The 213,035-nt window shown below is 54.5% G+C and overlaps 6 protein-coding genes across 23 annotated transcripts; 3 read left to right on the top strand and 3 right to left on the bottom strand.

The window, feature by feature from the left end:
- Positions 1–24,142: 24,142 nt before the first annotated feature.
- GAK (cyclin G associated kinase) lies at positions 24,143–93,727 on the bottom strand. 8 transcript variants are annotated; one of them, XM_045528296.1, is made up of 28 exons: positions 93,719–93,727; positions 84,571–84,632; positions 83,608–83,667; positions 82,640–82,754; positions 78,494–78,636; positions 73,416–73,541; positions 69,891–69,980; positions 68,342–68,477; positions 67,834–67,946; positions 65,563–65,653; positions 63,773–63,896; positions 57,713–57,762; positions 56,912–57,060; positions 56,026–56,148; positions 55,146–55,279; positions 51,196–51,390; positions 50,769–50,886; positions 50,103–50,182; positions 40,179–40,372; positions 38,785–38,931; positions 37,641–38,057; positions 37,112–37,297; positions 35,806–35,928; positions 32,409–32,543; positions 26,697–26,927; positions 26,209–26,357; positions 24,891–25,067; positions 24,143–24,683 (listed from the first exon to the last, which is right to left on the bottom strand). In XM_045528296.1, exons 3-28 carry the CDS (start codon positions 83,608–83,610, stop codon positions 24,582–24,584), a joined length of 3,651 nt encoding a protein of 1,216 aa, XP_045384252.1. In that variant the 5' UTR covers positions 83,611–83,667; positions 84,571–84,632; positions 93,719–93,727; the 3' UTR covers positions 24,143–24,581. The 8 variants fall into 8 exon arrangements, with proteins under 8 accessions (XP_045384252.1, XP_045384245.1, XP_045384246.1 ...); XM_045528289.1 differs by lacking the exon at positions 93,719–93,727 and adding an exon at positions 93,071–93,372; XM_045528290.1 differs by lacking the exon at positions 93,719–93,727 and adding an exon at positions 93,071–93,325 and having other exon boundaries at positions 32,421–32,543.
- On the top strand, positions 93,413–116,920 carry TMEM175 (transmembrane protein 175). Of its 5 annotated transcripts, none has more exons than XM_045528302.1 (11): positions 93,413–93,554; positions 106,340–106,522; positions 106,696–106,734; positions 109,587–109,684; positions 110,530–110,581; positions 110,945–110,980; positions 111,497–111,580; positions 111,905–112,084; positions 114,091–114,169; positions 114,510–114,642; positions 116,103–116,920. In XM_045528302.1, the coding sequence occupies exons 2-11, from the start codon at positions 106,370–106,372 to the stop codon at positions 116,770–116,772; spliced, it is 1,524 nt and encodes a 507-aa protein (XP_045384258.1). In that variant the 5' UTR covers positions 93,413–93,554; positions 106,340–106,369; the 3' UTR covers positions 116,773–116,920. The 5 variants fall into 5 exon arrangements, with proteins under 5 accessions (XP_045384258.1, XP_045384259.1, XP_045384262.1 ...); XM_045528303.1 differs by having other exon boundaries at positions 93,414–93,554; positions 111,920–112,084; XM_045528306.1 differs by lacking the exon at positions 106,340–106,522 and having other exon boundaries at positions 93,414–93,554.
- Positions 116,921–117,102: 182 nt separating this feature from the next.
- DGKQ (diacylglycerol kinase theta) lies at positions 117,103–131,801 on the bottom strand. 5 transcript variants are annotated; one of them, XM_045528300.1, is made up of 23 exons: positions 131,524–131,801; positions 129,080–129,159; positions 126,788–126,887; positions 126,464–126,549; positions 126,256–126,381; positions 125,727–125,880; positions 125,565–125,639; positions 125,395–125,495; positions 125,084–125,319; positions 124,905–124,995; positions 124,718–124,772; positions 124,423–124,484; positions 123,907–124,057; positions 123,348–123,386; positions 123,051–123,166; positions 121,204–121,355; positions 120,762–120,910; positions 120,437–120,615; positions 119,944–120,044; positions 119,633–119,779; positions 119,434–119,545; positions 119,207–119,269; positions 117,103–118,857 (listed from the first exon to the last, which is right to left on the bottom strand). In XM_045528300.1, the coding sequence occupies exons 1-23, from the start codon at positions 131,780–131,782 to the stop codon at positions 118,756–118,758; spliced, it is 2,736 nt and encodes a 911-aa protein (XP_045384256.1). In that variant the 5' UTR covers positions 131,783–131,801; the 3' UTR covers positions 117,103–118,755. The 5 variants fall into 5 exon arrangements, with proteins under 5 accessions (XP_045384256.1, XP_045384253.1, XP_045384254.1 ...); XM_045528297.1 differs by having other exon boundaries at positions 119,207–119,359; XM_045528301.1 differs by having other exon boundaries at positions 118,767–118,857; positions 119,633–119,853.
- A 13,308-nt stretch (positions 131,802–145,109) lies between these two features.
- On the top strand, positions 145,110–160,468 carry IDUA (alpha-L-iduronidase). Of its 2 annotated transcripts, XM_045528309.1 has the most exons (14): positions 145,110–145,449; positions 146,139–146,279; positions 156,824–156,909; positions 157,081–157,188; positions 157,452–157,547; positions 157,657–157,859; positions 157,949–158,128; positions 158,238–158,454; positions 158,818–159,030; positions 159,134–159,255; positions 159,337–159,462; positions 159,544–159,620; positions 159,958–160,058; positions 160,232–160,468. In XM_045528309.1, exons 1-14 carry the CDS (start codon positions 145,244–145,246, stop codon positions 160,363–160,365), a joined length of 2,010 nt encoding a protein of 669 aa, XP_045384265.1. In that variant the 5' UTR covers positions 145,110–145,243; the 3' UTR covers positions 160,366–160,468. The 2 variants fall into 2 exon arrangements, with proteins under 2 accessions (XP_045384265.1, XP_045384266.1); XM_045528310.1 differs by lacking the exon at positions 146,139–146,279.
- Positions 145,965–151,762, bottom strand: SLC26A1 (solute carrier family 26 member 1). The gene is made up of 3 exons (XM_045528307.1): positions 151,632–151,762; positions 149,547–150,165; positions 145,965–148,777 (listed from the first exon to the last, which is right to left on the bottom strand). The coding sequence occupies exons 2-3, from the start codon at positions 150,135–150,137 to the stop codon at positions 147,251–147,253; spliced, it is 2,118 nt and encodes a 705-aa protein (XP_045384263.1). The 5' UTR covers positions 150,138–150,165; positions 151,632–151,762; the 3' UTR covers positions 145,965–147,250.
- Positions 160,469–174,965: 14,497 nt separating the features above from the next.
- On the top strand, positions 174,966–191,189 carry FGFRL1 (fibroblast growth factor receptor like 1). 2 transcript variants are annotated; one of them, XM_045528312.1, is made up of 7 exons: positions 174,966–175,039; positions 176,677–176,774; positions 187,273–187,545; positions 188,693–188,773; positions 188,882–189,166; positions 189,258–189,611; positions 189,827–191,189. In XM_045528312.1, the coding sequence occupies exons 2-7, from the start codon at positions 176,693–176,695 to the stop codon at positions 190,273–190,275; spliced, it is 1,524 nt and encodes a 507-aa protein (XP_045384268.1). In that variant the 5' UTR covers positions 174,966–175,039; positions 176,677–176,692; the 3' UTR covers positions 190,276–191,189. The 2 variants fall into 2 exon arrangements, with proteins under 2 accessions (XP_045384268.1, XP_045384267.1); XM_045528311.1 differs by lacking the exon at positions 174,966–175,039 and adding an exon at positions 176,041–176,138.
- Positions 191,190–213,035: the final 21,846 nt, after the last annotated feature.

Here is a 213,035-nt window from a genome sequence, read left to right on the forward strand (position 1 = left end):
AGGAGAAACGCTGAGTTTCATTTTAGTGGGACAACGGCCCCTGGGGCGGTCTGGGCCTGGGAGGCTGCGGCTGGGGTGGGGACCGCGGGAGGCGGAAGAACAGTTGGTGCCTCGGGTGCGCAGGTTGGGCGCCAGGCCGGGTCGCCGAAAGGTCACGGGGGGCCTGGGGCTCCGGGGCCGTCGCCGCGGCCCCGCCCCGCGCGGCCGCCCCCTCCCCTGGCCTCCAGGATTTCCTCTGCGGAAGCTGCGCTGCGGGAGGGTGGGGACGCCGCAAGGTCGGATCGCTGTCCGCCCTCCCCGCCCTGCGGTCGCTGCACCGCGTCGGGCTGCGGAGAGAGGCGGTGGCTCAGCAGGGGTCGGGGGGCGTACCTAGGACTCCTCGAGCAGCTCGGATCTAAAGTGCTACTTGGGCTGCCCACCCAGGAGCGGACAATCCCGGCGGCCACTGCATTACCTGGCCACTGTCCCTCCCGGCTGAGTCATGGGCCTGCGCTGGCCTTGGGTGGATCCTGCCCCTCACCCGGCGGGGAAGACCACTCCTCCTCCTCAGCCTCAGCCTCCAGGTGCGCCCGGAGTTCAGGCTGAACTCAGGAGGCGGAATCCCCAGCGCCATGGGCCCGGCTGAGGGGCACCTCAGCCCGGTTCCCACTGCTCCGGTGACCTGGCTGGGGACCCTCAACAGGGAAGGAGGGAGACAGAGACAGGTAGAGAGGGGCACCAGGGCCTCCACTTAAGCCAGCGGGTCCCCCATAGGCCTGGGGGTCAGAGGCAACCTCCCAGCAGGGGACCCACGTCCCAGGAGTGTGAGGTGTCTGCATAGCCTCCAAAGCCAACAGCTGGGGATCCTCTCAGCACTGCCCATCCCTCCTGCACTGGGTTCTGGGCCAGGTGGGCTCAGAAGGGTGGGCCCAGGTTCAAGAGGTGAGACTCACCCCCTAGCTGTTGGCGTCAGCATCTCCCAACGTCCCTTCCTGCCAGCGCCCTGGCGTCCAGGAACCTGAAAGGCACATTTGCCTCTCATCTGACACCCCAGGCCTCATGCAGGTCCAGGACAGGTGCTCTGTGGACTGGAATCACCTGTTTCGAGACGTCTGAGGGTCCAACAGCTGTCGCCTGAGCCCCAGCTCGGGTCTGCCCAGCCTGGGGCCAGCAGTGTCCTCAGAAGCCAGGCGTGGATGGAGAAGAGGATGGGCGTAGGGCCCAGGAAAGAGGGGCCGCTTCTCACCACTGGGGCCTCTTCCCTCCACTGCTGCCACCAGATGGACTTGGTGGATGGCCCCACAGCTGACCTCCTCACGGTGACCCCACAGAGGATCCCAGAAGTAACCATTGAGCCCAGAGCAGGCCCCACCGGCCTAGCAACATTCACAAGCAGGGAGATGCCGCAGTGCCCTTAGGGCAGTCTGCCACGCTAAACGGCAGGGCCACGTCTGAGGTCTGTCTGAGGTCTGGGCTTCAGCACTGGACTCCAGGACCATCCCAGCCATTCCATAGCCCAGGCCCCTGGCAGAGCTCCATGCACTCGGGACTGGGGCCCGTGAGTTAGGGTCAGGCTTGGGCACATAAGACGGAGACCCTCTGCCGGGCCACCAATCTGCCCCATCTCACTCAGGGCCTGAGCATGCGCTCTCTGCCTCCCTGTGTCTCTGTCTCTGTCTCTCTCCTGTCTCTCTGTGCCTATCTCTGTCTCTCTGTCCCTGTCGCTCTTTTTCTCCACCTCTCTCTGTGTCTCTCTCCCTCTTTCTGTCGCTCTGTCTCTGTCTCTCCCTCTCTTTATCTCTGTCTCTCTCTATCTCTGTGTCCCTCTGTCTCTCTCCCTCCCTGTCAGTACCTCTCTTACAACCAGTCACGCTTGTGGGGACCCTTGTCAGTTCTCACACATTCCCAGGCCCTGGGTGGGGGGCCCGGCCACGACTCAGACCCTCCGGGGGAAATAGACAAGGTTGAACGGCCCCAGGTCAGAGTGACCAGTGCCTGGGGGAGGGACGGTGGACAGTTGCTGGAGCCTGAGAAGGACTTGGTGGCAGTTCGCTGTGTATCAGCTGGCCTGGAACTGCCCGCGCAGCCGGGGAGAGGGTCACAGGCCACAGCCACGAGCCATCCAGAGGTCTGCTGTGGCAGGGAGAGGTGCAGAGGCAAATGGCCTCTACCTGGCCAACAAGCACCGGCCACCTGGACACGCCCAGGGGCAGGCACCTTCGGCCTGTGAGTGCCCAGAGGAGGCCCCAAGTCCTGGTGAATCATCTCCAGTCCTCCAGGTGGCCGGCAGGAGGCAAGACCTTAGAAAAGCTATCGGCAGGTTGAAGATCAGGCCAAAGACCCAGGAAGTAAAAGTGTTTCATGGGACCTGGAGGCCTTGAATGTGCCCATCCAGGTTGAGGCAGAAACTTGGAGGAGATGGATGGGGGTCCCCCAAGCAGGGGATGGGCTGGGAGGCCAAGCAGGCACAGGGAGGGCAGCTGGGCTGGGCTCCAGTGGGGCTCCCACCCAATGGCAGCATGTGTGTTTTCCAGCCCTGGCTGTGGGCCCACCACTGGCAGATCTGGGGTGCAGCCCTCAGTTCAGCATCCCTCTGTGGGCTCCTCAGTCGCTCAGCCCTCCAGAGAGCGACTCCAGCAAGGCCAGGGACCCCAGGAGCACAAGGCAGAGGGCTGTCCGAGGGCCATGTGGTCTCCCCAGATGGCCTGGCTCAGCCCCCAGCCTCTTGGGAAGCCCCTCGGCTCCCTCCAGGAGGCTGGGTCCCACCTGCCCCTAGCATCTTCTGGTACCAGGGCACCCTGCTCCCTTTGGGCCAAGGAGGGGCCCTGGAAGCACGTTTGTGATTTCTTGGAGTTGGCCTTCAGTCCTGGTGTGGGGCCTGGCACTGGCCTCGTCCCTCCACAGACCAAGCAGGAGGACAGGGATCTGTCACACGACTGAGCCCGTCTGAGGCGCTCGCCCAGAAACTTCAAACGCAAACTTAGTAATTTAATGTGCTGAATAATCCAGTCCCCAGTGCTGGCACCATCCACGTCGCCAAGTTCCTGCCGGGTGTCATAGTATTTGAAAGGAAATAGCGCGTGACAAGCACAAGCAAAGCGAGACAAGAAATCGGGTTGCTCAGCAGAGCAGGGGCGGAAACGCAGCCCTGCATGGAGATGTCTCCTCACCCACCAGGAATCGCCAGGCACCTCCACGTGCCATGGGGCTCCTGCCCCAGGGGGCTGGCGAGAAAGGTCCGGCATCTAGGGCCCAGCTGGGGCCCTAGTGAGCGTGTCCGTGGGGGCTTCCAGGAGCAGAGCCAGAGGTGCTGCTCCAGCCCCAGGTGGACTGCTGGTGCCTCAGACGTTGTCCTGCGGCCCTGGGATCTACCGTGCCCAGGTCACACGGTACCTGGGCAATATGCTTCTGAGGGCACCATCCAGCAGGAAGTGTGTGGCTGCTGGCCAGGGCCATACCCGCCTCACTGCAGACCCAGACCTGGTGGGCCGGCCCCGGGTGCTCTTAGCCCAGCCCTGGGGTCGCAGGCCTGGCATCTTCATACCAGCGTCTCTTCTCCACTGCTGCGCTGAGACAGGACCTGTCCCAAGGGAATGAGAGGGGTGTCCTGCTGAGCGAATACCTTGGGGCATCTCCAAGCTGGTCTGCTGGTGTGTAGTCTCGGCCCCAGTAGAGGGGCTCAGGGCCCCTGGCCGTGCACAGGGCCCTGCTCCCAGCTGAGCTCTCGCCTCAAGTTGGTCTCAGTCTCGCAATCAACAGGGCAGCTTTGGGCAACCCTGTGGGCGATGCAGCCCTGAGGGACCCTGCACCCTATCTTCCCTGAGGCTCATGGCCGGGTGGCTCAGCCAGGTGGCCGTTGACCAGGGCTGGAGACTACCTCCCAGGCTGAGCAGGGACCCAATCCTGGGTCACCCACTTCCCAGGCCGGGGCCCTCCAGCTGCAGGGGGAGGGGCCCTGGGCTTCTGGCCATATACTTAGTGTGGGGTGAGGGGTGAGGGGTAAGGGCTGTGGGGTAAAGAACAAGGGGTGAAGGATGAGGGGTGTGAGGTGTGGGTCAGGGATGAAGGGTTGAGAGGTGAAGTATGGGGTGGGGGGTGAGGGATGAGAGGTGTTGGGTGTAGGTGAGGGGTGTGGGGTGTTGGGTGTGGGTGAGGGGTGAGGGGTGAGGTGGGGGTGTGGGGTGAGGTGGGAGTAAAGAGTGTGGGGTGAGGATGAGGGGTATGGGGTGTTGGGTGAGGGTGAGGGGTGAGGTGTGGGGTAAGGGGTGTGGGGGATGGGTGAGGGGTGGGGTGAGGGGTGAGAGGCATGGAGTGTGGGAGTGGGGAGACCATGGGACACAGGGCTGGGGGCCCAGGGGGCACATCCGGCTGGGTGGAAAGCACCGTCTGTGCTGCTGGGATTTGGGGGGGCCAAGCCGAGTGTCCCAGGCTGAGTGGAGACCCCTGAGCTACCAGCCATGGAGAGGAGGGAGTCCCCAGAGGACTCTGACCAGACACCTGCAGGCCTAGGGGCCCAGGCAGAACTTGAGTGTTGTGGGGGGCTTGTCCCCTCCTCTGATGCTAGGCTGGGGTCTGCAGGGCCAGGGAGAGGGCAGAGCAGGAAAGCTGATGGAAGCCGTGCTCGACGAGCAATGGCCTTCCTCCTTCCTCCCTCTCCTCTGGTGACACCAGAGTGGGCCTCGCCATGCGTGGGTGTGTGGGGAGTGTCCCACACCCAGGCGGCAGGAGGAGAAGCTATCCTGGCCCCTCCAGGACACTTGGGTCCCCTCAGGAAGCCTGCTGTGCTCACCTAGGGGAGGGTGCCCCAGCTCAGCTGGGTCCTCCTTGGTGGCCTGGGCTGGTGACAGTGGCTAAATTAAGTCCCTGTGGGCTGTCCCTGGAGGGCTAAGCTGGGGGTCCCAGGGCAGCATGGGGCGGGTGAAGGATGGCAGTGAACAGTTGGTGCAGGGGCACTGCGTGGACAGAGGTCGCTGTGGCTGAACAAACAGCAAGAGGCCGCCCCACTGAGCAGAGGGCGTCCGGCGTTCAGTGAGGACACCTTGGCATCTGGAAGTCTGCCCAGTGGGAGTACTTACACCGCAGGACTTGGCAAACGCTACAGACCAGGGCTCGCTTTCTTTAACTTCCTTTCCGAGGGCTCCTGCCGGAGCTGCGGGGCTGCGGGCCGCATGCGCGTGCACAGCCCAGCCTGCACTCACGGGAGAGCAGGGGCCGCCGTCCCCTCTGCCTTTGGAGAAGCTGCAGCTGACTTGGGCCCAGCAGCCTCTGTCCCTCCCGCCTTTGGGCAGGAGTGACCCAGCCCTGCCCATTCCTTATTCATTCATTCACCCATTCATTAATTCATCTGTTCGCACATGCAGTTTTGTGTCCAGACCCTGTGGGAAAGGCGGGCAAGGCCACACCCTCACAAGGCTCGTGGTGGAAGAAGGCAGCAAGGACCCTGGAGGCTGGCAATAAGTGCCCGCAGGGACTGAAGCCAAGTGAAGAGGGAGCAGCCAGGTGGTGGCCAAGCCAGGCCCTGGGAGATGTTTGCTCCGCAGTCTGAATGACCGAATGTCACCCAGACAGGTCCCGGGAAACCCGCAGGAACCGCATTCCCAGCAGTGGGAGGATGGCCCAGGCGTGCGAGTGTGGTGGAGGTGTGCCTGCCCCAGGTCTGCACATGGAGTGATGGGCTGCCCGTGAGCCCACACTGCCTCCGCCATGCTGCAGAAACTTCTGGAGGTGTGATTCCTATTCCTGTGCTGATGGTGACGCTGGTGTGGCCCAAAGAGGTGAGACCTTAGCCCAGCCTCACACGACTGGCCCTAAACCAAGGGTGTCTGAGCACAGTGGGCCCCAGAAAGGAAAAGGCAATTACTGAATAAAGCTGACGTAACCAGCTCCAGGAACAAAAGCTCCTTTCTGTAGCGTGTCCCGAGTTCCCAGCAGTGACACATGCTGGCCAGAACTTTGTGTTGCAACTTTCTGTTGTACTGGTGCATTCCCCAGGCACCGGGGCCTCCTTGCAGCCACAAGATAACTACAGAGCCTCACGCCACCTGTTTGCTCAGAGAAGACAAGATAAGTGACATTCCACCACAGGTTGTGCCCAAGGACCCACCAAGCAGCCTTGTCTCCACATCCCACAAGGCTGAAAGAATGACCAGTATTAACCCCTAGCTCAGTATACTACTGAAATGCCTGCGCTGGGAGGGACTTAGCCACCGTTCTTCAATCAGGGGATGTACGTGCTGGCATGATCTCTCACTGCGCTTGCGTGCCCTGCGCTCCTTCCCAAACACACGACGGCGCTCACGCCCCTCATGCATTATTCATTTCACCTGCAGAAACGCCCTGCCCTATTGGTCGGGGAGGCAAGTTTGAGGTAGTCCCTTCCTCCCACCTCCCGGTTGATGAGTCTTCCGCACAAACTCCTTTCTTCCTTTTTTTTTTTCTCAGACAGAGTCTCACTCTGTTGCCTGGGCTAGAGTGAGTGCCGTGGCGTCAGCCTAGCTCACAGCAACCTCAAACTCCTGGGCTTAAGTGATCCTACTGCCTCAGCCTCCCAAGTAGCTGGGACTACAGACATGCGCCACCATGCCCGGCTAATTTTTTTCTATATATATATTTTTAGCTGTCCAGATAATTTCTTTCTATTTTTAGTAGAGACAGAGTCTCACTTTTGCTCAGGCTGGTCTCGAACTCCTGACCTTAAGCGATCCTCCCACCTTGGCCTCCCAGAGTGCTAGGATTACAGGTGTGAGCCACTGCGCCTGGCCCTCCTTTCTTCCTTGACATCCTCGTTGTCTCAGTAGTTGGCTTTCTGTGCAACAAGCAACAGAGCACTCTCCCACGTGGGGTCATTAACACCATGGGTCAGACCCATGTCCAGAGTTTGTCCAGGAGAAGGCGCATCTTGAGGGCTTCCAGCAGGCTCTGGCTTCAGGCCTGAGAAGGGACCTGCCCAGCTCTGGGGACCATGCCCAATCTCAGCTCCAAGGTCTGCCGGCCAGGGCACAACAGGCCCAGGAGGATGGGCTCAGGGCACCCCCAGCCCCTCTGCTGATGCTTGGCCGCCTGTCCACTCAGCCACCAGGCAGCCTGACAGGGCACAGGACCCCTTGTGAAGAGATGTGGCTCTGAGTGCCAGAGAGTGGTATCCCTGGGCCGGGGCACCCAGCCGTGGGATCGGTCTGCTTTGGGGAGTCCAACTCGTCTGGCCAGGACACACTGATGCCAGGACAGAGCCTGGCCCAGGAACTGGATGGGGGCAGAGAGACGAGGCTGCCAGGCCCTGGCCGTGACCTCCCAGCCAGGGGGGACACGGCATAGAGGCCTGCAGCACCTGAGGCTCCCAGATAGCATCCATTGCCCTCCCATGGCTGCCTTTCTGGCCCATCAGTGATGCATGGAGACGTGGGGCCAAATGTTGCCGGCCGCTACCCCGGACATCTGTCTGCGACACGGCTGGCCCACTCCAGCCTGAGTGGAAAGGAGGCTTGGAAAACTGAGATCCCTGTTTCTGCTCAGTCCCCCTGGGACGGTGAGCACCTGCAGCTTTGCTGGGGCCAGCTGTCTGTCGGACTCTGCTACTTCAGGGAACAGGTGACAAAGGTTGCAAAAACCCATAGTTCAGATTTTCCACCTAAAATTGAGGTGTCAAATGAACCAGTGCTGTGATGTCTGTGTCAGGCCGCAGGGCTCCGGTTCCCTTGAGTCATCTTCCACAGACAAGTTGCCCCACGGTGGGGCTGCCCCTCCGCTCACCAACACATCCACCGTGCAGGGATGCTGGGCCCGACGGTCAGCTCCTGGCCACGCGCCCTCCCCAGCCTTGGCTCTTGGGTGGGGCTGCTCTCTCTGCACTGGCAGGCAAGCCCCAGGCACCTGTCTCTGGTGGGAGGTTACCACCCAGCCCTTCCCAGGCCTCACTTGCCCTCCTGTGGGCGTGTCCTGCCCGTCCCCCTTGCCTCTCAGTGCTCAGCCTCACACACGGCCGTGCTGGCCACACAGGAGGCTGTGGTGCCAAGCAGGGGATGCGGGTGGAGGGTGGGCTCTGCTGGGGAGGGGCCCGCAGAGAGAGGTGGGGAGCAGAGGAGTGGCCACCATGGCCAGACCACCTGGACTCAGTATGGACTCTGTGCCGTGCGGGGCCTGGGTGGGTCTCCCCTCACCCCCTTGAGTTCCCTGGAACAAGGAATGGTAACAGAAGCCCCTCGCTAGGTGTGTGGCTGCAGGGACTGTGGGGCCTGTGTCCCAGGCAGGTCAGAGGGTCCCCTGGGGGCCAGAGATGGTGGAGCTGAGGGACCCTCCTGTGGAGCCCCCCATGTGTGGGGGGACAGGACGGATGGGGACACACACAGATGACCGTCCCAGGAATCTCCAGTGGAAAGCTTCATGTTGAGGCTGAGAGGCCCCCAGGGTGGCTCTGAAGAGTGGAGGGTGCAGAGCCAGGGTGGGGGCTCCAGTGCGCCCTGGGCGGTGGTGGGGAGAGGGCAGGCAGGTGCCACTGTCCAGGCAGTGCAGCCACCCCCACCCTTCTCCCTACCCAACTCCTGCCAGGGCAGCTCGGGGCTGTTCTGTTCCTCAGCCTGGGAGTCCCAAGACAGCCCAGACCCTCAGGCACCCACCGTGCCTCACCTGGGAGGAAGCTGAGACCTCAGCCACTGCTGGTGGCGGGGCAGGCGTGGAGCGGGCCCCAGGACCGCCAGGAGCCGCTGGTGGGAGTGTGGGCAGTGCCCGGCCTGCAGGCTCCTGATGAGAAAACCCAAAACCTGCACGAGAAGGCAGCGGCCTTTCTGCCCCTCACGGTCCTTTCCCGACAGCGAATGACTCACCAGCCGAGGCTGCTGCGGTGGGCGGACAGGGGCCGCTGGGCGCCTCTCAGAGCCTCAGAGCCATGGGCGGGCGTCGAGGCCGGCTGTGGGCTCCGCAGAGGGAATGTCCCCCAGCTCACACCACCCAGGCTCCTTGGGAAAGCCCAGGGGCCAGGACAGCTTTGGTGGTTCCTGCTTTTCCGCAAATTCCAGACCCAGGCACTAGACCACTTTGACAGGAGTCAAGACCCCCAGGGAGAGGCCACCTCAAGCCAGCCAGCGCCTGTGGGAAGAAGAGTGGATGGTGACAAGCGCCCCTCAGGTCCGTGTGGAGGCCTGGCGCTGTGAGGGCACCCACGGAGCCGCCCGGAGTCAGGCGCACAGTTGCCCCAGCACCCGCATTCCGCTCCCGGTACGCACTGCCTGCAGAGCAGCCAGAGTGAAGCAGCCCAAGTGCCCACCGGCAGAGGAGGGGACACACACACTGTGGTCCCCCCACACAAGGGGCATCACTCAGCCTTAGAAAGGAATGAAGCTCGGACACAGGCTGCGACGTGGATGAACCTCAAAAACATGACGCTCAGCGAAAGAGCCAGACACCAAAGGCCACATCTTGTGTGATTCTGTTTGCTGAAATGTCCAGCACAGGCACATCCACAGACAGAGGCCAGGCCGGTGGGGCGGGCTGGGGAGGGGTGGCAGTGGGACGGGGTCTCCTTCTGAGGAGACGAAATGCTCTGGAACTAGAGAGAGGTGGTTGTACAACACCGGGAGTGCACTTAATGCCCCTGAACAGCACACTTGAAAATGGTCCATCTTATGCCTGTGAATTTCATTTCAATACTAAGAAAATACAATGCCCTTAGGGCCTCTGCTAGGAAAGAAATCTGAATGGATTTATTAACCACGCTCTGAGCCGGGGACTGAAATGAATACCAGCGCCATCCTCAACAATTAGCAGAAACAATGGCGTGGCCTTGACGTCCCTGCAGGGAGGGCGTGGGCGGCACCTTTCCTGAATGTGTGTCCAGGAGCAGGTGCCTCGACAGGAAGGCTGCACCACTCTTGGGCCTGGCCTCCTTCCCCACCAGGGGCCTCCCTGGCCCAGGGCTGCCCCCACATCCTCTGTCCACACCAGTGTCTCCTGAGAAGTCCATCGGCCACAGCCGTCCACCGCAGCAGGAGGCTGAATGTCCCCATCCTCTCAGTGAACCCTCAGGCCCAGCCGTCCTCCCTGCCTCTCGTCCTAGTCGGGGCCCGTCCCCTCTGCTCCTGGTGCCCACAAGCCTGGTCCTGAGAGTCCCCAGCTCCACCCCAGCCGAGCAGGGGGCCAGGACGGTGCAGCGCCTGAAGGGGCACGTGGAGGCCAAGGACGCAGCAGGCAACTGCTGCCCCTGTGAAAATCCCCTGGCACGGGGTGGCCCAGGCCCCCACAGCCATTTCGTTGTGAGTGAGCTATAGTTTAGCCACCAGCTGTTTGGGCCACAGTCCCAACTCACAGTCGCCCACAGACTGGCCAGTGCCATCTCTGTCCTCCTGGCAGGAAGGGGGCTTGGGAGCAGAGCCCTGTGGCCCGGCACTCTGGACTCCCCTCCCTGCCCAGTGTTGCTCCCTGTGGACCTGGGAAGGAAGGACTGACCGGGCTGAGCTCTGGGAGTGACCTTTTCCCCGAGTCTGTCCTCTGTGCCGTGTCCTCAGCACGCAGCTCCCTCCTCAGCCAAGCCCTGCCCATCCTCCTGCAGGAAGCCTCCCCTGATGGCCTCCTGCCGCGGGGCTGGGAGAAGGGTGAATGTGTGCTGCGGGCAGGATGACAAGACGGCCACGTGGGGCCCAGAGGATGGTCAGATGAGGCCGACCCCAGGCTGGGCTGCATGGACAATGCCTGAGGTCAGGGGACAGCAGCACATGTGTGTGTCCCTGTGAGCCAGAGCTCAAATCCTTGCGGTGTCCCCTGGTGTTTATCACATTCATCACAGCACCGTGACCCTGCCAGGCAGCACTGGACGGGACAGCCGGGCCCTGGGCGAGGGCTGCAAAGCAGGGACCTCTGGGGTCCACCCACACACACTTGGGGGGTCTGAGACAGCTTCACTAAGGGGTGGACAGTCCCTCCTGGGCTCTGGGATGTCCTGACCCTGTGCAGGTCCTGTCAGGTGCTGTTGGGTGCAGAGGGTGCCCCTGAGCAGCAGCACAGAGCGAGGGCGGAGGTGGCACCACCCAGCCAGGGGTGAGTCGGGACTGTCCATCCTGGGCCGGAGCCTTGCATGGGCCCCGCATGTGTGGGTGCCCAGTGGGCATTTAGTGAGCAAAGGGGTATTTGTTAGTTCCCACAGATGGGCGTTTGATAGGAATCAGGCAGGGACCGATTCAAAGCTGTTTTCTGTGCTGGAGCCACAGACATGGGTCTCAGACCTGCCACCACCAAAGGCCCCACTCTGAAGCCATGTGCAGGGGTGCAGCAGGTCCCTGAGGCAGCAGAAGGAAGGACACTGCACCCCAAAGAGCTGCCAGAATCACCCAACAGGTGCCAGCAGAAATGGGAGGAACACCTGAGGGAGGAGCACCTAGGGAGGAGCACCTGGGGAGGAGCACCTAGGGAGGAGCACCTAGGGAGGAGCGCTTGGGGAGGAACACCTGGGGAGGAGCACCTAGGGAGGAGCACCTGGGGAGGAGCACCTAGGGAGGAGCACCTGGGGAGGAGCACCTGGGGAGGAGCACCTGGGGAGGAGCACCTAGGGAGGAGCACCTGGGGAGGAGCACCTGGGGAGGAGCACCTAGGGAGGAGCACCTGGGGAGGAACACCTGAGGGAGGAGCACCTAGGGAGGAGCACCTGAGGGAGGAGCACCTGGGGAGGAGCAACTGGGGAGGAACACCTGAGGGAGGAGCACCTGGGGAGGAGCACCTGGGGAGGAACACCTGAGGGAGGAGCACCTGGGGAGGAGCACCTGGGGAGGAACACCTGAGGGAGGAGCACCTGGGGAGGAGCATCGGAGGGGACTCCTCATAGGGCCAGCAGGTGCTTCCTCAAGGCCTAAGCTGGTGGGACTGAATGAACAGGCCTTCACTGATTTGGGGACACTTGGAGACACTTTCTCAAGATGCTGGATTTAATCCCAGCCAGGGATCCCAGGGAAGGCAATGCTTGGCTGTCAGGCCAGAGAGTGGACATATTGTGTGGGCCCAGCGCCCCCATGCAGGGGACACTGGTGGCTGAGGCTGTGGGGAGTGGGCTGGGAGGGGCCCTGAATCGCAGGAAGGGGTGGGGCATCCTCTCCAGGCCAGGGGGATGGTGGGGGGCTCAGAGGCTGGTCTCCAACAGGGGGACAATGGGGCCCCCCAGGGGAAAAGAGGCAGGAGCCTGTCGCCATGACAACGGCAAGGCCAGGGAGCAGTCGGGGGCAGTGGAGATGGGCTGTGGAGGGGCTGCCCAGAGCTGCCTCACTCTGTGGCCAGGGGCTCGGGCTGCCCACGAGACACACCCTGGGCCAGTTCCCAAGCCTGAGCCGATCTACAGCCTGGAGCCCCGGCCCGAGGAAGGCCCTACAGTGCCGGGCATGGTCCACTCTGATGCCCCTGGCTCCCTAGGGCCCCTGAGGGTCTTACCTTGGTGATTGTGCACAGGGACAGCTGGGCACGGGTCTGGGTTGTCAGTGACCCCAGAGACACCAAGAGCTATCCAGCCCCACCCGCCAGAGTTGAGAATCTGAGGATCTGGGTCATTCCCACCCCTGAGGGAGTTGTGGGCACGGATGGGCTTGGTCGTTAGTGGGAACCACATGGCAGGAGGCCAGGGAAACCACCGGGCCATCCCCCACCCCATGTTAGTAAATCAAAACCAACGTCCTCTCCTGGTGGGGTGTGGAGACAGCACCACGTTCAAGACCTCAAGGAGGCTGCGCCGGCCTGGCCCCACAGAACCTGGCGGGTCTGAGGTCTCCACAAAGGGGAAGGCCTGTGCAGGGCTCTGACACTCCTGCCCCGAGGCCCTGGCCCCAGAAGAGAATGGGGGTTTGGACACACGCAGGTGGCCTCCAGACCCACGGGGGGATTGGGTGGGTGATGGAGAGGGCTGAGCCACAGCCCTGAGCTCACCCGCAGTGGGGAGCGCAGCCCAGCAACCCCCTCTCCTGGGGCCCCGGGAACCTTGTGGGGGCTGCTCCTGGGGGCTGCACGGTGCCAGGGTGGGCTGTGGTGGCTGTGAGAACGCTCCTGCCAGGGCCACGCATCCCTCAGGGGACACAGACTGCACTGCAGTGATGCACATGCCCTTCCACGCCCCTCCCTCTCCTTCTGGGGTCAGGCCCACACACCCAGTGCCCCCCACCTTTCCTCACAGACGCGTCCCCAGTAAATCTCTCGCACATCAAATCCCGCCTGGGCGTTTGTTTCCTGGAGGACCTGGATGGACACAGCCAGGGAGAGGCCTGAGAGGGAAGGTTTGGGTCGGAGTGAGATGCCCGCCCACCAGCAGCCAGGGCCCTGACAGGTGGAGGGAAGTGGGCCAGTGGCCGACAGAGCTCTGGACCTCCCAGGCGTTTGGCACCAAGCCCAGCTCCCCCTGCTCCAGAAACCCACCCACCTCGGCACGCCCACGGAGGCCCATGAGCCATGGGCTGGGCCCTGGGGCAGGAGGTGCTGGCCCTAGGAGCACTCAGCAAACAGCATTTGGACTCAATCCACGGCACGGGGCGGGGGAGGGGAGCAGGAGGGAGAGAGAGAAGATCCTTGCCATGACTGGCGCCGACAGAGCCAGGTCCTGGAGGCTGAGTCACCACGAGTCAGAGCCAGCTTCCCTCGTGGGCAGCCACGCCGCAGCCCCAGCCAGCCACTGACTTGCTTTCCACACTTGTAGAAAGATCTGTGCTTTCTTAGGGCTTCCTCTAATGCAACCGAATGGTGCGTGTCCTCTGTGTTCAGCTGCTGTCGTTGAGCTCTGTGCGTGTGTGCATCAGCCGTTCACCCCTCTGCATTGTGAGTCCTGCCCCCCTGGCTGGGTGCGTTGCAGTTTGTTCTCATGTTCCCGCTGAGGGACATCTGTGCTGTTTCTGGCTCGGTGTGGAGGCTAAAGTGACCCCAGCTTGGATGCTAATCCACCATGCTGGCTTCGGATGAAGCCCAGCTGTGGGACCACCTCCACTAGCTATGTTCCTGCTCTCCACTACCTACGTTCCCTGTGTGGGAGCACATACGTACCCTAAATCCTGCCCTTGGTCCAAACAACCTTGGTGCTATCACGCAAATTACTGGCTGTGACGCACATAGCATCCACAGAGCACACGCATAAGCCTTGGGCCTGGGGTCAGAGCGCGGAGATCTACTCACCTGGCAGCCGCCCAGGGCCACACTTTTGTCAGTAAATTCCCCAATAAATTGTCCTCTACTGACACACTGGATGTGTCTGCCTCATTCTTTGGTTTCTCAACTCCTGCATTTGGGGGTCACTTTGCATATACAGCCCTTTCACGAAACAGTTGGGTTATTTTGAATAAAGCTCTATGAACACTCATGTACAATTCAAGGACATATGTTTTTATTTCTCTTGAGCAAATATCTAGGAGTGAAATTAAGTCATAAGTAAATGTTTAACTTTAATTTTAAAATTGCCAACCTGTTTTCCAAATGGATTGCAGTGTTGTGTATTCTTACCAGAAGCCCGAGGGTTCCAGCTGCTCCACGTCCTTGCCAACACTTGGTGTGGTTGGTCTTTCCAAGTGCAGCCGCTCTAGTGAGTGTTAGGTGGTGTCTCACTGTGGCCTAAATTTTCTTTTCCCCTAGGTCTAAAGTTGTTGATCATCTTTTTATGTGTTTATTGGCATTTCTATATCTTCTTTTGTGAAACATACATGAAATATTTTGCCCATTTTAAAAAGGGGGTGGTTTGTGCTCTTCCTCAGTTGTGACACTTCCTGACATTTTCCGGGTGCAGATCCTCCGCCAGGTACACGTATGGCACATACAGTCAGCCCTCTGTAGCCTCAGATCCAACAGCTGCAGATTCCACCAACTCGGATCAGAAACACAGTATTCCTGCGGAGTGGGCCCCGCGGATGTGGAAGGCCCGCTTTCCGTGTCGTTGCGTTCTGCAGGGCTGACTGGGGTGCTCCAGTATCTGTGGGTTTGGACATCCATGGGCGTCCTGGAACCAACCTCCGTGGGCATCGAAGAGTGAATGTATTTTCTCTTAGCCTCTCGCTTGCCATTTCTCTTTCCTAATTGTGTCCTTTCAAGAACAGTTCTTGGCTGGGCACGGTGGCTCAACGCCTGTAATCCTAGCTCTCTGGGAGGCCAAGGTGGGAGGATCGCTCAAGGTCAGGAGTTCAAGACCAGCCTGAGCAAGAGTGAGACCCCGTCTCTACTAAAAATAGAAAGAAATTAGCTGGACAACTAAAAATATATATAGAAAAAATTAGCCAGGCATGGTGGTGCATGCCTGTAGACCCAGCTACTCAGGAGGCTGAGGCAGGAGGATTGCTTGAGCCCAGGAGTTGGAGGTTGCTGTGAGCTAGGCTGCTGCCATGGCACTCTAGCCTGGGCAACAGAGGGAGACTGTCTCAAAAAAAAAAAAAAAAAAAAGAACAGTTCTTAATTTTTATTAAGTGCATCTTAACTGATTTTTTCTTGAAGGTTGGAATCCTACCTAAGAAATCTTTGCTACAACAAACTTGCAAAGCTTTTCTCCTATTTCTCTTTCAGAAATTTATAGTTTGGTTTTTACATTTTGGTCTATGATGCAGTTATTGTGTATACTAAGGGGTAAGGGCTCCGTCTTTCTTGCTGTGGGTGCCCAATTCAACTATTTGTTGAAACAGCTTTTCTTTCCCTGTGGACTTCTTTGGGGCCTCTGTCAAAAATCAACCGACCGTGTATACAGGGGTCTGCTCTGGACTCTGCGTTTTGACTCCATTCCATGGATCTATACGCCTGTGCAATACTGCCACGTCCTCACTCCCGTAGCTCTGGAGTGAGTCTCAGAACTTCCACTTTGCCCTTCTTCAAAATGGTTTCACTTTTCTAGGTTTGTTACATTTCCGTACATTTTAGTATCAGCTGGCCAGTTTCTATAGACAAGTCTACTGGAATTTGATTGGAATTGCACTGAATGTATAGGCTGGTTTGGGGAGGACTAATACCTTCATATTATTGAGTTTTCTAATCCACGAATGTGCTATGCCCATTTACTTAGTTCTATTTAAATTTCAGCAAAATTTGCAGTTTTTTTAATTTTTATTTTTGCAGTAATAATTTTCATGAATAAATAGGTTTTGCAGATATTTGTGAAAGTTATCTGGAAGTTTTTCATGATTTTGATGCTACCATAAATGGTATCTTTTATTTCAATTTCCAACTGTTCACTACTATCATATAGAGATAACATTGATTTTTGATATTGACCCTGTATCCTGTAGCCTTTCTAAACTGGCTTATTAGTTCTAGGTGCTGTATTTTGTAGGTTCCACAGGGCTTTCTACACACCTAGTGGTCGCATTGCATGTGTGTAAAGACAGTTTTACTTTTCCTTTCCAGTTTTTGTGCCTCTCTCCCCATTACTGGCCTGGATTGACCCTCAGAACAGTGCTGAAAAGGTGATGAGACGCACGTCCCTGCCTTTTCCCTAGGGGAAGCCTCCAGTCTCTCACCGCTAAGTGTGGTGGTTGCTGTGGGTATTTCAAAGGTGCCCTTTGTTGGGTTGAGGAAGTTCCCTTCTATCCTTAGTTTGCTATGAGCTTTTGTCTTTGTTTTGGGTTACTATAACAGAATACCAGAAACTGGGTAACATATAAAGAAAATAGGTTTATTCTGGGGGCTGGAAAGTTCAAGATTGGGCAGCTGTCTCTGGTGAGAAAGCAGAAGGGGAGCAGGTGTTCTCAGAGAGCACACGGCGAGAAGGAAGCCAGGCTGCGTGACAAGACCCTCTCTCAGGACGTACTCCGTCCTCCTCCCTCCCTCCCTTGGGGGGTCTTGATCTATTCAGGATGGACCTGCCCCCAGACACTACCACACTGGGGATCAAACTCAGCGTAAGTTTTGGTGGGGTCAAACGACATCCAAACCAGCAGTTTTTATCATGAATAGTTCAATTTTGTAAAATGCTTTGCGTCTATTGAGATGCTCTTACGGGTTTTCTCCTTTATTCTATTAATGTGGTGAGTTACATTGACTCATTTTTTCCATGTTTATACATTTTATCTTGTCATTAATCTTATAGTTTCCAGGCAAAACATTATTTTTCATGGACTCATTTTTGTCTTTTTATTTTTATTTTTTTTGAGACAGAGTCTCACTCTGTCACCTGGACTAGAGTGCCATGGCATCAGCCTAGCTCAACCTCAGACTGCTGGGCTCAAGCATCCTCCTGCCTTCGCCTCCCAAATAGCTGGGACTACAAGTGCGTACCACCATGCCTGGCTAATTTTTCTATTTTTAGCTGCCCAGCTAATTTTTTCTATTTTTAGTAGAGACAGGGTCTCACTCTTGCTCAGGCTGGTATCGAACTCCTGACCTCAAGTGATCCTCCTGCTTTGGCCTCCCAGAGTGCTAGGATTACAGGCGTGCACCACCACGCCCAGCCCAGTTCAAAATATTTCTAATTTCTTTGTGATTTCTTCTGTGACCCATGGGTTATTTTAGAAGTATGTTATTTAATTTTCAAATGTCTGAGGGTGGTGGTTCAGATATATTGTTTTCTCTACAATTAAATTCTAATTTAATTCTCTTCTGTTCAAAGAACATGCTCTGCATTATTTCAATCTTTTTATATTTATTGAGATTTATTTTATGACTCATAATATGGTCTATTGTTGGGAGTGTTCCATATGCACTTAAAGAAGAATGATTGGCCAGGCATTGTGGTTCACACCTATAATCCCAGCACTTTGGGAGGCCAGGAGTTTGAGACCAGCCTGGACAACATAGTGAGACCCCATCTCTAAAAAAAAAAAATAAAAATAAAAATGAGATTAACAAGAGTGATTTCTTTAGTACTTTGATGGAATATTCTATAAACATATATTAGGTCAAGTTTGTTATTCAAGTCTTTTATATATTTACTGATTTTCTGTCTACTTGTCAATTACTGAATGAGGAGTGTTGAGTTATAATTGTGGATTTATCTATTTCTCCTTTAAGTTTTGTCAGTTTTTGCTTTATCTATTTCAAAGCTCTGTTATTGTGTACATACATAATTGGGAATATTGTGTTTTCTGGATAGACAGTATCCCGTGTCATTGTGGAATATACTTTTTCTCTGTCAATCTTCCTTTTTCTGAAATCTGCTCAGTCTGATATTGACATGGCTACGCCAGCTTAACTAATGTCAGTGTCTGTGTGGTATATTATTTCCAGCTGGTCACACCCACTGATATATGTCTTTATATTTAGGTGGCTTACGTGCATGGTACATAGCTGAATATTGCTCTTATCCATTCTGAAAACCTCTGCCTTTTAGCTCTAGTTTTTACATTTTAATAGAATTTATGTCTACCATCTTGCTCACCTTGCTCCTTGTTTTGTATTTTTCCATTTATTCTTTGTTCTTTATTCTTTTCTTGACTACTTTTGGAAGTCCTATTTTTTAATCCCATATTTTTGTTCTCTGTTGTTATTAGTCCTGCCAAGTCCTTTTTTTTTTTTTTTTTTTTTTTTTTGAGAAAGAGTCTCGCTCTGTTGCCCGGGCTAGAGTGAGTGCCGTGGCATCAGCCTGGCTCACAGCAACCTCAGACTCCTGGGCTTAAGCGATCCTACTGCCTCAGCCTCCCAAGTAGCTGGGACTACAGGCATGAGCCACCATGCCCGGCTAATTTTTTTTTGTATATATATTTTTAGTTGGCCAGATAATTTCTTTCTATTTTTAGTAGAGACGGGGTCTCACTCTTGCTCAGGCTGGTCTCGAACTCCTGACCTTGAGCAATCCACCCGCCTCGGCCTCCCAGAGCTAGGATTACAGGCGTGAGCCACCGCGCCCGGCCTCTTTTTTGTTTCATTTTTGTTCTTCTGCGGTTTGTGATATGCAGCTTTAATCATCTCCGCCAACCTTTGGACGATGTACCGCCTCTGTGTAAATATGAAGCTTACATAAGATTTCACTTTTGTGTATGTCATAAACCCCACCCTGCATTGTTATTGTTTTAGCTTTAACAATTATTTTAAAAATAAATTCTAAAACAAGGGTCTTTCATATTTACCCACATATTCATATTTCTGGCTCTGATTCCCTCTTGTAGACAGAGTTCCCAGCTGGTGTCATTTTCATTCCCCATGGACTGTTCAGCTCCCAGTTCCCCATCCTCCTGCCCAGCTTTGTAGATTTCACGTCATTCGTACACCTCTTGGTACTTAGCAACAAGGGGAGTCCATAGAAATTTCTGGGACTCCTTATCCCCAGAGTTCCCTACCTTAGAGCCCCTGAACTCTGACTCCTCCACTTAGCGGGACCACCCTCCAGTGCCCCAGCAGCAAGCCAGGTGTTTGTGGGGGGGCTCCCTTCTCCAGGGACCCCTGCTCTCTGCTACCTGTGGCCCGATGTCCAAAAGCAGCTGCTTTGCACATTCTGTCCACTTGTCCAGCCTGGTCCCTTTCACTCCACCAAAGCTGGAGAAGTCTTGGCTGTGGCTTTTTTACCACATGCCTGGTGAGTGGGTGGACGTCCCCCCTGGGGCTGTGATGTGGAGTCCAGCAGGGGCTGCTGCTCACTCCTCACAGTTGACCCCAGGCCTTGCAGCGCAGAGCAGGTGGCCGGGGGCATCCCCAGGTGCATTTTACTAGCCAAATCTAAAGCTTTTGTGAATCGAGGACAGCAGTGAGGTCTGAATCTGAGGTGCAGTTCCGACCACTCCATCTGGCTCAGGGAAGAGAAGTCAGGGTGCAGCCACGGTCTTTGGCGGTGGCAGGCAAGGGGGCTGGCAGGCTGGAGCCTGGGTGGGGCATTCCGTGTGCATGGACAAGAGTCCGCTCCCTCAGGTAGAGGCGCAGCACCCTCAGGCCATTGCCCGCCAGTCGCTGCACTTTTGCACAAACTCATCTGTAGCTCAGGCCGCCACCGGGCTCTAGAGCCATCATCCAAGATTGCCTCAGACAACAGGACTTCCGACAACAGGATGCTGGGGAATGTCCCTCCCTGGGAACTTAGCAACATCTCAGTGGGGCCCCCCAGTTGCTGAGAATGATGCCTCAGGTAAAGCCCGGTGGGAGGCTGGCCCATGGCCGGACTTGGCGAGCAGACCTGTGGAGCGAGCCCACAGAGGAGCAAGCAGGGCTCGGGGCAGCCGACGGTGGTCTGTGCCGCAGAAATTTGTCCAAACCAACAAAACACTGGGGAAATCAGGGTCGTGATGGGAGGTCCCCAGCCACGCCTCGCTGTGCCCCGGGAGGCCCCTGGTTTAGGGTCTGGCCTGGGGCGTTGACTCCCAGCCACTTTCAGACCTGTAGGGTGGGCTCGGGGGGCAGCGGCGCGGGGGCTGTGGCCACCATGCAGGAGGGAGGACAGGCTCCTGGAGATGCCCGCAGAGGTGGAACTCGGGCCTCCACTGACCTTCCTTAGTGCTCTGTCCTGCGGACACAGGCTCAGCCGGTGTAGCCAACGTCAGCTCTTCTGCTGAAAGCAGCTCCCGTGACCTGGACCTTGACCCCCTCATTACAGCCACACTGGACTCTGGCAGTGACTCAGCCCCGGCCCCCCAACTCCTCGGAGCCACGTCCTCCCACCGACGGGCCCTTGTTCTGCCTTCTCCCTGGGAGGATGCCCACACCTGCCAGGCCAGCCTCTCTTGGGAGCCCTGGGGCTGCCTGGGGGTGCTGGGAGGGGAGGTGACAGCCGTAGGCAGTGGCCTGAGGGTGGCAGATGGCAGCTTCACCCACTAGGCTTCGTTGTTGAGGGTCTGCACCCCAGCAAAACGACTTGCGATCACACACACGTTTGAGGAGTACAATTTCAGGAGATTTGGCGTGTGTCCTTGCCTGCAGAGCCATCTCCACGGTCCAGAGTGAACACATCCAGCCCCCGAAGTTTCCTGGTGCTCCCTGGGACCCCCGCCCACCGCCCTAGACGGCCACTGACCTGCCTCCTCCCACCGCAGCCTACCGTGCAAGAAGGATGCGTCACACCAGGTACTTTCTTTGACCCGGCTCCTTCCTGGGAGCAGGACGCCTCAGGTGCAGACGGCCACGCTGGCGCATCCCCGCCCGAGCCTCTGCCCCCGAGCAGGAGTCCGCTGTCACCCACCTGTGCTGTCCCCACGTGCAGGTCCGTGTGGACTTGCGCTTCCACTTCTCCTGGGCTACCTGGGAGAGCACTTGCTGAGCTGTGTAGTAAATTTCTATTTCACTCCTTGGGAAACTGCCAAACCGCTTTCCAAAGTGGCTGCACCTTTCAAAGTCCCCCAGCAGTGCACGGGGCGTGCGATTCTCCACATACCCGACGACGACGACACTTGGTTTTGTTGGCCTTTTTGATTCCAGCCATCCCAGCGGCTGTGAAGACCTCTCTCTGGGGTTTGTGTTTCCGCATGACCAACGGTTCTGTGCATCTTTCCGTGGCCTGTTGGCCGTCTGTGTATAGAGGAGTCGCAGAGACAGCACAGCTCCCACCCGCGATGCCGTCAGGATGCAGTTCTCTCCAAGGGGAGCAACACCACGCACGATCTTTCCTTGTTTTCATGAGTCGGACCGTGCATCCACGTGGTAAAGCCAGGACAGACTTGGTGCCCACGGGTAGGACTCGGCCAACACACCTTTCTGGGTAGTGACGCGTGCGCCTTCTCTGCATACACGTGCACCTGCGTGTCCACATGCCGAGCCGAGTGTCAGGGCTGGAATTCTGTGACAGCATGGCACATGGCAGTCTTTGGACTCACTCAGCTTGGAAGGGGTTTCTTGCGACCACGGACAGGGACTGCCTTCCTCAGCTCCCCTGCTCCGTCCCCTACGATCTCACCAAGCCTGGACAGAGGACCTCTGCCCTCTGTATACCACAGCCAGTGGCTCACGCCCCTGACCGAGCACGGGGTGGGGGTGAGGCCGTGGTGGGTTTGCTAGCATGGGTGTGAGGCGCACAGGAGGTCAGCGGGGAGAAGGGACTCAGCTCTTGGAATGAAGGTTGAGGAGTCCGAGGGATTTGGGGCTCCATAGTCAAGTCTGGGGTGAGGCGAGATGCCAGAAGGGAGCGGTCAGAGGTGCTCAAGCCGAGGCCTGAGCAGTGTCCTGCCTCCAGCCCGTCCCTGCTCCTCCCTGGCTCCAGGGCCCCCCAGGAGCCCACAGACCCTGAGGTCTCCACCTTGGCCCTGGGACAGCTCTGCAGGGGTCTCCCACCCTAGGCAGGGACCTGAGTCTGTTGTGCCACCTGGGTTCAGCTGGGCCCTGAGCTGGAATCAGAGCGACTTTGATGTGAAAATCTCTGTGCCTATTTAGGTCGCTCATTATTTTTTAAAAGAGCTAAAAACAACAGCACATGCATAACAAACATGAAGTCGTTATTCTCTTTAAACAGGGAGATCCTGTGTGTGACAGGGCTGCATGATTCAGGGCCTTTTTTAGCCCACTGTGGGAAGGAGGGTGTTAAACTGTCACTTTCTCCTACCAGCCTGGGGCCCGGATGACACCTGGCCCTGCAGGGACGGACAGTGTGGGGGCCTCTCTGTGCCACAGACCCAGGCTGGTACCAGGCTCTGAGTAGCTCTGCGGGTGGCCTGAGGGGGGACCAAGGGGCAAGGCCACAGCAGGGATCCTGTGTGGAGGGCAGCAGAAAATGCCCATGGTCCAGAGAAGCAGCTGCCCGCCTCTCAGGGGTCCTGGTTCTGCTCTCCTATCCTTGGTGGGGACCTGGGCACCCCACTCAGATTGGGGCATGCGTGGCATCCGCCTGGGAGCCCTGCTCCGTGTGTCCTCTGGGCCCTTTCGGGGTACACAGGGTTGAGTGGGGCTCATACTATACCCTCCAACATTCTCTGCCTCCAAGGCCACTCCCAAGTCCTGGCCCGCTGACTCCTGGGCTAACCTGAATCCACACCAGGTGACCCCAGGTGAGTGAGAGAGCCCTGGGCTGTGTCCTTCCTCATTCAGGTGGCTTGGAGGCCTCACCCCTTCAGAGTCCCTGTGTAGCAACCTCGGAGGTCAGCAGGCCCAGCAGACGTCTGAACACCAGGCACCCCCATGACTCCTGCCCCTCAGGCCACCCCCTGGGTCCTGGCCTCTTTTCCATCTTGGTCAGGCCACGTGAGCGGCCAGGACGCCACCTGCAGGAATACGACCCACACCTGGATGCCTGTCCTGGCCCTTTCCACCAGCAGCTGACCACACATCCTGCCCACCAAGCTCTCCTGCCCCTCTGGCTGTCCCTCCAGAAGCCCCCCACAGGGCCCTGTTTCATGTTTCTGGTAATGACCTGCCCCCCGTCCCGCTCCCTGGGAGCCACTGAACAGGGACCCCAGCGGCAGGTGGGTCTGCGGCTTCCACTCATCGCTCCCAAGACAATTTCTGGGCAAAACCTTTATTCCATCCAGGATGTTTGGGCTGGGACCCCTGGCAGCGACACATTCTCTGAGCTTTGTGTTTCACACCTGCCCACAGACCCACCACAGGGCGCTTAGAAAGTCATTTCTGACCAAAACGCTGAGTTCTGTCATCACTAACTCTTGTCTTCCACTTGGCATTGTCCACAAATGATGGAAGCTTGTCCTTGTCAAAGTTCTGAAGCCCTAGCCGTGACGCTTCTGCCCACATGTGACTGAGCAGCCGGGCACCTCCCCAGCAGGCCTTTAGAGAAATCTAGTTTTTGTTTTGAATTCCCTGAATAATAAAATCCAAGGCCCCGCCTACACCTTGCCTGGACCCAGGGCAGCCCAGGGGGGTAGAGTGGGACACATGCAAGGTTCCAGATCCAGCATCTACTCCCAAGTCTCCTCAGCCCCATGTGGCAGCATCAGGCATCTGCTCCAGGACTGTCTGCCTCAGCCACACAGTGACCACAGGGTGTGTCCCTTGGCCCCAGACCCAAATCCTTATCTCTTGCCCATGCAGCAGAAGGTGGGCCTTCCTCCTGGGACCCCAAGACCAGGCCACTGGCCCGAGGTCACCCTGGAGGCCCAGGTGGCTCAGACAGCCCCAAGGAGACCAGTGGCTTTCCTAGCAGCAGTGGGGGCCCCAGCCCCTCCCCAGAAAGGTGGGGTGAGCCCCGGCTCTGAGTCTCCCTATCCCTCTGTCCCTGGAGCCTTCCTTCGGCAAAGCACCTGGATGCTGTGGCCGGGGGTGGGGTGGTGGTGGCCACAGTCCAGCTGGTTGGGACGCAACAGTCCAATGAAGGGAAAACCCTGGGGAAGAAACGGGTCACAAAGTGCCAGGAGAGGGGCCCTGTGCACCCTGGAGGCTGCAGCAGTCATCAGAAAACAGTTTAATTATGTACAGACAATCACTAGACTGATTACAAAGTGCGACGTGAACACACACCTTCAGATTCAGCGACATGGCAGCGGCGTAGTTCATCAAGAGTGGTGCTCTCGAAAGGGGACAGCCACTGAACACCAAAACAAATCACAAACGGTGACAACTGTGGGAGAAGCAGAATCACTTTTCCTTTGGGACAAAAAAAAACAAAAACAAAAACAAAGAAAACAAAAAAAATCAGAGGCTTTGGAATGCTTTCTCTTCTTGCACCACGGCAGGACAGCAGGAGGGCGGCAGGAATGGCAGCAATCTGGGGGCTCAGAGCCTCTCACGTGCCACATCTGCCTCAGGCCACGGGGCCCACAGGGTCAGGATCCAACATCCCAGCAACGGGCTCCACAGGTGTACACACAGCCAGAACCTTGCGGGCCTCAGAAGAGGGGCCGGGAGCCCTGGTTCTCAAACTCGGACCAGGCGTCGCTGAGCTCCATGAAGATCATCTTGGCGTACTGCTCGTATGGCTGCCCCGCGGCCTGCAGCAACAGGTGGCATGAGAGCCTCCCCTCTAGCACCTCCCTTGGCAGGCCAGTGGGCAGGCAGGGAAGCCCCTAGGGACCCATGGAGGGACGGAGCTGGCACGGCCAAGCCGGGTCACCACCATGGGCCGGGAGCCTTGGGCGGGGGCCTGCGGCTGCCCCTGAGGAAGGCCTCCCTGCAGGCCCTGGACTGAGCCCACTCACCTTGTCAGGGTGCACAACCAGAACCGCGCGGCGGTAATGCTTCTTCACCTGCCCCGGGGTCACGAGGTCAGCCATGCCCACGGGTGTCCAGCGGCTCTCCCCATCCCACAGCACCGTGTGCAGTGTGGACAGCAGGGCGCGGATGTTCCTTTCCTTGCCTTCGATCCAGTCCAGGATCTGCAGGGGACACCGTGCACACTCAGCCCTGGGTGCCCACGGGAGGCACTGGGGGCCGTGGGCACGTCCTGAGGCTCCCAGTACCTTCCTCCTTGCTGTACGGGGAAATCGAGGCTCGAAGTAGAGGAAGCACCAAGGGTGGCGCAGTGAGCAGTGGAGGGTGCGGGCTACAGTTTAAGCCTGGCAGCCGAAGCCCAGACCCAGACTCCTAGCCACCCCGCCAGGCTCTGCAAGGAAAGTTGCTGCCTATAACTGGCATCTGGCCCACGGAGCAAGTTTCCAAGGAGGGTCTCTAGGGCCGCATGGCCCCGGCGCCCCCGCACATTCTCACTGAGTGCAGGGCCGCGCGGAGGATGCCCGACCCGCCAGCAGGGCCTGCAGAGGCCTCAGCTTGCACATATGGCCCCACCACGCTCCCCAGCACCCCAATTCCTGCACAGAGCCCACCCCAGGACCAGGCCAGGTGGCCTCATGATGCAGCACCCAGGGGCCAGAAGGTGCCCCCGCCAGAACTGAGTGACCCTTGTCTTGGCTAGACACTCACAACAGACACAAACCCTGTCCCTCTGGTGCAACCCCACCTGCCCCAGGGCCCAGAGGCATTAGAGACAGTTCCTGGGCAGCCTGTGACATGAAGCCAAGGCCATGGCCACATCCTGTGGCCCTGCAGACTGACCATCAACCCAGCTACAGAGCAGGACTTGGCTTGAGGCCAAAGCAGTGACACCCTGTCCACTGGGCCCTGTACCCCCATGGCAAGTGTCCTGGGTCAGGGTGCCCAGCACCTGCAGAGCAGTCCCCAAGGGATGCGCCCATGTGACGGTCTTGTTGCAGACACCCCTAGGGGAGAAGACAGGCTGCCCCAAGTGAGACCACGCCAGAGGGAGTGGGGAGGAAGGTGGCCGGCGCTGAAGCTCACCCAAGTGTCCTGGCCAAGCCCTCTGGGAAATGGGGGCGGCAGGCCATAGAGGCCTAGCCTGGCCCCTCACCTCCCAGCCTCCAGCCACCTCTGTCCTCAAGGGCCTGCAGGGTCCACCTGCAGTGACAGGTCCCTTGGCGGAGGTGTAGGCCCCAGGAAGAGCTCCACAGATGCCCCAGAGCCTGAGCAGAGGCCTTGGCCCAAACACTGACACCACCGCACCTTCAGCTTGAGCGGGTCCGTGTCCCTGGCAAGGTCCTGTTTCCTCATCTCTGCAATGGTCTTTGGCCCCTTCTTGTCAGGCCTGGTGGAGAAGCCTTGATTGGACAATAGATCCTCAAAATCATTCTCTGAGACTTTCGGCTTTTGAGCTGGAAAAGAACAAACTTTTTACAGAGACTCTTTCCCCCAACTCCTCCTGCACCCCTGGGGGACAGGGCCACTGTCCCGAGGCTGCAACAGAAGACAAGAGAAGAAAAAACAGGGTCCCAAAGGCCATTTGCTAAAAATGGGAGAAGCTGACACAAGACCAGAGGAACCTGGCAGCGTGACCCAGAGGAGACATCAGCAGATGCATAGACGGCTGGTTTAACCTTGCCTTTCCTGGGCTCCAAGTTGAAGAAGACAAAACAGGATTTCACCTTTAACCACCTCAGGGTAAGGTGTGCAAAACCCACCCCAATGCAAAGGAAGACAGAAGGAAAACTCACCAAAGCTGGGTGCACGGACGCCCCTTTCCTCTCGCCCCCCGATCACACTGAAGCTTGCCGCATAGTTAGGCCTTGGCTGTGCACAGGCTTTGGGGGGTGGCTTGGCCTGGGGGGACCAGGAAGTGCCCTGGGTCAGCGGCCGACTTGTCTGCCAGGAGCTGCTGCCCTTGGGGGTGGGGGCCGTTGTGGGAACGAAGCCCCCATTCCCAGGACGGAATCCAGCGGACGAGCCTGGGGAAACAGACCACACCACACTCGCAGTCAGCACTCCAGACACCACACGTGTTGGGAAAAGCATGTTTACAGAATGAACATTCATCCCTGAGTGAATCGGGAATCTGCTGCTCTACCCAGCCCATGTGAGGGTCTCCAGGGGCGGGCCAGCACAGGCTAAGCACTGTGGTGGCTGAGAACATTCCGGACTGAGGTCAGATACTAGGATGGGGCAGCTGCTGAGGCAGCACCCCCTCTCCCATGGGCCCAGCCTGGCCAAGGCTGACCAAGGCCTTGTCCACAGAGGACCATGGCCATCTTTATCATGTGGGCACCGCCTCCCAAAGCACCTTAAATGAGGGCTGATTCTTTAACGTTTTATATTGAAATAATTAGAATCACAGGAAGCTGCAAACCAGTACCGAGAGAACCTTGCCTGGCGCCTCCAAGGGTGGCGCCTCTCATGACCTCAGTGAACCGCTGAGGCCAGCAGCGCTGCCACAGCCTGCAGAGCCCGTCCAGGCGTGGCCAGCGGGACGCTCCTGTATGTGTCTGTGTGTGTGCGTGTGCAGGTCTACCCAAACTCACCACGTGTGCAGACTCCCGTAAACAATAGATCAAGACCACCGAACTGTTCCTCTTAAAGTTCTATCATCTTAAGAATGTTCTAGAAATGAAACCAATAGTAGGTGACCTTTTCAACTGGCTCTTTTCACTCAGGACAGTGTCCATCTGAGCCACTGCATGCAGCTGCTGTCCACTCCTTTTTATTGCTGTGGGAACTGCCTGTTTGTTCAACCACCCACCCACTGAAGGACCTCTGGGCTGCCCCAGCGTTTGGCTGTAACAAATCTCTGAACGCTTGCCCTGGATTTTTGTGCAAACATAAGAAGTCACATGGTAGTTGCACAGAGACCACATATTGGTTCTCCAGAGTGGCCATACCCATTTTCATCCCCTCCAGCAATGTGTTGGAAAGCGGTTTCTCCATGTCCACACCAGTACTGGCTGTGGCCTTTTACTTCAGCCATCCCCACGGGTCATGTCTCATCAAGGTCTTCACCTGCATCTTCCTAATAGCCAGTGATGCTGAACATGCTCACGTGCTCATCAGCTGTCCAAATATCATCTTTGCAGAAACACCTCTTCATGCCTCTTGCCCATTTTCTGATCGGATATCTTTTAGTTTTGTTTTTACTGTATTTACATGTTCTACATACAAATCCTTTGCCAAATACGTGGTTTAAAAGCATTTTCTCCCAATCTGAAGCTCAGTCTTTCACAGAGTTTTGAAGAAGTCCAATTTTCTCATTTCTCCTTTTATGGATGGTGGTTTAGGAGACCTAAGAATTCTGCTGAGCTCCAAGTCCCAAAGGTTTTCTCCGAAAGTCATTAGAGTTCTACATGTCAAACTTTAATCTATCGGCAAATCTGAGTAATTGTTGTCTAAGGTTTAAGGTTTAGGTCCAGGTCTCTTTGTCTATGGATGTCAACTGCTCCAGCACCATCTGTTGAATGGTTTTTGCACCTGTGTCAAAAATCAGGTGTGTCTGCCCCTCTGTCAATACTACAGGCTTGATTTCTGTGGCTACAGCCGTAAAGCCAAGGAGAAAGACTTCTCCCATTTTATTCTTCCATTACAAAAATATTTTAGCCATTTCTAGCTCATTTGCCTTTCCTAACAAATTTTACAATAAGTTTATCTATATCTACAAAAATCCTTGTTAGGATTTTGGTAGGAATTGTGTTGAACATATAAACCAACACCTTTACTTGGCTAGAACTTCCAATCCATGAACATGGCATGTCTGTCCACTTCATCAGATCTGATTTCTTTCATGTTTGGTCTTGTAGTTCTATCATATAAGTCCTATACACATTTTGTCAGATTTATGCTGTTTATAAATGTTTATATTTTAAAAAAAGTGATCATAAATGGTACTGTTTTAAATTTTGGTTTCCTTGTGTAATTGTAAGTAAACAAAAATACAAATATATTTTGGTGTGTTGATCTTATATCCTGCGACCTTACTGAACTCACAGTTCTAAAAGGTTTTTATAGATTCCTTGAGATTTCCTACACAATCATGTCATCTGCAAATAGGAACAATTTTATTTTTTCCTTTCCAATACATGTAACTTCTACCTCCATTTCTTGCCTAATGGCAGTAGCTGGGAATTCCAATGAGTAGGAATGGAGAGAGGCTATTTCTGCCTTGCTCCTGATTTTAGGGGGAACATTAAGAATGATGTTATTAGCTATAGGTCTCTGTACAAACTTGTTATCAAGTTGATGACATTCTTTTATTACTGGTTTGCTGACAGTGTTATCACAGAAAGGTACTGAATTTTATATGTAAAAATTTTTTTTACATATCTTGCTTTGAGAAAGAAAAAAGGTTCTGAATTTTGTCAAATGCTTTTCCTGCCTTGTTGATGTGGCTGGTAGATTTCTTTGGCTAATTAACATAGTACATTCTGTTCACTGATTTTGCAATGTTGAACCAGCCTTGTGTTCCTGGAATAAACTCTACCGATCATGGTGTACAATTGTTTTAAAAATATCGATTAATTCTATTTTCTAATATTTTGTTGTAGATTTCTACGTCTATATTCATGAGGGATATTAACCTGTAGTTTTCCTTTTTTTGAACTATTTCTGTCTGATTTTGTATCAGGGTAATAATTCTAGCTTCATAAAATCAACTGGAAACTGCTCCCTGTCTTCGAGTTCTTGGAAGAGATTGTGTGGCATTCTTTAAACATTTGGTAAAATTCTCCAATAACCACATCTAGGTCTGGGGATTTCCTTTTTGAGAGGTTTATAACTACGAATTCACATTTTATTTATACTTACAGAACGATTCAAATTATCTGCTTCATATTGGGTAAGTTTTGGTAGTGAATGTGACTGATTTTGAAAAATTTGTCCATTTCATGCAAATTATCAAATTTATGTACATAGTTGTTTGCATTCCTTGGTTATTCTTTTAAAGCCTACAGGGTCTTTAGTGATGCCCCCTATATCATTCCTGATACTGGTAACTTGTGTTATTCTTCCTTTTTTTTGGTCAGAAGACTGTACAGGTTTTTGTCAATTTTACTGATCTTTTCAAAGAACCAGCTTTTTCCTTCGCTGATTTTCTCTTTTGTTTTCTGTTTCACTGATTTTGGCCCTTTATTATTTCCTTCCTTCTGCTTGCTTTGAGTTTACTTTGCATTTCTTCTTCAAATTTTTTGAGCTGAGAGCTCATGTTATTAGTGAGGCATTTTATCTTTTCTAAAGCAAGCATTCAATGCTATGAATTTCCCTCTCAGCACTGCTTTAACTGTGATTCTCAGGTTTTGCTATGTTTTATTTTCATTTTCATTCAGTTCAATATATCGTTTTATTTCCCTTAAGACTTGCTCTTGGCCGGGCACGGTGGCTCATGCCTATAATCCTAGCACTCTGGGAGGCCGAGGCGGGAGGATTGCTCGAGGTCAGGAGTTCAAGACCAGCCTGAGCAACAGCGAGAACCCGTCTCTACTAAAAATAGAAAAATGATCTGGACAGCTAAAAATATACAAAGAAAAAAATTAGCCAGGCATGGTGGCACATGCCTGTAGTCCCAGTTACTCAGGAAGCTGAGGCAGAAGGATCGCTTGAGCTCAGGAGTTCGAGGTTGCTGTGAGCTAGGCTGACGCCATGGCACTCCAGTCTGGGCAACAGAGCAAGCCTCTGTCTCAAAAAAAAAAAAAAAAAAAAAGACTTGCTCTTTGAAAATTTAGGTATCATTTGAAAACCTAGAAATGTTTCCAAGTGTGAAGGTTTTTCAGTTATCTTGCTATTACTAATTTGTAGAGTTTGATTTCATTATGGTCACAGAACACACTGTATGATTTCAATTCTTTTTTTTTTCCCCAGATAGGGTCTTGCTCTGTTGCCCTGGCTAAAGTGCAGTGGCATCATCATAGCTCACTGAAACCTGAAACTCCTGGGCTCAAGTGATCCTCCTGCCTCAGCCTCCGAGGAGCTGGGACTAAGGCATGCACCACTGTGCCCAGCTAATTTTTCAATTTCTCGTAGAGACGGGGGTCTTGCTCTTGCTCAGGCTGGTCTCAAACTTCTGAGCTCAAGTGATCCTCCTACCTCAGCCTCCCAGAGTGCTACGATTACAGGCATGTGCCACAATGCACAGCCCCCTGATTTCAATTCTTTTACAATAGTTGAGGTTTGTTTCTAGGCCTGGGATAGGCCCATCCTGGGAGGCTCCGCAGGTGCATGGAAAGAGCATACTGTTGCGGGGACCCTGCTGGCCAGTCGGTGGTCATGAGCTCTTCCATGTCCCTGCTGACTTTCCGTCCGGCTCCTCTATCATGTGTGGAGAAGAACACTGGCATCTCCAACTATGATTTGGGTTTGCCTGTTTCTCCTTTCAGTTGTATCGGCTTCTCTTTGTTCAGGATTGCTCTGTTTTCTGAGAGGTTGTGATGGAGGGTCTCAGGCTGCCACCAAGTGAGCTGGATCTTGAGGAGTTCTTTCCTCCTGCCCAAGTGCTGGCAGCCCAAGAGGATTCAGTCCCTGAGCAGATGCAGGCCATTCTCCCCAAGGAAGGCTCTCCCTGCAGCCCCTCCCTGGCTCTCAGACAGCAAAAGACAGAGACCATACATGGAAAGAAAAGACAAAAGCAAGAGACAGACAAAAACTCTCACGGATCTCCTTAGAAAGACAAAAATACCCAAGGAACTATTAACAAAATAAAGTGTATTCAAAGAATGAAAAAACTCTTGGGACTTAACATAACAGAATAAACTCTCATTATAACCTCCCAAAAGCAGAGCCAAAATGGGACAGTGGGAGATGACAAAAAGGAGAGGAGAGATGAAGATGGGAGGATTAGATGCTTGCCCAGGAGATACAAGACTTGCTCAAAGGAATTCAAGAGAATTAGGGAAAAGAAAGCAAAGAAATTAAAGAGGCAACCCAAGGAATTTTCCCAGAGCTGAGGCACGTCAGGTGTCCAGTGTGGGGGCTGCAGGGGGAGCTGACACCATAGTCCACCAAGCTTCAGTGGGAGGTGATGCCACCACCTGGGGACTGGGGCTGCCCCGATGGTCACCATCTGGGCAGACACAGAAGCAGGACTGGGGGTGTGGGGCTTGGTTCTGAGGTCTCACCCACCCAGCGTGCTCTCAGTGCAGCATCCGGGCAGCCAAGCAGAGCCCAGCCAGAGACAGCCATGCCACACTTCCACACCTTGACCTGCTGACCGGATGGTTCCTATCACTCCCTGGGCAGGATGACGCACACCCTACAATGCCAGGGAGGGCCATGCCACAGCGCCAATTTCAGCAAACACCCTGGACAGGAGCAGATATGTGGTCCCCCTGGGTCACCGTGCTTGGGGCTTGTTAGTCTCAGTGAACAGAGCAAAGACTTCACCTTGGGCAGCTCAGAGTCAGATGAAAATAAACCTCCTACAAGTAAACACAACACCCTCCACATAGCAGACATACCCTTCAGGTTACCTTGGAGGCCAGAGCTGAGGTCACCAAGGTCAGCAAATGGGTCCAGGCTCTGGACTTGAGACTTGATCCGGCTGGCCTGAGGGCCGGAAGCGGCTGCCTGACCTCCAGAAGACAAGAGGGGGCCTAGAGAAGGGGCACAGCGTGTTAGAACAAGTGCCACTTGAAGTAAAACGCATCCTCCCAGGAGCCTCTGGTCTTCCTTCCTTACGATCCCACCACCTCACTCTTTGCTTAGTCGGCACCTATGCAGCTTTGAAAAGGCATGAAAAAGACTGCACACCAGAGGCCAGCCCAGAGTCACACACCACCAGAACAGCTGCCTCCAAGCCCCACACGGTGCACTATGCAAAATAATCTAACAATTCGTACCAAGAACCAAAAAAGGTTCACATAGTTCTGACTTTGTAACACCATTTCCTGGAATCTATCTAAAATGTAAATGTCCTTCACGATATTCATTATAATAGTATAAATTTGAGAATATTCTGGGAATAAAATCATGGAACAGTTAAAAATGAGACAACATGAGAAAACATGAAATGATTCTCAAAAGAAATATAAATAATCAAAAACATACAAAATAAGTCAACTCCACTCATAACCAAGAAATGCAAATTAAAAGCACTGATGGCCTATTAAATTGGCAAAATATTTTTAAAGTTATCATCCAACTTTAGTGACAAACCAAAGATTGGAATTCTTGGAGGAAATTAAAAGTGCTGCTGCAGTGAACAAACAAATGGTAAGAAAGTAAAACAGCCTTATTGCTGATATGAAGAAAGTGTTAGTGGTCTAGAGAGAACATCAAACCAGACACAACATTCCCTTAAGCCAAAGCCTAATCCTTAACTATTCAATTCTATGAAAGCTGAGAGAGGTGAGGAAGCTGCAGAAGAAAAGGTGGAAGCTAACAGAGGTTGGCCCATGAGGTCTATGCAAAGAAGCCATCTCCATAACATAAAAGTGCAAGGTGAAACAGCAAGTGCTGATGGAGAAGCTGCAGCAAGTTATCTAGAAGATCTAGCTGAGATCATTGATGAAGGTGCCTACACTGAATAGACTGTCAGTGAAGATGAAACAGTCTTCTATTGGGAGAAGATGCCATCTAGGACTCACATAGCTAGAGAGAAGTCAATGCCTGGCTTCAAAGCTTCAAAGGATAGGCTGACTCTCTTGTTAGGTGACTGTTAAGTTGAAGCCAACGGTCACTGACCATTTCAAAAATCCTAAGGCCTTTAATAATTATGCTAAATCTACTCTACCTATGTTCTAGAAATGGAACAAAAAGCTTGGATAACAGCACATCTGTCTACAGCATGGTTCACTGAATGTTTTAAGCACATGGTTGAGATTTACTGCTCAGAAAAAAGATTCCTTTCAAAACATTACTGCTCATTGACAATGCACCTGGTCACCCCAGAGCTCTGATAGAGATGTACAAGGAGATTCACGCTGTTTTCATGCCCACTAACACAATACCCATTCTGTAGCCCATGGATCAAGGAGTAATTGTGACTTTCAAGTCTTTTTTTTTTTTTTTTTGAGACAGAGTCTTGCTCTGTTGCCTGGGCTAGAGTGAGTGCCGCGGCGTCAGCCTAGCTCACAGCAACCTCAAACTCCTGGGCTTAAGCGATCCTAATGCCTCAGCCTCCCGAGTAGCTGGGACTACAGGCATGCGCCACCATGCCCAGCTAATTTTTTTCTATATATATTTTTAGTTGGCCAGGTAATTTCTTTCTATATTTATTAGAGACGGGGTCTCGCTCTTGCTCAGGCTGGTCTCGAACTCCTGACCTTGAGCGATCCATCCGCCTCGGCCTCCCAGAGTGCTAGGATTACAGGCGTGAGCTACTGTGCCCAGCCGACTTTCAAGTCTTATTTAAGAAATAAATTTCATAAAGCTGCATTTGCAATACATAGTGATTCCTCTGATGGATCTGGATAAAGAAAACTGAAAACCTTCTGGGAAGGATTCACTATTCTAGGTGCCATTAAGAACATTTGTGATTCATGGGAGGAGGTCAAAATATCAACACTGACAGGAGTTTGGAAGAAGTAGATTCCAGCCCTCATGGACGACTTTGGGAGGCGAAAGACTTCAGTGGAGGAAGTAACTGCAGATGTGGTGGAAACAGCAAGAGAACTGGAATTAGAAGTAGAGCCTGATGATGTGAGTGAATTGCTGCAGTCTCATGATAAAACTTGAATGGATGAGGAGCTGCTTCTTATGGATGAACAAAGAAAGTGGTTTCTTGAGACGGAATCTACTCCTGGTGAAGATGCTGTGAACATTGTTGAAATGACCACAAAGAATTTAGAATATAACATAAACTTAGTCGATAAAACAGAGGCAGGGTTTGAGAGCACTGACCCCAATTTTGAAAGAAGTTCTACTGTGGGTAAAATTCTATCAAGCAGCATTGAATGCTACAGAGAAATCTTTCATGAAAGGAAGAGTCAATCCACATGGCAAACTTCACTGTTGTCTTATTTTAAGAAATGGCCACAAACACCTCCACCTTTAGCACCCACCACCTCGATCAGTCAGCAGCCATCAATATCAAGGCAAGACCTTCCACCAGCAAAAAGGATTACGACTCCCTGAAGGCTTAGATGATCGTTAGCATTTTTAGCAATGAAGTATTTTTAAGGTATATGTACATTGTTTTTATAGATACAGTGCTATTACACAATTAATAGGCTACACTATAGTGTAAACATAACTTTATATGCACTAGAAGACCAAAAAATTTGTGTGATTCACTTTATTGAGATACTCACTTTTGATTGTGGTGGTCTGGAACTGAACCCACAGTATCTCTGAGGTGCCTTATAAATATGATTGCACTGGACAAGCAATTCGTACTACCAGAAATGTCCCACCAGGATAGACTCATGAGTGCATGAAAAGAACAGATATTCATAGAAGTGAACTGCTTTCATGCAACCCACACCCAACAGGGGCCTGTGACGTTGGCTGTGGCCATGACGCTCGGCAGGGGTGTGCCTCCCTCTGTCACAGGCTCCCTTAGAGGTACAACAGGCACGGGCCACAGAAATGCTACAGTGCCCTATGGGTGAAAAAACCAGGCCGTAAATAGTATGCAAAGTGTGAGGTCATATTACAGAACACGTATACCCTGAGGAAGAGAAAGAAGACCCTTATGGAACATGGGGCACTGCCGACACACACGTCTCCGCACTCCCACCAAGAACAAGTGAAGAACCACCACAGAAACCAGCCTTGTGCCGAACAGGCCCCAGCCCTCCCTTGTGCTTCTGGGCGGAGGGGATCCGCACAGTTACCTTCACATAAAATAGGAAAAGGCACCAAGATCACAGCAGGTGTGGAAACCCAGCCCTCAGCGGGGGTCTGAGGTCCTACCTTCAGCGGCTGGTGTGGGGGCTGGCCCAGGTGTGGTAGCCTCAGCCCAGGTACCCCATCCTCCCAGCAGATCCGGGTGGCTGGATGAGGCTGTCATCTTACCAGGCTCCACTGGCAGATCCCCTGGAAAGAAGGTGCCAGAAAAAGAGTACCATTTGGTATGTCTGCCGGTCCCTCCTGGTGTGGGGCCCCCTTCTTCCCTCACATGTGAGCAGTACGCAAACCCTGTTGGGCACATGGCCTTGAGGGACGAGGCACGGCTGCCCCTGCTTTGCTCAGGGCCCTAGTGGCCAACACCCCATGTACTCCAGGAAGGGCTGGTGGCCACAGAGCTGGGGCTGGGCTCAGCTGTCACTGACTGGCCTCCCTCCTCCCGATGAACCCTGAGGATGCACCATGTGATCAATGAACTGACCAGCTGGATGTAAGGGGAAGCTCACAGCCACAATGAGGAGCATCAGCATGGCCCTATCTGAAGGGGACTCCAAGCCCTGCCCTCTTCAGCAGCGCTCCATGGTGTCCCCAGAACCTGCCTTCCCTAAAGCTGTCCAGAGCTCATGATGGCACAGATACTGACCAGCTGAATAGCCTTGCAAGGGGACAGAGCAGCTGTGACCATGCTTGGTATCAGCCCCCAGGCCCCAGCAAGTCCTGTCTGCCCTGGCACTGGCCACAATGCTCACCTCTGGAGTCGCCCAGCCCAGCACTGCCTGGATGTGCTCCATGTTGCCCACTCACAAGCCACCCCACAGTGGTCACAGTCATCACCCCAGAGTGCACCAGGGATGATACCGCTGCCTGCTTAGGGGAAAGAGCCTGAACTCCTTCCCCAGGACCATGCCAGAGGGGCAGCCTGGTCCCCTCCCCTCTCCTGCTGGCCTGTCTGTAGAAGCCACTCCTGCCTCTCCCACAGCATGGCCTTCTCCCCAGGGACACACACGCATTTCATGTCCTCCTGCCATGCTCTCACTAGCACTGGCTTCCTGGACCACTCTGCCTCCCACCCTCCGACCCCTGGGCCTTACATAAGCTCTGGGCACAGGTGACTGTCCCTGTGCATGGTCACAATTCTGGAGCCCAGAGAAGGCCTCACCGTGGGTGGGGGCACCTTGGGGACCCAGAACATGTTGCAGGTTTGGGGACAGTTTGGGTGAGACACAAGAGCAGTCTGTCCTTACCTCATGGGCAGTCGGTCCAGCCCCACCCACTGCCCGAGATGCAGGTCCGACCTCAAGCCGCGTCCCGAGGGAGGAGGCTGCATGAAGCACAAACTCCCATGTCCCGCCAAGCTGTGCAAGCCACGTACCCAGGTGCAGGAAGTCGGCACTGCAGGATGGGGGTGGAGCGCTGTGGGTGGATGGGAAGGCAGGCGGGGTGGCTGCAGAGTCCGAATTGAGGAACTCGCCATTGAGAAACTCTCCAAAGAGATCAGGTTTGGAGCAGGGCTGGGTGTCGGAATCAGAAGGCAGCAGCAAGGGGTCAAATGGGTCAGCTGCAGGGATAGGCAGGAACAGGTGAGACCTTCACCAAAGCATCAGCCCATCCTCCTGGGGTCAGAGCTGCCCAAGGAGGCCACAGCACTGCACTGGGGACACAGCATGGTGGTCAGCCTGGGGCCTCCTCTCTTCTACTGCCTGGCACCCCAGGGCCCTGGATAAAGTTCCCAGGACATGGCCCTGCCCATGGGAGACAGAGCAGGCAGTTCCCACCCATGAGCTCAGACAGGAGGGAGGCCCTTCCCCTCCTCTGGGCACCTCTAAGGTGACAATGATGGCCCCCACTCCTCCTCACTCATTTACTGTGATGCTGATCCGCATCAGAACAGAAATGTGTACCAGGGGCAGGGGGTGGGCTGGCCAGGAGCAGGTCATCCGGGGACCCTTCTGGAACAGCCTCAGGGGGCCCAAGGAGGCGGCTGAGGAGGTCGGTGTTGCTGGAGGGGGCCCTGCAGGCCTGCACCGGGGGAGCCGGCCCCTGGCCCGCCTCGGAGTGCAGCCCCAGGAGGTCAACGCTGTCTTCCTGCAGCTCGGGTTCTGGCAGCTCGGGCTCCGGTGGTGTGGCCGCTGTCCCCACATCAAAGATCAAGTCCTGCTGGCCCGGCCCATCGCCCTCGATCCTGGGCGCCCTGCTCTCACTCGAGCACAGTGACTCCTCCTCTTCTGACGCTGCACCCTCATCTCTGTCCTCCATCAGGACAGACTGATTCTCCTTGGGAGAGGCGTTTCCTACACCAGTCTCAGATTCCTTCTCCTCTGAAAAGAAAACAAAAGGGCAGGCTGGTGGACCTGCACGTTGATGGGGCTGATGTGACAGGCGCATGGTCAGCAAAGCCCCCACGCCCTGGTCAGGCCCACACCTGCAGACCACCTCAGCGCCTCCCCTGCCCAGGGCACCCAGCAAAGGTGACTGATACTCCTTGAGGTTTCCTGAGGCTCTTCCGGCCCTTCAGGAGCTTCCCCCTCAAGCAGGCTCTGCCCGCTGCTCTCTCGACGATCAAGAGCTCAGTCTTGTGGGGTACACACTGCAGCCCCCACGTGGGACAGCGCACCCGGGGAAGGAATGCCCAGCCTAGGGAGCGCTGGGAACAGGCACGGTGGGAGGGCTGGCCAAGGGTGTTGTGGCAGAAGGTGGCTGGGGCATGCCCTAGGGGTGAGACGTCAGGGTGACCCACCAGATGTTTGGCTGCAGCAACTGGGCTGGGGGGTCAGGGACCCCGGGGGGTGGGCAGTGAGGGGCCAGGAGTTCCCTGTGGGGACTCAGGAGCCTGTGTGACCAGCCTGCCCAGGCCCATACCCTGAGACCACTGGGGAGGGCCTCGGCCAGCACCCCGGGCTGTGAGTCTGCTCTTACAAATTCAAAACCACCAAAGTCCTGTGAGAGCCACCAACAACCAGGCCAGTGTGTAGGGTCTACAGGCCCACTCTGAGGAAGCCCCAGCTCAGCCCGGGGCCTGTCTCCCGCCCACGCCTGCGCTCCTACCCTGCCAATCCAGCGTGTGGAGGAAATGGCTGGTGTCTGTGCTGCTGCTCGGTGGCGAGTCTGACTCAGTGGGCTCCGCTTCTGGGGATCCCTCCTCAGCGTCATACTGAGCCGTGGAGCCGGGCTGCCGGGGGAGCTCCGGCTTCCCTGCCGGGAGAGGACGAATCAGCCAGCAGGCTGGGGTGGGTGAGGCCTGGAGCCAACAAGTGCAGAAGGATGAGCGGGCACCAGCAGGTGGCCAGGCCTGGGGACACAGTAGCCCCAACGCCAAGTGTCAGGAACCCACACCAAGGACACGAGGACCTCAAGGCTCCCCTCGTGAACAAGTCCCTGTTGTCCACTCTGATGCTGCTCTGGGCCACATGTGTGCACATAGGTACACAGGCACACATGCCCACACAGATGCACATACACACGCCACACACCACACAGGCATGCACACACCACATGACATGCAGACATGAATTTACACATACCATACAAGCATGCACACACCACAGTCTCAACACCATGCATACGTGTGCAGCCACCATACACAAGCACGTAACACGTGACACATACACATGCGCACACCAACACGTTCATGTCACACATTACACACACCACATATATCAACATATGTACATGTACACAGCACACACCTGTACACACAAATAACCCCCCCTTCAGGAATACCTAATTGTCCTCAGATAAGAAAACATAAAAAATGCAAAAACGCAAAAATGTGACATGCCCATGAGATGACATCACAAGTTGTACCTGCCAACGTACTATTTGTACTAGTTTTTTGGTAACTGCTCTGAAATAAGGAGAAGATACAACCACGCTGCGTGGGGCCACAAGCAGGAATAAGAACTTTGCTCCTCCCTGAGCGTGACTCCAGCAGGTCCTGAGAGAAATCTCTCACTTAGAACGAATGTGTGTCCAGAACACAAGACCTGAGAGCCAGCGCCTGACACACACCTGCCCAGAGGCAGCCCTTGCCGGTGGGTGCAGACCTGGCCCATGTGACCCCACAAAGCAGACTCAGAGCAAACTGCTGCCACGCTCCAGCAAATCGGGTTTCTATTTCTGCCCCCACCTAAGACAAGAGGACCCAGTGCCTGAGGGTGGCCCGGGGGCAACCCAAGTATGCGGTAAGTCGGGGGAAGCCTCCACTGCCCTCAGGTTCCTCCCTTCTCTGGCGCTGTAGCTGGTGGCTTTACGGCACACCCAAAGACAGGAGTTTCCAGAACCTCCCGCAGTTGTGAGCAGCTTGGAGCCTGAGCGCAGCCCGCGCACAGGTGCTGCAGATAGGGTGTGGTGGGCTCTGCCCCAGGCCCTGAACAGAGCCAGGCCACCTGCAAGTGCATATGAAGAACAGGAATTCCATCATTTTACCTGTGGGACCTTACCAAATTTAGACAGAATGTCTTGCTGCTCCTCTCGGCTGGAAAACAGGATTTTGGGGTTCAGCCCCCTCATATTTGCGTTCTCCCATGGCGGGGCCTCCCGGCTCGGCCTGTCCCTGGGCTCCACCTCTACTTCCAAGTTCACTTGGAACAAGTCCGGGTATTTCTCTTGAATGTCACAAGCGTCCAGGTCATACCTGCGGTGTTACCAAATAGACACCAGTTAGGAAGACCCACAGAATAGTCTGCATGTCACTTAAACATTTGCTAAAGAAACGTGCACAGAAACATGACTGTGTAGCTGGCAGATGGGGCCTCAAGGCAGCACCGGGACAGACAGCCATCTCCGCCCCCACCAAACCCATAGCCATGTAAGCCACGGCCCAGTGAACTTGCCCAGTAGCTTGCAGGGCAGGAACGTACGACTCCCAACAGGAAGGGCCAGGGGCACGCGTGGGTCATGGCCCAGCAGAGGCCGCTCTGACATCAGGGTGGGGATTCCCCTGATTGTGTCCAAGTCAGAAGAGTGCTGGGCTGGGCCCCGACACTGCAGCAAATGCACAGGAGCAGACGGGACAGCTCCCACTGGCAAGGCAACTCTGGCACCCAGGTGGGCAAGCTCCACATGGCAGGCCCTCGGGGCCAGGCCTCATCCCCAACTATGTATGTGCTGAGGCCACTCAGTTGGTTCAAATCAGGTACTTTGGGACTATAAATGCATTTTCCATAAAAATGGTGATGTCCACTCTGGTAAAAACCCCCAACTATTAACAACTGCCCATAAAATCAAGACCTCTGGAATGTGGATTCCAGGGACTGAAAACAAGATTCCAGGGGAAAGGAAGCCACAGCTCACTGTGGGGCCCAGGGAGGCAGTGCTGGCTCGAGCCTGCCCCTGCTTGGGCCGTGGGGAGAGGTGGGGGTTCGAGTGGGAGAACATTTCGGGGTCTCCAGACGACATTCAGGGCAGCTGTCCGGTGGCACAGGAGGCAGACTAGGAACCAGGATAACCTGAAAGTGATGACTTCAGCTGCCATTTCACTGAACTGTTCTAATTTCGTGCGTCGGCGTCTCTCTAAGGAATTCCAGGGTATCTCACATATTTCCTTAGGTTGTCTCTGATAAAATTTATAGGTTACACTGATAAACTCTGGCTCTTTAGATGTTCCCCAACGTCCGCCCTATTTGATACCATCTAACGTGTTACGCTTAAGCTTTATGTGGATAAAAAAATAGAAAAAGGAACAAGAGAGCAGCAGCTGGTTCCTGCGAGACCTTAGGTGCCGAGGGGTGGTAACAACAACACTCCGAAGTAGAAGACCAGCTCTGAGCAGAGAGCAGAGGGGACGGAGGCAGAGCTCCAGCTGACCTTAACTGTTACTGCTCTGGATTTCAAGAAACAAAACCAGGGAACACACATGACTCTGATGTATAAAGACCCCTGGCTGACTCCTTCCTACCCCCCAAAACATAATCACCTCTGTGCCGAGGGAGAGAGAGAACAGAAGCAGCCACTGGTGACTGCCCCAAGGGGTGGGCATCCCGCTTCCCGCCAGGGCTATGGGCAGGTGCGCCACCTCATGCAGAGCGGCTGCCCCTGCACACCCTGCCCAGGCACTCTGGGCACAGGTGGTCGTGGCACAAGCCTGAAGGCCACCACAAACCACCTTCCACACCTCAGTCTCTCTTTCTGCGTCAGTTGCCCAGTCAGGAGACTACAGGTGACTGCACTCAGCCAGGTGGGACTGCTACCTGGAGCCTCGGAGACGGTGATATCCGTAAAGGGGTCACCAGACACTGGGGAAGATTCTGACAGCCAGGAGATGGCGATCACAGTGAGGAATGGAGTGGACCCCGCCATCAACGAGGACAGAGGGAGTGAGGGAAGCTCAGCTCCAGGGCCCTGGGCCAGCCTCCCCACCCCAGCTGGCCCCCCAAGACTGCCGCTGGGCCCTGGGCCCTGGGCCTGCAGCTCCCCCAGCAGGGTGGTGAGGAAACAATGAGGGCCTATGAGCAGGGCTGCAGGACACAGCCACAAGCCCCACCGCTCAGGCCCCTGTGTGGTCAGGCTCCAAGAGGCGGCTTCTGCCACGCTTGGCTGGTAAATGAAAGTGCTGACCTGTGTCACGACTGCAACCCTGTGCACTGAGACCTGTCTGGCACCCTCACTCAGCCCCAGGACGCCTGAAGGCCTCTGTGCATCCTTCTTGGGCTCATCAGTGTCTGGACAACAATGCTCCAAATTCTCCTTTCACATTGCCTATGTCAGCCACATCTCTGCAAAGCTATCCCACCCACGGCATGTGCCACATTCCTGCATCCATCAGTCAACTCAAAAGCCTTCTCCTCATTTGATTCATTCATTCATTTTTAGAGGTCTAACATACACAAAATGCACAACCCTAAGAGCACAACTCAATCAAGCTGTATTTGTGCATAGCCGGTATAATTCAGAACACATTGCTAGGGTTGGAATGTGTCCCCCAAAATGCACGTGCTGGAAAACGCAATGCCCAGTGCAGATGGATTGATGCTGCTATAAAGAGGGCCTCTGGGAGGGGTTGGTTCACTCTCTCGCCACATGAGGATGCAGCAAGAGGCCCTCGCCAGACCGAATGCTGGACTTTCATCTTGGCCTTCCTGGCCTCCAGAACAGTGGGAATTAAGTTTCTGCTCTTCATAAGCCACCCAGTCTCAGATGCTCACTGCCTCTTCACCCCAGAAAGATCCCTGTGTGTCCCCAGGTCAAGTCCCAAAGGGAGCCCTGCCTTGGGCTCTAAGAACATTCTTGGATGAGTTGCGTTATTGGTTCCAAGCTCTCATTTCTCTTGAGGACACAGTCAGGAGTACAAAGCTCAAGTAGATTTTCCACAGAGGTTGTACCATTTTACACTCCCACATCCTTGCCAACATCGGATAGTGTCAGCCATTCTAGTCAGAGTACACGGTGGCTCTAACTTGCATTTCCCTGATGACTAATGACAGTGAGAAGGCTTTCTGCATATAGTCACGCATAGCTTAACGATGGGGATACGGTCTGAGAGATGCACTGTCAGGCAATCCCGTCACGCGAACGTCACAGGGTGCACTTACACAAACCCAGATGGCATCGCTTCCTACACACCTAGGCTGTGTGGTATGGCCTGTTGCTCTCAGGCCACAAACCTGAACAGTAGGGTACTGTACTGAATGCTGCAGGCAACGGTAACACAATGGTAAGTATTCGTGTGCCTCACATATCTAAGCATGGAAAAGCAACAGGAAAAACAAGACAAAAAATGGTACGCCTATATAGGGTACTTACTGTGAACAGGGCTTTCAGGGCTGGAAGCTGCTCTGGGTGAGTCAGGGTGAGTGGTGAGTGAGCGTGAAGATCTAGAATGTACTGTGTACCACCACAGGCTTTATACACACCATATGCTTAGGCTACACTAAACACATTTTATAAAATTTCTTTCAATAATAAATGAACACTGCTATCATTTTACTTTATAAACTTAATTTTTTTAACTTTTTGACTCTTGTAATAATACTTATTTTTCTTTATATACTTATTCTATAAGCTTTTTCCTATTTTAAAAATTTTTTATTATTTTTACTTCTTAAACTTTTTTGTTAAAAATGAAGATACAACAAATATTAGTCTAGGCCTACACAGGGTCTGGATCATCAAGACATCACTAGGCAATAGGAATCTTTCAGTGCCATTGTAAGCTTATAGCACCACCGTCATGTGTGGTCTGCCTGTCCTTGGTGACCATTCGGATCCCCATGTTGGGAAGAGTGTGACCACGTCATTTGCCCATTTTAATGGGTTGTCTTTCTCTCTCTGATCTGTAACCCTTCAGATATTCCAGATGTGTGTACTACAAACATCTCCCTGTGAGCTTCTTAATGGTGTCTGTTGATGACAAATGCTCTTAATTTTAATTAAGCAAAGATTACCAAGCCTTTCCTTTAGAGTTAGCTCTTTTTCTGCTTAAGAAATTTTTGCCCAACTAATGGTTATGAAGATACTCTATTTTCTTCTAGAAGCTGTATCATGGAATATTTTCCAGTTTAGGTATATGGCCCCATGTCAAAATAAGTTTTGTACATATTGTGCGAAAGAGGCTCTTTTTTTTTTTTCTTCAAACAGGTATCCCTGGGCCTGACCCTCTCCCCATTGAACTGAGCAGTGCCTTTGCTGTAAACCCGGAACATGTGCGTGTTGGTCTCTATACCGCTCCCTGGCTCAGTGTGTTGATCGGGATGGTCTGAATGTTCACATACTCCCAAATTCACACGCTGAGGCTTCCCCCACCAAGGTGATGGAATCAGGAGGTGGCGCCTTTGAGAGCTGACGCATTCATGAGGGTAGGGCCTCATGAATGGGATTACTGCTCTCATAAAAGAGGCCCCAGGAAGATCCCTCGCCTCTTCCACCATGTGAGCAGAAGGTACCATCTATGAAAGAGAGAACCAGCTCTCAGCAGGCACCACTTCTGCCGGTGTTGTGACGTTTGACTTCCTGGGCTCCAGACTGTGGGAAATAAACTCCTGTAGTTTATAAGCCACCTAGTGCACTGAGACCCCTGTCCCTGCACACTATGCTAAATACTGTGGCTTCGGGGCCCTCTTGACTCCTGGTAGGTCATTCCTTCAACTCTGCCCTTTAGATGGCCTTGGCCATGCAAATCCTTCCCCATCAGCCTATTGATCCCACACTCACACCCCTGCTGGGATGGCACAGAAGCCAGAGACCACGGACTTCTTCATCAGTGTGCTGGCCAGGTAACAGCAACCCAAACCAAAGGAATTCACTCTCTCACAGTCTAGAGCCCAGGAGTGTGAGACCCAGGTGTCGCAGGGTAGCACCTCCTCCAAAGGCTCAGGGGAGGACCCTTCCTGCCTCCCTCAGCTCGTGGCTGTGTCCCCCCTGCCTCTGCTCCTCCCCACCGCGTTTCCTCCTCCATGTGTCTCCTCATCTTCCTACAGGGCCATGAATTTCAAGAGGACACTAATCAACTCCATTGGTTGTTGTACAGAATTGGTTAGTGTCCTCCCGATATCCTAAAAATACTGCATCTTCCAACCCATGAACATGGTAAACCCCTTACTTTTTACATTTTAGTGCTTAATTTTATCTCAGCAAGTATTTGTAGTTTTCAGCCTGTAAGTCTTACATGTCTTTTGTTAGATTTATTCCTAGGTATCTGATGCTTTTTGAATTACTATAAACGGCATTGTTTTTTAAATTTCATTTTTTGTTTATATTTTGCTGTATTTTAACTCCACATTCAGCAATTTTACTAAATTTATGTACTCACTCTAACAGTGTGCAGGTGCTCCTGGATTCCTGCTGTAACAATCCCACTAACCGTGGGAAGCAGCAGCTGAAACTTTTTTCTTCCATTCCTTCTGCCCTTTCTTTTTCTTGCTGCCCTGGCTAGGGCCAGCCATAAAATGGTGCACAGTGGGAGTGGAAACCTTATTCTGTCTACAGACTCAGGTCGGAAAAGCCCAAGCAGTTCACCATCAGCCTGGATGAGGCCTTTAGGGTTGTGGGTCCTCTATCGGAATCAGAACGTTCCCTCCCTTCCTTAATTGCTGGACTTTCGATGAGAAAGGGTACTCACTTTATCAATGAAAAGATCGTATGGGTTTTTGTCTTTATTCTGTTAATGTGGTGAATCAGAGAGACTAATTTTCAAATGTTAAAACAACCTCACATTCCTGAAATGAAGCAGACAAGATGTATCATCCTTGCTATGTAACACTAGATTCTGTTGGCTAATATTTTGTTGAGAACTTTTGTATCATATTCCTGAGACAGTGGCCTACAATTCTCCTCTCCTACAACATTCCTATCAGGTTTTGCTATAATAATAGGCAGTGCTGGCTTCCCAGCACCAAGAAGGGCTGTCTCTCCGCATTCTCTGGGAGAGTCTGCCTAGCGTAATCTCTTCTTCAAGTGTCTGGGCTCTGCACAGCAATCTGGACATGGAGTTTGTCTTTGTGGGATGGTTTTAAATGACAGAGTACATTTCTTTAACAGATATCTCAGTTTAGTATTTCTTCCTATGTCCATTTTGATACATTGTGTTTTTCAAAGCATTTGTTCATTTCACCCAAAATGTCAAAAGTAGGGCCACAACATTCTCCCTAGCATCTTCTGAGTACCTTTTCAATGTCCACGGGTTCCGCAGAGTCCTGTTCCACTTCTGATACTGGGAACTAGCGTCTTTCTTCCTTCTTGACCACATTCGTTAAGCATTCATCAATTTATCTTTTCAGAGAATCAAAAAACATCTTTTGGCTTTACTAATTTTTCTTATGTTATGCTTGCTTTCTATTTAATTGAATTCTGCTCCTACTTTTGACTATTTTTTTCCACCTACTTTGAGTTCAATCTGCTGTTCTTTCCCTAATGTCCTGAGATGTGCACTTAGGCACTGACTGTCAACCTTTCTTCTTTATAATTTAAAGTTATAAATGTCCTCTAAACACTGCTTTAGATGCATTCCAAAAGCTTTTGCAAGTGGTATTGTGATTATCACTGGGTTTAAAGTATTTTCTTATTTCAACTGTGATTTCCTTTTTGGCACGTGGGTTACGTTTCTGCTGTCTCTGGGTATGCTCCTGTTAATGATTCTACTTTAACCCACTTTCTGAGACTTAATTTACAACCAATGTGTATGTCTACTTTGGCAAATGTTCCACTTGAACAGAGACAGTTTCTCCAGGTGTTTGTTGAAGTGTGCAAAACTCAGGTCAAGTTGTTTAAACTTATTGTAAAAAAAAAAAAAAAATCTTCTGCATCCTACCTGACTTTTTAATAATACTTCTGTTGACCAAAGAGAGAAGTTACTACCAGTGTGGGTTTGTCAGTGTCACCTTCTATTAAAGTAGTTCTGTCCGTTTCTGCTGTTCATCTTGAAGATGTTACCAGGTGCTCACAGACCTAGGGCAGGGACCTCTTCCTCATGGACTGGCCATTCTGGCACCGCACATGTTGCTCTTATTTCCAGCATCCCTTCTTGTCTCAGTCTACTCCAATACCACTATCGGAACATCAGCTCTCTGTTAATGTTTGTGTGGTATGTGATTTCCCACTGCTCAATTTTGGCCTTTCTGGGTCTTCATATACACTTTTTTTTAACGTATGGCTCTTTCTTTTTTTTCTTTTTTTTTTTTTTGAGACAGAGTCTCACTTTGTTACCCGGGCTAGAGTGAGTGCCGTGGCATCAGCCTAGCTCACAGCAACCTCAAACTCCTGGGCTTAAGCGATCCTCCTGCCTCAGCCTCCCGAGTAGCTGGGACTACAGGCATGAGCCACCATGCCCGGCTAATTTTTTTGTATATATATTTTTAGTTGGCCAGATAATTTCTTTCTATTTTTTTAGTAGAGACGAGGTCTCACTCTTGCTCAGGCTGGTCTCGAACTCCTGACCTCGAGCGATCCACTCGCCTCGGCCTCCCAGAGCTAGGATTACAGGCGTGAGCCACCGCGCCCGGCCCGTATGGCTCTTTCAAACAGAATATACTTGAGTTTTTTGGTTTGCCTGGTTGTGCTTTAACCCAGCCCAGCAGTCGCATCTGTTAACCGGAGGCCTCCTTCCATTTCTGTTCCTGCATGACGGACAGCGCTGGGCTTAAGTCTCACTCGCCATTTGTTTTCTACCCCTCCCATCTGGTTTTGTCTCCCTGTTTCTACATTCTTCTTTTGAATTAATCACATATTTTTTACTCTATTTTTCTTCTCCTCCAACCGACCTTTCTTGTTCACCCTGGGGATCACAACTTGCACCCCAGACTCATGACCGTCCCTACTGAATCGGAGGGAGGACCCCAGCAGATTTACTCACTGCTCCCCTCTCCTGCCTTTGTTTTCTGCCATACTGTCACCACACATTTTACTCCCAAATGGGTCCTCACACCCATGATACATTACATTGATGTTTCCAGTAGCTGACACCCACATAATTCACACTTTCCAGCACTCCTCAGTGTTTCCTGTCCTCACATCTCAGGCTTGCTATTCCTTACTCCCTGAGACGTAGCCGATCGGCTGACGATAAACTCTCTCATGCTTGATCTGCCTAAAAACATCTCTAATTGGCTTTCGCCTCTCAAGGATAATTTCACTGGATACAGAATTCCAACGTCTTCCCTTCAGTACTTTGAAGATGGCACCCAACCGACTCACCACTGTACCTCTTGAGGAAAGTTCCCCCTAGATCTCATCACCCAAGCGTCACAGCCCCACCCATTCCTTCCCCTCCCAGGGTGCCCGAAATTGTCGTCTTTGATTTTCAGTAATTCAACTGTGATGTTCTTGGGTAGGGGTTTCTTCTTTGCGTAAAAAAAAATCCTGTTTGGTGTTTGCAGAGTTTTTGATTGGATGCCTTTGGTGTCTTTCATCAGCGTAGGAAAGTTCTGGGCTAGCAAACTTTCACATGTTATTTCTGCTCCGCCCCTCCCAGAACTGACGGCAGACACCGCACCTCCTCATGGTACCCCCAATGTCTGCTTTGGTCCTTTCTGGACCTTCCATCATTTTTGTGATTCAATCTTCAGATGTTTTCTTCCAAATCACTATTTCTCTGTCCTACTGTGTCTATTCTGTTGTTAAACAAAGCTACTGAGTACTTCATTTCACTTGTAGAACGCACATCTGTCTCCTTTTTATACGTTCTAGATCTCTGGTGACATTCCCCACCTTTGCCTCTATTTTCCTGAACATGCTAATCAGTTACCAAAAGCCCATCTACCACCTCCAGTATGGAATCACCCGCAGATGTTTCACTCATTTTTCCCTCTGGTCTTCAGTCATTTGGTCTTTAAAAATTACACTAAGCCTACACTGTGGCTGGAAAACTACAGAAGCTCTGGGTGTTATCTTCCTCCAAAGGAGGAAAAAAGAAACGAAATGTTAAAGTTGTGAACATTTGAGTTAAAAAAGAAAAGTGTAAGACATAACAAAGACAAGAAATGTAAAACACAGATGAAATGTTAAAAAAAATTGTAAAAAAGAATAACAGAGACACAAAAACACAAAAGAAGTCCTCAGTCTCTTGGCATTGCCAACATGATGGCAGCCGGTGCGAGCTCTTTCTGAGCCCCCAAGGGGCAGGCCTGAGAGTGCAGAGGCCCTCAGGGGCCCCGAAGGGCTGGTCCCCTTTCCCTTTCTTTACTGGGTAGGAAACAAGCGTGCCTTGCCTGGACAACGACAGGCCCTGGACAGCCACGCAGCTGTTTCTGGAACCCCCTGGAGAGCTCCGCTCTTGTTCCTGGAACAACATTCATGCCATTCTGTCTTGCCTGGTAGGTATGTGTGTGAGTGAGGAAAAAGACGTCCAGTCAGAATCAAAACACCCCAGTGTGAAAACCTGTTCCACTGCTTCCTGGCTGAGTTGGGCCAGCTGCCTAGAGCCTGAATTCTGCCATGTAAGCTGTAAGGTGACACCTGCCACCTGCTGAGGGCCAGGTGTGTGCTGCTGGGCCTCTGACATCAGTGTAAGACTGAAGGTTACCCTTGGTGTGCTCATTTATCCATCTCCAAAACCAGACTGTGGCCTCCAGACAGGAGGGGCAGCATCTCACCATGTCCAACTCCATGCCCAGTAGGGCAGTTTGTACACATCAGGGACACAAAACACTTTTGCTAAAATGCAGTGGACACTATTCATCTGGTTATAGCACATCCAGGTGTAAGTGGCTAAATTCCAAAAAGGAACGTACACAGGGTCAGTCCAAGGTCATCAATGTGCAAAGTGAAACTGAGTACACTCGGCTCCAGGACAGGCCTAGGACTTGAGTCCAATGTTGCCAAGGGCCCATTCACACCATCTGCCACCCGTGCTCTCATGCCTTGGTCTGACCCTTGTGCGTAACAGTTTTGGCATCTGCCCCTCCCGACTGTAGCCCAGCATGACACCAACATACTTTGCAAATTTCACAGTGGTTGCATTCCGAGGCACGAACCCGGTGTGGAACTGAATCTGGAACATCTTCATGGAGGCCATCTGTCAAGAGAAAACAAACATGAGATCCTGCACACTGAGGAAGATAAAAACCAAATCCTCAGGTCACAGGAAAAATCCTCTCCCTTAAGAATGACAGGTGTCAAGTCACAGGAAGATAGTTCACGTTTAACAAGCTCTGAGAACGTCTCTGTTCTTGTGCACTGCTCCAGGTACTGGGGACACATAGGACTCAGGGCCAGTGCCCTTGTGCCACGTGCTGGGGGCTGGGGAGGGTGGTCAGTGGGAGCTGAGGGTCCTGAGAAGCTGTCTGTGTGGGTTGAGGGCCTGTGGTGGGGCATCCCCAAGGCCAAAGCCCAGCAAACGCCCCAAGAAGACTGCAGTCCTGTAATGATCTTGGGGGAAGGTCCAGACTTCTCAGGCTAAAATCCCTTCTGCCTTGTGCTCCACAGAGGGTGCTGGGGACCACAAAGGCAATCATTGCATGAAAACTAATCATGCTCACCAAATACCTAGCTCGACCCAGGATCCACCATGAGAACTGACAGGGAGCCAGCGTGGCACAGGTCAGACACCAAGTAGCCCCTGCAACCTCCCCAGAGAACCAAGCAGGCCCAGAGTCACTCACCTTGGCCTGTAGCCTTCCTCCCAGGGTGGACCTTGCATGATAAATTATAATGAGCACATCTCCTTGTACTGTTGTGCCCAGGGGAATGACCGCTCTGCCATCCTCAATTTTAAATTCCCTAAAGGACAGAATGATGAGAAATTGTTCACTTAATAAAAAGTGTAACATTCTAATGAAAGAGTGAACTTCAAAGAACCACTAACTACAGCAAGAATTCTGAGATCTTCTCAAGTATAATATCAAGCACTCAAACCCACAAGTTCTTCTCTGGATGACCACGGCACCAAATTATCTGCCACTGCCACTGCGTTTCCAAATGCATCTGCCTCAGCACGTCTCCACTGAGCTCTTTTTCACAAGTTTTCAGAGGAGTCAGAAGACAGAGGTTTGATATTCTTGTGTGAGGAGGCCCCACATGCAGACTCACCTCATCTTGTCATACTCCTGGGACGTGCTGGCCACGCGCTCGCCCCCCACGTAGACCTCACAGAAGGGCCTGCAGCCGCTCCTCTGCTTGCTGAACAGCGGCACCGGCGTCATGGCGACGGCCTTCAGCAGGATGGGCTTGCTGTGGGGCGTGATGGGCTCCTCCGCCACCATGTCACAGATATACTCAATGTACCTGCGGACAGACATGATAGAACTTTTCTCCTTTCAAATTTAAGGACTTAATGCTATAAAAATTCCCTTAAAGCAACATTTTAGTTATTCTTCACGAATCTGAAGTTATAATTTTCATTCGGTTCACATTTTTTTGTTCTTTCGCCCAGGTTGGAGTGCCGTGGTGTGATCATAGCTCATTGCAGCCTCGAATGCCTGGGCTCAAGCGATCCTCCCGCCTCAGTGTCCCAAGTAGCTGGGACTACAGGTGTGAAGCCACCAGCCCGGCCTGAAATATTTTTAAATTTCTTGAGACTTTCTCTTTTACTCATAGGCTATTTACAAATAAGTTGTTTAATTTTGAAACATTTAGAGATTTTTCCAGATATCTTTCTGATATTGATTTCTAGTTTTATTTCATTATTGCCTGAGAACATATTTTACATGATTTCAATTTTTAAAAATTTGTTGAGGTTTAATGGCCCAAAATATGATCTTTTTTGGTTGAATGCTCCATGGGTGCTTGAAAGAAATGTTTATTTTTCTGTTGCTGGGTAGAATGTTCTATAGATGTCAGGTAAGTTTAGTGGGTTGGTGGGACAGTTCACTTCTGTGTCCTTGCTGATTTTCTATCTACTTGTTCTACTGAGAGAGGAACGTTGAAGTCTGCACTATATATGAATCTATTTCTCCTTTCAATTCTATCAGTTTGTTGCTTTATAACTTTTGAATCCATTTTATCTGCTATTGATACAGCAACTCTGACTTCCTCATGGCTAGTGTTTCCATGGTGCATCATCTTTGCGGCACACAACTCCAGGGCTCCCACCTCATGTGTGGTGTCCATGCCCTTGTATAATGCCCTCTTGGGAGCAGCAACTTGCTTCTGACCAACAAGAGATGAAAGATGCCACTTCTATGATAAGAGTGCTCCCCATCCTCACAGCAGACTTGCTCTTGAGGCTATCCTCGAAGGCCTGGGCAATAGGGAACTGCCGGCAGCCTCCAGGGCTAGAGGATGTGTCCAGCCGATGATGGTCAGCAAGAAGCCAGGACACTCAGTCCTTCAATCACACGCAAATGAATTCTGCCAACAACCTGAGTGAGCTTGGAAGCAGATTCTAAAATGCAGGAGGAAGAGGCTTTCTCAGAGAGTTAGCTTGGCGAACACCTTGACCAAGAGGAGAAGAACCAACTAAGCATCAAATGCTCAGATCTCGACTGATGGAAACAGTGTGACAACAAATGCATGTGGTTTCAAGCCATAAAGTGTGCTGGAGTTTGTCATGCAGCAAATGATAACTAATACAACCTTCCTCTGCCATTTTATTTTTAACCTATCTTTACCTTCATGTTTAAAGGGGAGTTCTGGCAAACAGTGTATGGTTGGGCCTTGTTTTTTTTTATCCTATATGACAATCCTTTTCCTTGAACTAGTTTTCTCAGGACATTCACATTCAATCTGAGGAACTGACATGGCTGGATTGAAATCCACCACCTTGCTAGTTGTTTTCTACTTCCATCTGTTCTTAGCTTCTCTCTCTCTCTCTCTTTTTTTTTTTTGCCTTCTCTTGGATGAAGCATTTTTTATGCTTTCACTTTATTTCTTCTATTTACTTATTAATTATAGCACCTAAAAAAATCTGTACTGGTTGCCCTAGGGTTTCTGACAAGAACTTTGTAATTCACACCCTTCTTTTTCTACACGGATACATCTCTTTCCTCTGGCTGTCTGCAAGATTTTCTCCATGTTCAGTTTGTAGCAGGTTGAACTAGTGTGATATGCCAAGGTAGGTGTTTGATGTGTTTCTTTTGTTTTCAGCCCTGCTTGGTGTCCTCTGAGCTTCTTGGATTTGTGGATTGGTATCCGTCATTGATCTGGGAAAATTCTCAGCCATTATTTCTTCAATGCTTCTACCTCCCCATTCTGGGATTTCAGTTATGAGTATGTTGGACTGTCTGAGAGGCCTGGCAGCTACTGGATGCTCAGTTCCTCTCCCCTGTGCCTTCTCTCTGTGTTTCAGTTTGAGTAACACCTGCCAGTCTGCCCTCCAAGGTCACTGATTTATGCCTTGGCTGTGTTGAGTGCATCCTCATTTCTGGCATTTCCATTTGACTCTTCCATGGAGTCTCCATCTCTCTGACAAGAGGCCCATCTCATCTCCACCATTAGGGTCTTTGGCACCTTGATCACGATATTTTCATTTTCCTGTCAGAGTCCCAGCGTGCTGCTTTGTTGCATCTGTTCCCTTGAGGGGCAGAAGGGAAAATCCAGGCCGGGCCTGTGTGTCCCTGTCTGGTCTGTCCCTTGGAGACGGTGGAGAAAGAGCTTCGAGAAGGCAGGGGCTCTAACAATGTCCCACCACTCCCGAGGCTCCACTCACCGCTGAGGCACACATGGCCCTCACGGTGCCGCCACTGACCCAACATTCTCTGGCCTCCAGTGACGTCCACCCTGACAGCAAGTACTTGTGTCTCCCCCCACAGGTGCCTGGCTCCCCTTGGATTTGGGGCCAGCTGATGGCGCTACAACCTCAGTTCCCCAATAGGGATGAAATTAAGTCATGAATTTGAAGTGGGTCTGGCCAGTTGTCAGGGGAGCCACACTCTGCATGCTTCTCTGCGCCTCTGAGGAAGGAACCTAGACACACAATGGGAAACGAGACTCCGTGGTTCTCGGACGCCCTGCTGAAAAGGGCCCTGAGGCAGTAGGCACAGCTCAGAGGCCCCCGGAACATGTGGAGTAAGAGAGCGTACGTAGCGCTCAACATGTACAAATGGGCCCCACTTTGCACCCCCTTGCTGGGGCCACACAGAAGACACAACAAGATGGCCATGCTCTCAGGTGCAGCCTGATAGCCATGCTGGTGCCACAATGTCCTGTCCCCAGGCAGGGACCCATCAGCTATAGGAATAGCACCCACTGGCGGTCAGCAGGCTGTGCACCTGTGCAGAGTAGAAGGATGACACACACAGAGACCTGCTGGCTTAGGCCCCTCCTTCTCGCCAGGGCAGGGCGTGGGGGTGGCATCAGGCCCGGCACCTGCTCCTGTGCTCTACCTGTTCCCGACGTCTCTGTTGTCCCATCAAAGCCCATTCCTTCGGAGGGAAGGAAACCACCCCAGCCCCACCCAAGTCCTCATTAAGATTAAGCCCAGGGCAAGGTTCATGCTGGGTACGACTCCTCAGATCTGGACACCGAAAGTCCCTCTCTGCAGGGGACAGACAAAATGCGCACAGTGGACATGCAATGCCTCTGGCTGGTGAAGGGAGTAGTCCCTGAGGGGGACAGAGCTGGTCGCAGCCACGAGGACTTGCTTCCTTTAAACTGCCCAGAGAAAGCCTGCTCCCAGCTGGTGTGAGCAACGTGGAAACCGAGTGCTTCACAGGATGAGGACCTTACATGTGCATGGCATCAGATGGTCCAGAGCACTTTCATGCATGGCATCTACCAAACCCATGCAGAGGGCAGGGCAGGGCCCAGAGGAGCTGTCCCACTGCCCAGTGAGTGCCTGCTGGGAAGCCTGGTGTGTAGGTGCTGCGCAGGGCGCTACCCACGCACAGCTCAGGGGACCACAGTGGGAGTCCCCACTGGAGCCAACAGCAGCACTTCTTTGCTGGGTCCCTGTGGGCGCGGGTCTGGGCCAAGGCGGTGCTGACCCACACCGTGAGGGGCCTGCCATGTGTTGGCACTAAGCCCAGAGGCCCTGGCCACAGTGACAATGTACCCAACACAGCACAGGCAGTGTCACATCCCCACAGAGTGACACATGGTACCTTTTGTGGGATGGCCAAATACCCGGTGGACAGCGCTTCATACTGAACATGTACACAGCAGCCTCCGCAGTGCTGAAGAGCCGGCAAAAGCACAGGAAGGAGCAGACAGCCACGGCTGAGGCGGCTCTCCCGTCCTAGGACAAAGGACACAGGCTCGCTCACATCCTCTCACACACAGCGGGATGAGGACTCTTAGGTCCCATGAACTTCCACCTACCATGTCACTAAGTGAATGATGTAAAGCTGGTCCTGATTTGGGGACACGTTTAGGAGCTCACACAGAAGGCCTGGTGAGGGAGGACTCAGAGGCCAACGAGAACGCAGGCTCCTGAACAGGCAACATGCAGGCCACTTCTCCAGCAGCCCTGCCCACACTGCAGCCCCACTGAACCCTCTTTACCGTCACTCCTGGTGTGACTTTTATCACCACCACCACAATGGCGGCAGCTAAATGCCAAGTGTGTTTTCCAGGCAGGCTCCACCCTGTGTGAGGCTAACGAACCTCTAACCCTGACTCTGTGGACAGGGGAGCTGGAGGTGAGGACTCAGCAGTCACATCAAAGGAGGGACCGGGAGAGGTCCCGACAGGCAGAGTGGCCTCAGCGCTGGGCTGTGCAGGTCCAGGCCAGGCAAAGACCAGGAAGGCCCTGAGGAGACCCTCAAGAGTGGTACATCCCACTAGGAGGGGTGGGGAACCACCAGACCCAAAGCTTCCTACATGTAGGGACTTCTCTCTGGCTACATTTTCTTCTCTGCCATGCCCCCAAGGTTAAAAATAGTACCTAATGAGTAATTGGGGCTCGGGTTTTGTTCAATAAATACATGAAACTATACACTTCAATGAAAAAGGGAGAGACAGAGCGGTGACTCTTATACTCACCACGCAGTGCACAACGCAGACGTTTTTGTGGTCCTGCCTGAGCCAGGAGTGCATGTTCCTGCAAATGTCGTACAGGTTGCGGAGGTTTGGTGCCCGTCTGGCTGCCCAGCCGCACTCAGAGACCTGCAAAGAGAGGGCCCTGCTCAGCTGGGTACTGCGCCAGCATGAAGCCGGCTGTGGGGAGCCCGCCCTGTCCTCTGTGCACGTGACGGACAGACGTCACAATGAGGTGTCCTGGGACCCTGCTGTGCCTCCCTTCTGTGCTACGGTGCTTGTGTGCCAGGGCTGTTGCTGCCTTTGAAAGAAGAACTCAATCTATCCTTTCCTGTGCCTTGTGTCAGTTTAAACACCATGCAAAGTATCTCGTGTCTGGAATATTTTACCAAGAAAACTGTGTAACCTCATGCCCCCTCTGGAGGGTGAGAAGCAGTGGGCAGGCAGGAGGACACCTTGGATTTTTTTGTCAAAGAGTATTTTATTTTTATTTAGAGATGGGGTCTTGCTATGTTGCCCAGGTTGGCCTCAAACCCCTGGGCTCAAGTGATCCTCCCACCTCAGCATCCTGAGTAGCTGAGACCACAGGGCGCACCCCTGTGTCTGGCCAAACAGTTCTTTCAATGGACAGAATCAGCTCTGCCAGCCTCTCTCTCTGTTTATGCTTTGGGCCTTCGCTCAGGACACGCCCCACCTATCTCCTGCCCCAGCGCCTCTCCAGCCCTACTGCCTCTGTGAGAGCCCCGCCCTGGCCCCACCCACTGCTGGCTGCTGGACAAGGTCGAAGGTCAATCTAGTGCTGCAACTAAGTGGAGGACAACCACAAAACCTGCGCTAACGCAGTGACAACAATCGCCAAAGTCACACCCAGACAAAACTGGGGGCCACTCACTCGGTTGTGAAACTTAGACTGCCGATACGTCCTCGGGGACAGGTTGTAGACAGCATAGTGTCCTGGATGCTTGGAGTCTAGAAACAACCGCACGTCTTCTATGTTATTTTTGATTGCCGACTCCACACCTTCTGCTGGGAACGACATCACTGGAACAGAGCAGGGCTGTGTCAGCCACTGTGGGGTGACCACTGTCCCTAGAAGGCTATGCTCGCCTCCCAGCTCGGCTGCCTACCTAAGGGCCCCACTGCTCCTGGCACCTGTCTGGGCAGTTTCACCAGCCACTGTCCAGACAGCTGGCCACTATCAGGCCCTCCCCACCCTCCTGGACGCCCGGCCTGGGCTGACCAGGGAGGACAGATCCACCCACACGCCTGTCAGCTGGTTGCCAGGACTCCCGGAGAGAGCTTTCTAGATGGGAAGTCCTGCCTAGAGAGGCTGGTGCTCAGCTGTCTCCAAGCCTCAGGATGAGCTCTCCTGACTTTTGGCCTGGAGACCAAAGCTAGACGTGCACAGCCTCGCAGCATTCCCTGCGAGAGCTTACAGTTCGAGAAGGTGCAAGACCAGGGCAAAAGCTGTGCCAACCACTGGATACAGGCCTGGGATGATGCCAGGGCTACTTTGTGGGCAGACTCGTGGCTGCCCAGGAAGCTGGAGAAGAGACATCTCTGCCGTCCCTGTGGCCACCCCTCCTAGCTCCCTGACAGATGCATGGTAGGGCCGCACTAGAGGCAGCAGTGCTACGAGCTGCTCTCACACAGGGACAAGAGCGTGTCCTACGATGTAACCTGGCAAACGTACCAGCAATTCTGGATGTGATGTAGGATATGTCCAGATCACCCTTGGCATAACTGGAAATAAAAAGAGCACTGGGTTATCATAGGAAACACTCAAACAGTTAAGTTACAAGGGCTTAAACCAGAGCCCCAGTCCTGGGAAAGCCACGGAGGGTCTCACTGTTTAGGCTGTATTCCATGAGGAAGGTGCACACACACATGTGTGCACATGCATGTATCATGTGGAGCTGATGTCCACATCAGAAGTGGAGATCATAACCTGTGAGTGGTGGAGAGATGGACCCAACAGGAAGGTTTCTAACTGTCCTCTGCTATTCTCAAGTTTGCTCCACAGGGCACACCAAGGGCTAGTCTGGAGGACAGATGGTGACACAGGTGGCGGGGACAGGTGAAGAGCAGAAGGTGCTGTGTGTGGTCGGCAGCTTGAGGACAGTGCCCCAAGTGGTCACTGCTCCGCCCTCCTCTTGAGGAGGGAACCCAGCAGACACCATCAGAAGACAGGATGGGGCCAAGTGGTAGAGACGCCCATGCTGTGGCCACGGCCAACAATCTATCAACTAAGTGTCCCCTAACTTGATCCATAAAATCAGTAAGACACAGCTCAAAACCCTACATGATGATATAGGGAATTTGACAAGTTTATTCTAAAATTAATTTGAAGAAAAAGCTGTGCAAGAACAGGCAAGACATTCTTGGGAAGCAAGGTACAGAGGGAGGCTGGCCTCTCCCGCCAGTGAGCAGGAAGCTGTAGGACTGAAAACTCTCCCAGAGACAGAACCAGAAGCGGCTACAGCTTGGCCATCAGCACAAGAGCTTTTCCCACCAAAGCACACGAGAGTCAACAACAACAATAAAAATCCCACAAATAAGGTCAACAAGGATTTTAAGTCCCAAGCATACACAATAAAAACGCTAAAAGAAAATATAGGCCAGGTGTGATAGTTTGTGTCTGTAGACCCAGCACTCTGGGAGGCCGAGGTGGGAGGATCACTTAAGGCCAGGAGTTCAAGACCAGCCTCAGGAAAGCAAGACCCCCCGTCTCTACTAAAAATAGAAAGAAATTAGCCGGACAACTAAAAATCTATATAGAAAAAATTAGCTGGGCATGGTGGCGCATGCCTGTAGTCCCAGCTACTCGGGAGGCTAAGGCAGAAGGATCGCTTGAGTCCAGGAGTTTGAGGTTGCTATGAGCTGGGATGACACCATGGCACTCTAGCCCGGGCAACAGAGTGAGACTCTGTCTCAAAAAAAAAAAAAAAAAAAAAGGCCAGGAGTTTGAGACCAGCCTGGGCAACATAACCAGACCCTAAAAAATTTTTTTTAATTAGCCTGCTGTGATGGCATGCCTGCAGTCCCAGCTACTCAGAAGGCTGAGGTGAGAGGATCACTTGAGCTCAGGAGTTTGAGGAGTTAGAGGATGTAGTGAGCTCTGATGACGCCACTGCCCTCCAGCCCAGGTGACAGACTGAGACCCTGTCTCTATAAAATGAAAAAGAAAATATATTTAAACATTTAAAAAACTTGTTTATATCTACTTAAATGCTAGCTTCAGATACAGAGGCTTCCTAAACGAGACAACAAACGGAAGACACACAGGCAAGTACAGGTAAATCTGATACTTCAATTTAAATTGTCTCTAGGATGAGACATTAAAAAAGAAACAAACAATACCCCAATACAAAGTATTTGCTATATTTTTTTTCACAAAACGAATTAATACATAGAACATATCTAAATTATCAGTAAGAAACACAAAAAAGCCCAAGAGTAAAAAGAGCAAAAGATGAGAACAAGCAAATCCCTGGACAGTTGTGGCGCAGGGCCCACCAGCAGGACCTGCCAGGCCAGCAGAGGTGGCCTACCCCACACACTGGGCAAGGGCCCCTCAGCATCCCAGGGTACCACGGTGAGCAAAGCGTGATGACTCACATTATGGGAAGGCGGGCACTGCGTGCAGTTTCGAGGATCTGTAATATCTCACCCCACACAAGGTGGGGGCACCACATGGGGCTGGCTGTGTTGGCTCCTGGCATGTGTACAAGGGGAACGCAGACGTTAGGTCTGTACTTGACACAGGCAGGAAAGAATGAGACTCAGGGTTCAGGCCCATGGCCCTGGCTTGTGGGACAGAGAGTAGCCAGAGGCAGTGGTGTGCTGAGGGAGCACCAGGAAAACGATAAATTCATTGTTGCTTCTAAATCAACACATGTGTTTACAGAGCCTCGTCCACCTTAAGCACGAGATTCGAATAGAGGCAGATCATGCCAGCAGGCCTGACTGCTCATTCTTGGGGAGGGATGGCTGCAATGCTGACCCTGGGCCAGCATCAGGGGGATTTCGGGAGGGTCCCCACCATCCCTGGAACTGATGAGTCCGATGAGTGCCAGAAGAGCTACCTACGGGCCCTGCTGCAAGGGCCCCAGGGCTCCTTGCAGATGGCACCCCCAGCACCCTCACAGCTCGCTGTTGGGAACAACACGTGTGGGGAGACACCTGAGGGAGGACCCTGAAGACACACCAGGCTCCCCTGGACTCACCCCGTGTACCCTCTTCCCTCTGCTGCCTGTGCTGTGTCCTTTCCCTGGAATAGACTGTGGCAGTAGCTACAAGTCCTTCTGGCAAATCACCCAACCTGGGGTGCCAGCGGGGACCCTGACGCACGTCTTTCCTCTCCCTGTCTGTCTCTACTCTGATCACAACACTGAACAGTCTCCCAGCCTCCCGGGTCTCCTCTGGCCCTAGCTCGTTTAGATTAATACTTGTTTTTAAACTAATTTTATTTTTCATCATGTAAGACATTGCCATAGTTTTAGAGCAAAACTCATGAAATCAGATAAATTCAGGAACAAACCACTGTCCTGCCTCTGCCCCCATAGGTCGTTATTTACGTTTGCTTGTTCACCCAGAGCTCTGCTCTGGTGAACACACACACACACACACACACACACACACACACACACACACACACACACACACACGCATACGTGCACACTTGGCCTAACCCATCTCCATCGTGCCCCTGAGGGAACCAGCCCCTCTGCCTTGGGGCTCTCGGACCTCATTCACCTTCTGCCACCTCACTTCCCCACCTCTCTTGGCCACCAGTCTTGGACACCACACTGCAGGCCCAGGGCTCAGCTCTCCTGCTGCCCACTTGACTTGATGACGTCTCAGTCTAGGCTTAATTTCCATTTCTCTTTTCCAGAGTGAGGTCAAGCAGCTGCTCGCACACTCGGGAATCATCTGTTCACTGCCATTTGGGGGCTGCAACTCAGGAGTCCCTGGTCCTGAATCCACAAGGACACAACATAGAACTATGTGACCTTCCCAGATGGACACCACATCCGGGTCAGGATGATGTGGGGGCCAAGATAAAGACAGGCTGGACCTGGACACAGACACAGCACTGCAGCCACGGGACCATCGTGCCCTGCCCTGCTGGGGTCGTGCCATCCGTGGCTCCAGCCGGTGGGGAGAAGGGCATTCTGAAGCACACACAGAACGCCCCACAGCTCAGCCCCATCACCACCTCACACCTTTGTCCTGAGATGTGAGCAGGTAAGCACCAGGCCCTCGCCTCTGCACAGTCCACACCCAGCCCTGCTGGCATTTCATGCCCAGAAACAGCAGCCAGGACCCTGAGGAGCCACAGCCCCAAGCCCAGCAGACGGAGGGCTGGGCACGGAACCCAGGGGAGCTTCCTTTGATCTTCCCTCAGCTATGAGGTAGGCAGTAGGGGCCCAGAGGTGCACGCTCACACCCTGTGCCAGGGACACACAAAACACGCCCAAGACCAAGTTTCTTCTCATCACAAAAGGTCACGTGAGGGACAAAGTGCATAGTGTGACAGATGACATACATACAGCCCAACGTGCAGCACACATGGTCACATATGTGTAAGGCTGGTGGCAGGAATCCCTCCCTTTCCTAATGAAAAAAGAAGAAGCCCCTCCTATTCCTCAATACCCGCCCTAAAACTGAAACAAAGAAATTCCTCACTCTTCGCGCCAAAATTTTCCCTCTGGAAAAACTCCCATCCCCCAGCCCTAAAACATATATAAGCCCACTGAGACTTCTGGGCGGGGTGACTTCTCTGGTCCACTCCTGGGACTGTGAAGCTCGCCCCGGGTCCCTCTCTTGGGAGCCCTCACCCAGGAGCACCCCAATAAAGCCTCTTTACTTTTCCTTTCAACTCTGCTCATCTTTCTTTCTCTGGAGCCGGCCACTCCAAAAAACCTTACATTTGGTGCCGAAACCCGGGAGGGACATTTGGCTGTGCCGGCCCGCTCTGGGGCCTTGGCTGCACCACCCCCTTCCGTGAACTCTCACGTTCCGGACTGGGACCTCCGCTGACTGCCTTCGAGTCCCTGATTGACGACCTCGGCCTGGGTGAGTCACCCCGTGTTATCCCAACCTGGATACCCCAGGAGCCTCTGTTCCCTCCGGGAAGCTGTTCCCTGTCCATTAAACCGTGGGCCCATGTCGGAGGCTCCCCCATTCCAGGGGCTGAGGCTATTTGGGGACGCCTGAATTCCTCTCACCCCTTTCCGTGCCGGCACTCTAGTCTCGGGCGGAGACGTCCCCCCAGGCTTTCGCTGCCTCCATAGCCAGGAAGCTGTTCCTGGCTGTTTCCCCATCCGGGTTGAGGCGACATGGGTGACCAAAATTCCCCGCGAGACACCCCTGGGGTGTCTGCTGGCCAATCTGAAGGCCCTGGATTTAGACATCTGGCCCAAACGCTTCATTCTTTACTACAATACTGCCTGGCCAATATATAAATTGGACAATGGCTCCCAATGGCCTAAAAATGAGACTTTTGATTTCAATATTCTACAAGACCTTGATAACTTTTGTCGCAGAAATGACAAATGGTCGGAGATCCCGTATGTCCAAGCCTTTTTCTGTTTGCGCTCCCGTCCTTCTCTCTGTCTGACCTGCCACCCCCCACACAAGTCCTCCTTATACTAGGTCCCCCACCCCCCTCCGCCTCTTCTCCCTCTAACTCTCCACCGGGCGTCTCTTCAGACGCCCCTTCTGCTTTCTCCGATCCACCCGACTCTCTCAGCCCTCCCCCCACTCCAAAAAAACCTTACAATATGTACTCACACACGCTCACAGCACACTCACATTTCCACACAGACACATGTTCATAAGCATATTCATACACTTGCACATGTGCACACACACTCAAGCATACACATATGTTCACACATGCACATACACATGTCCACACTCTCAGAAACATATACAAGTACACACACGTCTGCTTGGTGCTGTGGACGCTTGCAGGACAAAATAAGGATCATAACACAAAAGAAAGAACAAAGATAGGGCCGAAAGATCTAACCAACTATAGAAGGGACGTGGTGGCCACAAATGGCCAATGCCCTCAAGCTGGAGTGGCAGCTGCACTAGGCAACCAGGGCCAGCAAGGGCTCCCCAGGCACCCCCCGGCACTCAGCCACTTCAGAAGAGTCAGCAGAGAGACCCCAACGACACAGAGGGGGCTGTGTTCTGGAACATTCCACAGTGGTCGATGAGCAGTGCCAGGGGCTGCAGGCTGATGTCAGGGATGGGAGGCCCCCCACCTGCACACATGTGCACTCTCCTCATATGGTCCCAACCACAGTGTGACCACATAACCACACACTCAAACCCACCTTGTTCAAAGTCTGAACAGTGAGAAGTTTAACTGACCATACAGGGAGGTGCTGCTGTGCCCAGCCGCTTCACCCGCTACACGCCAAAACAGATAGACAGCCCCACACAAGGGGCGCTGCCACAGCAAGAACCATGCCAAGCCAAGTGCTGCCTGAGGCCGGGTCTCCAGGTCTCTCTCTGCACTGCAGGGCCATGCAAGACGGCTGATGGAAAGGGACCTGCCCAGCTCCACAGAGCACTGGACACATTCCACACCTTGGGACAAAGGGGATGTTGTCCCACTGCCTCCAGGGATCCTGTGTGGCTTTTCCACGGCAGGGGTGGGAAGCAGGGGCCTGAGGGTCTGGGCTATAGCCTGGACAGAGAGCCCAGCAGACACACAGCCCGGGTGCCTCACACTTACTTAGCAACGGATTGTATGACCTTGGAGGACGTGTCCTTGATGTTGGTGAAGAGTCGTTCTGTGCCGCCCCGCAAAATGTCAAGGAACCCGCCATAGGGCTGGTCATACTCCGTCAGAGCCAGGCCTGCAGGGAGAGACGGTCTTAGCTGGCCATGGGCGCACACAGTCCCACGACATCTGATGTGCAGTGTAGAGCAGAGAGCACCAGCCCCCCTTGGCACCGGTGTGTCTGCCTTTTCAGAGATCCAGGGAAGTAGCTGCTCTGGGCACCTCAGACATGGCTTCAGGCTGAAACTTTGTCTTTCTGTGGGCATGGGAAGCCAGCCTCAGGGCTGCAACTTGAGGCTGCCACTGACTGCCCTTGACATGAACACAGTGGTGGCCGATAAAGTAGACCCTGAAACCACAGGGTCCCTGGAGTGAGGGCATCAAGGCAGCTTTGGCAGAAGTTTGTATAAACAGAGAATGCCTGCCCATTGCCTCATGTGCAGACAGGACACAGAGGCCTGGGAAGACTCAAGTGTCCCAAAGAACTCAGCCCCTTCAGAACTCTCTCTCCCTGCAGCTAGTGGAGGCCACATCCGCCACTGCATGTGCCAGGGCTTGGCTGGCCCACTGCTGGGGCTGGGCCCCTCCCCGGGAAACAGGTGAAAAAAGACCCAGGTGGGCCCTTCTACACTCGAATGGGGACACGGGGACAACATCAGGAGGGTCTTGGCCCAGTCAGCCAGTGCCTCTCAAGGCCATGTCCTGGCTGTTCTGCTCTGGTCAGGGCCCCGGTGGCTACACTGGGAACCTTCCAGAGTGCCTCCCGGCACACAGCCCCAAGAGCATGCGCCATCCCTGCCCCAGAGCCTTCCGAGCTCCCCACAGGCTGAGGCCCCTCCAGGGACACTCAGGCCCATCACTGGTGCCACCTGTATGAGGTGGAAGGCTAGGAAGACTACTCAGCCATTAGGGACCCACCCAAACCACTGGCACCCTCTCCCCAGTCCCACTGAGCCCCCATTCCCATGTAAGTCCCCGCCAGCTCCCCCAAGTCCCTTCCCTGTCTCAGCCCCTCCCCTGAATGAGCTCCACCCCCATCTGGGCCCCACTCTATCTGCGTTCTTCCCCCATCTGAGTCCCCTCCTTGTCTGAACCCCACTCCTGCTGAGCCCCTGCCCCCCAGTCTGAGCACCCTCCCCTACCTGAGCCCCAGCTACCTGATTCCTGCCCTCCAACCCCCCAGCTCTCCCCTCTCCCAGGCACCCCTAACATGCTATGATCTCAGAGTCACTGCCTATTGCAGTAAAGGGTTAACCCTGCCAAAGCAGACCTGGCCCTTTGTCCCCAACTCCTAGGAGGGAACCTGGAGTGTCCCCCCAGGAGGGGCTTTAGGCTCTGCCAGACAGTCAACAACACAATGTGGTGTGATGGAGTCCTGGGCCACTGGGATCAGCTTGACTGCAGAGGGGCAGGGGACTGAGGGCCCAGACCTGCATGCCTGACCTCAAGAAACACCCTGGATGCTGGAGCACAGGCCCACCTCCCTGGTGGCGATGCCCCGAACACTGTTGCCCAGTGCTGCTGCACACCATGCCCTGGGCAAGGACACCTGGATCCTGCCCCACATCTCTTCCCTCAGTTGGTTTCTGTCTGAACCCTTCCCCTGTCCTGAACTGCATGGGGACACCAGCTTTGCTGAGCTCTCTGAGTCCCAGTGAACTGCTACAGCTCCCAGGCTGAGAGGCCCAAGAAAGCAGGACTGTGGGGCTGGGCCCCCCTGGGGGGTGGGACAACATACCCACCTCCACTGTAGCTGCTGCTGGCAGGGCCTCCAGGCAGGGGTGGCCCTCGGGACAGCACGGCATTCCCATGGCTTCCATTCTGCTCCAGGAGCTGTGACGATTAAAATCAGAGAAGTCGATTCCTGAATGGACCTTGGCAAGAATCAGAGCTACAGTTCCCACCCGCCCAGGTCAGGGAGAGAGCACGCAGCACCTGCACCCCACAGCCTGTCCTCTCTACCTGGTTCATTGTAAAGTGCAAGGGAAGGATTTCCCACAAGTCTAAATAGTCAACCTGACCCACAGGGTAGGTCACATACAGATAAACCTACACAGGCAACCCATGAGAGACTCAGTGTGTCTGCCTCACAGCTTCCTCTGTCCTGGTCCGACACCTCAGACCTGCAGGCTACAGGCTCTGTCCCTCTTCCTCTGTCCATTCCTTCCCAATCTGTTCAACCATCATAAGCAGACTCGGCGCCCCCAAGTCCTGGAGTGCTCTCTCATCTCAGGGCCCAGGCTCAGGGGACCATGTGGCTTGCAGCCTCTTTGGGAGGCGGGGGTGGGGCGAGGCCAGAAACAATAGTATTTTTTACCTCTCCTTGAGTTCAGCCCCACTGAGGACTGGGTGTTTTGTGGTGGGCTCGGGCAGGGGTTTGATGTTTGCCCCCCAGGTTCTCATCTAGAAGCGCTAAGAGCAGAGTGCTCAGGCGCAGCTGACCAGGCCTGCGTCTGTGCAGCAGCACCGCCTGCCCCACAGCAGCCCTGCACGCCCAGTGTTCCTCTGCAACCTCTGGGGAGAGTCAGCAGATGTTTTCTGTGAAGGGCCAGAGAGCAGATGGGATGTGGCAGACACCAGCCTGCCCTGCTGCAGAGCAAAGCGACTGGAGCTCCCTCCCTCCCCACCTCCATTTTCTCTGAAAGGGACCCCCCCACCCCACCCTTGCCCCCAGGGCAGCTCCTTGACAGGTCTCCAACATCAATTCTCCAACTGCAAAGTACCTGGCACCTTAACATGCTTCTGGTTCCCAGGCTGGGCACTCCCTCCACTGCAACCCCCAGAGACCTCGGCCAGCAGAGGGAGGCACCCCCCGAACATGCACACTTTGCCCCTGCAGCCCCCGGCTCCCAGGCCTGTGTATCCACTGCCACCCCAAAAGGAACTGCAAACCCTCAACTCACCCCAAACCGACCTCCTCTCACAGGGTCCCCTGTCCGCAGATGAGGACTCAGGTCAGCAACTTTGACCTTTCCCTCCTAAGCCCTATATCCACCCCTCGGCAACAGTAGAGCCAGCCCCTCACAACTAGCTCCATGCCAAGCGCCCTGGAAAGTCCTGTGTCTAGCTACAATGGAGTGAAAGGATCCAGCTGAAAAGTGCCTGAGATATAGGAATTGAGAGTCTGTGTCACTGAGCAAGGGTCTCCTGGCAGAGGCGCCTAACCCCACTGGGGAGATGAACAGCAACAAGGAAGCCAGGCAGCTGGAATTTACTGACAGAGTAACAGATTGGAGGGCCATGGGGCAGGGGGGCGCTTGTTTGCAGGGGGGACTCTGCAGGCCTTTGGGGCCCTGCAAGTCCTCACCTGAGCCCTGGGCCATGTGCACGAGTGGTGGTGGCTGGGGGGAGCCCAAAGACACTCAGAGACCCCACCTGCTCCCCATGGGTATGGGCCAGACCTCAAGCCTGCTTCTGACCACAGGAATCTGGTAAAGGTGATCGTCCACCCGCCCTTGGCCTGGTCAGAAAGACTGGGAGGGCGTCTTCTGGCCATGTTGCACTGATGCTTTCCTGGCCCACCACTTTCACAGAGCACGCAGATGTGTGGGGCCTCAGTCTAACAGCCTGCCAGGCCCTGAATGCCACCAGCAGCCATGGGAGCCTGGAAGTGGACCCTTCCCAGGCCAAGCCTTGAGATAGCCACAGCCCAGAGACCTCGAAGTACAGGACCAGCTGACACATGCTGGGATGCTTGTCCACCAGATTGTGAGACACAAAAATAACTCACACTCCATCCAAAGTCAGAGGAAGAACTACCAGAAAGGAGCCTACAGAGCAACCCTCGGGGCTTTTATGGGCTGGGGACAGTGCATCCAGAGTGTGACCCCAGGGGTGCTCTTCGGTCCTGACCCTGAGCTGCCATGGGGCCCCTTCCCCACGCACTGGCTGCGAGCCCTCAGGGGCCATGACACTCCACAGTGAACTGGGTGGGAGGTCCTCAGGGTGATGTGAGAACACCATTAGGAGCAAGACCTGCAGTCCAGTGCTTTGCACAGCCGTGATGCCCTCACCTCTGTGATGGGTGACTTGGGGTTCACATTCCTGGCGGCCGCGATCTCCTGCAGCTGGTGCACCACCTCGGCAATGGACAGCCGCTCCTCTGGGTTGACCTTCAGCATGGCGCCTGCAGCAGAGGAACAGTGGCATGAGCTCAACCTCGCGTTGCAGCATGAGCCTGGGGGTCCCCAGTGGGATGGCACCACCTGCTCTCACAGAGGTCACAGGGCACCAAAGGGCCACTCACTCACACACTCACTGACTTTAAAAAGCAAGCGAGGGGACAATGAAGGAAAGAGCAACAAAACTGAACCAAGTCATCAAACTACCACTTAAAGCACAGTAATTTCACCCAAGGGTAAGCGGATGAGAGCTCTGTTGAAAAGCCCCCCACCAGGGATGCTGTCAAAACAATGGCAACAGGCGGGAGACATGGCAGTGCCAGCTGATGGGCAACACCCACAATCTAACAGGAAGGCAGTCCCCCAGCCCCTGCCCCGAGCATCCACCACGGGGACTTACGGATGAGGTCATGGAAGACAGTGTACCGAGTGTCGCTCAGAGGAATCGCATACTTCCCATTGACTATTCGAAGTTTTGCTCCATCCTCAAAAGGATGGTGCTGGAAGCACAGCAGGTACAAGATGCAGCCCAGGGCCTGCAGGGAAAACAGAGGCTGAGTACCCAGGGCTGGCGGGGACGAGGACACGGGATTGCATTGGGACACAGAGAAGCAGCTGGGGTGGGGGCTGCTTCCATGGGTTCCATCTTTTGTTGGTTTTATGGATGAGCCAGACTTGGCTGTGACATACAAAGGCCAACCTAGCTGAGAGAGCTAGCAACAGTCCTCCCCACAACATGGAAAGCCTCGATTTTTCCATCCTTATCCACCACAAAAAATTATCTAGGTTACAGATGTAAATAAACTTCAAACTCTTATTTTAGATCAAAATATCTCTTTCACAATTAAACGGTTCTCACATTCATGCATTTGGGCTCTGGGGCTAGTGGGACGCCAGCACAGACCTCGCTGTGCAAGGCCATCGTCCCCGGTGGTGGCAGAGCAATGCCAAAGCAATGCAGGGGACGAGCTCTGCCTTGGCATCCTTCGGCTGCAACACTACACACAGAGCAAAGGAGCAGAGCAGAGCACACAGCAATGAGGCCTATGGGGTCCGTGGAGGATTTTCACAGAATAAGCCCTGAATGAACTATCAGGCTCTTCTCCTGGTCATTCTACCCACAACACCCAACTATGGGAACCCACAGGAGGAAGTAGTAGTTACTTCAACATCGAGATTTTATGTAGCCAAGAGTAAAAGTTCACACCGGGACACCTGACACACCAACGGCAGGGGTGTCTTCCTGCTGGGATATGTGCCCGGGGCAACCAAGACATCAGCAGCTAATGAAGACACAGGTGGGTGCCCGTCATCTCACACATCTCAAAAGACAAAGGTTCTCAACCTAGGACCCCAGGAACAGATGCAGCATGTCCACGTGGGTCCACATGGGGCCCTTATGAACCCTGAGTGGGAAGTCCAAGGTGCGGGGGCATAGGTGCTTGGGCCCCTGTTCCCAGGTGAACGCTGGTGGCTCTGGCCAAGCCACGGAGGGAACAGGAGCACAATGTGTGGGCTGAGCTCTGCCATGGAGTGAGAGGAGAGCCCAGAAGCACCACAGGGCATGATGCCCACCCAATGGCCTTGGGGAGGGTGGGGGGAGACCCCTGGGCACTGGGCCTGGCCCTCACTTGGGCAGACTCAGCCGCACAGGACTCCTGGGTCAACTTGGTTCAACACGAGCACACCAACCAAATGAATTCTACTCAAGTCATCTCTGTGAAAAGTAGTCATGAGTGATTCTTAAGAAGACGAAGAGAAGAGAAAAGAAAAAGAAATGATAAAAGAGAAAGGAGGCCAAGGGGACCTGCTGATTCTCAGTCAGAGGAGACCAGACTGCAGCTGCCCAAGGCCAGGACAGACACCGGTCTCCACTACGCGTGGGCCAAGGACAGGGTCTCCCTGGGGGACTGAGCCAGGCGCTGCCAGGAGAGGCACCAGGACCTCACCCAGATATCCTGCTTCTCGCCGATTGGGAAGTTTGAATACAAGTCTATGATCTCTGGCGTCCTATACATGGGTGTTGTGTTCCTCGTGATCTGAAGAAAAAACAGATATTTCAAAGGAAAAGTTATACGTGAGCAGTACTTTTTATTTTCCATCAATGCCCTGCAACTTTCCCAAGTGCATGGTGCCCTTTCCTCCTGTACATTCCAGAAAGACCTCAGGGCCCTACTCACCACCTCCACTGCCCTTTCCCTCCAGATTAATTTCCATGAATGAATCTCTCATGGCCTCCCACATTTAATAATTAACTATGCCAAAGTATTCACCTGCCATACATTTGTTTTGTTTGTTCAGTAGAGGTGTGTCACACTTAACACAAGAAACCTACTCCCGAACAGCTGCCAACAGACCAGCTTTTGTAAGCCACATTATTCTAGTACACAAAAGGAAGTGCTATATTAAAAGAGGCTTCCAGATGAATTATAGTGGAGGACACAGAACACTTCTACAATGGAAGAAATAACTCAACCAAATTTATATGGTTAGTTCAGATTTAAAAACTGAGAGACTCACAAACATACAGAAGGGGCTTGTGGGTTGCACACCCACATGGAAAAAGAGAATTTCAGTGCATGGCAAACACACGAACACCAGCCCCAAGTCTGTGGATTCACATGGGAGCAGCGGGCAAACAGGCCCCTGTAGTTACACATTAAACAGAATGAGAAAACAAGAACAGAGAATAAACTGTCCTCTGCTTGAAGATCTACTACTCAAGAGTGGCCTCACTTAGGATGGTGAAACGGCTGAAAAAAAGAAGTGTGGGTGCACAAGGACATGGGCTCGTGCAGAACTCAGTGCCTACAACCCCAAGACAGACCATAGCATCGACGGAGAGTGCATGAGAGACCCAGAAAGAAGAACCAAGGAACAGTGAGGGGGCTGCAAGGAGTGCAAGCTGGGGGCACAAGGCAACTCAGTGCCTTCCCACCCTGCTCTGTTAGCCTGACGCTGCTCTGTTAGCCTGATGCTGGTCTAAAAAACAAAGTCTGTTAACGTAAATAAATCGATAAACCCAAATGTACTTCAAAAGAGTAACAGAACCACACTGAAGGAGAAAAGGAATAATCCTAGGACTTCTCAACACAGGATCTGACAGCACATCCCCCGGTCCTGGCTGCTGGTGGGGGCGGGAGAAGAGTTACTAGGTTATTATGTATGGAATGTCTGATTTCCCTAAGTACTTTTTTTTTTTTGAGACAGAGTCTTGCTCTGTAGTCTGGGCTAGAGTGCTGTGGCGCCAGCCTAGCTCACAGCAACCTTAACGTCCTGGGCTCAAGCAATCCTACTGCCTCAGCCTCCCGAGTAACTGGGACTACAGGCATGCACCACCATGCCTGGCTAATTTTTTCTCTATATATTTTTAGCTGTTCAGATCATTTCTTTCTATTTTAATAGAGACGGGGTCTCGCTCTTGCTCAGGCTAGTCTCGAACTCCTTACCTTGAGCGCTCCTCCCACCTTGGCCTCCCAGAGTGCTAGGATTACAGGTATGAGCCACTACGTCCAGCCCCCTAAGTACTAAGTTTGACAGTTGATATCTCTAACATTTCACTTTGACACTTCTTGTTTGTTGTTGTTTTTTGTTTTGGTGAAGGTACATTCTGATTTGGCTTGTGATTATCTTTCAAATTTTTCTTTTTATAGTAATTTTTGTGAAACCATGGATAAGTCCAAAATACATGTTATTTTTTAATATGAGTGCTGTCGTGGAACCACTGCAGTGCAAACAGCTCGAAATAGCAACGAAGTGTTTGGGAAGGACATGGCTAATGAACGCACAGTACGTTGATGGTTTGAGAAGTTCTGTTCTGGTGATTTTAATCTTGAAAATGAGCCATTGGGTGACCTGAGACCAAGGTGGATAATGATGAGCTGAAAGCTATAGTGGAAGCGAATCCATCTCAACCTACGCATGAATTAGCAGCAAGGTTTGATGTTACTATTCCAACAATATTATACCATTTGAAACAAATCAACAAGGTAAAGAAGCTGGATAGATGGGTTCCTCATGAATTAAATGAGCATCAGAAGAGAAATTGTCTCGAAGCTTGTCTTTGTTTGCTGTCACAACATAAAGGTGAACCATTTCTATACCATATCGTTACGTGTGATGAAAAATGTATTCTTTCTGACAATCAACAAGCATTCAGCACAATGGCTGGACAAAGATGAAGTGCGGAAATACAGGCCAAAACTGAATAGTCATCAAAAAAAAAAGCTAATGGTGTTTGTTTGGTGGTCCAGCACTGGTATCCACTACAGCTTCCTGAAACTTGGTTAATTGATTATGGCAGATGTCTACTGCAACCAATTGGATGAAATGATGAGAATGCTTGCAATGGAGCAGCCAACACTGGTCAATAGAGAAGGGCCAATCCTCTTGCAAGACAATGCTCACCTACGTGTCCAACAAACAATACTGCTCAAACTACAGAGGCCGGACTTGGAAACTCTCTGTCATCTACCGTATTCACCAGACCTTGCACCAACCGACTACCCCTTTTTCCAGGCTCTGGAACACTTCTTGCAAGGAAAAATATTCAGTTCTCAATAAGCTCTGGAAAACACCTTTCATGATTTCATCACCACTTGCTCTCCAGGCTTCTCTGCTGCTGGCATAAGCAAGCTACTATTAAGGCAAAATTGTGCTGACAGTTTAGGTGCATACTTTGATTAATTGTACTACTTCTTGTTTGAGATATAATAAATTAAACTTTTGATTCAAAATCGGACATTTCATATTTAATGACCTAATATAAAGAAACCCTGAACTTGTGCTTGGGTTTGTTTTCTTAGTGCCGCAGGTGGTGACCCTGAGATTGTTGCTGCGTGCGGGTACTGCTGGCTGGGTCTGGGCTCTCACCAAGAAGGTAGCCCAATGGACACTCTGCCAGTTTCGCACCCTTCTGTCTGGGTCTCTCCCTTCAGGTCACACTCGGGCCCCACCCACACTGTCCTGAGTTGTGCAGGGGTCTCCCGGATGGAGCTGCCAGGTCTCCCACGAAGATATATTTCTAAATAATTTTTTTAAAAATAGCCATATTTCGAAGGATAAAAAAGTTCCAGAATGGGCAGTGGTGATGGTTGCTCAACACTGTGAATATGAATGCCACCAGAATGCATGCTAACAACAGGTTACAATAATAAATTTTGTTATATTTTACCACAATAAAAAGATCCAAGAAAAAAAATGGCCATAAGACATTCAGAGCCAGATCTGGGAGGAGGATGACCTAAAGCGCAATCATCCATCTGACTTGTCTCTGTGCCCACAACCAGCCCCACAGGCAGTCTGGAGCCAGACTAGCCCCTTGGACTCCAGTGTGGTGGTACCCGCTCAGGTCTTGGCTTACAGGGACACAGTGCACGCTGGTGCAGACTCCCAGTGGGCTAGAGAGAGCCCATGGAGAAAGAGACAAGATGGAGGGTGACATCCATGCACAGAGGCCCCACTGCTCCCCTCACCTCTTCCTCTACCATGGCTCGCTTCTGGGCGCTCCAGCTGTAGTCGGGGTAATGTGAGATGGTCGTGGCACTGCCAAAGTCACACAGCTTGATGGTCCCTTGGTTACTAAGCAACAAGTTTTCAACCTACAAAATTCCAGAAGACAGTGGTTATGAACTTGATGCAGACAGAGCCTGGATTTCAGGAAAAACAAACAGGACATTAGACAGGACCAGTGCCTTAGCCCAGACAGCCCCTCCACTTCAAGGCCAGGGCCAATGAGCTGCCAGGACCATCCTGAGGACTCAGAACAGGGCTGCAGTGCGTTAAGTGTGGAGTGTGTGTGTGTGTGTGTGTGTGTGCACTCGTGTGTGTGACCAGCTCCACATCCTACCAGGCAGGGGTGTGGAGGGGCTTTAGAGTGGGCGCCCGCCTGAGAGGCAGGCCCTGAGAGTGCTAGGGATTTCACACAGGTCAGCAAAGGGGCCTTCCTCAATGGGGAGAAATGCAATATCTTAAATTCTTTCTGATCAAAGTCAACATATATACATTTTAAAATGCATAATTCAGAGAAATAAAGGGAAGAAAGCTAAAAATCAACCATAAATAAAGATAATCCCAATTAATAATGTTGGACACACAATGAAAGCCTTTAGAAAACTCAGATGACAAGAAAATTAATATGCCATTTATAACTACATTAATTATATCATGAGCCTAGGAATAAACCTCACAAAAAATGGACACAAGACTTCCTATGCAGAAAAATATAAAATAACTGGGATAAAATTTTAAATCCAAACTAAACAGGGAGCTCCATCATGCCCCTAAGAGAAAAGGTTCAGTGAAGGTGGCCCAGAGCTAGGAATGGCTTTTACATTTTTAAATGAGTAGTGGTGGAAAAACCCAAAAGACTAGTACTTCATGACACATGACAGTAATATGAAATTGTGATGTCAGACCATATAAGCAGCTCTACTGGCATATGGCCGCGCCTACCCATCTCATGCTGCCAAACCCACTTCTGTGCTCCCACAGAACCGAGGGCCTCAGCAGAGGCTGTGTGGTCTGCAATGTCAAAACTTATTTAACTCTAGCCCTTTATAGAAAAAAAGCTGTCAACCCCTGCTCCAGGGTGAGTCATGGCAATTCTAAGAAAATTCCCAAAAACTTTTTGGGTGGAACTTGACAAACTAATTCAAAAACTTACACAAAGAGCTCAAAGGGCCACAACAATCTTGGAGAACCACTTTTAAGCCTGATTGTGAAGCTCTGGTAACAGGACAAAGGAGCTCAGGCCCAACGGAAGAACCCAGGTAGTGCCACCAAGACAGAGCCCCAGATGCCAGATTGTGAAAGGGTGGCAAAGCCACAGTCTGGGTGCAGCAGGTCACACCTGTATTCCTGGCACTTTGGGAGGCTAACGTGTGAGGGTCGCTTGAGCCCAGGAGTTCGAAGTTATGGTGAAGTATGATCACATGACTGCACTCCAGCCTGGGCAACAGAGCAAGTACCCTTTCTCTAAAAAAAAAAAAAAAAAAAAAACAACCCACAAATCTTTCACAAGACAACATGGTCTTCTGATCTATGAAAGGTTAACAACTTCTTCAACAGACACAGACAGCACAACCATGATGCAATGAGTAGTAGAATGTTCTAGCTTAAAAGAAAGAATATTGTTATCAAAGGATACTAAGAAAGTAAATGTACCAGCCACAGAAGAGAAAATGTTGGCCACATATAACCAGCACAGGGCTTCTAAAAATCAATAAGAAAAGGCAACTGAAGAGAAAAATAGTCAAAACACTTTAACAAGTACTTCTCCAAAGAGGAAATCCAAATTCCAGTAAACACATGAAAAAGATGTCAACTTGATTAACAAAAGGAAAATGCAAACTAAATCCAAACGCACCCACAAGACCTGCTGAGGGTGAAGAGTCTGCAGTGCCGAGGTCAAGCTGGTGATGCACACGCACCATCCAGCCCAGGACACCTGCTCCACACACCAGCATGCTGGACAAGGCTGTCCACAGGGTCACCGTAAACCAGGGAAGTAGAGTGGACACAAACACCACCACAGCCAAACAGATGAACACAGTGAGGTGCGTTCCCATGATGGACACTCTGGGAAGTATGGGCCACATGCAAGACGCGTGACTTAAGATCATAATGCTGAGCAAAAGAAGCCAGACACGAAAGGATGTGTGACGCATGTTTCCGTTCACATCACGCCCCAAAGCAGGAAGAGTAGATTACACTGAAGGGTGCAGAGCTCACAGCAATAAAGAAAGAACATAATTACTCAAAGTGAGGGAAGTGCCACCTCATGTGGAGGGAGGGCCCCAGCTGCCAAGGTTTCTGTCAACTCACCACTGCAGTGTTGAGGGGCACTTCCCACTGGGAAGACAAGTGATGTCAAACTGAGGCCAAGCTCACAAATACTGATTCTTTACTAATTTCATCCTTTTTGCTTTTTACATTCCTTAAAATATACACACATGTCCGGGCACGGTGGCTCACACCTGTAATCCTAGCACTCTGGGAGGCCAAGGCGGGAGTATCGCTTGAGGTCAGGAGTTTGAGACCAGCCTGAGCAAGAGAGTGAGACCCTGTCTCTACCAAAAAAATAGAAAAATTAGCCGGGCATGGTGGTGCACGCCTAAAGTCCCAGCTACTTGGGAGGCTGAGGCAGGAGGATCCCTTGAGCCTAGGAGTTTGAGGTTGCAGTGAGCTGTGATGACACCACTGAACTCCAGCCTGGGTAGCAGAGTGAGACGCTGTCTCAAAAAATAAAAACATAAACCAGACAGGTCTTGATGCCATAAGAAAATCCACCACTCAGAGTCTACTTAGGAAGATCCACCTTTCATCTGTAGAATCACCACCGCCCGGAGCTGCGGCAATGGCCCCCACCCAGCTTTCACTTCTCCATGTCAGAACAAGGCCTCAGCACGTCAGTTTCTGGAAACCAGGCATCCTTGGAACCTCAAAAAACCTTCTGCTGAAAGCAACTTGGAGTGCTGGATAGAATGGTTAAAAAACAATAATAGGAAAATACAGAAGAAGAAACAGAAGAAAGGAAGGAAAGGGAGCAAGGGAGGGAAGGAACGAGAGGAAAAGGGTCCCGACATCACCCAGGAGCAGGCAACACAGTGGCATTCGTGGCCACCCATGAAGGGGCATGATCAAGGGAGGGGTCCCGGCCCCAAAGACTTCAGTAACAGGCATGGCATCTGTCCAATGAGTCACCCTTAAACTCTGGCTTTCTAAGTCTCTCCAAGTTCGGGGCACAACTGGAAAAGGTCACACTCACCTACAGTTCAAAAATCTAAATGAAGATGCCTTCCCTGTAAGGTAAGATTCCCAGTGACAGGCAAAGTGGAAGAAACCTACCCCTAACCAGAGAACACAAAGGAAAACTGCCTTCCGGAGCTTTGGTCCCAGGGGTGGGGGGTAGAATGAGCCTAAGGAGGAAACACAGAACCATGGCCGCAAGGGCCCCGAGACACTCACTCAAGGGCACAGGGTGTTGAGGCCTAAGCTGCAACTTACACTGGCCCCTGGGTCACCCAGGCAGCCTTGGGGGCAAACAGCAGTGGATGGCTCTGGGTGTCGGGCCAGGTAGATGTCCGGGTGGAGAAAGGGACACCCCACCTCACATCACACAAAGTCAATTCCAAGTGGACAAAACCCTTCACCCAGGAAAGCTAGGGTTGGGGGTTAGCAAGGAGTAGGGTCTGAAAGGCGGCTCCTATTCTCTGAGAGACACTGTGCGGGCAGGGACCTCACAGCCGGATGCCCCTCTGCCAAAGGGCATAGGGGAACCGACGCCAACGCAGGGCTTCCACAAGTGGGCAATGCTGTTCCAGGCTGACGAGGTCTGAGGGAGACCGCGCTTGGGGAATGAGGCAGGCTGGGGACAGACGGGCAAGAGAGGACTCAGATTATTTTCACTTTGCTGGGGGTAATGGTATTAGGGTTATAAAAGAAATGTCCTGATTTCCCAGAGACATGTACACAGTAACTGGGTAATTCTCGCAAGCCTTTGGTTTTGTTAAAAGATACAACAGGGGGATGGGGGAGTAAAAACTAGGCCACAAACCAGGAGAAGGTATCTATAGCACATATAACTTAAAAAAGATTATAGACTACACAAGGAGTGCCAATGAATCAAACACACAAGCCGATAGAAAAAAGAAAAGGCAAAAAACAAAAAGGAAGTTAACTGAAGAATAAGCCACTAATGACCAAACACAACACTCAACTTCACTAATAATCAGGAAAAGGCAGAATCTCAGTATGTGATACGGCACTACCCACCACAGGATGGCCCTGTGGGGTGTATCCGTGGCACTGGCAGCAGAGTCTCCACCCCATGGGCACAGTCACAGCCAGAGCACCTGCAAAGTGGGACGGGCAGAGCAGCCCTTACACGCAGACGTCACGAAAGCTCCCAGACACCACCCCTCAGAGATGCATCAGACTGAGAAGCCCAGCTTGACGGGCCAGTCAAGGAGGGAATCTGCTCCTAAACAGGAAATGGAGCATGGGGCATAGGAGGAATAAGGGAGCTCTGGCCAGCGTCCAGCAAGCAGCTTGGGCCCCACTGAACAGCACCCACCTTCCTCCCAGTTCCAAGAGGCTGAACCAAGGGAGCACTGCAGGGTCCAGAACCACCCCAAGGGCCACAGGGACGGCATACAGTGCTCACAAAGGACGGGGTGCTCAGTGAGCAGGAGCCAAGGAAGCCTCAGAGGGTACACCCAGAGGTGTGTGCCAGTACGGGGACCAGGAGCCCAAGACAAAGCCCCAGGCAGAGCCAGGAGGCAGCCGGGGGCCAGGGCACCCTCCACTGGGAGCTGACGGCTCCCAGCACAGCAGACCTCTGTGTGGGCAAAGTTCCATGAGACAGGGAGACACAGAAGGGGGAAGCTTCTGGAAAAGTAATTTCTAATATAAGAAGCTCTTACACACATCTTTCCAAACTTCTCAGGTGAAATGATCACAAAGCCTTGCTTGCCAACAAGCTCCGACATCCTAATGTTGGACCAGTGGTACAAAGGCATCCCAGCAAGCATGTGTTGAATGAAGTTGGTACCTTGAGATCTCTATGAATGATGGGCGGCTTTTGTTTGTGCATGTGCTGCACTGCTCTGCACGTCTGATAAAATATCTTCAGAACCGTATCACACGACAGAGGACCTTTAGATTCACTTTTCTTTAAAAATTCCACCAGCTGCCCTAAAAGAGACAATTAAATTCACGTCACCATGGAGCTATCAAGGCTATGCCCTCCCTGGCCAGCAGGCTACAGTTCCAGGTGTAGCTGCCTCTTCTGAGACCAGGGTCAGGCTGCGCGCTCAGCCCTCCCACCCCGGAGTGCAGCTCCAGGGCCTTTCCTTTGGCTGGGCACGAGGGTGCTCACTGCAGCCCTGAGTGTAGGACCACCACCCAGTGGCAGGGATGGGCACGCAACAACCTCAGGACAGCACAATGAGCACAGCAGTCAAGTTACAGAGCCCAGAGAGAGAAGAACTGCTGCTGCAGCTACACAGAGGAACCACAAGAGATGCTGATAAAACAGCTACAAATGCTTACAACTGAATCAGGCATGTTGCTAATGGTAGCTACAAAGAGAAATGACTGCAAATATACAAATTTTTCATCTCTCTAATGAAATACTCACTAAATGGTGATTTAACCCTCTGACATAAAGTTTCAGTAACTGTTATGTATGTGACACTGGATGTGTAGGCTGCGTGTGTGACCAATGTTGGGTACACAATCAGGGACCCATCCTGCTGGTCCAGGGACCTTCCAGGCGCCCTCGGCCCAAAGAAACCAGGGATGTCAGGCCAGCCAGCTCTGCCAAGCACAGAGCTGAGGACCCACTGGGGATGCAAGCATTTGTGCTACCAGCTGGCCTGGCACTCCCACTGACACTCAGACACAACCTGTCCTGGTCCCGCCATGTTCTTATCCTGGCCTTGCCCCAACCATGGCATTGTGGCCTGGGGCCTCTCTATTTTCTGCTCCATCTTCTCAGCCCACAGACCAGTCCACAACCCTCTGCTTGGCATGCTCCATGCCCCCGACAACCAGCCACCCATCCAACACCAGAGCCAAGGCTGACACCAACGCCCAGGGCCCCACCCACTCTCTCGGTGACCTCGTCTCCCTGAGCTCTCCTCCAGCCACACTGGCCCCTTCCTGCCCCTGCCTCAGGGCTCCCTGAGCTGGGAAGGCCTCCCTCCCTCACCTCCCATCTCTACCATCCTCCCTAAACATGCACCCCCTTCTTCCTGAACCCACTTTCTTCCTGGTGTATAGAACAATGCAACCATTGACTCTGATTTGGGGTCAGCTTCTCCTGGTTAGTCGCTGAACTCCTAGTGCCTGCATGCAGCCACACCAACAGACATGCTTCAGTGAGGATGGTTCACTCTAGGCTCTAACTGCGCTTCAGTGGCAGCTCCCATAACCTCACTGCCTTTGCAAGTTTTATGATGACATAGGGAACATGCATGTGAGCAGGTCTGGTCTCACCACCACTCAGACCTGGGTCCCACCTGTTGCCTGTGTGCCCACAGCATAGCCCACACAGACTCCCCTTGCTCACCACAGTTTCCGCCTGGTGCCCAAAAGACTCCAGACCTATGTCTGACTGGCCCCTCCTCACCCTCCCAGCCCTGCCCTGGCTCTCAACCTCTGCTGCTCTGAACCTCTCAGCCCCCCAACCATACCCAACCCTCAGAGGAACAGGGGGTCCTCAGAAGAACAGGTGTGCTCTCAGGAGGAGTTAATAGGGGTGCTGTAGGGAGGAGGAACAAAGTGCCTCTGGGGGAACGGGGTGCTCAGGAAGAGATAGACAGGCCCAGGTGAGATGGGGCCAGAATAGAAGTGACAACTGACTTTGACACTCTCAGATGTGGGACCAGGAGGAGCTGGCAGAGTGAGTTAATATGGGTGGTGTTAACTGGCCGAGTTCAGTAGCTCATTCTTGGTGAGAAGTAAAGGAGTTTTTAAAAAATAAACACTCTGCATGTGGCATAGCTGTGGACAGGTAGCTAGCCCTTGGAGGGTGTTGGGAAACCTGCCCAGCAGGAGGGGTCTGCGGCACATCTCAGAAGCCCCGCATCTGCTGCCACACAGGGGCCCTCTCATCCCTCCCATGTCCCAGGGGTCCCGAATGCTCCCATACCAGGCCGGCCTGGCTGGCACAACTGTGCTGTCCATAGCCCCCTGGCGCCTGACTGGCCAGCCTTGCATGTGCTCCCGGACAGGCAGTCCCCTGCACAGCTCATGCATAGGTTTACCTTATGGTAACCCTAACTTTGGACACACAGCAACACCACAAGAGGTGGGGCTGGGCTGCAGGCTTGAGCCCCAACCCCCAGCAGGGACAGTGCTTGGGCATAGGCTCTAGGCCCTGTTTCCTCCATTCCCTTATTACTCCACCTTGGGAAAGAGCCAGTTGAGTAGCTTCAATTCTCACCCTGATCCTACTCAAACCTTCTAAAACCAAAATATACATCATGCAAACGCTTTCTGACATCCCTAATGATGAGCAAGGGAGTTGAGGAACATGTCAACCTCATCACAAGCAATCAGAGAACAGGCTGGATGGACAGGAAGCCCCATCCAGCCTTGATCCACGTGATCGCAGGTGAGCCGGGGAGGGAGGGCCTCTCAGAATCCCAAACACATGCTCCGACTTGGCCAGCCCCAGCACCCCTTTCACAAGAAGCGCAAGCCTCACACAGCAGACACGCTGTAGTTCCAGAACACTCTGGTATAGAAAACCTGTGAATCAAAAACAGAAGCCTGGCCACGCTACTCATGGTGCATCAAACTAAGGAAACTACGCAGCCTCTACGACAGCATGAGATGAATTTACTGGCATTTACCCAATACGGTAATTTTTTTTTTTAAAAAAAGGAAACATATATTTAATAAAATCCCATTTTATAAGCATTTATACCACTTCATATTGTTTGTATTTTTTCAACAAGCATGTATCCTTTTGTGATTAAAAATGAAAATAATGAATATCCATGAAGTGGGAGACCCCACGGTGTCTTGAACTGGATGAATCAGCACCACCGGCAGTTTTAACACCTTCCCAGCTCTATGAAAGGCCTAGGAACACCCGGGTCCCAGGTCCAGACACCATTCCCCACTGGAGGAGTCCAGTGCCACCCAGAGAAAAAAGTGAAAAACAAAAAGAGACTCAGGAGACATCACAAGCAACTGCAACAACACAACCCTGGCCCTGGTGTGGGGACAGGAAGACCTCACAAAAGCCATTTCAGGGACAAGGGGAGACATCTGAACATGAACGTGACACTACGTCACATCACAAGGATTTTCTCAGGTGTGAAACAGACTGCAGTTACAGTGGAAATGCCCCTGTTCCCAAGCTACACAGTAACAAAAGCGCTTCCGGTATTGATGCCTGCACTTGTTTTTAAATGGCTCAGCAAGCATATGGAGAGAGAGAAAGCACCCGTGGGAAACGTTACAATCTGAGGAAGCTAGTGAACAGCAAAACAGGTGTCCACCATGCTTCTTTCAAGTTTTCTGTAGGTTCAAAATTTAAGAAAAGTGAGAACACAAACAAACATCCACACAAGTGTCAATCCGAGTAATTAATGCCACCTCCATCCCTTGATGCCCAGGACCTACACCTGGACAACTGCGGGGACATGCACTGGGGACTGCCAGCAGGGCCTGGGCTGGGCTGGCCGGCAGAAAGAGCCAGGTGGGGCCTCCAGGCAGAGGATCTTGGTCAGGCCCAGGGGCCAGCAGGCAGCCAGCTCTCAAGCTTTCAGCCTGGGCACGCTAGAGAGGAGACCCTGCCTGATAAGGGACCTGACCTGGGTTGTCCACAAATGCCATGTAGGAGTGTGCATCAAACATTCTACCTTCTCTCTAAGCCAACACAGGACCCCTCAGCCCAGGGACCCTCACTCCTCTCAGCACAGGGACTGCCCCTCTACTCTCAGCACTTTCCTTGTTCAACACCTATGCAGTGAAGGCCCAGCTCCCACCCGTGCTGTTACAGCCTGCAGACCAATGAGGGAGACGGTGCCAGGACCCCCTGAAGGTGGCATGCCTCTCAAAAACCTGTTAAACAGCTAGCCAGTTCTTTTCATTAACATCATTTTGAGAGAAGATGCTGGGACTATTTTACAGTTGTTTAAACATGTTAGAAAGCAATGACTTAGTCTCTACAGAACGTTACCTTTGCAGAGCTCTGTGAGCAGGAGGAACTCAGCTTGCCCTGTGTCCGACTCTTCTTTTCCTATTGATGCTGCAGAACAAAACTGGACAATATTGGGGTGGCCGGAAAGCTTTTTCTGCAGGTGTCTTGTTAAAGGAGAATGTGCATAACCACATCCATAATTCTGTGCACTTAAAAATAAATGTATATGCTATTCAGACACTAAAGTTCTAATACTCTAATTGAATCACCTCACAATTTTAGAACACCAGAGAAGAAAGGGGGGGAGAGCAGGTGGAGGACCACGAGAAAGGCAAAGGAGTCAGGAGGAGTAGTGGCAGGGCAGGGGTGACTCAGACAGGCACACTGGCCACACACACCTGACTGCGGCAACACCAGTGTCCATCCTGCACCAGGTGGAGCAGGCAGGGGGCCCCTGTGGGGCTACATGTCAGGGAGGCTGTGAGGAGTGATCATGTCCCCCTAGACATTGGCTCAGGTGGCCTGCAGGCTCTCAGAATGGACAGAGCTTGTAGAAGAGAAGCAGAATGATGACAGTGAGGGCAAGGCTCCACACTCAAGGAGGACGTGCGGCAGCGGGTGGCAAGAAAGGCCCAAGTCCTCCATCAGGGCAGGGGCCCTGGGCAACGTGAGCAGGAGCGGCTGATAACAGCTCTCGGCCAGGTCTTCAGAGGGGCCGGCAGGGGCAGGATCTCCTGTGCTAACTGGCCCATCCCCTGGGCATCGAGACCTCATGTGTAGGAACAACAACCCCATTCCCAACACTTTTGAATCTTTTACTATTAGTATTAAACTGGGAGTAAAGAACAGGGGAAAAAACCACCTTTGCACTATAAATTGTTTGGTAAAAGCAAAAGGCCAATTTACCACATCAAACAGAGCATCACTGAGCTGGCAGTCACAGCATGACGCAGGCCTGTGCCCCGCTAAGTGACAGTGTTGGCTCTTGGTTCCTGGGAAAAGGATACCATGAAACAAACTTCTTGAATGATGGCTCTGTTCTTTTCCTCTTCATTGGACAATAACCGCTGTATCAGGAAATAGCACACAAAAAAGATTAAAGATTGTTTATCCTTTCACTTTACGTAATGCCTTATCTCAAACATAAACATCCAAGAGAACAAATGCAATGTGTTTAAGAGAGATTAACCTGCTTACCTGCTTTAACATTTGACCTGTGCAAAAACTGGATAGGAGGTTAGAGACCCTTGAAAGAGCTTTATGATCAAAAAACATGAGAAAAAGCAAAAAGGAGTCTTTCCTCCAAAAAGGCCAGAGAAAAATAAGACAAACAAGAAAAATGAGAGGAGATGCTTAGCAGGGACATGGGTATACACTGTGGATCGCCAAAACCAGGCCCACTCAAACTCACTCTTGAAGGTGGGGCCAGGGCCACCTGGGGTACCCCACCTCTAAGCTAGGCCTCTTGTCATGTCTCAGGACAAAAACAGAACCACTCAGCCCAGCACACAGGTGGTATAGACAAAACCTCTGCCCCTGTCTCACCACAACATTTATATACAGATATGCCATGGACGCATGTTTTATATGTGTGGCTCCTAAACTCCATATATTTGTAGAACCCCTATTTTGGCAGATGGAGGCCAATATGCCATGACCCGACTGTGAGATCACCCTCACTCCTCTCTCCAAGGCAGCCCAAGCCCCAGAGTGAAGGAGGCTGGGCCCAAGGGAGCCCTCAACCCCAAGCTGGAGGCCACCGCTTCAATGGCGTTCTCTGAGAACACAGCATCTAAAACTGCTGACGTCTTCACCATCAGAAGAAACAAAATAGCACAAATATATACAAACGGTAAAAAAGAAACAAACTAAATATTAATAATAGGGATAAGTCTCTGAAAACACTGTCAGAGATTTCCTTTAAAACAAACCAAAACCCCACATAAAAACGTCAAATCATCCTTTATTACCTTTAATGCATATTCTCTGCCACTTCCCAGATCTTGAGCTTCATACACAAATGCAAACCCTCCTGGAAATTAAAAAAAATCCTTATCAGTTCAGTGCAACAATTTTTATTTAACATATTCAGCTAAAAAAAAAGAACACCTTTACTCAATAAAATACAAACTGGACTTGTGGCTGTGGCCAGCAATTTGTTTTCCAGAAAAACTAACAGCCTCAACTTATTTACCACTGCATTTTACATGTTCTGCTTAAGGGACAAGACAGAAATGAACCTAGTAACAGAGATTAATGAAAGGGGAAAAAATAGATAAAATCAACAAAACCAAAAGTATTCTCTGGAAACAAATAAATGAAACTGATATTCTAGAAAGATTGATGCAAAAAAAAAAAAGAGAACAATTGATAGAGGACAAATTAGACCTCACTGCCCAAATGCCCCCAAAAGACATTAAAACAAAGTATTGGCAAGTTAAACCCAACAATATATAAAAAGGATAATATGCCATGACTAAGTAGAATTGGCTTAACTTGCTTAGCTTTTGTTAAAGCTTCCTACAGTGGAAAATCACAGTGTAAAATTTAAAACTCTCAGCAAACTAAGAATAAAAAGAAAATTCTTCATTATATCATTAAATATAATGCTGCTATATCTATAAATGACCAACAGCAACATTATACTTAATGGTGAAAAATCAAACGTATCCCTCTAAAATCAGGAACAAGGCAAAAATATATGTGCTAGCCACTGACATTCACTATTGTATGAGAAGTTCCAGCCAGTGCAATCGGGTAAGAAAAAGAAATAGGCCAGGCGTGGTGGCTCACGCCTGTAATCCTAGCACTCTGAGAGGCTGAGGCAGGAGGATTGCTTGAGCTCAGGAGTTCGAGACCAGCCTGAGCAAGAGCGAAACCCCGTCTCTACTAAAAAAATAGAAAGAAATTACATGGACAGCTAAAAATATATATAGAAAAATTAGCTGGGCATGGTGGCACATGCCTGTAGTCCCAGCTACTCGGGAGGCTAAGGCAGAAGGATTGCTTAAGCCCAAGAGTTTGAGATTGCTGTGAGCTTGACACACTAGCACTCTAGCCCGGGCAACTGAGCGAGACTCTGTCTCAAAAAAAAAAAAAAGACTTGCACGTGACTGTTCACAGTAGCCTCATCTGTAATAGCCTAAAACTGGAAACAACCCAAATGTCCACCAATGCGTGAATGGATTAAAAAAAATTATCCATACATGGGAACACCACTCAGCAATAAAAAGGATGAAACTACTGTTACATGCAACACATAGATGACTCTCAAAATAATTATGCTGAGTAAACAAAGCTAAGCAAAAAAAGAGTAAGTATGTATGATTTCACTTATAGAAAACTCTACAAAATACAAACTAATCTATAATAATGGACGGCAGATCAGTTGTTGCCTGGGATGTGGGGGCAGGGGAAGTAGAAGGGAAAGATTACAAAGGGGAAGGAGGGAAATTCTGGAGCTGATGGATATGTTCACTGCCTTGATTACATGGTAGCTACATGGTATGTGCACATATGTATGTCAAAGCACTTTAAAAATGTGCAGTTTGTGTATCTCATTTTTACCTCACCAGAGCTGTTAAAAAAATTAATAAATATAGATGAAAAGATATTAATGGAAATCTATGAAATAGAAAATGAAAACAGATGGCTCTACTATTCTATCAAACATTTAAGGAAGAAATCACAACAATCTCACAAAAAATCACCAGTAAGACAGAGCAAGAGGAGTTTCTAGCCCATTTTTTCAGGTCAGTGAAACCAAAACCAGAGGAGGCTATAAAGACAAAACTATAGATCAACATCACTCGTTAGCATAGAAACAAAAAATCCTCAGGAAAATACTAGCAAATTGATTCTGCCAAAATGTAATAAGAGTAATATATCATGACCAAGTATGATTCATCCCAGGAATGCAAGGTTAGTTCAACACTTAAAATCAACCACTGTGGTTCTGAGTAACAGAATAGGAAATACTGAATCATCTCCATTGGCACCGAGAAAGCATATGTCAAAATGCAAAACCCATTCATGATTTTTTAAAAATAATATAATAAGAAAACCCTCTCGGCAAACTAGCAAACTTCTTCAATCTGAGAAATGGCAACTATAGGGATGGGCGTGGTGGCTCACACCTGTAATCCTAGCACTCTGGGAGGTCGAGGCAGGAGGATTGCTCAAGGTCAGGAGCTCGAGACCAACCTGAGCAAGAGTGAGACCTCGTCTCTACTAAAAAATAGAAAGAAGTTATCTGGACAACTAAAATACATATATATAGAAAAAATTAGCTGGGCATGGTGGCACATGCCTGTAATCCCAGCTACTCAGGAGGCTGAGGCAGAAGGATTGCTTGAGCCCAAGAGTTTGAGGTTGCTGTGAGCTAGGCTGAAACTACGGCACTCTAGCCCGGGCAACAGAGTGAGACTGTGTCTCAAAACAAAAAAAAAAAAAAAAAGAAATGGCAACTACAAAAACCTACATCTAACATGAGCCTTAATAGTGTTTTCTTTCTAAGATCAAGAACAAGGCAAGATGTCTGCTCTTAGCACTGCTATACAACATTGTACTGTGAATCCTAGTCAATGCAAGAGAGCTATAAAAATTAATAAAAGGCATAAAGATCAGTAAGGAAAACTAAAAAAGAATGCAAAATTTCAGTTAGAAGGAATAAGTTCAAGAGATCTCTTGTGCAACATGGTAACTATAGTTAATAACAATATATTGTATGCTTGAAAAATGTTACAAGTGGATGTTAAGTGTCCTCATCACAAAAACAATAACTATGTGAAGTAATGTATAAGTTAATTAGCTAGATTTAGTCATTCCATGATGTATGTACACTTTAAAAAACTTCATATTCTACACAATAAATATATACAATTTTATCTGTCAATTTAAAAAATATTAAACATGGAAAAGAAAGGAAAAACTAAAACTTTTCTTATTTTCAGACCATACAATCATAGATGTAGATGATCACAAGGACTTTACCACTGTGTGTCCTCAGCAAGGCTACAGGTCCTCCTGGTCTCCCTGCCCCACTGGCTTTTCCTCAAACACACCAAGCTCACTACTGCCCATGGCCTCTCCACTAACAGCAGGCCTGGAAGGGGCACCCGGACGCTTGACGTTTGCCTACCCACTCCCTCCTGGACCTGCTCTCCCCACTTTTGAGGGGCTTTCCCTGACACCCCGCTCATCTCAGCCACTCTTTCTTTATCCCAGTTTTGTTCCTCCTCCACCCTGGGAGGAGAACACAGCAAGAAGGCAGAGAAGGGACTATCTCTGAACCAGGAAAATGGCCCTCATCGGACACTGAATCTGCCGCCAATGCCTTCATCTTGGACTTGGAGCCCTTCAGAACTGTGAGAAATAAATTTTTATTGTTTATAAGCTACCCAGTGTATGGTATTTTGTTATAGCAGCCCAAACAGACTAAGACATACGTCCACATCCCATGCAGATAGCGTGTAACATACCAGGAGTCCCTGGAAAGGAGGAGGCTGAGCACAACAGGAGGAAGGGAGAGCGGCTTGACCCTGATGGTGACCTCCCCATATGTCAACAGAAAGAAACTACAGAAGTAACTAACACATGTTACTAAGGGCCAGGGGCAGCACAGAGCATGAAGGGGTAGTGGCCCTGAAGGATCTTAAGAGCAATATATAATATAAATAACCATTCAACTCCAACCCAGACACCCCAGACGGCCTCCCAGACATGGTTGCAAGTGGCTCCCCATCTGCCCCATGGTGCTAACTAACCTTGCAGGGTTTTTCTCCTTTTTTAAATAAATGAACACAGTAAACAAGCATGCTGCAACTTGACTGTTACCTTTATACTCCAGACATCTCCTCCCAGGACATAATGCACAGATCACCTTGGCCCTGGCAGGGATGCAGATCTATGCCCTAAGGACACTAAGGAGCCCCTGCTGGCCTTCCCATGGCTCCCAGCCCCACTCCACCACTCACTGGCTGGTGGCTTTGGCAAGTTACTAACCTTCCCAAACCTCAGTTTTTTCATCTGTAAAATGGGAATAATTATAGTACCCACTTTTAGGATTATCATCAGGATTAGACAATCCACATAGGCTGGGTGAGGTGGCTCATGCCTGTAATCCTAGCTCTCTGGGAAGCCGAGGCGGGAGGATCGCTTGAGCTCAGGAGTTCGAGACCAGCCTGAGCAAGAGTGACACCAAATCTCTACTAAAAATAGTAAAAAGTAGCCAGGTGCAGTGGTGCATGCCTGTAGTCCCAGCTACTTGAGAGGCTGAGGCAAGAGAATCACTTGAGCCCAGGAGTTTGAGGTTGCTGTGAGCTAGGCTGATGCGACAGCACTCTAGCCCAGGCAACAGAGCGACATTCTGTCTGAAAAAAATAAAAAATAAACAATCCACATAAAGCACTAGGTATTATGCCCAGCAAAATATTAAAAGCCCACAAATGTGGTGGTGGTTATTATTTCACACTGGGTATTAGTCAGATAAAGGGCTGATGATCAAGCCACCAACCTGTAAGTGAAGGGGTGGGGGTAGTGTGAGGAGAGCTGAGAGAGGGGCAATTAAGCTGGCACAGAACAGGGCCACACAGGCCTAATGACCTCAAGCCAACTGCCCAAGCCCCAAAGACCTTGGTTATCTGTGCTCTGCGGTGTCTAGAGAAGAGGAAAGTATCACTCAGCATCCCTCCTTGGGTAAGAACAGCCCTGCACCTCAGTCTCTGGGTCCAGGGACAGGTGCTGCGAGAATACCACCCATCCTCAGGGGCAGGGCTCTCAGTCAGAGGGATGTGCTGTGATGTCAGCATGCTAAGACCACCTAACTGTCCACTTTTACAATCAATCTAAAGTGCACTCTGTTGATACCAGTAGAGCATCGGTCCCCAACCTTTTTGGCACCAGGGACTGTTTTCACGGAAGACAATTTTTCCAAGGACTAAGGAGGGGGGATGGTTTCGGGATGGTTCAAGCACATTACATTTATTGTGTACTTTATTTCTATTATTATTACATTGTAATATATAATGAAATAATTATACAACTCACCATAGGTTGGGGACCCCTGCCGTAGAGGATATCCTAGCCCAACACAGGGCTTCTTCCTTCCATCAAACTCACCTCTGTGGATTTCTGAAACTTGCAGCCAAGAATCTAGACAGTACCACACAATTCTGCAACCGTCAGTCAGTACCAAATATTCCCTGTGCCTTCGCACAGTCCAGAGCACTCTACCACAGTGAAGGGAGGAGGACCTCTCCATCTGTTTAGGAAGCAGATGGGTGAAGAGCTGGCCCTGGGAGCTCAGGGGGGCTGCACACTCACCACTTCTCAGGCCACAGCCTGACCCCCAGTGAACACAGATTCTTGAGCAGGAAACATACGATGCAGGTGGGAGGTCCTCCCACACACTAACACTACACACACCACACAGGGCTCCAAGCAAAAAGCTGCTGACTGGCTGAAACTACATGTAACCTGTAACCAAAAGCATGAGACTACTTATACTTAAACCATGTGACAGCTGTGTTTTCACTTTCTACCTCAGTTTACCACACTGGCAGTTAAGTCCACAGAGAGTGCAAGTAGGCCACACCAGATGGAACTGTCCAGTGTAAAGTACACACCTGCTTTAGCAGTAGTGATCTGCCTCAAAAGCAACAGAATGAAGAATCCAAAACAAGAGAACACAAAGAATATATTCTAGAATACACTTGCACTGGGCATCTCTAACACTGTTGGTATGCCCAATAATTTGCTTTAACAAAAAAAAAAAAAAGAGGCCAGATGTGGTGGCTCACACCTGTAATCCTAGCACTCTGGGAGACTGAGGCGGAAGGATCATTTGAGCCCAGGAGTTCGAGACCAGCGTGGGCAATAGCAAGATCCCATCTCTACTAAAATAGAAAAAATTAGCCAGGTATGGTGGCACCCGCCTGTAGTCCCAGCTACTCAAGAGGCTGAGGCAGAATGATTGCTTGAGCCCAGGAGTTTGAGGCTGCTGTGAGCTAGGCTGACACCATGGCACTCTAGCCCGGGTGACATAGAGAGACTCTGTCAAAAAAAAAAAAAAAGAGAGAGAGAGAGAGAGAGAGACTGAGAACAAATTTTGAAAACATTAGAAATCTGTCTGGCTCCAACAACCCATTTCATACTACAAGTCCAAATTTCTAAAAACTATGAAAACCATTTTTTCCTAATTTATTTGACAGAAAAACCTGATCTATCATAATCTCATTTGGGATAAAATCTGACATGAACTGACATGGGGCTAATTACACATTTTATGCTGCAGTGAGGACATTTATTTCTTTAATTACAGACATATTAATGTAGTAGATTACACAATGCTGTCTCAACCCCTCTGGTAGTAGTATTCCATGGCATACAGGATATACATTGCGTTATCTTTCCGAAACCTGAAAATTTCTGAAACTGTAAACATCTGTACCCACAGGTTTCAGATTATAGGCCTTCCCCATATTTATACAAGACACCTTGAATTCCCATAGTGTATGGTCTAAGGTTGCTGTCCAGACAAAACTTACTAAAATATGTTTATATAAAATACTTAAGTATTTTATGGGTTTCTTACCTGTTTCAGTTCAGAAAAAGGCTTCAAAAATACTTTAACGGCTGCAAGCCACCTCTTAAGTTTAAAAGGAGGAAATCTACAGCTCATAATTGCATTGGTTATTTTTATCTCTTGATCCGTCTAGATAGCAAAGGGAAACAAGTTCTTTTGCACAACCACAGCCATTGCCCGCATTTCCTTGTTCTTCATCCTGGGTGTGAAGCGACCTGTGTAAGCTTCCTTCTTTATGAGAACTTTCCTTTCCTGCCAATCCGGACCACTTCCCATCTGCGATTCCTCTCCTGGCCCCTGGCCCTGCCCCTGCACCAGGTAGGGTGCATTCTCCATCCTTCCAACCCTGGGGCATGCTATCTTCTGCCTGGCCCCTTCCCAGAGGCTACATTACTTGTACTGCCCCCAAGCATCTATCCCTATACTGCCTTGTTGCTCAGCCATCTGAGCATGTGTCTTATTGGTAGAATGTTCTAGACATGGCAGAAACCAGGTCCTGTCCACTATACGTTTCCTAATGAATGAAGCCAACTGCCTGGTATTTTCAAAACAAATAAACTGATCTGGAGGAACTCTCTTAGTTCTAACAGATGTGAGAGACTACCACACTTGCTTAGCAGAGGTATTAGCTCCCACTTCTGAAAGGAGAGGAGCCTGGGGCTTTCTCACCAAATCTCACCCAAAGTCTGCTTCTAACCACAGTGGAGACAAAGTGAGTGATAACACTACAGCCAGAATGTCCCCTCAGGCCTTCTAGAATAAAGACATCAGGAATTTGGGCCAGTTTTCTGCCTCAAATTGAGTACAAATGCAAATGGTGGCAGGGGTGGCCACCCTGACAGGATGACCCTCCAGCCCCAGAGCTACCACAGACCTGGTAAGGGTCTGGTCTTTCTTGTTGCTTCACTCCCCTCCCCCATGCCAACGCAGCAGCATATTTCAGCTCCAGCACCAAAGTCAACTGTGTTTAGCCAAATAACTTGACAGCTAGTGAAACATGACACAACCCTGGGCACCACTGGACAAAATGTAAGTTAAATTCAGAAGAGACAGTAAAACCCCACTGACACTGATGATCAATTCTGAGTGATGAAGGGAGCAGTCATTCAGAAAGATAGAAATGGCATGCAGAAACAATACTGACTAAATACTGACTTGGAAATACTTAAGCTGACTGACCTGTCCACCACGTGTGTTCTATATAGGTCAGGACTATTGTCTCTGCTTCCTGTAAGTTACAAGTAATCACAAATAGATGTTCACCAGCAAGGGAAACACTCAGGTTGTAAGGGGGAACCCAGGATTACAGGACACAGCACTGTCTATCCTCCATCTACACCTGAGTAGGGCAGGACTGCAACTACCCTCAACAATGTGTGCAACCACCAACTTTGAAGATTCTTACAATTCTGGAGAGTCAGTCTTGACCTTCTTCCAAAAGTCCAGTCCTGTTCCACTCCTGCACAACAGCCCTAGACGTATAGCAAAGAGCCACGGCTTACACCCACCCAACTGTACCGCTCACCTTCTGAGTCCAGCATTCAGCCTTCTGGGTACCCCTCCCTCAGCCTTCACTGTGGCCCCTCACTCAAGCTCCCTGCCTGCCACCCTCCTCTTCCCCAACCTGGGGAGGTCCCTCCAGCTCCAGGCCTCCTTTTATGACCACTTCGCCCCGGCCTGACCTTACTACTCTGGCAAAGAAGTACCCAACCCAGACCCAGCCTCGCCCTCAGCAATCACCTCTGACAGGCCCTGACCCATGCCCCCGCCAGTGACCCTCCCCAGGCCCAACCCTGACCCACGCCCCACACTCCGGGCAAACCATGCCCTCAGCGACCTCGGCGACGACCCCCCGCGGCCAGACCGCGCCGCTGACCCGGGCCTACCCTCGGCCAGGACCCGCCGCACCCGCAGCCGCAGCTCGCCCAGTTCCACCGTCTGCCCCACGAAGTCACTCTGGTCGCGGCCGGCAGCACTGCCCAAGGAGCCTGGGCCGGCCAGGAAGTCGAGCGCCGACTGCAGCAACGACATTGCGGCTGCCGCACAGTGCCCCCCGGCAGCCGGAGTCGCCGGCTAGGGGTCCCGCTCCGTCCGGGTCTGCTTAGCAACCACCCGCCCGTAGCTCTTCCATCTTCCGCCCCGGCGCCGTGACGTATGCACGCCGGAAGACGCGCCCCGCCCGCCGCGGCCGGAAAAGCGCCGGCACCTCTTTTCCGCCGCGCTTGCTGCGCGCAGGCGCAGAGGTGCTGATGCAACACCGCGCGCGCAGCGGCGCCGGTGTGGTGACCAACGTCCGGCTGCCGAGCTCGCGGGCCGGGCTGACAGAGAGTGGAGACACGCGGAGGGGTGGCCGTGGCGATTCCCGCCCAGGTAGTTTAGCCCCCAGCCCAGCGCTCGACTGTTCCCCACACTCCGTTTTGCGGAAGGCTGGTCCTCAGGTTTCTGTGGTCTGAGCGCTCCGCCATGCCCTGGGGAAGTCGGTCTTCCTCTTGCTTGTTAGCGCCGCGTTTGCGAATGGGTTCGGGAATTCTCACCTCTGGTGGCGGAGAAGCGAGTTAGGATACGTTAAGCACTCAATACATGTTTAGTTTTTGCCTCACATGGGTCGACATTTCCTGTGACGTTTAGCGAATAGGGTTGTAGCGCCGTCGACGTTCCTAGTGTGTTTGTCAGCCCGCTCAGAGCAGCCAGGCGGTTTGGAGCGGGAGTCGGGGCTGCGGCAGCGGCCAGTAACCGGAGCCGCGGGCTAGCAAAGCTTCGCTCTGGACTGCACGAAGCCGCAGACTGTCCTTGTGACCCTGTCGACCTTAAATAATGAGATTCAGGAAACATGACTGAGTTTATTCGAGCCCAAAGCTTGAAGCTGGCCACCTGGGAGCGTGGATTCACGTTGCCCTGAGTATATACCGGTAAGCAGCAGTTACAAATGAGTCTTTAAAGAAAAGAAGAGGCGGTTACATTAAAACAACAAATTATTGATTGTCTATACATTGTTCTTTGTATCACAAAATCCAGGAACTCAAAGATGATGAGTGAGGCTACTAGTCTGAAACAAAATGACAGTTGCTCTGTGCATGGGTGAAGAGGGTGAGACTTAAGTCCCATACTCCTGTCTTGCTGGACCTGATAAATTTTGCATACCTCGCATAGCTCAGACCGCTCCAAGCTATTTTTTCTTAGCCCTCAAGGTTCATTTGCACTCTAACATTTCTGAGGTAAAAGGAAGTACTCTTAGACCAGTTGGAAGGGTTCATAATGCCCGATCATTTGGGGGTAAAAAGGTGACTTTCCTTATAAGATAATGAGGAAATGGCCCATAGACATGCCTTTTCAGTGCAGTGATGTCATCATAGCTCTTTACAACTACAGACTCCTGGGCTCAAGTGATCCTCCTGCTATATCGTCCCAAGTAGTTGGGACTACAGGTGTGTGCCACTACACCCAGCAAAGTTTTCTATTTTTTGTAGAGAAGGGGTCTCACTCTTGCTCAGGTGGTCTTGAACTCCTGGCCTAAAGTGATCTTCCCACCTCGGCCACTGTGCCTGGCCAACATGCATTTTTATTTTTTGGCCCACATGGTATTTTGAAGAAATATGGTAGTGAATTAGTCACTACCATTTAGAGACTGAAAGTTTAGATTATAAAAACCCAGTTTTCCAACTTGTGTAGAAAAATCAGATCAGGCAATATTGGACCCAGAATCTGTATGTTACCAGTCAACTACAGCTGCTCCCTTCAGGTAAGACACAATCATTTGCCTGACCAACTTGGCTCATTTATGTTACCTGCCTGGTTCCTGTAGGCATTTGAGGTTTGCAGCCCCTCGTGTAGAGTATTTGTTCTCAAACTCAAAAGTGGACTCTCAGGCTCAAATCAGCATCATAACCCTCACAGGATTTCAAGCTATTAAAAATATCCTTTGAGATAGGCTAACACGTGTTATCTTTATTATTAAAAGATAACAGGCTCAACTCATTGGAACATTTATTCTATTTTATGGAATGAAGTATTGCATGATTCTAGAATCACAGTAAAGCCAAATGATCTTTAAACTAAAAATAATAATAATAACAGCTTGGTTTATGCAGTTCTTTATCACTTACAACAACCTTTTTATGATGGTTCATTTTAATGTTCTTAAAATATCTTTGTGAAGAAAGCACAGTATAATTAACCTCCCAATGTCAGTAGTTGGCCAAGGCCAACCACTGATGCAGCTAGAATTCAACACAAGTCATATGGCTTTTCCAGCCAGTGCATTTGTCTGGTAGACTGGAATACAAGGATTGGGAGCTCAGGAAAGAGTCCAGGCTAGAGACAGATATTCAGACATCCTCAGCATGTAGCTCTAGGAGCAGAAGAGAGGACCAACAGAGACAGCATAGTTAGACATGGAGAAAGACTAGCCAGGGAAGCAAGAGGAAAACCAAGAAAGTATTATGTTATGGCATAGAGCCAAGGCAAGGGGGCAAAAGGTAGTTAAAAGTGCCTAAGGCCACTTAAAAATCAAGTAGAAAAAAAACGAAAGCTGTGTGTTGGACTTATCCACAGTGAATCATTGGTGACCTCACTAAAAATGGTTTCATTGGAGCGGTGGGGTAGAACCTACACCTTACCATAAGTGGAGGAATGAAGAGATGAGGTAGAGATGGCAAGTGGAGATAACTCAGGGAATTTTGGCTGTGGAGAAAAGTGGGAGCTAGCAGGATGATGTGATGTTGAGATGTTTTAAGATGGGAGATTCTTGAGCAGCCTAAAAGTGATGGAAAGAAGCTAGTAGAGAGGGAGGGTTTGCTGGTACAAAAGAGAGGGAAATGATGGGGTAAGGTCCCTTAGAAGATAGGAGGGCAGTGACATCCAGAGTGTAGGTGGAAGTGTTTGCCTTGGACATAGGAAAAATGCTTTCTTAGAAGAGGAGGGAAGGAGAAAAAAGTGGGTTGCAGTTGCCCATAATTTTATGTGTTTATTGGAATTAAGGTAAAGGAGTTCTCTGATAGCTTCTGTTTTCATTGTGAATAAGGGAAGGAAAACATCTACTAAAAGTGAGAGGGGAGGTAGGAAACCCAAGGTTTAAGCAGTGTGGAAAAGATCTAAAATAGCTATTTTGGGAAACTTAATAATTCACTAGAAAGCATGAGATAGTTTGAGGGCTCATTTGAGTTTGGAGGCCATGAACTTATACATGACCTCCCCATTTGACCTAGGATCAAATGGAGATTTCTAAATTGTGTAATTACTTGGGGAACCAGAATCTATTGAGACTGTTTATTTCATAAGTACTTTATAGAGCACCTTTATTTATTGGCACTGCAGTGCATGCTATAGTAACATCATCTTAACCCAAATCTATATGTCTACATTCTTCTCCTTAGATGTTTGTTCTTAGATATCTTAGATACATCACCTTATATATATATATATATATATATGTGTGTGTATATATATATATATATAAACAAAACTGAATTTATGGTCATAATCCCCAAACCTGTTCCCCTGCACTAGATTTCGTAGAAATTAAGAGGATCATTTCATAATGATGAAAGGGTGAATTCATCAAAAGGACATAATAATCATAAACATGTATGTACCTAATAACAAAGCTCTAAAATACATGAAGCAAAAACTAATAGAACTGCAAGGAGAGATTTTTTTTAAAAAAATCACAATTATAGTTGGAGAAGATTCCTTTCTCAGTAAATGATAGGACAAGTACCCAGAAAATCACTAAAGATATGGTAGACTTGAACAACACTATCAACCAACTTGACCTAATGAACATTTGTAGAACACTCCCCACAACAACAGAATACACAATTTTTTAAGTGCATAAAGAAAATTTGCTAAGCCAGTTCATATTCTATGAAACCAGTATATTCTCTAACCAGAATGAAATTAAATTAGAAATCAATAACAGATCTGGAAAATCCTTTGAAAATTTGGAAACTGAATAACCCACTTCTAAATAACCCATGGGTCAAAGAAAAAATCAAAAGGGAAATTAGAAGATATTGTAAACTAAATGAAAATGAAGGATTTGAAAATTTGTGGGATGCAGTTAAAGCACTATTAGAAAATAGGTCAATGACCTCAGCATTCATCTTAAGAAACTAGAAAAATAAGAGCAAATCGGCTGGGTACAGTGCCTCACACCTGTAATCCTACCACTCTGAGAGGCTGAAGCAGGAGGATTGCTTGAACTCAGGAGTTCGACACCAGCCTGAGCAAGAGCAAGACCCTGTCTCCTACTAAAAATAGAAAATTTAGTTAGGTGCGGTGGCACACGCCTGCAGTCCCAGCTACTCTGGAGGATAAGGCAGGAGAATCACTTGAGCCCAGGAGTTTGAGGTTGCAGTGTGCTACGATGATGCCACTGCACTCTACCCAGGTAACAGAGCAAGACTTTGTCTCAAGAAAGAAAAAAAAAAAAAGCAAATGAAGCCCAAAGTAAGTATAAAAAAGGAGATAATAAATGTCAGTGGAATTCAATGAAATAGAAAATAGAAACAATAGAGAAAGTCAGTGAAACCAGAAGCTGATTTTTTGAGATTAATAAAATGGAAAAATCTCTGGTCAGATTGAACAAGAAAAAGAAATGGCTCAAATTACCCGTATCAGGAGTGAGAAATGACATCACTGCTGAAAGGATAACAGAGAATGTAATGAACAACTTTATGCCAATAAATTTAACAAATTAGATAAAATGAACAAATTCACTGAAAGAATAAACTACTTAAGCTCACTTAAGAAGAAATAGATAACCTAAACAGCTCTAAATCTGTTAAAATACTGAATTTGAACTTGAAACTCTTCCCTCAAAATAAGACTCCAGACTTGGATGGCTTCACTGGGAATTCCACCAAACAATTCTATGCAAACTCTTATAGGAAATTGAAGAAAGGGCTGGGCGCAGTGGCTCACGCCTATGATCCTTGCACTTTGGGAAGCCAAGGCAGGAGGATTGCTTGAGGTCAGGAGTTTGAGACCAGCCTGAGCAAGTGTGAGACCCCATCTCTACAGAAAAATAGAAAAATTAGCTAAGCATGGTGGCACACGTCTGTAGTCCCAGCTACTCAGGAGGCTGAAGCAGGAAGATTACTTGAGTCCAGGAGTTTGAGGTTGCAGTGAACTATGATGATACCACTGTATTCTAGCTGGGGCAACAGAGCAAGACCCTATCTCAAAAAAAAAAAAAAAGAAAGAAAGAAAAGAAAATTGAAGGAAAGAATTATTTCCCAAATCATTGTTCCTAAGAGTGTTATTCTGACACCAGAACTCAGCAAGGACATTACAAGACACTACAGACTAATACCTCTCATGAGCCTAGATACAAAAGTTCTTTTAAAACATTCTATAGCAAATTGAGTCCAACACTGTATAAAAAGGACAATACACCATGACTAAGTGGGGTTCATCCCAGGAAAGCAAAGTTGGCTTAGCAGTTGAAAATTGATCAATGTAATTCACACTATTAAAATTAAGAGTAAAAATTTAAAAATGGATTATTTCAACAGATACAGAAAAAGGATTTAATAAAATCCAATATTCGTTCCTGATTTAAAACAAATAAAAACTAGCTGGGCATGGTGGCTCATGCTTGTAATCCCAGCACTTTGGGAGGCCAAGGTGGGAGGATCACTTGAGGCCAGGAGTTCGAGACCAGCCTGAGCAATGTAGTAAGACCTCATTTCTACAAAAACTAAAAAAAATTAGCCAGGTGTACGGTGGTGTGCTACTCAGGAGACTCAGGTAGGAAGATCACTCGAGCCAGGGAGTTCACAGTTGCAGTGAGCTGTGATTGTACCACTGCATTCCAGCATGGGAGAAAGAGTGAGACCCTGTCTCAAAAAAATAAAAAATTAAAAAAACTGAGCAAATGAGGTATAAAATGTCATTTCCTCAACATGGTAAGGGCATCTATGAAAAACCTATAGCTAACATCATATGGAATAATAAAAGACTGAATATTTTCCCCTAGAGATAAGTAACAAGCAAGATTGTCTGGTCTCACTACTTCCATTTAGCATTGTATTGGAAGTTCTAGCCAATGTAATAAGGCGAGAAAAAGCATCCAGATTGAAAAGGAGTAAAATTGTTTATTTGCAGATGACATAATCATTTTTGTCAGAATTCTTCAACCTTGACACTATGGACATACTGGGCCAGTTAATTCCTTATTGCTGTGGTGGGAGTGGGGAGAATTTCTGTGTATTGATTTAGTAGAATGTTTAGCAGCATCTCTGACCTCTACTGGCTAGACACCAATACACAGCCACCAGTGTGACAATCAAAAATGTCTCCAGACATTTGCCAAATGTTTTCTTCTTAGAGGAGGCAAAATCATTGTCAGTAGAGAACCACTGCCCCTTGTATTAATAAAAATATCAGATGCAATCTACAAAAAGAGCTACTAGAATAATTGAGTTTAGCAAGGTTGCATGATACAAGATTAATGTGCAAAAATAAATTATATTTCTACATACTAGCAACAAATATTAGAAGTTAAAATTAGAAAAAAATGCAATTTATAATAGCATCAAAAAGTATAACATACTTGGGATGGATCTGAAAAAAGATGTACAAGATTTATACATTGAAAACTACAAAAGTTTGCTGAGAGGAATTTAAAACTTTAATAAATGAAGAGAGATACCATATTCATAAATCGGGAGATTCAATGTTATTAAGATATCAGTTCTCCACAAATTGATCCATAGATTCAATGCAATGCAGCTAAATTCCCAGCAGACTTCTGTTATAGAAATTGACACACTGATTCTAAAATTTATTTGGATCTGCAGAGGAGCTAGAATAGCCAAAACAAGTTTGAACAAGGACAAAATTGTATGACTTACATTACCTAACTTCAACACTTATTATAAAACCACAATAATCAAAACAGTATGGTGTCGATCTAAAGATAGCTAAGTAGGTAAATGGAAAAGAAAAGAGTACAGAAATTGGTCTACAGGTGTATGACCAATTGATTTTTTTTACAAAGGAGCAAAGGTAGTTCATTGGAGAAAGTGTATAGTCTTTCCAACAAATGATGCTGGAAAAAATTGGATGTCCATATCTTTAAAAAATGAACCTAAGCTATACCTTGCACCATATATAAAAAATAACTCAAAATACATCATAAATCTAAACATGATGCCTAAAACTATAAAACTTCTAGAAGAAAAGAGAGAAAAAAATCTTTGAACTATGAGATTTTTGGATATGACACCAAATGCATGGTCCATAAAAGATACAGATAAAGTGAATTTCATTGATATTAAGAACTTCAAAATACACTGTTGAAAGCAGCCAGTATGTTCAGTAGATGAATGGATAAAGAAACTGGTAATGTCCACAGTACTGAATGTTATTCAGTAATAAAAAGCTATCAAGACACAATAAGACTTGGAGACACTTTAAATGCATATTGCTAAGTGAAAGAAGCCAATCTGAAAAGGCTACATACTGTAAGATTCCAACTATGTGACCTGGAAAAGGCAAAACTATGGAGACAGTACAAAGATCAGTGGTTGCTGCGGATTCAGGGAAAAAGAGGTAAGGTGGGACACTGGAGATTTTTAGGGTGGTAACACTATTCTGTGTGGTACTGTATTGGTGGATACAAGTCATTTTATATTTGTCAAAACCCACAGAATGTACAACACAAAGTGAACCTTAATGTAAACTGTGGGCTTAATTATAATGTATGTATATTGGCTTATCAATTGTAACAAATGTGCCACACTAATGTAAGATGTTAATAATAGGGGAAATATGAGGGGGGGCAATGTGAAGGTATATAATGGCACTCTGTACTTTCTGCTCAATTTTTCTGTAAACCTAAAACTGCTTTTTAAAAAAGTCTATTAATTTTTAAAAAATACACTCTTGAGGGAATGAAAAGACAGCCCAGACTGGGAGAAAATATTTGCAAATAATAAATCTTTATAGTGTCCATTGAAGCACAAAAATTTTTCATTTTGATGAAGTCGAATTTGTATATTTTTTATTTTGTTGCCTGTGCTTTTAGTGTCATGTTTAAGGATGTTTTGTTAAACCCAATGCCATGAAGATTTTCTTCAATGTTGTCTCCTAAGAGTTTTATAGTTTTAGCTCTTCCATTTATGTCTTTGATCCATTTTTGAGTTAATTTTTGTATGCAGTATGAGGCAGGGTCCAATTTCATTCTTTTGCATGTGGGTATTCAGTTGTCCCAACACTATTTGTTGAAAAGACTATTCTTTCCCTGTTAAATGGTCTTGGCACCCTTGTCAAAAATCAGTTGACCATAATGTAGGGATTTATTTCTTAACTCTGTTCCGTTGATTTGTGTCTTTATGCCAGTACTGTACCATCTTGATCACTGGAGCTTTCTACTAAGTTTTAAAATTGGTAAATGTGAGTATTCCAAATTTTTTTTTCTTTTTCCAATATTGTTTTGGCTATTCTGGGTTCCTTGAATTTCCATATGAATTTTGGGATCAGTTTGTTTATTTCTACATAGAAGGCAGTTGGAATTTGGATAGGCATTGAATTGATTCTATAGATGCACTTGGAAAGCATTGCTATCTTAACAATATTAAGTCTTCCAATTCATAAACAAAAGATGTCATTCCATTTATTTAGGTCTTATTATTAATAATAATCTCTTTCAGCAATGTTTTGTACTTTTGTTAAATTTGTTCCTAAGTTTTTTGGAACTATTATAAATGGAATTCTCTTAATTTTATTCTCAGATTGTTACAGAAACACAGTTGATTTTTATATAGTGATCTTTTTTCCTGCAACCTTATACTCATTTATTAGTTCTAATTGTTTTTTCTGTGGATTTCTTAGGATTTTCTATAATATATACAAAATTATATCTGCAAATAGAGACAGTTTTGTTTCTTCCTTTCAAGTCTGTGTGCCTCCTATTAATGCTTCGTTTTCTTGCCAGATTGCCCGGCTAGAACCTCCAGTATAACATTTAATGGAAGTAGGAAAGCAAACATTGTTGTCTTGCTTTTGCTCTTAGGGGGAAGTTTTCAGTCTTTCACCATTAAGTATGATGTTAACTGTGGAGTTTTTTTAATAGATTCCCTTTATCAGGTTGAAGAAGTTTCCTTCCATTCGTAATTTCTTGAGTGTTTTGATCATGAAGAGGTATTGGATTTTCTCAACTGCTTTTTCTGCATTTATGGGGATGATCATGTGGTTTTTGTCTGTTATTTTATAGATATTGTTAACACAAAAATCCAAACCCTGTAACATGATTTAAAGAGGTTTATTCTGAGCCGAATGTGACTATGGCCTGGAGCTGCACGATCTCAAGAGGTCCTGAGAAGTGAGGTGCTCCCGGTGGCCAGGTTACAGTTTGGTTTTATGCATTTCAGGGAGATGGGAACTGCAGGTAAGATCACGTATAAATTGATACAAGGAAAGTATACATTGGTTTGGCCCATCTCAAAGCAGAGGCTTACAGGTGATAGATGGGTTCAGAGATTCTTTGATTTGTAAGTGGATAAAGAAATAAAGCTTTGTCTAAAGGCTTGGAATCAGTAGAAGGAAAGTTTTAAGATAAGGAAGTCTGCTAATCAGAGAGCAAGCCACAACATACTCACTTGCTGTGACTTAACCTTTGCCTTGCATGGTCTTAGGTCCTGTTTGGAATTAGTCTCAACAACAAAAGGGAAGGAGTATAACAAGGCATGTTTGACCTCCCTTCTCTTTGTGGCTGAAAGCTCAGCTTTAGGTTTTTCTGGGGTCTCCTTGGCCAAGAGGGGGTCCATTCAGTCAGCAGGGGCTTAGGATTTTATTTTTAGTTTACAGTATGGTATGCTGCACTAATTGATTTTCAGATTTTAAACCAACCTTGCATTCTTGGGATAAATCCCACTTGGTCAGGGTATGTAATCCTATTTATATGTTGCTGGAGTCCATTTGTTAACATTTTGTTGAGGATTTTTCCTTCCATATTCAATATTTACTGTTTTTTAAAAAATAAATTTTAATTGAAAAAAATTAACCATATAAAAAGTTCTAGAAAAGAATATAATGGACATCTGTTTCTCACTATTAGTCAGTACCCAAAGAACCAGAGGTTACTTTTCATCTTATTTTTATTAGAATACACTCCCTCTGGCTGTCTTTCCCACTAATTTTGAGTAAAAACTCTGGACAAAATAGTAAAAGAAAAAATACCCAAAAGCCAGGGGGTTCGGAAGGGGGGTCAAACTTGAAGTTAGTGACACAGGTATGAGTTTCCAACTTTTTAAACCTCTTTTCTCATGGCTTTGACCCCAGACTAGTCCTCAGTTGCAGGGTTGTGCTGTGGGGTTGTACAGGCAGTGAAAACTCTGAGAGAAACCCTCATCTTTCCACCCAGAGGAGCTGTGAACAGGCACCCCTTCAAGCAGAAGCATGTGAGAGAAAGACAAAGGAACTGGAACTTTGAAAAAGAAAGGCCGGGCGCGGTGGCTCACGCCTGTAATCCTAGCCCTCTGGGAGGCCGAGGCGGGTGGATCGCTCGAGGTCAGGAGTTCGAGACCAGCCTGAGCGAGACCCCGTCTCTACTAAAAATAGAAATAAACTATCTGGACAACTAAAAATATATATAGAAAAAATTAGCCGGGCATGGTGGCACATGCCTGTAGTCCCAGCTACTCGGGAGGCTGAGGCAGTAGGATCGCTTAAGCCCAGGAGTTTGAGGTTGCTGTGAGCGAGGCTGACGCCACGGCACTCACTCTAGCCCGGGCAACAAAGTGACACTCTGTCTCAAAAAAAAAAAAAAAAGAAAAAGAAAAAAAAAGAAAAAGAAGAGGGGACTCACTCTACCAGATGTCAGGACTTACTGTGAAGCTACAGTCAAGATGGCAGTATTGGCAGAAGGATAGACACATAATAAGCGGAATAGAACAGACTTCCAAAAGTATGGCCCATGAATTTTGACCACAATGCAAAGGCAGTTCAGTAGAGAAAGGATAGTCTATTCAAAGAGTGGTATGGCAACAATTTGACATCGATCTGCAAAAAAAGGGAGAATCAATTATACCTTGCACAATATGTGAAAAATTAACTCAAAATAGATCACAGACCTCAAGTAGAACCTAAAACCTTAAAACTTCTAAAAGAAAACAGAAAATCTGTGTGGTCTTGTGTTAGGCAAAGAGTTCTTACATATGGCACTAAAAGGCTAGTCCTCCTCCCTCCACCTCTCTGACCTCTGACTAGCTCCACCATCTCAATCCTCTGATACTTTTGCTGGGGGAAGCAGCGTCCTCTTCAAAGTAAAACCCAGGGGATACTTTCTTATTACTCTTCCTTCATTTCTGAAGGGCTCACCCCTGGGGACCCTTCTTGAAGATGCCTCCTCCTTAGAAGGCCTGAGAGGCCTTGTGTCCTGCCCGCTCCAGCCCACGTACCTCTCCCTCTGACAACCCCATGATGTCCAGGTAGCTCAGGCCTTCCTTGTGCTTCTGACTCCACATGGGGCCATCTCATCCTCCATAACAGTGTGCAGTGGTAACTCCAAAGTCTACGTCTGTAGCCTGGCCTTTTTCCTGACCTGGGCCTGTGTCCACCCACAGCTCACCTCATGGACAGTCCAGGTGCCTTTCCTGTGTTTTGGGAAACATGGCCAAAGCACACAGGTCATCTTCCCTCAGGAACGTGCCCTGTCTCACTTTCCTTCTCTTGGGTGGCACCTGGGCCTCGTTGTCTCCCCCTCATCTGTCACCCTTCTTCCAAGGTGGGCAGGTCTGTGCAAACCTACCCCCAAAGTCCAAGGAAACTGAGAGGCGGAAAAAAGAGGCTGACATATCCAGTTTCTCATAAAGAAACATTTCATAGGGACCTACGAACAGAAGCCATGTCCTGGCAGCCATGGGACAGGATGGTGGATGCCCACACTGTTATCCCAGACCCAAGGCTTCCACACCATGGAAAGGACAGGCGGGACCCTGGAGCCGACCTCCGAGAGGGGCGTGGGTGCCAGGTGAACCTGCCCAAGGGCAGGAACAGTAGATAAAGCAGAAACCTAGAGATGCCCCCAGCAGGGGTTACTTAGAAGTCAGCCTAGGTCACACACAAGGTGGGACTGCTTCAGCCTCCACAACCCTCCCCCACAACCCCCATACTTTCCACACCTCCCTGTCCCCTGGTGCTGCCAGGCCGCCTTCCTCTCTCACCTGATTACAGCAGCCACCTCCCGAGCAGCCTTCTGTTCCCTCTCCCCTGTACCAGCGGTGCCTGGCTGCAGGGTGGCATCAAACTTCTGCCTGTGCCTTGGATCTGTGGGATGTCTCAAGGTCCCCCAGTGCAGTGTAAAGTCTGTCATGCCCAGTTGGTGGGGCTCACGGCTGCTCTCACTTCACAGCCTGGTTCCCACCAGGGTGCCTCCAGCTACCCCACCATACCTCAGTCTGCTCCCAGGAGGCACTGGGGTCACTTCTGTCCAGAGCACCCTCTACCTGGCATCTTGCTTGTCTTTCCAGACTCACTTCTGATACTACAAATGCCTGGGAGCTCTGTGCTGAGGGAGCCACAGCCGCAGCTGTGGCGTTTGCTGAGAGTGCACCCAGCCCTGGCTCCTGCAGGTGGACTAGACGAGGGGCATGGGTGACAGCGCCTGCCTGGTGCTAGCTGGTCACTCGGGGCCTTGACTTCCCCAAAGGTTACGGCTACAGTGTGGCCCCTGCAGAAAACAGACAGCCCCTAGCGCACATGCACAGGCAATGAGGCTCCCAGTGACCTGCGGCCCCACGGGGCACCGTACTCTTGCTCCAGGTTTAGGTGTGCTGTGGGGTCAGGGGCCTCAGGCCCTTCTCTGGCAACGTGGTGTGTCTGACCACATGTCAGACGCAATGCACCTTCACTCATCTCTCCCTTTTCCTGAGGGGAAACAGGCCCAGGGCATGTCTCTTGCCCAGATATGTGCTCAGCAGTGGCAGGGCATGGGTGGGGTCTGATGCTGGCCCTCTTAGCTGGAGGCTGGAAATTTGAGGGGCCTCCTGGGAGAGGACAGAGCAGCATGGGCCTTCCTCCCACCTCAGCCACAGCCAAGACCCCTGCCTGGGGAAGCGCCCCCATCCCTGGCCCTGCACTGTGGCTGAAGCCACAGAGGCAGGCCTCCCGGAGCATCCCACCGGCATGCTCAGAGCTGTGCTTCCTTCCAGCTCCTGTGATCACCGGGCAGCGGCCCCACCATGTCCCAGCCCCAGACCCCAGAGCAGGTGCTCGATACACAGGGAGACTGCACCCCAGGCAGGAGGGACGAGGACTCCGGGGAGGGGACCCAGTGTTCCCACCGCATGCTCAGCTTCAGCGACGCCCTGCTGTCCATCATTGCCACCGTCATGGTCTGTATGGGGCCCTCGAGGCACTGCCCAGCCTACTTCAGACCCGTCCCCAGCCCCTTGGGCAGTTTGGGGAGTGCCCAGCACTGACTGAGGCTCCTGTACCACTGCATCCCAGCAGTGGTCAGTGCCCGGCTCAAGGAGCATCTCTCTGTTTCGTCTCTTTGTTCCTTTAGATCCTGCCTGTGACCCACACGGAGATCTCCCCAGAACAGGTAATGGGAGCAGGTTGTGCTTGTGTCGTGTGTCCACAAGAAGACTCACGGGTCCACAGATGGGGCCTGGGCCCAGGAGCCAGCCCCACACACCTACAGCTTCAGAGGCTCGTGGGGCAAGGCCTCACTCGGAGGGGAAGGGGGTTGTAGGTACTTTTTCCCTCAGCTGCACCAGCTCAGCATGTGCCCACCCAACTCGAGAGGTCCTGGCCTTAATGGGGTGGGAGTGGAGGCCGGGCTCAGTGCACACAGGCAGCGCCCTCGAGCGAGCCTGAAGGACAGGTTCGGGAAGGAGGGCGGCCTGCCCTGAGAGGCTGGTGTCCACAGAGCAGCAGTGTGCTGTGCTGGGAGGGAGCTTCGCCGGTGGGGTGTCTGCCGTTTGCCCCAGGGTGGCCCTCATAATAGGTACTCCAACTAAACAGAGGGCAGGCTGCCCCAGCCTTGGCGGAGACACTTCCACCCTGGCCCACTCAACATGATTTCAGCTGAGAGGTGAGTGGGGAAAAGTTTTAAAAGCAGAGTTTGTTTATAGCCAACTTATTGGAATTTTTCTGAGTTAAAGAGCAACACGTAGCTGGGCATGGTGGTGCTTGCCTGTAGTCCCAGCTACTCGGGAGGCTGACTGGGGAGGATCCCTTGAGCCCAGGAGTTGGAGGCTACAGCGAGCTATGATGGTGCCATGGCACTCCAGCCTGGGTGGCAGAGCAAGACCCTGTCTGTACAATAAACAGTTTAAAAAAGCACAATGTGAATCCTAGCACTCTGGGAGGCCGAGGCGGGTGGATCGCTCGAGGTCAGGAGTTCGAGACCAGCCTGAGCAAGAGTGAGACCCCATCTCTACCAAAAATAGAAAGAAATTATTTGGCCAACTAAAAATATATGTACAAAAAATTAGCTGGGCATGGTGGCGCATGCCTGTAGTCCCAGCTACTCGGGAGGCTGAGGCAGAGGGATTGCTTGAGCCCAGGAGTTTGAGGTTGCTGTGAGCTAGGCTGACGCCACGGCACTCACTCTAGCCTGGGCAACAGAGTGAGACTCTGTCTCAAAAAAAAAAAAAAAGCGCAACGTGTAGTATCTTAGAAACTGAACTATTTTGGAAGACATTTGGGGTGCATGTGTGTCATCACACCAGCCGTGCAGGCACAGCAAGACAGAGTGAAGACCTGTCTTCTCCGGCCCTACGCACAGCTGAGGTCTGGGCTCCAGTTCCGAATTGTGAGTGGAGCCGATGGCACTGGGAAGTCCCAGGAGCTGCTCAGAGTTTGGCTTTTTCATCTGTGAAAAGGTAATAATGATCCCTTTCATAGGGTTTTGCTGAGAACTAAGTAGAAATGCAGGTTGGGCCTGGGCCGGCTCTCAGGGAGACCCTGAGCATCTGTAGGTGACCCCGGTGCGGGTGCCTGGCTCCTGGCAGTCCGGAGTGGAAAGTACCCACCCTCCCCATGGGGGCTGAGCGGCGGAGCGAGCCCCAGCAGCTGCTCAGGAAAGCTGCATCTCCACCAGAGGCCGTCTTGGCTCGGGAGCCTCCGCCAGGAAGCTGCAGGAACGGCTCAGCCTGATGTGGTCATGAGGTGCTTGCCTCAGCCACCGATTTCAGAACAGGGTTGTCAGAGCGCGGCCGCCTGCATGTGAGATATCTAGACCAGGAGGTCACATGAAAATAAAGCTTCATTTGTGGTTAAAAATAGGAAAACCCTGTGAAACCAAACCTCTTCACACTTCTCTGCAGTCAGTATCATCTCTTGGAGATGTCTTGGTGCCAGGTCTCTTCTTTGTGCGCCCTGACAGGTCCCCACAGGGGCCTGGGCTTGGATGGTTCCTGGAGCCTCGTTCAGAGAAGACACAGTTGTGGGAAGAAGGAAAGGCCCAACGTGCTTCCAGAAGAAGAGGCCGGAACAGCGGATGCCTCCTGTGACCCAGAGGGTGTTCACAGGGCTGTTCTCACTCTGATCAAAAGAAAAAGACTAGTTAAACCTTGGAAAACCTAGTGATTAAAAAAACATGGCAGTGCCCAATAGAAAAAGTAACTGGACTGGAGGCTAAGTTAGTGGCCCAGAGGCCTTCCTGCAGAAAGAGAAAGTGATGGGTTTTCTGTTTTGAGCATTTGTTGATCAAGCACCGCCCCCCTTCCCTGATTTCACGGTGAGAGCTCCGGGTGATGCACAGCCCCTGCCTGTGACTCCGTTGCAGCCGTGGGCCACAGTGGAGCTGCTTACCAGAAAATACCCTGTGTAACCCTGACGTGGCTCACACGGTGGGATTTAAACCCCAAGGCAGTGGTGTGTGGGGAGGCCTTAGCGGGTAATCAGGTCTGGAGAGCAGGCCTCGTGAATGGGGCTAGTGACCTTAGGAAAGTGCTAGGGGAGCTAGGGCCCTTCCGTCCTTTCCTGTGAGGACGCCAGCATGGCACCGTATGTGAGGAATAGGCCCTCACCGGACCTTCATTCCCTGCCCTGTTTATGCGCCCTCATGGTCTGGGGAGCCCATCCTCACGGGATCTCCCCAAAAGCTGACATTTCAGTGGGAAAATTGTCCACAAAAGACTCCAAACCACACACCTGTGGAAGTGGACAATGGATCACTGCCCTGGAGAAAGGGCAGCGCCCCAAGGATGGGCCTGCAGTTGTCAGGGAAGACAGGTCAGGCACAAGACAGAAGCTAAGCCAAGACTGGAGAGTTTCTGGGCTCTGCTTCGGGGGCCAGACCCCTCCCAGGCACTCCACAGGGTCCTCCTGGGGATCACCCTGCTCTGGGGCAAGGCTGGCCCCCACACAGTGCCATCCCAGGAGATGACCACCACTAGGTTACACACGTGTAGCTTTCATTCTAACAGTGATTTTCTTTTATTTTAGCATTTTGACAAAAGTATACAGAAACTTCTAGCAACTAGGATTGCTGTCTACCTGATGACATTTCTGATTGTGACTGTGGCCTGGGCAGCACACACAAGGTGGGGGCCGGCTCTTCTGAGGCAGGCCTACATCTCAGAACCTGCCAGGTGCAGGTGCTGGGTGGGCGTAGGCCTGTGGCAGCAGCTATTATAGAGTGTCCAGGGGTGGAAGCTGCTCCTTCCCAGCCTCACCCTGGGTCTCTTGGTGGAACCCAGGGCCTGGGACAGTGGAGTGGACTCGTTAGAGTTTGTCAGCGCTGCCACTGCCCACTAGAGCTGCCACAAGACCAGGAGCAGGGAAGGGGACGGTGCTCGAGCCGTGTACTCTGAGACACTGGCCAAGGCCATTGCGCGGTGTGCAGGGCTCCACCTCAGCCCATCTCTGTTCCCTGGGACTTGCAGGCTGAAGTGGGGAGGAAAGACCTCTAGAAGCCAGGGGGAATGTGGCCCGGCATACCCCTCTCCCATGGGGGGTTGGGGGCTTTTCTCCCATCACGGCCTCCCCTGGCACCAAGCCCTGTGGGGGCGCAAGAGCTGCTGCAGTCTCCAGCCCTCAGGCCCACACAGCCACTGAGACGGCGGGGGCACCAGCTCCAAAGGCCTGCTCTGGAGAGACCATCCCCAACAGCTGCCAAGTGCACACAGTCGTCTGTGGGTTGACTCTGGCTTTGTGTCAGGAGAAAATGACAGGGACACCTGGGAGTGAACAGGGTGCTTTCTGGGGAACTTGCATTTGCTTTTTTGTTTTTCTAAATGTATGCTAGGTAGTATTTTATATTGGTGAAAAATGACATTTCTTAATGTTTTAACCAGAGAATACTGGAAAGAGTTTGTGTATGTTTAGTTGTATTAGAACCACAATTTGTCAATGACCTGTCTTTTCTTCTTTTTCTTAAATTGTTTAGATTGTTCCAAGTTGTTGGGAAAATAGATGATACACTTGCTTTGCTCAACCTGGTGAGTATTTTCCTGTCATTTTTTGGGAAATGCTTTTAGTTTAGAGTTTAACCCTGTAAGAAAGAGTGGAAGGCAGCAGTTGGCTTCTCTCGTGGCCTCTGGTTCCTCAGAGCCTGGATCTGCCTTCACTGGAAGTGCTTTCGAGGGCCCTTCCCTGTGGCGTTCCCACCTGTGTCTCCACCCAGATAAACCCAGGGTTGGGCTAAGGGGCTGAGCCCCTCCCATCTGACCCAGGCCAGGGCACAGGCTTCTACAGTGTCTGGGGGGAGGCTCTGACCCTCGGCGGCCCACCACTCTGAATTGGATGGGGCCCTCTGGGAGTGAGGGCCCACGGGGTGCCTCACAGCTGTCCCTCCCTGGCAGGCATGCATGATGACCATCACCCTTCTGCCCTACACGGTGAGTTGCATGCCCCTCATGCTCCCCTGAAGCTTCACCAAGCACCCCCTTGGGTGCAGGGCCCAGGGCCTAGGGTTGCAAAAGTGAGAAGGTTCTAGGGGCTGCCTAGGACTTTCGGGTTGGGGGTGGGGAGAGTTAGAGACCACCAATGCTCCCAGCCCCGCCTGGCCCCCAGCCCATTGCTTCTGCCTACCTCAGGCCTGTCCCCAGCCTGGCCTCCGTCTACACACCCAGCGCTGCCCAGGCCTTAGAAGGGCTCACACTCCGAGTTCTGACAGGGTGGGCCGGTCTGAGCTTGCAGGGCTCACAAAGCATCAGGGTCTGGGGAGTTCTGTATGGACTTGACATTTTGGCCTTGAAGGCCTGAAGCATTCGATGGACTTGGCTCCTGTGGGGCTCTGGACAGACCTGGCTGTGGCAGCTCTACTTCCCAGGGTATGGCACAGAGATGGGGAGTCAGAAGCCCTGAGCCCTGGTATTTGAGGGGTTTTTTTGGGTGTTTTTTCTTGGACACAGTTTTCCTTAATGGTGACCTTCCCTGACGTGCCTCTGGGCATCTTCCTGTTCTGTGTCTGTGTGATTGCCATCGGGACCGTGCAGGTAGGATGCCCAGGGCCTGCGCTTTGTGTGTGTGTGTGTGTGTGTGTGTGTGTGTGTGTGTGTGTGTGTGTGAGAGATCCCACTGGGCCCTGCAGCTGGGGTGCTGGGAGCTCAGGGCCTGCCCATGTATACGCAGATTTTGCTAGCTGGAGATGGGAAGGGTGGTCTCTGAAACCCCCACAGGCAGTCCCGGGGTCAGGCCAGGGGCTCCTATCTCCTCTCAATCTCCAGTGTTCAGGCTGCCAGCCTGCCTCTGTGGGTCCCCCCACCAGATGCCCCAGCACTACTCACGCTGGGCAGCCTGAGGGTCAGCTGGCCCTGCAGCCTGCTCTCCTGCAGGCGCTGATTGTGGGGTACGCATTCCACTTCCCACACCTGCTGAGCCCGCAGATCCAGTGCTCCGCCCACAGGGCCCTGTACCGGCAGCACGTCCTGCACATCGTCCTGCGTGGCCCAGTGCTGTGCTTTGCCGCTGCCATCTTCTCCCTCTTCTTCTTCCCCCTGGTGAGTGCCGGAACAGCCCCCCAGGGCCTGGGCAGGGCAGGGCTGTGGGTAGGCAGAGGTCCCCCCAAGGGTCTTCTCTACGAGGCCTGTGGCTGCAGCAAGTGATGCTACGAGAAGGCGGGTGTCCGTGGCCAGGGCAGGAAGCAGGTGCTACTGCTCCTCTGAGGCCCCCAGGACCCAGCCTGTGCAGGACAGAAGATCAACACTCATCCACGGGGGTGTCCAAGTTGTCCTCAGTGAAGCTCCAAAATGATGATGGTGAGACACAGATGCCAGGAGTCCAGGGCTGGGCTTGTTTCTTTCGTTTGGATGAGAAACTCGCACGAACTATCAGGGCAGTGAACACTAGCAGCTGTTTGGGTGGAGGGTCAAACCGCCCTAGCTGCTTCACCTTCCCCCAGGGCGGGCTCCCCCTTGCCCAGTTGCATTTCCTGCTTTTCCGTGGGCCCTGCCTTCCTGTTGGCAGCCTCCTGCCCACACCTGCCTCACACCTGGGAGGCGCTGCTTCAACGCGTGTTTGTTGAGTGATGTGTATGATTTTGCTGCTCGTTGTGGAAAACTGGATTATAAACAAACCTGGGACTTCATGTTGTTATTTGTAGTATTCTCACCCACTTGAGGTGAACGTGAGGTGCTTACAGCGAAGGACAGGTAGGGACGCTTTGCTGTGGGCTGAGGCCATGCAGTGGGGAGGGCAGCCATGAGCAGAGGGCGCGGCTGGACCATGGAGCCACCTGCAGGGCGTCAGGAGGGGAGACTCACAGCCGGCCAGGCCTCTCTGGGGAGAAGGGCGTGGGGGGCACCATGTCTGTGGCCGAGCCAGCGTGAGTGCAGCGCAGTGTGGTCCCCAGCACTTCTGCAGGGCCACGTGGAGGACAGGGACCCAAACACTCTCGCTGGCCCTCTGTCTCCCTTTGTTTTTAATTTGGCAAAATACGCATAATATTTACCATTGTAAGCATCTTAAAGTGAACAATTTGGTGGCATTTAGCGCATTTACGGTACTGTGCAGCCATCACCTCTGTCTAGTCTCAGAACTTTTTCATCATCCCAATACACACCCAGTACCCACGAGCAGTCACTCCCGTTGCCTCCTTCCCCTTGGCCCCTGGGAACCACCGATTTCCTGTCTCTGGATTCTCTTCTGCACGTTCATGTAACTAGAATCATACCATACGTGGCCTTTTGTGTCTGGCTTCTTAACTGTAGCATAAAGTTTTCAGGATTCATCCATGTTGCAGTCTGTGTCAGAATCTTACTCCTTTTTTATCTCCCAGCCATACAGTTCCTCGTGTGGATTAAACCACCTTTTGTTGTATGTACTCATTGGTTGATAGATTTGGGTTGTTTCTACCTTTTGGCTACTGTGAATCATGCTGCTGTGAACACTGGCGTACAAATCTCTCTTCAAATCTGTGTTTCAGTTCTGTGCACATACCCAGAAGTGGGATTGCGGAATCACATGGTAACTCTGGGTTTAGTTTTTTGAGGAACTGCTGTGCTGTTTCCCACAGCAGCTGCAGCTGCACCATTTTTTGTTCCCACCACCAGTGCACAAGGTTCCGGTTTCCGCAGATCCTCATAAACACTTGTTATTTTGTCTTCTTGATTCTAGCCATCCCAGGGGTGTGAAAGTAGCTCACTGTGGTTTTGATTTCATTTTCCTGATGACTAGCGGTATGGAGCGTCTTTCTGTGTGTGTGTGTTGGCCGCTTGCATATTTTCTTTGGAGCAATGCCCAAGTCCTTTGCCCATTTTTAGATTGGGTTGTCTTTGTATTGTTGAGACGAATGGGTTCTTTATGTATTTTGGACACTGAACTCTTACCAGGTACATCATCTGCCAAGATTCTCTCCTTCTGTGGCCACCCTTTGACACTCTACTGAGCTCTTCAGCGCGGTAAAGCACAGTTCTGTCCTGCTGCTGTCCTGCCCGTCCCCCCGTTGGAGCTGATGGCTTCAGGGTGGGGTTTCTGGCTGGGAATTAACTTGTGTGTGTCCCTGCAGTCTTACCTGCTGATGGCGACCATCATCTTCCTCCCTTACGTCAGCAAGGCCACCAGCTGGTGCAGAGACAGGCTCGTGGGTAGGTGACCGTGGGTGGGCTGGCCTGAGAGGCCCACAGGCTGCCCATCCTCCACGTGGCTGCTTTGCACTGAGGCTGCTGGGAGGCACCACCCAACTCCCAGCTGCTTCCAAGGATGTCGGGTGGGGGCAGGACTGAGCACAGGGCGAAGCTGGACCCCGCTTCGGGCTCTGGGCACCATTGGTCCTGGCTGCCTCCCCACTGCCCCTCAGGGTGACCTGCACAGTCTTTGGCCAGCATGTTCCAGCCCCTTCAGGGAAGAGGGCAGTGATGGCTGTGCTAGCCCCACAGCCCCACATGAGAGGGGCTTGGCCAGCTCCCACTCCCGGCATGTCCACAGGCCACCAGGAGCCCCCAGCTCACCCTCTGGAGTTCACTTTCGACCTCCACGAGCCCCTCAGCAAGGAGAGGGTGGAAGCCTTCAGCGACGGCGTCTACGCCATCGTGGCCACCCTCCTCATCCTGGACATCTGGTGAGGACCCCTTGCGAGTGCCACCCGTCAGGCGGGGAGTCTGTGTCTGAGTCCCTGGTGTCTCCTGGAGACTCCACAGAGGCTCTTCTCCCCCTGGGTGCCCAGAGCTCACCCCAAGAAGGGCAGATCTCCCAGAGAGTGGGCATGGGTCTCCCCTGCCGCAACCAGAGAGCTTGGGCAAGGGGAGGGAGCACCAGGGAGAGGCCAGCCCCCGGCCCTATCCGCACCCCCACTCCAGCCTCACCAGTTGCACTCTGTTAAAGCCCTGATCTTAGTTACCACATTTTTGGTTTTTTACATCTTCCATCCTTTTTAATAGTGTTCTGTTCCTTAGTCATATCTCAGCACACGCTTTCATTTCCTTAAACATGTTAAAACACTCTGCTTTTATATTCTATACCTGAAAGTCTCAAGTCTGAGTCTCCTAATACTCTCCTGGTAGCTTTTTTCTACTGTAATTTGTGCAGTTTTTAAAACTGGAAACAGATATTCCTTGGTACCTGTTTTCTAAGGTCTAGGTTTAAGGAACATTCCAGAATGATCTCCCTTTGCTTCTGCCCTGCAGCCAGGGCCTTGCCTCCTCCCTGAGGGACCTGCAAGGAGAGGCTGTGGTTTGGGGTGGGGCTGGGGTTCTTCCCACCACCTGGAGCCGTGGCCCAGGGCTCAGCCGGCACCCTGCTGCCTTGGGCCTCACTCCTAGGGTGACCTCCTCAGGCTCTCTCCTGCCCCTAGCTTGTACCCCCCACACACACCATTTTTGAAGTTGGACATCTGTCTGGGGCTGCTTCAAGGACCATCCTCCAGTCCAGTTGATGAGAGAAGATGCTGATCCCCCGCCTTCTAGGATGTGCTGTTAGGGGCAGCAGCCCTGACCACAGTGGTTCATAGCCTCCTCCGTGGCTATGGGAGAAGCCCTGAGGTGCTAGGGCTGCACGTGCCCTGCTGACGCTCCCTAGAGAGTTCGGCCCAGTAGTCAGTCTCCTGGGACTCCCTGTGCTGCTCTAGGAACTGTAGAGGCAAACCCTCCTCAGATCTGCAGGACCACTCCCCTCACACCCACGTCTGGCCACCAGGGTGCTGTGTGGGTGGCTCAAAGAGGGGTATGGACGAAGGAGGGAACAGACCTCACCAGCTCCCCCGTGGGCTTACCCCGTGGAGCAGACATTGGGAGGGGGTGGCACACACTGACCTCAGCCAGAGAGGGCCTGGGCCAAGGGCCAGGGCTGCCCACCAGCCCTTGAGGACCCAGCAGGGCAGGGCTGCTAGTTAGCACAGAACAGACGAGCTGCCAGGTACGTGTGAATTTCAGAGGCGCGATGAAGTGTCCATAGCACAGTGCCATGACAGTGCAGTGCACTGGGCCAGCTGCATCATTCTTCTGAGTCATGTGGGCCCTGGCACTGGGGACTTCGTGGGCCTCAGGGAGGCTGGTACAAATGCCATCTGTTCCTGATTCTCAGCGAGGACAACGTTCCGGATCCCAAGGACGTGAGGGAAAAGTTCCGTGGCAGCCTGGTGGCAGCACTGGGCGTGTACGGGCCACGCTTCCTGGCATACTTCGGCTCCTTTGCCACAGTGGGCCTGCTCTGGTTTGCCCACCACTCACTCTTCTTGCACGTGCGCAGGGCCACACGGGCCATGGGGCTGTTGAACACACTCTCGCTGGCCTTCGTGGGTGGCCTCCCACTGGCCTACCAGCAGACCTCAGCCTTCGCCCAGCAGCCCCACGATGAGCTTGAGCGCGTGCGCGTCAGCTGCGCCATCATTTTCTTTGCCAGCATCTTCCAGTTAGCCATCTGGACTGCGGCCCTGCTGCACGAGGCGGAGACACTGCAGCCGTCAGTGTGGTTCGGTGGCCAGGAGCACGCATTCATGTTTGCTAAGCTGGCCCTGTACCCCTGCGCCAGCCTGCTGGCCTTTGCCTCCACCTGCTTCCTGAGCGGGCTCAGCACGGCCATCTTCCACCTCATGCAGATTGCCGTGCCCTCCACCTTCCTGCTGCTGCGCCTCCTCGTACGCGTGGGCCAGGCTGGCCTGCGGGGCCTGCGTGGCCTGGCGGGCCCAGCACACTCCTGGCCAGGCACCACGGGTGAGGCCGACCCGCAGTCGCTGCTCCTTCCTGCCCCCTGACAGTGGCCAAAGAGCCTAGTCCCCTGATCCCCACCTGGGACTGACGAGGAAGGCGGCCAAGATCATCTGATGGCCAGGGCTGCAGGTTTACAAGGCCTGGTCTTTATTTTTGTTATGAAATATCATGTTCTGTTTCAGTGTCCTCAAATTGGTCTCCACTTTTTGCAGAGAGAGGAGTTTCATAGGAACATGTTTTACTGCATTTACCCACCCAGTTCCCCAAAGACATTGCCAAGCAGGCCCGTCTGAGCGGCTGCCATCCCCCGCCCCCCGCCACTGGTCTTTCAACACACAGAAGAGGGAGAGACAGCAGGACAGCAATGCTCAGACTGTATTTGTCCCGGATATAATTTACTGTTACATTCAGGTAGTGATAAGTTACACACGGAGGGACCCATGCACCAGGGATGCAGACCCCATCTGGGCAGACAGACTCACTTAAATACAGAAGGACAAGTCACGTAGACACAATGTACAAATAATTCCTACAGAACAAAATCAACACCAGGGCTTGCAAAGCAAAAACTAATTACACCATTAAGGACTTGCTTTAAAGATCACAAGTGATGCAGACATGAGGAATGTATACACTGGCGGCCACAAATGGCCATTACAATGCATTTGTCTGTGCAGTTTTGGCAGAAGCAGGATGGGGGGGTGGCAGCGAGACCCCCCAGGAGGCTGTAGGTTAGGCTGGGCCATACATTCCTGAAGCCAAACCAGAGCCACTTCTGAGGTGAAGGCCAAACTTGGGACAACCCCGGCCCAGAGAGGGAGGGCCAGGCCAGCTGTGCCCCATAAGCAAATAGAAGATCCAGCCTAGGGGACCCTTTCCTTGGGGAAGTCAGACTCCGGGGGTCTGATGTGTGAAACATGCCATCCTCAGACGCGGGACAAACGCAGATTGTCTCACTCTGGCTAGGCCATCTGTTAGCTCATCACCCCAAGCATGGCCTGGCCAGCAGCACCGTCCACAGAGCCATGGGGGCTGGGAGGCACGGGAGTGTCTACGCATTAACATGGGAGAACTGACTGTTGGCAAGTGGCATGTAAGGTGCTAAAGTGGGAGTGGAGGGGGTCAAAGCCAGCCCCTCCGCGTGTGCCAGGAGTTACACATGCTTCCATAAACCTCTGGGCCACCCAGCCTCAGGGCATCAGAGGAGTTTCTGCTTCTGGTCCGTTCTGGGTGCTGAATGCCCCACCTTTGGGGCTGGAGGGGACACCCAGGGCCCAGCCCACACTCCGGCTGCCACGTGGGCAGCACCAAACTCACCCGGCCTCAGGGCATCAGAGAAGCAAAGGCAGCCAGACCGGGCGCAGCCCGCGCTGCTCCTGCAGCTGTGCTCATGGCCTATGGTGGTAAGGCTGAGACACTGCCCAAGGCAGACGAGGTCACCACCGACCGGCACCCCACAACACGGACTGCCCACACCACCTGGCCAGGGTGGGCAGTGAGGCCAGGAGGAGTTGGCAGCATTCTCTATCTGCTGGGCAGGGACACACCCAGGGTCCCTACAGAGCCACGGTCCAGGGGGATGGCCTGAGGGGCACAAAATAAGGTCAGACTCACCCAGACAACCTGTACCAGCGCTACCCAGCTCAAGGGGCTGGGAGGTGGAGGGTAGGAAGGGAGGACAGCCTGGCCCCCCCCCCCTTCCCCTGGAACGTCCAGCAACAGGGCAGAGGGCTGGCCAGCCCACCTGTCACATGGCCTGGCAAGCAAACCCTGAAGATCTTTGATGGTGATGACACCTGGCAAGGAAGGAAATGCCTCCCAGCCAACCAGCAGTTTCTGTGTGACGGTGGATGGGAAAGAGGGCTGGAAATGTCCTGGGTCCCAGGAAGATGCTCTGCTCAGGGCTGTGGCCAAGTCCATCACCAGGCCAGCCACTGTGGACTCAAAGCACAGCTGTACCCTGAGGAGCTGATGACAAGGATGGCGGGTCCAGAGACTCTCAGCCTGCCCTGCTGCCTCAGCCAGCTCTACTTGGGATCCCCCTCGGGGGCAGGCGTGGCTTCCAGCCGGGTGTCCCTAGAGGTCCCGGCCTTCCTGGGCTTCTGTTTGGCTTTCCGCAGCATGTGGACCTGTAGGTGAGGGTCGGAAGGCCAGGCTGACATGACAGATCACAGACCAGGTGTGCCTCCAAGCCCCCAGCCCTGGGACCCAGGTGCTAAAGGGGAAGGGCCTGGCAAAGCAGCCCTGACCTGCACCCCAGCACTGGGCACTTCTCAGCCACATCCCTCCCCTGAGGCCCAAGGGGACTCATCTCCACTGAGAGGCAGATGCCCCCACTGGCCTCTTGGGGGCCTCCTGGGGTCAGGGAGGACCCAGACCATGCCAAAACATGCCAGAACCACCTGGGCACGACAGCCACCACCGGCCACTCTGTACAGTCCACCTGCCCAGCCCCAGCCCCAGCCCGACCTGACGTACCTTCGGGCCAGCAGCTGAGATGATCATGTTCCCGGGGGCCTGGACCCAGGGCTCCCCGTCCACCTGCACAGGGGTGGCCTTAAGGAGTGTGACACGGAAGTAGGAGCCCTGGGCGATGCGGATTCCGGAGCGCAGCCCACCCTGGACCTGGCCCTGGGGCAGGAGGGGTGAGCCGGGCTCAGCAGGGCCATGGGCACCACCCGGGCCCACCCGGCTGGCCGGCTCACCATGTGGACAACGCCTGTGACGCCCACGACCTCCAGGAGCCCGTCATCCATGCGTGGCTTCTCGAACCTCGAGTCGCTGTCTGAGCCCCACAGGTCAGCCCCTGAGCCCCAGCTGCCAGGGTAGGGGAAGGACACAGAGATGAGGCACAAGCCCGCCAGGGACTGGCGGGCAGAGCCCCTGGGAACCCTCTGCCCAAACCTGGGGATGTTGATGAAGATGAGCCCCTCGATGCTGGGCAGCTGCACTTCCTGCTGCTCCACCTGCAGCCGGATCTCCCTGTGCAGGCCTCGAGAGTGGCTGATCTTCTGCAGCCCAACCCGCACGTATACACCCTTGTTGTGGAACCTGCAGGGGGGAGGCACCCACCATCACGCACCTTGAAGCAGCCCCCACTTCTGGCCCCTCTCTGCCACTGCCTGCTGGAGAACCCCTAGGAAGTACGCCATCACCAGGTGGCAGGCCCACCTTGCCCAGAGCTGCCCAGGCTCCCAACCCTGCTGCTCTGGTACCTGCTCGTGAACTTGCCAGGCTCCTCCTCTCGTGCCTGGTGGAAGTCCAGGCTCAGCTCTGCGTCAATGCCAATGCCGCAGTAGTTGCTCATTTGCACGATCTAGGGACAGGGGTTTATCTCCCAGGACCTGCAGCCCCGCCAGGCACTTCTGAGCTCCCCAAGGTGGGTCCAGCTTCCTCTCCCCACACCCAACTCTTCCAGGGGCCCCAAGCTCCAGCTTCTGGGACCACTCCATCAATGACCACCAGCACTCCAGGAGAAGGCAGCATGCTGTGGGGTCCTGGCCAGGCTCTGGAGCCAGCCGGCCCTGGGCATGGTCCCCCCGCAGCATACGGCCCCCAGCACGTGGTGCACTCTGTGCCTCAGCTGCTGCGTTTACAAAGAGGATGGTGCTGGTGCCTGCAGAGCGTGGCTAGGAGGAGGATAAGCTCTTTGACACACACGGCAGTCACATGCAAGAGCCTAACTGGCGCCACAGGCCACCCTGGTACCTTGGGGGGCTCTGCGTCTGCCACACCGTTCTCTGCACTAGCAGCCTCGTGAGCGTCCAGCAAGATGGTCCAGCGGTCCATGAGCACAGCGTCGGCCTCATCTACAGACACCAGCACCGAGAACGGGTCCTCTCCACTGTAGCCGGCCCCCCAGCGGAGGACCCGGCCAAGGTCATTTCCTAGGACACAGGCGAGACACAGTGCAACTCTCCACATCCAGCCCTCATCCATGAGAACAGAGACACCGCCCCAGGCCTCGGGTGAAACTCAGGGCAGGAAGGGATAAACCCTTAGGCCCAATCCTCAGCTCAATGACTGAGCCCACCTGTGCCCAGGGGCAGGATGGCCACAGAAGGCTCCGGGCAAGCCAGACGGTGCCGTGTTTCCTCCAGGGCAGCAAGCACCCAGCCCACGGTGCCGTCCCCACCACACACCAGCACGCGGAAGCAGGGCACCTGGGAGAACAGGTGGAACCTAGCAGGAGAGAGACAGAAAGTGTCCCTCACCAGCATCACCACAGGGCACAGTGCGGGTACCAGGCTGCCCAGGTCCCCCAGGGCCTCAGCCTGTCCCCGCCCCAGACAGCCGCTTCCTTTTAAAATGCCCATCTCCAGCCATGTGGAAGACTCGAAGGTTCCAACAAGGAATCCAATCTGAGTTGCTGCTGGCAGGTGGATGGGGTGTGGGGAGCACAGCAGCCCCCCAACTCCTCCTACCCAGGCCGCTGCGGTGAGCACTGCCCTGGACCCACAGTCCCCCACACTCACCCAGGAAGAGGACCCCCGTTGGTCAGCTCGAAGACCTGGTGAGGGTTCAGCAGCTTCCGGAAACTGCACAGCAGGTCTCGGCCCTTGAGGCCCCCACTTTTGGGGTTCACAAACACGAGGAGGGGGCAGCTGTCTGGGGGCAGGTTCCAGTGCTGACAGAGGGGGGCTGGGTTAGAATGGGGACCCAAGGTTGGGTGCCCCCCCCCGGGGGTGCCAGCCAGTGTCTGGCCCCTGACTCTGAGCCCACCCAGCCTGGGGCCAGCCCCTCCTAGGGAAGGCATGGCTGCACCCTCACACGTGAGACCTTGCTGCCGGCCGACGGGGCAGCACTGAAGCCAGCTGGCTGCTGCTCCTAGCACAGCACGGGAAAGGCCAGGCCCTTCCCACTGTGCTCGGTGTGAACAGACCACGCCCGCCACCTGGCCCTCACAGCCACAAGTCTGGGCTGAAAGCCCACGTGGGGCCATGCCCGCCAGCCAGCTAGACCAAGGTCCACTTCTCGAGGGGCCCCTGGCACACAGCTTTAGGGGACAGCGGCTCCTAGGCCTCTGCCTACATGGCAGCCAGGAAAAGCTGCTTGATCCACAGGGTGGCCACATGTCTCCCCACGGCCACAAGACGGAGCCCATCTCCCCACATGCCACCCCGGGAAACAGCGCTCAGGGATCTAGACACAGTGGGCCCAAGCCTGGGCTCCCCACAGCGGGGGAGGGCTGGGTGACAGGACAGACAGGCCGGGTGCATACACAGGGTGGGCGGTGGCACACGGCTAGGCCATGGCTTGGGGCAAGGACACACTCAGGGCCGCATGACCCACTGGGCAGGCAGAGCTGCCTGCGGTCACCACTTACCCACTCACCCCAGGGCAGGCAGCTGACAGGAGAGAGAAAGCGCATGTCGGGCCCACACCCAGCTCTGCCCACGGAGCGTGTGGGGCCGGGGCCGGGGCTGGGGCTGAGGCTAACAGCCACCCTGTCCTGACCTGGGCAGGGCCAGGTGCAAGGGGCAGAAGGGACCCACAGGCATCACCTACCACAATCATAGGCTGCCAAATTCATTCTGCTCTAATTCTGCTTGGCTTGGGCTGGGGTCAGGGGTCAGGGATCTGGGTCAGGGATGAGTACAGCAAAGCAGCCACAGGCCCCTGATGGTGGCCTCATGGGACCCTTTGGGGGTGGAGGGCTGAAGACCATAGAGGCTGCTGTGAGAGCACAGCGTGCAGTGTGGGGTCCGGGGTCCAGCCCCCGAGGGCTCTGACCCATGTTGTACCCCTTCACCTTGTGCTGCTGCCAGACACCCCCCTTCCTGGTACTGCTGGGTCTTAAGCATAGTGCCCAAAGTCAGGGTGCTCTACCTGCTGCCAGGGTTAGGGTGAGGGTTAGGGGCTCCAGGCAGGAAGCAGGGACCACAAGGCCTCCCAGGGGGGCAATGCTGTACCTAAGAGGATGGGGCTGGTGGGACATTGACACATGGCCCTTAGTGAGGCAGCTCCTCTGGGGCACAGCGTGTTCTGTGGGGCTGGGAGCTGTGTCCTGGGGTCCTCCCCACTAGGTAGAAGCCTCGGAGTCCAGAGAGACAGCTGGCCCTGGCCCCACAGTGGCCTGAGGGGCAGATCTTACCCACCAGGCTGCCTCAGGCCTCTTGGTGTACAATGGGCAACAGTGTCCTTCCTGAATTGTCATGAGGCATCAACAAGGCAGCACCAACGGGCCCCCAGTGAACCCGAGAGAGAGATGCCAGACTAAGAGAGTGCAGCTGGCTGGGGAACTGTGCACTTGCAGACCTGGATTTTCTCCGGCCACCCGGCTTGAGTGTTTCACAAGCCGGCCCAGGAACTGCTCACTCACCAGCACATCCGGGAGCACCAGCGCGGTCAGCAGCTGGCCCTGCACAGCCGTGTCCCTGACCAGCATGTACAGCCGCTCGGCCTCTGCGAAGCAGGTGATGCCCAGCACCACTGCACCTGAGGCAGGGGGGCCGAGACTCAGGGAAGGGCCTGTCCCATGCACCACAACCAAGATGTTTCCCCAGCACACAGCTCCCTGAGGCAAAGGTCAGGCGCTAAAGAAGGCCAGGGCTTTTCCACCTAACTCCAGGAATGACCTTTGGCCACACGTGACCACGCCCATTAAGTGCCAACTCACCTTGGGAGGAGTAGACGTGACTCACGGACACCACAGCGGCTGCAAAGGCAGGCTGCAGTCAGGGTGGCAGATGGTGAAGGGCGCACATCGCGGAGGCCTGGCCCCACATCCTCCTCCCCCAGGGCCTCTGACTTGCTCCCTCTGGGGGCCACATTACCCCTGCTCTGGACCCCCGAACTCTTCCCTCTGGGCCCTGACCTCTCCCAACCCTGGAACAGCCCCTGGTTCAAGGATGACTTCACACCCCCAAGGGCAGCTCCGCCAGAAAGTGCCATGCCCCACTCGAGCAACAGGGTTCCCTATGCCCTGAAGGCAGGGCCCAGCCACCGCCCAGAGGGAGAGACAGAGGCCAGGCACCATGGGAAATGGCCGCAGAGGGTAGAACGCCCAGAAGCCCTCCGGAGGAGGGTGTGCGGGATGGGCCTGGAGGTGAGGATGGAGCCCGCCTGGATAGGACAGCGCTTGGGCCCAGCAGCAGGCCTCAGCACTGTAGTCCCACTGCCTGCCATCAGGACCCCGCCCCCAGCCAGCAGCCCTCGGCCAGCCATGGCGGTCACACCTTTGGTGGCCAAGGCTTCGTGCAGCAGGTTACTGTACTCCTGGGGGGACAAGCCGGGAGGCAAGCCGCCAATGAACAGGGAGACTCGAGGGGCCGCAGCCCTGCTCTCTGCCACGTAGAACCGCGTCTGGCTCACCTGCCGCAAGGAGGTCTGCAGGGAGAGGGGGGGATGCTGGGCTGGGGCAGAGGATGGCTCCACTAGCACCAGGCCCTCCGCCGCCCCATCCACAAAAGGGGTCGCTGGGAAGATTCCCCAGGGCTGAAGCAAGATAAAAAGAGGAAAGCGAGGCCAGGAGGCTTCCTTCCTGTGGGCGGGCCCCTGTCCATTCCCCTCAGGGAGTTTAGGGAGGTCTGCAGCTCAACAGCTCACCCTGCTGGGAACAGGTGACTTTTTGGCCAGGAGGGTCAACTGTCCAGCCCAGGCAGACTCTGTCCCTGGGGAAGGTACTGCTCTGGGGAGCAGAGGTCATAGCTGCAGACCAATAACTCCCTGGGGCCATGTCCACACCCACTGACCTGCCGGATGTCCCAAAGCCGGTTGAGCAGGAGCTCTTCATCCGCCAGCACTGTCCGTTGGACTGCAGGGGCCAGGGGCACAGTCTGTCAGCACCAGGCTCCTCGCCCAGCTCTGCAGACAGCTGCCCCCACCCCCAGGGGATGTGGGGACACAGGGTGGAACTGTCAGAAGGGCAGGGTCTGGCCTCAATGGCCTGGGCACCACACTGGAGCAGCCCCTAAGGCAGCATGTCCAGGTCCTTGGTCCGGAACATGCATAGAGAATACAGACACTGACCACAGGCCACTCACTCACCCTGCCTGCTGCCCATGAGCACCTCCACCAGCTGGAAGCTCTCTGGACTCTCAGCCTGTGGGGGCAGAAGGCAGGCCATGAGGCCCGGGGTGGCTGACAGAGGCAGCCACACCTGGGCCAGGACAGCAGCCTGGCCCACTAGGCAGTGACCCCGTCTGCCTAACACAGGCAGGCCCAGAATACACACCTGGCGACCAAGCAGCGGCAGGACCTGCAGCACCACCGTCCGGGCTGTGCTCTGAGGGGTCACGTGCACGGACACGTAGGCCACACCCACCCTGTGGGCGCCAGGAGCTCAGGCACCAGCCTCCTCCCACCCCCTCCCAACTCCCACCCAGCAGGCCCAGTGCCCCGGCCGGGTCTCACTTGAGCCAGCCGGGGTAGATCTTCAGGACCTCCTGGGCACGGGGCAGAGCCCGGATGACCCAGGCCTCGGGCGAGGCCTCGCACGACCCCGGGCCTCTGCTGCCCTCCTCCTCCTCCGAGATTCCGGCACTCCCGGCCTTGGCACGGGCCCAGGCGTCACCCGCCTGCAAGGGCAGCGCGTGCAGCTCCAGGTTGCCAGGGTCCTCCGGGATGTAGTAGGCCCGCAGCGCCGCCTCCTGCAGAGGGTGGGTGGGTGTGGGACGCGGCCTTGGACACCACACACCCCTGCCCCTGCCTAGGGCTCCCCTTACCAGCACCTCCTCGCTCCGGGCCTGGCGGGGGACAGTGATGACACGGAACTGGTTTCTTCTGACAGAGTCGTCGCCATCAAAGATCTTCAGGGTTTGCTTGCCTGGGCCAGGGGAAGCGGATGTGAACCCGGGGGCTGGGGGATGGGGCGGGGGCTAATGAGCGCACTTACTGGACTCTGCAGGTGCCAGCGTCTCTCTGCCTGGGCCGGTGGCAGCACCTCCGTCCACACTGTCATCCCCCTCCCCTGCGGGACACACAGACCCCTCACTCAGTGCCCACCCCCAGTCCAGGGGGCACCCGAGGCCCGCCCCTCACCCCCCAAGCACCTCACCTGGCTCCAGGGCCACGGTCTCTGCAATGCGGAAGCAGTGCATCTTGCTGAAGTTTCGCGACAGCAGGCGCACGCACGCCGGGGGCAAGACCAGGGAGCGCAGGCGCCCGAACGTGCAGTCTGGGGCGAGCGCCGTGGAGCAGACCGAGTGGGCCTGGAGGGACATGGGATTGAGCCTGGGGTCTTGGGGCTGGGGTCCAGGACGCAGCCCATGCAGAGCGCCCACGCAGGGACAGGGCTGACAGCTCCTCGCCCAGCTCCAGAGTGCACAGGGGTAGGGGACCCCAATGCCAGAGCGGGACAGGGAGCCCGCCTTGAAAACAGAGTGGGATGCAGATGCAGACAGGCTGAAGGAAAGAAAGACCCCACACAGACCCTACCCTCAGGGATGGCCCCTACTTGGAGGCCAAACCTCTCCTGCCCCACCTCCCAGCCCCTATTGAGTGCTCCTCCCCCACCTGAACTCCTCACCACTCCCATCCCCCCAGCTCTGCCCCCATGGCTCCACCTCTCCGCACAGTCACCCCACCTGGACCCCGCACCACTCGCAGCGCACGCCAGCCAGCACATCGGAGGAGCCACATGTCTTCCTGCAGACCTCGCAGCGTGCACCGGAGGGTAGGTTTCCCTCCCGCCAGTGGTGGTGGTATGTGTCCTGGGGAAGGGGACAGTCAGCAGCTGGGCCTGGTTGGAACCCCCAGGCCTGCACTCAGGGTCCCTGGCACCTGCACACTCACGTGATCCTGGTGCCCGTCCTGGTGGCACTGGCGGCAGTCACTGCAGGCGAAGGGCACACAGTCGGGGTGAAGGTACAGCTCACACACTGGGGAGGGGGGGAGGGGCTGGGTTAGGGGCCTCTTGCAGCGCCGTGGCCCCTCTATGCCCCTTGGCCTCTCTGCTCCGCTGGGTCCCTTCCTCTGCATTCCACGCCCCAGCACCCTGGCCAGGAGCATGTGGCCACAGCCCCCAGGCCAGCCCTCCACCTGACAAGCCACTGGGCAGCAGCGACCAGGACCCTGGGTGAGGTGGGGAAGCCAGGTGGGCTTCAGGGGGTGGGGTACCTTCACAGCGAAGTGCAGGCGCCTCCAGGCCCTTGCGGCAGATGGCACAGAACTTGCGCTTGTAGAGTCCCCGGGGGCCGAAGCAGTGGGCTACAGGGACCTGGCAGGAGCAGAGGGCAGCCTCACCCCATGTGGATCCTGCTGGGGGCTGCCCCAGCATGCCCAGCTAGACACTCCCTGAGGGCTGACAATAGCCTGCCCATGCTGTCACCCCCGCCCTCTGCACCTGGACCATTCTGCAGCTCAGGCCTCTGCTGGGACTGCCCAGCCCTGGTCCAGCTGTGCCTCCCAGGAGGCCCCAGCAGTGACCACAGCCCCAGGCCTGGGGGCGGCTGGGCCAATCAAAAACAGAGAGGGCTCTGTGACTTCCACCCTGTCCTGCCTAACACAGATGGAGGCCCACTTGCCACCCACACTTCCCTCCTTGGGCCAGGCAAAGGTCTGTCAACTGCCAAGCGTCTGTCTCCTTGGGTCCAAGGGCTCCCAAAGCACCCGAGCCCCACCCTGGCAGAGAATTGGACTGCATCGAGTGTGAATGTGTGTGTGGGGGTGTGGATTCTACTTCTCCATGAGAAGGGGCAGAAGAGGGATCATGTCTTCACTCCTGACCCTTGTCCGTACCCTAGTATCCCAAAACTTAGGTTAAAATATGCACAAAAGAACAAACAAAAAAATACCAGAATGGTAACTGGGGATATGCCAGAATGATGGGTGACATTTATTTTCTTTGTTAAATATCTGTATTTCTTTTTTTTTTTTTTTTTTTTGAGACAGAGTCTCGCTCTGTTGCCCTGGCTAGAGTGAGTGCTGTGGCGTCAGCCTAGCTCACCGCAACCTCAAACTCCTGGGCTTAAGTGATCCTACTGCCTCAGCCTCCCGAGTAGCTGGGACTACAGGCATGTGCCACCATGCCCAGCTAATTTTTTCTATATATATTTTAGTTGGCCCCACAATTTCTTTCTATCTTTTTTTTTTTTTTTTAGTAGAGACAGGGTCTCGCTCTTGCTCAGGCTGGTCTCGAACTCCTGACCTCGAACGATCCACCCGCCTCGGCCTCCCAGAGTGCTAGGATTACAGGCGTGAGCCACCGCGCCCGGCCTAAATATCTATATTTCTAAATTGTCCATCATGCATATATTTGAAATACGTACTCATATTTCTTAATTTAGTAGAGTATAAAAAAAACATTAAAATCAACTTCAGAAAACTGCAGCCTTTGGATGTCCACATGAGGAGGGACCGCCCAGGCTGACATGGCATCCGAAGGGTGCTGGTTGCCACCAGGAGCCAGTGTCCTCGGGCTCTTATGCACTCAGCCTGGTAATCAAGTTGTTCCCAAACCTGGCATCAAACGTCAGAGGGAGTGGCCGGGACCAAACCCTGGGCAGCAGAAGGGGCGTCTACTGGCTTGGGCTCACCTCGCGACCTGCACTCTACCACTGCACCAGGTGGGTGAGTCCCACTGCCCAGCACCTCACCTGCAGCCTGAACACATCACACTGAGGAATTTGGGGAGGGCCCGGTCTGCAGAGAGCAAGGCTGACGGTGAGGGAGGAATGAGCGTGGCCCACGCGTAACAGCCTCCGACACCATCAGCCCTCCCTCCCTAAATGTCGCTGCCTTCAGCACCATCACCCAGGGAAGGGAAGTGCCCTGCACCCTTCAGGGACCCGGGCCAGTCACCTTCCTGCCCTGCCCAGAGCCCTGCAGAGGGAGGTTGGTGGCCAAAACCTCACTAAGCTCCAAAAAAGCTGCCTTTAGTTTGTAACTTGCTATTTTGAGATATGTGTAGGTTCACATGCAGTTGTGAGAAATGGCACAGAGAGATCTTTTATACCCTGTGCCCAGCTTCCCCCAATGGTAGCATCTTGCAAAACTAGTCAGTGTCACCGCCAGGATGCTGACATGCAGTGAAGATACATAAACCTCCATCCCCTCCCCTCCCACTGCCCTCATAGTCACACCCACTTAACTCCTGAAAACCTCTAATCTGCGCTCACTCTAGTTCTGTTATTTCAAGAAGATTCTATGGGCAGGATCATGCAGTATGTGACCTTTGGGATCAGCTTTCCTCAGCACAGTTCCCTGGAGGCCCATCCAGGGACCTCAGTGAGTGAACAGCTCATTTCTTTAAATCCTGAGCAGTTTTCTAACCTTTGCTTTTTAACCACGGGTGCAACTAAAGTCTGACAGCATGAAGAACAGCCAGGGTCTCAGCGCCTCCACCCCACGAGAGCTGCCACACACACCCCAGCCTCCTGGCAGGAGTGGCACCCCCCACCCCACACTCACCCGGACCAGGCTGGGTGCAACACTCGTGCATGGGGTCTTCACATGCTTCAGGCACTTCTCATGGGACATGAAGTTGCAGACTGTGGGGATGAGAGTGAGTGAGTTGGCCCTGTCCCACCCAGGAAGTTAAAGGCCCCATAGCTGGGCCTGGGCCAGCAGGACCACCAAAGGCAATTCCCACCAATCCCACCAGGCAGCCCCTGGGTACTATGATCCTTCGAGTTCCCTCCCTCATCTGAGAAAGGCCAAGACTGAGAATCCAGGGGATGGGTGGCCCTGACCATCCTGGAGGACAATAAGCGCATCCTCTCTCCTAACAGTAGCCCTGCCCCTCGCACGCAGGCCAAGCTCTGCTTCATCTCTGCAGTTGGGCTTCTTCGAGGGGCAGTCCCGCAGCTCACCAGCCTCACCAGACAGGCAGGGGGCTTGGCAAGCTCCTGCATCTCTGCCCAATCTCTGAAGCCCCAGACTGGCTTCACCAGAGACACTCTTCTGTCACTTCACCCAAACTGCTGTGCGCCATGCCTGAGACCCAAAGCCACCAGCAGGCAAAGCAAGCCGGTCCGGTGAGGGCTCCAGAAGGCAGAAGCCGCTGGAGAGGTGGACAGCCCAGGCCTCCCGAGGCAGGGAGCATTAAGCATCTGCTGTGTGCAAGGGCCCAGGGCAGCACCTCAGGCAGCAGAGAGCTCAGGAGGGCCAAGGGGACAGGAAGCAGCACACCCAACCGGTCCTGGGAGAGGCAGTGTGCCCCATCCTCACACAACTGCTCGCCAGGGAGATGGTCAGATAGGAGTCAGGGAGAGGTCTGGGCCCCACTGGGTGGGGGCAACAGGAGGGTGGAGGCTGCAGAGGCTGGGAAGTGGGCAGGACACACAGGCCGAGACAGCCTTGGGTGAAGACTGCCCATGGAGCTGAGAGGCAGCCTGGTGACAGGGCAGGCAGCTCTCCTAGAAGGCCCTCAGTTAGGATGCACCTCACCCTCCCACCAAAGCCCCCAAAACCCCAGTCCCTAGAAGGAGGTACACAGAAGTTCTTCATGGGCTGCTCTAGAGAAAACTTCTGGAAGTAGGCTGGTTCGAGGAGAGAAGTCGGGAGACAGGAGGAGAGCACCCTGATAACTGTGGGAGGCAGCTGCAGCAGACACTGCCCAGCCTCCTCCTCAGCCCACAGCCTTGCCAGGGCCCTCTGTCTGCTCCATGCCCCTCCCAAGCACCATGCCGGCCTCCTTCCGTGAGCTGCTTTGCCCCAGGACCACGCTTAGGGCTCCTGAGCTTCACCTACAGGGTCACACCTGTGAGAGGGACCCTGAGTCTAGCCTCACACTTTGAGTTCTCCCTTTATCAGCTCTCAGCTGCAGAGATCCTGGATCTAGCCTCAGACCTGGAACTCTGCCTTTTATACCTTTCACCTGCGTGTCAAATCCAATGGTCTAGCCTCAGACCTGGGGCCCACTCAGCTTGCACATACACCTCCTCCATCTCAGGGGAACCCCCTGGCACTTCCAAGGGACAGACAGGGCAGTGCAATATTTGTGATCTGACAGAGAAATCAGACCACCCCCATGCCAGCTGGACAGGCCACCTTGTGCAGCCCTGGGGGTCAGAACAACCATGCCATTTCCACTGCAGAAGGCATCCCCTTTTGTGTGAGAGGCCCAGTCTCCTCGGCAGGCCCTGGCTGTCCCCAGAGGAAAGGCCTGTCCCCCTGAGTAGGGCAGAGGCTCCTTAGTCCCCTCCCACCTCCACATCCCAGGCAAGGACACAGCAAGTGTCAGACATCCATGCACTCCATGCAAACACTCTGATCCTGTCCCAGCCTCCCTCTACAGAGGCTGGGCTGTGGTCTCCAGGACCCACTTGCTTACAGGACAGAGGAGGACCACAAAAGAGCCAACCCTACTAGAAGCACCAGGGAGCCAGAGGTGGGGAGGACCACCCTCGCCCCAGCCTGGCGAGCTTAGCAGCTGGGTGGAGCCATGCTGGGGGCAACACACCTGGGAGAGCAGGACCAGGGCCCAGGCCAGCCCTGCTTGGCCACAACTGCTGCCCTAGCTGCTAGGAGAGGAAGCTAGCCATGGGGATCCCAGAGGAGTACCGACTTGCCTCGAGGACATCTGGCTTCACCCCCAACCACGGCAACTGTCCCAGCACACCCCTGGATTCCAGGCACAGCACTGCACTGGGGCACACTGGCCCCGCTCCTGAAAGCGCTGGCCATCACCTCAGCAGGGAGGTTCTGGGCCCAGCTGGCGCCCCGGGCCCTGTCCTGGGGAGGCTGCTGCTGGAAGGAGCAGAGCTCAAGGTGAGGGGCGCACTCCGGGGTGGGAGAACCCGGGCCAGAAGGTTAAGGTTAGAGTTAGGCGCCGGGACCCCGACGCAGGCGAGAGGCGTGCGTTCTGGGAAAGGCCGGCCCCGCCTCGGAAGGGCTCCCGGCAGGGTGCTCACCGTCGCACAGGAAGCCGGCCAGCCCCCAGATGAAGTCGGAGCAGAGGTGGCAGAAGGTGGGTTTGGTGAGCGTCACCTTCCGGAAGCTGTGGCCCGGCGCGGCGGCTGGACCCGGGGATCTGGCGCCGACCGGCTCCAGCCCTGGCCCCGGGCGCGAGCGGCTTCCGCCGCCCAGCACCGGGCTGCAGGCCGGGCTGCTGGGCCTCGGGGCGCCGCCGCCCAGCCAGGGGTGAGCCCCGGGCTCGGCCGCCGCAGCCATCCCCGGCCGGAGCCGCCCGAGCCCCGGCGGGCGCGCTGGAGGCGGGGGCGCGCTGGGGGCTACGGCACCGCGGCTGCTCTGCCCGCGCGGCCGGGCTGCCGACTGCGCCCGTGCACTGCGCAGTCGCGGGCCTCGGGGCGGGGCCAGGAGGCGGGGCTGGGGCGGCGTCTACCAGGTGGGGTCTACGGCGCGAGGCCGGAGTGGGGCCCGCAGAGTCTCGCTCTGCACTCTGCGGACGCATTGGGCGGACCCGGCGTGGTTCGCGTGGGCCCGGCCTGACCGCCTGCGCCAGCCCGCGGGCCGCAGCCGGCCCAGATTTCCCCGACGCAGCTTCCGGACACCGCACCCGAGGCATTTGCACCTGCGGCGCCCAGGCCCGCGGCTGCGCAGAGGGACGCCACCCACGCGGGTCGCAGATCTCGCGCGCGGCTCACGGTGGCGCAAGGAGACCCGGAGGAAGGCGGCCCTGCGCCTGCAGGAGCCTCCAGGAGGCAGGGTTCGCGGGGACCCCGCGCGGTGCGTGGGCGGTCGGTCTGCGGGGTCTCCGCGCGGAACTTGCGCTGCGGGCACAGGTACCCCAGGAGCGATCATCGTCTCCACGACAGGCGGGCCGCGGAGCCGCGCTGTCCCCGGGGCGTAACGCGACTGTGCCCGCCTGCCAGCAGGGAGGTCCGGGGCTGTCCTTCACGACCCTCACTGAGCCTCCTCGACCACCCTTCCCCGCCTCAGCCTCAGCTCCCAGCTGTCCTGGATCCCGCCATGGGGGGCCCTCGGGACGCCGCGGGGCTTCGTGGAGGGGCGGCCCCAGCACGCACAGCTTTGTCTTGTCCAGGTGGTACCAGTGACCGTTGGGGACGTGTCCACGAGGGTCACCCTGCCCCCACCGCTGGCAGCACTCCGAGTCCCTGCTCCTGAGGGCCTAACCGTGGATTGTAGTCCACATGGCCTCGCTGGGCATGGTTGGCCAAGGGGCTTCCTGGGGCACCCACGTGGTCCCTGCCGTTTTTCAGGGGCCTCTGGAGCCAGGCCCCTCACGCTGGGAGGCAGAGCAGGAACCTGCAGGGCCTCAGGAGAAGGGTGTGCTCCAGGGGTGCACAGCAGCGTGGGGCCGGAGGAAGAGGAAAACCGGGACAGGACACAGCCAGGGGAGGGTAATGTCCCAGGGGAGGGTTGATGACCACAAGGATTCCAGGAAATGTCTGGGGGTGTGCTAGAGCCTCCTGAGGCCAGGGAGGGGAGAGGGACACTTGCCCTCTGATCCCAGGAGTGGAGGGCGGGCCTTGTGTCCAGGAGAGAGGATCGTACCAGGGATCCAGCCCAAAGATAGAGGAGAGCCTGGGTACTCAAAGCCTGGTGGAGTGGTCATTTGTCGAGAAACTGTTGGTGGAGCATCTGTTGGAGGTGGGGCTCTGGGCAGCCCATGGGATGCAGGAGGTGCGGCCACATGCATCCAGCGACCTCGCTGCCCTCCAGGAGCTGTGTTCTGGGCAGCAACAGCAAACAGGAATAAACAAGCCTGAAATGCCTAGTGTCTCGATGCCAGCTGTGGATGGAGAGAGACAGGGCTGAGCAACCAGGAGCAGCTGGCTTGTGGCCACCGGAAAGCGTCCAGGCAGAGGTATCACCAGTGCCAGGGCCCTGGGGCAGGCTGTTTTAAGGACCGAGGGAGTCCTAGCCCAGTGCTCAAAGGAGTCAGTGCGTGCTGCCCCTCCCGCTGGAGCATTCAGCTGGGTCTACCACCCCTTAGTCCCTGCACCTTCCAGTCAGACAGCTGGGAGGACCTGGGCCCCACCCCTTCTCTCTCACCCTAACCCTAACCCTAACCCTGCCCACTTCAGCCAGGCCATGCCCCTGCACCCGCCCTGGGCCAGATCGAAGGTCTCCAGGACAGCCCCGCCCCAGGCCCCACCTGCCTCTTGGCCCTGGGAGGGCTGTGACCCAGCCCTGCTGCCCAGGAGACAGAGGCTTAGGAAGCCCACTCCCCATGGTACAGACTGCGGCTGACTTCTGAGAAAAAATAGTATTTAAGGACACTCTTCCCCATTCAGGAGAAAGTGGAGAGCTTCAAGAAAGAAACCCACATCTGACCATGTCTGCCTAAACTTGACTGTGCCTTCTGATCCAGCATGTTAATTAAAATAGCAGGCGAACAATACTTCCATCAACCCCCCCACAGACTTTCAAAACAATTCGCACCTTCTCGCTGAAAGGGCTGCTGGGACTGCCTGCTTGGGTGGAGAGCCTCTTCTATGTCACCTACTCCCTTCCCACACTGTATCGGTCAGCTTGGGCACCACACGGAAACTGCAGACTGGGTGGCTTAAACAAGGAGTGCCTTTCTCACAGTTTGGGAGGATGGGAAATCAGGGATCAGGGTGCTGGTACGGTCAGGTTCTGGTGAGGGGCGTCTTCCCTCCCTGCTCCCCAAGGAATCCACTATGCTTAAGTCTAACCACATTGTTATGGGTCAAATTGTGTCCCCCAAAATTCATATGTTGCCATCCTAACCCCAGCACTTTGGAATATGACTCTATTTGGAGATGAGGTCTTTACAGAGCTGATCAAGTTAAAATAAGGTCTTTAGGGTGGGCCTTAATCCAGTATAATGGTGTCCTTATAAAAGGGGGAAATTTGGAGACACACATGTGCACAGGGAGAACGCCACGCGAAGATGAGGCAGAGGTTGCGGCAGTGCTTCTGCAAGCCCAGGAAGGCCAAGGATGCCGGCACCCACCGGGAGCTGGAGAGAGGCTGGGACAGGTGTTCCCTCGAAGGCTCAGGAGGAACCACCCCTACCCACATCCTGATCTCAGACTTCCAGCCTCCAGAACTTTGAGATGATAAATTTCGGTTGTTTAAACCACCTGGTCTGTGGTGCTTTGCTATGGCAACCCTAGGAAACTCATACACACATCAACTGTTCTAGCCTGTTCTGAACTCCAAAGGAGACGGCTGAGTCTGTGTTATTTGGTGATTGGCTTCTCTCACTTGACATTTTGTTTTGAGCTCCAAGGACCAATCTTTTCTATTGCTGCTGCAAATTAAATTGCACATCAATTGCTGCTCTTCTATTGCAGGTATATACTACAGTTGATTGATTGATTTTTCAGAGACTTGCTCTGTCTCCCAGGCTGGGGTGCAGTGGTGTGATCATAGTTTACTGCAGCCTCAAACTCCTGGGCTCAAACAATCCTCCTGCTTCAGCCTCCTGAGTAGCTGGGACTACAGGTGCCACCATGCCCAGCTAATTTTTTTTTTCTATTTTTAGTAGAGATGGGATCTCACTTTTGCTCACGCTGATCACAAACTCCTGAGCTCAAGCAATCCTCCCACCTTGGCCTTCCAGAGTGCTAGGATTACGGGAGTGAGCCACCAAACCCAGCTTATTTATTTTATCGTTAATAGGCTTGGGGCTTACTGCCAGATCTTGGCTACTATGAATAATGTTTCCTGAACATTCTTGTCCCTGTGTTTGGACATCACATACACATATATACACATCTGCTGGGGTAAACCACTGGGTCACAGGACATGCTATGTTCACCTTTAGAAGATAATCCCAAACATTTTTCCAAAAATCCACACAAAAATAAAAATTCATATTTCCATCAGCAATGTAGGAAACTTCCCTCTGCTGTACATTTTTGCCAACCCTGGACACTAGGAGTTCCACAATTTCAGCCTTTCTTATAGGGGCGCAGTGGTATCCCAGTGTGGTTTTGACTCAGTGTCAGATGGCAAGGCAGGCTTACACCTTGTCACAGATTTGTCTGCCATTTGCAGCTCTTCTTATGAGGCTCTGTTAAATGTGTTTCTATTTAATTTCTTTTTCTTATTGATTTGTAGGAATTCTTTATATATTCTGGAGGTGATTCATCAATTACAGTTGATTCTCATTGTTCAAGATAGTTCTATTCCATCAAGGACGACAGTAACTGTACACAATGAACGCTGAATTAGGGAACACTGAACCATTGCAGGAAATACTGAGTTAGGTTCCTGCCAGCCTCTGGTCACATTTTTGGCACTCAGTCAATACATTACCTTGTTTTTTGTGTGTTTCTGTTTAAGGACACCTTTATTCAATATATATTTATTACACATATATATTAATTTTTGGTATTGCACCCTAACAATGTTATAGCTTTGGAGATAATTTTTCTGAGAATTGACTAAAAACCAGGAACTTTCAACCACTTGTCAATTTTTGGGATAGTATCAAAGAATACTATTTATTAACTGAGAAGGCTATTAAATTTTCCTCCATTTCTAACCGTCTACCTGCGTGAAGCCAGATTTTACAACCTATTGCAACAGGTTGAGAAAGAAGCAGGTATGGGAATTCTGCTGCCTTTTGTTAAGCCAAACATTAAAGCGATTTGAACAATGGTCATTCTTCTCATTAAATTTTGTTTGTGAAAATAGTTATGTGTTTTATGTTAACATTGAATGGATTTTTATTGTCATTTGAAATAATAAATATTTTTAAATGTTCTCCAAGTTCTCCAAAAAACCCCCACATGTATATGTAAATACTGTTGATTCATCAACATCAAGCTCCCGGCCAACAGCACTACCGCTCACACCTGGAAGAGGCTCACCTACGCACGTTTTCTCTGTGAGGCTCATCACAGCTGCTTGCGCTTGGGGACAGTGGGCACTTCAGCACTGGGCCTGGGGCCATTTTAAAGATCGAAATCACCAACAGAAGAACGAAGATGTGGAAAAAGCGGCACTGAGTAGACCATGAAAAGGACGACTGTTTGCAGGCTGAGTGGAAAGGACAAGGTAGAGTGTGGCCTCGCTCCAGCCCAGCAGGGGCACGTCAGTGATTCAGTCTTCCTTGCTCTGAGCACGTTCAGGAATGACCCTGGAGGCACAGTGAGTGTTGATTTTGAGGTTACAAACAAATTTAGCAAATGGGTTAATTTGCAAATGCAGGATGTGGGCCCCACCTCCCTCCACCGCAGGGTGGCTGAACCCTTCAGAGGTAGCTTCTGATGTTCTTAATTGTCACTGTGTCTGAATGACCAAGCCTTTCCCTTCTGCTCTGGGCGGGAGTCCTACTTAATCACCTGCCACCACTAATGTCATGCAGATGCTCCTCTAGCAGGGGAGCCTTGTCTCCCTTTTACACTAACATCTCTGAGCCAGCCAGGGCTGATGGCGGTGGGGTCCTGGCTTGTGTGGTCCACTCCTCCCAAGGCTCTGGGGCACCTCTGCCACACGGCAGGTAGCCAGGTTTGGGGTAGCCTCAAGCCAATGGGGCTCTCTTCAAGAAAAATGCAAAATAATTATTATAAAATTAGATACATATTTACTCCAAACAAGAGAAGAAATCACAACAAATACTTTAAAAAACTGCCTAATAGCACAAAGATCACAAAATCTAGAAAGCACCACAATTATTATTTATAGTGGCCTGCTACATCATACTTTTTCTTCTACATCTTCTATCAGTTATTATAGCAGTTTTGCAATATAATTTTCCAAAGAGAAAAGAGAAAGATAATTTAGTCTCTCTAGCATGGCTGATTATAAAAAACAAGCATGACCTATTTTACAAAGGTTTACACTTGATGACTCATTGCTAGTTATATCATATACATTGTTAAGACTGATGTCCGATTTGGGGAAAACTTTGTCAATTTTGTGTCCTCTATAAGCTGGAGCTTTTGGGGTCTTACATTTTTCTTCCAGGGTGACTAATCTAAAACGCCTTCTGTGGTGAGTTTTACATCATGTTTTTGCGACACAGGGGATGAGGACTCTGTGTTATCTTGTTGATGTCAGCGTTTCCTATTAAAGCAGCCAGATCTTTAATCCTTTTCCAAAAGTTCCTGTGACTCACTCATCTTCGTGAGTTGCCAGGAGTGTTCCTGGAAGCTGTTTTCCGCCCCAGGATGTGTGGCCTGCACTTGGCTAGTAAAGGAAGTGGCTGGGAAGGACATGAATAGACTCTGCATCCCACAACTTAACTTCCCCTTGGCCAGGCCCCAGAGGTGCCCACTGCCTCTCCAGTGCCTATCCAGCGAGACGGGAACTGCCGTGGTTACAGTGTCTCAGCTTGGCGAATTTTACACGACCATGTGACCACAGGACCATGGCTCCCTCTGGGGCCTTGGAGGGGAACCATCGCTTCCCACCAGTCCATCCCCTGCTGTGTCTCCATGGTCCTTTGTCCATCTGTGCCAGGGCCATGCTGTCTTCACGCCTTTATATTCTTGGTCTAAGATGGCACAAGACCTCTGTGTATGTTGAAGGTGTTGGAAGGACACGTTCCCTCCAGAGGCAAAGCACCTGGCCCTTTCCAGCCTCCTGTATTCCTGGGCACCTGGCCCCTCCCATCCAAACCATCATGGGAGCACCTTGGTTCTAAAATTTGTCCTGGGACTTGTTTTAATCAGGCATGGTAAGGTGACAGACATGGAGACAAATGCCTTTATTTTTATTTGTATTTATTTATTTATTTTTGAGACAGAGTCTCGATCAGTTGCCCGGGCTAGAGTGCCACGGCATCAGCTAGCTCACAGCAACCTCAAATTCCTGGGCTTAAGCGATCCTCCTGCCTCAGCCTCCCGAGTAGCTGGGACTACAGGCATGTGCCACCATGCCTGGCTAATTTTTTTTATATATATTTATAGCTGTCCAGATAATTTCTTTCTATTTTTCATAGAGATGGGATCTCGATCTTGCTCAGGCTGGTCTCGAACTCCTGACCTTGAGCTATCCTCCTGCCTCAGCCTCCCAGAGTGCTAGGATTACAGGCCTGAGCCACCGCACCTGGCCAACAACTGCCTTTAGAAGGTTTATCATTTACATTTCCCAAGAGCAGGGGCATGCCACACCACACCCCTACGCCCTGCAGGGCTGCAGGTGAAGCCCCAGTTTGGGTCAGGGCAGGAGCAGGAGGGAGGGAACATGGCCCAAAGCCTTTATTGGGGTGAGAGAGGGTAGAAGCTCCTGAGTGTAGGATTGGAAAGTTTGAATAATTTCCCTTGGCCCTGGGCCTTAGGGGCAGTTCCTAGTTGTCTGTACTTCACCCTGGGGTGACAGAGGGTGTGTGAGAGTCAGATAAAGGAGATAGTTGTGGGCCCTGAGTTGGTTGGTTTGTATCTGAAAGGGGGGTCATTTTGCTATCTGTAAGAATTTGCTAGCTCTGGGAGGGGCAGTCTCTCCAGGATAAAGGCCCCAATGCCAGCACATCAAAAATACAGAAGAGGCCGGGCACGGTGGCTCACGCCTCTCATCCCAGCACTTTGGGAGGCCGAGGTGGGAGCATCCATTAAGCCCAAGAGTTTGAGACCAGCCTGAGCAACATAGTGAGACCCTGTCTCTATGAAAAATAGAAAAAGTAGCCAGGTGTGGAGGCGCCTGTAGTCTCAGCTACTCAAGAGGCTGAGGCAGGAGGATCACTGGAGCCCAGGAGTTCAAGGCTGCAGTGAGCTATGATGACACCACTGCACTCCAGGCTGGACAACAGAGCAAGACCCTGTCTCTGAAAAAAAAGTGATTTTCCAGCTTTCTCTTTATATAAAAAAAAAAAAACCAAAAAAGTGAAAGAAAAAAGAAAACAGAAAATAAGAAAATATAGTCAATACAATCAAGACAGACAGGAAAAAAACATTACCCACTTAGAGATGTAAGCCAGATTTTAAGAGAAAAAATCCAAGATTTTGTTTAAGAGGAAAAATAGAAAAGGAGTGTCTATGTTGGGGATGGGGACATCCAAGGGAGGCTGCTTCCCCTCCCTCCCCCTTCCTCTCATCAGTCAGAGAAAGAAACTAAAAACCATGGCTTGGGATGGCTAAAATAACAGCTCAAGTTTGCCTGGGGTTTTAGCTGGCGAAGATAAAGGGTGGGGATGAGGGAATGCTACAGGCTGACGCTGTGGCCCCTCCGCTGGAGCCCACGTACCTGGTGTCCAATGGTATCGAACTTACTGACTCCACCCAGTCGCAGCTGGCAGACCCGCCGCTCCCATAGGTGTGGCAGCACCTTCTGTTCTGTGCTGCTCTCAGCAGCCTCCCAGCTGCAGTTTGCCTCCAACTCCGAAGGGACACAACACACCTCTCCCAGGCCACCCCAGGACCTCCACAGCTTTGTCACAATCTTTGCAGACAAGATCTTAGCAACATCTACCTTCTCCAGGAGCACAAGTGCCACATCACCTTGAGGACATCCTCCTCCAAGGTCATTCATTTAACATACTCATCACAGACATAACGCCCAGTATCTTTTAGTTCTTTTGAGTTCTGGTGGCAACATAGTCTTCATTTACACATTTTACTTCCAAAATAAAATCAACAGGCACTCTTATCAGTGCACTCAGAGACTCCTTTACCGTAGGGGCTTTGCCAGCCTCTTCTCACCCCTGCGGAGTCTCTCAGCCACTCACAGTGGCCATAAGGTGCCCAGGGCTCCTCACGCAAGAAACTCCTTTTGGCCTCATGCTACCCCATTAAAACAACAAATGACTGGCGACCTACAGGGCTGTCCTGGAAACAGAGGTTCTCGGAGACCCTGAGCCTGTGGCCCCCACGCCCCCCTGCCCACTGTGTTCCGGGTCATGGAAACAGCACCCTGAAAGCTCAGCACGGCCACCGAGGCAGGGTGGAGCCACACACCTGCCGAGGGAGGGGCTACACGACGGGAGCCGTGCACTGCCAGCCATCCTACGTGACAGAGTTCAGGAGGACACTGCTGCCTTCCTTCCTTAGCCAAGACGTCACTTGTGAAGGATGGGACCCAAGACATGGCATACTTGGCAGAACTTCAGGCAGCACTGGGTGCCCTGGCCAGCACATGTTCTCTTCTGCACATTCGTTATAAACTACTGGGCAGTTACCTAAAAGTTGTCACCTAGGTAGAGAACTATGGGAATCTCTTGCCTCACAGATACCCAAAATCAAAATCGAAATCACACCGTCTCTATATACATGCCAGGCCTTGCTGGGACGTTCCATGAACCCTTCTTTTATGACTGTCACGTCCGTATCTGCGTGTCTCACCAAACCTAATTAAAACAAATCCTGGGGACAAATTTTAGAACAATCTTCAAATTTGTCTCTCTTCTGAGGTCATCAAACCTGTTCTGCGTCAATTTCCCTCTGCCACACCTCATACGGACACTGGGATTACGTCAGGGTCCACCTGGATCATCTCCCCATCCCAAGAGCCTTAACGTAGTCACACCTGCAAAGTCCCTTCACCATATAAGGTGACAGTCGTCTCTGGGAGCCTTTATTCAGTCTCTCACACTCCATTTATTTCCCTCTCAACATTGATGCTGTTCTGTCAGAGATTTTAATTCTTTTGATATATTTTAAACCCATAAAACATTATTAATTTGATTCTTTCTTCAGTTGGGTCTAATGTGCTATTAAACCACTGTTTTAATGAGCTTAATTAAGATGTGATTTACATACAATAAAATGGACTGATTGTAAAGTATAATTAAATAAATTTTCACTAAGTTTTCAATATTTTTTTCAATGTTTTTATTTTGAAAAGTTTCAAACTCATAGAAAAGTTACAATAATGGTACATATTTTCCACCTAGATCTCCCAATCCTATTTTTTTAGCCACTAGACCACCAGGGAGTGCCAATTGTTAACATTTTGCTATATTTGTTTTTATTTGTCTCTCTATATGTAATCATGTTATAGTTTTTTGTTTTAATTTTCAGAACCATTTTAGGTACAGCCATAACGACCCTTTACCTCTGAATACTTCAGCGTGGGTCTCAAAAGAACAAGGACATCTCCATTCACAACCGCAATGCAATTAAGTCATTTAATAATTTTCTTTCTTTCCCCTTTTTTTTTTTTCTTAGAAACGGATGTTTATTTTCTGTTAATCTTTTTCTTTTTTTGAGAGTCTCACTCTGTCGCCTGGGCTGGAGAGCCATGGCGTCAGCCTAGCTCAAAGCAACATCCAACTCCTGGGCTCAAGCGATCCTGCTGCCTCAGCCTTCCGAGTGGCTGGGATTACAGGTGCAACCATGCTGGCTAATTTTTTCTATTTTTGTAGATACGGGGTCTCGCTCTTGCTCAGGCTGGTCTCGAACTCCTGAGCTCAAGCAATCCTCCTGCCTTGGCCTTCCAGAGTGCTAGGATTACAAGTGTGAGCCACTGCGCCCGGCCTATTTTCTGTCAATCTTAAGAGCTGTGGAAGAACAGCTTAAGACCACTCAGTGTTTGTTCCGGCCCATTCAGTGGCCTGGGCGCTCCAGTCTTCAGGCAGGAACCTGCTGAACAGGCCCGGGAGGCACCTGCAGGCCTTCAGAGCAGTCAGCAACCTCAGGTTGGGTAGCTGTGAGCTCAGGAGGTACAGTGGTCTGTTCACCCTAAAAGTCCTCCTTGGTCACAGCTTGGCAGCAGCAGCCAGTTCTTCCTTTTCAGTCTCTTTGGGGTATTTGCAGAAGCAGAGATCAGGCATGACCTCCCAGGGGTATTCACAGGAGACAGTGCCACACATGCGCAGAATGTTCTGGGCCAGCATCCACCACATCAGACCCACTGAGCGAGCTCCCTTGTTGCATGCAATGGCAAAGTCCACATGGCACAGAGGAGAACCTGTGTCACACAGAGCACGTGGGTAGGTGAATATAAGACACCTCTGTGAGACGCTGGTGGTCAGCCAGCGGTTCAGTAGCCACCAGCAGATATAGCTCCTGGAAGGCTGCCTGGACCTGGTTAGTGGAGGTCCAGGAGTGGCTCCAGGGTCAGCTGCAAATGTCAGCACAACCTGCTGGCCAGTAGTCCTGGAGGACATGACACTGACATTAGCTGGGTTCTCGATGGCAGCAGTGGTATGACCTGTCAGTAGTAGCTTCTCCCGGGTCCTCTTCAGATTTATGATGCAGATGTCATCACTTTTCCTTTTGCATATGTACTGTCCCATTTGGACATCAAGGTTGGTGTCACCTAAGTGGGTTCCTGCTGCAAGGAATTTGAGGATGTCCTCCTCCTTGATTTGCAGGAGCTCAAGGGCTCTAGACAATGTAAACTTTCCCTTTAAGTTACAAGAGGAATCCAGAACAACACTGGTTGGACCCCTCTCTGGGTAGTGTGGAAAGGCCATTTAATAATTTTAGAATTTATCATTGGTAGAATTTTATCATGTAAAACACAGTACATATTCCAAGTTGTGAATTATCCCAATCATGTACTTTATAATCCTTTTTTCCTGATCCAGGACCCATTCCTACATCATGCACTGAAGGTTTCTGTTCATTTTGTTTTGTTTGTCTGTTTTATCTTCTTGCAGGGAGATTCACTTTTTTTCTGGCAGGTGGCTAGGTTAGCAGATCACCTTAATTCACTCTGGGCTTGAGGAAATTCAAGGCTGGGCTTCAGTGCCTGTAGGACAATTCTGTCTCTGGTTCACCTTTACTTTTAGGGTATAGCCCTTTGGGATCCCCATTGAAAGTGTAAAGTGTTCACCAGGGCCTCTCTGCGTGAACTCTGAATTCCATCCCATGGCCCCATGAATCCACCAAGAATCCTGCAGTTATGATTGGAATGCCCTCTGGTGGTTTGGAGCCCATGTCCAAATGCTGGCCTCACCACTCTGGGAAACCTTTTCTCCCAAATCTTGGCCCTGTAAATCTTTGCTGCCTTTGTAGCTCTCTGGTGCTGCAAACAGATTTTGCACCATGCTGTCCAGCTTTGCTAGTTGTTCTCAGGAGGAGGGTTAGACTGAAAGCACTGTTTCCATTGCTGGAGGCCCTTCTCTTCAGTTTTGGCTTGGTGATTCCTCCATCTTTTCAGTTCTGCAATTCTTTTAAGATTTGTTTTTAAGATGATTTATCCACTGCTTTTAGTCATTTTCTCTGGAGTGTTTGGACTGAATCACAGCCTGCTGTTCCTGGAAAGAGACGTTTCTGTGCTGTCATTTTTTTTCTTGGCTTTCCCTCCCTTTCTTACCTTTTAGTTTTTTATTGAATTTTTTTCCATGAAAATTTTTTTTTTGTATTACATTTTTACCTTTCTGCTGGCTTGGAATCTACACACTTTCTTTTAAATGGCTAATGACGTTTTACCTTGCAATTTCAGCATAAGAAGACCTAATGTTAGACGATATCTTAACCCCTCTCCCCAAAATAGAAAAGGCCCAGAGCACTGTGACTCTGATGACCCTCTGCACAACTTGTGGGCTATTGCTGTCCAGTATTTCAGTTTTCTTCTTATTAGACTGTTCCTTTCATTATTATTTTATACAATGTTTGCTTGGAGTCACATATGTACATTGGACTATAGTCCTCACACAGTATCCCTGGGGGATTGGTTCTAGGACCTCTGAGTTCACCAAAATCCGCAGATGCTCAAGTCTCAGATACAAAATGGCATAGTATTTTGCACACAACCTACACACACCCTCCCACACACTTTAAATCATCCCTAGAGTACTTATAGTACCTAATACAATGTAAATGCTATGCAAATAGTTGTATTGTTTTAAATTTTGTATTATTTTTATTGTTGTATCCTTGTTTTCTTTTGTTTTGGAGACAGGGTCTCGCTCTGTCACCCAGGCTAGAGTGCAGTGGCGTCATCATAGCTTACTGCAACCTCCACCTTCGGGGTTCAAGCAAGCCTCCTGCCTCAGCCTCCCGAGTAGCTGGGACTACAGGCGCCACCGCGCGGGGCTACTTTTCCCACTTTTAGCAGAGAGGAGACGGGATCTTGCTCTTGCTCAAGCTGGTCTCCAACTCCTAAGCTCAAGCGATCCTCCTACCCCGGCCTCCCAAAGCGCCAGGATTACAGGCTCACGTGATCCACCGCGCCCTGACGTTGTTTTGGTTTTTTTAAAAATATTTTCAATCCGCAGCTGGTTGAACCCACGCACGCAGAGTCCGCGGATCCGCTGCTCCGGCGGAGCCTGGGGCCACCTTGGGCCATCTTGGACCCTGCGCTCCCTCTGCGCCCCTCACCCAACCCAGCCAGCCCGGCACAGAGCTTCGCCGCCGCAGGCACCCGGGCCCGACCCCTCCCCGCCGCCCGGCCACCCAGGGACTGAGCCCGAGGCCACCTGACCAGCCTCCCGGCGTCCGCCGCCCTCGGGCTGTTCCGGCTCCGGCCCGACCTGCTCGGAGCCGACCAAGACAGGGGGCTCGACGCACACCCACGCCGGGACCAAGCGTTCCTCGGAGAGCTTTTCCCGAATTCAGTCGCTCGGTCCCCACGACCACCTCTGCGGTGGGACAGCTGCCGGGACCAGGCGCGGGGGGCCGTGCGGTCCCGCCCCTCCCCTGTCCTGCCGAGGGCCCGCCCCGCGGCGGCGATCACGTGGGGCGCGTCCGGACCGCGACCCGGAGGCGGAACCCGCCGGCTCCCGGAGGGCCGAGGCGCGCGCTGACCCGAGTGGGCCGTGCAGGTCCGGGGACTCCCCGCCCCCAGCGGCCCCGCACCCCAGCCGTGTGACTCCCGCGACCTCGCGACCCCGGAGCCCCGGTCATGCGACCCTCGCCACCCCGCGACCCGGCCATGCGAGCTCCGCGGTCCCGCGCCGCCCGCGCCAGGGTCGTGTGCCCCCGCGCCGCGCTGCTTGCGCTCCTGGCTGCGCTCCCGGCCGCCCTGGCTGAAGCCCCGCACCTGGTGCGCGTGGACGCGGCCCGTGTGCTGCGGCCCCTGCGGCACTTCTGGAGGAGCACGGGCTTCTGGTGAGCGCTCTACGCAGGGAAACTGAGGACAGAGCGTCCCACCCGCCCCTATCCCCACGCTCGCTCTTCCCAAACCCGGAGAGCCCACCCTGCCACTGGTCTCTGGGACCCTCTTGTCGCATCTTGGGAGACCCTCGGGCTCGCTTGCCTGTGGTCTTCAGTACAGTAGGTGCTCCCTAGAGAGGAGGGAACCCCTTGCTCCTCCATGTGCCATCCACCCCCTGTGGTGGAGGCCTGGGGCAGCCCTGAGCTTCCCCAGTGGCCACTAGGAGACTGAAGAAGCTTGTGGCTGCCCCCAGGGTCTCAGGACACTGCTTGTCTTGAGGCAGACCATGGGGGGCAGCCCCAGGGGTGTCAGATGTCCCTGCAGTGGGACCTGACTGCTGTCCTGTGTGTCCCCAAGCCCCTCAAAGTAGGCTGAGAGTCTCCTGTATGGCAGGGCAACTGGTGGGGTTGGAACACGGTCTTCTGTCCTGTGGGAGCTCCCTTCCCTGACAAGACAAGACTTCACAACGTTCCTGGCATTAGGGTCATTTTATTATTCACTGAGTGGACAAGCACCAATCCATCACCTGGAGCCCACACCGGTCATGGGTCCTGGATTTATAGGAGCCAGATGTGTAGAGAGGCTGTACTGCTGGGCAGGGCCCAAGGCTCAGGACTAACACAGCCACCCCTTCTGTTCCCAGTCCCCCGCTGCCACACAACCAGGCTGACCAGTACGTCCTCAGCTGGGACCAGCAGCTCAACCTCGCCTACGTGGGTGCTGTCCCTCACAGAGGCATTGAGCAGGTTCGGACTCACTGGCTGCTGGACCTCGTCACAGCCAGGTGGGTGGTGTAGGGGTGGGCCTCCTGGGGCAGCTGGCCAGAGTCTGCCTTACAGAAAAGATGGCGAGGCCAAGTGAGGAAGCCAGACTGGCCTCATGCTGTGTCGGACAGTGTGGGGCTGGGGCTGCTGCTTGGAAGACCCATTGCCCTTACACTTCCTGTCACAGCATCCTGTTGGGGAGGGGGGTGGGAGGACATTCTCACTGGCTGTGCTCCAGGGGGGCCTGTGGGGCAGTGTGTGCTGGGGACAACTGCTAAATGGGGCACAGCTGGCTTCCCCCTGGAGATCACCTTGGAGGTTCAGGCCTGCTTGGTGTTGTGTGGCATGTGGCTTTGTGTGCCAGGCCTGAGTGCTGGGCTGAGGTTCTGTTGCTCACACCACCTTTGGCCCTGACACTGGACCTCCTTCCCTGGAGCAGGCTGTCACCCTGAGGCTGAGGCACAGGGCAGGAGAGGGGGCCGGGCACTTGGGTGTGGAGGGCTTAGAGAAACATAGAGCTCCTCATGCCCTTGGCCAGAGTCGGCAGCCTCTACCCCGTGGGGCAGAGGCTGGCCAAGCCCTGGGATAGTGTGTCCTTTTGGCACCTTGGAGCCTGCATGATTTGCAGGGGCCTTTGTTCAAATAAAACAGTGACACAGAGTGTCAGGTCAGGCACAGCACTTCTGGGCTCAGGCCGAGGGACTTCATGGGTGGCTGGCATCATGGCCAAGCTGGCATCCTGGGGGCAGCGCTTGTCTCAAAGGTGAAGGATCTTGACTATTGAGTGTCTGGGGTCCTTGTGTGTGATCAGAGTGCCCCTTTCCCCTTCCCCAGTTGGGGTTCCCTGGTTTCCCAGGGCAGAGGTGGTGCAAGAGTGCACCTCTCTGATGACTCCAGCCCTTGGCATCGCTCCCCGGGAAGGATCTCAGCGATGGCTGCAGATCTGCACTGCAGGCTCCCAGGAGGGAGTAGTGAGCAGGCCCTGGCCCTGCTAGAGGGTGGAGTCGGCAGCCACCAGCTCCCCACGGCGGGCTCGTGCCGCCAAAACGGCACTGTGCACACTGTGGAACAGCTGTTCCTCCTCAGCCATGTCCCCCTCGTCCTCCCTGAGGAAGCCACCTCTCCCCAGAGCATCCCTCACTGGGGGGCTACAACAGGCCAGGAGCAGGCTGATGCCCAGGGCCTCATAGTCTTGGCGCAGACCCTGCAGTGTGGCCATGCCAGTCGTGTCCAGGAACAGCAGTGGGGCACAGTCAATGACCACCGTGTGGAAGCCAACCACTGTGGGCACCAGCGCGGCCGTGCTGCTCCCGGAGCCATCTTTGCTCTCGACAGGGTCTCTTTCGGCAGCCTTCGCCTCTGAGCCCTGTTCCTTCCTTCTGGCGGCCAAGCGCCCTGCGTCTAGCCCCGTGAGGCTGTAGAGGGACTGCAGGAAGAAGTCCTTGTTGGCATAGTAGAGTGGCCCTGAGAAGCGGAACACCTGGACCCTGGGCTCGGGGATGAGGCCCTCAAATTCTGTGGCATCCTCATAGAAGGCCGAGTCCCCGATGCGGGCGAGCAAGGCGGCATGTGGGCGCTGTGTACGGCCCACCAGGCTGAGCAGCGAGAGGATCACGCCGGCCAGCAGCCCGGCCTCAGTGCTGACCAGCACACAGGTGGCCGCAGTGCCCATCCAGACCAGCGCGTCAGCTGGGCTCAGCCGCCACAGCCGAGGGAGATCCCTCACCTTGCGCAGGGCCCCACGCAGGCTGACGACAATGACGCACGCCAGGACGCTCCGCTGCAGGTCCTGGAACAGTGGTGCCAGCACCAGCAGCACCAGCAGCACCACAGCGGCACTGACCACGCTGGACAGCTGCGTCCGGCAGCCGGTGGAGGTCTTCACCAGGCTCTTGGCAAGAGCAGCACTGGTGGCAAAGCAGTGGAAGAAAGCAGGCAGCACGTTGCAGCAGCCCACGGCCAGCAGCTCCTGGTTAGCGCGGATGGAGTAGCCATGGTTGTGGGCAAACATCTCTGCCAGTGAGATGGAGAAGGCCGAGCCGACGAGGGCCAGGGCCACGGCGTCCAGGGCCACACGCTGCATCAGCTCTGGGTCTGGCACCCGTGGAGCCACAAAGCCAGTGGGGATGTTGCCAGCCACGCTTGAGCCAAAGCGCTCGTGGAGCTGCCCAAAGTGGGACACAAGTGTGGCCACCACGATGACCAGAAGTTCTGTGGGCAGCGGTACCCTCAGGCGGTGCCGGCAGCGGTCTGAGACCTCCTTAGCAGCCAGCAGCACTGCCAGACACACGGTGCTGGTGACCACATCGCACACGTTGGCCTGGCTGGCGCTGCGCAGCAGGCTTAGCCACGTGCTGACCACCATGCCCGGCCCCTGGTGCCGAGGCATCCGCACGCCCAGCAGGTGCCTGAGCTGCGAGGTCAGGATGGTCACGGAGGCCCCCATGGCAAAGCCGTCGAGCAGCGGCTGCGAGAGGTAGGCGGACACGAAGCCCAGCTGGAGGACGCCCATAAGGACCTGTGGACAGAGTGTGATCAGGCCAGCAGGCTGTCCAGCAGGAGCTGCGTGCCCTGCCACTGGCACCTGGTGTGGCCTGAGGGGCACGGTCACAGCACAGAGCCTGACGACCCACTGCTTTAGCTACGTGTTTTCCAAATCAGGCTCCTCCTGTGGCCTCCTGTGTTCCTGCACTGCACACTTGCACACACGCCAGCGGACACACGCGTGGGTGTTACATGTGTACACCGTTGGCCACGGACACTCACTTCTTACCCTCTCGCGTGCACAGGAGCCAGTTTTATTTCAGAATTGAGGCCTCTGGGCTCTAGGCATTAGAAAAGCCTTTCTTCCTGTTTCCTGCACATGGCACTGACCCCCATTGCCCTCCCGTGCAGACATGGAGCCGACGGGGAACTGGGGTGGACAGGCCTTAGGTAGGAGATAGCCAGGTGTGGGGAGGCTGCAGGAAGGCATCCCTGTCCCCTGGGTTCCACCTGGGTCAGAAAGCTCAGGAGGCCACGTGGGCCACAGTCTGGCTTGGCTCCAAGGACCCCTCCCCGCTGCACCCTCAGCCCTCAGGTGTTGGTGCCTTGCCCTGGGATGCTCTTGCATGCCCAGCTCCACCTGTGCCTTGCTCTGTCTTCTCCAAGGCCCCAGCCTGTCCTCCAGACCTGACCCCATATTTCCTCCCAGTCTTGCCCCTGTGGTAGGTGATGGGCACCTAAGACGGGGGGTGCCCTCAGCGGCCGAGTGGCCCATCTTTACCCCCATGCAGCTGGCTCCTCACCTGGTAAACCCCAGCCACCAGCGTGAGGGCAGTGGCGACGCGGATGGCGTAGCAGTCCCGCCCGCAGTCAGGTGGCCCAAGCACCAGCGTGGTAGCTGAGTTGTTGAGGTCGCTGCCATTGGCTCTGGGCCCCGGGCTGTCCTGGGAGGGGTCGAAGCCAGCCAGCTGGAGCTCGCGGTCAACGACCTGCCCCACCATGAGGCAGAGCAGACTGAAGATGCCCACAGAGACGTGGCGCGAGGTGCCCATGAGGAAGTAGATGAGGTTGGCGAAGAAGGACGTGTACAGGCTGTAGATGGGCTGCAGCCCGGCTAGCAGCGAGTAGGCAATGGCCTGTGGCACCAGGATGATGCCAATGACTAGACCTGACATGATGTCACCTGCCAGGTACTCCTGCGGGCGGTACTGGCGCAGCCAGCGCGTGGCAGGGACCAGGTCCTGCACCAGTGCCCTGGCTCGCGGCAGGCTGCACATGCAGCTCCGCAGCAGCCTGGCCTTCAGTGTTTTGTGCAGACCCTGGGGCGTCGGGGGCTGCCGTCGGACCAGCACCAGCCCCCTGCCTTGCTGCAGGGGCTCAGAGGACACCTCCATCCTGCAGCGCCAGGCCCCTCAGGCCCACCTGCAACAAAGAAGTGGGCATGGCCTTGGGGTCCCAGGGCCTGTGTCTCAACAAAAAAGTCTCAGGCAGGGGCAAGTGCTGCTGCTGCCCAGGGCAGGGTTCAGAGGTTGCCCTGCTCTCAGAAGCTGAGGGGACTGGGTCAGGACCTGGTGCTGAGCCCCTCCCAACAGCATGGGCCAGACCCCATACCCTGTCTGGATGGACATCAGGTCCTGCTCACTCCAAGGTTCCTTCCATCTGTGGGGTGAGACATGATTACGACAATGGGCCACATGCCTGGGGTGTGCCAAGCTCAGTGGTGCTGAGGGGTGGCCCGGCAGAGCTCTGCAGTTCCTGCCTGAAATCTGCCGGGAGCCTCCTGCCACTCACCTCCCCAATGGAGGGAGCAGGCCGGGCCACCTCACACATGTGCTTCAAGTCAGCCCGTCAGAGACCCAGACACGGTGAACACACCTGAGCCTTTGCTGCTTCCAGTCCACCTCCCTGGCCTGGCAAAGGGCCCTGCTGTCCACCCCATGCCCGCACTGGAACCCTCTCCCCTCTCCCATCCAAACCAGTGCCTGCTCCCCTATGGACACTTGCAGCTGGCCCCTCCATCACCTCTGCACTTCGGGCCCTGGGACTGGCAGAGCACATACAGGAAGGGGGTCTCCTCGTGTGCCTGCCAAGCCTTGTGGATACTGGGGCCCCAAATCTGCCAGGGGAGTGGCACTAGGGCCAGCTGGGAGGAAAGTTGGGGTGACTAGAATCCATCTCCCCCGTCCAGGGTGTTCTGGGACATGGGGGCCCTTGCTAGGTACGTGCCCAAGGCCCTGACCAGTCCACGCAGTGCACAGGCATGCCGCACTGTCCCTCAGGGCAGCCTCCCAGAGGGGGCCCAGTCTTCTGCAAACAGCCACCCCAGGCGAGCAGAGCTAGAAGGGCACCTGCTGACATTTTCTTTGCGTTCAGAGAGCACCACTGCGTCAGGGAGGCGGTGCCTAGAGGCCAAACTGATCGCGTACGTGGCCCGGGTCTGCTCTGCCCTGTTTACAGGCTCCAAAGTACTTCTGTTTTTAAAACTCCCTGCATAGCGGTGTTGACCAGATGTTCTTTGCTCCCTCAGAGCCCAGGACACAGGCCTGGAGACTCCCTGGGGAGTGGGGGCAGTGATGGCCCCAGCCTGGCAGGTCAGTGCAGGCTGGCTGGGTACAGCCCGTGTGGGCTCCGGAACGGTAGGTGCTAGCCCTGTAGGGAACGTGATGAGAGTTGTGTCCTCTTCATCTGAAGACCCCACCACACAGGGTTCCTGGGGTCCAGGTGTGCAGCACAAGGACTGTACATGCCACCTGCCTTGAGCCTGAGGGTCCTCTAAGAAGCCATGGAATCTAGGGATCCTGGCCAGTTGTCCACAGTTCCTGCCTCCTCTGCCCCGTGAGCTGCCTCTGTGGTGGCTGAGTTGTCCGGGGCCCCAGTTTGGCTCTTACCTGAGAGAGCACCTTATAGGCTCAGAGGGCCGTGGGATGTTGAGGGCTGGCCTGTCCCTTGAGGCTGGGGCCCGGCTGGATCCAGAACCCACTGGCTTTTGTGAGCAGGTGGAAGAGCAGAGCAGTGAGTCTGGCACCGTCCTGCAGGCAGCGCTCTGTGTGCTGGGCTCTGCAGTTAAATTATTTACCCCAAATATTGCTGAGTCACAGGTTCCCCCCAGACGTGTTACCTGAGCAGCTAACCCAGGGAGTTGCACTGTAATCAGGCTCACAAATCATTACAGCTGTGTGGGGCTCCAGGTGCAGCTGCGGCCCTGCCAGGGAGCGAGGGGGAGTTGTGAGTGGCTGTGCAGGGTGCGTGGGTGTTGGGGACCCAGCGCGAGGCAGAGGCTTGTGTGCTGAGTACAGGCCACTCTCTGGGGCCAAGTGCAGTCACCCCCTCCCCACCTGGGAGAGGACTGAGGGAGGGGCTGTCGCCTGTCCAATCGCTAGATATCTGCCTGGTCCTGCAAGGAACCATTCTGGTCCAAGCGGGAGCAGGGGTGGAGGCTGTAATGGCCAGCTTGGCATGGGGCCACCATGCTCCCAGCCTCCGTCCTGTGTCCGTGTGTGGAAAGCAGACACACAGTTGCTAGTGTGTGTACGCGCACGCATGCATGGTTTGCATACTTGTGTGCACACATGCGTCGTGTGTGGTGTATATGGCCCAGGGCAGAGGGCTTCCTGGCATCCAGATGCCACCACCAGCCTAGCATGCTCTTCCTTCTGTTGGGGGCAGGGTCCTGGGTCTGCCTGCATTCCAGCCCAACCCGCTAAGACTGGCCAGGCCTGCCTCCTAGGGCTGCCATGAAGATAAATGATCCCTTAAAATGAATTAAACCAGAGGCCCTGAGACTCTTAGGGCAGTGGCCCCCACAAGAAAACAGAGTGAGCTGCTGTTTTTAAAATTATCATGCAGAACCTCAGGTCCCCCATCTTTAAAGTGGATAATGGAGGTGAGCCCCCATCACTGAGTGCTTGAGGGGTAAGTGGGTTGTGAGTGACAAGGGCTGGTTCCTTTCCAGGGGGCTGCTGCAGTCCCAAGCATGCTCCCATCCTGGGGGCAGGCCTAGGAGGTTGTGGGGGTCCCTTTGGTGAGACTGGAAGGCCGAGCCAGCCTGGGCCTGCTGTCCCTGGCAGCCCTGGCACTTTGGGCAGCCTGGCTGAGGCCTGGGGACTGTGAAGTTGCCTTGCTGCCTCTCCTGTGCCCACAGGTCCTTGAAGGGGGATTGCAGCCAACAGTTTTGCAGAGTCAGACATGGCCCTGGGCTGCATTCTCCCGGACAGGGGACACTGGAGTGTGAAGGGGGTTAGAGCCCCAGAGGGAGGGTGCTCCCATCAGGCATCCTGACACTCGGCTCCTTTGCAGCCTGCTGGCAAGCCCTGCCTGCTTCCCTGGAGCCATGGGCCTGGCCAGGGAAGACCCGACTACAGGTTGGCCGCATTTGGAGGTGAAGTGGGAGTGGAATGTGGTTGGGGGATAGGGGTGGCCAGAGAGTGGGAAGAAGCCGTGGGCGTGAGAGTGGATAGGGCCAAAGGCTCCAGGGGTGCAGACCCATGTGCACACGTGCTAGGGCTGAGGTGTTGGTGCAAGACAGGGTGCAGGGGTGTCACCTTGGGGGCACATAAAAACCTAAGTGTGGGGAGCAGCTGTCCCCCCACCAAGGGGGTAGGGACTTCCAGAGGCTGTGGAGGGCCGGCCTGTGGTGTGATTTTAGGCTGGTGGGGATAGCTCAGGAGGGCAATTTTCAGGGGTGCAGGCACCCCCACCATCTCTGCTGCACTGTAGGGGCCTGGCCTTGGCTGTCCTTGGCAGGGATTAGGCCTGCCCCTGCTGGGTGTCCCCTGTGGGTGAGGAAATACAATTGAGATCACACCTGTAGGACCCTTGGGGCCTAACCCCCTATTGTCGACATATCCCTCTGCCTCAGTTTCTCTGCCTGTGTACTGAGGCCAGAGGCTGGTGCTGCTTTGTGCCAGCTGTCTAGGGGTCCTGCGGCCCTGCTGGCCCGAGAGGGTGGGCAGGCCCACTGGCCCCCGTGCACCTAGCTGCTCCCCACGTTGGGGGAAGGATGGGGTCAAACCTGCCTGAACCACCCTCCACTGGACCTCCTGTCAAGTCCTGGCCGTAGGGTTATTTCCTTAATTTTGTCTTTGACTCAACCGTTTTAAGTTGGAACACATTTATTTGGAAAGGAAACATTGTATCTGTACCCACCACCCGTGGAAAGAGGCCAGGCCGACAGGGCTCTGGGGTCCAGACCCCACTTTCTCTGGAATGACCCGCCCGTGTGCGCCGTGCTGGGGTCCAGGAGGGAAGACGGAGGCCCGCTGACGCCCCCGCCCCAGTGCCCAGGCCGCGCCGCAGGTTCTCCCACGGGGATCGGTGCCGGTCCGGCCGCACTCCGCACAGCCCCGCTCCCGCCTGGAGAGCGCGACCGCCGTCGGTCTCGCGCCCCTCACCCCTGGGACGGCACGGCTCGTTCCCTGCCTGCGCTGTCCCTAGGCACGCGCGCCCCCGCCCCCACCGCCGCCGAGCACGCGCGGCCCCGGCCCCGCCCCGCACACTCACCGGGCGGGCAGTGGCTCGGCCTCGCGGCGCAGGCGCTGGGACTCGGGGCGGGGGACCGGGGAGGGGGCGCCGAGAACGAGCCGGTTGTGCGGCCGCCGGTGCCTACTGGGGTCTGGCAGGGTGGGTCGGTCCTCGGGCTTCCGGCCCCGGGCTGGGCGATGGCCCAGTCTGCGTTTCCAGGCCAGGCCGCTCCGCAGGGCGCGTGGGGTGGGCTGCGCACTTGGGCTCACCGGCTCAGCCCCCTCTGTATTCTGTCTCTCAAATCCCCCTCCCGACCGGACCGAGGCGGAGGGAGACCGAGGCGCGGGCTGTGGGGCGGAACTACTCCCTGTTCGTTGGACTGGGGTCGCCCCTGGGGGCGGTATCCTGGTCCCCGAGCATCATAGCTGCGAGGCTGGCCAGGCCAGCTGACACTCAAGTCCACCGTGGTGACAGGCTGGGGACATCTCTGATGCTGGGGCTCCCCCCGCTGGCGGCCCAGCCGGCCCAGCACCCGGGCGGTGTTGACCCCAGGCCTGTGTGCGCAGGGCCCGGGTTGTCACCTTGGCATCTGCGAGAAAGCCAGGAGCTGCGCCAGGACCTGCACTTTCCACCCGGCTGTCATCGCCTGCTCCTGCCCCACCCCCACCTGTAGGACTTTGGAACCCATCCGCTGGGCATTTAATTTTTACCCAAGTGCTTGTTAAGTTTTACTTCTTAGCTACTGGAGTGACCTTTGGATGGGAGGGGCGGTGGCGGGGGAGGGTAGAGAAGGCTCGCTGTGCACCTGCTGGCGCCCGCCCCCTGGCGTAGGAGCGGGTGAGCGAGCAGAGGGTGCGGCGGGAGGAGCAGGAGCTGGCACCTGTGCCTGTGGACGGGCGGTGCTCTGCCTTCACCGGTACAAGCAAGGACAGGGACAACCAGAAGGGAGGTTTTGAGTTGTCCAGGCCTGCACTGCACTAGGGAGCAGTGCTGGGCCGGCTAGGCTGTGGCGAGAAATTGCTGTGACCAACAGACAGCTATTTAGGGCTAGATTCCGGGTTCTTGGTGCGACCCCGCCCTGCCCCTGCTGCGCCATCGCACACTCGGAACAGACCCAGCTGCCTCAAGGGGGCGCGTCGCGCCGCGAGCTCCTTGCATCCTAATGGTGCAGGAGGCCCTCAGACCCTGGCTGACCCACCTGTCTGTGCCCCATGCCAAGCACCTCCCCACGCGCCTCACTAGGGCTGCAGCATTTCCTGCCCCGCTCGCCAGGCTCAGTGCTGGCTGCTGTCCCCTGTTCCACCACCTCACACCTTTGCCTTGGGCCAGAAGCGTTCCCCACAGTGCCAGACCCCTGAGCACCAGTGTCTTCACCCAGTCTACCCTCAGATGCCCAACTCCGTGTGGCCCAAACCGAGACCAGCCTGGCTCCAAGCTAATCTCCACCTGTCCAGCTGCTTAGGCTGGAATCCATGGAGTTGTCCTCCCACCCCAACGGCAGATGCTGTCCCTCTACTTTGTAATCCATCTGCTCCAGCCCCTCTTGCTGCCTCCCTGGCTGCCACCCAGTCTGGGTGCCACATCTCTCCGTGGGTGACCACTGTGGCTCTTGAGCCAGTTGTCTGGGTCCCACTTTGGCTCCAGTGAGTCGCCAGAAGGATCCCTCAAAAACATCATGGCACTGCTCTGCCCAGAACCCTGAAAGGGCTCTACATTTCACCCTGAGTCAGGGTCCTATCTTCACAATGGTCACAAGACCCCCATGTAACCTCATTTTCCATGATCTTATACCCTAGTTCTGCCCCAGGCCCACTAGGTGCCTTTCTGCTGCTTGTTTACCAGGAGCTGGTTCCTATCCCAGGGCCTCTGCACATGCAGCCTCATCTGTTTTCCCCCAGACATTCTCCTTGCTGGCTTATCCCATTACTTGGGAGGTCTTAGACATCCCCTCCTCAGAGAGGCCCTCTCTCCCTGACCTTCTGCCCCCTTCACTCTCTGTCATGTCCCCATCACCAAACATCTGATGTGCTCTTAAAGATTCTGATGGTTGCCTGATGACACCTGTCCCCTCTCAGAACATGAGCCCTTTGGGAATTGAGCTCCATCTGGGATGAGTGTAGGGTGGGGGGAGGCCCTCTTTTCTCTTTCTGCCCATCCAGGTTGCATCTTGGAGTGTGGGGGCAGAGATGAGGGTACTGTTGGGCCAAGTGTGGGGCCCTGGACTCCAGAAGAGGCAGAGAGTCAGGGTAGAATGGCCACTGGGATTTGCCTGGCTCCTGTCCTACAATGCCCACCCCAGACCTTTCCTGAAGGACCTGCCTGCTGCATCACACCTCTGAGTCTCATGGCTGTTCTGAGTTTCCACCCCAAGTCTTCCATCTCTTGAAGGAAGAGGTGGGAGGTTTTAAAGCACAGGCACATTAGTTCACACTAGGCTGTGAGTGGCTGATAGGTTTCCATAGTGTTGGTTATTTTTTAAGGGGAAGGGCCTATCAGGAAGCCTGGGTCTCGGCCCTGTGTGGCAGCTCCTTTTCTGCTGGAATGTGGCCACAGTTCCAGCATGGAAAGCTAAGTCACATCTGTGCTGTGTGCTCTCCACACTGACATTGACTGTCCACAGGGCATCGGCTGGGCAGGGCTTGAGCTACAACTTCATCCACCTGGACAAGTACCTGGACCTTCTCAGGGAGAACCAGCTCCTCCCAGGTGAGTGGCTGGCTCTACCCTCTCAGCCCACCTGCACCCCCTCTCCCACTACCCAGCCCCTCTGGGTCCTTGATGATTGATTAGGACTGGCCTTGGTACTGGCATGCTGGAGCAGGGCATGGGCATGGCATGGGCAGTGGGCAGCAGGGCCGCCACCCTCCTTTGTTGTAGGATTTGAGCTGATGGGCAGCCCCTCGGGACTCTTCACTGACTTTGAGGACAAGCAGCAGGTGTTTGCGTGGAAGGACCTGGTCTCTCTCCTAGCCAGCAGATACATTGGTGGGCAGGGTGCAGACCCTGGGGACGGGGTGGGTACTCCTGGGCAGGCTGTCCTCCCCCCATCACCCAGGCCATCCCTTGGGTCTTCTGTGTTTGGTCCCTTTGAGCCAGGGCTTCTCGATGGCAGGGTGGGGGGGCTCGGCTGCACTCAGACCCTCCATCAGGCCCAAACCTCCAACCGTGGGACTCCCTGGGGTTACGGATGGGCTGGACGTTCCAACACAAAGGGGTGGAGCACGTGTGACAGCAGGAACGCTCTGCAGGGAGGTATGGACTTGCGCATGTTTCCAAGTGGAACTTTGAGACGTGGAACGAGCCGGACCACCACGACTTTGACAACGTCTCCATGACCACGCAAGGTGGGTGGTGCTTCCTGGTCCTGCAAACTGAAAGGGGCATGGGAGCACGGGAGGGGAATCTGCTTCTGCTGGTCCCTCGGGGCATGCATGGACACTCCCTTCCGCCCAGGCTTCCTGAATTACTATGACGCCTGCTCCGAGGGCCTGCGTGCTGCCAGCGCTGCTCTGCGGCTGGGGGGTCCCGGTGACTCCTTCCACGCCCCGCCGCGGTCTCCGCTGTGCTGGAGCCTCCTGGAGCACTGCCACAGCGGCACCAACTTCTTCACGGGGGAGGTGGGCGTGCGGCTGGACTACATCTCCCTCCACAAGAAGGTGCACCCCGCCCCTCTGCCAGCCCTGGACCCTCGCCTGCCCCTTACTGGTGGTGGCAGTGGTGTAGTTGACCGTGGTGGCACCTGCAGGGTGCGGGCAGCTCCATCTACATCCTGGAGCAGGAGAAGGCCGTAGGCCAGCAGATACGGCAGCTCTTCCCCAAGTTCGTGGACACCCCCATTTACAACGATGAGGCGGACCCACTGGTGGGCTGGTCGCAGCCGCAGCCATGGAGGGCCGACGTGACCTACGCAGCCATGGTTGTAAAGGTGGGCCCGCCCTCTGCCCTTGTACATCTTCCCCCCAGAGCCACTTTATTCTTAGGGTGGGAGTGGTGGCCACTGCAGCCGCTGTCCCAGCCGCCCTGTTTGCCTCCAGGTCATCGCGCAGCACCAGAACATGCTAGTGGCTAACACCAGCTCCTCCATCCACTACGAGCTCCTGAGCAACGACAACGCCTTCTTGAGCTACCATCCGCACCCCTTCTCTCAGCGCACGCTCACCGCACGCTTCCAGGTCAACAACACCCGCCCGCCCCACGTGCAGCTGCTGCGCAAGCCGGTGCTCACGGCCATGGGGCTGCTGGCTCTGCTGGGTGAGCGGTGCCGGGCCAGCCTGCAGACAGCCGAGGCGGGCCTGGCGCGCCCTGGGTGCGGTAGGACCAGAGGGGGCCCTGGGTGGGCTGATCAGGGCCTTAGTCAGGCAGGGATGTCTTCTAGGCTGAGGAGTAGGCCCCGGGGCAGGGGGGCGTGGACATGGGGGGCAGAGCACACTTCCTTGGGGTTTGCCCTCCCATCCCACTCTGCTTCTCCGGATCTGTGGGGGGCCGAGGTTGTGGTGTGAACTGGACCCCCCAGGCAGAGATCTCTTTACCAAGAGGAGGGGACAGATGTGGGAAGCCAGGCCCTGGGAGGGTGGAGGGGCAGCTTCCCTACATGGTGACAGCCTCCCCCGGTAGATGGGGAGCAGCTCTGGGCTGAGGTGTCCCAGGCTGGGGCGGTCCTGGACAGCAACCACACGGTGGGAGTCCTGGCCAGCGCCCACAGCCCCGAGGGCCCTGCCGACGCCTGGCGCGCTGCAGTGCTGGTCTACGCAAGTGACGACACCCGCGCCCACGCCAACCGCAGCGTTGCGGTGACCCTGCGGCTGCACGGGGTGCCCCCTGGCCCAGGTGGGTGGAGGTCCCAGGGAGGTCTCCCGCTGCGGGCACTCTGAAGGGGCGGGGCCTGGAGGGGGCGGCCCGCTGAGGCGAGGCCCCAGCGTGCGCTTCGCAGGGCTGGTCTACGTCACGCGCTACATGGACAACTGGCTCTGCAGCCCCCAAGGCGAGTGGCAGCGTGCGGGCCGGCCGGACTTCCCCTCCGCGGAGCAGTTCCGGCGCATGCGTGCGGCTGAGGTTTGCGGGGCGCCTTAGGGTTAGGGTACATAGCGCCATCAACCCACCCTGAGATCCCTGAGGACCCACCTTTATCCCCAGGACCCGGTGACCACAGCACCACGCCCCTTTCCTGCCAGTCGCCACCTGACTCTGCGCCCAGAGCTCCCACTGCCCTCGCTCCTGCTGGTGCACGTGTGCGCACGCCCAGAGAAGCCACCTGGCCAGGTAAGTGGCAGCCCCCACAGCTGCCCCAACTCACCCCCACCCCACCCCTGTCACCCTGACACAGTACCTCCCTTCCCCTAGGTCACCCGGCTCCGTGCACTGCCCCTGACTGAGGGGCAGCTGGTTCTGGTCTGGTCGGATGAGTATGTGGGCTCCAAGTACGTGAGTGGGGGCCACCTCCCCGTTTTGCCCCAGCCCTTTCAGGCTGCAGTGGCCCTGTGGACACTCCATGGTGGTGGGCCAGCTCCCTCCTGCTTCTCTGCCTTCCACCCCCCACATTGTGTAGTTGTGACATCACACCCTGTCTAGTGGCACGTAGGGGTACCTGCAGGGGACATCAAAGGCAACAGTTGGGCTCCAGCCTTCTCCGCTCTCCCCTGAAATTGCAGGAAGAGTGCCAAGGACACAGGGAGGTGCCAGGGAGGGGGGATGGAGGGAACAGGGCTGTGGGTCTGCCCTGCCCCCCAGTCTTGGTCTTGACTCTGACCTCCCCAGGTGCCTGTGGACATATGAGATCCAGTTCTCCCAGGATGGTAAGGTGTATACCCCGGTCAGCAGGAAGCCATCGACCTTTAACCTCTTCGTGTTTAGCCCAGGTATGCCCACCCCCCATTGCCCTGGCCTCGGCCACCCTATTCCTGCGCCTCCGCACAGTGCCAGGTGTGGTGGGGTCAGGGCGTTTCGAAGACTTGAGTCAGGGGCATTAGGTATCAGGGTAGGTTCAGGTGGGCACACGCTCAATAACACGTGTGTACCTTTGTGTCTGCAGACACAGCTGTTGTCTCGGGTTCCTACCGAGTTCGAGCACTGGACTACTGGGCCCGGCCAGGCCCTTTCTCGGACCCTGTGCCATACCTGGAGGTCCCTGCCCCACGAGGGTCACTGGCTGCTGGTGACCCGTGAGCCTGTGCTGACCAGTAACCCGGGGCAGCTGGCCTGTCAGTTAGCCTTCCGTGCCACCTGTTTCCAGCTTGTCCCATCATCGCCTTTAAAGTGCGTTTCCACACACCAGTCTTGGGTGAGGCTTTGTGGGCCGCCACTGGGCAGGGGTGGGGCTGGCCCCTGAGGGTGAAGCCTGGAGGGGTGAGGACCCATCTGGAGCAAAGCCTCTTCCTGCCCCCTCCCATCCAGAGCCTGCCCCCTAGCCTGGACGGGCTGAGGGACACCGCTCTGGCCATGTGGAGCCCTGCCCGCTCCAGGCAGGGAGCTCTGCTTCGCCCTGCCCACCCAGGGGTCTCTGGCATCACCCCTAGTGAGGGGCACGTTCCTGTCCCTTGCTTTCTTGCTGCTCTGCAGAGTGAGGAGCTGAGGCTGCATGGGGGCAGGGCCCCCTGCCCCAGTGGAGGGTGGGATGGGGCATCCCTGCCCAGCCCAGACTGTGGCCAGCAGCAAAAAAGGCCAGCAGTGTCCACCATGCCTGTGTCCACCCCCCTTGGGTCATAGTAGCTCTACATCTGGGCCCAGGAAGAAACAGATGGCATGCCGAGATGAGGACAATTTGGTGACTGTTTGCAGAGATGGGGGCAAGGTGCAGAACTTCCCCCAGGGAGCAGGCAGATGGAGAAACCTGTGGAGAAAGGGCACCTGGCAAGGGGCAGAGGCCTGCCCAGGGGCACAGCCAGCCTGTGGGACCCTGCAGGCTGGAGCCTGGGAGGGGAGGCCCTGATCTCATCCCGCCAGCTTCTCTGTACCTGCCTGCCCTTTGTCTAGGTGTGAAGCTCATGTCCCCTGTATGCCACCAGCCAACATGGACCACCAAGTTGTGGTCAAGAGATGTCACTTTGACAGTAGTTCCACCTGAACACCAAAGCCATGCCCCTTTCCCCATGTGAGCCCAGACCAGCTCCCTCCCGGTCCTTCGTGTCTCTGAGGCGCTGCTGTTGCTGTATGGGAGCAGTCGGGCCGGGCTGGTGGGCCCCTGGGTGGGGCACGATGCCTTCTGGAGCCCCAGGTTAATCTGGCTTGGGCTGCTGTGACAAATACCACAGACCTGGTTGCTCAGATGTCGGAAATGTATCATCTCCCAGCTCTGGAGGCTGGAAGTCTGACGTCAGGTGTGGGCAGGACTGGTTCCTCCCGAGTCCTCTTCTGGACTTGCACACGGCCACACTCACGCTGCGCTCACTTCTCTCTGTGTCCTGACCTGGCCTTTCTCTGCACAGATTGGATAAGGGTCCCCCCTCATGACCTTTAACTTGATCATCTTTGTAAAGACCCTATGCTGACCAGTGACCAAATAAGGACACATTCTGAGATGCTGGGGATTAGAACTTCAACATACGAATTTTGTGGGGGACACAGTTCAGTGCATAACAAGCCCTGGCCCTCTGTGGTGGTCGGGATCCATCACCCATAGAAAAATAGCTTCATTCCCCTCAACAGGTGGGTAGCTTGAGGACCCTGTGGTCTGAGACCATCTCAGTCTCTAGCTTAATGGGAGTGGGGCTGGATTTGCCAGCAGACACTGTCCCTTCTCAGGCACCAGGACCTTCATACCTGCTGAGCCAGGTTGTAGGGGTGGGGCAGAGACCCCACAAGGGACCCTCCCCTCATTCCTGGGCCTGGGTGCTCTGGCTTTTGGCAAAAGCAGCAGCAAAACACCTTCAAAGTTTCCCCTCAGCCATGGATTTGTGGCACGAGCCTGCTGTTAGCAGGTGGTGAGATGGGCCCCTTCTTTGGAGGTGATGTGGTAGTCAGTGGGGAATTCTGTGAGGCCCACACAGTGGTGCTGGCACTAGTCTCAGCTGCAACAGCAAAGCCGGATTTGTGCTGTGTCTCTCCTCCCCGTGAGGCTGGGTCACCATCTCCACTAGGACAGTAGCCCTTGAGATCCTCAGGTAGCCACTGGGTTGCTGACATGTCCCCACCCCCTGGTCTCGCTGATGGGTTAGTTTTGGCCTTTCCCATTGGTGGGTCAGGCTTGAAGCTGTGCCATGAGCTAGGGAGGTCCACCTTGGTCAATTGCACACAGCCCCTATCCCTGCTGCTGAGGCCACTGTCCATCTGGGCCCCTGGAGCATTCATGGGGTGGCCTAAAGGATCTGGATTCAACATCCCTGTCCATGAGCATCTCCAGGGTGGTGGGCACCCTCCAGACAAATGCAGGTGTTTCTGCTGGACTCACACCCTCCTTCTGTGCCCATCCCAGGGGCCACACTCCTGTCTCTTCCCCACGTCTCCTTGCCCACAAGCTTCCTGTCTTTGGCCAGCTGGCCAACTTGGATACTGCCCATACAGAGCCAAGCATGGGCTAAATGTGCCACCTGGCCCTGCCCACCAGAAGCAGACCCCTCCACCCCCTGCTCCTAGGGCCAGCCCCCAGCAGTGGTGACACAGCAGCTGTCCCCTTCTGGGTGGCAACAGTGTGCACTACATCCACAACCAGTTCTGCCTTCAGCAGCAGGTAGGAAACCCGTTGTGGAGCCTTGGTGCAGGCTGAGAGGGGAGTGGCTGTTCAGAAGGAGCAGGAAGTGGGAGCTCGAGCTTCTGTTTGTGGGCTTTACTTCCAGATGTGCTTGGCCCAGTTGCGCTACTTATGTCTCCTGAAGGATGGCGCAGGCGCTCAGCTCTCCCTGGGCTGACGGGTGAACGATTTTAGACCCCCCAGAGTGGCTTTCTAAGTGGAGAGTGGATTTTGACAGGGGAGGAAATGGCCTTTGCCTGAGGCTAGGGGTCTGGGCTTGGTGGCCATTCTCTTGGTGCTTTCCAGAGAGCGTGGTGTCCCTGCCAGGTACTCCGGCAAGGCTGGGTCTGCTGGGCCATCCATGCCAGCAGCAAGATTGCTTGTGTCACGCCTGGACCCACTACAGAGCCTGTTCTTGCCAGCATTGCCTGTTGCCCAGGACATGGGTCAGAGTGGGATGTCCAGGTGTGGTACATGCTGCACCCCAAATCCGGAGTCCCACCAAGCACTGTGCCTCTTAGAAGTGGGTGGTGTGAGGCACAGCACCACATCTGACTTTAAGTAGCATATCCCAACCTTTCCCAGATCACTGGGTCTGGAAACCTTCACTGGAGGCTTCTGAACTTTCACAGGGTTTCTCTCCCACCCTCTGGAAGGCACGTCTTCCCGAGTCATCTGGGGCACTCGCTATCCTGTCCTTACCACATCCAGTTAGCATAATGTCATCGAGGAAGTGAAGATCCCCGACCACAATTACACAGAAGCATGGTGTCATCAAGGCAAACTGAAGGTGTGCTGATGTCCCTGTCACGGGACACACACTGTGACTTCTTTTCTTTCTCGATGGGGAGAGGAGCGAGCATTTGCCAGTGCAACATCCACGTATCAAGTGCCAGGGGCTGGTTGGCTTGTCCACCTGCAGCGGACCTTGGCTGCAGTTGGCGCGGCCAGTGGTGAGGTGGTGAGAACCTACCAACGCTCAACACCCAGCGGGCAAGAGATGGAGAGCGTGGAAGGAAGCCATCCCTCTGCAGGCCAGGGCACCGCGCAGGTTCCTGCTCGACCTCCTGGGGGGAGCTAGCGCAATAGCTACAGGAAGCATCTGCAGAACCCCCCAACGCAGACTCGGCCCGATACCCCACCTTTGCCACATTTCCCAAAGCCCCCTCCAACCAGTGGGTCATGGTGGCTGTCAGGTGGCAGTGTCAGCAGCAGGTCAGAGCTGTCATCCAGTAACCCCTGGAGGTCTTACTACCTCCCTTTTCCCAGGGCGGAGTCCCTGGAAAATGGCTCCCAGTCTCCCCTGTGTGAGTGGGAGTGTGCAGCAGTGGCTGTGTGGCCAGGTCCTTTTCAGAGCTACCCGGTCTCCTCTTCTGACACAGTCTCTGGGTCCATGAATTCGCTTCAGTCTGGGAACTAGATGAGAGGCCTCGAAGCCTTGCTGTGGCGGTTTGTGTTCGAGACGTGCCTGCCAGACGTACAGAGTTTCTGCTGGCAAGTATTTCAAGCAGTGCTTTGGAGTCTGCCCGGGCAGTCATTTCGTGGTTGCCATGGACTCCAGAGGGCCTGTGGCTTCAGAAATGCTCCTGTGCCTAGGAGTCACCTGCGACCTTGTCAGAGTGCAGGTCCTGACTCTCTGCCTGTCTGGGGTGGGCCAGGGAGTCTGCATTTCAGCAAGCTCACGGTGCAGGCCCTGGGAACACCCGAGGAGCAGGCCCTACAGGGGGAGGTCCTAGCCTTCTGGCTGCAGCATGGGCAGGCTGGTCAAGGCCAGGCTGGCCCCGGGCAGTTAACTCAGTCTCCAGGTGCTCCAGCAGGCATACCAGACCTCAATCCTGGTCAGTGAGGTGGCTGGCCTGCCAAACCCACATTCTGTGTTTTGCTTAATGAATTAGCTCGACCCTATGAGGCTCCCCAGGCTTCTGCCAGCATGGATCAGCCTGGAACTCTGTGGATTTACTTCCTCTTCCTGGAGCCCCCCTTGGTCATGGCCATGCTGGGGTCTGATCTGGGGCAGAGGACTGGCAGGTGGGGGTGAGTCTTGAGCAGAGTTGGCACCAGTTTTCAGGCAGCTGCCCCAGTGCACACAGACAGGTGTTTTATATGTGGTGGGGGGATGCTGGCACAGGGACTGGGTGCTCTCAGGCGCCTGCCTGTTTGCTCCCTGTGGCTATGTGTCCCTCCTTTCCTTGCAAGTTGCTATTCCTCAGCAAATAAGGGTCCCCATGGGGTCAAGCCTTCAGCGGGGCTGCAGCAACCAGCCCTGTGTACCCCATAGAGCCCCAAGGCCCCACTCACCCTCAGCCGCCCATACAACCCTCAGTTTCACCAAAAAGACCCCCGTCTTTACAAGAATCACTCCTGTTGCTATGGTAACCAGCTGCCAGGTCTGCCAGCCCCTGGCTTCTGCATGTCCTCCTACACTGCCAGGGTGATGCAGTGAGGCCATTCCCACCCACAAGGTGAGCCCAGGACTCCTTGGATCTGCCACCTGGCCCAGAACCTGGTATAGAGGGGCTGTGTCCTGAGCCACACCTGTCACTGGTGGGGGAGGGGGCGGGGAAAGAGGGCTGTGCTGAGCCTGTGCCTCACTGCAGCCTGTGGATGGAGTCTGGCCCTGGGCTGGACAGGCCCCTTGGTGGTGCTGTAAGCGCACCCTCCCTGGGGCTGGGAGAGGCCCTGGGTGCAGCCACTGGGGTCTGCATGTCCCCTTCCCTTGGCCTTTTGCCTAGACCTTGCCACAGAGGACCTTACAGGATATAGGACAAGACCTGTCCTGCCCACCTGGGCTGCAGCACCCCAATGCCCACTCGGGAATCCCCCTGCAGCCCAGTTGGCACAGGAGAGGGGCCCCCTACCCACCGAGGCTGGGGCTGGGCCGTGAACATCCCCATGCAGCAGTCCCAAGTGGCCAGAGCCTTGTTCCCCTGCTGTCACACCTGGTGGAGCCCCTTCTCTGGGGGCTTGGTCTGGCTTGTAGGACAGTGGCTCCTGCAGGAGCCTGAGGGAGTGGGCAGAGGGAGGCCAGCAGGCCTGGGAGCCCACCGAGACCACTGTGCTCCTGAGAGCAGCAGAAAGCCCCAGCAAGGAGCACCTGGGCCATGGCAGTGGTGGGGACAACCTGGGCAGGCCAAGCTTCTCCATGAGGTGTGGGAGGCCGGGACAGCCTGGCCTGGCCAGTGATACCGCTCAGGCTCAGGGGTCCATGTCTGTGGGGGGCAGGGTCCCACCCACAGCAGGAGTGCTGGTGAGCCTCTCGGCCTGCTGTCCTGCCCAGCCAGGAGCTCTGGTCTCCTTCTGAGGCTGCTAGTCCCATCGTGGGCCCTTTATGACCTCATCTAACCCTAATCACCTCCCAGAGGCTCCACCTCCACATAACATTGGGGTTAGGGCTTAACATACAGATTTTCAGGGGACACAAACATTTGTCATAACAGGGACTCTGGGTTAAGGCGGAGAAATGCCTGTGTCCTCTGAAAGGGGCTGAGCATGGAGCTACCACCCCTGCAGTTCTGTGACCACATTACTGGCTGCCCCTCAAGTGTGCCTTGGAGATGAAGTCAGCCACTGTTCCTCCAAACAGTGGTTCCAGAGCAGGCAGGAGAACGAGGCCAGCCGGGCTCTGATGAGGGACAGCTCCAGTGAGGAGGCCACAGGACAGAAGGTGGAACCAGAGAGGCCCTTTGTGCATTAAAAAATCTAAAACAATATACACCTACTCTGTCAGGTGGTCACAACACCGACAGAGTCCATCTCAGCAGGTTCCTGCCCCTCCACAGGTGCTCTCCTCTGTGTCCTTCTAGCAAGTCAATCTTGTTTGCATTAAATAACACCTTTATTGAGGTATACTTGACACAAAAACTGCACCATTTGAAGTATAACACGTGACAGATTCTGACAGGTGTGTATATCCATGACATCCCAGTCAGCATCTAGATTGTGCGCATGACCCCCAGAAGCTACTGCATGCCCCTTTTGAATCCCACCTCACCGCCTCCTTTGATCCAGCCCCGGCCACCACTGGCTGCCTTCGGTCACTAGAGATTCAATCTTCCTACAAGTTTACACGACGGAACGGTGCTGGCTGGCTGCTTGTTTTGGCTACTTCCTTGGCTCGGCCTAATTATTCTGAGAGTCAGCCGTGTTGCTGTGTGTGTCAGTGGTTCATCCCTTTTTATTGGCAAGTAGCATTCCATTGTAGGGATGTGGAGCAACTGGTTCGCCCCTTCACTTGTTGATGGATGTTTTCCGGTTTGGGGCTGCTCTGAACATTTGTGCACAAACCCTTGTATGGACACATGCCTTCCTTTCTGTTGGGTGAAGACCTAGGAGTGCAATGGCTGGCTCGTGTGTCAGACGCAGGCTTAGCTCTGTAAGACTTGCCAAACTCGTCCAAAATGTTTGCATCATTTTATGTGCTTTACCAGCAATGTATCAAAGTTCACAGCACATCCTTTATTATTTTGTATCTTGCCACCTTGCTAAGTGTGCTTGTTAACTTGTTAGTTCTAGTGGCCCTTTTTGTTTTTAAGATTCTACAGAATTTTCTGCAAAGATGATCCTGTCATTTACAAATAAAGGCCATTTTATTCCTTTCTTTCCAATTTGGATCCCTTTTATTTCTTTTTCTTGACTTACTGTACTGGCTAGAACCTCCAATACAATATTGAATAGAAGTGGAGAGAGTGGACATCATTGTCTAGTTCCTGATTTAGGGGAAAGCGTTAGTTTTTCACAGTTAAGTGTGATGTTAACTGAAATTTTTTTTGTATATGACTTTTATCAGGTTGAGGAAATTCTTTTCTATTCCTAGTTTGCTGATTTTTAAAATCAGAAACGGATTTTGAATTTTGTCAAATGTTTTTTGCATCTATTGAGGTCATCATATTGTTTTTTTCTTTCTTTTCTCTTTTTTTTTTTTTGAGACAGAGTCTTGCTCTGTTGCCCAGGCTAGAGTGAGTGCCGTGGCGTCAGCCTAGCTCACAGCAACCTCAAACTCCTGGGCTCAAGCGATCCTACTGCCTCAGCCTCCCGAGCTGGGACTACAGGCATGCGCCACCATGCCTGGCTAATTTTTTCTATATATATTTTTAGTTGGCCAGATAATTTCTTTCTATTTTTAGTAGAGACGGGGTCTCGCTCTTGGTCAGGCTGGTCTCGAACTCCTGACCTCGAGGGATCCGCCCGCCTCGGCCTCCCAGAGTGCTAGGATTACAGGTGTGAGCCACCGCGCCGGGCCTCTTTTTTCTTTTATAAAAGACAGTCTTGCTCTGTCACCCAGGCTGGAGTGCAGTGGTCTGATCATAGCTCACTGCAGCCCCAAACTCCCCAACTTGAGCAATCTTCCCGCCTCGGCCTCCCTGCGTGCTGGGACTACAGGTATGAGCCACTGTGCCTGGCCTCATTGTTTTTCTGTCTGTTAATAGTAAGTTGCATTGATTTATTTTCAAATGTTAAACCAACTTTGCATTGGTGGATAAACCCCACTTGATCATGAGGTAGTATACTTTTCTTTTGTATTGTTGGATTTGATTAATTAAAATAAAAAACATTTTGCATTTATGTTCATGACATATATTGTTGTAGGTTTCTTTTCTTGTAATTCTGATTTTGGTAGCAGAGTAATGCTTGCCTTATAGAATGAGGTGGGAGGTATTCCTTTCTCTTCACTTTTCTGATAGTATTTGTGTAGAATTGGTATTATTTCCTCCTTAAGTGTTTGGTAGAATTTCTCTGTGAAGCCCTCTGGGCCTAGTGTTTTTTTTTTTTTTTTTGTGGGAAGGTTTTATTAATAATTAAAAATTCAAATTATTTAATAGATATTTAGCACTCGGGTTATCTTATATCTTCTTGAGGGGGCTTTGGTAGTTTCTGTCTTTTAATTAATTTGTCTATTTCTTCTAAGTAGTCAAGTTTATTAGTGTAAAGTTATTTATATTTTCTATTATTCTTTTAACGTAAGTAGAATCTGTAATAATATTACCTTTTTCATTTCTGATGTTGATAATTTGTGTCTTTTCTCTTTTTTTCAGGTCCATTTGCAAGAGATGTCAATTTTATTGATTTCAAAGAACCAGCTTTTGGTTTCATTAGTTTTCTCTATAGTTTTTCTGTTTTCTATTTCATTGATTTCTGCTGTGATCTTTAATATTTCCCTTCTGCTGATTACTTTGCATTTCATTTGTTCTCATTTTTCTAATTTCTTTCTTTCTTTTTTTTTTTTCTGAGACAGAGTCCCACTCTGTCGCTTGGGCTAGAGTGGCATTAGCCTAACTCACAGCAACCTCCAACTCCTGGGCTCAAGCAATCCTCCTGCCTCAGCCTCCTTAGTAGCTGGGACTACAGGCACATGCCACCACCCCTGGCTAATTTTTCTATTTTTAATAGAGACAGGGTCTTACTCTTGCTCAGGCTGGTCTCGAACTCCTCAGCTCAAGTGCTCCTCCCACCTTAGCCTCCCAGAGTGCTAGGATTACAGGAGTGAGCCACTGTACCCAGCCTCTAATTTCTTTAGATGGAAGCAGAGGTCACTGATTTTAAGCTTGTCTTCTTTTCCAAAATACATATTTAGTGCTGTAAGTTTTCTCTAAGTACTGTTTTAACTACATCCCATAGTTTTTGATATGTTGTTTTTTCATTTCCATTCAGTTCGAAACAGTTTTAATTTTCTTTTTGGTTTCTTCTTCACCACATAGGAAATGAAGGAGAGGATTATTTAGTTTCCAAATATTAGGGGATTTTCCAAAGATCTTTTTTTTTTTTTTTTTTTTTTTGAGACAGTGTGTCACTCTGTTGCCCGGGGTAGAGTGAGTGCCGTGGCATCAGCCTAGCTCACAGCAACCTCAAACTCCTGGGCTCAAGCAATCCTTCTGCCTCAGCCTCCCGAGTAGCTGGAACTACAGGCATGAGCCACCATGCCCGGCTAATTTTTTTGATATATATTTTTAGCTGTCCATATAATTTCTTTCTATTTTTAGTAGAGACCGAGTCTCGCTCTTGCTCAGGCTGGTCTCGAACTCCTGAGCTCAAATGATCCCCCCGGCTCGGGCTCCCAGAGTGCTAGGATTACAGGCGTGAGCCACCGTGCCCGGCCCCAAAGATCTTTTTGTTGTTGATTTCTAATATAATTCCATTGTGGTCAGAGAATGTGCTTTGAACAACTTGAATCATTTTAAATATATTTCAACTTTGGGCAAAGAAAATGGTGGACTATTCTATAAATATAAATTAGGCCAAGTTAGTTGACAGTATTGTTCAAGTCTTCTATATTCCTAATGTTTTTCTGTCCACTTGTTCAATCAAATATTGGGAAATGAGAGTTGAAATCTTAGAGTATAACTGTGGACTTGACCATCTTTCCTTGCATTTATATCAGTTTTTGCTTCATGGATTTTTATTATCTGTTGTTGCATACATATTTAGGGTTTTTATGTCCTTTTGATAATTTTAACAATTTGTCATTATGAAATGATCCTATTTATCTCTGATAATATTTTTTGTTCTGGAATGTACTTTAGCTGATATTAATATAGCAACTCCAGATTTTTTTTAAAAAATTTCTTTTTTTAGAGATAGGGTCTCACTATGTTGACCAGACTGGTCTTTTTTTTTTTTTTTTCAAGACAGAGTCTCACTTTGTCACCCTGGCTAGAGTACAGTGGCATGATCATAGTTCACTGCAACCTCAAACTCCTGGGCTCAAACAATCCTCCTGCCTCAGCCTCCCAAGTAGTTGGGACTACAGACTTGTGCTACGGCACCTGACAAGATTTCTTTTCATTAATGTTAGCATGGTATATCTTTTCCCATCCTTTTACTTTTAACATATTTGTGTATTTATATTTGATGTTTGTTTCTTTTAAGCAGCATATATTTGGATCTTCACTTATTTTTTTAACCTAATCTAAAAATCTCTGCCTGTTAGTTGGGATGTTTAGAATATTTACATTTAATGTGATTATTAATAAGGTTGGGTTTAAATCTACCATCTTGGCTGGGTGCAGTGGCCACACATCACCACATCCAGCTAATTTAAAAAATTATTTTGTAGAGATAGGGGTCTCACTGTGTTGCCCAGACTGGTCTTGAGCTCCTGCCCTCAAGCAATCTTCCTTTCTTGGCCTCCCAAAGTGTGGGTTTAAAGGTGTGAGCCACTGTACCCAGCAAACAGTTGATTATTTTTGAAAGAATTTAAATATTAAGAACTTTTTTTTTTAAGAGACATGGTCTCACTCTGTCACACAGGCTGGAGTGCAGTGGCATGATCAGAGCTCACTGCAGCCTCAAACTCCCGGACTCAAGGGATACCCTTGCCTCAGCCTCCCAAACTGCTAGGATTACAGGCATGAGCCACCACATCCAGCCAAAAAAACATTCTTTATTTATGTAGTTGCCATTTCTGGTGCTCTTCATTTCTTAGTAGAGATTCAGGTTTTTCCATCTGGTATTATCTTTCTTTTGCTTGAAGAACACCCTTTAACATTTCCTGTAGTGTCAATCTGCTAGTGGTTAAATTTTCCAGTTTCTTATACCTAAAAAAGTCCTTATTTCACCTTTGTTTTTTTGTTTGTTTGTTTGCTTTTTGTTTTGAGACAGAGTCTCACTTTGTTGCCTGGGCTAGAGTGAGTGCTGTGGCATCAGCCTAGCTCACAGCAACCTCAAACTCCTGGGCTCAAGTAATCCTCCTGCCTCAGCCTCCTGAGTAGCTGGGACTATAGGTGCGAGCCACCATGCCCGGCTAATTTTTGTTTCTATTTTTAGTTGAATGGCTATTTTTTTCTATTTTTAGTAGAGAAGGGGTCTCATTCTTCCTCAGGCTGGTCTTGAACTCCTGACCTCAAGTGATCCTCCCACCTCAACCTCCCAGAGTGCTAGGATTACAGGTGTGAGCCACCATGCCCTGCCTCACCTTTGTTATTAAAAGACATTTCTGGTGGAGAATAATACCCTGTTGACAGGTTTTCTTTTTTGGTATTTTAAAGATGTTGCTCTACTGTCTTCTTGCTTGCATTGTTTTCAACAAGACATCAGGAAAATATTCTTTTCTTTGTTCCTCTACCCCAATTGTGTCTTTTTTCTCTGGTTACTTTGAAGCTATTCTCTTTATAACTGATTTTCAGCATTTGATAATATGACTTGGTGTCATTTTCATGTTTCTTGTGCTTTTTGCTTCATGTTTGTTGAGCTTTGTGGAACCATAGGTTTATGTTTTCCATCACATTTGAAAAAATTCTGGCCATTTTTTCTTAAAATAGTTTTTCTTTCCCCACCTTCATCTCCTCACCTTTGGAGACTCCAATTATACTTGTATTTCACCACTTAAAGTTGTACCATAATTCACTGATGCTTTTTCCACTTTTCCCCCTTTTCTCTGTTTCATTTAGATAGTTTCTATTGCTAGGTTTTCAAGTTCATTAGTTCTTTCTTTTGCAATTTCCATTAATCCCATCCAAAGTATTCTTTTTCTCAAATACTGTAATTTTCATCTCTAGATATTCAGTTGGAGGCTTAGGGTTTTTTTTTTTCTTGTCTCTACTTAACATATTCAGTCTTCCCTCTAGCATCTTGAACATATGAAATATAGTCACAGTAAGTATGTGTGAGGTTCTCATCGACTAATTCTATCATCTTTGTCATTTCTGGATCAGTTTTGATTGATTTTTCCCTCTCAATATGGGTTATAATTTCCTGCTGCTTTTCATGCCTGACAGTTTTTTATTGGGTATCCAACATTGTATATTCTACCTTGCTGGGTGCTGGATATTTTTGTATACCTATAAATATTCTTGCATTTATTTCTGGGATGTGGTGATTAAGTTACTTAGAAACTGTGGTTCTTTGGGTCTTATTTTAAAGCTGTGTTAGGTGGGACCAGAACCATATTTAATCTCATGTTGATATTTCCCTACAACTGAGGCAAGACCCTTCTTCCTGCCCTAATCAATGTTCCTTGAATCAAGGTTCCCCCTTGGACACAGGCACTATTCCCAGCCCCCTGTAGGCTCTAATCCTTCTGGGTGGTTCTTTCTCCAGCCTTAGGGGTTTCCTTCACACCCTTGCATTGATCTGTACTCAGCTGAGGCCTTGAGGATGACCCTCTGTGGATATCTGGGGTCCTTTCTCTGTGCAGCCCTCTCCTCTCCAGCCCTCTGGAGCACCTGCAAACTCCCACCACCTGCCCTCCCACCTCCATCTCCTCAATGGAGGGAGACCACTGGGCTCTGCCTGGGTACCTCCTGCACGGTGCCCAGAGCAGTGGGCATGGACAATCCACAGCTCCCCTCTTTGTTTCCAGTCTCTCAAGGATCACTGTCCTTTGATGCATGATGTCCAGTGTCCTGAGTACTGTTTTCACATATATTTGTCTGTGGTCTTTTTTTAAGGCCAGAGTGTGCAAATCTTGTCCCTGCTATTTCATCTCAGTTCTCTGCCAAGCTCTTTCTACCATCTGATACTCTTCCTTTCAGTCTCTACACCTGCTACTGAGATGCCACCTCTACAGAAGGTTGGGTCATCCACCTTGTTCAGCCCACTCCTCCAGCTCCAGGACAGATCCTGACATGGAGGGAGGGCTCAGCACATCATAGTTAAATGATGATCTTATGAAGAGTAAATTACTACTTATTGGGGCTTACCTGTGCTGGGCAATCCTGCGGGTGTTGCGGATGGGGCGCTGAGACACAGAGGTTTCAGTTTTAAAGGGCAGAACTTGCACCCAAGCAGTCTGGTTGCGCACTCTGGCCAACTGTCGCGGAGTGGCCCTGGGAGTCCAAGAGGGGGCGCCCGTCCCCGGCTCCTGGGGTGGGAGAGGGGCTGGTGGGGGTTTCTGGAGGAAGGGGCCTAGGGCGGGGCACCTAGGAAGGGGCGGGCAGGCCGGGCCAGGGCCCTGGGGATCCGCCACACCCCGCGCCTCCGCCAGGGGGCAGCGTGTCCCCACAGGAGGGGGCGGCGCGTGGCCGGCAGAGGGGGGCTGCGGGGTGGGGAGCACGCGGCTGGCCGCTGGGGGGTGGAGCACGGCCAGGCGTGAGTGGGGGGCTGCGTGCGAGGCCGGCAGGGGCCGTGGACCCGCCCGCCTCCCCCGCGTACCTACAGTCTCGACCTCCCGTCCCATCCCATCTACCGCAGCGGCGCCCGCCTGGGCCACCTCACCTGCTGAGATCCCTCCCCGCTGCCCACCTTCTCCCGCTACTTCACACACCTGCCCTCGGCAGCCTGCACACCTGTCGGAGCTCTTCACGCTTCGGCCGTGTCTCCTCGAAAACCTGTCCATGACGTTTAGGGCTGCCTGCCCACTAACCACGGACCTCACACCCACCTGTCCATTTTGCCGTGGAGCACTTGTCTGTGACCTCCCCCCCCCCGCGCGCCAGCTGGACAGTCCTCAGGTGGCCGAGGCCGGCTCTGCTGGCCGCTGCTGAGGTGGCCACCTGGCGTTTTGCAGCCCAGAGAGGGCCACGCAGCCCATGCATGCCCTGACCTTGGCCAAGGTGCAGAGAGGGCACGTTGGGCCACCGAGGGTAGGACAGGGATGGGCCCTGCTCACCTCCCTCCATCTAGAGATTCCCACACTGGCCCAGAGACAGGATTTAGGGTTGAGGATGCTGGGCTGGGAAGCTGGATTCTCACTGGCTTCACCAGCTTGGAATGGGTGACTAGTTGGGCCTTGGTGGGCCCCAAACCCTGAAAACTGGGACCCCCTTACCAGCTCTTCTCTACCCCGAGACACTGGCTTGCAAGGTCTCTCCAACATCAATCTCCCCTGGAAGGCTTCTTGGAAGAGGGGGCTTCTGAGCCCAGAGAGAGTGGCTGTTCCAGGCAGGGTTCCTGAGGGAACAGCATGGGGTGGAGAAGGGGCTGGTAATTTGGCCAGAGCTGGGGAGCTGCAGGGCAGAGACATGGGAGGTGGGTGGGCCATGGGTTTTGTGTTGAGGGCACTGGAAACTGGGCAGGCTGAGGGGAGGCCATGAGGAGGCTGGCCCAGTCATTCGGGCCAGAGAGAATGCGGGCGGGGCAGAGGCCCTGCTGATGGCGCTGGGCGGCCCGGAGCCGAGTGTGCTGGGCGGGCGCGGAGAGGGGTGCAGGCGGGCGGTGCGGGGGAAGAACCGGGAAGAGCTGGACTCCGCAGCTGGCTGGTCTGAGTCCTGCACATGCCGAGTGCGGGCTGGGAAACCGCGGGTAAGCTGTCTTCGCTGTTCACCTGTTGCAGGGGACACCTGCCCGGTAGCAGGATTAAAGGGGGCGTTGTTGTCTATTATTACTAGTAATGATTACTATCACTAGCGAGTGAGAGGCAGGGAAGCCTCCAGATGAGTTGTGGAAACATACCTGCCCTCGGTCAGGGGCACCAGGTAAGCCAAGGCGCTCGGGGCAGGGCTCCTTCCCCACCACCCCCACCGCTGAGGCGGCCCATCTCGTCCCGAGCTGCTCCCGAGGCTCCCCGGCGCGGGCCTCCAGGCTGGGAAGCGCTCCGCAGCTGTCCAGTTCGCCCCTCGCCCCAGGACTACCCGGGAGGCAGTCCAGGCTGGGGACGGGGCTAGCCGGAGGCCGGGCGGCCTTGGCCCGGCCAGAGCCTGCTCTGGGGGTCTAGGGGGCTGCCCAAGGATTGGGCTCCGAGGCCCAGACGCGGGCGGGTGTGGGTGTGGGGTGGGCGTGGCTGCTCCCGAGTAGCCTGCGGGCTCAGGGGCGCGCGAGCCGGCCGGGGCGGGGCGGAGAGAGCCGCGCCCCCGGGGAGCCGCCCCGTCTGCAGGGCCGCCCGCAGGGCCGCCCGCACCGCGAGGGTTAAGGCCCAGGAGCCCGGCGGGCGGGGCGGCGCGCGCGCGGATTGGGGGGAAGTTTGGGCGCGGGGCGGGGCCCGGGGCGGGGCGAGGGGCGGGCCGGCGCGCACGGATTGGTCAGAAGTTGTGCGGGGCGGGGCGCGCGGCGGGCTCGGCGCTCGCTCCGGGAGAGTCGACAAAGCCCCGCAGGGAAGGACGCCTCGCGGCGCGGCGCCCCGGGCCCCTCGCCCCGCCGCCCCGGGACCCCGGCCCCGGCCCCCGGCCCGCGGACGTGCCCCCGCCGCCTGCCCGGCCAGGGACCCCGCGCGCCCGCGCCAGACCCGGACCCCGGCCCGAGCCGCCAGTGCCCAGGTAGCGCCGCCCCGCCCGAGGCCGGGCCCGGGGGCGCGGGGCGGCGGGATGCGGCGCCTGGGGCGGCAATGACCACGGAGCGCACCCCTCGGGCCCAGCCCTGACTCCCGCCGCCCGCGCGCCTGCCCGCCCGCCGAGCTCCCGCTGAGGTGAGCCCCATCGCGCGCGTCCGCGACCCCGGGTGGGCAGACTGGGGAGGATCGGGGGTCTGGGGCGTGGGCGGGGAGGGTCTGGCTCCCGGCCCCCTGTGCGGGGCCGCCCGACCCGGTCATGCGCCGCCGCTCCTTCCTGGCCCGCGGTGCTGCCCTGCGCCCCGCCCCTGCCCCCGCACCCCATGTGTCCCCCCCCCCCAGCGCAAATTTGTTCGCTAATGGCGCAGGCGATTATCTGCGGGGCCGCTCGGTGTTGTGTGTCCCGCGGGCAGGGTCGGAGTTACAAGCGCCAGGAATCCAGACGGTGTTTGGAGAGGGGGGGATAGCGGGGGAGGCCAGTAATTAGTGTAAACCCTTTGTCTGCCTTTGATACCCACAGCTTCTCTCCACAGCGGCTTCCTCCACCTGGAGCGGGGTCACGGAGGGGGCCCGACTGATCCCGGCCCAGGACAGGGTGGTGGCGGCCATGGGGCCCTGGGCTGGAGAGTGGTGTCCCAGTCCCAACGTTCAGTGACCGCTCCTCCAATGCCCCCAGGTCTGGACAGGCCGAGATGACGCCGAGTCCCGCGTTGCTGCCGCTGCCGCTGCTGCTGCTGCTGCTGGGGGCCCTCCCACTGGCTGCCGCCGCCCGAGGTGAGTCCTGGCGCCTGGCCAGGCCAGCCTGGCCTCGGCCAGCACCGCCCCTTTCCCGCGGCGGCCCTGAACCCTGCCACAGTGCCCGCCTGGCATGCTCCCTGTGCCCGCCCCTGCCGGCCTGCTCACCAGGGCCCCCAGCACTCAAGGGCCACCTCACCCACAGGGTCCCCCAGCTCACCCGAGGGGCTCACCTCACTCACGATTGCCACTGGTGGACTCTAGCCCTCGCCGCCCCCTCTCCCAGGACACACTCCTAGTCTTGCACACACACATACTTTCACATGCAAATCTGAAGTCCAGAGCAGCTGGTCACCCTGTGGATTCTTAGGGAGTGGACCCAGTTAGGACCCTGGAAATCTGCAAAGACCCCAGAAAGCCAGGGTGGGCTAGGGGACACTTGGTGACGCTCTCAGGGCCTGGGACTTATCCTGACCCACAGCCCCCCAGCTGACCCAGCCCTTCCCAGGCAGTGCAGGGTAGAGGCTTCGTGGAAGGGCTGAGCCCCAGAGCACTGGGACATCATGGCACAGCAGGGGCCATCTCAAGGCAGACACCTGAGGACTGCATGCTGCATGGCCACACACTTTGCCTCTCAGCATGTGCTACACCATGGCCTGGGCACGTCCCCACACATCTGATGTCCAAGTGGGTAGCCCTAGCCCTGGACCTAGCCCCAGCAAGGGGCATCCATGGCGTGTGGGTGATGCGTGCCCGCCATGTTCCAGGAGCAGAAGGACGCAGTGCTGGCCTCCCCTGTGGCTAGGCGGGACCTGTGGCCAGGCCGGCCCTTTGGGTGTGCTGACCACTCAGGATCGTCCCTGCTCTGTCCACCAGTCCTCTGAGGCCTCGCACCCCGCCCCCGCCGCCCAGCGAGCGCACCCAGCCCAACCTGGCCTTATATGGCCACGTTCGGGTGTTGGGTGGCAGGCGGCAGCCCAGGTGGGCCTTATGCCATAGTACCCCCCCGCTCACCAGGGACTGGCCGGCTGGCTGGAGGGTGGGGGCTGTCCAGGCGTGGCCAGGCCGGCGGCTGTTCTGAGGGCCCAGGCAGCAACCTGGGCATTGCGGGCACTCAGGCCATGCTGGGTGAGCCCCCGCACAGCCAACGGCCCAGACTTTGGATCCTCTTTTATCTGCTGGACACCCCCATACCCACACCTGCCTGTCCTCTGGCCACTCGGCCAGGAAGGCTCTGGAAGCCTCTGTCCTGCCACGGTCACTGCCTGGAGCTGAGGCAGGGCCTGCCTCTTCACCGAGACGCCCAGAGGGGGCCACCCCCTTCGACCTGGGCCCCCACGGCTCCAGCCTTGGGTCTGTGCTGCTGTTCTGCCCAGCTTTGCCTGGCGGAGACCCTGGCAGCACCAGGAGCTGGAGGGAGCCGCATCTGAGGGCAGGGCCCTCTGTGGTTGGGGGTGGGGGTGGGGAGCAGTGTCTTCCCTGCACAGCGTGGACTCCCCCCAAGGCCCAGTCTGCACTCCGGGAGCGAGGTCATTCCTACTGCTCTGGTGAACTGGTCCAGTGTGGACCTTCGGCTGGGCTGGTGAACCAGCACGTAGAGGGTTTGGGTTATTTTTTGAAAGCCATTTCCCTGTGGTGTCACAATTTCTGGAAATGGCACATCAACAGACTCGGATCATGTTTAAAAAGTTCCCCTTTTCCCAAAGTTTCACAATCTTGGTGGATTTGTCTTAAACTGCTTTTTTTCAATTTTGAAAAAAGATTGGATTTGGCTTTCTCTGTTTCCATTTTGTTTCTCACAGTGGGAACTTGAGAGGTTCAGCGTGAAATACCTTCCCCAAATAACTTTGAAAGAAGTCATTTTGGGGTATTTCTGAGAAGTGCCGCCTTTGAACTTTTGCACAGATGGCCCTGGGGTGTAGTCTCTACACAGCCAATGCAGGAGGTCACTCTCCCCTGTCCTCTGGACCTAGCCAGCATGCACGGGGTGAGCTGAGCCCTGACCCAGACAGGCAGGGTTGTGCCCTTCTGTGGTGCCCCATGCTTCAGGGATGGTGCAGTCTCAGGGACATCTCGCCAGGGATGCTATGCCGGGAAGGAGGCTGTGGCTGTGGCGGGGTGCATGGTGCTGATTGCAGCCCCCCTGCCAGGCTGCAGGGGCCTTGCCCCCTTCCCCAGGCCCTGCCAGGCAGGGGCTGGCCAGTGTGGGGCGGGCCATGGTGGACCTGCAGGAGCCGGGCCCAGCGGCTGTGAGGTGGAGGTTCGGGCCAGCCGCCCTGTGCACGTCTCAGGGCCCCACTCCTGGAAGGGAAAATAAATCACTGTCCCCTTGGGGGGGAGGGAAGGAGCCGTGAACAAAGTCGCCTTTGGCTGGGCCTGGAAACTCCGACCGCAGGCTCCTTTATCCATTGTGCGGGAATCAATGGGCCTCCGGGCTCTCAGCCGCCTTTCAGCCACCCGCCCTATGCCGTGGCCCTGACGAGGGGAAATGTTGGTTTTTCCCCAGCCGTGGCCTCCAGCCTTCGGCTCACCCAGCCCTAGCTCAGAGGCTCTGGCTGTGCTGGGAAGTGGGCGGTGGCCACTGGCCCTCTGGGCAGCCTGGGCCTGGTGCTACACCTTGCCGGGTAATTCCAGCCCCAGTGCATCAGCATGAGGAGGGGAAGGCAGGCCCAGGCCGCATCCCTGCAGCCCATGACGCTCACCCAGTGCCGCCTCGCTCTGTCTGCTGTTGCCCTCCTGCGAGGTCACCAGGTGCCCAGCCTGCTGCCCTCAGCCTGAGGAGAGCAGGGCCTGCTCCAGGTGGGGCTGTAGCCGCGGGGTCCACAGGCCAGGACCTGGCCAGGGCGGGCCTGGGAGGAAAGGTGGGTGCCCATCCCTTGGAGGAGCAGAGCATGGTGTAGGGGGCCCCCCGGAGACACCCTGGGGGCGGGGGGCTTCCCATCTTGGTGGGAAGCACAGTCACTTTTCTTCCTGAGAGATTCACAGAAGCTGCGGGGGAAGGGGAGGGGCAGGCTGGGGAGGGCCCAGGCTGGGCACGGTGACTCCCTTGACTCCCTCTGTGCTCCTAGGCTGCCCAGTGGTCCAGCTGGGGACCCACAGTCCCCCCAGTGGACAGAGCACCAGTAAACACCCAGCCTCTGGCTCAGGAAACTTCCTTGCTCATACCTCCAAGGTGGTGATGGGCTGCTGGGGTCAGGGGTCAGAGTCTGCTGTGGGGCGGGGCCCTCCAGGGAGTGCTAGGCAGGAGAGCCCCAGGCCTGCACCAGGCAAGCGGGTATCTGTGAGGTGGGGGCAGCCTGGAGCCTGGTGGGATCTGGAAGCGAGATGGGGCTTGCCCGGGTGTCCATCTGAGCCAGTACCCATCTGGAAGGGTGCTAGGGCAGGCGGGTCTTGGCTGCGGGTGCTGCCTGTGGGCCCTCCAGGGCAGTGGCATCCCCTGTGTACTCTGGTGCCTGTGTGTGCCTGAGGGGAGGAGGAGCAGGGCCAGGGTTCACAGAAGGTGCCACCCGAAGGCTCCCAGAGCAGGCATAGACCTAGAGGGGCTGGGCAGCATCCCCAGGGCCACCCCCAGCCTGCTGGCCCACCTGGTGCACACTGCTGGGCAGTGGGGTGGACGGGTGCTCCAGCTAGCTCGTCGGGCTCGGAATGCCTGGTTTCTGGGGCAGCCACCTGTTCTGTGGGTCCCAGCAGTTCCTCCGCAGATCCTGTGTATCTTGTGCCAAGAGGCTGCCCTGGGCCAGCTGGTGACCATGTTTGCCCTGGGCCCTTGCACATGTGTATAGAGCGTGTGCATGTGTGCGTGTGTCTGTGTGTGTGCCTGAGTGTCTCCGGGTGGGGCAGAGCCTGGCTCCAGCACTGGTTAGGCAGCAGGGCCCTGTGGGAGTTCCCTGTGCTCTCCTTCCTGGGGGACTGTCCACTCTTGCTCTTGGATTCCTGGGGAGGGTGCTGGGCCCTGAAGCCACTGTCTCTGGGGGTTCCTGCCTCTCCCCTCTGCTGGGTGCCCCAGGTGGGCTGGCAATACCACGTAAAGGCCGAACGTGGGTAGCAAGGACTGCATCTCCTTATCATAACAGGGGTGCCTGGTGGTGCTTTAGGGAGTTGGGGGCACCAGCCACAGAAGGCTGAGCACCCAGTCGGCATGTCATCGCGGGGCAGACACCTCGGGTCTCTCCCCTGGGCTGGCTCTGCTGTGTCCCCCTGAGGCCAGGCGCAGAGGTCTATGAGCCAGGCCAGACCTGGCTCCTCTCCTGGCCCTCTGGTCAGAGTCCACACACTGTCCTCTGAGCCCTCCCAGCCGCTTTGCTTCTCTAGGAGGGGCCCAGTCACCCGCACCCCATGGACAGGTCCACCGCCTTCCAGCCCAGCTTGCTGGCCGGGTGGTTCCCACATGCCCACACTCCCACCATGTCTGAGGTCAGTTGGGGCCAGCGCTTGTCCAGCCCCTCCGTGAAGGGAGCTCAAGGTCAGAAGGTCAGGGCCCAGGTGGGGGCTGGCTGTGGGGCCAGGTACCCCAGCTGTCAGCTTCCACTTGCCCTGCACTCCCAGGGCACATTGGGGGTCTGTCTGGCCTTGCAGGTCTGTACCTGGGGTGTCCCCGTGTCCTCAGCCAGGCATATGACCCTGATGCTGTGGCTACTTCAGCCACAGGGAAGGACTCTCATACAGGCCCAGGGAACCTTCAGCCGGCAAGCCTTGTCGTCCCTGCTGGGTCAGGAGGCCTGTCTGACCTGGGGTGGGGGCTGCTGTGGGCTCCGCAGAGGGGCAGATACTGCTGGCCTGAGCCATGGAGGCCCTGGGAGTGCCCAGTGCTGGGCTGGGCTGGGCCCCTGCGTGGGCCCAGGGGCCTCATGCCCTGAGCATTGCAGGGCAGCTTCAGAAAGTGAGATTGGCTTTTTCCAACATACTTCCTGGTCCTGGCCTGGATCCCCCACAGCCATACTGGCACATGTGCAGTGTATGTCCTTGCACACCTGGGCTCACACCCCCCTGGGCCGCGGGCTGTGTTCTGGGGTCCCCTGCACTCCATGTCTGGGACCAGGCCCCACTGGGAGGTGCCCCACTGGCTGTGGGAGGGTGGGAAGCTGTCAGCAGTTCTGGCTCCTGCCTCTGTGTCCACATGGCTGACCCACTCCCACCCCGTTCTCCTGGCCAGACTTCCCTGAGTGCCTGCTGTATGCCAGGCCCTGGACAGACGGAGCACACAGGGCTGGGGAGAGGCTCGGGTGTGGGTTGAGCCAGGGCGGCCAGGACGGGCCCCTCCAAAGGGTCATGGGAGCTCCCAGGGGGGTATAGGAGGAGGGGGTGTGGGGAGGGTTCAGCTGGTGGAGACAGTGAGGCGTGGGGAGTTGAGTCAGTGAAGACTGTCAGGGGTGGGCATGGGGGTGTCCTGCCCCTGTCTCTCCAGGGGGCTGCTTCCTCAGCCCTCCATCCCAGGGCCCCACTGCCCTTCCTGGGCCCTTGGGGGTGTCTGGGAGAGTGGGGACAGAGTGTGCATTGGAGACAGACTGTGTCTGAGGACATTGTCTGGGGACATTTGGGACATTGGGCACAGAGTATCTGGATACATTGGGGACAGTGTGTGTTGGGGGACTTGTCTAGGGACAGAATATGCATCTGGGATGTTGTCTAGGGACAGAGTATGCATCTGGAGACATTGTCTGGGGACAGAGTATGCATTTGGAGACACTGGGGACATTGGAACAGAGTGTGTGTCTGGGGACATTGTCTGGGGACAGAGTGTGCAACTGAGTACATTGGGGATATTGGGAACAGAGTGTGCATCTGGGGACATTGGGGACAGCATGTGTCTGGGGACATTGGGGACAGAGTGTGTGTTTGGGGACATTGGGGACAGTGTGCATTGGAGGACTTGTCTAGGGACAGAGTGAGCATCTGGGGATATTGGAGACAGTGTGTGCATCTGGAGACATTGTCTGGGGGCAGAGTGTGTGTCTGGGTTCATTGGGGACAGTGCGTATCTGGGGATGTTGTCTGGGGACAGTGTGTGTCTGGGGACAGAGTATGCTTCTGGGAAGTTGGGAACAGAGTTGTATCTGGGGACATTAGTGACAGAGTGTCTGGGGACATTGTTGGGGAGAGAGTGTGCTTCTTGACATTGGGGATGGCGTGTGTGTCTGGGGACAGAGTGTGCTTGGACATTGGGGACAGAGTACATCTGGGGACATTGGGGACAGAGTGTGGTTCTGGGACATTGGGGATGGAGAATGAGTCTGGAGACATTGGGGACATTGCGGACAGAGTGTGCATCCAGGGTCATTATCTTAGGGACAGAGTATGTGTCTGGGACATTGAAGACAGAATGTGCTTCTGAGACAGTGTCTGGGGACAGAGTATGCATCTGGGGACATTGGGGACAGTGTGCACATCTGAGGACATTGGGAACTGTGTGTCTGGGGACATTGGGGACAGAATGTGAGGCTGGGGACCGAGGGGACAGTGTGTGTATCTGGGACATTGTCTGGGGACAGAGTGTGCATCTGGGACATGGGGGAGAGTGTGTTTCTTGGACAATGTCTGTGGACAGAGTGTACTTCTGGGACACTGGGGACAGAGTGTGCATCTTGGGACTTTGGGGACACAGTGTATGTCTGGAACATTGTGCACAGAGTATGAGTCTGGGGACATTTGGGACAATGTGTGTGTCTAGGGACTTTGGGGACAGTGTATGTGTCTGAGACATTGGGGACAGAGTGTGGATCTGGGGACATTGGAGACAGAGCATATGTCTGGGGACATTGAAGACAGAGTGTGAGTCCGGGGACATTGGGACCATGTGTGTCTGGTAACACTGGGGACATTGGGGACAGAATGTGTGTCTAGGGGCATTGTCTGGGGACAGAGTATGTGTCTGGGGACAGACTATGTGTCTAGGGACAATTGCCCTCCCTGACTTGTCTGGGGCCATGTGACAGGGTCTGTATGTGACATGCCTGAGCTCTGGGTGGCCTGGGGGCTGGGCTCATGTAGGCGTGGTCCAGAGGAGCGGGAAGGTGAGCCCGTAGGTTACTGTGCCCCACTCTGGGCTCTGCTGCTCTGGGCAGCCCCCACCAGCCCCCACTTCCTGCCTGTGTTTTTTACACCTGGGCAGGGTGGGGTTGGAGGGGAGGGAAAGGGATGCTGGCCGCCCCCTCTCAGCCCACCCCCTCCACACTCAGCCCCCTGTGCACATCAGTGCAGTGAGGCCCTGTCCTGGCCTCTGCTCCCCTGTGTGCCACCTGCCTGTGGTGGCTTCTCAGCGTGATGGCAAAGGGTGTGTGCAAGGCGGGGCATGCTGGCCCCAGCCCCAGCCCCAGCCCCAGAGCTGTCTCCTGTGCTCAGCTTCCTCCTAGGCTGGGGAGGGGGCAGCCAGTTCCCCCACCAGGTGCTCGTGGGCCTCAGGTCTTGCCTCAGTTTCCCCATTGGCTGAGTGGCTGGATCTCCGTCCAGGTACAACAGTGGGGGCTTGCCTTTCCTGGGCTAAATATAAAGCTGAGGCAGGCGTCCTGGCAGCCAGAATTCCCAGGAATCTGGTGGGGGCAAGCTTCCTGCTGGGTGTGCCCTGCTCAGGGTCCAGGGGTGCCCAGGTGGGGGTAGAGTAGGGGCAGGGCTGGCCCTGGGGGAGGGGAGGGGAGGGGAGGGCTGTTTGCTTTAGGATAAGGCTGGCTCCTCTGGCCTGCTGCTGCAGGGCATGCAGGCTGCCCTGGGGGCCACATTTCCGGCAATCTGGCAGTCTGGCGGTCACTTGTCTGTGCCCCTGTTCTTGACAGTGATCGTGGGCGGGTCCTGACCTCTCCATCTGTGCCCGTCCTCTCCTTCTTCCCTGTAGATGCCCTAAACTTCTTCCTTCTGCCTGGGGCAGGGAGTGGGTGGGGCTGGAGGTGACCCTTCCCTGCAGCACAGCCAGGCTGGGGCTTCTCTGCCACTGGGGTGGGCTCCTTTCTGGGGTGCAGGATCAGGACAGGGCTGGGCAGTCTTTCGCTTGCTACTTCCTTGTGTGCATGGCGTGTGCATGTGTGCGAGGCCTGTGCCCGGGTGTCTGCCTAGCAGGCACAGGCAGGGCAGGTCCTGCAGCCTGGAAGGCCCTGTGGATGGGGGAGTTTTAGGAGCAACAGATGTCGGTCAGGGTCTGCCTGGGGTGGGGCCGGGACACTGGAGGGCTGGGGGGTCAGGCGGCTGTGTGTCCATGGGCCCTGCAGATCCTCCCGCTGCGACTATTGCACTGGAACTGCCCAGCCTCCCTGGGTGGCTAATGGAGGGAGCCGAATGGGCAGAGGTGCGCTGGCCATCCAGGGGGCCTGGTGAGGAGGGGCTGCTGGCTTTGGGGACCTTGGCTGGCACTGGCCTGGGGCCCACAGTGGGGCCAGGAGGGTCCTGAGTAGAGGAGATGTGAATCAGGGGAGAGGGTCCCAGAGAGGCAGGGGAGTGGGCTAGGCCAGGGGGGCTGAAGCTGGGAGGAAACCCCTGTCCCCACAGCCCAGCCCCCAGCAGGGCCGGGATGGTGCCAGCTGGAGTCGCAGACCGGGAGACTCTGGACCTCCCCGCAGGCTATCAGCTCCCTCCATCCAAGGGGGGCCAGCCCCAGCACCACCAGACAGGAGTGGGCTCCAGAAGGGCAGCACAGGGAGCTCTGCAAGTGTCCCTGTCCCCAGACAGGGAGATCAGAATGGAAGCCGCTGCTTCAATCTCTGAAGATGCCCATGGCTGCCGTCTGGATGAGGCTTGCCGAGGCGGGTCACGGAGCCAGCTGGTAGTTGTGTGTAGAGGTATTGGCTGGTTATTAAAAACACATGCCGCCGGGTGCGGTGGCTCACGCCTGTAATCCTAGCACTCTGGGAGGCCGAGGTGGGTGGATCGCTCAAGGTCAGGAGTTGGAGACCAGCCTGAGCAAGAGCGAGACCCCGTCTCTACTAAAAATACAAAGAAATTATCTGGCCAACTAAAATATATATAGAAAAAATTAGCCGGGCATGGTGGCGCATGCCTGTAGTCCCAGCTACTTGGGAGGCTGAGGCAGAAAGATCGCTTAAGCCCAGGAGTCTGAGGTTGCTGTGAGCTAGGCTGACGCCACGGCACTCACTCTAGCCCAGGCAACAAAGCGAGACTCTGTCTCAAAAAAAAACAAAAAAACAAAAAACACATGCCGCCCTCAGGCCCCTTCCTGACAGCATTCTGGCGCCTTGGGCCTGGGGATGTTTGCCTGGGTGCTGGCCCTCCTGGCCAGGGCAGTTGCAGTGCAGGGTAGACACCCCTCGCCAGCGGGCTGGTGAGTGGGGTCTTGGGAGCAGACATACCGAGGGGCACCTCCCCCAGGAGCACCGTTTGGGCCTAGGTCTGCCTGCATTTCTGACACCTGCAGGGTCTATCTGTATGGGACCCACCTTCCCAGCCCACCAGTCCAGCCAGCAACCCAGATGCCCCCGGCGGGGCAGAGGGTGATGGGATGCAGGCCCAGCCAGGGTTGGCAAGGGCGGAGTGGGCTTCTCTCTGCTGGTGAGGGAAGCCATGGCCTCAGCCCTGGACTTAGCTTCTCGGCAACGGTTGGTGGGTGGGCAGCCTCGCAGAGCCTCGGCCTCTCTGCTGTGGGTCCCTCCTCATGTGGCCCCCACACTGCAGGGCCGGCTCCCTGGGCCAAACTACCCCCCAGGTGTAGCCTAGGAGGCTGCCAGCTGGACAGGAGCCCTGCAGGTCCCGGGGCCCACCTCCCAACCACTGCCCTCTCCAGACCCACACGCCCTGCCAGGGCCTTGGGGTCAGGCCCCCTGGAGGTTAAGCCACCTGAGAAGGCATGGGCGAGGGCCAGGCAGACAGACCTAGGCAGATGCTGTCTGTGAACTCAGACCCGGGCGGCACGTACACAGGCAGACACAGACGTGGACTGCCAGACCCGACACAGAGACAGCAGGCACACCGGTGCCCTCGCGGACTAAGTCACACATGCCTGTGCACACGCCTGCAGGGCACACCTGGCTGTCTCGCCTGGGCAAGCTGCTCTGGCGACCTGGGTGATGCCATGAAGTTGTGGCCCCTCACCTGGTGGGGTTGGCACGAGGGGCCCCGGGGAGCACTGGCATTCTTGCGGTGGTAGGTGTCAGAGTGCAGGGCCTGGGACCTCTGTGCCCTGGAGCCACCTCGTCCTTGAGGCCCCAGCCCTGTGTGACGGGGAAGTGGACCCTCTTTCTTGGTTTGTGGCTTTAAAGGGATTATTGAGTCAGGCTGTGTTTGGCCCTGGTGGAAACTATGCTCTTGTCCTCCTTCAAGGAGAGCCTGCTTCCGGGCTCATGGGCCGCCCTGGACACAGAGAGTCGCTGGAGTGGCTTAGGTCTGTTCCCCATGCTTTGGTGGGTGCTGGGTGGACGCGGGCACTGTGGTCTGGGAAGAGGGCCGCATGCTCAGCCTCTGCTTCCTGTCGTGGGCGGGTGCCAGGTGGAACCCCAGCTCCCAGCGCCACACGGAGCCGCGGGTCCCTCTTGTGCCCACTGCTACTCTGGACTCCTGCTGATCCTCACCTCCCTGACAGCGCCCTCTGTCACCCCTGCAGGCCCTCCAAGGATGGCAGACAAGGTGGTCCCAAGGCAGGTAGCCCGGCTGGGCCGCACCGTACGTCTGCAGTGCCCAGTGGAAGGGGACCCGCCACCGCTGACCATGTGGACCAAGGATGGCCGCACAATCCACAGTGGCTGGAGCCGCTTCCGCGTACTACCCCAGGGCCTGCGAGTGAAGGAAGTGGAGGCCGAGGATGCTGGCATCTACGTGTGCAAGGCCACCAATGGCTTTGGCAGCCTCAGTGTCAACTACACCCTCATCGTGATGGGTCAGTCATTGGCTGGTCAGAGGTCACCTGGGCAGGGGGTGTGCAAGAGGGCAGCAGGTGCCCTGGGGAGCCACACCTGGGGCAGGTGAGCCAACGTAGCCTTAGGCAGCAAATCTGCCCTGTGTGCCCTGACTCACCCCACTTGTTCAGCCTATACTTGGCCCACCAGTGCCTGGACAGGACCCAGGAGGGCCTGACTGTGTCACTGCCCCCAGACTGGGTCCCCTAGGACAGCCTTGGGCCCCTCTCCTCCCCAGGCCCCAGCCTTGGGGCCCCTCCTTGGGGGCAGTGGAGGTGTGTGAGGCCCAGGCAGTGGTCCCACTGAAGGCCTGGGTGGGGCCATGGGCTTGGCAGGGTGCGCCTTGGCGTCGGCTGAGACTTTGAGGCTCAGGTTTCAGAGTTCAGAGGGGCCGCCGGGACGAATGGCCTTTCTGTTCTCTTCTGCCCCTGGGGCCTGGGCACTGGGGAATGGACAGGTGTCCTGTCGACACGCCCTCCACACATTGGTACCCGGCACTTGCACCCGCCTGGCTCCCACCAGGCTCCCCGGGTGTGGGGTGCTGGGTGGGGCTCCCAGGAGCCAGGCTGGCCCCTTTCATGGTGGAGGAGCCTGACCCACACCCCCAGTTGCATCTGGGGTGGCCTGAGACAGTCTGGCCCTTGGTCCCAGTCTTGGTGGAGGAGGCGGCTGTCACAGGGTGGGCGGCTGTCACAGGGTGGGCGGAGGAGACATTCCTCAGCGTGCCGTGCCCTGCCCCGGCACTGCCCGACGTGGGCCCCAAGGGCCTCCTCTGGGTGTGCAGTGGGAATACTGCGACCGTTCCCTCCGTCCTTTCAGAGGGAACGATGACCAGGCGGTATGTGAGCCACGTCTGTTTGCCAAGCCCTCGGCCCCTTGATGTGGGCTAGGGTTACTGCAGCTGCCGCCGGGCTGGCCCCCTCTCTGGTCCTGCAGACCCCCCGGAGCCAGGGTAGGGGGGCTGGCCCTCCAGTCACACCCCCGCCTGCAGGGTCACCTGCCCAGCTGTCCCTGGGATTCTGCGACGTGTGTGCCACTGGTCTGCTTAGGGGGCTGTGATGCAATCTGGTGGGGGCTCCTTGGGACCCCCTCACCTGTCTTCCCTACGGGTCCTCCCTCTGTCTGCAGATGACATCAGCCCAGGGAAGGAGAGCCTGGGACCTGATGGCTTCTCCGGGGGCCAAGAGGACCCAGCCAGCCAGCAGTGGGGTGAGCATGCAGTTGGGGTCTGCTGGGGATGGGGATGGGATGGCACCCATCCTTACTGGTACCCCACGGACCTGTGGCCTCTGACCTCGATGCCACCCCATCCCACAGCACGGCCTCGCTTCACACAGCCCTCCAAGATGAGGCGCCGGGTGATTGCACGGCCAGTGGGCAGCTCTGTGCGGCTAAAGTGTGTGGCCAGTGGGCATCCGCGGCCCGACATCACGTGGATGAAGGACGACCAGGCCTTGACACGCCCAGAGGCCAGTGAGCACAGGAAGAAGAAGTGGACGCTGAGCCTGAAGAACCTGCGGCCCGAGGACAGCGGCAAGTACACGTGCCGCGTGTCAAACCGGGCGGGCGCCATCAATGCCACCTACAAGGTGGACGTGATCCGTGAGTGTGGGGCTGGGGCCGGGGGGCCTGGTGTGGCTGGGGAGCCTGGCGGGCCTGGGAGCCGTGTCAAAGTGCTGTGTCCCTGCTGTAGAGAGGACCCGCTCCAAGCCTGTGCTCACGGGCACGCACCCCGTGAACACCACAGTGGATTTTGGGGGGACAACGTCCTTCCAGTGCAAGGTGCGCAGCGACGTGAAGCCCGTGATCCAGTGGCTGAAGCGGGTGGAGTACGGCGCCGAGGGCCGCCACAACTCCACCATCGACGTGGGCGGCCAGAAGTTTGTGGTGCTGCCCACAGGTGACGTGTGGTCGCGGCCGGACGGCTCCTACCTCAACAAGCTCCTCATCACACGGGCCCGCCAGGACGACGCCGGCATGTACATCTGCCTGGGCGCCAACACCATGGGCTACAGCTTCCGCAGCGCCTTCCTCACCGTGCTGCCAGGTGTGTGGGCCGCCCACCCCACGCTGACACAGCGCCCACCACTGTCCTGGCATGCTGCCGACTAGGATGGGGCCCCTCCCTCCCTGGGCCACGCGGGCAGGGCAGTTCCGGGGTGCTGTCCCTGCCATGCACACGTAGGCAGGTCTCAGGCACGCGCTCCCTGTCTTTGTGGCAATGTTCCTCTCCCCACCTCTTTTCCTCTGTCTCTCTTGCAGACCCGAAGCCACCAGGGCCACCGGTGGCCCCCTCATCCTCCACCACCAGCCTCCCATGGCCTGTGGTCATCGGTATCCCGGCCGGCGCCGTCTTCATCCTGGGCACCGTGCTCCTGTGGCTCTGCCAGGCCAAGAAGAAGCCGTGTACCCCTGCACCTGCCCCTTCCATGCCCGGGCACCGCCCGCCTGGGACGGCCCGTGACCGCGGTGGGGACAAGGACTTGCCTGCATCAGCTGCCCTCAACCCTGGCCCTGGCGTGGGGTTGTGTGAGGAACTCGGGCCCCCGGCAGCCCCCCAGCTCCTGCTGGGCCCAGGCCCAGTTGCTGGCCCCAAGCTGTACCCCAAACTCTACACGGACATCCACACGCACACACACACGCACTCACATACGCATTCACACGTGGAGGGCAAAGTGCACCAGCACCAGCACATCCACTACCAGTGCTAGACGGCAGCGTGTGCGGAGCGCCGGGGCGCTGGGGCCGAGGGCAGACAGGAGGTGGCTTGGAGGGGGCAGGGGGCAGAGCGCAAAGAGGACGGTGGACCCACCACGGCAGGTGTGGCCAGCACCCTGCAGTGCCCTGTGTGAGGCACACAAAGCCCTGGACATGTGCGTGCACACAGACATGTTGCCCAGACACACATGTACGCACACACAGACATGTTGCCCGGACACACACGCACATACATACATGTTTGGACACAGGTATGCACGCACATACACATATTGCCTGGACACATGCACATACACGTTGCCCAGACACACAAACAAGCATACACAGACGTGTTGCCTGGACACACGCACACACAGGGGCAGCCGCCTTCAGGAAGCTGTGTGCTGTGTGACTTGCACTGTGCATGTGGTGATGGGCTCGTTGATGAAGGAACTTCTCCAGCCCCGTGAGGGGGATTTCACGATGGCCATGGTCATTTCCCCACCCCTTCCCGCCTGTGTCCCTGCCTGGTCTAGGTGGTTATTTCTGCCGCCTGCCCTGGTGCCCAGGGGTCCACTGGTGCCCTGGGCCCAGGCAAGGGCAGAGCAGGGCGGCAGGCAGCTCCCTGCTCCTCCCCACCTGTCTCCCGCTGCCAGGGAAGGGGCCTTGATATTTATATTTAAGGAATTAAGAGAATATTAATAATGATGGGCGGAGGGCTGGGTCGCGGGGACTTTGTCCTCTCCTGAGGCCCAGGACCAGTCTGGCCTTGTAGCCATGCCGCATGTCCCCACCCCTTGGGGCCAGGCACCCACCACCCACTGCCCGTGGTGGCCACAGACCTCTGTAATTTTATATAGAGTTTGAGCTGAAGCCTCGTATATTTAATTTATTTTGTTAAACATGAAAGTGTGCTTCCTTCCCTCTACACTGGTGTTTCTGCCTGTGTCTGCGTGTGTGGTGTACGCCAGCATGCCTGCATGCACATACATGTGCTCACGCGTGCATGCCTGCCTGCCAGGCGTGGCTTCCGGAACCAGCAGCCAGAGGAGTCCTGTCGCTGGCCTGAGGCCGCAGGGGCTGAGAACTGGGGACTGTCGTCAGTGCCTCCCAGCAGAGGACTTGGGTTTCCTGAGCCTCAGGGTATCATTGGGTGTCTCACCCACCCTGGGCTCTGTGTGTGGAGCGCCGCCTGCACGCCTGGCCAGGCCAACACCCCGCACCCCTGGCCGAGTGGCACCCCCTCTCCACACTGTGCACGGCCCCTGACCCTCAGCACAGGGCCCCAGGTCCACCTCATGGGGCTTCAGTGGAGTGGCTCCTGAGAGCTCAGTTCACCTCTGTCCCCAGGGCTCCACCTGAGTGTCCTCCCTGCCACTCTGGCTGCATGAGAGTGTCACCAAAGTGACACATGGAGGGTCAGGGCTGCCAGCTCTTCCCAGGGGACACCTGCCTGCCCAGGGGTTCCAGAGCCTCTTCAGCGACACCTCATGCAGGTTTTGGCAAAGCCACTGATGTGAGGTGTGCTGCGTCCCTATCGCCATGGAAGGTGCAGTGGGAGTGGCCTCAGGATTGCTGGTGTGCAGGGCACTGCCTGGCTCCACAGATGACAAGGGGCCTCTTGGCAGTGTTGGGAGATCTCCCCAGCCCGGGCCCCCTCCCCCTCCACACACCCCCAGCTATGACCCCATGTGATCAGGGCCGGACCCCATCCTCCAGCCTCCCTACTCCTGTGCCCCGAGGGAAGCCCCACAGGGGTGGTCCTGACTTCGGGGCAGGCCCTGGCCAATGGCCCCTTGGTGTGGGGCTGGCTGTGGATGCTGAGGGAGGCCCGGCCACAGTGGCTAGGGGAGAGCGGGACCTCCAGGCGGCCTGCAGCTGGTGACCAACAGATGTTCTCCAGACAGGATCAGCTTTAGGCTGTCGCCTGGTTGGGTTTCAGTCTGGAGTGGGGGAGGGGTGGGAGACCTTGGGCGGCGGGAGACCTTGGGCGGCGGGCCATCTGTGGGTCACAGGAGATGAGCTGCCCCTCCCCAAGGGTGGCAGCCTGAGAGCACAGTCCTCCCAGAACCTCTGCAGGAGACCCTGGGACTGCAGACCTGCACCCTTCCTGGCCTGAGGCCCAGGCCCATCCACACATCCAAGGGCCACCCTTGGAGCTGGTGCCCTGTGAACCGACCCATCTTGTGCCTGCCCAGGGAGGCTGTGGCTAATGTGCTATGGGGCCTTTGACTGGCTCTCTGCAGGACGGGCCTAGCAGAACCAGAGGCGCAGGTCCTGGGTTCCTGTGAGACTAGCCTGGCCCCTGGATGCCTCCCCGAGGGCCCTTTCAGGGGTCCTGAGGACAGACGGTGGGTGGTGGGCTGGGCCCGCCCAGCACAATGGCTCTGGAGCTCGGACCCCTCAGCTGTTCCTGCACCCTCCTCAGGGGCTGCCTGGAGGGCTTCGGTGCCTCCTTGCTCCCCTGCAGCTTCCAGACCCTTCTCCCTTGGCTGCCCCAGCCCAAGTCAAGCCCTGGGCCCTGTCCCCAAGTCCCGTCTGCTTCTGGACTGTCTCCAGCTTGACCCTGCCTCTGCCCCACGCAGACACCCGTGACCACAGCCCCCACCACAGAGGGGTGCGCTGGCCGCCCTGCACCCCCGCTTGCTCGGGTCCGCACCCCCATGTTTCCAAGGATGAAACAGTGTTTCCCTCCCCACGCATGCAGGGATAGCAGGGGGGTCGGGGGCACGAGTCCTACATGCTTTGAGGATGTGAGTGGGGAGGTGGGGCACAGGGTGTCCTGGGGTGTGGCCGACAGGATGGAGGAGGGGATGATGTTTCTGGGGTGTAGGGGCCTACCTGGGCAGAGCATCTGAATGAGGGGGCTCTTGTACCCCTCTGCCCACCCACACACCCATGCCTGACCCGTAGCACCTGTCACCCGGATGTCCTGTCCCCCCACACGGGGGGCTCCCAGCCTTGGGAAGAGGGAACACGTATGCTGGGGGGAGGCTCTTGGAAGATCCAGGGAGCCTGTGGGCATCACCCTTGCAGGGTGGGGGCACAGTGTCCAAGGCTGGGGTCCCAGGGCTGAAGGAGGAGCCTGGTGGTGGCCAGCACCCCACAGAGGGGCTGTGCCCTGGGCCTTCCCCTGCCTGCCACCGTCACCCTCCATGCAGACAAGGCCAGGCCCTGAGCGCCCTTGGCCACCACGGGAAGGTCAGTGGGCCCCCAGCACCACAGGGACAGAGGCACAGCTGTCTGTGTCCCCAGCTCTGCCAGGATCCCCCCCTTGGGGTCCCAGTCTCGGTGTCAGAGGAGGGGACCAAGCTGTGTCCTCAGGGTGACCCCAAGCCAGGCCTGTCTGGGAGGGGCCTCTATCAGGCCATTCGGGAGGGAACTGTCGGCATCCTGGGTGAGGACTGGCAGGGAGAGGTCCCGGGGTGCTGGGCGCAGAGCCAGGTGCTGGGCAACGATGAGCTGCTTCCCTGTGAAGCCCAGCAGCCCAGGCTCTGACCCCTTGAGTGTGTCCCCCACCCAGCCCTCCTGGCTTCAAAGGGGTGTCTGCGAGTGGCCGCAGCTGTCCCAGAGGGGGGGCCTGAGCCTGATGCCCAGGGAGGGGGTAGTGGCACAAGGCAGAGATGAAGGGCTGCAGGATGGCCCCACCCCCATGGGCCTGTGGGTCTGAGGGCCTGGCTGGGGCTGTGGGTGGGGTCCGGGCACTCAGGACAGGGGCATGGAGGACCCAGAGCATAGAACAGGGGCACGTGCAGTCGAGGCACAGCAAACTTGGCTGTGGGACACGGGCCAGGACCACGCAGGGCGGCACCTGGTGCAGGGGCTGGGGTGGGTGGAGGGCCCAGCCTGGGAGATTCAGAAGCACAAGGGCCTCTCGGCAAGCCCAGGGCATGAGGCTGGGTCACACGTGGCCAGGCCAGCTGTGGAGGGGCTGCAGGCCTTGGGGACAGAGTCAGGGACCCCACAGGGCCAGGTGTATGTGGGGAGCTGGGTTCCCTGGGCCAGGCTGGGATGTTGGGCTGCATTCCCCTCCCCGGAGAAGCTTCTGGACGTCCTGGGAAACCAAGGGGCTCAGTGGAGCACTGCCATGTTGGATGGGCAGGTCTGTGGCCACTGACCATAAGAGGGCCAGTGAAGTGGCCAGGCAGGCTGGGTCTGGTGACCGTGGGCTCCCTCTGTGCCTGGCTGACGCGTGGGGTGCCCAGCCCAGACAGCACCCGGCCAGCCCGGCCAGATCCCTTCCGGGACGTGTGTGACCAGCAGTGAGCTGGTTTCCTGGCCAGCAGGTGTCAGGACAGGGTGGAGAAGCCGGTCAAGGGGCAGCCCGGGGACCAGCCAGGTGCTGTGTCCCTAGGGCCTCAGGGCCCTGGAGTTGCAGATGTATTTTCAGGGCTCACAAGACTGATGAAAAAAATATTTGCCCAAGGGGCATTTTGTCTGCCCAAGGCTGTGGCCAAGGGCTGGTCATCTCTTGCTTCCTCTGCTGACTGAGCTGGCTTCTCTGTCCCTCGAGCCCCCACAGCAGAGCTGGGTCTGAGTGGGTTTGGCCGAGGCTGGGGCTTCCGGTGGCCTCTTGAAGTGGAGGAAGTCTTGGCCTCACAGGGCTGCCCCAGGCCCGAGGGCCTCCTTGCAGGCAGGGAGCCCAGGAGGGAGCAGGGAGTTGCCTGGGCCGGAGGTCGTGTCCATGTGCCGCAGAGGTGCGGCTCTGGGGAAGCACCTGGAGGTGGGCGCCCTCCACATGCTGCCTAGGTGTCCCGTTCATCTGCAGACCAGTTCTGGTGACACCCAGGGCCCACGGCTGGGCACCAGTGTGATAGGCAGGCCCTGTCTCACCCCCACCCCTCAGGCGTCAAGGCGCCCCCCTGCTTGGATCAGGGAAGGACCATGTTGACAGTCACTTGTGCTGCCCTACTGGGTCTGGGCTGGACCCGCGTGCTGTGTCCCTTCCCGCCAGCCCCTTGCCTGGCCACACTAGGTTCCTAGGGTGTCCTGAGTGCTCACACCCTGGCTCCCAGGGGGCCAGGCCCCGTCATTGGCACTGTCCTTTAGCACTGCCCGACCAAGACCCCTGGGCCCCCATGGGGAGCGGTCCTCTGTGTGGGTGTGGTGGTAGAGCTGGGGAGCGGACCTTGGGGCCAGATTGGGCAAGATGCCCACCACTTAGAGTCCCCTCCAGGGGACTGACCTGGGTCTGCTGCAGCCCCAGGTAAGAGCTGTCAAGGGGGGACCCCCAGGCCCCGAGCCAGCTGCCTGCCCTACCCGCTCCCTGCTGAGACAGCAGCCAGCATCTGGCTGAGGGCCAGCAGGTGGTGACAGCTGCCAACAGCTGGCCAGGGGGCGGTACTCGGCTTATCCCAAGTCAGGGGGGTGAGAGTTGGGGGGGTGGGCCTGGGCCCCCAAGGAACTGGGTGGTTGCAGCCCCACAGCTCCCCTCGCAGCTGAAGAGGGGCTTGCCGTGAGCCCCAGGCTGCCTCTGGGGGCTGTCTGGGGCCGGGGGGCTCCCCTTGGAGAGGGGCAAGGACAGCGGAGCAGCAGAGGGCAGGCAAATGGAGGAAGCTGGGCAGAGATGGGTCCCGGCCTCTCCCACTGCAGGTCCACGCTGGTGGGGGCAGGGCAGGTGGGCTGCAGCAGGGAGGCCCTGGGGAGAGGAGCCCACGGACTCCGGGGTCGGGGGAGGGCAGGGTCCAGGGCCTCCAGCACCAGGCAGAGGGTGGGCACTGGGGCTGGTTGGCTACGCCTGTCCTTGGACAGCGCTGACTCCTGTTCCTCCAGCCCCCGCCTACCTGAGGCTGCCGTCTCCTCAGCTGGGACTCTCCAACCAGCAGGAACCCCGGGGACCGGGGCTGCGAGTGGGTGGGTGGGTTTGTACCTCCAAGAACAGGCGGGCCACCTAGCTGTGGGCAGGACCCATTGATGGAGTGACAGATTGCCTTTCTGGCTAAGCAGTGTGGTCAGGGTGGCCATAGACATGTGGGCGGGCCGGTCCCCTCTACTGGCCTGGGCCCCTGTGCATCGGCCCTCCGTGAACCTCCCAGTGAGAGGGGGCGGCCTGCCAAGCCCGCGAGGCCCCACAGCCCACGTGTGACCCCGCATCTGGCTGTAGTAAGTGCAGTGGTCAGCTCTGATGGCCAGCGGTCACCTGACGTGGCCTGTGCCTGGCTGGGCTCTGACCCTCTGACATGTGGTAGGAAGGTGGGGAGTCCTGGGCTCGCCACCCCAACTCCCTCCTGGCCCTGGCTTCAGAGGGTGAAGACCCTGGCCTCTACCCCTACTGTCTTCTGTGTCACACCAAGTCCCCCGGGGCCGGGCGAACTTTCTGCATGAGACCCCAGGCAGCCGCCCAGCCACTGTGACCCCTGTGTTCTCCCCTGTGACCCAGGGGAGATAAGGCCAGCTCAGGCTTGGACAGGAGGTGAGCCCATGCCTGCCCCACAGCATGGAGCAGCAGCCCGGGACCTCAGCCTGGGCCCAGGCCTGGGGAGGGGCGGGGCGGCCAGGGTGGCGCCAGGCTCACAGAGGAAAATCCTTCTCTGTTCACAGCTTTTTCCTCTATTTTTTTCTCTTTCTTCCAAAAGCTGTCCTCTGCCGTTCCTTCCTGGAGACCCTCCAAGACAGTCGGCATCGGCTGCACTCAGCAGTCCACAAAGCCCCTTTGATGGCCACAGCAGCGGGAACTAAACTAGCAGTGGAGCCGGTGGCAGGAGGGCCAAGTGGTGGGCTCAGGCTCAGGAAGACAGGACCCAAAGGTGGGGTCTCTGGGTGTCCTCTGCAGGAGCCAGTGCGCCTGAATCAGCCTGGTGACCCGGGAAATGCCCGGCCAGAGAAGGAGCTGCTGGACTCACATAGTGGGGCCATGCAGTGCAGGGCAGTGTTGGTGAGGTTGTGGCCACTCTGCCCTGCTGGGAGCCAACACCCGTCCCTTTTGGCTCCCGTTGGCCCCCAAAATCCAACACTGAGCATGGGGCACCCCGGGTGCCCAGGACCAGGGAGGCCTGGCCACAGGTGCACAGCAGAGGTACTTTGCTCCTGGTCCAGCAGGGTGGGTGGGTGGTGGTGGGCGTCACAGATATTGAGGGGCCCGAGTAGGGTGGAGGCTGTGCTGGACACCCTTGAGCCATAAGACGTGGATAGGAAGTGCCCAGGCCCCAGGCAGATGCTGCCCCTGGGTGTGTGGAGGCCGCCAGGGGGAGAGCCGTGGGTCTGAGGCCGGCACGCTGTCCCCCATAAGGGTTGGCCAGAGGAGCCTCACTTGGCTGAAGCACAAACGTCACCCACAGGGCCCTGCTGGGGCAGCAACTAGGCCGGAGCGTCTCGGGCCCAGGGCCGCAGAATGCGGCACAATACACCCTTTGTTCCCGAGGCGGCCGAGCCTGCAGGCCAAGAGGAAACCAGAGGCGCGCCAACCAGCGGCCCCCGCCTGCTCAGCGGCCCGCGCCGCCAGGGCCCAGCCCAGCAGAGGAGCTGTGGGGCCCTGCTCCGCGGAAGGGGCAGGCTGCCCCTCTGCTCTGGCCGCTCAGCATGGGCAGGGTCCCCAGGGCCACCCCACCAGGCTTGCAAATGTTCTGGAATCTGCAAGGCCAGGGTGCAGACCTGGGTAGGGTGCACCATGGAAGCCCCAGCACCCCTGCGCCCTCAGGGGCAGAGCCAGTCCTGGAACCAATTGAGAAGCCCCGAGACCCCAGCCCCTTCCTCTCCAGGAGGCCTGGGTGAGATCTCACCTGTATGGGCCTGGGCGCTTGTCCCCCACCTCCCCACCAGCCTGCCACCCAGGGCCCTGCCAAGGCCACAGCCCCTCCCTCGTCCCTCCCCCACCCCACCCACCCTCAGCCCACACCCTCCCCTACTCCACACCCCTCCGCAACCCACCTGCACCGCATGGCCCTCCTCTGAGCATGCCCCTTGCCCCTCCCCCCCTGCTCTAGCCCATGCCCCTCCCCCCAAGCCCATGCCCCTCCCCCAGCCCATGCCCCTCTGCCTGCTGGCCCCAGATAAGCCCTGAGTCTTTCCTGGCTGAGGTGGGTGGGGGTGGGCCAGGACGGCAGTCTGGAGGAGATCTGCTCCTCACCACTCCCCAGTGCCCCCAGACAAGACGGAGGGGTCTGTCACCCACCTTTGCGCAGCACTCATCTGCGTGGCCACCAGCACCAGCGCCTGCATCCCTGGGCCCCACTGCAGAGGGGCCGGGCAGGTCTGGAGCGTGCCAGGGCCCCACCCCTCTGCCTCTGATGGGAGCGTGCGTGTATGTGTACATGTGTGTGTGCTTACGCTTGCGTGTGTGCTCGCATGTACATGTATGTCTGTACATGTATACCTGTACAAGCACACACATGTGCTTGAATTAGCATGTGCACATGCACGTGTGCTCCTGTACACACACATGTGCCGGACTGTACATGCATGTTCACACATGCTTGTGGGAATATGTACTTATGTGTTCATATGTGTACATGTATTGTGTGCACATGCGTCTGTGTGCATGCATGTACCTGTACACGTGTGCATGTGTGTTTGTGTTGAGGCATGTGTGCATGGAGACCCTGTTTGTCCTCTTTCTTCACCCCTTCTTTCATGCCCCTTCCCCTGGCTGGGCCTGGGGTGGGATATGGAGACCCCCAGAGGATCCTTGCTCAGGTCCCAGGACCTGCCTGATGCCCCCCAGCATGCTGCTGGGTGCCCAGAGGGGTATCCCAGGTAGGGTCTCTCAGGCAAGGGCTCAGCGGGGACTTCTAGGAGGCAGACAGCACTGCTCCCTCCTGCTGCAGGATGCATTTCTGCCTCACCTATGGGGCTGAAAGATGATTCCTGAAGCTCCTTTGTCGTGGCAGGATCCTGATCTCCCAGGGCCTGGCTTTGATCCTGGCGGACAGAGGTCCCCACTGAGGCCTGGACACCCCAGGGGTTGGCCTCGCTGTGAGTACATGTGGCTTTCATGTCACAGCCAGGAGCACCTGAGGCAACCCTAGGGCTCAGACCTCAGTTGGGTTGCTGGACCCTCTGGGATGGCTAGGCCTAAAGCCCACGCAGGAGTGGAAAGGCCCTGGGAGGGGCAGAAGGGCCTGTCCCGGGGCTCTGGGAGTTGCTGCCGCACCCCTGAGGTTCAGGCTGAGCCGCGTGGCCAGGGGCCGACCAGTTGGAAGACTGTGCTACATGGACCCCACCCAGGGTGTGCGGGGAAGGCAGGCAGCCTGCAGCAGCCCCCGTGCATGGCAGCTCTGGGGCTCTGGACCAGGGTCACCTGGAATCAGAGGTGCCTGCTGTGGCCCCAGTCCCCCCTTGTGTGCTGTGACACACACATGGGTGGGGGGCAGGGCCTGGAAAGGACTAAGAGAAGTTGTCACCTGGCTGGGGCCTGAGGTGGCCAGAGGACAGGGTTTAGGTCAGAAAGTTGCAAGAGGGCCTGGCAGGGGTCTGGGGCCTGGGGCCTGGCGTGGGGTGGGTGAACACAGGTTCCCTCCATTGGGTGTTGGGGGCCTCTGGGTGCCATGAGATGGGCACTCCACACTTCCCTGGAAGTGAGTGTTAGCTCAGGTGAGGGCAGCAGCCCTGCTGGGTCAGGAAAGGGCCTCAAGGCTTGGGGTGAGGCTGCCCTGGGGGCCTGGGCAGGTGGACCCCACTGGAGCACCACCGCCAGGGAGCCTTCCCCGATACCCCACCCAGTGCTGGCAGCGGAGATTTCAAAGGGTCACCATTCATGTGATCGCTCCACAAACACCTACAAAGCCTGGTTGGGCTCTCCGCCTTCCGGAAGCTCTCTGAGCGTCTGAGGAGAGAGGGCTGCAAAGTCAATAACCGCTGTCTTACGTTTTTGTTGCTTGCACTGGCGGCAGGGTGGGGCAGCCAGTCTTCCCAGGAGCACAAGTAGGCGCGGGTTTGCCCGGCTCGGTGGGCTAGGGTCCCTGCCCCTGGTGGGAGATCCCAGCGGGTGGGCTCTCTGGGGGCTGGAGAACAGCCCAGCCTGGCCGTCTGAAGCCACACTGGGCCTGGCTTGAGCCAGTGCTTGTGGGCTGCTGGGTGTGCCAGATGGAGCCACACCCTGGCCTCACAGGGGTCTCGGGGCCTCCTGCTTGGCCCTGGCAGCTGCCCTTGGCTTTGCCCTCCCCATGCTCCTCTGAAACTCGGGCCTCCGTTTCTGGGCCTGGAGCCCAGCAAATTTCAGGGGCTTCAGGTGTGCACGGGGGCATAGTGGGCACTGGCCCGAGTGGCCCTGAGCGAGGCGCTGGCTTCAGGGGTGGAGGGGTAAGTCTGTGTGTGAGTGAGCAGGAACATTCTGGGCTCAGGTTACAGTTTCCACTGGAAAAACAGCCCATTTTGAATGTTGGCTCTAAGCTTCTGAAAAATTGCAAATACATCCAGTTTCCCAAGCGAGTGCTCACCAGGCAAATGTGGTTGGTCCTGTCGGCCCTGCCGAGGGGCGCCTGGACCAGCAAGAGCAACAGGCCTCAGTGGGGCACACTCTGGCAGCCTGGCCAAGGGGTGTTGGGCCCCTGGCCCCTAGGTGGGTACTGGGGCCCGAGTCCAGGTCCAGGGAGGTCCTGAGGCCTCTGCAGCTGGGAGCCAGACGGGCTGTCACCGAGGAGTCCTCTGTCCTGGTGGCTGGGCCTGACCCTTGGGGGCCTTGTCTCCCGGATGCCGTCCTAAGTCCAGCATCACGTTGTGTCCCCATCCACTGCCTCAGGTTGTCCCCCGCCTGGACCCGGCCTCACTGGCCAAGCAAAAGAGGCAGGTGCAGACCCAGCTTCCGGGACCTCTTCTCTACAAGGCTGTCACCTGGGGCGGCAGTTGTGTGTGTGAGTGTATGTACATGTGTGTGCACCTGTGTGTGTGCATGAGGGAGAATGTGCACGTGTACCCACGGGTCCATGCGCGTGTGAGTCTGTGCACATGTGGTACCCAAGTACATGTGTACATGAGCCACTGTGTACCCGTGTGGGTGAGTGTGTGTCCCTCCCCTCCCCACTGTCCAGAGTCAAGCCAGGACTCAGGACCCCCAGTGTCCCTTAAACAGTAGGGAGGCCAGAGATCTGTGGTGAGTGGGGCCTGGGCCTCCTCTGCTGCCCTGCCCTGGCAGGGTGGGCGGCACTGGGCCCTGGTGGACAGGCTCCTTGGTCCTGGTGTCCCAGGGCAGAGGGTCCCAAGGGCACTATGCATAGCTGTGCTGAGGCTTCGTGGCCTACAGGGACCATCCTGCCACCCAGGCCCCTCCTTGAGCCAGGGACTGGGGCCCAAGCCCACCTGCCTGGCACAGGCCTCCTATTGGCCAGCCTGCTTTCTTTGGAAAGCAGAGAACATTCTTTGGTGCCCCTTGGCTGCCATGCACAAGAGTGCCCACTGGGTAAACTAGAGACCCCAGGGCCCCAGCCCAGCTGTGCCCCCAGTTTCACGGGAAGCTCTAACACCCCAAACATCTAGGAACCATTCCAAGGACTGGATTCATGACGTTGAATTGGAAGTCCAGCCATGCTCAGAGAGCTTGGGAGGCTGCTGGGCCCAGAGGGCTGGAGCTGAGTGGGTGCGCTGCCGCCTGGGGCTAGTGACACGGCTCCGCTCCTGCTGCCCAGGCTGCTGGTGCCGGCTGACCGTGGTGCACGTGTGCCCAGCTCGCCCCACAGCTCTGGAGCTCTGTCCGAACAGGAAAGCTGGCGACTCACATGCCAGTGCTTGGTGGAGCCTCCTCTGCCAGCTCCCCTTGAGAAGGGCAAGGGTGGTGATTGTGCAGAGAATTCTAGTAATACAAGTTATGGTGAATCTCAGCTCCCCTGACCTGGGTGTGGGCCCTCACCCACCACGGGAGGCCGGGCCGAGGAGGGGGCCGCAGGGGGGACCCCGGGCCCCTGGGTCTGCATGAATAGAGCTCTTCCTGGGCCAGGGAACCCCCACCTGGAGTCTGGCAGCACTTTGTGCTTTTTCACAAAGGGAGAACACGATGCCCCTTCTCATCTTACTGTTCGGGAAGCGTTTACAAACTGCGCTAGGATACACCTCCCTGCAGCAGCCAAAGGACCTGTTGGAATTCCATGGCTCAACTTCGCAAAGAAAACAAACCTCGGCGGAAGGGACGCTGTGGGCCGTGCTCTCAAATCGTCAGTCTGTCCTCAAATGGGTCTTGGCTCAGAAAAGTCCTGCGGCGAATTGTTTTTCTGCCAAATTTCAGTCTAAGATGTAAAAAACAGAGAAACCAGAAGCACTAAAAGTGAAAATGAAATAAAGGGAGACCTCCCATGCAGGCGGAACATTGAGCAAGTGACCCTCGCAGCGAGTGGACGCTGGCGCTGGGCGTCTGGAGGAGCCCTGCTGGGACAGTCCCACTCCACGGGGAGGGGCCTCCTGCCCACCAGGCCACACTCCCCTGGGGCCTGAGACGGGGAGTCAGGACCTAGCTGCCTGGAGCCGGAGAGAACCAAGTGGCCACCACAGACTGTGGCCCCGAGGCCAGGGGCTGGTCTCCCCTCCCGCAGGCTGGGGTTGAGAGTGACCCCAGCCCCTGCTGTAAGACATCCCTGCTGTCTTACACATACACACGTGCACACGCTTACATCATACACATACACACGCATCTGGACGCCTGCATGGAGCCACTGCCTATGGGCCCATTCCAGGCTGCCTCAGGTCTGGGCGGCTGTGCGAGGGCATATGGCTGAAGATGACGGGCCCCATCCCGTAGGGCAGCACAGCTAGGGCAAGGGGAGCTGGGGAGGACCTCACCCAGGAGAGGCAGGCCTCAGTTTCCCTGACGCTGCAGCCACAAGACTGTCCTCCCCAGGGTTCCTGCCAACTCCAACACCAAGAGTCTGTGTTTGGACTCTTCCAGTGACCGCTGGCGTCTATGAGTGATGACTCACGCCCGTCACTCATCCCTCTCCTGCGTCAGTCCCGGGGGTGGGGGACCCTCTGCAGGGTGCGAGTCGTGGAAGTGATGCAACTCCTGCTTGGACAACACGCTGACTCACGCAGCCCCTCACCCGGCCCAGGGCCAGGAGAGAGTCTGGAGCTTGGGCAGGAGAGGGGCCGGGGCGGCAGGGGCCCTGTCTCTATGCCCTGCTGGGCCTGGCTCTGCGGGACTCCCCCTGCTTTCTTGCCTGGGTCGAGGGGCTCTTCTCCCCCTGGCGAGACCCCCTGTCAAGGGCTCCTGCAGATAGAACTTGGCCCCCTCGAGGCCCCAGCGGGTGCAGAGCTGTACTGTGCCTGGTCCCTCTTATCCTGGTGCTGTGGCACCCACAGATGCCCCCCGGAAAAACCCAACTCACCCCAGATTTCCCCCATTGCCCTACACGTGGCCCTGAGGCCGGGGCCCTCCAGGCACCCAGCCTGCACTCGGTGGAGCTGGAGGTCACGTTTCTCACTGTTTCTGTGGTGGGAGAAAGACATTCCTGAAAATGGATTCCTGAGGTTTCTAAAGGTCTGTACTCCAATTACTGAATTCTTTCCATCCGCTTCCGAGTTCTGCAGCCACACGTTTCCCTGCTCGCAGGGAAAACACTCTTCGGAGGGTTCTTCAATCCCACCTTCCCCAGGCTGCCAGGACAGGTGCCCTGAGAGTCCCTAGGGAGCCCGTCCAGCCCGAGGACACAGCTCGGCCCCAAGCTGTGCTCCGAGAAGGAGGTGACGCTGACTCATACCCAGGGGGCTGGATGGGCCTGGACTGCCCCGTTAGAGGTGGGTCCTGCACTGTGAGCCCGCGTGGCTGCCTGGCACGTATCTGCCAAAGAAACCACACCGTCTCGAGTGTGTTCTGTGTTCCTGAGGTCACACAGGCTCTTCTGAAAGCAATTTTCCAAATAAAGAGTATGACGACTGAGATACACCGTATTTGGAAAAATGGGGAGTGATTACCCTGCCCCCCACCCTCATCTGACCAGCAGCTTTTCGGGGAATTCATTGCTGCCTCTGCAGTCACCCAGCCCTGTCTAGGGGCTTCCACCTGCCCCGTGTCCACCCCCGAGCGAGCCAGCCCTGCAGCCGCTCTCCCTGCTGGCCTGCAAGAGGCAGCTGTGTGGGTGTCTGCTCCCAGCCTCAGCCTCCCCACGTGGTGCTGATCTCGGGGGGCTGTGGGCACACCCTGCCATGTGTCTGAGCAAGCCTGGTGGGCAGAGCAGTGGCCCCCAGAGGCATCTGGGTCCTGAGACCCCGGCCCACAATGCAGGCCGGGCTGGCCTCCGCCCCCTCCCCCCAGATTTGAGGCTTTGTTCTGATTTCCGGTAGCCCCGGGCCTGGCCCTGGCCCCCACACCCTGCCTCGCGCCCTGCCTGGCCTGGCAGCGTGGCCCTCAGGAAGGACCCTGTGGAACACAGCCCAGGATGGGAACGTCTTCCTCCGCAGCAGCACTGTGCTCTGCCCTGACTCACCATCCCCACCGGGGTCACCACGTGCTCACTGACAGGCCAAGAGGGGGACAGACCTCAGGGACAAAAATGTCTTGCCAGCATCACCTAAGCCACTCACTGCTATTTTCAGTGAAATAAAGTAGGTAATACATTTGGTTTTAAAGAAGAAATAGAGGAACCATATGAAAAAGCCCCTGGAAGGATCCAAGGGCAAAAGAGTGGCCTGCCCATGTGGGACAGCTCACCCCACGTTCCCAGGTGTGGCTACGAGAGGATGCAGTCCCTGCCCAGAGGTCAAGACCAGGGGCTTCGTGCTGGTGCCTGGACTTGAGCAGAGCCGAGAGCGCCCTGTGCTTCGCGGCCACTCGCATGGGCCTGGGTTGACCCGTGGCTGCCCTACCCCTCCGCCAGGGCAATGGCAAGGCTTGCCGCCCTCTGGCCAGAGCCCGGGGCCACGCCTCAGGGACCAGGCCCGTCTGGCTGGGGGTGAGGGTCGGGACCCCGAGGCTGGGGCGTGAGCACATACTCAATGTCGGAGCAGATGCCACTGTCTAGTCCCAGACTTTCCCGTTATCCCAGGCAGAAAGTCACGCTCTGGGCCCAGTCCCCATGTGCCTTCAATTTGACTGCACAGCATGGTGAACATGACTCTGCACTAATTTCTGGTTGCAACAGATAAAAGCTTACTGTTAATATTTTATTTAATATTTAACATCTGATTTTTCATTCTGAAATACTATTTTCTGCATATCCCTGTTTTTTGTGCCCACCATGAGATTTAGCGGGTGTGAATATTTTGCCATGTTTCCCAAAGACACAAAGGTTGCAGGTGCAGCCGACGCCCCACCCAGGTTACCTGCCTCTGTGTGCACCCATTAATAGTAACCGTTAATTTTTATTTTTAAAATCCATATACATATCACTGACTTACCTTTTTCTCTCAGCATTGTATTTGGGGATTTAATCCTGTTGATGCACTGAGATCTAATTCAAGGATATTCACGGCTTGTGTCTTTGAAGCCAGCCACTGATGCACCTGTCCATCCCCCTGGGGGACTCTCATGGCCACCAATGCACCAGCTGATGCACCTCCCACCTCCCCACCTCCCAGCTTGCCCATGTCCCGGAGACACCTGTGTTCTTGGACTTTCAACTTCTTATCAGTCAGAAGGGTGGGAGATGGGGTCTCCCGATTGCCTCCCTGAGTCCTGGGAGAGTGGAGGCTGCCCCGGCCCAGGCCTCACACCCGGTCCCTGGGCTCTGAGATCCCTCACCCCTGGAGCCTGGTGCAGGTTCAGCTGAAGGGCAGCCAGGACAAGGGAGGGGCCTGTTGGGCCTGGGGCCCCATGAGGTATGCTCTTGGCAGGTGCTGCTCGGTGTGGGATCCGGCCCTGCTCATCCCTGAGCTGCAAGTGACCACTCCCCCAAGACTGTGAGTTGTGTTTCTAGAAGCCGGTGCTTGAAACCTGTCTGATAATTTTACGTCTGTTGAATCTAGTAAGAAGGAAATGGGCTTGTATTTTGCATCTTTTAAAATTTCATTTCTAGTAATTTTTAAAGACTAATGTTGCAAAAGTATTGCTCCATGACAGGTTGGAAATTTGGGAGCGAAAGCCCTGCCCTAGGGAAAGCTCCGAGGCACCCTAGCCTGGGTCTGGGGATGGGCAGCTGGAATGCAATCTCTTCCCCGGCCCGGAGTCTCCTGGGCTAGCCAGGCTGTGACAGGGTCCGAGGAAGTCTCATGCAGGAGGTGCTGGGGACCCGCGTGAGGGAGTTTACTGCATTTGAGTTTTACCCTGGGAAACTGACTGAAACTGACTGCCAGCATGGGTGGGTGCGGCCTCACTTGTGTATGTCATGTTTAGAGAACGAATGTCCCCGAGATGGGGGTGGACCTCCTGTGCTTGCCTGGACACAGGCTTGACCTGCCTCTGGACATGAGGCAACATAGGACGTGAAGCACGGGCAGAGCCACTCTAGGCACAGCAGAGCAGGGCCGTGGGAGAGTTCTGGGTAAAGGAAGCCAAGGGGGACCCTGCCCAGCACAAGTCAGATGGGACATGGTGGAATGGACCAGGGCAGAAGCCTGGTGTGTGGTGTCTGTCCCTAAGTGCACGAGGGAGAATGTCCTCACTTTTAGGAAACACGCAGGACCACATGGGGGTTAAGTGCCATGACATCTGCAACTATCAAACAGCGCAGAACAAAACTGCGTGTGAGTGTGCAGACGTGTGTGTGTACATGTGCTGGTGCCCGTGTGTGCATGCACTGTGTGTGTGTGTGTGTGTGCATGCGGCCCAGACCGTAAAGCAAATGGACAAGTGTCAACAGCAGGTGAACCTAGGTAAGGGCAGCGGGTTCTCGTAGCAACGTCAATATTGTGAATTTTCTGTGTGCGGGTTCTTTCCAAACTAAAAGGTAGCAAAGGCACCACTCGGAGAAGGGTGGACGGAGGTCCCAAGCAGACTCAGTGTGGGTGGGGAAGGGTCTCGGGGCCAACCGGGTGCTGTTCCATGGGATCAAGGGCAACGTGTGATTTAAATGACGCAGAACGCCCTGGCCGTGCCCAGGGAGCTGCACCTGTGCTGGTGTTCGTCCCTCTGTGGGGATATGGGGTCCCCTCCTGGGCTGTGGAGACTGATGCACAGGTGGAAGGACCTGGAGCGAGGACATGGGTGCTGCCCCGCCACGGGGCAAAGGCGGAGCTGTCCTGGGAGGCAGCCACGCTCCCTCGGGGAGAGTGGGGCTCGGGGACCGCCCGCTCCTGAAAGCAGTCAATGCCTTCCTCCCACAGGAACTTCCCCGATGGGCATCTCCACCTTGGCTCCGTCCAGCACCATGTGAAGTCGGTGTGCAAAGCCTTGGATTTACCACCTAAGAATTTTAGGAATTTCCTCTTAGTCTAAAAGAAAACTTGTTCAAAACCTCTCTTCATATTTACAATTGCTTGGGTTTGAAAGAATTTTTGTCCTCTCCAGAGAGGCAGTGGCTTCTTAGCCACGTGTGTGTGCCTGGGTAGGGGTTTGTGGCTTCACTGCACCTCTCAGTTTGGGGTCCAGTTCAGGTCAGCATCAGGGCATGGCCCCCAGGAGGCTGCTGAGGGCACAGGGCCCCTCCCGGCCTGGTAGTGGGTGGATGTTCCTTCCTGGAGGCCCAGGGACCCTGGATGACGTGGGCTGCGGGGCAGGAGCTCCAGGTCCAGTAGGAGGCCGTGAGCATCCGGCCGGCCCGGCTGTAGTGGGGCACGTGACGGGTCAGCGGAGGTGTCCCGGGCAGGAGGTGGCTGCAGTTTGGCCAGACCCACCTACGGAGCCCAGCTTCTCCTTGGCCTTCCTGTCCATTCTGGGGTCTTTCTGGATTGTTCTTCCAAGAAAACTCATTCTAGTGGGGCTGGCGGTGGAAGCCAGGGGCTCCTGACTCCCCTGCAGTGGCCTGTTTGGGATGTCACGGCTCCTGGGTTCAGATTCCAGGCCCCAGCACAGCAGCCCCACCCCAGACGCCATGGCGTGAAGGGGCACAAGCGCTGTGCAGCTGAGCCTCATGCCCCCCCCCCCCCCCCCCCCGGCAGGCAGCCTGCTCACAATAGTTCACTTCGCTTGCCGCTGGGATAATAGTCGTCGGACATTCTTTCACTTTTGAAAAACACATCCAGCAACTGTAAATTAACACCCAACTTTACACTATTCGTCCATGGAAAATTTAAAGCTAAAAATGAAATTTCTGCCAGATGGCGGCCAGTTTGACTCCTGCAGATGGAACGCCAAGAGAGGCCAAGCCCAGCCTGCCCAGGGCCTGCAGCCCACAGGGCAGGGCTGTGTGAGGAGGCCCTGCCTCCCTCCCTGCACGGATCCTCTCTCAGTGTGGTTGCCTGCTCTCTGTCCCCCAGCGCAAGCAGGTGACGCTCACACCTGTCTCCCCGCTGGGCCCCTTTTCAGCCAAGCCCGATGCTCCAGCCCCATCCTGCCTCAGGGCTCCCTGAACCCTCCCGGGCACTGCTGGAACCTGGCATCCTTGCATTCCGGACCTTCTGGGTCCCCTCCTGCCCTCTAGGTCTGGGTCCCGCCCAGCCCCAAGATTGGCCCTTGCTCCCCTCTGGCTCCCTCAGGATGGGGGCTGCTATGGCTTGGATATTGCCCGCCCCCCACATCTCATATTGAAATCTGACCCCCGTGTTGGAGATGGGCTTGGTGGGAAGTATCTGGGTCTTGGGGGCAGATCCCTTGTGAGTGGCTGGGTGCCCCCCCCCAGCAGTGACTTTGTTCTCTGTCAGTTCATGCAAGAGCTGGCTGTTTAAAGGAGACTGGCACCCCACTTCGCCAGCAACACGCCTGCTCCCCCTTCACCTTGCACCATGAGTGGAAGCGCCCTGAGGCCCTCACCAGCAGCAGATGCTGGCACTGTGCTTCTTGTATAGCCTGCAGAACCGGGAGCCAAATAGACCTCTCTTCTTTATAAATACCGGCCTCGAAACACCAGCTGCAGGTGTTCCTTTACAGCAATGAAAATGGACCAACAGAGGGAACCTCAGGGCAGCCCCTGCTGCTCTCCTGGCTTTCCTGGGACTGGACTCACTGGGGTCTCAGCCACACCCCCAGCCAAGCCCCGGTGGATGCGCAGGTCACTCTGTGAGGTGCTGGCTGCTGCGCTGAGCTGGAAGGGCCGCCTGCTCCTTGGTGCATGCCCCGTGGCTCTGCTGTGAGCACAAAAGAGGTGGATGAAATCAGCCCCTGGCAAAGACAGAAGGTGCAGCCCCAGGAGGATGCCTGGGACTCAGCTCAGACAGGATACACGAGGATGCTCACTGTTGCACTGTTTGTGACAGGGAAAAAAGGACCCCGTGCCAGTCAAGAACAGAACATGCAATTGTGGTTCACTCCTGTGCACTACATGGAGAGCTCATGCCAAGCAAAGGGGCAGGTCTGCAGAACAACCTGAAGTGTAATTTCACTTTCATTAACATCAAAGCAGATGACCTGACCCCAATCGAACAGGAATGATGAAAGATGAGAAACTAAGGCGTCTGGGGGAGGCCTTGGCTGTTCTGTCTCCAGGTGCAAAATCCACAACGGTAATAAACGATCACGTATTTACTTAGTCCTACTGGGTGCATCATATTTAAATGGATTAGATATGAGGTACAAATAACATGAATGGGCACACTTGAATATAACACATTATAAAAAACAGAACGCGATGCTAAGCTACCCTGAGAAGTCTGCAGTTAGTCTCATTACTTTATATTTGTACTTTGCACAAGATTCTTAAGAACCATTCTGAGAGGTCTGTACTACTTGTGAAAATAAGAATACAGTCTAAAGATTTCACCTGGCTGGGCATAGTGGCTCACACCTATAATCCCAGCAGTTTGGGAGGCTGAGGTGGAAGGATTCCTTGAGTCCAGGAGTTTGAAGTTTGAGAACTGATTGGGCAACATAGTGAGACCCTCTTTCTTAAAAAAAAGAGAGAGAAAGAGAGAAAAAAAAACTTCACCTAAGGCTTAGGCTGCATTACTAACTATGACAGTTTTGAGTGTGTGATTGCCACCGACATCTATGTTCTTTCACTGAATGCTGAGTGTCCACACCTTTACTTTTGGGTTCACTGTCCCACTATTCCACAGATAATACTCCATAAAGCACAATTTTAGGGACACTACTGTTGGTTCCCTAAGCCACATTCCCCCTGAATCACTGATAAACTTGGTGTTGGCTGGCGGTAGTGCTGCACTGTCTTCACTCAAGTTAACGGAACCTCTACATCTTCCTCACCATTCCATTTTATTTTTGGAATTCTCTTCAACTGCCTAATGCTTTTACAGACTCACTCAGGGCAGCACTGAACAGATAGTTTGTTTTCGTGTAAAATGAATCCAATTAGGGACTTCAGGGCAACGCTAAGGCTCACTTGGTCTAGTGCCCTCCAGTGCACCAGAGTGGTACTGCGAGCAGAGGCCAGCAGGGGCTGTTCCATCCGGAAGGAGTAAATGTGGTTTGGGCATAACAGTGTGAACTCGGAAGTACTGCACTATGTCACTAGCTATGAAATCAAACATCACACCACACTTAAAATGACCATTTTGCCATTTAATTTGCACACAATAGCATTGTTAATAGCACACATCTCGAAGGAAACGAAGTTTGGTCAATTTGAACGAGATTTATATTCTTTTCCTGAAATACATTCCATTAACTCATTGACTCTGGCTACATTAATGAATCAAATGAATGATTTCATTCCTCCTGGCCAGGTCCCTTCTAGAGTAATTCCTCTGTATAGCGTTAGTGACATCTCCTGTCCATAAACATCAGCTTTATTCTCAAAGCTTTTTCCCCTCAAAACTCAGAAACTTAGTGAAAAAAGGAAAATTACAGTGAGAAATGTGTCCACTCCCTGGCATGGCACTTCTGGATTTCCCGTAACACACATGGATAACTTGAAAAACATTCTTGTTGGCAACCGTTTCCCCTGTGCCGTCTCTGTGAGAGGCCTCACCTGTGTGGGATGGGGGCGGGGAACGGGGTGAGGCTGCACACTGGTGAGGGAGGAGCTTGGGCCCAAGGTGACATCTGAACTCCGAATCGCAACTACACAGTGACTCAAGAAAATAGAAACGCCCGAGGTGGCTAGAGTGTGACCACACACAAGGTAGCACAGCCCTGCCGCAGGCCAGGCCTGCAGGGGAGCAGAGCTCAGCCCCCCGCACACCTGCATGTGTGAGCCGTGGAGACGGGCAGAAAAGGTGCTGTCCCCTGCCCAGCCCGACTCCCGCAGCCCTTGTTCCCATGCAGCTGATGCTTTCAAGTGCTGCCCGTCAGCCCCCACACTGACATTTATAGGCTGAACTGGGCTTTCATGCATCAACTGATGACGGACAGGAGTTCGACTTTGGCAGCGCTGTCACCTCTGCCTGTGGAGCAGGGTTTGTGCAATTACCTGGATGTTTTACTTAATTTTGCCTTTTCCAAGGACAATTACCAGAAAAGAAAAACAGATGTGCTGATGTTAGTGATAATAAATCAAGATGAAAAGGCTGGCCATGGCAATTGTCTTGACTCAACCAGATGCCCATGGGACTTAAGCTGGCTGCATGTATGCCCCATTGTGAAAAAAAACCAACACAAATAAAGAACATGAAATGCTAAAAACATGGCAGCAAGCTTATATCTAAAATGCAAGGCGAAGCAATGGAAGAAAGCACGAGATTCTAAAGTCGGGTCAACAACCAGCCCCGGGCCACGGAGACCGACCACTTGGCCAGAGGAGAAGAGCACAGAGGCCTGGAGAGGGGAAGGCCAACTGCCAGGCTCTCCTTGGGGGAAATGTGAAACAAGTCCCTAAGGAACACCACAGCCCTCTGCAGAATCACCCGCAGGGAGTCCACCTGCCCCAACCAACGCTGCTGCTGAACATGCTGCCGGGTAGACCAAAGGGACTGGAGCTTGAGGAAGACATGAATTAAAAGTTATTTTAATGTTTATATTAATATTTCACATTTAGCCTACATCTTAACATTTGAAATAATCATGTATACATTACATAGCATACACGGAAAAAGCGTTTATACCATAATTAGGGTTGATTTTGGAATCGACTTAGAACATGTGCATTACCATGAGATTTCTGAACATCTGACGTCGGAACGCATCGTCCGGACAAAGGAAACCTAGAGAGGGACAGCCAGGCTCATGCTGCACGCCTTCCAGGACTGTGAAGGTACAGGGCAGGGGGGCCCTTTTACCCGGTAGCCCAGGCATCCTGGTGTCTTGAGGGCCCAGGAGACGCTGGAGAGGCTGGCTGTGACGGTGGTGACCTGAGGCACAAGCATCACCTAAAATACAGTCTTTAACGTGCAGCTGGCCGGAGCCTCAGCTCTGCCTAGGGAAAAGGAGTGATAATTCCTTCTTGCCCTGTGTTATACACAACTGTGGTGACACCAACCAGAGTGAGATAACACATACAATGTTCTTTGACAATTTTTAGGTAAACGTAAGAGAGGTTTAGAATTTACCCCATAACCTCTTTTCTAATCTGGTGTGGTCCTGACTAGTGGGAGAGAGGTGGGGACTGAGCCCCTCTGAGCTGGGTCACAGGAGTATTTCCTGTAAGGAGCTCCCACCCACCTGAGAGAGGAAGAAGCCGCCTCATCTGCGCCATGAGTTCAGGTCCAGAATTCGTCTCTGGAGACAGAGCTTCATCCACTGAACATGGCATCACGTACCAGCCTGAGCTTCATGTGAACAGAACCATGTGACAAACCACAGATAACGGGAGGATATGGCCGAGTGGCCCTGAACTGCCCAGTTTCGCCTGTGTGGATGTCCGTGTGCAGAACACCTCATGTCCTGGGCTCGAGTGCGCAGCACACCCTGTCTCCCCAAAGAGTTGCACCTGGACAACCTTCTAACAGTGAACTAACATGGGGGTGTTCATTTTGCCTCAAACATCAACATTTT

Source organism: Lemur catta, chromosome 17 (genome assembly GCF_020740605.2).
Source record: "Lemur catta isolate mLemCat1 chromosome 17, mLemCat1.pri, whole genome shotgun sequence".
In the NCBI taxonomy this organism is placed as follows: domain Eukaryota; kingdom Metazoa; phylum Chordata; class Mammalia; order Primates; family Lemuridae; genus Lemur; species Lemur catta.

Bases quoted from the DNA above. Each gene is read 5' to 3' on its own strand.
- GAK (XM_045528289.1), bottom strand. From the start codon at position 93,215: ATGTCGTTGCTGCAGTCGGCGCTCGACTTCCTGGCCGGCCCAGGCTCC. The intron at 73,542-78,493 runs GTACCAACTTCA...GGAATTTTGTAG, and splicing joins TCATTCATAGAGATCTCAAG to GTTGAAAACTTGTTGCTTAG. The intron at 63,897-65,562 runs GTGGGTATGTTG...CTCTCCCTGCAG, and splicing joins CAGCAGCAGCTACAGTGGAG to GCCTGGCTCTGACGGAGTAT.
- TMEM175 (XM_045528302.1), top strand. From the start codon at position 106,370: ATGTCCCAGCCCCAGACCCCAGAGCAGGTGCTCGATACACAGGGAGAC. The intron at 106,523-106,695 runs GTCTGTATGGGG...TTGTTCCTTTAG, and splicing joins CCATCATTGCCACCGTCATG to ATCCTGCCTGTGACCCACAC. The intron at 109,685-110,529 runs GTGGGGGCCGGC...TAAATTGTTTAG, and splicing joins GCCTGGGCAGCACACACAAG to ATTGTTCCAAGTTGTTGGGA.
- DGKQ (XM_045528297.1), bottom strand. From the start codon at position 131,782: ATGGCTGCGGCGGCCGAGCCCGGGGCTCACCCCTGGCTGGGCGGCGGC. The intron at 126,550-126,787 runs GTACCCCACCCC...CCCCCTCCCCAG, and splicing joins GCCTGCACTTCGCTGTGAAG to TGTGTGAGCTGTACCTTCAC. The intron at 120,045-120,436 runs GTACCAGGGTGG...CCCTGTCCCTAG, and splicing joins CAGACGCAGAGCCCCCCAAG to ATCGTGCAAATGAGCAACTA.
- IDUA (XM_045528309.1), top strand. From the start codon at position 145,244: ATGCGACCCTCGCCACCCCGCGACCCGGCCATGCGAGCTCCGCGGTCC. The intron at 157,548-157,656 runs GTGGGTGGTGCT...CCTTCCGCCCAG, and splicing joins CGTCTCCATGACCACGCAAG to GCTTCCTGAATTACTATGAC. The intron at 158,129-158,237 runs GTGGGCCCGCCC...GTTTGCCTCCAG, and splicing joins ACGCAGCCATGGTTGTAAAG to GTCATCGCGCAGCACCAGAA.
- SLC26A1 (XM_045528307.1), bottom strand. From the start codon at position 150,137: ATGGAGGTGTCCTCTGAGCCCCTGCAGCAAGGCAGGGGGCTGGTGCTG. The intron at 148,778-149,546 runs GTGAGGAGCCAG...CTCTGTCCACAG, and splicing joins TGGTGGCTGGGGTTTACCAG to GTCCTTATGGGCGTCCTCCA.
- FGFRL1 (XM_045528312.1), top strand. From the start codon at position 176,693: ATGACGCCGAGTCCCGCGTTGCTGCCGCTGCCGCTGCTGCTGCTGCTG. The intron at 188,774-188,881 runs GTGAGCATGCAG...CCCATCCCACAG, and splicing joins CCCAGCCAGCCAGCAGTGGG to CACGGCCTCGCTTCACACAG. The intron at 189,612-189,826 runs GTGTGTGGGCCG...TCTCTCTTGCAG, and splicing joins CTTCCTCACCGTGCTGCCAG to ACCCGAAGCCACCAGGGCCA.